The 288,358-nt window shown below is 41.6% G+C and overlaps 6 protein-coding genes across 13 annotated transcripts; 3 read left to right on the top strand and 3 right to left on the bottom strand.

Moving 5' to 3' along the window:
* The first annotated feature begins 24,918 nt into the window (after positions 1–24,918).
* On the top strand, positions 24,919–64,855 carry FAM124A (family with sequence similarity 124 member A). The gene is made up of 4 exons (XM_059838986.1): positions 24,919–25,037; positions 35,692–35,723; positions 51,171–51,910; positions 60,933–64,855. Exons 1-4 carry the CDS (start codon positions 24,979–24,981, stop codon positions 61,728–61,730), a joined length of 1,629 nt encoding a protein of 542 aa, XP_059694969.1. The 5' UTR covers positions 24,919–24,978; the 3' UTR covers positions 61,731–64,855.
* A 21,452-nt stretch (positions 64,856–86,307) lies between these two features.
* Positions 86,308–102,357, top strand: SERPINE3 (serpin family E member 3). Of its 2 annotated transcripts, XM_059838984.1 has the most exons (8): positions 86,323–86,581; positions 89,213–89,440; positions 90,070–90,267; positions 94,648–94,846; positions 95,895–95,995; positions 98,054–98,140; positions 100,105–100,188; positions 102,244–102,357. In XM_059838984.1, the coding sequence occupies exons 1-8, from the start codon at positions 86,323–86,325 to the stop codon at positions 102,282–102,284; spliced, it is 1,197 nt and encodes a 398-aa protein (XP_059694967.1). In that variant the 3' UTR covers positions 102,285–102,357. The 2 variants fall into 2 exon arrangements, with proteins under 2 accessions (XP_059694968.1, XP_059694967.1); XM_059838985.1 differs by lacking the exon at positions 102,244–102,357 and having other exon boundaries at positions 86,308–86,581; positions 100,105–100,232.
* A 1,442-nt stretch (positions 102,358–103,799) lies between these two features.
* On the bottom strand, positions 103,800–142,695 carry INTS6 (integrator complex subunit 6). Of its 5 annotated transcripts, XM_059838979.1 has the most exons (19): positions 142,598–142,695; positions 142,125–142,285; positions 141,808–141,885; positions 140,914–141,063; positions 125,775–125,864; positions 118,621–118,804; positions 117,538–117,663; positions 116,548–116,702; positions 113,687–113,839; positions 113,418–113,550; positions 112,834–112,928; positions 112,325–112,435; positions 110,534–110,749; positions 110,299–110,425; positions 108,933–109,075; positions 108,143–108,377; positions 107,047–107,418; positions 106,512–106,605; positions 103,800–104,378 (listed from the first exon to the last, which is right to left on the bottom strand). In XM_059838979.1, exons 2-19 carry the CDS (start codon positions 142,233–142,235, stop codon positions 104,285–104,287), a joined length of 2,667 nt encoding a protein of 888 aa, XP_059694962.1. In that variant the 5' UTR covers positions 142,236–142,285; positions 142,598–142,695; the 3' UTR covers positions 103,800–104,284. The 5 variants fall into 5 exon arrangements, with proteins under 5 accessions (XP_059694962.1, XP_059694964.1, XP_059694961.1 ...); XM_059838981.1 differs by lacking the exon at positions 142,598–142,695 and having other exon boundaries at positions 110,534–110,617; positions 142,125–142,553; XM_059838978.1 differs by lacking the exon at positions 142,598–142,695 and having other exon boundaries at positions 142,125–142,552.
* An 18,263-nt stretch (positions 142,696–160,958) lies between these two features.
* On the top strand, positions 160,959–220,604 carry WDFY2 (WD repeat and FYVE domain containing 2). Its single transcript, XM_059838973.1, has 12 exons — positions 160,959–161,170; positions 191,541–191,608; positions 196,665–196,738; positions 203,571–203,625; positions 210,099–210,249; positions 211,663–211,775; positions 212,687–212,813; positions 214,704–214,809; positions 217,510–217,611; positions 218,267–218,397; positions 218,731–218,839; positions 219,495–220,604. The coding sequence occupies exons 1-12, from the start codon at positions 161,034–161,036 to the stop codon at positions 219,522–219,524; spliced, it is 1,203 nt and encodes a 400-aa protein (XP_059694956.1). The 5' UTR covers positions 160,959–161,033; the 3' UTR covers positions 219,525–220,604.
* A 6,197-nt stretch (positions 220,605–226,801) lies between these two features.
* DHRS12 (dehydrogenase/reductase 12) lies at positions 226,802–256,053 on the bottom strand. Of its 3 annotated transcripts, XM_059838974.1 has the most exons (10): positions 255,863–256,053; positions 255,108–255,241; positions 252,483–252,565; positions 245,957–246,049; positions 245,077–245,158; positions 235,681–235,742; positions 234,845–234,949; positions 234,200–234,290; positions 232,731–232,868; positions 226,802–230,171 (listed from the first exon to the last, which is right to left on the bottom strand). In XM_059838974.1, exons 1-10 carry the CDS (start codon positions 255,916–255,918, stop codon positions 230,044–230,046), a joined length of 972 nt encoding a protein of 323 aa, XP_059694957.1. In that variant the 5' UTR covers positions 255,919–256,053; the 3' UTR covers positions 226,802–230,043. The 3 variants fall into 3 exon arrangements, with proteins under 3 accessions (XP_059694957.1, XP_059694959.1, XP_059694958.1); XM_059838976.1 differs by lacking the exon at positions 255,108–255,241 and having other exon boundaries at positions 245,077–245,172; positions 255,863–256,010; XM_059838975.1 differs by lacking the exon at positions 255,108–255,241 and having other exon boundaries at positions 255,863–256,008.
* Positions 256,054–266,567: 10,514 nt separating this feature from the next.
* Positions 266,568–283,953, bottom strand: TMEM272 (transmembrane protein 272). The gene is made up of 4 exons (XM_059840373.1): positions 283,896–283,953; positions 276,718–276,777; positions 270,351–270,433; positions 266,568–267,179 (listed from the first exon to the last, which is right to left on the bottom strand). The coding sequence occupies exons 1-4, from the start codon at positions 283,951–283,953 to the stop codon at positions 266,817–266,819; spliced, it is 564 nt and encodes a 187-aa protein (XP_059696356.1). The 3' UTR covers positions 266,568–266,816.
* Between the last annotated feature and the right edge of the window lie 4,405 nt (positions 283,954–288,358).

The raw sequence follows: 288,358 nt of genomic DNA, 5'->3' as shown, positions 1-288,358 counted from the left end.
CATGCACCTGTAAGTGTCCCTTTTTAAGTAAATAGCAGGGCAATTATAATTCAGCCACAACCACAGATCACAGGTCTCTTCCCCAGAGTTACTGCTGTGGACTGAATATGCTACTGTTATCTAAGACAGCTAGTAATTAAAAGTGGGGGTCTTATCCAAGAATGATTTCCTTCTGCACAGGCACTCACCAAATGCCAAATACGGCTGAAGAAGAAAATTTAATTCTCTTAATTCAAAGTTCCAAGTTCATTGACAGCTATTAAATCATAAATAAAGACCTCCCAAAGAAAGAGCTTGTGAGAAGCAGATCAAATAGACCAGACTCATCAAATAGACCACACTAAATATTTAATGGCATCTAAGATTACTGGCTTTGACAAGACAATGCTCACACCTTGCTTGTTCATTTGGCTACTTGAATCTGACTTCATTTACTCAATGTTTTTTGTTTCAAGTCACTTTTCTTCCTATTGCTGCTTTCAACAAGTCTGTTTTCTTTGCAGCTACCAGAGTGATCTAAGTTCCATTTAACAACACCCAATCACTCCCAAAACTAGTTGATTTTTTTTTTTTTTTTCTAGCCCTGGCATTCTGTCAGCTCCTGATCCACTATGACTGGATAGGAAAGTCAAGTTAGAAAATCCAATATATGTGCTTTGTTTAAGTTGGGAAAAAACTCCATTAAATCAAAGGTACAGATAAATACACTTAAGCATTTTTATCAGTAAGTTATTTGTCAAAATGCATTTTTATCTCTTGAATAACATGCCAACATACATACAAATCTCTTTACTTGATAGTTAAATTTCATCATGACTGATAAAAAGGAATGTCAAATCATCCTTGAAACAAAGTTCTGATTTCAAACAAGAAAATCTTTGATAAACTGTCAATGTCAACATATTCTTTTTCTATCATAAAGTTTTATCAATCTGTTGTATTATATCAGTTAGGATAATACATTTTATTATATTTTAAAAATTTAAATTGGAACACTTTCTTTGCTTTTAAAGAAAAGCTCCACACATAAAATATGTGAGTGGATAGTGAAGTTACTGAGGCTTGTGCTATTTTAGCTAGTTCAGATTCAGAGCACAGTTGTCAGTCTCTGTGAACTCTTCCATGTCTATATAGCTGCATAAAAAGTAGATTCTTTGGAAGAGCTAATTGAGAGAGTCTAAAACAGAGGAAGACAAGCAATTCATTACAGCAAGAATCAACACTTTGCTCCCTAGTTCCTGGCTGTTTCATATATTCCCTGAAGTTATGCAAAGACACACACGCACACACAAACAAAACCTGTTAAATATTTAAGAGAAAGACAAGAAATGCTGAGAATGCTGAGGCCACAGCTCAGTTCTAAAAAAAAAAAAAAACTAACATCTCTGGCTGCATATGGTAGTAGTTATGACAGTGTTTCAAAGATCACACATACTTGAAAATATGAGCTGGAAATGCATTTCCAAATCCTAAATCAGGTGCTGATCATCAGTGTTTTTGGAGGGTGGCAAGAAACATCCATCATTAGAGGTGCAATACCACTGGTTCCCACCTTTCACTGGCTAAAAGGGAAGATGGAAGATGACCTGACCTTGTTATAAAGCAAAGAAGAATCCTCAAGAATGGTTATATCTGCTCTTTCAGCCCACAGAGGTAACAGTTTGTTCTGCCTTCCCAAAACTGCAGTCAGGAACTGCTTGATATTGTTCCTCTTTTGGGAAGTTCACAAAATATGGGAAAGGAGATAAATTCTGATATCATGCATTTCAAACATCTATGACTGCTTCTTTGAGGCATTAAACTGGAGAAATCAGTTTCTTGAGATTGAAGATAAAGATTTTCATTTGAGCTGATTCAGAGGAAAATGCAGTGACATCTCTTTGTTGCCCACTTGTCAGCCTTGATTTTTAACAGTACATGCTTGAGCCATGTCAGACAACACTAACCTGTCAAACCAGATGAGTCAGGACACTGACTTTCCTATCAGAAGACAAATAGGTTTTTTTATATATCTGGAACATCATTTAGATGGAAATCTAACCTAAATTTTAAGAGAAGTGTTACCATTTGATTTAGAAGGCATACACTCTCCATAAATTTTCACCACATGAAAAATTTCATTCATTGAACAGGTTTTGTTGCAGCATAAGCACAGGCTGGGACCAACAAAAGCAGTGACTGCATTCCTACCAGGCATTTAAGAAAATAAACATAAAAAATTAGAGAAAATAAGAGTAAATAAGGAAATGTAAATTCATGTGCAGTAACATGTATGGAAAATGATTACACAAATGAGATATCAATCCTTTAAAAAAAGAAAAATAATAATAATAATGTTGGGAATATTTTTGTGTATATTCTGTAACAAAGCAAGAAGATGAATGCTAGTGAAACACACCCTGCTTTAGACTTGGGTCTACTGCTGTTGTTTGGCAGCCTTTTCAGAGGGTGAGAGGTTACCACACTTATCCCCCTGCTGTATCTAGCCTCCTCCTTCCTTTTGTTTCCTCAAACAACCCTGCTATCATTAAAAACTCCATCTCTGTGACAAGCTTGACAAGGGGACTTTGTCTTGTCTTCTGTCAAACGGGGTCAAGGGAACAACCAGTTGGCCTTGCTTGTTTTGTAGGAGGAATTCATGTCCTTTTAGTGGAAACTCTGTTAGGACCTTTCAGAGCTTTGTTAGTCTTTGTTGAATTAGATATTGTCTCGCCTCTTGAGTCCTTTGTTCCCAAGAGGGCTGAAGAATTATTGTGATGTCCAGCTTGTTGCCTGTCACATCCATCACCCATTGATGGAGTCTTTGGCAGGTGAATGTGATAAACAGCCAAAATTCCTTCATGATAGCTCAATGAGGAATGGAGGTTGTAAGCAGCAGTTCCTCAAGTTGGTTTTTAGAACACAAACATTTAAATGACCTGTCTGTCTTGATATTTAACTGGATCATCTGTTACTCATTCCAGTTAAATTCTAATACACAATTATCCTTCCCACAAAGGATGTCCATGGGAGGAATAATGAAAAGGGACAGAGCGTCTTTGGTAAGTCACAGGGCTGCCAGACTCCGTCAGTCGTTGCCAGGCAAGGCCTTCTCACAATACCTCCAGACTTTTTCAGAGGCACTCTTGGATCTTATACTTATCTCCTTCCTGCTCTGCTAACCCAGTGAAAAAGGACAAAGCTAATTTAAGTGGAGAAGCAAAAAAGGAGCAGTTTGGCTGGGATATCTGAGAAAGAGGGACTCACCGCAAGTGAGGTATCATTGGAGTTCTAGAGAAGGTGGAAAGACAGAAGAAATACATCTTCAAACCTTATCAATAGTGGGGTTTTTCCATGTTAACTTTTTTTCTGCTCACATCACAATGTCTCTGGAAAAAAAATAAACCTGTATAAAGCCTAAAACACAGCCTGCCCTGCCCCTGTCCCAGCTGCTACAACAAAATTAATCAAAGGGGACTATTATCTTTGCTATAAGCTTCTTGAACACATCTCCTTTTACATCTCCTTCAGCACCTGCACAGGTACTTCCAAAGTGAAGCAACTTTGGTCATGCTAAGGAATACAAGGAGCCAGCCAGGGCCCTTTCAGCAGGGAGCAGCTACACCTGCGGTGATGCCCTACAAGAACCTAATCCTACAACACCATCACTCCCACGAGTGTGCCTCACCAGCCATCTGCTCCAACAACTGCTGGCATCACTCCATGCACTGTGAGAATGGAAAAGGCTTTACTGATAATAGGTAGCTCCCTGAAGAGAAGCAACCCAAAATAGGCAGGATAATTATTAACCAGGTTTGGCAGGAGCAGTTTTTGTTGCCTCTCTCTGAGTGGTCAGTAAAGAAGCAGGAGAAATCAGATTCCATGTTTTTCTCTCACATTTGCCAGTTTTAGCATAAAATGTGGTAGCTGGTAAACATGAATTCTTTCTCCTTGGATAATTTGATCTTCTGCCTCTATTCAGTTCCCACCTACCCAGCCTTCCACTGTCCTTGGAACACAGCCCTGCCAGTCTGCATTAGGACACATTTAAAGGATTGGGAAAAGAGAAGAAGAGGTGGCTACACAGCCTTGCCTACCACTTTCAAGCCAAACTTCAAAGACCATTTCCCCTATACTCCCTGAGAACAGTCACATAATGTACACAGGTGTGCCTATTTGCAGGGGCAAAGGAAATTCATTTGGATCCTGTGAGGAACTTTCAATCAATCGACACCTTCTTCCAGAGTAGCTGATCTTTGATGTGGGATCTAAATATGAGGGGGGAATATCATACTAAAGCAGTGGCTGCACAGAAGCTGCAAAGAGGCCCACTGCCAGCACAGGGTAGCTGCTTTTGGGTATCTAGATTCAAAAAGCTTGCATGAAGCCCTTCAGCAACTTGCAGACATGGACACTTGATGTGTCCCCGATGTAGGTATTGTTTGTAGTGGCTCCACCTTGGAGATGGCTCACCAATAATACTGAAGAAAGTAAGACAAAAACAATTAAACTGTTATCTACTCATATCCTTAAAACAACCTGAAAAGTCTTCACAAAGGTGAGATTTCAGCCAGGTCAGAAAATCACTGAGATAAAGGCACAGGTGGTCTTGGATGGTGAAATGAGTTTACAGCCTGGCAAGGTGTTTGTAGTAATCTGCAAAGCCAAATGACACTTTCCAGGCTAAGATACCTGTTAAATTCACAAAGCTTGCAAGTCAGCTTAGTCTGTGCTCAGAGGAACATGGAAAATTTTTATTTTGCCTGAAATGTGGCAGACCGTGTGCCTTTGGCCCAAGGTGGGCAAAACATGGAGATGCTAACTGTGTTTTCCTCTGTGACCTCCAGGTCAGGCAGGAGGGAGTGAAACTAGGTTAACTGAAACAGAAGGAAATATTCATGTGAACCCGGGTGAACTGGAACAGCTGAGTCTTACAGGCCTGTAATCTGAGCATCAGCACAAAATGAAAGCGACAGCCAGAGTGGCAAGGACTGAGGCAGCCAGCATTCCTCTTGTGATTTTTATTCCTAAAACCATTTTTCAGAAAAAGCATCTCAAGGAAACTGTGGTAGTCACAGAAATGCACAGGCCAAAGTTACAGATCAAATAGCTGCCAGGGCTGGCAGCAAGCAAAGGTCACTGCACTTGTGAGTCAAAACATACTCAGCAAGGACTTCATGGAGGATCTTCAACACAGCCACTGGGGCTAGGCAGATACAACAGGAACATCCAGAAAAAATTGCTGCAGTGGAAATGAGCTGCAATCCATCATCTCTAATTCTCCCTGCATAAAAAGAAATCCAATTGTCTGAAAACATGAGGCAGCAGAAACTGAGTTGATCTCTCAATTTAATTCACTTCAGTTCACCTTATTGACTTCAGCAGTATGCAGAACACTATCTTTTATCACTCAAGTGTCACTGTTCTTCATTTTTTGCATAGTCAATATGGTTATGGCTATTGATGTTCTTATGAAATATGCACTTAGATTTCTTCACAGTTTGCCTGGATGTGTGCCTGTGGATATCAAAAATTGTTCTGTGGTGTCTGGGTGGGGTTTTTGGGGGAAATAGGTAGGCCACCCTCACAAAACCAACCTTCACAAGGTCACAGACCTCTTTGCAAAGTTCATTGCTGTTGTGGAGCCTATAATGTCATTATATTTTTCAAGAAGTGCTCTATTTATTCCATTTCATTGGCACATCCTGGCAGAAGTGATTATGTTCCTCTCCTCGCTCTACATTACAGACAATTCTTTTTATTAATTTTTTTTTTTCTGAAAAAGAAAGTCTGAAAATCCTGGTTACTGTGCAGAGACCAGGCTTTGCCTTCTGCCTTTCCTGAGCCTGTGGGTCAGCCCACAGTACCTCAGCTACTGCCAGAACATCTGCAGAATGTCCTGCCTGGCCTCCTGTCAGAGCCAACACCCACCCCAGAGAGCCGCGTTCCCTTCTTGCGAGAATTGAACTGCTTGTCCCAAACTTTAGAGACGCTGGGGGCTGCCTGGCTTTTCCCACCGTCTTTCTCTTCTCCTGAGTCAGCGGTGGTTTGGAACACGAGGTAGGATGCTCTCAAGGCCCTCAGCAATGCTCGCTCCCGAGATGGGCTCCGTTGCCGATCGGTTTCACCGCTAGATGGGAGCCTCGACCTCCGGAGTCTCCGCGTCTGACTGGCGGCTGCGCGCCGCGCACTCGAGCTGCCGTGACACGGGTTTTTACCTGCGCTAAGTCAGATACCCAAATAACAATATTCTCCGGGCTAAGACATTTCTTTAGCTGGTACACGGAAGGTATAAAACTGTACAAACTTCCCAGATGCAGCGGTATTCTTAGACAAAACTGTAGAGATTACTACAGCTCTATCTGTACAGGTGATGTAAAGCCAGCTGGGATTGGCCATGGATGAAAAAGAGGGAGAGAATGAAATGACTGCTTCCCTGCAGTCTCAGCACAGGAGGCAATCCCTGGTGGATCACAGCTGGGCTTGCACTGAGGTCCCCAGGGCAGCCCTGAGTTGCGGGGGCATAACATAAACAGGAGCTATATGCTCCAATTTCCCCACAACATTTCTGTCTGTGAGCACCACATAAATGAAGAGTCAGTTTTCAATGGTTGCTATAAGAAATTACTCACAAAATGTTTCTCATGAATGAGTATTTTTTACGTCTTATTTCCAAAAAGCTAAATGTGAATTTTTATGTTACAGATTCAAGGTGCTTAGGATGCATGGCTCTCATGGGAATATTCTCTAACTGAGGAAGTAGCTCTCAGTATTGGGATATGAACTGCTGAATACTCACATTTATGAACTCAGAATTTGCTTCTGCAGAAAACTCATGTTGGCTCTTAGCCAATATCAATGAGATCAATGGCAGATATTCATGCTCCCTAATGCCAAGCCAGATGCTGAGAACTCCACTGCTTTAAGAGACAGCAAATTCATTTCAATACTTGGACAGAGCAAACAGAAAACAAGGTTTATAGAAATTAGCTTAGAGAGTCAGAAGACCATTTGTGAGAAGAATTTCTGATGCTCATGCATCATTAGTCCTTACTTTTATAACCCTATAGAAAGCTCCTTGCTTCTTGCTCTTCATTATTTTTTTAATAAAAGTGCAGATATCTGGCATAATCTTGCTGTGTGTCTACAAGCTGTATGTTTCCACACATAGTGCCACAGCTGTAATCTCTGTAGTGGTGCTGAATTCAGCATTAGGTGCTGAATTCAGAAGTAGCATCAAGTTACATCAGATGTTATGCGTCTACATCTGTGCAGGAACATCAGATAGTGAAAGGTCAGACCCCCAGCTCTGAGGGCAACAGACATGGCATGGATTACATCTACCGAAATAAATTCTTTTTTTCCCCCCAGAATATCTGGGTTTGTCTTTTATGCCAGCTGGAAAGATTGTGCTCTTGCCCAGATTGTGATGTGCGCTGTTTATTGGGGCTCTAGAGGGTACAAGCCAAAACTGCCAAAAAGCACATAGCCAGTGTGGGCTATCACAATCTGGTCATGACTGCAGGACACGGTCCTGTTCCACCCAACAGTCCAGGCACAGCTCCTTAAGGCTGGGCCCTGAGCTGGTATAGACAAGCTAATTCAAGAGATTTACTCACAGTCACTAGAGTCAGGATTTGGTACACACTAGCACACATCAGCACAGGTTAGGAAAAAAACAAACAAACACCCTATGGATTTGTTTTTGTTATAAAATAGCTGGAAATTTCATATTGCCATTTGTAAAGGATTGTGTGTAACACAGAGAGCAGAATCAATACTCTCATGGGCCTCTCAAGCAGCTATTCCCTCTAGAGCTCTGCCTGTGGTTAGAATTGTGCTGTCATTACTCTAGATGTCATTAATCCCCTCTGTTCATTTAAGTCAATATTTTTTTTAGTGCTGCTTGGTTTTATTGGCTGTCTTTTTTGGCTTTTGGGGCAGAAGGGAGGAGAAGTACCATCTCTGTGTTGCAATTGCATTTTGATAGGCAATACTGTTACTTATTGCAGGAAGAAGGACACCTTGTATTTATCAGCTAGATCACACCATGTAGTTGTTCTCCTGGTGGGATAGACTACTTAAAGTTTAGATACACTACAGGTAGTGTATCTAACACTCCAAAAACTTTACTTTTCCTGGAAAATTATTTGGTTTGTGTAACCAGAGATTACACTGGAGATAATTGTAACTGAAATGGATTAAAAATCTTGGACTTGGTCATGGTTTCTTTGCCAACACATTCCCTGGGTTACAACGTGGTCCTGCACCAGCTGGAGCTTATGGCTAAGCTTGCCTCAAGTTGAGCAAGGGCAATACTCTGAACTGATAATATTAAGCTCATATACACATTTCATATGGTAACAAGAAAAGGAAGAATATAGCTGAATGGAAGAAAAAGAGAAAACACGAAACACCAACTGATAGGAATCATAAGTAAGTGCACTATCAGAAAACACTTTGAATTAATATCTGAAACAAAACACACGTCAGATTGCCAGTGTCTCTATAAGAAGTGCCAATTACTCTGAAAGCCATTAGGGGGAAAAAAGCAAAAGGTTCAGCTACTCAGCAGTATCAGTACTGATTGATGGATGATGTCACTATTGCATCACTGCCTATTGTGGCAGGAATTGTGCTCATTGAATGGAAAACTGCAAATAATAAATATGTAGTGAGCTTCTATAAACAGCACCTTTTTTGTCATACTAATAATTTTCAGTTTTCTGTGGTTTGCAGATGCCTGAGATTTTGCAAGTGGAAAATCCACACAGAGAGAATGGAAGCTGCTATATGTAAAGAGATGAGAATGCCAGTCTGATGACTATAACTTTAATCCAGAATTGATTTCAGTTTTATTTTAACCTATATTTATAAGACAGTAATGTGAACATCAATTTAATAGACCAAATTGCTGATTTTTTTTGTAAGCCAACTGCTGCCTAGACATGCACCAGATTCTGTAGATTCACAATCTGTTCCTTAATCTAATTACTAATAAAGGTGTCTGCAGAAAACTTTTTTGGATTGCTGAGTTTTACAAAGTTTGATGCTGTTTTACCAGTCAGAGATACAAGTTAAAGGCTTCACTGGTTCCAATGTCTGATACAATTAGGTTAATGGCATGAAGCCACTGGAGTGTGGGGATGCAGGCAGACTGCTCTGTGCCCAGGAGTCAGAGCCATGGTCATATTTGCTCTTGCTGTCAAAGAGAAGAGAATAGCAATGACAACAGTAGCTAGAAGGATCTTTCTAGAAATAAAAACTGGCAGGCTCTCCTTGTACTCTCATGCCCGTAGGCAGCTGTCCTACAAAGTGCTCACACTTTCTAGAAATTTCATCAGGCTTTTCTGGGCATGGGCAGAGAACTTTCAGAAAAAAAAAAATCAAACCAAACCAAACAAAAAAACCCCACCAAAAAAAGCAAAACCAAAACCCCCCCAAAACAAACACCCCCCCCCCATAAAAAATTTGGTCTAATGAAAGATGTGTAATGCTGTGCTCATCATGTCTGAGTCTTTTATTATGTAGGCAATAGCATGAGAACATTAGAAGAGATCAAAATGAGGCCTCTCTTAGTGAGAGCTCATCTCAAATGACTTTCACACCCCTGGAAAAATCCCTAACTTATTAAACTTCTTACAACCGCTTCCTAACTGTGGGGGTTTTCTCCCCCATTTTCTTCCAGCTCATCACCTCCATTTTTATGAAGTTTTTTCTTAGTTTCTATCCACCTGTGTCCAAGCTGTGTTCTAATTCAGCTGTAACCAACTCAGTATTGGGATGACTGGATAATTGTCATCCTTGACCACTGTTCTGGCTATTTAATGACTTATCTCACTCACCATGCACATTTGGGACCCAGATCAAAGACACCAAGTTTAATGTCACAGCTATCTGTGCACTCCTTCCATAAAGGTTTCTCTTTGACAGAGGTGTAGATACAGGGAGCTTCTGCCTTGAACTACACCCTCTGTCATAGGGTCCTGCCCATGTATTAAATGGAAATTATTACAAAGTGTTACTGAGAAAGAGCCTAAGGTGTATATCCAGACATACATACATACATATATAAACACATACATATATACATATGTATGTATGTATCTGTACACATGAAGCGCATTATCCTGAGTGCAGTCAGACTTCAGCTACTTATAGACTGCTTCTAGATTTTTCTCTTTTCCATAAGTTCAAAAGAAATCACTCTCAGCCACAATCCTGCTCTTGTGCAATGCAGAAAAGGAGGTGACCGGGAGGGACTGGAAAACATGCAGCAGATTAGGGGGAACGTTCTCCTTCTCATTAGTGAGATGAATGATCACCATGGGACCACTCATGCAAGGGTCAGACTCTGCTTTTTCACTGGCACTGAAGGCCAGATTATCCAGAATGTTAGGGATGTTCCCTGCTGCAGAAGCATCAAAAAAATTCAAACAGAGCCTTAAAGGAGCAAGAGATAACTAGAGAGCACCTCTTAATGTAGACCTGTTCTCTTTTCAGCTGGAAAAGAATTAATTCTGTTCACAGAAATGCTATGAAGATGGGAGGAAGGTAAATGGATATTCTATGGCTCAGGTCCCAAAGCAGTCTGTGATCACAAAGCACTGCTCTCAGTTTCACAAACCTTATTCCAGATGCCCTGTTGCATGACTTTAGTCAGCAGGATTTGGGACCTGGACTGCTAAGTTCACATGACTTGGGAGTGTCCCCACCAGCTGTGGAATCTCAGAACTCTGCTCCACTCCTTCATACAGACATACCTTCCAACATCTTCCTTCCACAGACACGGGTAAAAAGGTGTTAGACAAGGACTTCAGTCAGCACCACAGGACTGAAGGTCACATCAAGGAATTTAATTGTGAAGTGGAATGGGAAGCACTTGATAGCTTTTTAGTAGCTATCAATCCCTCTGACAAAAGCTAGAGTGGATTTCTATTTCTCTACAAGTAGCCCCTTTCTTCCTGTGCCCAAGTGTAACTCCAAAGCATCACCTAAAGAGCTGTATTCTTACAAAATATCACTTGAGCTGCTGGAACTCAAATGCCTTCAGAATATGTGAGGCATGTGACTACTACAGATCTTGGTGTCAAACCAAATTCAGATAGACACCAGTAGCACCTCATCACACAACATCTGCCTCCTTTGTGGCTGCTTTCCACGTCCCCAGCCACCCTGCTGGAACAGGTCAGCTGACTCCTGAATATCAATAAAAGCTCATGTAATCCCATGACATATATATACATACAAGGCAGCATTCCAACAAACTGCTTGTTTTGTCATTGTCATCTAAACTTGAGTTACATTAATTTTACGGTTCAGGGCACAAAATCCACCTTGCAGGTACCTACATGGGGTATTGGTTTCACTAACTCTTAATTGGGGATAACAGTTAAGATGCCACCTACCTCCCAAAAGCGCGCTGCCTATTCCTTGGAAGAGAACAAATTCCTCTGCAGATGACTCAGAAGACTTATTTCTTTTCCCTGGCTTTGAAAGAAGTCCAGAGGGATATGTGTCACATCCTGGGTGTCTAAACTTTATCAGATGGACTGCTTGCCCAGGAATCTTCTTCAAGAACCTCTGCTACATGGGAGAGAGGGAGATCTCCCCAACACAGACACTCCGGTGCTGTTCAGGGCAGCAGGCAGGCAGCCCACAGCCAAGGGTCCAGCTGCAACAGCCACAGCAGCACCCCATCCCTTGTTCCCTGGGCAGGGCACTCAGGATCAGGGGAGCTCCTTTCTGTGCAAGGGATTTTTGCCAAGCTGCCGTGCAGAAGAGTGAGGGCTGGACTTCAGACATTTCTTAATTGAATGGAAAAGAGAAGAAAAGAAAGCCAAGTTGTAACTGAGGAGCAGTTCTAAAATTAGTTCAAATAACAGTATGATGCATATCGTGGAAAGGTTTCCTCTCATAACCACATCTGTACAAACAGTGAGAAAAGCAAATAGCAATATCTCTTGTTATAGACTAAGTAAATATTCTGCTGTTGTAGATGCTGTGGAAAGCTGAGGTGTTTTGTTCAAATAAAGATATCAGATTAGCAGCAGGATTCATAGTCTTTCAGATTTCACTAACATATGCAAAACAACAAAGTCAACATTCTTACAACTCCTCCTGTCTTCTTAACACTGTGTAAATGTTACCTACCTGTCATTGCAAGGCATCCTTGAACCAGTAATAATTAGCATTGACTCCATGATTTATAGAAGGTTGATAATTTTTTTTATTATATCATTATTAAGAAACATTGTTTTTATAGACAGTTACAATATACTTGGACTTAATTGGTCTACTAACTTAAATACTATCACTGTTGGCTAATTAAGAAACTACTCTTTGGTAAACAAATTTCTAAAATACATTTCACATGTTCATAACAACAGGTTAGATAGCAAGTTAAGATAAGAGTTGTTTCTCATTCTTTTCTCTGATCTCACAGACTTTGCCCCAGGACAATGCCTGGGAAAACTCTTTCTCCCTGTGGCCAGAGAGCTGCTGCCACACCTACCCCTTCCACAAAGCCGTCAACCCTCTCAGTGCCCTGGCAAGATCAAACTTTAACCAGGCATCTGCTCTCGGGAAGGCTGGCTTCCCTATGTCCTGCCTTTTGCCTCCCCTACAAGGTGGATAGACATGCCCATGCTCTTTGGTCACTCACAGTAGAAGAGAAACTACAGCAGACAAACCACTACATAGATAGTGGACAGTAAACCACTGCTATTATTTATTGGCTGGTGAAATATTCCAGGGCCCACACTTGGTTCCCTGAGCCACCTACGACACTTTCCACAGCCACTGCAAAATTAGTCACAAGCTATACTATGAGCTTCCACCATTATCAGCCATTAAAATTCTTCCTTACTTACAGAATGTTTAAACACGTGTTATTATGTCATGGCTGATATAATCGAGGGGGACAATGTGGGTGGGGAGGTGAATAAGACTTTTTTGGTCCATTTACTTCTTCCACTGCCCAAAAACTTTGCCAAAAACACAGGAAAGGAAGCAATCACTCAAACAATCCAATAAACATTTTCTTCGTGTGGGTGATCTCATGATACTGCAACCACAGTAACTATAGTAGTTACTAAATGAAACTTTTCTTCCTCAGACAAATGACCTTATCCCACAAGAAATGTTTATCTAGCAGAAGGAGGCAGTAGGCTGAGGCAGTTACATTCACTGCAGTTTATAGGTAGTATTATAAGGGTCCTTCAGGAATAAGGAATTTTTAAGTATCTGTAGAGAATACTATGATAAGCCTGGACAGTTTCCCTATCACCCATGTGCAGGCCTCTTTTTAAATTATTATGAGAGACACCATGCAATGTGAATCACCCTGAAGGTGCCTGTCTTTCTCCATTAACTAAGGCAGGCAGATGTCCAGGTCTGCTTAGCTCCTTCACTTAAGAGTGCTCAGATGTCACTTATTAAGCAAAATCTTTCTGTCCAATACCTGCTCAGCAAGGTCACTGTTTACCTTGAATACAAAATGGAGCTGCACACACATCTTCATTCAGAGAATGGTTCCCTGCTTTCACAGATAGAAAACTTCTTCTCTTTCAAATCTTCTTTCAGGCAAGTAATTTCCTTTAAATATTCTCCCAATGCAGACTACCCTTCTATCATGTGCTCGTCCTCTGGGCTGGTGATTCATGCCTCTCATTTTTACCTAGAAGTTGACATTATTTGGTTTTTTGGACCAAACCTGCCTGTCTCTCTCATGTGTTCATCACAGACTTGTGTAGAGGGACAATGGAAGAAGAAGGTGGCATAACCTTTGCTGATGGAAGTACAGATTGTCCTCTGCTCCAGCACTGCCTTATTCTAAATATTCTCCAAACTTCAGCCAACTTTATGAGGATAATATGCAGATGCTGAAGCTCGTAGTAAGAAGTATTTCTGCTGTGCCTTCCTGAGAGCACCAAGAGAAGCAGTGGAGTTTTGAGGAAGATGAACAAATAGGGTGGAAACACTGAAGATGAGATAAAGGAGGTCAAGGTGTGTCAGTTTAAAAAAAAATGCACTTGTTAAAAAAGTAATCTCCTTAGGGCCACAACTCAAAATAAAGGACAGAAGACGGCATTGTATATTTAAACTGGAAAAAATAGAGGAATAGTGTAACCTTGGATGGTAAAAGACCATTGTCTGCTTTTCAATCAACCACTCCATCCCTTTCTCACATGCTCAAGAGCTTCCTTATCCTCTGCAACCAACATTTGAACTAATGGCTCATATATAGAGCAATAAAAGAGTTGCAGATTTTGAAGACTACTGAGCATCTGCGTTGTCTGTGGACAGTAAGCACTGAACATCCAGTCAGTTTTATGTGGGAACCTAAGCACAGACGTAGACACCTAACTTTAAATAGATGAGACTGAAAGTGATTGTCTAAATGTAGGATGAGATTTTATTTGATAAATCCCAGAGGAGTAAACTTGGCATCTTTATCATTACTCCATGAACAGAATTGCTGAAGAGTATTTATGGGAGAAACTTCTGGACAAGCTGAAATAACTTGTAAAACTTATTTTCACATCCTTTAAGCAAAGACAAGTGCTTAAAATTATCTATTTGAGTTTTTCCTTTGGCAGACTTGGAATAAAATATTTATAAGCTCTTAGACATTTCTAGTCTTAAGAAAAACTTAAGACTTTTTGTAGTCTTCATATCTATAGCATTATCATGGAAAATATCTGGAAAAGAACTATTTATGAGATCAGTCCTGCAAACACAGAATGCTGTTCATAGTACATAGAACTACCATTTTCTGGACAGATAAAAATAATGGAGAGTTTTGCCTTAGAGTTAAGATCAACGTTGTGTTTTCAGACAATGAACATAACTCTTCCACTGGTTTCATGAAACTCTGTTTTGTCCAGAATTCATATCTAAAAAATTTAATGTAAGTCACGCCCCATTTCTTTGAGTATAAACAACATTCCTCAGACAGGGACATGCTGATCAGCTTCCTTGAATATCAAGTTAAAGAGAGATGATGAATTTATTCCCTATTCTCCATGGAGTGGCATTTTTTTTGCATGCTAACATGCTGTGATGAGCACTATATGATGGATAGCAGACTGGCTCTAATACCACTTGATCCTTCATAAATTAAGAGGCAAGAGGCAGCAGCCTATCATGTAACTCCATTACTGGGATTTGGATTAGGAGTGTCTTGCACATGTTATTGTCCTTCTTTTAGCTGCTACATGCTAGGTGCCTTGAAAATAGCTCTTGGAAACCTTTTCCCAAGCCATCCTTTTACTGCCCATCTGGCTCTCTGAAAGGATCTATTTGCCACTGATCTTCACAGGTCCAAGTCTGGGGGAAACCCAGCAACTGGCAGACAAAAGGAATAATTTTAGAAAGAAACTTTTCTATTTCATGTCCATCTGCATTGCAGAACCTGATCCCGACCAGTAGAGTAAATGATTTTATTTGCACCATTATTTCTAAGTTCACCTGTAAAGGCTTTACCTGTTACACTCTGGCAGTGTCTGTTCTCACAGGAGATCTGTTGCAGTGGGTGCAGCAGTGGGCACAATTACAGTCAGACCTTTCCTTTTCATCTTTGAGAGCTGGTGTGTTTGAAAAGCTTGAAGGCAGTTTGCATTCTCCTGGGCTATGGAGGCTTCCTAGGGGTTCTGGAGGCTTCCTATGGGTTATGGGGCTTTTTGTGTCAGCACACCCCTCCCAGCCTGGGTCACACAGGCCCTGCACACCCGGCAGACTGGCCACATGAAACTTCATAGGAACCAGTAAAATGACTGGTGAGCAGGGAAATGAGAGTTTAGCCCTCCTCCTCCCCTCTGCCACAACAGAGGAGCCAGACTGGTACTGTTGTTGCAGCTGTGGCCCAAGGGAAGCCAGGCAGAGGGCCAGTGGGACTAGCAGGGCTGTGCAGAGCCAGGCCAAATCCTGTAGCATGATGGAGAGAAGACACATTTCAATCTTACTGTCATGAAAGGGGCCTTCTTCTTCCTGACAGACAGAACATTTAAATACAGATGGGCTTCCTTCCACTTTGATTTGTGCATCAAACAGCCTGGAGCTGAGAGGTGCAGCCGGCAGCTTTGATAGTTGGATGTTGCCCCGATGTGTTTTCTACGGTGATCTGTGTACAGGGTGATGTCTATAAAACACTGGATACCTATAAAACACAGCTCCTGGCAGCAGCACTAGTGTGGAGGTTTTGACAGATTGACCAACAAGTTTTGCTACATCAAAACCCCTGACTGAGGCACATCAGAGCTGAGGACAGCAGCCAGTAGATTCTCTGTCACCTACACAGAGCAGAATTCCATGGGGAATGAAATCACAGTGTAACTGCTACCAAGACAGCTTTCTTGTTTCATTAAGATTTTTCCCTCACCTCTATGTGATGCCCCTATAATGCCTGCTAGAAGGTGTAGTAATCATAAAATCAGCCACATTTTCTCTCAGCCAAACTGCTGGACAATAAGAGGTGGGATAAGTTCTCATCCACTTTGTACACTCTTTTGTTCCCTGCCCTTTTAACATATCAAAGTTGCATCTGGAGATAAATCACAGAAGTATCATTAGAAGTTTGTCCTGTCCTTATGCTTAAACATCTGCTTCTGGCTACTGGATGAGACAGATGCTGGGCTAGATGGATCTTGGATATGACCTAGTACAACAATTCCAATAGTCTCTAATAAAAGAAGATTGCAGAGCAGCTAGGGAACCCAGGAGGCACTGCAGTCTGAAGGAAAGGCACTCATGTGCTTCAGTGATGGGCAGCCATCCAAAACACTAAGGTAGATGGAAGGCAATAAACTCTGGAGATAAGCAGATGGCTCTCAGGCTACAGAATGAGTTTACAACCAATACTAATGGTCTTGGGCTTTTTATGATCTTCTTGCAAAATGCCAGAGCCAGCTATTACATGTCTGAGCTTCTTAAACATCAAAGATTTTTTAAAGTTGATTTACACAAGCCAAAAAAAAAATAAAAAAACTTATGTAATTTTCAGTTAAAACTTGCAGACCACAGAAATAGCATCCAAATTTCTTTCCTAATAATACTTTCTGCCTAATGGGTTTTTGGGCCAAGTTTCTGCCCTTATACTTTTATTTGGCCTAGTTACAATTCTGCAAATCTTTCAGTGCAGTTTGAGAACAGCAGCTGAAGTAAAATTGAATCTGGGCTGCTGGGATCCTGTCCTCTGCCTTGGAGGAGCCATCCACTGACAACCATGCTGTTCTGTCCCTCTCTTTTGTCTTGCTGCTGGACGTGGTGCAAGGAGAAGTTGAGTCTGCCCAGGAAAGTAATCTTTCTGAGGATGAACCATTTCTTTCTTTTGCTAGGCTGGTTTTCAGTCAGATCAACTCCTTCAAATCCTCCAGGTAGTGTGGGGCTGAGGAGGTGCCCATGCACAGTCAGGGACAGGAGAGAAGGGCAGATGTGCCTCCTCCCTTTAGCTGAGTGTCAGCTGCTGAGTGGCTCTGCTGCACAAGAATGAGAGCTCCTGGCTCTGTGGGCCACTGGATGATGCAGCCTGCAGGTTCTGTTGAGACCTTCAACATGATCCATGAACTCTCAGAAAAGATCACCCTGGTACAAATGGATGAACCAGAAAATTGGGAAATTTTACATTCTTTCAGTGATTTACCAGCTCTGATAAGACATTAAAAAACTGCCTGGCCTGTATTTTGGGGCAGAGTGTTTCTATTTAAGTCCCAGTGATTTTCTTCCTGTGTTCCTGTACAAGACTCTGCTTTCATTCCTTGCCAGGTTTTGGTAGAATCATTGAATGCTTTGGGTTGGAAAGGACCTTAAAAATTATTTAGTTCCAACCCCTCCGCCATGGGCAGGGACAACTTCTGCTGCACCAGGCTGCTCAAAACCCCATCCAACCCAGCCCTGAACATTTCATCATTGCCTTCTAATGTTCTCAGCACAGGCAGAGAGATCACATATTCAAGGCTGCTCTTGACATAAGGGAAAGGATAAAGCAGTCACAGCCTCAGTCTAACAAGGGAGGGGAAGGGAAGGCTGCACAAAGCCACTGGACACAGGAGCTCCTACACCAGCCAGAGCAAGGGGGACTTTAACATCTCCCTGTACACCAGTAAATCTACTCCTGCTTACAGATGTCAGAAGTGGAGATGGAATCAAATATCTCCTCGCAAAAATTGCTTACATTTTATTTCAGTGATCTGCTTCGCTGTGTTTACCATTGTTTATATCATGCATAAAACAGGCATTCTTGATGTTGGTTTGATACATCAGTGGCTAAAATTCACAGCTACTGGAAGAAAAGTTTTAGCAAAAACCCTTAAACCTAGTAGAACAATCTGACTGCCAATGTAATGATTAAAAAACTGTATCACAGGTAATTCAAAACTTAATTTTTGTAAATGTGGTAGAACAATTAGGAAATAATATCTCCCTTGGAGATCCAGCAGTATTTTAAATGTAGCTGCTTTCCAGAGTAAAACTTTTTACTGTCATGAGCAGCTGCAAAGAATGAAACCTGAAGATCATTTTCAATTTCAGAAGAGTCTACATGTTAAAGCTGCTGTAATATTTACTGCTGCTACCATAGGGGCTTAATCTTTCCTCTTTGAACATCAATGGGTACAGGATTGGTCCTTGAAAATAGATGTTTTCTCTGCCTTGTAAAGCACACTATTTCATGAAAAAAACTTCATTTAATAGGAGTTGTCATGGTTACCAACATAGGAGTGCTTTTCTGAATATAATAATCATTCACTGAGTATATGTGAAGGGTTCAGGACACTCACCAGAAGCCAGAACTGTCTCACTGACCTCATGAAGGTGGCAGCAAGTCCATTGTCTGCTTTCCTGGTATACTTTTCACACTTGTGACACTGGCTAGCACTTCTTCAAATGTGTCAACTGAAACATTTCCACTGTGCTTTAGTGGATGTGTGCCAGTACACTCCTAACACTTCCATCAACAGAGAAACAAGGAAAACACCCAAGCATCACCAGACTCATACTCTAGCTCAAGCACTGCCTGCCCACCTGCCTTGCTGTGGAGCAAGTCCACAGAAGACAGCTCCCTACTCTGTCAGCCAACACAGATCAGAGTTGTCTCTGGCCAAGTGGGCTAAGAGTACCTGGAAATGTGCAAATTTTTAGGCCTCTCTTCACTCTCTGATATCTTGAAAGGAGCTCTCTAGTCCTAGAGAAAGCAGAAATGGCTTTGTTTGGGTTGTGCTGGCGCTCTCCCTTCTTGCAGAGCAGCAAAGAAGAGGTGCAGTGTAACAAACACTACCAGCTGGTGACCAGAAAAGAGAGAATTCAAGTGCATGACCTCCACCTGCCTTCACACAACCGTAGCACATACCCCTTGTACCAAGCTTCCCGTCTTCAGGGCTGCCCAAACTGCTGCTGAGCCCTTCTAAGTCCCCTCACACCAGTAAGGGCTGCATCAAAGTTTGCAGCAAAGGCTCCCCTCTGATGCTTTCTCTGGGATGTCAGGACTGGTCAGTGCACTCACAGAGCTTGGGGACTGATTCAGCATTGCCTGGCACAGAGCCACTGCCCCCAAGTCCAGTCCTGGGTGTCATCCTGGCACCACTGATTGCATCCACTGGAAAGATCTGTCTGAATGGGATTGCTGCAATGTAAGAGCAAGATGAATTCCTAATGTCCATAATACAGAGTCACCTTGACTTCACTTCCCCTGGAAAGGGCTTTTCATCACCCACATTGATCAAACAGCCTCCAAACAGAAGCCTGAACAGTGATGGGGTGCAGCTCTGCTTCCCCTTGTACTCCCATAGAGTTCTGGGCTTTAGGATGGTACTGAAAAGGACTCCAAATAGTCAAGTTTTTATAGCAGTTGTTACTGAGTGCTAGAAGTTTTCCATAAAAACATTAATATACTAGAGTTGAAGTAAAAAAAGAGCAATTTACTTATAAAATGAGCATTTGTTTTACCGTACCACGAACTTGGGCAGGAGTGTGTGTGTGCTACAGTTTTCAAATGAAACTTAAAAGAGTGGGACCTGGGAACCAAGCTCCCTTAAACTTCACTGAAAACCCTCACCTTGGTGCTTTGAAGAAAGAGCTTTTTATTGCATAGTTGTATTTTACCTCAAAATTGTAGAACTTTAGGATGTTGGGTGTCTGGCTGGAGACCTACCACAAATGAAACTGACCTTATCATAACCTTTAAAACTCCAAACAACCCAACAGTCTATGTGAGAAACTGCCACAACTATTTTGGCAACATTCACCAGTCTAAAAGTCAGCTTTTTAGGGCTGATCTAGCATGAAGAGTGAACCACATGCCAAGCCATAATTTTCCTCCTCCTTCCAAAACTGCAATTGTCTCATTTTTTTTTAAACCACAACCCCATGTCTTAAGTCCAGCAGTGAATGTTAACAAAGCCTTGACCTGCAGAGGGCTAATTTCCACGGGGACCATTAAGGGAGAAAAACTTTTCTATAAATGCCAGATTCTGTAAACTGAGAAGTTCATCACTGAAATACCTAGAGCAGTGTGGGAAGTGCCAGGAATGGAATCCAGAACCCCCTTTTAGAGGATGAGATTCTGCCTCTAGAGTCAGGTAGCAGAGGGTGGAGAAAGCAATTTGAAAGGCTGTAGTTAGGAATGAAAAATCCCATCCTTTGGCATCTTTGCTATTTCTTTGTCTATGGTACTGAATCCTCTGCTAAGCTAGGGTCTTGGCCTGTCTCTCAAAAGCTAAGAGGGCTCTCTAATTTATAGCATAATGCCAGAGGGAACTTCAGTGGCATTGGTCCCTTTTAGTTTTGGAATTGCACAGGAAAAGGGAGAGATCCCAAATGCTGCATGAAAAGAAAATAACTGAGTGCTTTATTCCCCAACAGAACACCCCCATCACCAGAATTTCAGTCACATGAAAAGGGACATTTTATTTTTTTTTCCTCTCCCTACCCTGCTACACTCTTTTGCTTACATTCCATCCTCCCAGCTGGTGCAGGAAAGATGATATCCCAGCAGACAGAACTCAGGGAGCAGAAAAGATAATGAAATTTGAATCCAAGTGTGGATTCACCAGGGAAATGGGTGCTTTTGCTTCCCCTTCTTTTAGTCCCCGTACGATCCGATGGGGTCCATCTTTCAGTTTCCCAGCCTGCCTTTCCTCAGCTGGAGGCTGCAGCTATGGCTCTCCTGCACCGTGCTCTCAGTTACTGAGCCACTGTGTGATGAAGGAGGATCTGCTGCCTGCATTTGCTAAGGTGAGGGCAGAGATTATAGCAGATGGAGGTTGCAGTTAGGTGGTGCTTAACTTTGCTGATGCAAGCTAAAATGGTTAACCTTGGGAATTTGCACACAGAGCCCCAGATACATGGGAAGTTTCCTTTGGAAGGTAGACACCTTCTAATTACCCACTGTGCAGGACTTACCATGATAACAGATTTGAACACAGTCATAAAACCAGGCTTTACATCCTCTTTTAAGTACCGTAGGTCCTATTTTAGATCTGGATCTAGGCAAGTAGGAGCAAGAGAACTTCCTGCAGAATGAATGTTCATTTCACATCCTCAGTGCTTGGTTTTGAGAACAGAATGCTTTACTTTTTTGGTATCTTTGAAGATCCAAAGTCTCCTGATACTTTTGTGTCTGGGTCCTTGCCACCACTGCTATTAAATGAAAGGCTTGAAATTTGAGGAAATTTAACTTAGAAATATTTTCACTATTATCTTTGTCTTTAAACAGATACCACAGCATCACAAGTATAATAAAGTAATTAAAACTTAACTTCTCTTTTTTCCAGAAATAGTTGAGAGGACTTAATGTGAAGTACAGGTAACAGAGAAAACCTAAGTAAGGGGCGGGAATTAACACCTCATTCATTAAAATCTTCTAAATGCTTGGAATTTAATACAGAGAAGTCTCCTTTTCACCATAATTATGTGAAAGACCAGAATAAAACAGAGTTAAATGGGGCAAATATATAAATAAGAGAACCTACAGTTTGCGGTAGCTTTACTTACTATCTTAATTATATATTTCCTTTGAATGTTTCTTTTTTCCCTCCCTGGGACAGATGGAATAAATTAATCTTAAATGCAGCATAAAATCTATTCCAGATCCCCTCATATGCCAGTGTTTAAACAAAACTAACTAGAATAATAAAAGTCAGAAATGGAAAAGATCTATTAGCTGACCACCTAAAATTTTATATACAGAAATATATCAATTTAACTAAACCTATTTCTAAATATTTAAGGAGGTTTGGTTACATCTTAAATCAGTTCAACAGTGGCTAGAGTCAGTTTATTTCACTTTGAAACCACTCTTAAAAGCAAATAAAAGTGATCTGCTTTTAAGCACAGTTGCACTAGCTAAATAAATGCATGTGTGTAGGCTAAGAATCAGAGAGACAAGCAGGTCTGTGCAATCCTGGTGACAGAGATGACCAACATCACTTTTGTGAGGCCCAGGGTTGTCCGTGGCCATTGCAGAGATGGAGAATAAAATACTTACCCAAAACAGAGCCCTGAGCTGGGAATCAAGAATTGTTGTCTCAGTTTTGCCTCTGTCCAGCCTTGGGGGAATCTCCTAATGACACAGCATATCTGAAAAGATTAATGCCTCCTACCTGAATATGGTGATCCAGATTTTAGCAAGCTGGGAAGCAGACAAGCACAGCATTTTTGTCCCAGTCCTAAAAGAAATTGTATGAATTTCATTTTGTGAGTAAATTGTTTGGGATGGCAGTTTACCAGTCACAAAGCATAGAATAGGTTGTTTCCATGTGTTATGAATTACTGCGTAGGTGCCTGCACAGGACTGTTCTGTATGAGGCCCATTAACAGCATTTTGTCCAAACTAGCTTTTAACAACTTGCTGGGGGGAGAATGGAAGAGGGATTATTAAGGGGGTTTATTCCATACCTAAATCCTTATATTTATGGGAATGTTAATGTGAAATCCTCCACACAAAATGAGAAATCATTTATCTGCTTTCAATTGACACGCATGCAAACAGATAGTCAAAACAGATTAAACACCAACTTTCCTATACTACATTTTTTTTTTCCTAATTCTTGATGAATAGTAGAAACTGAAAGTTTCCTCTAAAAATTTCTGAAGACACTCAGTGGGTTGACTTCTATGATGCTGAGAGGCCGTAGCACAGCATAGGAGTTCAGTGTCTCTCCAAGGTGGAGCAATGGGAATTCTCCAGTTTCATAATAAGCACTTTGGGGTTTGGTACTGACTTGTTGCTCCTACAACAAGGCAACACCACCCTGACAGCTCTTCCCAAGGTGTTCTCCTTTTCTTTTTATTTCACAAGTGTCCTACCTACACCCAAATTATTTTAGACAACTGAGACCATGCACTATTGGAGACAACAGCAGTATGAACTACACCCAGCCTGTTAAACAATGTTAGGTGTCACTGTTAATTTGTGCTGCCATATACAACTTGAGAGACCACTGGCAGGCTTGAAATAAGGAATAGCAGGGCCATGCAATGGAGAGATGACTATAAAAGCACTGGTGGCAAACTAAACCAGTTTAGCATTTGTTAGACCAACATAAGGTTGGTTTGCATGGTATATTTTTATATTCTGGTATATTTATATTTTTCCTTATATATTCTATATATCATGTCTTTATTGTCAAGATTTTCACTGTTTTTCTTCTTTCTTTTAAGACATAAATAAAAAAAGGTATAAGAAAATAATTTTTAATTTTTTTTTTTTTAACTTCCAACCACTTTCTCCAAGAACCTGCAGCTGACAGAAATCTGGCGATTCTTAGAGATTTTCCAAAAGAAAATTCCAACTCATCAAAGCATTTTCCACAAAATATTAAAGGAAGAAGCCTCCAGTTATGGGGTAGATTTAATTGTCCCACAATATCTACATTGTGGGGAATACAGAGCACCCCAGCCCAGTTTTGTGCTTGAACCTTTGAACAAGATTCAGAAGAGACAGAGAGCTGGTCTTCCTGGTTAGAGAGCTGAGCTAACAAACCAGTTCTGCCCCATCCACTTGTAAAATCTGCCACAGACTGAATGGACTCAGTGGATTAAGGGAAGACTTTTTTTTTTTTCTTCTTTTTTTTTTTCTTTTTTTTTTCTTTTTTTTTTTTTTGGCTGGGCAAGATCTTGGTTCACACCTACATGGATGGATATTTGTACTTCTGTAAGTGATGGAATAAGAGATTGGTGTTCACTTCCAAATACAAAATAAATAGACAACAGGAGTGCATCCACAACTTTTCCCTTCCCTCTCACTTTATAGACGCTGCCACTCAGCTTTCCTACATCAGCATTTCCTCACAGGCAGCATTCAAAATGTTTCTAACCCTCCCTTTGTGTCATTACAGAAGTTCTCATGAGGTTGGAAACCTTGCCCGTTTCTGTAGGGTAATTTCAGTTATTGTATTGGATGTAACGAAAAAGTGCCAGGCAGCTCTGGGGGAGGCTGGAGAAAGCTCAGCACAGTGAAAGACTTCAAAGAAAAGGCTGTAACAGCGGATGTTCCAAGACCGGATGGTAGCGACAACGTCCATACATCCAACAGTCTCTCTTAACTTCCACTGGACATGGGGTGCTGCACCTCTAGCCCAGGGAACACTGAAGTGCCACGGTGAAGGTGCGGCCGTGCTTTGGGAGGCAGCAGCCCGTGCCCGCGGTGTCCCAGCTCGGGGGACAGCCCGTGCCCCGCGGTGTCCCAGCGCAGGGGACAGCCCGTGCCCGCGGTGTCCCAGCCCAGGGGACAGCCCGTGCCCGCGGTGTCCCAGCCCAGGGGACAGCCCGTGCCCGCGGGCCGGGCGCTGCAAGGAGCGGGCGCGGCGGGCGGTGCCTCCCGCGCCGCGGGGCGGGGGCCGGGCCGGGCCGGCGGAGCGGGCGCTGCTCTCGCTGTCGCTGCTCTCGCTGTCGCTGCTCTCGCTGTCGCTGCTCTCGCTGCCGCGCTCGGCGGGCGGCAGAGGCGGCAGCGCCGCTCCCAGCGGGCGGCAGGGCGGGCGCGGAGCCCCCAGCCCCGCCGCAGCCATGGAGAAGCAGCCCGGCGGCGAGGACGAGTGCGCGGACTCTGGAGCGGAGACGGGCGGGTGAGTGCGGACGGCTCTCCCGGGCCCCGGAGCAGCTCCCGCCGGCCCCAGCGGCTGCACTTGTTGCCGGCGGCCGCCGCCGAGCGCGTCCCGGCAGCGGCGGGGCTGGGGCTGGGCCGGGGCGGCGGCTTCGTGTCCCGGGCAGAGCTTCCCTCCGGCAGCATCCCGCTCAGCGCCGAGTCTCCTTGCTTTGGTTTCCCTTGCCTTTCCTGCCTTCCTGGGACTCAGTCCGGCGTGACCCCTGGGGAGGCATCACCCTGCTCCGACTGCCCCCGGGAGTTCGCGTTCCCCTTCGGTGAAGCAGTCCCCACCGTCCTCCTGCTACACACGGGGAGGAAGCCACTGACAGGTCGTGGCCGTGGGCTTTCAGTTTGTGCTCCAAAGCACGGGGTGATGGCCCGCGCTCGGCTCTGCTGGCTGCAGATGCGCTGGTCGGGGCTTGGTGCCGCACCAATCCTGTATCCCAGGGATAGTGCAGCTGAGGATAGTCTGGGAGCGTGTCCAGGACCTATCCTCTCCTTCTGGCAGTGACACCCAGACAGCATCAGGCAGAGAGAGTTGACTCCTCAGAAGGACCATTGAGTGCCTTCTACAAAAGCAAGTTTGATTTGCAGGCACCCTGAAAGTGGGTTGCTGTTGTTATGATTCTCGTTGTGATACTCTCCATGCTAGCCTGTGAACTGCTGCAAACTTTGCTGGGAGTGTCATCTCAGTCAAGGAGACACTTTTTTCCCCCTGATTTTATGACCATGCTGCCAGAGGTGTGCTGTGTTTGTTAACTGGATGACTTCTCCTAAGTTAATGGAGCTGCAAGGATGATCCACGGGATCTCCCATTTAGCTCACAACTTCAGCCCATCTCTGTGGGTGAGTAAGGGAAGTGCTTTCAAGCCTGTCCTACATGCTGCTGCTGTGGGATTTTGTCAGGAATGGCAGTGAGCCTTTGCTCCTCCTGGGGCTCCAGAAGGGCAAAAGGAAGTTGCATACTCCTGCTGAGGCTGTTCTTTCTTGAGTCTTCCTTCTCCTCACTCCTTGCTCCTCCAGCTGTTTCTCTCCAAGCTCCTTGCTTGGTGCATCTCCTTTGGTCTCTAGTCTGACTCTGGCAAAACTGTAAAGCTAATTCTTTGCACAGTGGTGTCAGGTGCACCACACCAAAACTGGAGTAGCAATATTACAAATAAAAATCTAAAAGGTGAAAATGGCATATGGTAATCTTTTTCATACATGCAGCTAGTAATTAAAATAATTTTTTAATCTCTTCTGTAGTCTGAGAAGTAAAGAACTTTTCCCATCACCTTGTATTGTAGGCACACCTAACAGTAAAAGCTTTAAAATATTTTATGTGACATAAGTTCAAAGGAAAAAATCCAGGCTTCTTTTCCAGATATAGGTTAGTCCCCATTAGGGACATGGGTAAAAGGAAGACAAAGTAATGAATGAACTCATGTCTGGTTCAAAGCTCAAAAACCCCTTGATTGGTCAAGTCACTCTTAATTTGCTGTGTTTATCTGGAATGGAAAAACCTGGGTTTCCTTGGGACAGGCACTTGGAAAGATTTGACCCAGCTGGTGACATTAGCCTTTAGACCTCAGGGACCAGTGTGACAGCTGCTTGTGTCTGGTGTTGATGAGGTGCTAAAGCTGATGATTTTATGAAGTGTCTCTGTCCCATGCGTGACACTGGAAAGTATAGGTTGGTGGAAGAGTGTGTCTGAGGAATTTGAACAATGACATATGGCAATTAGTAACTACAGTGCTTTGCACTGACGTTTATTTTGAAAAGCAATGGGTCTCTGCATTTCAATTATTATTTTTAGTTTTGTTTAGCAGCTATTTAATTCTGATAAACATGTTGCGTATGTCTCTTTCACAATGTTTATATTTCAGCTTTCTCACCAAACCAACTGTTCACAGCACTTGCTTTTCCCTGTTACCAGAAGATCTGCTATTTGCTTTGTGCTCAGTCCCATCACAGCTATTGCTAAATTGAACTGTATTCCTTTTTCACCAACTACTCAATGGTAAAAAAAAAAAAAAAAAAAAAATTAACTATTCTGAGCTTCAGCAATCATCCTCTGAAAGAATAAGGAGGAACAACTGTCAGAGTGATTCAGTACCAGTTTTGCATGGGGTGGTCTCTTTCTGTCACTCAGGGAACAATAGTGGATAGTGACTGTAGTAACTCCAGGCGCTGCACTCCCTTGTCATCTCAGTGATGGTACGTAATGATGTGTGAGCTCTTACACGGAGCCTGGGCTGCTGAAGCTGCTTAGAGCAGCTAACAAATTGAACACATCAAGTACTCCACAGGGCATATGTTGCTTAAGGTTTTGTTGTGGCTGCCAGCTACAAAAGCAGGCAAAACTCTCTGCTAAAGGCAAGATCAATTACAATTCAAAGCCTTCATTTTCCTAATCCTTTAGAAAATATGTTCCTCTTACTGCATTTGCCTTGGTAAATAGGGTTGGAAAAGAGTCTGCTGAACAAAAATAGCATATTTGGAGTTCCTGAATCCAATAAGAATGGATTGAGCTGGTGTTGTCAAGTACCTAAATAAAGGGTATAGAACGTATAAGCCAATTAGTTTATATTGGCTGTTTATTAATGAGATTCGAAATAGTTCAACCATCCTTGATCTGAGAGAGTTTGCCTATACAAGTTGTATCTTCTCAGGAAACATATTTTGGGTGTTTTCAGTATAAGAATCTTATTTCATCTGCTACTGAAAACTTTTAGTCCAGACCTATGGGACACAAAGCTTTCCCTGGTAATAGTTTCAGCAGGGGATTTGTACTATAAAACCTAACATTTTAGGAAGAATAAAATAGTCTTTCTTTGGTCTTTTATTAGAAAGAAAACAGAGGGGAAAACAAATGGAAGAAAGATTGAAGGGAGGAGAAATGTATACGTTTACAGAACTGTAGCTGAATAGCAAAGAAAAAAGTGAGAAAAATAACAGTTACTTAAAATGAATTGTAGAAATATTACTTTTAACATTTTTTTCATTTTGCAAGCCATGCAAATGCTGTTATTTCACTATTTTTCAACAGCAGAGCAAAGATGACAAACTAGGGGAACTTTGGAGGTTGTTAGTCGTGCCTGATTTTGAGGCAATGACACAGATCGGCTACCACTGGTATCCAGGCCAAAGCATCAGCTTCATTCACTGCATTCACGACAAATATCCCAAGTGAATGTGGGAAACCAGGTGGTTTCTCTGTTCTAAACATCAATGTTCTAAACATTTCAACATCCATGATAGTTCCCAGCAGAACTTCACTTAGAACAGCTGTAAGAGCCCATGTGTTAAAAGGTTCACACTTTAATCATTAGATTACTGATTGCCTCAAAGTTTGCCTAAACACGTAATTTTTTTCCTCACTTTAAAATTATTTGAAGTTTTGAGAAGCTATAACTTTTCTTTGAATTTGCAACTTACCTGGTTGTATTTCAAATAAATTATTAATCTTTTTAGAGAAAGTGGGGAGACATTGCTGAAGTACCAGATGGGGTGGTTTTTGTATAAGTTTAAAATGTAAATATTGATGATGCAAACTGGATTAAACGGTAGTTAATTGTTGAGTATTTGATGAATCTTAGGAAGAATGGTATAGTATTTCTTGGTAGTAGGGAAGTGCAACAAAACAGTTCAACAAGACATAGAAAAATCCATTGGAAAAAAAGAAAAAGAAGGGATGTTTGAAGTTTATGACACTGTACCATGCAGCAGCTATTTGTAACATATATGTAGCAAAATCCAGTGCTGCTTGTTACAATTCATTTTCATGGTCCTTGTTGCCTCCTTTACATTTTCTCCCATCTCTCATTCCTCAAATTAATTTTGCAGAGGTTATGGTCATTTTTGGAGTGTTCTATACTTGTTTGTTGGTTTTCTTTGGTTTTCTTTATGCCTCTCTCTAGCTCTATGTGCAATCCTAGCCAAATCACAAATTATTTGAACCTCTGTTAACTTATCTCTTAAGCAGATCAAAAAAGCCTTTCTTTAATTGTTACAGTTCAGTAAAAGGTGTGAGGTTCTGAAGCAGAAAATACACTTGTTAATAGAAGGTAAGGCAACCTCTATATATATATATATATATGTCCTGAGCCAGAATGGATTTCTTAAATTATCAAATGGATAGTTGAATGTTTTATTGGGGTGAGAGGTTGCTTTCATGTCTCATGTTTCTGGCTTTAAGGAATTCAGCGCTTAGGACTTTTTATGGCAGTCCTTCAAACTGACACATCAGTTTCTTGTCACACATTTCATCCATCTATGAGAAACTCTCAGGAGCACAAACCACTGATGCTGAAAGCTATTTTAAGGCCTGTTTTTACCTTGGGGCTTCTTTTGTTTTGGTTTGTGGTTTTGGGGATTGTTTAGCTGTGAGTTTTTTTGCTGACACTTTCACTTCATGTATAGACCCATTGGTCCAGATCCATCATGTTGTCCAGATACTCAAGTTGTCTCTGATTTGACATTCGAATAATGTGAAGTTGAGCTGTTTGTCACAAACTGAGGCACCATTTCCAACCAGATTTACCCAGTGAAGCGAAGCTCTTTGGTTGAACATCAGGGCAGGCAGACCTGGGAGTGCCAGGCACTGGAGCAAGGCACGGACAGCAAGGTTGAAACAGACTTTAGATCACATTCTGGAGGCCGTGAGCTCTCTGCTGATACCTGTAATTTTTAGGTCCCAGCAAGCAGCTAGGTTCACCTCAGTTAAATGTAGCTGTGTGAAGGTTTGATGTTTGGTATAAATCAGGCTTCTTCTGTTGTTAATTAAGAGAACCAGGACCTCAGGAGGATAATTCAGCCCCTGGCCTGGGATGGATGTACACAAGGCCCCTGATGTGTCCCTCTGGGAGTGCTCTGTGAGGGGGTGGTGAGCAGGGTGTGCAGCCAGGTGTGCTCACAGAGTGGTCCTGCCTCACCAAGTGCTTTTTGGAAGATGACAAACAACTTTTCAAACCTTATACAATGGTGCCTCTCACGTGGGGTCTCAAACATCGCTGTTGGTAATGAGCTCTGGAGTGTAGCGGTTAGAGCTTCCCAGTGGGAATCCATCATCTGTCTTTGTCACTTTCCTAGAAATCCAGAGCAAGGAGTTTAGGGACAAGTTGCTGTGAGTAATTCCATTTCAGTCATCTTGACTGCACAAGTAGAAGTACCATGAGGGTAACAGATTGTACTGGACTGGTATTAGTGAAGCAGATTGTAATCTGACCTCCAAGAATTTGGTGATAAGAAACCCAAGACAGAGCTATAAAGCCAAATCTTCTAATTCATGCCTGGGACTTTAGCTGCTATAAAATACTCCCATGTGCTCTGTGGAGCATTTTCTGAGGGAGGGAAGCAAAAGAAGCTGTTAAATACAGTACTTAATATGAAACAATGAAAGTGCCACAAGTCTAGGTAAGAATGGCGTGGGAAATGTGAATCCAGCAGCATCCAGTCTATCGGTCCTAGGCAATCAAAGATGCAGAGAGCAGAAGAGATTGTAAACTTTCCGCTATTTCATTTTGGGGAGTAGGATTAAGGAGCCCTTGCAATGGAAACCATGGGCATATTGGGGTGTTGTAGTATGTTAGAATTACTTGAGATACATCTGTTCTACACAGCAGGCCACCTTTGGGGATGTTGTACAGCTCAGAGACCTTGGTCCCAGCCACACCAGAGCATTAAACAGCACATAGGGGTGTCCCTGAGCACAGGATGGAGTTGTCCATATTGTGGAATGATTAAAATGGTTTGATGGGATCAGTTTGAATGGGGCCATCTAGCTGTCTCCCATGTCTTTCCTGGATATGTTTTACCATGGGCCAGGAACTTGTTTTGCCCGGTTGCCAAGGTTCAGGGATCATTCCCAGCAGACCATTTGCCCGGATGTTTTGGAAGGCGAGAGGTTTTACTGGTACAGGTGCAGACTGTTTCACAGCACTTGGCCCGGCTCCCAGGCAGTTCCCTTGGGACTGTTTGTTTATGGCTGCAGCTGTCAGTGCTGTAGCTGTGCTAACTGGTGCTGTGCCACAGCTGATCAGTGTACCCAAGGAACCCAAGCACCATGGGATACTGGAGGAGCTGCATTGCTTGTGTGAGCCAGAGCTGTGAGAGAGCCGTGTTCTTACCCAAAGAAACAGGCTTACAGTGCTTTTGGGTACCACATTCAGCAACTGCAAGTTGCACTAACAGCTTTTGCTGGTATTCAGTGGAATGCTTCCCTCTCTTGGATGTTTTGAGGTTCTGTATCACCAATCAGCAGTGAGGTGCATGCAGATCTCAGAGGATTGTTCAATATCTTTTGGGCTCCTGATGCTCTTACCATGTCTAATAATGCACAAGTCTGATCCTTCAGTGGTGGTAATGGGAACTGAGATACCACCTTTATCACAAGCTGCTACATCCCTATTTTAATGTCTCTTGACATCTTCACAGCTCCTCTTTGCTGGTGGGCTGACCATTGAGCACACATTCTTTGCAGACTGATGTGTCTTTTGACTGAGCTATAAGCCTTCCTTTTGAGTACCTCACACTGTTTCAATACCCTGATTGATAATTTTTCTTCTCATTATATGTCTATAAAGGGAACAGTCCTCTATTTGTTCACTTTCTGTCATGGATGTTTTTTTCCTTTTATCTATAATCAAACATCTATCAGAGGAAATAGCTTGCTGCAAGACCATCTAATAGACCTGGAACCTCTGAGCCCCAGTGTGGTCCCAGGTGTCACCATTAAAGCACGTGAGTGCTTTACTCTTGAGTTATCCTATTGGGAAAATCCTCTTGCAAGGGAAATGAGAGAAGCCAATACTCAGAGTGTTTAAAACAGGAATGAAAAGAACAGAAAGGAACACAGTTACTTGATGTCCACAGAGCCTGTAGGCCCCAGGAGATGTTTATTTCAGTGCTTGATTTTTCTAATGGCTGATTTTATCAAAGGGAATGTTGTGTGTGCTGGTCTAAAAATCTTAAAAGACTTATACTACCTTCAGAATTTAGTGTCCTAAATAGATGACTGTAAAGAAAAACATTTAATTTATAAGCCACTTACCAATGCATGCCATGAATCTGAATACTTTCTTCTAATATTTTGAGAACAATAATGATTTTGCTAGCACTGGTTTTTTTGGGGGGTTTTTGGTTTGGTTTGGTTTGTTTGGTTTTTGTTTGTTTGTTTGTTTGGTTTTTTTGTTCTCAAGGACTAGATTCAAGGCAAAGAAATAAGCTGGAGGGAGAACAAAAGGTGATTCGGGTTATCCCTGAGAGCACACAGAGAGACTCATATTCATCCCATTTGGTTTTAGGATGATGGATTTCTGCATTAGAAATGTGGGTTTTCTACATTAGAAATGTGGTTTCTGTAGGCTTCTTGTCTAGGCAACAGCTAGGGAGAGATAATTCAGACCTCTCTTTTCATTGACAATAGAGGGAGCTTAGGGAGGGTACCACCCCCATTTTGGTATCTGAGGTTGACATAAGCCTTTGAGCCTAATTACCGCTTTTTTTTTAATTTGTGGGTGTCAGCTATGCAACAAACATGAATAAAGTCTTAGTTTGAACCATATTAGAACTACAAAAAAGCTCCTGCCATACAATTCTAAAGCCTATTAAAATGTGTCTCTGCTATTTGTCTCCAAGCACGCTGTTGTCTCCTCCTTTCTTTCCCCCCATCTTTTTATTTTTCCTCTTGTTTCATTTTTCAAGTCCTGCATGTACATAGACTGCTACTCCCTAAGTTCAGGACTCATTAGTTCTCCATGTCCTATAGTGTGCCTGCAGCACTTTGGGATAATAAAATAACAGTGTGAAGTAATAGAATACTGTTCCAACTTGCAGTAAGCAAAAGGCAAAATATTGTCTCGCTTCCATCCGAAATACAAGCAGTGCAGATTCATTTTGAATTAGCTGCCAACTGCTGAACACAGATACATTGAAGGACAGCCCCAGGCTGTGTTCAAACAGAAGTGCAGACTAAATGAATTCTTGCTTGGGCTGCTTGGAGGCAGCTGGATGTATATTGCTTGCCTCTAGGCTTATGAAGAATGACATGTTACACAGTTTTCACACCCTTTCAAATATACATGGTGCCAAGTGACACTGATGTGACTTGCTGCTGAAAATGCTGTGTGGTTTTATGGCCTGCATAGCACCTTGGCCAGCCCCTGGCATCACTTCCCCTTGGTCCCTGCCCAGAGCCAGACCAGCAGTGTGTACATTGTCCAGCAGTAGGAACCAGAAGGACTCCTTCTCTGCTCATGTTGATGTCCAGGCCTTAGGTAGATAAATTAGAATTTATCAGTCAATAGAATTGCCCTGGTAAATTTTAGGGTTTGATGTGCTTCAGTGGTCTCAGATCTAGGGGGAGGTTAGCCAAGCTTGGGGGGAGGGATGTGCTGCTGATAGTGGGCACAAAGAACACAGAATTCACAAGCCACAAGGACATTTGGCAGAACTCACAAGATAAGGAGGAAACAAATAAAGCCAACTAATTTCAGCAACTGTGCTGAAGTCAGCTCTAACTAGGTAGAAAACAATTTCACCGGGGGAGATGGTGAGCACTGACTCCCAGCCCAAGGACTCAGCAAGCCCAGTGACCCGAGGCAGGCTGGCCATTGGCATGGCAGGTGAATCATGTAGCCAAGCAAAGGTGGAATACTGATCAGTAACAGAGCTGTGTGACTGGCAGCCAAGGAACCCTGATTTCTTTGCTTGCTAAAATATGAATGGTGTGAAGCTTTGATGACTGGGGACCCAGCCTGTTGTGGGCCAGCTCCCTGCTTTGCCCAAACTAGACAAAAGAAATGGGAATACCTTATCTTGGTGTGTAAATTGGTGCTGCACACGGGGCAGTGAGCCCACATTTGGGACATCAATGCCATTACTGCCCCTGCCCTTCCCAGCTGCATAGGGGTCATGGGGGTGATTGTTTGAGGGGTAGCACTTGATTCATGGAGAGGTGCTGTGGAGCTGCTCTGTGTGGGGTGCCTGAGGGTGGCTGCTAATGACCTAGACCTGTGGTCTCTGCCAGTGAGAAAAAGATGTTTTCTTGCTCCTTGTCCTTATCAAAGTGGCTGGTGATACAGGATTAGCAAAGAGTGAGAGAGGGAGAGCTGCAAGCCCCCTCCAGCAACTCTTTCCCCAGATTTGCCCAGATCTTTCCAAAAATTATGAAAACCTCATGGCACTCGATGGTATTGGTGAATCCTTTCTCATGAGTTTTGTGAAAAATTCAGGTTGTGTCATCTTTCACTAGTCCAGCAGGATTGGCAAGAGTTGGGGGTAGTTCCTCATCATCTTCTCACCTAACCAGTATGAGAAGATGGCATCTGACCTGCAGAGTGCTGAGTGCACAGCTGTGAAATATGGGCATGACTGTAATTGCTTTTTTCTTCTGCAGAGATCTGTCTGTATTAAAATCAAAAGCAGATACTACAGATATGTGGGACTGATGTCCTTTATTCCGTTGGTTGCCTGAGAGCCTAGAGTATGACTGTATCCTGGGAATAGGCTTAGATGGTATCTACTTCCCCACACATCCCTTGGGAGTCAAGGCTCGTGTGATTTCTTTAATTTAAAGCAATGTTGCAAACTTGCTGCAACTATTACATAAAAGAAGCATTTAGGTTTGCATCCGAGAGCTGTGTCAGGGCTCCCTGAGCCCTTTGCCTGTTCAGGGCACTGCAGGGCACACGTGCCATATGTTTATGGTGGCAGGGTGCTCTGGTGCATGGGGTCTGTTTTGGGGACCCAGTAAGTGTGGGGGTAGAGGCTGTGTAGCTGTGAACTCCAAACCCAAACACTCAAAGGTCATAGGTAGGTCCTCTGCCATGGAAATGGGTTTTTTTCCCTTAAATATTAAGTGATGGCATGTTTGTTTTACCTTATTATTTCTGAATCTTCAGGACATAAATGGGCTATGTTTTAATCAGCTCAGAATGGGGTTTTCAGGAGTTTGGGGGTTATATGCAGCCAAAAAATTAATTGCACTGCCGCTCAAAACACTCAACTGCTCTGATTTTCTCACAGATAATCCAGTGTGCCCTGAACTAGAACCAATGGCTGTATAGTTTTCTTGAGATGTCTCCAAGAGGAAAATGGCCTACTAAAGCAAAAAACTTCATCCTCTAAATGTTTATATTTTGGCTTTTTTTTTTTTCCTTCTCTGCCACTTGTGACTGTAGAACTATAAAAATTCTGCTCATCAAATAGAGTTCTCTTGAAAAGAGCTCCAAAAACATGAACTGCAAAGCAGCATTTAGAAGACATAAAGTGAGGGAGGAGAGGAGCTGAGTCAAAGTCTAGTAGACTTCTACTCCTCACCCGTGTCTGAAGCAGACTATTTCTTCCTTATGGAGAGCCTTCTGAGCTTTTATTTTCACACCTAGAATTAGGTAGCATGAATAACCCCCAGATAAAAGCATAGTTACTCATTCTACTCACATGTTTACTCATTCTACTTACATATTTTCAAAATTCACATGTGATGCCAGTTTTTCTGAAGCAGTGTTCAAAACCTGTCCCGGTTATTCCCTTAGTACAAAATAGTGCTAAATGGGCATTAAACTTTTTCAATAAGCACTGTGTGTTAGCTTTGGTAATTTTTTCATTTTCTTTTTTAGATTTAATACATTCTAATTTAAATCTTTGTCTTTCAGGTCTGAGTACAGCCGTATGTCCTCTACCAGCAGTGAGTATAACTTTGAGATTCTTTTTTAAAGTGGATTATTATATTTGATTTTGTTCTGCTTGCTAATATTTATTAACATCAACCTGGTGTTATTGACAGAGTTCACTTTGACACAGTAAATCCTCCATTCCTTCTCTTCTTGGATCTATGTCTAGAAACAGTATAGAAAATTAAACTGTTTGAATATTTATGACCAAATACAAACCGTGTGTAAAGACCTAAATACTGGCGCTCGCAAGGATGCAAGGCAACATGAGAACAAAATCTATGGACACAGTGTGGGCCAGTGTGAATGGGCCCTCAGGCCAAAAGAGTTTGCAGTGATGAATGTCATTGGAGCTGGGAATGCAGGAATAATTGAATGTTTATTGTAAGCTGATGCCAACAAAGCACTTCAGAGCAACTCCAACGAAGTCGGTTTTTTATTTCAGAGATGGTAGATGCTCTAGTAAGTGCCACAGTCTTTCTAGATATTTACAATGCCAGTTGATTTTTAGGTTATCCATCTGATAAAAGACAAATTCCTGTGTCTGGATTATTTTTTCTTTATTTTTCACCACTGCAAAACGATGATTTGTTTTTTAAGCAACAACGAACACTTTTTCACTCCATCTACTTCCTTGGTTGTAGAACACACTGCATCCACAGCACTTTGAAATGCAGTAATGCTTATTCATGCATGCCTGCTGGTATCTCTCCTTGTCCAAGTGCAAAGTGATGTCTGTCTTCCTGATTCACACATAGACTTGAGCTTTATTTATGCCAAGCAAGCACATCAAAAATTCCAAGAGGACAAGTTGTGTTTTATAATCTGGATCTTTAAGCACCATGAAAATCAGAGGGGAAGAAAGCTGTCAGGTTTTTTTCTCATTCACACATTCTGGCTGAAGTGTGCAGAGGGTTATTTTCCATCTCCCGTGGTCTTCACTGAAGGGCTTTAATTGATTTCAACAAGAGCTGGATGAGACAGCATTCGTAATGTCTGACTCCTGAGCTGATGTGACTAGCAAGGAACTTGCTGTGTTTCCTCCATCTGCTCAGTGTGTGTGTCTGAGAAAGAGAGAATTTAGTGCAGCTTTTTCCTGAATTCTGTTGTTTAAATGGATTTCTGGATTCTCACCGTCAGGCATAGTTTTTGAAATGATTGGGAGGCAAAATCCAGGCAATCAGCTTCTCTGCGCTAGTGAAAGCATATTGGATTTGCCTGATTACACCAGATGTGTGGCACGCCACCCTCTCAGCTCTCAGTTTCAGATGATGGCTTGTTGAATATGCTGCCAACTTCCTCCGCTTTTTGGGTGGTGACTCATACTTACTTGATTAATGGAGGCAGATTAGTTCAAAAGACAAGGTGCAAGTGGAGTATTTCTCATTTTTAAACTTGATTTGAATCCCTTAAAAACCTTGCGTGGCTGCTGCACATTTTACAAATAAAAGTAGCAAATTACATGTGTAAGCCTTGGGTTTTATTAAAGGAGGTATTTCTGAGGGGAATGAATCTGTTGTTACGTGGCAGCTGCAGTGTGTCATGTTATCTATGGCCTGCTCAGTGTCTTGCTGGCCACTGCTGTGCTGTGCATGTGGCCATTGCAGTTCTGTTTCAACACCAGTAATTTGTCAGTACAAGGAGGTATTATCATTCCAGCAAAGACACACAAGTTCAGGAGACAGAAAAGTCTCCTTCTTTCTCTTTTCTGCTTCCAAGGCAAATTACAGTGATACAGCTTCACAAGTAGCAGCATTTAGCTTTGCCTTTTGAGGGGTTTGTGTGGTTGGTTTGGTCAGACACTGCAACAGTAACAGAAGCAGTTACATAAAAGAATTTTGGTAAAATAGAAATACTTTCATGTCAGAGGCTGGTAGTAGGTATGTAATGCATTTTAAAGAAAGATTGTTGGAGAGGAGAGATTGGAAATAAAAGGTGATATGGACCTTTTAATTTCTTTGGGGAAAAGATTCAATAAGTGGTGTCATTCACAGTACAGAAAGCAGTCTAGTCAAGGATGCTGTTAGGCCCTAGTGTAGCACAAAGTAAGCTGTTGTAAATTATGAAGGAAAGAATCTCCATTACCTGCAGCTGCTTCACCTGAGGCTCCTGTTCTAATGGAGTTTATCTAAACCAGAAGGATTACAGGTTAATTTGGTTTTACAGTGGTCCTGTTTGGTAGTACTAGCAAGGCTCCCATTTCAGTGTTTAACAAATGAATAATCTTTTCACTTTCTGGATTAACTCCACTGGACCCCAGGTTTTCCACAGACATGCCAAGAAAAGCTAAGACCAGGTGGATCAACTATCTTCTATGCTTCTATCACAGCAGCTGAGCAGAGTGCAGGACTTTGCACCAATGCAGAGTTGTACAGGAATTCCTGACCCCCCAGGTCGGAAGTAAAACCTCATTGCCTCATTGGCTGCTAAATGGCAGTGGCAGGATCATTCTGTGCCTATTTCTAGTACTTTTTTCCCTGAGCACAAGGCAGCAGCTGTTGTGGCCAGTGTACTGCTTCAGCAGTTCAAAGCCCTGCCTGGTGCATTGGTTGGACCTTGGGTTTTAGGCAGCCTCTCACTTCTTTTCTTCTTTGCCCTTGTGTCCCAGCTTCAGACAACCAAAAATGCTTTTTGCTGGCAGCATTCATCTAACATTTGTGGTTTTGTACAGCAGGTAATTTGGGGAAGAGCACCAAAGTTTGCAGAGCTGTGTATTTTGGCCAGAAAAGGCAGTGCGTGCCTGCTGCACTGTGGCTGTTGTCAGGGTGACTGTGTGCCACTTTGCCTTGTCTTTTGGAGTTGAACACAAAGGTCACGCAAACCTGTCTGCAGAATGATGCATCTGGAAGTATTACAGCTTTCCAAGGTTCAGCAGTATGATTTCAATGGAGAGGAATGCCTGTTCTTTTTTTGGTTTTTTTACCTGAATGCTGGTATATGTAGTTACTTTTTCCTTTGTTCTTTAGGAGGAAGAGTGCTTTGTCTTGTTGGGATATTTTGCCTACTGGTGTGTTCTTCATTAATCTAGGAAATGTATTAACCTTCATTTTCCTCGTATTTTCAATTGCCTTTTCAATTATGGTATTCAATTTCCATTAGGGATCCCTAATTCCATATGAGAGAGAATTGTGCTAGGCACTTAACACCCACAGAAGGGACCTTTACCTGAGGTACATAATGCCAAAATACAAAGACCATAAGTGGCATATGCATACAGACAGTCAGAATCACAAAGAAATAATTAATTAGTGTTGGTTGGCACAACAAATAATAGTCTCCATACATCATATTTTTAATTATCTTCAGATTGGTTTGAGCTATGTGTTTCAGAGATGATTTTCAACTAGGGAGGAGGAATTTTGATGGAGGTGCTTATTGCCTCTTCTGCTCAATTTTTGCATTGATGAAAATGGCTCTTCAGAAAGACCCAAACCAGAAATGGATGTTTTGAAACACGACTTTTGTCATTTGTAACATTCACAAAGGATGAGAGGAAATGGCCTCAAATTGCACCAGGGGCAGTTTATATTAGATATTAGGAAAAATTTCTTTACTGAAAATGTGGTCAGGCATTGGAACAAGCTGCCCAGGGAAGCAATGGGGTCACCATCCCTGGAACTGTGTGGATGTGGCACTTGAGGATGTGGTTTAGTGGTGGACAGGGCTGTACTGTGCTAATAATTGGATTCAATGATCTTAGAGGTATTTCCCAAACTTAATGATTCTATGATTTGAAGTATTCCACAACTAGTCAGCCTTGGAGCCAATATAAGTAGGTTTTCTTAGAAATAATTGTGGAAGTGAATGATTTTTTCTTTCCTTTAACCATTTTTAGCCTGACAGTCAGGTAACTGCCTGGATACCCATTTGTGCTGGTCCAGCTAAGTTGGTAAATGAAATATAAAAATGGCCCTATGGGATAAGATGCAAGTTTCTGAGAGAGTTTAGAGCATTTGAAATTTTAGAACCCAGTAGTATGCAGTAGTTCAGGTTGTGCTTCTCAGTGAGGTAAAGAGCTTGTCACTCACCTGCTTTGCAGTTGGAAAGCTGGTAATTCACCTTCCCCTGCTCCCCTGCCTGTCCTTCAGCAGCTAGGAAACAACCAAGTCCTTGTAGGGTGTTCATATTCTTTTGTGGTAAACCTGAGAGCTGGGGTATTAAATTTTTTATTTCTGTGTTGCACACACCCATGTTCCTAGCCCATGGAATTTCACCCACTTTCTGGTTCTAGAAATTGAACACAAGGAGGTTTGTTTTGGCAGATATAAAATATGTGGGTTACTGCACATGTTTCTTTTTAAAAAACGCTCTGTTTGATATTCTGTTCCTACACTGGTATAAATTCAGATCATTGTTTGGGGATTTGGTCAACATTTTGTCAGTGTCATCTACATCAGCTCCCTGGGCTTGTGACCCTGTGGGAAACCCTCACTAGAGCAGGCTCCTGCCAGAACCTGCAGAGTCTTGAAGAGAGGAGCCCATGCTGGAGCAGGTTTGCTGGCAGGGCTTGTGACCCAATGGGGGGCCCATTCCTGAAAGCCTGCACTCCACAGGAGGAACCCATGCTGGAGCAGTTTGGGAAGAACTGCAGCCCGTGGGAAGGACTCATTTTGGAGAAGTTCATGGAGGACTCTCTCCCATGGGAGGGACCCCATCCTGGAGCAGGGCAGGGGCTCCTCTCCCTGAGAAGGAAGCAGCAACAGAAACGATGCAATGAACTGGCTGTAACTCCCATTTCCCATCCCTAAGTGCCACTGCAGGGAAGGAGGTGGAGAACTGGGAGTAAGCTTAATCCCAGGAAGGAGGGAGGAGTGGAGGAAGTTGTTTTTAAGATTTATTTTGCTTCTCATTATCCTACTTTGATTCTGATTCTGATTGGTAATAAATTCAACTAATTTCCCAAAATCCAGTCTGTTTTGCTCATGACAGTTAGTGATGATTGATCTCTCCCTGTCCTTAACTACTCATTCTTTCATTAAATTTTCTCTGCCCTGTCCAGCAGAAGAGAGCAATGGTGTGGTTTTGGTGGGCACCTGGTGTACAGCCAAAGTCAACCTACCAGAGGATGCCTTGTAACAAAAGCACAGGGAGAAATGGCTTCCTGTTTATTGTGCATCATTTCAAAATCTGTCTTCAATGAGACAGCCGTTAAAGGTGATGAAAATTAACCAGCAGCAGGAAGGGGAGTAGGTCTGATTTTGGCTTTGAAAAATCTGTCACAAAGCTTGAATTTCATAATATAGTTGCCTGCTTTAAGTTAGGTTAGTTCTAGCTGATTCTGACCCAGGCACTGCTGGGCTGGGTATCTTCAAGTCTGTTTCTCCAAACAACATAATTTAATGAGTGTAAGGATATAATTATATTCTTTTATTGCTATACAAAGATACAGTGTAGTATATTGTTTCTTATTTCCATAGAGAACAGAGATGCTTTTTCAATGGCTGGCAATAAACCATATAAATACAATATTAAATACAATTACAAAAACAATTTACAGCAGACTTGCCAGCATCATACTGCATTTCCAGAAGGTGTTATTATAAAACGAAGACTAATTAAAGTATGAGGAAAAATGCAAGAGGAAATTGGACCCAAATCATGAAAAGCCTTAGCCTGCAGCATCTGTCAGTGTTGCAAATTCAGGTGTTTTATATAGTAATGAAATCTGAAGTGTCAGCTCCTGTGGAAAATAAAGCTGTGGAAAATATGATACATCTTCTGCATATCTTGCCTGGCTCATGACATGATGCCAGGGGTAAAATGCAATGCTGATTCCCTCTCTGGCAGAGGGAAGAGGGAAAATGTCACTGGTATGTGCAACCTAGCAGTCTTTGGCTGTGCAAAACATTTATGTAACTGCTTGTCATCAGATTCCACAGTGCTGAAGGACCAAATGCTTGCACACAGGATAGAAAAGTACAGTGCTGATTCACAGAGAGTTGAGCTTGGAAGGCCCCTCTAGAGATGAGGCACAGCCATGTGAAAGGACATGCACGGCTTGAAATCAAACCTAGATTTGATTTTTGCATTCCAAGTGGTGTTGACCACAAACATAGCTTTGCTCTTGTTGAGACTGAGGTTCCTGTTAAAGTTTGTCTGTCTTGGAGTAACCTGTGTATCTCTGGTTTTTGTAAAACTAAATTTCACTCTTTGGGATAATTAAGCATGCACCAAGCTGTGTGTTCTATGGTTTAATTACTTTCTGCTGGCTTGGTGCTAGATTGGGATTTCTGAATCAAGGGTGTGCAAGTGTACCCTAAACAGTTACTGCACCAGAGTTATCAAAACATTGCTTGCAGTTGTTTTGTATACTCTTTTATGACCACATCCAGTCAGTTTTGTTTTTTTTTTTTCTTGTCATACAGATACAGCAGATGAAAACTGGACTAGTTTAGTGGACTAGAATAATGTGTATGGATGACAATGTAATTTTTTTCTAGCTCCTTTTTTTAAGGCCACATAGTCATAATCAAAAGTATGTAACCAAATACATCCTCATTTGTAATAATCCAAGCATATTTCAGAAGCACAGGAAATCCTTGGTAGACACTGAGCTATCGAGCGCCATACAGTTGTAGTAAAATCTTACAGGAAATATGTCAGAGAAAGTTAAATTGGATTATTTGGTGGTGTGGGTTAAATTTCCCCCTGTGGAAGTGTTACTGCTGCTGTCCCAGAAAACCACAAGGAGCTAGGCAGCCATTTAGTGGGTGTTTTAACCCTGAGAAGTGGGTAGCAGGAAAGATCTTGGCACTCTTAAATTCAGCTGGTACAGTGATGAGAATGATCTGGAAATTGTGGCTATGTCTGTCTGAATTGTTAAAGCCCAAAGAGGGAAGCTAAAAAAATAAATCTGTCCCGTGGCAACTCCTGACTCAGAGGCGCTAGTTGGGGTAGAGCAGGAAAAGCCATCTGAGTCACCGAGTCAAATAACAAAACACTTGTGAAGGCTGGAGCTATTAAGGCAGTTTCTCCTGAATGTTGCCAATGCCAACAGTTAGTTTCCTCATGGCCATTCCACATTAACATGGGGTACTTTCTTTCATCTGAACTTTTAAAAATAAATAAATACCATTTGTTTATGCACACTCAGTGGAAACTGGGGCATTTGGTAACAGAGCATGCCCCATTCTAGAGCAGTAGATATCCTCTGTCTGCCTTGTTTTTGTTGGTACAACATTTGTTGATTTGTTGTTTGGGGGAAAAAAAAAATTGTATCTATGGTTTATAAAATGTTCATGAAATGTTTACCAGGTGATTCCTGGCTGCCATCAGAGGGGACCAGGATGGAGCACGGACATTGGAGCAGGCTTTCCATTCCTGCTTCCCTTTTCCATCAGCTGGTAGGGGGTAGTTATTTTCAGCCACACGCTGCTGTCAGCTGAAAGGATTATGAGATTCAAACTAGTTTTCCAGTCCTGCCAAGTCCAAATGGGTTCTTTGCTGTAATGCTGATATTGTTCATTGTCTGCAGAGACACAAACGTGGCAATGCTCAGCCATGCCTCAAGGTTTGATCCCACGTTGTCTTTGGTTGTGTCTTCAGTGTAGATGTTTTGGTGTGACTTCTGCCTCCTCTCTGGCTGGCTTTCCCTGCCTCATCTTTGTGATACCAGGAAGATTTGTGCAACAGCACAGACTGATTAAAAGAGGTCTGTCTGAAATTGAACATTTTTAGCCAAGCTAGTTTTCTGACTGCCACCAGAAGACACAATCCTTATTATTCCTGAGAGTTTCTTTTCAGCATGTTCAGCAAGCTCTTTCAACTTGCATCTAGATCTGACACATGGGAAGCACTGGAAACACTTAGCTGAGAATAGTAGGGGGAAGAGTGCCAACAGTAAAGTCTTAAATTGTCTTAAGCCCATCATAAAATCACACTTTCAGTTAACTAAAGTACATTGTGTGTGGTATGGACCTCATTGTTGGACTGAATTTGTTAGCTACTCAAGTGTGCAGTGTTTCTTGGGGTTTTTTTTTAAGGCAGTGTTCTTTCTGCCCTTTTATAAAAACCACATTTTTTACAATCTCAGCTTTTCACAGGAGTGGAATTTTAAGAAAACACAATTCCTATAATCAGAGGACTTTGGAAATTATGGTGTTGGATGCAGTTTTTTACGGCTTTTGATTTGCTAGTGGTTGCTGATGGGAGTTTTATTATGTAGTAATTTATTTACATAGTAATTGAATTACACACACAACTTGTAATTGAATTACACATTGCAGCTCTCTACAGAATCTGGTATTTATACCAAATATCAGTGTCTGGGTTCTTGCCAAGAACTATGATCCTTATCTGTGGTTGAGGAGAGTATTGAAGACTTCAGTGCTCTCCAGAGGATAAGTAGATGATAAGGCTGTTGGGTTTTTAAATTGAAATTCTGATTATTTCTAACAATATAACATAATGTTCAAGCAGCATATTTTGAGGGAGAACACCAGGCAGCCAAAATAAAGAGCTCATGGAGAAGCCTAGAGCATTGGCAGAAAAATCATTGTCTTACAGGGTGTTTGTAAGGAATTGCCAAGCAGTTTACTTGCTTGTAACCATGGCGTGAAAGCACCCACTGTAGGTTCCTAAGTTTGTTTGCATGAAGATCCCATACACTGTCTTCTCAGAGCTGGGAGTCCTTTTTTTCATTGGGTGCTTAATATACAATGAGCACAGCCTCTGCTTTGACATGCCTCCAGACTCCATAAATCCTGGGTGGAATAGACACACCCAGAAAAAAGTGTCAGGGACATGGGATTACACATCCAGAAACAAAATATGGCATTCTCATTCTTTCTTTTTAGCCTCTTTCTGAAGAGAAACACAATGTGAATGTGTGCCATCTATCTTAACAGAGACACTAACTTCCCACAGGTTTCATTGGAACTGAATGGAATACTCTGGGACAAGAGGGAGAAAAAGTACTAACAGGAGTTCATGTCACCCCTTTTCCTAACCTGCAGCTGGACAGTCAGCCCACGGGCAGCACGCACATCTTTTTCTACCAAGCATGAGCTGTTCCTTAGCTGCCAGCTAGTGAGGGGATAGGTGAGAAATCTGCAGCACTGTGAATGAAGAGATAAGGGAAACAGGGCCTGAGAACGGATCTGTGACCTAAGGAGGGACTCTGATTCTTTGCCTTGGTATGGACAGTCAGCCACCTTACTAAAGGAGTCAAAGAAGTTTTGGAGGATGTCATGGGAGACGTGATAATCATGTAGCTCAAGAGCTTTTCTTCCATAACACTTACCACAAAACCACTTCTCATTTGTGGACAAACACAGCAAGATAATGTGCTATAATAAGACAATGCGTGTTGGCCCACGCAGATGAGGCACCCAGGATGGAAGGGTGTACTGTGGAGAGTGATGGGCCTTATCTGAGGTTTGCCTCTGCTTCTCACCTTGGGCTACAAAAGGAGCCCAGGACAGCCAGCCATGTGCTGAAGGGACATCCATCAGGCCCATAATCTTCCATGGGAGGACTCTGTGCCACAAAAGTTGTGATTCCCATGAAGTAGATGAGGGTCACATGGCTCTGAAGAGGGTTTAGATGGCACCAGAGACCGTCTGACTGCAAATGGAAGAGGGGCTGCCAGGTATTGTTGCATTATCAGCTTAAGAAATGCAGCTATGCAAGCGCCCAGGCCAGCAGAAGGGAAGGCAGCAGGAGTACTTGGAGAGGTGAAGGGTGTTACATGGCTCCTTTCAAGCAGCTTAAATTGATCATGAAAAGTTACCCCTAGGCAGGTCAGGAGAAGATAACTGGTGAGGGAGGGGTGAAAATTCACTGGAGCTCGAGCACAGTGGGGAGTTTCAGCAAGAGTTTTACCATCTAACAACAAAGGTACCACTTGTTTAGGTCTGCCATTGCCTTTGCTTGATCATGCAGGGCCTCTGTGGGCATTAAGTGTCGGCTGTTGGCAAGATTCATTCCTTCTGGATTGGCTGCAGTGCTGGACTCTAAGGGTAATAATGACTCCTTGTAAGACTGTTCATATTAATGTACCAGAGAAGGCTTTTTATCTCCATCAGGGAGATAATGAGCCTAATTTTGAGCTTTTGTTCTTTTGCTCAGGGTTTTTTGTTAATTGTTTTTCAGCTACTGGAGGAGCAGATTGACCATTTTGAGGTGCTTGTCTGTGTGCTGGTCTTCTGTGCATTGTCTCTGCATGGATGGAGGAGTAGAACATTCATTGTAGAACATTCAACTGCAGTTCCTCAGGAAAATGATGCTCTGAGGGGAGTTGAAAGAGGTTTCTCCTCTTGGCACGGTGCTGTGCAGAATATCCCCTTCCTGCTCGCTTCTGAACATCCTTCCTGAGTTCGAGGTGGTGTGCAGAGCAGGGCATGCTGAGAAGCACATCATCCAGCAGCCCTGCATTTGTCAGCTGCTATTAAACAGCAGGGAAAGAGAATGGAGGAGCTGGTGAATCTGTCACATCCTGCTTGTTCAAAAGATTATTGATGCTGCATAATTCATCAAAGCATGACTGACCTAGGGGTGGGTTCTGCTGCCAGAGGTGTCCAGTTACTGCTTCTGTTGCAGCTGCCCATAAAGCAGGGCTCCTTGTTTATGAAAGTAGCCTCTGACTTTGTGTCTGCCCATGAGCCTTTCAATTAGTACACCTAAAAGGATCACCCTTGCCTTGGACTCAGATAAAATGTGAAGGTCCTGCTCACTGAGAAGTGCTACAGTTTTGACGTTTCCTTGTGGTTTGCAATGCAATTGAAGTAGGGAGGTACTGATACTTTCTGTGCAACAGCAATCCTGGGAAATTTTAATTGGAAATATTATAGTGCCTTTTTATTCTGACATTATTTATACAGTGTTTGGGATTGTTTTACATTCCCACAGCTGAAATATTTTGATTGATTAACAGTGAAAAAATATGCTGTTTTGTAATGTTTGGTTTTGAATTATTTCATTACTTCCTAATAGCAGTAATTTCTTGATAATGAAGTACTGCTTGATGGGAGTTGCAGTTCAGAAGCTTGGCAAATTCACCCTGAACCCCTCCTGTTGCCCGATTTACATCTCTGGTACTGCATCATGCAATTTTTTGAATGGAATTTGAAGTCTTAGTGCCTGATGTAGCAACAGAGAAATCTGGTCTGTATGGCATAAGACAGGTTCAGGAGTTGATTCTCATGAAGCAGCATGCTGCAGTGGGAAAAATGGAAGTTTGTGTTCTAGTGTTCTGATTCTCAATGCAACATTGCTGGTCAGCAAAAAAAAAAAAAAAAAAAAAAAAAAAAAAAAAAAAAATTCAAGTATTTTTAGGTTGGATATTTCCTCTGTGTTTCCTGGATGGAAGATTGCAAATGTACGTTGCTAGAAAATAGAAGTTATCTGCCACAGTTTGGAAATACTCTTTCACATGCACAAACTAGGACCAGGAACCAGTCTGCCTAAAATCTGCCTTCATTGTAAATTCAGTCGTATCTTATGAAACTTACCAGTTCAGCTGGCCCAGTAGGTAGCTCTTCATTAAATAACTCCTGGTGAGTCTGAGAGGTCTTTAGGTTCACCCTTTGTTTCACCAGCACAGGGTGAGGAGAGACATTTCAGGAAGACAGGTATTTATATCCTTCCTAAGCTCTGCTATGGGATGAGTTTAGTTCACTGGAGAAGCCTGGAAAATCAGATCTCATCCAGACTGCTGAAGGTGGTGACTTCTCCTGAAATAAGACAGTAGTTGGAACACTGCCGTGGGAAGGAATGGGTTTTTGCTCAGGGCACCTCCAGAGGGAATGCAACCTGGGTATGTCACGGTGTAAAAGAGGGACCAGACTGCCAGGTCATGGCCAGAGTTTTACTTGAGCAAGGTGTTCAAGAGACCTAGGCCAAAAAGGCAAATGAAAAAGGGAGACTTCTCTAACCTAGGATTATACAGGTGGTGTGGAAAAAACTCTAGGGACATTTTGCCCCTTGTATGGGTTAAAGTTATATGAATCCATACTGTAGGGAGAAGGAGTGTTGGATCCAGTTCTCCATAGCTGCAGATGAGTCTGGCTGCTTCCCAGCTGCAGGGATTGCTGTCCTGACCTTACACCCACTTGTGCCTGCCTTGGGTCAGGAATCCCTGCCTTCCCAGCCAGCAAGAGCAATATCTGAGTCCTTATGGCACCTCTCAGAGGTGGTGGCTGCCCCCCAGCCACTGAACCCATTGTTTTCCACTTCACCCCTGGGAATTTGTGTCACTAGATCATAGAATCATAAAGTTATTTAAGTTTGAAAAGACCTGTGAGATCATTGAGTCCAGCCATTAACCCAGCACTGTCAAATCCACCTGTCCTGTCTGTCCCCAAGCCCAGGCAGTTTCAGTTTCAGAGAAGTCACCAAAATGAGGTAGTTGGCGCAGGACCCACTGCCTTCTTTCAGATTGTCTTACTGATGAAAATGTCCTGGTTTCTGGGCAGGAAGAGTCACAGGGCTGGACTACCATTCTGCTTTGCAGGACTTTCTTTTATCTCAGCTCAGCAATATCACATCAGCAACAAAATAAAAATAATATGTACAGAAGGACCCGTACAATCATAAAATGTCAGGGCCACCTTCCACTCCCAGCCTTAGGAGGTCAAGTGTAACAGCTCCACAGCATTTGGGCAGACTGACTGCTTTAACCTATCATGGGTGGTTAACAGCACCTAGCAGAGGAGTAAAGAGTTTAGAATTGTAAAGTCCTCTTTCAATCCTGGTAGTAATTACCTCTTAGCAAAGTTAGTGCTTTGCCAACTCCAAGAGACCTAATCCCCTTCTGTCATAGGAAGAGAAAAAAATATAATAGCTGTGAGAACTGTGAAGCTTATATTCAAATAGATGCCTCAGCATTTTGATATTTTCTGTGGGATTAACTAGTAACACAGGAAGGCTAATACATATGCAGAGCTTTCATTAGCTTCTGTAACAATTTGCCCCGGGGCAAATTGAACTGTGTCACGAGAAATGGTGTTGTTTCTCCTCCTTCCTTGTCAGATGAGGGAAAAAGACTTGTTAGCAAATAGAAACAATTTGCAACTTGTTGTCATTTCAGGGAACGTTTCTTCTTGCCTCATATTTCTGCTTAAGTTTCTCTTTTACTTACCCAGACAGAAAGGGCTGCCTGCCATTTTAGAAGCATAGAAGCCACATAATAAAACATGCTAAAGCATCTGTGCTGACATAAAATAGGACTGAAGCTCTTTCTGTACTGATCTGTTGCACTCACACAGTTGCTGCTAGCTCAAAAAGAAGAGATGATTTGCTCTGCTCTGTGTAACTCTGGCTCCTAAGGATGGCTTTGTGCTGTGCCTCTGAGCCTGGCTCTGTGAGCATCTGGTGCTGATGGGCACAGGCAGCGATGGCTGCAGAATACTAATGCTGCCACTGGCTCCCACAAGGCTCCACTTCTGAAAAATGCTTCAGCCATTCAGTGTCCATGCACCATGCTGAGCAACAGGAGGCTAGAAAAGCAGTGCTCAGGGATTTTTTTTTTTTTTTTTAATGCAGAGCAAGAAGCTGACAGAAATGATGGCTCTGCGCTTCACATTGTTGTGCCCAGGCTTCTTTCAGAGCTGCCATCATTTATATGCATAAATATCAAGCCTGTCACTTGTTGCAGGCTTTGAAAGCATTTGTGTAACAAAGGAATCAGAGAGAGAAAAAAGCTGAACATCTTCTATTCCAGCCTTAGAAAATGAATGACTGTGTAGCTATCAGGTTTCAGGTTTTATTAGATCACCGTCCTCTGCAATTTGTTTTCCTTCCTGTTCTGCTGTCCGATGTAGAGGACCATGAGAGGACCTCCCCCCACAGCCCTTCTGTCTTTCTCCCACGCTGTGACTACACAGGGGGTATCTCAAAGAATTACCTACCAGTAATGATTGCCACAGCAAAGCCTCTTGCCACACACTGACCCCGTTTTTCCTTTTGCTTCCATTTTTTTTTCTTCCATTAGCCATCTGACAAAGTCACTCCGCATCACCCATTTCATGCAGAGATATGAGAACTCTGCTGTAGTTGTATGTTTGCTTACTTACTTGGTTTTTCTTTATCTCCTCTAGGCAAGATGCACGCTTGCTACTTGCTCTGCATGCCATATCTTTCTGCAGTTCTAAACTGAGGCCGACGTCGTGTTTACCAGTCACCTCTGTCTGCAAAGCTATGCAGTTGCATCTAAATTTTCTCTGGGTCTTGCAGCTATTCTACATTGAAAGACAACTAAAATACACTACTCGCACAAAGCCGCTTTGCCATTAAAGCAATTGGTGAAGTATCACAAGAATGTTGTTCTGATGCCAGGAGGGAGGAGGGAGAGGTTTGTACTGATTGCTAATAGGAGGGGGAATAGCCTTTGAGACAATCCCCTTATTAAATGTGGTCTGCACACTGAAAAGCTTGGGAAGCCTTTCTAAGGCTTCTCACATTTAGGCTTTGTGCCCAAGCTCAGGGTCTCAGACATGGAGGTGGTTTCAGAATACCACACAAGGGGAACCATTTCAGCAAAAATATCAAGGTTACTTGATTAGTTTATTAAAGTGCCTTGGATCACCATGCCTCTTTATCGGCATGTAACTTCAGCAGAACAAAGTAACAATTTCTCCCTAGCCCTCAAACCGGCCATTGCTCTGCTGGGCTCTCAAAGAAGTTCCAGGGACAAAAAAGAGATAGAGCCCTTCTGAACATTGCCAAGGTTAACTAGAAGTTTCTTTTTTCCCCTGAGTAAGTGTAACTTTTTTGTTCCTCCTCCCTTTGCAAGTCTTCCCTAATCTCAAGAAAACCTTGAAGCAGTAGTATTACAGTCTGAAAGATATGAACAGCGCAGGATTTGTAGGGACAAGTACTAAATTATCCTAAAGAAGGGCCTGAAGGCTTGTCTGCTTTTTTTTTTTTTTTTACCAGCTGTATCAGTGGGTCTAATAAAAGATATTACCTTTCCCTACAAACGTTGCCTTACTTACTAGAACAGCTGCCTCCAGGACATAAAACATTTAACTGTGTGTAGAACTCCAGTGTCAGGGTGATAGAGCTCAGTGGTGTGATTTCCATGCCCGGAGCCAGTTGGCAAAAATGAAAGTAAGGTGGGATGAACACTCTCCACCCTTAATCATTCTGCACATCATTAATGTCCCTTACACCCCCACTCTACACCAGTATCTTTGTCTTTCCTACCTCTCAACTGTATGGAACAGGTCTTTTCCAACAAACAAATGCATGATGACTAGCATCTTTCAGATGCTGTCTCAGAGAAATAGCTCTTGCAGTGTGCTTGATGAAACTTTTCTCTGCCTTCTGATTATTTTCTTGGTTGCTATATCACTGTGCTTTTTTTGTTTTTTTTTTTTTACTACAAGTGAGATTCAGAGAGCTGGAGAAAAAGAAAAGCCCACTGTGACTGAGTAGACTGTTTCTCCTTTAAGGGCTACCTAAGTGTTGTAACTTGGTTGCAAATCTTAAAGGACTTTTTTTTTTCTTTTTTAATATTTCAGGTGAACTTTCTGTGGAAGGCATACAAGACCCATTCCTTGTTAGTGTACATATTATCACAGACCCAGGTGAAGCCAAGACTCTTCAGCAGGCCATTGATAAGCTTCTAGCCTGGATCCATCCAGACCTCCAGCTGTTCCGGGTCTCAGAAAGACGAGTGCCCAGGAAGCGCAGGAAGCTGCTCAAGGCCAGTGTTTCTCAGCCAGCCCTTGCTGTCATCCTGTTCCTGCAGGAGGAGTACGGAGAAGAACCCATCTTGCAGCTCCATGAGACTTTTCAGCGGCCCCCTTGGCATTACCACCACACAGAGCTAATGCATGAGAAGTTCCTCCCTTACATGCCATGCAGCCAAGACTTTTACACTTTGGCTCCGGAGACTCCTCTGTGGGCCATCCGCCCAGTGCACTACGGGAAGGAAATGATCCGCTTCACCATATACTGCAGGAATGAGAACTTTGTGGACATTTTGAAATTGTATGAGTTAATACTGAAAAGACCAATGTGTCAGAAAAAAGCAGACTTCTGTGTTTTTCCTGTCTATTCTAACATGGAAATAGACATTCAGTTTTCTTTAAAAAAACTCCCCAAGGGACAAGTTCCAGTGAGGACAGAGTCGGCCGTGCTGGAGTTCAGAGTGAAAGATGTGGGGCAGCTTGTGCCTCTCTTGCCCAACCCTTGCAGCCCCATCAGCGAAGGCAGGTGGCAGACAGAAGACCACGATGGAAATAGGATCCTTTTGCAGGTAAACTCAGTAGACAGGGAAATAGAAGCACATTTCTTGGTTTTCTGCAGGAAAGCTTACCCTGCACTGCCCTTTTGTTGGTTGGCTGGCTGGATTTTTCTGCTCTATCCTTGGAGCAAGAGCCAGGACAGTACTGCTGAAAAAAGAATTTGAAACCCTTTGCTGTGTTGTGTAACTGATCACAAAAGCAGCGAATGATGTTAGCCAGATATCAGTCAACCTCAGTTTATGCTAAGAGTGATGTGAGAGGAGATAGCTGTTTAAAAAAATGAGGAGAGAAGGAATTATGAGCCTGAGTGGAGAAAACATGGCTGGTGAGTGTAGTTTTATAAGAGGTATGGGCACAGAACTGACAGGGAGTTTTAAAATAGCCCTCAGTTATGAGACTTTTATGGGAGACAAGCAGAAGTCCTAATGGTACCCATTATTTTCTAGCATCACTGGGTGACAAACTGCATCTCTCTTTTACACAGTGATTATCAGGATGAAGAGAGAGGTGATGAAGGAAAATGAATGCGTCCTGAAGAGCAGCCTAAGAGAGACATTCCCACTGACTCTCTTTTTGAACTAATGTCAAGTGCTCATAACTGAATCCTGAGAGCTTGTTTGTTAGGATATCTGTAGGCACCATATCTGGGCAATATATCAGCATGCTCTGCTTCACTACACCACATCCAAGGGAGATAAAAGGATAAGCAGCAAACTCTTAACAGCTGCCTGCCCTGCAGAGGGGTTTCTGTGGCAATCCAGAGCCAGGTTAATGGGCATTCTTGTGCTGCAGAGGTTTATAATGCAGCTTACATTCAAATCAAGGAGCACAGTCCTTCACCTTTATAAGGCTGCTGTTCAGATTTCAAAGCGTATTCTTTTGGAGTGAATTCCATTCACGTAGCTTGTCCAATTGTCTGACCTTGTTTCTGTGGAAGACACGTTGTGGGTGCCATCCTTGCACCATACAGACCTCCCAGCTTGCAGAGAGGTGTGTGCAACCCTCTGTGGCACAGTGCCTCTGGGTTTGTAGTTCCTAGGACTGAAATTCCAGGAGCACAGGACATCTCTGCTCTGGTGAGTCACATCCAGGTGGTAATGGAACCCTTGGATGCTGCTTTGCAGGTGCCTCCATCAGAGAAATCCCATGCCAGAGCTGAATAACACTTGCATAGGGCTGAGGAGGGCAGCTTCCTTTCCCATCTGGCAATCCAGTCACCAATTTTTCAGGGTTACTGATTGCACTTCAGGCATACCTGTGTTAGCCTGAGATAAGCTGCAAACTGAATCTGACATGTCATCACCAAACTTATACACAGCAACCACACTCACCTATGTGCTCTTTTCCCTGCTCTTTGTCAGGAGATTTCTGCTGTGTGATACAACTTTGGTTTATGGGACCTTACACTGGTTTCAAGCAAATTGAAGGGAAGGGTAAAAACAAACAAAAAAAAAAAAAAATAGGGCTTCTAGATAGGGCTTTTGGTTTAAACCTAGCAAATTTTCAGAAGTAACAACTGTCAGGCAGTAGAGAGGTAAAGTGAGACTTGCTGAACAAAGAAAATCAGAATAAGATTTTAGCCATATGAACCAAAAGAGAAGAGCAGAAACCTGCCTAAGTATAGCCTGCAAATACAATTGATTTTCATTTCTGTTTTCAGTGAGGATGATGATTCAAAATGGCAAATGAGAGTGAAGTTACATAAATGGAATTTATCACTCTGGAAGTCTGGTGAAGCAAAAGAAGTTTAGTATATGCAAAGTGGAAGGAAAACAGAGACTTTGGAAATAACTTGTGCCATTTTAAAGTCACGAAAACTACATCCTGGTGTATGGGTTTTAAGCACGTCTGCACAATAAGAAGTGGATCTCTAAGGCTAAATCAAAGGGAAAATTTCCTATTGCTCAGATACATACAGCCACCATGAACATACAGCAACAGGACCATGAAAAGAAAATTGCAGTCTCTGGTGGGTACCAGAGTTACTGTGCCATAGGAAGTATGGGAGGTTGCTCAGGGTCTCAAGGGCCACACCTGCCTTCAGCTCTGGACTCCAGAGTGGTGACCTCAGAAAGGTGCAGGGACAGGGAAGGGCTCTCACCCCATGCAGAGGAATGAAGATACAGTCCTGCAAAGGGAAACTGGAAGAGTAGGGTCACCTAAGCCCAACCAAAGTTAGTTTGAAAGGAGCTCTGACTTGAAGACAGACCACATGATAAACAGCAGGAGCAGGAAAGGGTTCTGGTTACTCCGTGATTGTTTTGATACAGGAACAAGAACCAGCCAATAAATAGGTTTTAGTACATATTCATAGCTAACTACATAACAGCCACCCAGCAGGTGCAAGGAGGTTATTACCTGAATTTAAGGCAGGATTGTCAGTTAGGGAGAGGAAATGATAGAGCATGGGTTATAGGGAACAACAAATTTGGTGATCCATGAACTCCTTATATTTAATTCATTTGAAGTTCAAAGCAATTATAGTAACTACCTCTGAAAGTAACAAGACTACATTTTGACTTCTCACAGAGAGTTGCTATTAGCAATATTATCCATGCCACAGCATTGATGATAACTTTGATTTCTTCCCAGTTATATAAACTTAAGCAATGACCTCTCCATACTTTTCAGTCTCCATATCAGTTGATAGTAATCATCAGAATGGTTTTGTTTACTTTATATAGATACTGCACCTTTTTAAAATTATAATTGTACCAAAAATGGTAGATTAACATCCCTGGTAAATTTAAGCAGTGTTTAAAGTTTGAAGTTTGAGTATACCTCCATGTTTAAGCTAACGAGATATGACCTCTTGCTGGTCCTGACAGGGACTTGGATACTTGCCAGCCAGATTGATCCATGTTCTTAATCCATTTTGCTAATGCAATTATCAGGGGGCTTAGATAAAGTCAGTTCAAGAGACAACAAAGTTATTCATGGGTAAGATAAATCTGTTTAATGCCAAGAAACTATTCCTTCATTTGCAGGGAAGCCCTTCAGAATTATTTTGTCACAGTACTTTTACACATTGGCGAGTTGCTCCAAGGGTGCAGCTGTATAACAGCTGAGGTGCAGGGTTGAGTTGGCTGGAGCAGGAACAAGGCTTAGGAACACAATTGCACCCTATGGGAAGACTCCCACACTGCTTCAGCAGAGCTAAGCCCAGAAGCAGGAGCTCTGGGGAGCTCTTGTCAGAGCAGTGGGAAGAGTATGTAAATAATGTAGCTAAGAATATACCATGTACTGGTATGCTGAGTATACTGCTGGATTTATAGGTCTTGTCCAGATTCTTGGCTGCCTCTGGGCGTAATCCACCCAGAGACAGATGAAGTGCTAATCAACTTGCACTCCTGGCAATGCAATGTGGGAAGCAGGAAAGGTTGGTAACTGATTGGACTGGCTTGGCCATGCATGCTCGGGAAGCAAGGATCGTGAGCAGAGAGGAGAAAGTGCACAGATGGCTTCTTTACATTATGATAACATCTCTGGATAGGGTAGGGAAAGTAAAATATTATTTTGGCAGGATTTCCTAGCCACTCTGCGTGAGATGGAGCATGCAGACATACCCAGGAGGAAGGTAGACACCAGAAAAATTAATATCTTACCTAGGCAGAGACTCAGCACTCAAGCATAGGACCTGCTGCTGTTTTACATGCCAGAGAGTCCCTGTGCAGTTTATGAGGTGGCTATTTTCTGCCTAGTGTTGCTTTTCAAGGCATCCTTGAAATAACACTGCAAATGTTAACAGATCACAGCTTATGAGGAGGTAGAGGGATTCTTTTTTTAGCTGATTTGCTGAATTAATCGGCCAATGTTCTTATCTGTATGGGGCAACTGTAATCTTGAGTTGAGAAGTGGTGTCGTGTGTTTCAGGAGCAGAGGTAGTGGCCATAACTGGCACAAGGAGCTGGGACAAGAGGACTGAGTTTTGTACAAATGGGGAAGAGAAATAAAGGCAGCTAAAGCAAGGTCAGGGAAGGCAAAAAGACAAAAACAGGCAAAGAAAGGGCGCTTTTGTAGAAAACAGTCTAGTCTGCAGGAAGGAAAATGGAGGTCAAAAAAGACCTTCAAGCTTGCTGCACTATTATACATAATAGTGCAGATAGAGCTGAATTGAGCACAAAGAGGAAGAAAGGCAAGAAAAGCATCCACTGGCACAGGTTGCCCAGAGAAGTTGTGAATGCCCAATCCCTGGCAGTGTTCAAGGTCAGGTTGGATGGGGCTTAGAGCAAGCTGATCTAGTAGAAGGTGTCTCAGCACATGGCAGGGGGGTTGTAGCTATACAATCTTTAAAGTCTCTTCCAACCCAAACTGTTCTATGTCTTATGAGAGGCAAGAATGTGTACAGCATACCTTTACAAAAATTATATTTATTTTCTTCTGAAAGTGGTGAAAAAGACACACTTTCAGAGCAAAAATTGACTCAGGCAAGGGAGGTACCATGAACTGATTTAATTAATCTGCAAATCTAATACTAGTCTCCTGCTTTACAAATTTTTTTATTCTATTGTTTCCTTTCCTTTTTGTCACATAAGTGTTTGGTTGTCCTTAATGCTAATGTCTGGGTTTTGGAGGAGCACAGAGAATCAGTCCCTAACTCATATAAGAGAGTTTTACTTGTTTTTCTTCAGCCTAAGTTACTTTATCCAATTAAGTTCTATAGCATACTAGGATCTCTTACAAATCTATACACCCAGCAAAAATTCTTGAGAATGAATATATTTTGTGTTACAAAGCACTCAGCTTTTCTATTTTTGTAAACGCATTACAAGCCGCTTTTCAAAGAGGTTCAATTTTTAATCAAATCTGTGCATTTTGCCTTTTTGAAATGCTGTGCTTCTGACTATTTGCCTTTCAAGTAAGACTTATTATGATGATACTGAGGACTAATCTTGCCACTTTTTCTTGTGTTGATTTTTTTTTTTTCCCTCTGGATCAGTTCCACTGGTTTTAATACAATTAAACAAACACCATCACACTCCTGTTGAGCAAGGCAGGCAAAATCTGGGCTCGAGGTTGTGATGTCATTGCTGTGCTTGCTGGGTCCTGACCTCAGCAAAGCCTTGCTGGCAGTTCTTAATGCAGATAATGCTTAAGGAGATCTCTATCTGCTTTCTTAAAAAGCAGATAACTTAAAATAGACTGCAGCAACACTCACAGATTTTTTTTCTGTTAGGTCCCGGCAGCCCAAGTTGAAAGTGCATTTCTGAAAGGTTCACCCCAAGTTGTTTATGGCATTCCCGGATATTCATCATGAAATTCTTCTGCAGCCCATTGTAAAACACAAAGACTCTAAATCCCTCCAGGCTTCACAAAGATTTGTGCAGAGATTATAAATGAGCAGCAGATTAGAGCCAGATGAAAAAATCTGTTCTGTTAGAGAGCTAATCTGTTCAGTCAGCGGCCGGGTTTGCTGCACATCTTTGTGGCAAGGTCGGACAAATCTACCTCCCTGCATTTGGAATTTCGGTCAAAATCAATGTGTCACTTCACCTTGTGTCTTTGTCCTCTCAGATGACTGATGCCCTCTCTGGCATCTCCCTGTGCTTGTGCCTGTTGCAGGCAGCATGGCTGTGCAAGGCAGGGCTCTGCCAGGCAGCAGGGAGGCAACAGGCAATGCTGAGAGCGTTAGCAAGCCGTGAAAAGGCTGACAATGAGGACTTGAAAAAGAAAAGAACTCAGAAAAGATGCAGCTGTTTTCAAAGTCAGTGGCAGGATTAAGGAGGGAGAGAAGCCTCCTCCAGAAACTGATGAGGAGCATTCATATGAGTGCACAGGCTGCGTGCAGCACTCGGTGTGCCACCCCAAGGTGGCACAGGGGAGTACAGTCACTGGCCTTGGCAGTGGACAAGGGGCTAGTTTTGCCTGACTTTTAATCCTGGCTAAATCACTGAATCCTCTCTGTGATCTCTGACAAGTTAGAGAATGTAGATATAGAAAAGTCTTATTAGTCCACATAATCCAGTTCTCTACAATACAGGATTAGCCTGTAATCTTTACTCACTAGTATTTCGTGGGATGGAGCTTCTCACACTCTACCTGAGGTACACTCTTCTACTGTAGTACACCACTGCTGCTTGCACTGCCTGGTGTTCTCACAGCCAGGAAAGCTTTCAGTTACATTGCTTTAAGATTGAAGTATTAAAATAATATCTCCCTGTTATTTCCCATTTCTGCCCCCATAAGGAAGAGCAGCATTGGAAAATAGGTCTTTTGAATCTTAACTTGTCTAAAGAAAATGATCGAGGTGAGCAGTTCCTCCTATAAACAGCTGTTCAGAAATGAGCTGTGTTAGTGATGTTGCTTGGTCTGCCCTGCAGGCAGCCATTCTGGGGGCAGGCTGTGTTGCTCCCTTCTCCTCACCACCCACCATTGCCTCCTGCCAGGCCAGCTGGGCTTGACCAGGAGCTGTGACCCAGGAGCAAGATTAACAGCAAATAGCTTGTGTAAAATGAAGTGCCTCTATCTGTATGCAGGAGCATTAGAAGAACTAGGAAGAAAAGGTGTAAAATAGCAAAATCTAAAACTAACATCTTATCTAAATATAGGTTGTCAGCTACAGTGTGTGTTCTCACTGTAGTACAGCCCAAGGACATAGAAAACAATTCAGCTAACCAACCACACACAAGAATTTTTTCAGGGAAAGCTGAATTGCTCTCCAGACCCCACTGGCTGTATTAACTAGACAGCTAAATCTCATTTATGATGTCTGTGGGCTCTGCCTGACATATGTGTGGTAGGCAGGTGGTGTGGCCTGCATAAGGTAAAGCTACTGGCCCCAGAACTCTCTGCAGTGCAAGGATAGATCTGTTCCCAAAATGATTTTGGGAACTGATTCACTGAGCATGATGGTTGAGTTCATGTAGTGTATCTCATAACAGAGTTACTGCAGAGAAAAAAAAGGGTACCTTTTTTTAAAGCTAACAAAATATAATGAGGAGTGTTTTCTTGGTCAAACACATCAAAAGAGTGCAGTGATCTGTTTGTGGACTTTCAGCATGTCAGATTATTTCTGGGCTATCAGAAAATGTCTTTAGTTAAGAAACAGCTAGTATATTCTTCACAAACAAGCTTTTTGTCTTGCAGAGTAATTTTTAAACAAATTGGCTCACATATTGCACCAATAAAATAGTGTTATTTGTAGAGGTCTAATGTGATTTCTGGCTAATGTTTTGCTGACAACTGACTCATTACATTTGGCTCTTTTGTCCTTAGTTTCTTCCTTCATATAATTCTTTATGACATGAAGGGAAACAGTTTACTATATTACACAGAAATAAGTTATGAAAAAACATGCCTTATTACAGATATATATATGTATATATATATATATATATATATATTATATATACACACACGTATATATAGTATGCATATGTATATTTACTCATCTACAGTATCTAAATTACTTCTATGGTTTGGCTGTCCTATAATCTCTAGTAAGAGATCATGAAAGAACCAAGCATTTTTTGCAGATGTGAAAATCCTTTTTTTGCCCATAAAATCACTTCAATAAAAACCAGAATATGGCTGTGACAGATCTGGGTCACTAAGACAATGTGATGTGCACTAGCAAGATGTTAGAAGCAGCAATGTATGGAGCTCTTTTAGAGGCTGGGTACAAAGAACCTCCTTGGTTGCCAGGTCTCAGCTCTTTCTGTCCTGTCATATAATCTGTTTGGTGAAATGAGCAGGCTCTCTGTCTTTATCCATTACTCACCCCAGAAGATTCTTCTCTTTCTGTTGTTGTTAGAAACCTTTTATTAGTTTGTGGTTCTATTTCTTTTTAATGGATAGTTCATTTTTTTTTTCCTCTGGCTCCATCATTTTCAGTTCAAATTTATTCCTTTTCTCATAGGTGTGATTGGAATCATAGGCAGTATTCCAGATGAGGTCATAACAGTGCTGTCCACAGTGCTTTTTCAGCTCACTTGAGACTGCCCAATACCATGTTGGCACAGCCTTGTTGCTTTAATGGCAGAAAGAGATCAGGATGCCCAGTTCTTTCTCCTCTCCTGTTTCCAACTGACAAGTCCCATAGCTGAGATTACTGTTTATTCTCAAGAGTACCATCTTGCACTTTGTCCCATTAGTTCCTGTCTCTTTTGGAGCAGAGATAAGCATTTTGTATTACACAAGAAATTCCATTAAGAAGACTTTAAATTAAACTTTTTAAAAGGCTAATTTCTAAAAGCCTCACTGAAATAAGGGCAAAGGTGAAAAACCTTACGACTGCTCAAACACAATTCAGTTACCCAGACATCAGTTCCACAGGAAAGCCACCTCGCTCCAGCTCTTTCTTGAGAAGGAGGTTGGCTCATCATTTGTCACAGCTGCTTTCCCTGTTCAAATGCTTGAGTATCTGATGGGTAAGCAACTGAATCCTGCCCTGGGACTGGGATTCAGCTCCAGATCTGAATCATAACCATGAGTTTGGGTCTTCAGTCTAGGTGTCTACAAGCAAACTGAACATATGTCTGTAATGTCACTGTGAGCTAGTTAATAGAGCTGACTAGGTAAGAAAGAAAACGTGAAGGAGTTGAAAGAATTAGTAAATTTCCATTGAGAACACAGAATGAACTTGCTGAAGGCTTTCTGATGTTTTAAAGGAGGTCAAAACAAAAAAAAAAAAGTAAGAAAGAAATGAGAAATTACAATTATATCATATACTTCTTCCATTTCTTTTTTTTTTTCTTAAGCTGTCCACTAAAGTAGTAATGTTGGAAGACAGAATATGAATGAATCTGAATAAGTCAATAGGAAGTGAGAAATTCAAGCTAGCGTTATTCAGCCCACAAGGCAAGGCTTCTCTACCATTTATTCTTGTTGTCTTTGAGGCTCCTTATGTAAATATTTGGGATTTTGGCAGGGTGGTTTGTCTTTGTTATTGCAGTGAAACATTTGCTGCAAGCATAATGACTGAAGTCTGCTTCATAATTATTTGCAGTAACAACTCAGCAATGGAGACTTAGGGTTGTAAAACTGCCAATTCTGTATTAATGTGATCTTCTTCTTTCCCTCTCCCGACTGCAGCAAGCACACAGTTGGTGTAGGAAGTCTGCAAAGCAGAACAAGCAACCATATCCATCTGTGTCAACAGATTCCCACTTCACCACTCTGCCAGCCTTCCTTCCTCAGAGCCAGCGATCCATCTCTGAACAGCCACAAGAAATGGGTCAAAAAAAGGTACATCACACAAATGGCCTTGGCCATTATCTTGGTTTCTCCCAGGAGGACTTGAGACATGGCGATCTAGGAGACTTCACACGCAGATCCAGGAGTGCCTCCAGCATTTCTTGGTCATTTCAACGAAGCAAGTCTCTGTTCTGCTTGCCCACAGTGAACTCCTCTTCAGCATCAGAGACATTTCATTTCAGTGAACCATTTCAGTTTTTTAACACTGGGTCACCTGCAACCAGGTTAAAAACATGGAAATGCAGCCCTAAGCTTAACATTGATGACTTAGAGGATGCCCAAGAGACTGATGTGGACACAGGGATGAAGCTGTCCTTCTCAGACCTGTCTGTGGTTTCTGCATACTCTGCCCTGAATGGATTTTGCAGTGAGTTGGAAGACTCTCTTCCATCACAGAAACAAACTGTCAGTAGGGCTAAACAGGCAGCCACCAGTGGAAGGCCTGTATCAGCCATGTGCAATACTTTTGAGTCAGCTGATGGTTCACTGCCTTCTCTTTCAGAATGGTCTTCCAGCTCTTTCATGTCAGCATCTCTCTCTGAGCAGCACAAACAGCCCTTGAGAGCAGCTCCCTGTTCTCTGGATGATCGTGTTTGCCCGGCTTCACCAGTTCATGAAGAAGAATTTTACATCTGAGGCTTCTCGAACTTACACCTTCCAGAGGAAAAGTGTTCTACTTGTGAATGACAGCAGTGGGTCCACCCTGAGCTTACAGAAGGTTCCTTGCTGAGGAGAAGGTGATGCAGAAGTTTGTTAAATATGTGAAGAAAATACTCAGAACCCTCTGAGATTGACATTCCCAAACTGGGTACAGTAAAGTAGTCTGAGATTGCACCCTGTGTCTTTGTATTGGAGGATACGATCAGCACAGAGAATTTTGCACAGCAGCACAAGGTGGATGTTTCTAACCAGCCCTTGGACTGATGGTGAAGGAAATTCCAGAAGAGGCACATAGTATTCCATTTTAATTTGGCAGAAAATGAAGACTAATTTGTGGAAAACAAACTGCTTCAACTTTTCTGAGAAATTCCCTTAACTCAGGGAAGGTGGGAAAAGAAGGAGGGGTCTTATTTCCCTTTCACAGGTTCCAAAGGCATCTCTGAGCACAGCAGGTCACAGCAGTACAGCCCCGGTAGGGTCAAACAAGAAGTTTCTTGTGAGGAAACGCTTTCCTTCCAACCTTTGAGAGCTGGCAGTCGTGAGGTGGGGCAGAATCACACAAGCATCAAGGTTGGAAGAGGTCTTCAAGATCATCTAAGTCCAAGCGACAACCTAGCACTCCCATAATGACCCCTAAACAAAATCCCCAAGTGCCACATCCTGACACCTCTTAAACACTTCCAGTCACTGACACCACCAACTCCCTGGACAATTTATTCTAAGGTCTAAACACCCTTTCAGTGAATATTTTTTTCCTAATATCCAATCTGACCCTCCCCTGGTGCAATTTAAGGCTGTTTCCTCTCATTGTTGCAATCAAGATATGGCAGAAGAGACCAACCCCCACTTCACTGCAACCCCTTTTCTGGTAGTTGTAAAGATCAGTAAGGTAATCCTCCAAACTAAACAATTCCAGTTCCCTCAGCTGTTCCTTATCAGACTTTTTCTCCAAACTCTCCACCAGCTCCATTGCCCTTCTCTGAAGGGCAATGTCCTTCCTGAATTGAGGGGCCCAGAGCTGAGCACAGGAATTCAAGGAGCAGCTTTCACCAGTGCCAGGTACGGGGGTCCTGCTGGCCACACCATTGCTGACACAGGCCAGGATGCCATTGGCCTTCTTGGCCACCTGGGCACATGCTGGAGCATGTTCAGCTGGCTATTGACCAGCAACCCCAGGTCCTTTTCCAGCCACTCTTCCCCCAGCCTGTTGCAATGCATGGGGCTGTTATGACCAAGTGCAGGACCCAGCACTTGGATCACCTTGCTGAACTCCACAAGACTCTCCTCAGCCCATCAATCCAGTCCATCACAATCCTTCTGGAGAGCCTTCCTGCCCTCCAGCAGATCAACACTCCCACCCACCTTGGTGTCATCGGTGAACTTACTGAGGATGCACTCAATCCGCTCATCCAAATCATCAATGAAGATGTGAAACAGAGCTGTCACCAGCAACCAACTGGATTTAGCTCCATTCCCCACCACTCTCTGGGCCTGGCCATCCAGCCAGTTTTATTCAGTGAAGAGTCCATCCATCCAAGCCATGAGCAACCAGTTTGTCCAGGACAGTGCTGTGGGAGACAGTTTCAAATGCTTTCCTAAAGTCTGGATAGACAACATCCACAGCCTTTCCCTCACCAACTGAGTGGATCCCACTGTCATAGAAGGAGATCAGGCTGGTCAAGCAGGACCTGCTTTTCATAAACCCATGCTGGCTGGGCCTGAGCTCTTGGTTGTCCTGTACATGCCACGTGATGGCACTCAGGATGATCTGCTCCACAACTTTCCCCAGTGCCAAGGCCAGGCTGACAGGCCTGTAATTCCCCAGATCATCCTTCTGACCCTTCTTGTAGATGGGTATCACATTTGCTAATTTCCTGTCAACCGGGACTTCTCCGGTAAACCGAAACTCCTGGAAAAGGGTTGAAGGGGGTTTGGCAAAATCTTTTGCCAGCTCCCTCTCAGGTGCATCACACCAGGGCACATATATGTGTGTCTAACTGTGACAGAAGGTCATTAACCTTTTCCTCACAGATTAGGGGGACTTCACTCATCTCCTCATCCCTAACTTCCAGCTGTCATTGCTGGGTACGCTGGGGGCAGCTGGCTTTGGTGTTAAATACCAAGACAAAAAAGGCACTAGGTACCTCAGGATTTTCCTCATCCCTTACACTGTGCTACCCTGTGCATCCAGCAAAGAATAGAGACTCCTGAGCCCTCCTTTTGCTGCCAATGTTTTTACAGAAATTTCTTCAGAAGAAATGTCACCCCTTCCCCAGGGAAGAGGAAATTCCACTGTATCATTTAATTTGACAGACCAGGTTGCAGAAAGTGCCAAAAGGGAAACCTTAGAGAACATTTTCAGCCCCCTCACTCAGAAAGCCCATCCAGTTCAGCTAGAAGGGATCCCTCTGGGCTGTTGTCTGAACCACTTGTACAGACAGTGATAACCTGAGTAAACCATGTTTGCTATTCCCAACTCAGGCAATACAGCTTGCCTTTTTGGAATACAAACCAAGAAAGATAACCCAGCATTTTTGCTGGGTTATCTATCTTGGTTTGTGTTCCAATTGCTACACCGTTAGACTCAAATAAAAGACAGCTCCCTGTTTTTTAAGGGGTTGTTATTTTTCTGTTAGAAATAATCAATGCCGAAACTTTTTCTTTGTCTTTACAGTGCAAGCATACTTCTTCCTGGATGAAACTTGTTTCTTCTTGAATACCTCTCCCCAGAGGGAAAACAAGTCAAATTTTCTGTCTTTCAGAAGATGTTCTTAAAATAGGCACTTTTGATAACCTGTTTTGCTCTAATTAAATTGGTGTTTAAAAAAAAAAAAGGGAGTGAAAAGCTGCTAATATGACAGATAAGTACCTTCACCAGGATTTGAGTAATATAAACAATTTTTATTATGCGTGTTCTGAAAAGTTATATTTTTGGCTGACAAGTGTCACTGATCACAGCTCTGGTCAAGCCACTGGGGAAATGACCATGATAAAAGGTGTATGTATAATTCTGGATGTAGCCCATATACAGGTGTAAATGCTGAAAACCTACCATGATGGCATTGTGGTGTGTGGAATAAAAACTCATCTTCAGAGAAAGATATTTGCTGTATTGCCAGGTAATTTTAATCAAAAGAATTTCTGCTTTGGAGGGTAAAAAGAGGTGGAAAAGCACAAACACGCTTTAAATAATAGTTACAAAAAGTGGAACAATTCCCCTGGCCAATTTATGTAAGTGTATGGTTTTTACAAACTATTCTGGAAGAAAGTCTAGAGGAAATGAGTACAGGTTTTTAGGGGAGGAACTTGCAGCCTGAGTCCAGGAGAGGCCAGAGGGATAGTCAAGGCTTTTTCCTTTTGCTGTTGTTTTCTTCATGCAGGAAGAAAAGCAACAGACCAAGTCTCCTCTCTGTGAGATGCTGTCATAGCATTTACCAGGGGTAGACTTTGTCTTTTGTGCTAAACACAGTGAATAAATAGGAAAATCTATTCAAAGTAAAGAGCACAGAAGAACCTTCTCCTGCCCTCTAAAAGTGTTTAGGCTTACTGCAGTTTTGGGTAAACTGTTCTCTTACTGGGACCAAAAATAGCTCTAATGAAGAATTTGTCATGGTGTGCAGTGTGTTTACCTGCTCTGTGCTCCTTCAGACCCCACGCAGTCTTTCCTCTGACTGTCATGACCTTTAGCTCAAATCTCTCCCTGGAACACTGATTTATCTAAAGTTGTATTCCCATGTTATTGTTTGTACCCTGCCAAAATATATATAAAACACAGTGAAGTCAGACTAGCCACTTTTTCCATCAGCTTGCATTTCACCATACAAGCAGTGATGCCTAGGACAGTCAGCATCCACAGGTTTAAATTTATGCTTCATCATTTTCTGTCCAAAATCATGGTATTTTCACAATATTTTAATAATACAGAAAACATTTGATCCGGACATGAAATAAAAAACTCTTTTGAGCTGATGTAGCTGTCTGGTCCTGGCATCATGCCAACACTCCTGACAAAAAGCTGATTGAGGTTTTTAATGAAGAGGAGGCTCTGAACCATTTTTCTGCTAAGGCATGCCTCTAGAAGGAGTCCATCACATCTGGGGGCTGTCGCCTGCTGCAGCAGGAAGCACTGGTATTGGAGATCCACAGGGAAGCACAGGACAGCTCAAGTGTCAGTCATTAAGTTCATGTGTGTTATTCACCAGCAGCTCCTCGAGCATCTCAGCTCCAGATTTTGCCACTTTAATCCTGATGGGAAGAGAGCCAAATGAGTGTCCACAGACTCTGCATTTGTACTGTCCCCACTGGTTCTGTCTCTGTTCTGTTTACTGATACCTAACTAGAGATTAAAGTTTTAATTGTTTACATTGATGGTGCTTGTAACCAAATCCTGTAAAAAAAAGAGCGTCCTACTGTCAGGAAAAACAGAGGCGATAGATTACAGAAAACATTCTGTCTATAAAAAGAAAGCCAGATTATGAAGCATGTTTCACTGAAGGTAGGCTTCATTAATTCTCTTCCCATTATTTAAGAAGGGGCTCATCTCTTCAGAGACTTGAATATGCACAAGTTTCATGGCATTTAATTGTTGATTTGGTTGAATTATCAACAGTGTATTTTGAGAACTGCAGGTTTTCCCTGAACTTTTTTCTCCTTCTCACCCCAGAATGCACTGCTTCTGTGAAATAAAATGGAGATGAAAAGTCAGTTGTGCGTAACCTTCTGCGTGTTCATTTATAAAGTATTGCAGACTTACGGAGTATTTTAACTAGGCTTCCAAAATTATTGCAGTGCCACAAGCTCTACAGCTTTTGGTGGTGTGTGTTGGTGGGATAATTACAAAATAAACTCAGCAAAAATATTTTTTGTTGGACTCGGTTTTGCCTCTGCAGACTGGGTCTTTTGATTCTCACTGTGGTGTTGTAAATCATTTTCTCTAGTAAAGCTGAATGATAAAATAGAAGCTATGACACATATTGGTAATCGTGCATGCTCAAATCCCATCTGGGTTTGTTTGATGTGCGTTGGTCTTCATAATGATCCTTTCCTCTTATTTTCACCAGTGTGTGGTGTTACCTATTATGCATTTCTTTATTCCCCCCATGGGACACATCTGCATTTCAGCATTGCATTGTATATGCAAAGCTGTGTAGGTTTGGCTTGCTTTGGTTTTTTTGGTTTTATGGTTTAACATTGTGGGGTTTATGTATATTTTTGTGGCACTTACTGAGCTGTAGAAACATCAGGAGTTGGAAGAGGCTTCTGGAGGTCATCTAGTCCAAGGCATCTGCTGAAAGTAGGCACAAAGCTGCTGAAGCCTTGAGCTTTGGAGTTAAATCAAGTTGTTCAGAACCTTGCTGGGTCATACTTGAAAGTATCTAAAGGTGGCAATGTCACGGTGTCTCTGGACAATATGTGCCAGTGCCTACCAGCTGTAATGGTGAAGAATTGCTTCCTATTCTGCAGTGACAATTTCCCATGTCAAAAATTGTGATCTTTTCCTCTTGTTTCACTGAGCACCTGTGGGAAATCCAGGCTCTGTCTTCTCTATAATCCCACTTTAGGTGCTGGAAGACTGCAGTTGCTCCTGCAGCCATGGTCTTCTCACTTCCTGATCCTCTGAACTCTCTCTGGTTTGTCAATACCACTCTTGTACTGACAATCCCAAAACTCTACACAGATGTATGGATGTGGATGATGAGTGCTCAGCTGCCAGGAAGAAGAATTTCTGTCAACCTGCAGGCAGCTCCCTTGCTTCAGCCATCCAGTATTCTGTTGGCTTTATCACTGCAGGCTTGCCCTGTTTACCATGTTCAGCTTGCTGTTTATTGGGACCCCAAGGTCTCTTTCTTCAGAGCTGCTCCCTGGCCAGGAGATGTTTCTTCCTGTGCTGGTCATACCAGGTTAGTCCATGTCAGGTGCAGGGCTTGCATTTGCTTTTATTGAACTCGGTGAGGTTCTCACTGGCACCTTTCTCCAGCCAGTGAAGGTCTCTGTGAGTGGCAGCCCTGCCCTTCAGTGTATCAGTCATGGCCATCACGTTGGCCAGTTTTGGTTGCACTGTCAGTACCCATCCAGCCCTGTGGACTCGTGCATGTGCAGCTTTCTTCATTCCTGTCTCAGTCTTCTAGTGTGATTAGCAATTTTCTCCTCAGAACTTTGCTAGTTACAGACACATGGCAGGCCTAATAGAACATCTTGTGAGTGACAACCTTGTGACTGAAGGCAGAGGTTTTTCCAGTTGGCAGACTTTTCCATTTACAGAAGACAGGAGATTTTCTATTCTGTCCTGAATAACTCCTGAGTTGTTTGAGGATGGTTCTATCTGTCTTTCCTTCTTGATTGATTGAGCTGTGGGAGATGCCCACAATATCCCTTTTGTTAGCTTCTCCTGACCCGTGAGCCCTTGACTTTCTCACCCTCTGCTCCCCCACAAACATGCATGAATTCATGCCACTCAGTTCCTTAGAGCACAAACCTCATCACCATCTTCCATTCCTGAACAACCTGTATCCAGCCATGAAAGCTCTGGACCCACCTGCCTCATCATATCTCTAAATCATCTGGTTTTACATCCTGAGAGTGCTGAGGTCTTCCAGGAGTGATTTTCAAGTTCAGCAGCCTGAGCTTTGACATTGGCCATCCCATCTGCCCAGCAGAATGGAGCTACCCAGGTGTTGGGAAGAGAGTTCCACTTCACAAAGGGCTTAGGAAGCAGTTTCACATAGTGCATGTGTTAACTACTGCAGAAATCAGATTATTGTTTTTCCTATCAAGCTGAGAAGCCTTAAGCCAATAACTCATGCTCAATAGGAAAACCATTCCATGCTTTTGTTCTTTCTTGTTACCCCTCTGTTACCTTTCTGTGCTGTGTGCTTTTTGAACTAGAGGGTCCATAAACACATAAAGGTTTTGGAGATTTAGATGTACTGTATGAATGTACAGAACACCTTGAAGGTGTTTTCCATTTTATTCTCTGTTTTTCTCATAGTAATGGAACTTGCTACTTTGACTGCAGCTGAGCACTGAGCTACCTTTTCCACGGATATTTACATAGCCCTAAAGTCCAATTCCCAGGCAGAAAGTCAGTTGAGACCCTACTACCATGTATGTAAAATTAGATATTTTTTAAATGTAATTAATTTTAGAATAAGCTACATTGAATTTCATCTGCCTTTTTATTGCCCAATTGCTGTCCATTGTGAGATTTTTCTGTAGATCCCCAGTTGTTCATCATCTTTATTGTCTTGGATGTTTAATAACCTCAACAAACTCTCATCTCACAGAGCCCCCCTTTCTCCATGTTTAAATCATGCTGAGCAATGTAAGCTTGAGCACAAATCCCTGCATGACTCCACTGCCAACCTCCTTCCACTGTCAGAGCTGGCTATTTATTTCTACCTTCTGTTTCCTGCCTTTTAATCAGCCCTGTATTCACAAAACCTTACCTTTTAAAGCATCACAGCAGGATTTCTTGTGAAGGCTTTGATGAAGGGCTTTGGAAAACTGTTCTTAGCTCTACACCTCTTTGTTGATGCTTTCTGAAGCCCCAAATAGATTTAAGAGGTGTGATTTTCCTTTCATAAAACCATGTTGACTCTTCCCAAAAAAAATCCTCAAACTTATCTCTGTTTGGATAGTGACTTGTCTCTGATCTGAGCCCAGGTGTCATTTGAGTACAGAGCAATCCTCCCTGTGGCATTCTTTCCCAGCTTCCAGGATTCGGCATAGTGCAAATTGCTAAATTTACACAGCGTCCAGACTTCCTGAGCCAAAAACTGCTCAAATCACTGTGTGACCAACTGCTACATTGTGCTACCAATGGATTTATCCTCCCTCAATTTGTCAGATTTCTTGCTGAATCTCTCTTAATTCCTCGGGTTTCCACAGCAGCTCAGGGCAATGAGTGGCACTGAATTCATTCCCTGCATGAGAAGAGAGACACATTTATTTGCAGCCTTCACCCAGACAGTTTCACTGAGCACTTTCTGTTCCCAAAGTCAGTGCAGGCTCCTGGGCCATGTTGCCTCAGTAGCTGGGAAGGATTGTGTCCCCCTGAGCTCAGGAACCAATGGGTTGGGTTGCTTTGGAAAGCCTTGCAGCCGTCGAAGGCATAAATCATGCCTTCTTCAGTGGTAAAGGGAAGTGGGACAGCGAGCAGGTTCAGACAGTGGATTGTTTGATTGCTTATTGTCTCTGTTTTGGACCACTTCAAACAGCTCTCCAAGACACTTCCTAGTGGTGCCCTTCACCCCTAGGACTGTTCACATTATGGAAGAGACTACATCAAGCATTTGCCTCTCTGTCTCCAACACTCTCTCACAACAAATTTTGCATCTTCCTGTCATCCCATGTTCCCTTGGACATCCCACAGCATGAAACTCAGCCTCTCAGGGTCGTGCTGTCCAAACCACCTCTCAGTGGGCTGCAGTGCAGTCCTCACTTGAGTTCAGATAACAGCCCCCATGCACAGTGGGCTGGCTGTGTCCGAGAGCTGAACACATCCTGGGGCAGTCCAGGAGGGCAGCCAGGCCAGCCAGGTGTGTCTAGTGACATGTGGGGCATCTCTGGAGCCTGTGGACCCAACTCAAACAGTGCTGGGCTGGTCTTGGAGCTCAAGAACAGTATTCAAACTGCTGCTATAATTATTTTTTTTTTTAGCAGTTTGCAGATAGGCAGTATTGATTCAATTTGGCCGCAGAAAGGGAGTCTTGGAGGGCTTCACAGCTGTGCAGGTGCATCCTGCCCCTGCTGCGGCTCAGCCTCCTGCATTAAGGCGTGGCTGCCGTTTTAATGAGATGTCCTTTTCAATCCCTTTCCTCCTGAATATATGGTGCATAAAATGGAAAAATAGCTCGGTAGGTGGAGGCCATTAATCCAATCTGCCCGTCATAAATGAGAACTGCCGAGTTAAAGGCGCATAATGAAACCGCGATGGAAATGGATATCGCAGGAGCTGACCGGGCGGCAGGAGAATGCCGCCGCTCCCAGCCGCGGGACCGGGAGTGCCTGTGCCGTGCGACGGGATGGCAGCGATGCCGGGAAGCCACCAGCCCGCGCAGGTGCCTGGTGCCATCTCGTGGTCCTGGCACGGAGCTGCCAGCCCGGGCGGTGTCGCCTGCGGGGCACCGGCACCCTCCGGCTCCGGCTCGGTGCCTGCACACCCGCAGCCTCCGTGCCCGGGGCTCGGTGCCCTGCACAGCCGCAGCCTCCGTGCCTCGTAGCTCAGCCCGAGCTGCTCGCAGTGCCCGTGCTGCGCTCCCAGCCCTCTGCTCTGCCTCTCTGCCCGCCCTCCCTCCCTCCCTTCCAGCGCCAAGCTGGGCAGCAGAACAACCCAGTGACCCGAAGGGCTCTGCCGTGTGCCAAGGGCGAGGAAGCGGCCACAGCCCACGGGGCTGCTCTTGGGATGGAGCCGAGCATCCGCTGGGAAGGAGCCCCTGAGCACGGCACAGTAAGCCGGCTGCCTGTCACGAATTCCTCTGTTTACTTTGATGAAAATTTCAGCCCTCCTGGTACGGAGATAATCTGCTAAGTATGACCCAAGTCCTGCCAAGACAATGCTTCTTGTGAGGTCAGCAGTGCTACTGGAGAGCTCCTGCTCCTTAGGTGTAATGAACCTGGGGACAGGGCTGCCCGGAACAGATACTCTTTAAGAATGCAACACATAATACCAGTTTTATAATTCCTCTTGCTTCCATGAATTAACAACCATTTTTTGCAGCTCACATGTACTGTTGCATGGACACGTTTTTTGATTTTTTTAAACTGGGCTGTGATTAGAAGCAAGAGTTTTTTCACATGGTTTACCATTACATGGTTATGAGTCCCACTTTTTCCTACTTTTGGGGTTTTTTTTGTCACAAGAAGGCAAATCTATAACTAATGACTCTGTTCCCCTGCTTATGGAGTTTGACTAGATGCTAGTGTTCCCCTGCTGTGCCATGTAAAGCCACAGAAATGCAGCCTCTGCCCTTCAAGTCCTTCTCCCTGCCACTTTGCTGCCTTGCTCTCTTTCAGGAGCTGATTGCCCTGTGGTTTTCCCACAGGATGGATGAGGATGGTGCTTGCCACCCTGCCACGTGTGTAAAGACTCTGCAGAAGTTTTGAAGCAAGGACTTCTGGGGCTGCCTGAGGCAGCAGCAGATACAACCACTGCCAGGAATGCTGCTGCTAGACAGCTGGCCAGGAGGGCAGGGTAGTGCTGGGACAAGCCACAGGGCAGGAGAGAAGCAGAAAGATGGGAACCATCTGTGACCCTCCTCCCATTTTCTAGCCCCAGATGGTGAACTAGCTTCAGGCATGTCGGGCTGGGCAATATCCCACTCTTTAAGCATGAGATAGGGAATGTGGAGGGAAGCCATCAGCCCTGGGGGATAAGGATGCTGAAGCTGTCGGGTTGCAAGGATGGCCCAAAGAGCACAGTGTTTTCCAGGTTTCCAGGATAATCTTTGTTCCAGGTTGGTTTGCTTTCCCACTTTCTTTGCAGATGAGTTCTGTTGGATTCATGATGCCAGTCCCCACAGATTTCCTTCCTTCCTTCCTTCCTTCCTTCCTTCCTTCCTTCCTTCCTTCCTTCCTTCCTTCCTTCCTTCCTTCCTTCCTTCCTTCCTTCCTTCCTTCCTTCCTTCCTTCCTTCCTTCCTTCCTTCCTTCCTTCCTTCCTTCCTTCCTTCCTTCCTTCCTTCCTTCCTTCCTTCCGCCACTTCCTTCCGCCACTTCCTTCCGCCACTTCCTTCCGCCACTTCCTTCCGCCACTTCCTTCCTTCCTTCCTTCCTTCCTTCCTTCCTTCCTTCCTTCCTTCCTTCCTTCCTTCCTTCCTTCCTTCCTTCCTTCCTTCCGCCACTTCCTTCCGCCACTTCCTTCCTTCCTTCCTTCCTTCCTTCCTTCCTTCCTTCCTTCCTTCCTTCCTTCCTTCCTTCCTTCCTTCCTTCCTTCCTTCCTTCCTTCCTTCCTTCCTTCCTTCCTTCCTTCCTTCCTTCCTTCCTTCCTTCCCTCCTTCCTTCCTTCCTCCCTCCCTCCCTTCCTTCCTTCCTCCCTCCCTCCCTCCCTCCCTCCCTTCCTCCCTCCCCAGAATGAAGCAGGACAGGACCCAGGGCACTTTTCTTTTCCTGCCCACTCCTCTCTTTAGCACCTCCTCAGTAAATCCACTGGATTTGGTACTTACCTTGTCTCCAGCAGACTGCAAGGGGCAAAACTCTTCCTTCAGCATATCCAGGAGTCATTCAGTGACACCCAGGGATGCAGCTGCTGCTGTTCTCTGCAATGGAGGCTCGTTGTCTCTTAGACATGCCAGGTCACCAGAACATTTTCTGATGATGCCGATTTTGGTGGATGGCACAAAGAAAAATTGGCTACTCTCTGGAGTGACAGCTAGATTGCAGCCTGACATGAATGAAGAGCATAGCAAGATGGAACAGATTTTTGCTCCAAGCATTCTCTGCTGATGTGTTAACTTTGGCAGCATCATTTGGAGAAAAAAGTGAATTAATCTCATTGGAGTTGTGTACAAAAGAGACTGGGAGAAGGAACAGGAGGAAAAAAAAGGATGTGTGAATCTATGTTGATTATTTTGAAGCCATAAACAAGTGGCATCAGAAAAGATTTTGACAACCATATGGACTTTCAGAAGTGTGAAATCTTCTGAAAATGATGTGCACTGTAAGGGCTGACATAAAATAAAAGCAAAGAAGACAAGATATGGATTGATGAGACATACAGACAGCAGACTGCAATCTGTGATACAGGAGTTAAGATTCCGGGTACATTAAAAAATGTTACCTAGAAAAAATAATTATATAAATTAAATCAAATTAAATTAAATTACATAAGAGAATGCTCCCAAAGGTAATAGAAATAACAGTCAATCCTATTTCTTATTGCTGGTTTCCAGAACTAGACTCTGGGGAACAGCAGTCTCAGCGACCAAGCAACAGCTTTCCACTGAAATAATAATTGTTTTTCTGGGAAGCTTCACTGGAGATGCCACATGCAATCTGGGTTTTACATGGAGCAAAAACCACAGGTAGAAGAGTGCAGGTCCTGCTGAAGGGCATCAGCTGCTCTGCCATGGCAGTGAAAGGTGTCTCCCCTGATGTTCTCCAAGGGGACACTTTTATCCCAGAGCTTGGGAAGGGCTGCCCGAAAGGCAAGTAGGATGACAAGAAAGCAGATTTGCAAATTTTATAGCTTTGGTGTAGCTCATTTCCACACAAGCTGTATGTGCCTTTGGCAGGGACATGCCCGTGGGCCACAGGAGGGTGCGTGATGTGACACACACCAGAGGAGTTAAGTGCTGCTCTGCTGCCCTGGGGAAGCAGGGCTATTGGCAGGGGCAGCCCATCAGATCTGGGCAAGGACCACCACGCTGCCTGAGGTCTTACCTGCTAGGAGAAGAGAAACTTGAGAGGTCTGGGCTCTCTCTGGGGACCAAGTTCAAATGCCAACACTCAGAACCTTTTTCCAACCTGACTGTTTGATGCCTTTCCCCTTTAAGTTATCACAGTGCACAATAATGTGAGACACAAATTGCAGCAAAATACTTTTCAGGTTTGATTTATAAATGGCTCTGATTTGCTTTTGATTTCAGCTTCCCCTGTGACAGCATTCCAGGTCCTGATTCTGGCTTGTGTTTCTTTTCTTGTCACATCGCGAGAGAATGGGAAAAGCAGAGGAAAGGGAAAAAACTGAAAATGGAAAACAAACCAGCTGTGCCATTAGAGAAGCAGGAAGAAAAGTAGGCTGAACTCTCAGATGAGAAATTATCTTTCATGGGAAAACACAGATCAGGGCAAGAGTTGGCTTTTATGCATCAATAGGGGTGTATGATGGGATGAAATAGATCATGCATATGAAATGAATCTGTTTGCATAATTTGAACATTGAAAAAGTGCAGCATCTGTGCACTGTATATAATATACACTATCCCATAGTCTGATGCTTTGAGTCCTTTACCCATTCTGCAGTATTTCCATTAGACCTCAATCCTTAAGAAGTCAGTACACACCCAAAAATGTTCACATACATCTTAAATTTTTCAATATGTGTCTTCTAAGTATACCCTTCCTTTCTTTCCCTTTGCTTTTCACCCTACAGCCCTTTGTTGTTTGGTGACATTGGCAGGGTCACCAGTAAATTTAGTGTCTCAGAGTCTCTTTCCACCACTGAAGGTGATACTTGGAGTTAGTCATAAGAGGTTCCAGCAAGAAAGTGTCACTGAAGAGAATGTGGTGAAAGCATAGAGAAACTTTTTTTTTGCTGTTTGAAAAGAAAACTGAGAATACTTTAATAGTCCATGATCTGTATTTTCAGACTCTGGAGTGACAGGCCAGAAGAAAAGCATATCAAGACCCCCTCCTTATTTCTTTATTTAATGAGGTATGGGGTTTAACTGAGGAATTTAAATGATTGACTGGGAAGTATTAGAAATTCTTGAGGGTCATAAAGATCAAGGCAAATGGATCAATCAAAAATAATTACTTTTGACACTGTGACAACGGCTAACGCTTTCTTTTTTCCCTCAAACAATCTATGAATATTTTTTCTCTTCTTGAAATGCACAGGTAAAGAGTCTTATTTTCCAAGGAACTGCAACATTAATGTCCCCATATTTGACAAAAGCACTTACAGAAGGCTGTAGCTGTTCTATTTCTAAAAGAAAGGAAACATTGAAAAAGAAAAATTTCTTAATTCAGGATCCATCCATCCATTCATTCATTCATCAGCTGGCCCTTTGACACTTTTTCCTAATTAATAGAGTTGTTATGAGACCAAGCAGCAACAAATAGACATTAAGCATGGGGGGGGGGGGGGGGGGAAGCATTGGGAAGTGAATGTTTTACATTTCATTAAAACAGCCATGCAGAGATCATATGTGCCACATCTCAAGTAGAATCAGTGTGTTGTCGTGCCCTTGAAGAAGCAACCTTCCCCAGACCAGTTAGGTTTCTAACACTTTTTCTTCTCTGTTACTAGTGGTGTGTCAGATGAAACATGATAATTTAACAGTTTAATTTTGTTTTATTCCAGAAAACAGATTTACTGTTTCCAAACATACAACCTCAGGGGCTAGGAATACAACAGTGTTGAGGATCCCAGCGTGAAAGGCATCTCTGGACAAAAGTGCACAGGGAGCAGCTCTAAATGAAAGACCAGCAGCCATCCTGTAGTGAATGGCACATGCCTTCTGTGTGACCTCAACCATGCTGTGTTCCAGTCTTCCCAAGGAAAAATTGAGAATAACCTTGTGTCACCAAGCATGGCTCTAATATAGTCCACTTACTACAAACATAAACAAAATAACCTCCTTTTATTAGATACCTATTCCAGCAGACTTCTGTTTAAAGGAGGAGAAGGCCGTGCTTGTTTTCTGTAGGAGCTGGCTCTGCATTACAACTCCGAGAGCTCAGCTTGGAGTCACCTCTCTTTTCCTGCCTGTTTCCAGCTGTGTCACAAAGAGCTAATGGCTGGATACCAGGCAGACTGCAGGCTGATACAAGGGAGGTCAAAATTACTGCCTGTCTGGGGATTATAGTAAGTCTCTTGATCTCCAAGAACTATCATGCCTCAGACAGAAATGCTTCAGAGTTGAGGGGGAAAAGAGAAGAGCGAGCTTGGAAAGCAAACAAACTGCCCTGGACACCAGCACTTGCTCACATGAGTACGGGCTTGCCTACTCCCATGGCCTGAGCTGGCCTTTGGCTCTATTCCCTGGAGCAGTCAGAAATAAGGTAAACCCTAAGAATTGAATCCCACTATGCTCAGAGGACTGCCGGTGCCTTGATCACCACTTTAACTAAAGAAATTCCATGTAGCTCCTTTGTGAATTTGCCTTGTGTTAGCTAAGTCAGGATCAGCAAGTTAACTTTTCAAGATCCCATTTCTGGGACATTCTCCTCCTCTGACTTTTGGTCTGCTATTTCCTTGTTCTTGACATCTGTATGAGCATTCGCAACAACACAGAATTAAAAATGAAATATTAAAATTGTTTCTCTGAGCTGTAAGGGTGATTCTCTCAGCCTGCCTTGATCTAACGCGTAAGGCCTGGGTGACCATCATGAATAAGACAACATTTCAAAAGCCATGGTCCCACAGAGCTGAGTGTTTGTGAAGAGCCTGCAGACAGCAAGTCCTATCCTGTCCTGCCCAAAAAAATTTTATTTCAGTATCTTGGATCCCTATTCAAGTGCTGGGCTGGCCATACCACTCTTAGGGAGACCAAGAGCCAGAGCTGTTAGCACCCAGCATTAACACTGGGTAGGAATTCTTTTGGCTCTGCAGCAAGGTTTCCCTGCCACCTCATGTTCCCACTTTCCTCTGTTGCCTCAGCAGAGGATGGATCAACCCTGGCAGAGTGAAGCACCATCACCTCCAACACCAGTGACTCAGAGGGGGCAACTGCTCCCATGGGACTGAAATCCTACTTTTTAATGGCAGGCACATCCAACATAGCCCTTCTAGGAGTGTGTGTGGAGACTCCTCCCTTGTGCTGGGGACTCCCCCAAGGCTGAGCAGAATAGATTTGCCCACAGTTGTTGATATGGGTGAGTAACATCAATTTCTATTTAATTGTTTTGCTAGCTTCAATATTGCTTCAATAAATAGTGCACTGCACTAGCAGCTATAACTATCTGTACTGTGTAGTAAATCATTCTGATCAAGGTCTTTTAGTCTAATCATTATAATTATCACCATCAATAAAATAAATAATTTATTTTATTCACATAAATATATTTGGTTTTCCTTTCTTAATCTTGTGGTCCAAATTCGCACAAAGATTCAATTACACACATATAATCCTTTAAACAGAAAGTCTGGGGCAAAGACTGGATCCATCTGCACCTAGATCACCCTCTGAGGAGGAGTTTAGAAAGCGAGGGAGCTCTTTATGCACCTCATGACTCAATGAGAGCACTTCTCTAACAAGCTTTGGAGCTTCTGTTCTGCTTGGTATGCCTGCATCAGGAGAGGGCAGAGGCAGGGATCTGGTCTGGGAGGGTGCCACACCAACAAATGCCATCTCTGAGAACGAAATCTTGATAGAAAGGCATGAAGAAGAGGCCTTCTCACGAGTGCTCTCCCCTTTGCTTGCGGCTGCAGCTTTGCCCAGCAGCCTCCCTGCTGCACTGGAGCTGTATCTGCCCGTGGCTCCCCCAGGACACGGAGCACAGACCTCCCTCCGTGAAGCACATACACCGGCAGATAATCCAGATCAGTTTACCTCTGTGTACCTGGCAGCACGCTACTGTGCACTGACCAAATATCAGAAGAGTTTGTGGTTAATTAGGATCAGATTAATCCCTGCTGACTGCCTGTCTCTGTGTAAAAAGGGCACTGGAGGTTAGAAAGTATTAAGTACCTTAAATGTCTACTTGCATAATGTAAAAACTTACTGAAGATCCAGACTTTGTGTTTGAAAGTGTTGATGTGAAATAATTTACCCCTAGAGGCATTTAAATGGGCTTCTTATCCTATCAAAGCAAAAGAATCCATTAAAAATTTTCCAGGATAAAATGTAATAAATACTTGACCATGGAAAATAATAAACCAGCAGAACAGTGGAGACAAGAAAAGTGCCTTAGAGATTCTGAACATTATTTCCAACTTCAAAGAATTTAGTTCAGCATATAAATCATCATTTTTATAGCAGCAATAAAGCTTTTCTATGATACAATTGTACATAGTTTTCAATTTTATTAGTTCCTATTTATCATAAGAATACAGCAGGTAATAGTTAGATAGTTTCACATATACCCCCATTCTATGGTACTCCCCAAGGACCTCAGAGGGCTTCACAGGAAAGACCCATTTCCATGTTCTTACATGCTCATATTACTTAACACATGACACTAAAATGTAGATTATATTTGCGATGCTTTGCTATGCCTAAGCATGTATGTGATTATAGGACATGTCAAAATATGAGAACTTTCGTGCTTTTCTCTTTAAACAAGAAAATATCCTGAGGTCGATTTAAAAACTGAGCTGATAGAAAGAAGATTTTTAGAGGCAAGACACACTAATAAAGGATCTGTGGGTCTGTGAGAAGGGTCAGCTTTACACACATCTTCACATATCCTGATCGGTCATTGGGCCTTTTTTCTTTCTTATTTTTTGTTCCATTTATATAAGCATTGGGAACACTTATATAATAACAGGATATTAGCTTAATTTGAGGTCATCTGTTCTTGTGACTAACTCCCCATTTACAGTCATAAGCTTCTCATTGTGACATCACCTTGGCGGCCTCAGCAGTACCTGTGATGTCACCAAAAGGGATTATAACCTGAAGCTGTGAGAGCAGATCAGCTTCCCAAGAATAAAGGTTTTTCCAAAGAATAAAGGGTTTTTGTTTTGCCCTGCTAGCAGAGGGACATGGGAACACCCCCACTCTTTCTCCCCTGCCTGTCATGGTGGAGCAGGACCATTTCGCCACACAGGGAATGCAAGAGTGGGGCTGCCTGGGTAGGAGGCTTTGCTTAATTTGGGTGAACTTGTCGCAGTGAAGTGCATGCAGGAAGAAATACATGCAACATGTGCAAACACACACAACTGTGCTTCTCTGCCCAGCTTGGGGGCACATCACAAGCTGGGGTGGCCTATGCAAAGCCACGTTCTTCCACGTTATTCACTCCATAAATTCCCATTTCATCTCAACTGTCTTGCCTTCTCAAACACACCGCTCTTTCTGAAAACCAGGCTTCTTATAAGAAGCCAACACTCTAACTTTATAAACATCTTTATGTTTTCATCTTCTGTTTGGTTCCCTGTCATTTCAGTCAGATCAGCAGCAGAAACTTCAGCTGACAATGTATTCCTATGTGGACCTCTTCCTATGTCATTTATTTGGCATCATTCACTTGGCACTGTAAGAGCCTGTGATAGACAGACAAGCATTTGGGGGTATCAGTTTTTAGCTTACTTTGTATTCCATGTCAACAGCAAATGCATTTAATTTGTTGGTTCATGGAGTTGTCTGGGAGGAAAATGTGCTGCTGCAGTGCTGCTTCCCACTCCTGCTTTGGCTCACAGGCATGTCTTGTCTGAGTGTGAATCTCCACCAGGCCCCATGCAGGGTACTGACTCTATCTCAGGAGAATTTTAAGTCTGCAGATACCAAAAGGATGACATCTGGGGGCAGAGGTGGCATCTCACAGACTGGCAAGTCAGCTCTGAGCATGCTGATGCAGCACCTCTGAGCCACTGCAGCCAGCTAAGCAGCTGATGTGTGACAGCAACCCCCACAGGTCAGCTGTGCACAGAGACAGGCTCTTATCATACATTCAGAGTCTACAGGGAGAGGCTTTACTGCTAAGATCTTCATATAACACTGCAGAAAATATATACACAGTGAGATTATCTCTTTGGACATCATGCATCATTTTCCTGCTGTTCCTCAAGCTGTCTTCCCTATGACACATGCATAGGACAACTATTGCATTACAACAAGGGTGTGTCAATTCTTTAGTCTTCCCTCAATCAGATTTTCTTCCTTTTTTATTTTCCTTTTTCTTTTAATTTAAATAAATTTCATCAACCTGAAACAAGAAGAATTGGTCTTATTTTTGTAGTTTCTCAGCCCTCTTGAATTTTTTCTATTAAAAAATGCATAATGAGAACAGTCAGTGTCATTTAGAAAACTTCTTGATTTGGGCTCTTATTCAGCCTACACTTCTGTATGTGGAAACAGCTGTCATTTCATCAGTGTTATGGCATCAACCTCATCCAGTGCAAGTGGAGCTCCTGTTTGCTTTGCTTTGCTTCACACCAGAGAAAGGCACTGCTCTTCCCGTGGCAGAAGACATCACACGACATGTTAGAAACACCCACCCTGCAAACTTGAACCTAAGCCCAGCACCAATTTCTCACACCACTTATTAACTTACTGTCTGGCTCAGTTTTTGGTTGCTGTCACTAGCTGTCTTCAAAACTGCCCCCAGGATAAGTCCAGGTCTCATTTATTCCCAGACTCAACACAAAAGCTCCTGTGGCATAGCCTGGCCCAAGCTTGGATCCCACACAGTCCTCTGTCACCAACCTGTCCTCCAAGTGTGCCCTTGGGGCATCTCTCAGGGCAGGAAACAGATTCCCAGGGTGATGCTGTGAAACCACTACTCAGATATTCCACTTGGAGCACTAGAGATGGAGGAAAATCCATCAAATTGTTACTTTCAGGTTTTAGACCCACAGGGGCTGAAGAGGACTGGGAACCAAGTGCTGCACAGTTTGGTCATAGCCAGATTGTGCCACTGCTCCTCTGCTACCCAGCCTGCAGCCATGGGCAGGGAGACTACCTCCCAAAAGCCTTCATTGCTGCTAACAGCACTTCTTTCCACCTGGAGGAGGCCAGGAAGGAAGTGTTCTGGGGGCTCTAGCAGAATGGAGCTCCACTGTGGGACTCTACACTGTATGACCTCCCCAGAAGGTCCAGGCTGGCACCAAGTTCATCTGCTCAAACCAAGACACATTGCTGAGCAGATGGATTTCTCCTTTGGAAGCAACCCTCTGAAGTGGTCACCCTTTGAAGAGCCAGATTTTGTCCTCACATCCCAGTGGGAGGCAGAGGCAGTGTTGGTTTTTACATGGCATGAGGACAGCAGTAAACAAATACACTTGAATTTGCTCATCTGGGTGTTCTGTGGCTCCACAGCCATCTGCCTCCCCACAGAACAAGCTCTGTATGAAGTGATGATGCCAGTTTTTCTTATCCTGAGATTCAGCAGAACCACCTTCCTGACTGAGCAAATGTGCTGGCATCTTGCAGTGCAGGCTCGCTCCTGGAGGAGAGATGTAAGCAGGAAGGAAGCTGGTGTGGATGCAATTTAATTTCCCTAGGGTTATTCTATGTGTTAAGGAGAGCTAGTGCACAAAAATCAGATGCAAATAGAAGGTTAAATTCTGTTCTCATTTGTGAAAGGGTAAGTGCACAGTAGCCCTGCTGATAGTGAGGTTGTGCTGCAGTGGAAGGAAGACTGCAAGAGACTGACCTGACACAGAAAAGCTAACAGGAGAGTTCTGAAGAGGAAAACCTGCTTCTTACTGGTTCTCCCATATTTTTCTCTTCCAGCCTTTCCCTGGGCCAAATTCTGCTCCAGATCACTGTGTAAAGTGCATGCAACAGAAGCACAAACTGGCCAGATCCCAAAGCAGAACAGCTCTCCTTTCCTCTCAGCAGCCACACCAATCTAGGGCTCAGTTTTCTCAGTACACCGATAAATCAGAGAAAACTCCAGTCTGCTGTGAGAAAAAACTGGTTGTGGGGAAAGGTTTCCAAAGAAATCTTTCTTTGCCCATAGTGCCTGTGCAGGATGTGCCTTTCCCTCTGGTTTCTCATTCCAGTCCTGTGACTTCCTAGGGCTAATAAGTTCCTGATCTTCCTCCCTATTGCCACCACCACCACCACCATGGAGGCTCCACCCTGAGTCTGTTTTCCAGAGTCATGGAGCACCCTGTCTCCCAGAGGAGTCTCCCAGCCCACAGCCCCCCAGCAGCTCTCCATTTGCTCAAGGACCCAAGTTTGTGTTGACTGTTTGCATTTACACTCCTATACCTGAGAGCAGAATCTGGCCCATGAAGACCTTGAGGATGTAATTCTGGAGGACAGCTCTCTCTGTTTCTTTCCCCCTCAATCTTCTTTTCCACTTCAGCCCATTTTTCACACCAGACATTGCAGAGCTGCCTGTGATGGCACCTGTCAGTGCTGAGCAGCAGGGGATGTGTCAGCAGTCTGTCCCCTTGCCCACCACCCTGGTCACACAGGGGGACACCGAGGGGCTGTGCAGGAACAGCAGTGGCACCCTGCAGGCACAGACATGATCTAATCCATCGTGGAATGCAGCCACCACTTATGGCTTCTTTCCAGTGCTTTCCACCAGTTTGGCTCCCTGTGTGGGGAGGTGTTCACACGTCAGGAAGCTCTTTGCTGTCTTCCTTCTCAAAGAGTGCTGGTTTGCTCTGCCTAGTGGGGGAACAGAGGGGTTGGGCTCCCTGTGAAGCTCCCACAGCTGCTCCTGTGGAAGCTCAGAGGAGCTCCACAGAGACACAGTGCTCCAGAATGCTACCCACACACTCCTGTGCTGTGTTTTCTCCAGACATCTTCAGTTTGTATCTTTCCTCACTTCCCTCACAGTCAGTCAAAGTTATCACAGTGTTAAGAAGCACTTCTCAAAATACAGATGCTACCTCTGCCCTTCCTGACTTTGAAGTGTTATCTTGGGGACCAGTCAATTGCACACCTTTTAAAATGCATTTTCAGCATCTTAAAAATGAAAATATTGCCAGAAAGTTTATCAGTACTTTCTCAGTACCTTGTGATGCAAAACCAGATTAAGACTCAAAGAAGGCTGTGATGCCCAAACCAGGACACAGGCAGGTATGAAAGCTCTAAACAAATGCCCTTAAAGGAGACAGAAACTCCCTTTCTCCACAGCAGCCCAACTCTAACACTTCTGTAGGTCCAAAACCCCTCTATTTCTGACACAGAATTTCTGTAATTGGCCTATTTAATTTGCAGCCCTCCCTGACCTACTGTTACTTGGACAGCTCAGTTTCTGGCTGCTTGGACTCGCTTGGCAACCTCAGTTTTCAGACTCACCCTGATGCGGCACTGGCTTCCCCTTGGACATCCAGTTCTCAATTGTGGATCCCAGTCTGGCACAGAGAAACTTTGAACTTAGGCTGCTAAACTGAACAGGCATGAGAATTTTGGTTCTGACCTTGACTATGATAAATGTTCATAACCTTCCCCCAGGCTTCTACACTTATTTTTTAGCCACAGCTAATTTCACTGACTCTTACTTCTTTCTTACTCCACTGCCTCCTAACTTTCTCATCATTCACCAGTGGATTTCTTTCCTATTTGTTGTATGTAAAGCACACTTCTTATTCCCCATGGTTGCTTTGAACAATGTTGATCGAGTTTTAGTTTTCTTAAGTCCTCTCTGCTTGTCTGTAAACACTGTTCTTGCTGCAAAGATTACTCCACAAAAACAGCTGCAGAGAGGGAAGAATTGAAACAAACACTCCCGTTTTTAAGTCTCCTTTGTAATGAGACAAGACCCAGAACACTTTTTTTCCCTTTCCAACTGAAACGATGCTGTCTTACACAACATGTCTAGTTTTCAATTGTGTCTTCCATAAATACATACCCCAAATCTGAATAGCAACGTTTTTGCAAAGTGGGAATTGAATGTTATTTTTAGGCAGTAACGCCTAAAACCTTCAGGGGTTCCCCAGCTTTCATTTAAATCTTAATAAGTCCACAGAAGAGTATCAAGAAGGGCAAAGAAATGTCTTTTCAGGTCCAGAGCCTCTGGGAACACCACATCAAATCCAGTGTACAATCCCCACCAGTGACCAGAGCTAATTTATCTATTGACAGCTCTGAGCCTTGTGAGAAATCACTTGGTGGCCACTGTTTCATTCCCTCTGAATACATCCCCACTCCAGTGGAAACTGTTAATGATAACTTCAGCAGAGAGGTCCTCATTCAGCCAAACCCCTAAGCCCAAATGTAATTTTCAGTCTGAAGACACTGCCATTGAAATCTGTGACAAAATTACATTTCTGCCTGTTGTATGAGACTGTGACTGACCAAGCTCTTGCACTTCTCCAGTCCCTGCAGGAATGTGCTCTAAATCCCAGGATCCTGAAACAGACCCCAGTGTCTGCTTCTATTCTGGCATATTCTCCAAACAGCAGAGAGAGGAGCAGCACAAGAACAGAATAAGAGAGGCCCACTGCTTCATTCTCACTTGGGCTCTCATTCCATTGTGTGGCTGCTCATTCCCTGCTAAGAGTGAAGCAGTAGCACCTGAATTATTGCTTGATTGTAATGACTTTTTTTCCCAATGGCCAGGTGTACAACATCAAACTCTGAAGATCAATAAGCTGCAGTTGTACATCAATTTTTAAGGCAAATCTTGCTTGTTTTAGGTGGCATTGTGAAGCTGTGAGGCTGAACCTGTGAATATGATGAGCAGGATTGATCCCATCACATGGAGGAAGCCATGAATCACTGCAACTGCTTTTAAAGCAGTCACAACCACAGCTCTTCTGCTTCTGGTCCATTCAAAGTGGCCCCTTCCTCATTTGCTCTCCTTCCAGTGCAGCACTTTGTTGTTTCTTTCCTTCTGGAAACTAAAGAGCGAAAGAAAATCTTGCTATTTCGGATAGCATTAATTTAAAAAAAAAGGGAAATAAAGACATTTTAATTGCACGGGATTTCTGAATAAGGTTTCAAAGTGGGGGTAAAAAAATTAGCTGTGTGCCTGGTACACAGAGAGCCCTTTCTCTTCCCCTTTGTGGCAGAGGAATCAATGGAATTCATATAAAAGAAGGAGGGGGGTGGGAAGAGAGATAGGAGATGCCTTGCTCGGTACCAGCAGGTCACAAGCCTCATGAGGCTCGAGCAGGGCTTGAAAGGAAGTTGCTGACTCTATGTCCATGTGTACCTTTTTGTTCCTTGCCTTGGATTTGCTGGTCAGTGGCATGCTGCTTTGCCTGGCTCTCCATAGAGCTTGTAGCCTACAGGAATTTGGACAGAGTGGTACAGACATCGCCGACAGAGACTCTGATCACTGACTATCCCTTTAAATGCAGTCTCATGACTTAGTCTTTGCTCCACTACCTATTAAAGAAGGAGACAAGACCTTCATAGGCAGCTTCCATTCAGGCACCCAGAAGGACACAGAGAGGCAAGACAATTTAACAGAGCTAACTGTGAGTAAATACGAAGCATTAGAGGTGCTCTCTAGAGCAAAGGGCATGGAGAAAGATTTGTAGGAAATCCTGAGGTGAAAGAAGGTGCAGTAATTTTTAAAATATACTTGTATACGATCTTCAAATGTGGAATTCTGTAAGGAAAGCTATTCTCTCATTTTAACATTATTCCTTTAAATATGAATCTAAGTGTCTCTTAATAGAACATTGACCAGTGCTTGATTTCCCATAACAATCTGACGTGGTGATTTTGTGCTGCAAGCGCTGAAGCCTTTTGAAAATACCACCTTTTCTTTCACTGGCATAAATTTCACAGAAGGAATATCTGGGGGGGAAATTTGAAGCCAGCCTTTTGCAAACTTGGATCCAAAGCCCAGCCTGGAGCCTCCAATTAGATTTCTGCACTTCACAAGGGGTGGCCTTCCTTCTGGGAGTACTGGGTGTGACCCCCTTTCTGCTGGGGACAGAAGGGAGCTCAGCAGCATGGAGATTGCACTGAGGTGTCCCATCATGTGTGCAGGTAGCTAATTTTTAACCAAGAGATTGTGTGTCTCCATGCTCTGTAATGGAATACCATCTTACATGCTACACCATTCTGGAAAATTCAGTTCTTGTTAGTCAACAGAGTCATCAGCATGTCCGCACGTATGTCTTGTCTTTTCTTTTCTTTTTTTATGACAGTAGCTACTGAGTCGACCTGGACAATGATAACTTTAACAGTTATCATTGCTATTTCAAGTGACATCTCAGCACTGATGGAAGGTTCCTCTGCCAGCTCAGCCTATTGCTTTTCTAAATATATCCATGTCATTAATTGCAGGTATTAGCTGGTGGAGACTGTTCCCAGCTCGTCTTCATGTTGCCCATTTTATTGTCTGCATTTATCCTGTCTGCTTGCTGCATAGCCAAAGGGAACTGCATCTCCTATGATGAGCTGAGAGAGCTGAAGACTGAATTTGCCATCAGTCTCTACCGGCAGGTGTCTGAAGCAGAGAACAGGACCAATCTGGTAGTGTCTCCAGCAAGTGTGGCTGTTTCTTTGGAGCTGCTGCAGTTTGGAGCTCAAGGAAATACCTTAATGGAGCTGCAAGATGCCCTAGGATACAGCATTCATGGTAATGTACTTAAAAAACCTTACTGTCTTACTTTTTGTTATAAATTCACAGCTTTACGAAGGTGACAGGAATTGCACACATCATACTAAACTTCTGCTTTCTCTCTCACTGCAAGATGTAGTTTTCTCTGTCTTTGATAGCCAGGTATCGGATGGACAAAAGAAACTCAAGGGAGTAGCTGACAAACAGGTTATTATTCCTCTTTTTTCTGAATCAGTACTTACAAAATACAGCCACATCTAGAAAAGCTACTTCCCTGAACAGCAGAATTACTCCAGGCTTGCCAGAGGTCCATTTTGTCCTGGTCTCCTTTGTGTGCTCTGCAAAGATGTGCCAGGCAGAGAACAGTGGTTTTCTCTCCTATCCCACTAAAAGATTTTATGAAACCTGTAGAAGCTGAATTATCTTTAAAACTTTTCTAATACTATTACAACTGGCCAAAAAGATGAAAAGTTATCAGAAGGAGACTGGCAGACGAGATATACATTGACAGATGGATGGTGCAATTGCATCTTTCCTTGAAAGCAGGCTAAAATATAAAACTCACTGGGAATTTGGAAGGGATATGGGAAAGACAGATGTCTTTAAATCCAGCATTAAGTCAGCTGAATTTAAGGATGCCGCTTTCATTTTAGCTCTGGATTATCCTACCATCTCAAATCACATGTCAAAAACTATTTTACATTATGGGCAGAATGTTTATGAAAAGCAGATGACTGCCTCATCTTCAAAATTTGCAGCTTACATACAATACTTATGTATAGAGATAACACTGCTATTTCTCAGCATAAAATTTACCTTCAGGGTATGAAGACTAAAACCCACAGTAATTTCATTGTCCTGTGCTGTATCCAGCCTCAGTCACCACCACCATTCTGTGCAGCATTGATATTCAACCCCAGCACAGCAGTAAGAGCTAGCTCTGGCTGATCCATACAGATACAGCTACACGTACTGACACAGGGACAGTGCATCTAAATTATGAACGGCTGATACAACAAAGTCTTGCCTACAGGAATCCTGTTCCTGTAAAGTCAATTCCTAAACAACATTAATGCATACAAGGATTATACCTTGCTTGACACTTCTGGTCATTAGGGGCTCAGTTGTTATTCAAGGACCTTGCAGAATAACATTTCAAAGCGAAATTCAGGCACAGATCTTCACAGGAAATTTAACAGAGAAGTGCAGGGGTTGTTAATGACCTGCTAGCCCTTTTATACTCTCTTCTTCTCATGTGGCACATCATGGCAGGCAGATGTTTTATCTCCGTTTTAGCTGTCTGTGGCATAAACCCCATGAGCTTTGGCTTTCAGCAATATTAATGCATGAATGTGAAAATAAAGTAGGTTGGGATCTATTGTTATTGGTATAGAGTGTATTTCCAGAAACGGGGAAGGAAACCACTTCCTCAAATGGTCTAAATCAAATAAAATAAACTAAATGCTCAGATGAAATTTCCTATAAGGTGAATAAATGCAAATTGTGTATGTATGCATATATGATAAAATTCCTTTTTTCCAGTAGGTGTTTGCATTAATGTTTATGGTGGTCTGGCCTAACCAGTTATGAAGGATATGGTTAAAACCTTAGTAGGCTGAAAACATTGATGGTTCATTCACTGCTCACAGAGAATCTGCTCTTAGATGCACTTGTAAACTTCACCTTTATTCTAGTACTAACAAAAACAATGTATAATGGGATATATCTCTAGATAGCACAGACAAAATGACATGCTTTAAAATTATTTCTCCTTACTGTTTAATTAAAGCAATTTTGAGTTGTTGCCAAAGTAAGAATTTGGACTTTGGTTAGCTAAGCACTTTGGTGAAGTCACAAGCTTGAGATACCACTCCTCACATTCATCTCTGCATCTAATTTACTATTTTTGACTTCTCACATCTTCCAGAGAGATCACCAAGTGCTCCATACTAATGCAAGACACACAAGAACAATACTTTACACATCAGACCATATTTTCTTAAAAAAAGTTTTCTTAAAACAAGAAAAAAGCCCGCTGTTGTGGACGGTATAAATAAAGGAGTCACTTATAACACATGAAGCAACTTACCAGCTCAGTTTAGCCAGGGCTCATCAGCAATACTGGGGCAGTTTGGGAAACAATCCTTCAAGAAATCAAACACCTAAGGGCCAAGGGTGGCAAGGGGCCATCAGAGAAATGCCTTTCCTGGGATAGGTGGATAACGTCAGGAGAAGGAGATAGCAGTGTTGTGGCATTGGCAGCTCAGCGAGTCATGGCCAGAGGCACTAGATCTCACTGGTGGGAACTCAGAGAGTGACCAAGAAAGAATAACTACCTTATGAACTGTAAAGAACTGTGTCTGCATAGAACTGTGAGCCTGGCACGAGATCGGCCACTTGACAGATCCTCACTAGAGTGATTTCTACAGACACGTGAAGAGAGCTTTCCAGCCCCCAGTGCAGCACTGCCCATGGCAGCAGTGCTTGACAGGAATACTCCACAAAGACAAGGGTGCTCCAGTTGTTATGGGGCTTTAAGAGTCAGAGGACACTGGTGTCAGCATTGGAGCTGAGAGCTGCAGAGTCCTGGGGCAACGCCTGTTGTCCTTAGCATCAGCACAATTGCAGTTTCTCTCTCTTGCCTGGCAGATCAAAGCGTGCAGGATTTCATGCACGCCGTGGATGAAGCAGAGACTGACTCCAGCCAGGGCACAGTGGTCCAGCTGGGATGTTCCCTCCTTGTGGACGCGGGCGTGCAGCTCTCGCCCGACTTCGCCGAGCGTGCCGCGCGCTGGGCCAACAGCAGCCTGCTCCGAACCAACCTCACCGACCCCAACACCACCCACACACAGGAATGGATCACCACTGACCTTGCAGGTACCGCAGGGACCCACAGGAATAGCTGCACATAAATGCAATGTAAAATAAGAGTAGTGGGAGAAATTGCATTTAACCAAGCATAAAGATTTTTGCCACGCTCCATGTTGCCCAAAGGCTGAAAGGCAGGCAACCTAATTCTTGTGTTAACACTCATCTGTAATGTGAAGAAAAAGCTAGAACAGGTCTGAATCTGTAAGCAGTGTCAAGATGGTAACCACTTTGCCTTGTTCCCTTAATTTTTAAAAAGGCAATCATTTGCAGTGTTCTCAGTTTTAATTAGGAACAGCCAAATTCCCCTTGGATCGTATTTGTGGCACTGAATGCTTTCATGGTGCTACAGGGGACACACAGGGGTGTAAGCTCAGCAGTCAGACTCTGAGTTTAAGAAGTCCCACTGGGGAATAAAAGCACTGGCCAGCTCAATCTCAGCTCTGGGGAGAGCACAGACCAACAGGCAGCCCCAGTGAGGTGCATGTGTAAGTGGGGAGGGGAAGGTAGAGGGTGAGCAGTGCCTTGTGAGTTGTGCCTCTGGGCCTTAGGGATAGAGGCTTTAGTTAGTCACGTGGACCTGGGCATGTAGGACTGCATGTGTCCGTGTCCCCCTCCCTCTTCTCTTTTCCTTGCAGATGGGGATATGCATGGGATGACACCAGAGAGTGCTGGGTCATCACTCAGCCAGGTCACCCTGGTGAGCACCCTGCACTTCAGAAGCACGTGGCAAAAAAAGTTTTCCTTCATGGATTCCCAGATGTTGCCTTTTACGACGCCAGAAGGCTCAACCCTGAAAGTGCCTACCATGCACCACACAGCTGAAGTTAACTATGGTAACTGTCCTTGATCCATATTTGATTTTCTGTGCAATATGGAACAGATTTATTTCATTTCCACAGATACCACACTAGGCTGTGTTGTTTTCCCAGCTTGGAGAGTGTCTCAGAAGAAGTCCCATCAAATGAAATTTTGGGCACCCAGGTGACCAAATTGACTCCTCATAATTCCAGGCAGTCATAAAACAGGTCCTTGGTTCAAAATGGTTCCTAAAATATCTACTGTCCCTGTCCCATCCCTCACAGACCAACAGCTCCCAGTGCTCCATAACAAAACTTGTCAGCTGTAGGAAACAGTCAAAAGGCACCAATACATCATGGAGAAAGAAAGATGAGAGACTGAGGGTACTGCAATATACAAAGTCCTTTACAATAGCAGGGAGCTGGTTAAATGAAGCTGGCTAGGAAGGGGCTACAGTACATCTGACCCCATGACAGAGGGGCAATTAAGACTAAAACTGCATCAAGCCCCTACTAATTTGATTTGCTGGGTAAGAAATTCCCTGGCCCCTCAGCCAAACCACTGCCCCTTGAATGTGTGAGCACCAGAGGGAGCAGAGCATAACCGGGAGCACCAACACTGCAGACCTGCAGATGTGGTACAGCCTGTCTCCAAGTCTTTAGGGGAAAACTGCAGAGCTTGAGGGACAAATTCCAGAAAAAGAAAATAAATTCTTATGTCATGTATACCAAATCAGTGGATGATCTCAGCATGGACTTAAAACAGTATAAATATAGGTCAAACATTTATTTGTATAATATATGAATACAGTGTAGGCTACTTTCAAGGACTTGATGTATGTGGGTTGCTGACAGAAGGACTCATGCTGCAGGCTTAATTTTCTGCCATCAGGAATTATGCCAGTTAGCTACACAATCTCTTTCAAAATATAAAAAGCTCTTTTCCCTCCTACTTTAAATTTCAGAACTGCACTTGCGTAAAAACTGTCCAAATCCCAAATCTAAATTTTTTCAAGACAGATTTATATCTCTTAACATCCTGACTGATTTATCCTTTAAGTTAAATAGCTTCTCTTCAGCTTTGATATTTACTCCCAAATGTAATTGCAAGCCACCAAGTTTTCTCTCAATTTCCTAATAGCTAAGATGAAAATGCCAGGCTCTTTTAAACTATTCAAAAATCAAATGCTCCGAATTCTCTACTAGTTCTATTTTTTAACTTTTCCAATTTAAATTAATCTTTATTGAAAATAAATGACCAGAAATGCACACAAAACTCTCAATGAGGGCATACAGATGCTTGATAAAATGCTTTCACAGTCTCTATGTCTTGATAAAAATACCTTGCATAGTGGATTGCAGAACTGGCTCAGGGTGGTTACACAAGGCTGGCCCCACCTGGGCCTTTTTCCTTTTGGCACTTTTTTCCTAGATAAATCAAGGGGAGGGAAATCTCCAGAAGTATATAAATTCTTTGTGTGTTTTTGACCCACCATTTTGTTTCCACCACTCCAGTCTTCATGGCAATCTCACTGTTTGTCTTTGATAAAAGTCTTGAGCATTGACAATACTTTGGAAAGCTACTAGCTACCCTTTTCAACATCTTGTACATTTGCTCATTGTTGTTTCCCCTTCAAGTGGCTGTTTGCTGCCTTTCTTTTCTGGTTCTAAGTGGTACCATTTCTAGTTGTAAATCGTGGCACAGTGAAACAATGTTTTAGCCAAAACTAGATGGCTAGATCTATGCCTTTTTATAAAGTTTATATAATAAACTTTATATAAACTTTATATAAAGTTTTTATAAAAGTTTATATAGTTTGTTTGCCAGTCTACATGATATTGCAATTTATTTCACTTTCTGTTTCTTTCTGTGACCTGATTATTCTTTTCACCAGTGTCCTAAAACTTCTCAAAGACAGACCTGAAGTTTCCCAGATTGCCTTCTTTTTTTTTACAAATGTACTCCTGCTCCCTAGTCACGGGAAAAAACTGAATCATCGGGCTATTAAAAATCTTTGCTGACTCATTTGCAATTCCACATCCAAGTTCTTCTCATATTCTGGGGTGCTCATTAAGGCCCCAGATTATTAAATGACAGAAGACAGGATGCTGCTGTTGCTTGCACAAGTAGAGATCTCAGGTAAAGCCAATTACCAGGAGTTCCACAGCTGAGTTGCATTGTCTGACCATATATTTGCTCCAGAGTTCTTGCAAAGTTGATGTGAAATCATTTGTTGTGCTCTTTTGACCACTTACCAAAACGCAAGGTACTCCATCCTATCATCTCTAAGTAGGTAGCTAGAGCATTAGATTTTTGCACAGAAAAGGAAAGAAAATATTTGGATTACCTTTCATCCAGGCTGAAATGTGGGAGCTCTTTGCAGCTGGAGAGACTTTTGAGCAAAACTGAAATAGAAGGGATTATTTAAAATTTGCTGGTTGCCAGATTTGATTGGGCCAATTCAATCTTTGTCACTAAAAAATCCAGAAACATTTCTAACAAATCAGTTTAATTAATGCAAAAGTCTAGCTCAGTACAACTAAAGAGAGGACTGAGATGACTGCCCTTCATTATTAAATGATAGCAGCTGTGTCCCACCAGGATAAAAACACAGAGTGAGAAAGACAAGCTGTGGCCTGTTATCAATTGCAGCATTTACAATATTGTTTATCCTTTTAACATTGCCATGCAGAACAAACCAGCCTGGGGACAAGTAAGACTGCTCTAAGAAAATGTCAACATTACTGTTCACACACACTTCCTAAGCACCACAACTATTTCACATATTCATTTTTCCAAGCAATTTGTTAAGGATGTTTGAATTCCAATCTAGCATATGTGTAATCCTTATGCGATGCTCAAAATTACTTCAAGCAACGAACATGAAATGTTCTGACTCAATAATCCAAAGTCTTTGATTTTCTTTCTAATTAATAAAAAAGGACTGTGTAACCTTTGTGCAGAATGTGCTGACTTCAAGATATCAGCATGCCAACAAATTATACCACTCATGTCCAGTGCACTGCAAATATAAATCTTCCCTGCCTGCCCATTAGAAACCAGAACATCTTTTCCCAGCAAATGATTCACATGCTGGGAGCTGGTTTTAACAGAGCAATTCTCTCTCCAGATTGCAAGGCAGGAGGGCTAAGAGCCTAAAATTTAATCTAGCAGAACAATCAACACTTAATGAGCCCTATCTAGTCCGTATCTGCAAAACTAACAAACACTGTACACAAATTATTTGAGACATCCTATTGCAATGTATTTATTGCCAAATATTTAGGTATTATGAACATGAGCTACCCATATACAGTTATTTACAACCACTGACTCAAATACAGTGAGCATCTACTCTTGAAGATACAACAGCTACAGCTGGGCGAAGGAGGTGTAGAATCAATGTTTTGAGTAGCCTGCAGGAAAGGCAGTAGGACTTTCACTTGTGCCTTGTATTTAAGTTGTACTTAACTCCTGGCCTGCTAACTATTGCTGAGTGTTCCTGGAATGCTACGTACTGGATTCTCAGATGAAAAAATAAGGAACCAAAATTGTGACAGACAAATCTGTTCTATTGTATAACAGAATCCATTAGGAATGCCTGGATTATTTGGTTTTTGGGAATATGGGATGAAAATGGTACTTTTAAATGGCTGTTACAAATTGCTATAAAACTAATTGCAAGTTTGGAAGCTCTCCAGCTTTTCTCTCTCTTTTACTTTTGAGACTACTTTTTATGACCTTCATCTGACTGTGATAAATCTCTGTGCCTAGATTTTGAAAAAATTAAAAATTTGGTGCTTAAATAAAAATAGTTAATGTTTAAATAAGCATATACTAGCTCTTGTTTAATAGAACTATTTTTTATTGAAATAAGATTAAAATTGATTTTTTAAAGTAGTAAAGATGGAAACATGAGCCAAAGTAGGTTTCAATTAATCAGCTAGGACACTCTGCATTTTCTTTTTGTAATTCCTATCTGTTGTAGTAAAATTTTAGTGAAAAATACGACAAAAGTGTTAGTCTATTCAAGGAACATACATTGTGGGAAGAGTCATCATAGCTGCTGCTATTGACTTGGTAGTTTTGGGGTTTTTGTCCCCAAACAGAGCAAGGAGGACAGCTGTTATATGGAACAGTTATAAAATACCCATGCTCTGTTGAGGTGGTTCTTCAGGTGCTATCAGTGGCATTGGCACTGCTCTGCCAAGATATTTGTGTCTCTGACACACTCAGCTCTGTTCAGGTGAGTTAACAGCAACCTGAGCTGGCTACAGGACCCAACAACTGGAGACCACTCCTTACATGCCACCACAGCTGCTCTGAACTGTCTGCTGACCCCAGCATGGGTTGTGGGTTCAGGGTTTTCTTCCCACTTGAATGATGAAATAAGATCTCTCTTTGCCCACCCACAGGCCAGTTCCAGACTGCAGCTCTGGAGGCTTTCAGCGTGGTCGAGTTACCCTACCTGGGGGAGAAACTCAGCATGTTCCTAGTGCTTCCCAGCCACAAAAGAACACCTTTGTCCCAGATTGAGTCTCACCTTTCTGCCAAAACCATAACCCTCTGGGCCAACAGCTTGAAGAGAACAAAGATGGACATTTTTCTGCCTAGGTAAGCAATGTTAACACAATGGATTCACTACTTTAGCTGTCAGAATTCCATGTGACAGTGCTGACACAAGCAGTGTGTGAGCAAAATCAAATTACATGCTTTTGGTTTCAGTATTCATCACATGATCAGAGATGCTCTAACCCTTTCTTAAACCACAAAAAGGTGAGCCAGGAATGACAAGACTTCCTGGTCACACTCTGTACTGTTTTTAAAAAACCTAAGCATTTCAGTTGATCCTACAGCTTTTACTTACAATTTGTTTGGGGTATAAATTCTTTAAGGTCTAAACCAGAGAAAAGTCGCTAGACCTTTCCCACATTCATTTTTCTCTTTGTTTAAGGAAGAACAAACATATAACCTCCTAAAGACACACTATTTTGTATTTCTTAAACTTGCCAGAATACTAAAAAGGCACGGGACAAAGAGCTTGGCTCCCCTCCAGCAGCCATAACCATCTTTCCATGCACAAAGCAGGTTTCACTCATCCATTTTCCACTTTAGTCAGTTGTTATTTTAGCAAACACTTATGCTGGAGGTATTTTCTATCATCTACTCCAGTGAAATTGCATAGCAGGAGGAATTAGGCATAGAAGGCTCTATGTGGCTGTATCTATTGTATGGATTAGCATGGAAGGGCTTCATTACACACATCTACAACATACTCATCACATCCTACAGAGCACCAAAAACCAGTGTGTACATTATTATTTGTTTTCTTCAAACTAATTTTTGGGAAGTATTTCCAAGGACCATTTGCTATAGCCAAAAATAATATTAGAAAGAGAACACATTATGAAAATGCAGAATTCACATGTCAAGAAGATGCAGTAGCATTCTGATTGCAACAGAGGGATTCCTTCTGTTAGTGGCTCCAGGTGAAGTTGAGCTACTTTTCTGCAAATACACAATCAGACAATGCACTGGACTCCTACAGGAAGAGGTGGATGAAATGTAAAGTCTTGAAATAAATTGTATCTGTTAATGCCTTTTAATTCTACAAAACTCTACAAATCCTGCATTTAAATAAAGTCTATCATATTAATTTCAGGTTCAGTATTCAAAGCCTTTTTGACCTAAAGACAGTTCTTTCTGCCTTGGGAATTAGAGATGCATTTGATCCCATCACTGCTAATTTTAAAGGCATTTCAGGTAAGAGATTTGACTGAATACAAAATGATCCTTAACACAATGGCTGTAGATTCTTACATTTGAATGATTTGTTAGATCTGGGTCTTCTGAATTGATTGTACTTCTTTATCTGTGAAACTCTAAAGCACAATTCACACTCAACTGCAATTGTATTTAGAGCTGTTTTGTAGGAAAGAGGAACCTGAAAAGGACAGGTTTGGTTTTGGTCTTGAACTTACTTTTTTCTTGTCTATAAGACTAAAACTGTCAAGATTGTGAAGGCCTGGGAAAATAGTTATTTATTCAGAAATTTAGGATGCTTTAGTAAAATTTACATTCCTGTTTGTGTTTTCAAATAGTTATTTAACAGTGAGGGATGCTGATCCAACAAGTGTATAGTCCAACTCCTGACACTGCAAACAATACTGGTTTATCTCCAGGCTATACTGTCGTGTTAATCCAGTAATCAGTAATCAAAGTTATACTTTCCCTTTGCTAAAATATTGTTGTCATGATTAAATTCTTGGATTTGGAACACTGAAATTCTTCTGCTCCTTGGAAAATTTGTCCCCATTTAATATTAAATGAAAAATAAAGAATTCACATTATTTATTCTTTTTCTTTTGACTCCTTCCAGCAACAAAATATTTCAACTTAGTCATTTCTGCTCACAGTAGACTTGGGAGTGGTAGCTGCCCAGCAAGCAGCTCACATTCTTGTGCTTGTGAGTGAATAAATGAAATTTCTCCAATTCAGACAAACCTGCTTTTACAGAAAAGTTGCTTTCCTGGGATGAACCTCAGAAGGCACATTACTCATGGATTTTTTTATGCTGCTCTTAAAATTGAACATAGCAATGTTCCATTGCAATACAGATCTCAGACTGCACAGAGATGAACATTAAAATAATTTGTTATTGCTCACTGCTGCTTTGCTTATTGCAAACAAATGTTAATATACTGATAAACTACACAAGGATGTATTTTATAAAGTTAATATCTATTTAAATAAGATAAATACTTTGGGGGAATTAATTCCAGAAACAATATAATTTAGCAGCTTCCCTTTGGCTTTTGGCATAAAAGATAAGGCTTGTACAAGTATTTGATCCTGCCCTGGCAGGGTTATGGAACAGGGATCTGTTGAGACCCTTTTTAGTTCTAGTCTTACACCACCATGCCATAGCAGTAGGGTTCTATGTGGTCTAAGAGTTATGTAAGGCAGAGTTCACAAGGAAAATGTATCTTTTACTTAACCAATAGATAGCTGAGGAAAAAAAAAGTTACATTTTCATAGGTAAGTTTTCATTTCCTCTTCTGTATGAAGCAGAAGGATAAGCTTCAAAATATTTACTCTCAGATCACATTTAGCAAACAAATGTTACTTCATTTCAGACCTGAAATAGCTTTTTCTAGACCTGAAAGCTTGTATTTTTTCCCCTCAACAATGTGTAAGATTTACCTACTTTTTAAAATTCTTCCTTTCCCTAGTTTTGTCCTGCTTGATTCCCTTCCAGTTTTTCTGACTAGACAAAATTAAGACAGAAATAGATAAAATTCTCTTTTAGCATTTCTTTGATTTGACCTACATATTGGACTTGATCCTTGAATTCAGACAAGAAAAAACTTCTCAACCTTTCCTGCTTTCTGCCTTGTACAGGCAGCTGGAGAAAAGCGGACTTGTAACACTCTCTTCAGTGTCTTTCTGAAATTAATTCTTTCCCAAGATTCATTTCATGTCACAGTTCCATTGTTTCTTCCCGAAGAACATTTTTTCTACATTTTCTCTTCCAACAGTTCTTCAGTTATTTCATTGCCCTCATTCTGTTAAAGTTTCTATTTTTACTATGTAACCTTGCCTTCCACCACTAAGTGGAGACCTCTCAAACTAGTAACTCCCATTTAGCATTCAATCCACTCTAACCATATAGCGGGAGAACAGTCAAAGGCTGAAATACATAATAGTTATGTGATTCTTAGACTCTGCACAAAAAAAAGGCAAAAGCATTCTGATTATTTTTTAAAAATATGTTTGTAATGAAATACAGAAAATAACTTAATAATTTTGGGGGTTTTGCAGAGCAAGATAGTCTTTATATTTCAGAAGCTATTCACAAAGCAGAGATTGAAGTAACAGAAGATGGTACAAAGGCATCAGGAGCTACAGGTAAATCAAATACTCAGACAAACTTCTTGCTTCTGGAGCTTACCACTATAAAACCAACTACTAGTCTTTTATTTAAAACAAAACAAACAAGCATTAATTTACATGTATGCCTAACAAACTTTTGTATTTAACACATTCCCATTTTACCTTTGTAATTGCTCATAAGAAACTTTAATTTTTGATGTACGACTAAGGTGTAGCGGCTCAAATGAAAAAAACAACTTTGCCAGTCCAGGGAAAATTCAGTTTGAGAAAATATACCACTTATTTTTTCTGCCGGTTAAATATCTATTTGCTCAGACTGTAAGAACAAAAAATGAAGAAAAGGTTAATATTTTATCTACAGTTCCTGAAGTGTTATGGGATTTGAGGATGATCTCTTTGATAGCATTAGTGAGCAAGTTTTATGCAGACAAGCTTGATTCTTACATACTTTGAAGTGTGCGACCTTCGTGCGCAGTAGCCCTGCTAACAGATCACTTCCACATGAGCAGATGGGATTGGGTGAGTGGGACACTCAGAGCAAAACCTCAGCTATGGACTCCCCAGTCAGTACATGACTCATTCACCATTAACCACATCTCACCTTCCTGGTTCCCTGGGCTGTACCAAGGACAAATGTGCTCCACATCACAAATGCTGGTGCATCCTTGGCTGGGGACCAGGGCACTCTATCACTTCTCCTTGCTCCCAGGAAGGAATTCAAGAGGCATGTAGAGAGCATGACAGTGCATCTCACTGTGGTGCCCAAACTGTTGCAAATGCCCTCACTCCAACATCCCACAGCTGCAATGCCAAAAAGAACCTGAGCACACCTGAATTGATGTATTCAGTATTCCTCAAGAAACAACCCTGAATAAGACACACGTGCACATACAGGGGCATACAGAGCACATCTGGCATAACTAAGTTAACCTTTCTGCAGAGCTGTACACTTTTAAGTTTTGTAACAGTTTTAATCTCTATCAGAGCAGTAATATTTTCAATAACTTCGTGGTAAGGCCCATAGAAAAGAAAAGCTTTTAGGTGACTTCAATTACACACCAAAAGACTAAGAGGAAAAGACCTTTATCCCCTTGAAACCAATGGCAAAACATCCCTTAACTCCAGTCAGACCAAGCTGACAAACAGATTTTAAAAATTGCTATTACATTTATTGTTTGCTTTAAAAGCTTTGGATCTAGTCACATGATGACTTGAAGCTATGCACTTTTTTTTTTACAATCACCAAAATAGTGTTTTCTCAAACTAGTTTTATTGTGTCTTACTTGAATTTTCAAACTAATTCAATAGTTCTAACTATTCAAAAATAATCCAGATCTGGTGGGTTTAGTGGTGGGTTTTTTTACAATGTATTCTTAATACTGTATAGCTAAAAGGAAGAATTTATTTAAACAATATGTATTTTAATAATAGCTGAGCCATCTAAGTCTTAAAAACTTTTTATTTAATCTAATAATTAACCCACAACCAGAGAGGAAAGACAGTCATAAACTGAGTTGAGGATACTTGAGATTTTGTTGAGACTCTGACAAGAGAAATTCTAGGACGACATGGGTATTTCACTGTTGCTTGTCCCCCAGTTGGATAAGGAACTACATTTGTACCTTGCTTATCTTTTTCACCCAACAGCAGAGCTAGGAACTGGCTACCAGGTGAGACAATAAGTATGACTTCAGCAGAGTTGAGGACATGATGACAACAAAAATTACCTTTGAGGTCCAATGCCAGGCAGATGTCCTTCAGCACTGAAATATGCACAAATCACCTGCATGTAGTCTTACAACTCATGACTTGTTAATTTTGCCAGACTGATCTCACTGTTGGATAAAATTGTTGTTTTAGTCTTAAAGCAGAGGAGCAACTCAAAAGTCAAGGTACCAACCAGAGCTTGAGGGTACTGTATGGAAGATGGAAAGAATAAAAGATACATTTTACTGATGTTTTCTTTGTTGCAATTACAGCAATGGTCTTACTGAAAAGATCTCGAACACCTATTTTCAAAGCAGACCGACCTTTCACATTTTTCCTGAGACAAGCTAATACAGGTATGCATGCTCTACCTTCCAGGAGCAGAATCCCACACAGGTAGCACTGAAATCAATACAAATAGCATGCCATTTCTCAGTCCAGGAAACTTCAAACAACCACAGAAACAGTGGGGATTGGGGTTTTAAAGCATAGATTTTAATTTCCTTAAAAAGAATGTATAATAGTCATAGAAGTCTAGGAGGCCAGATTAGCCTCTTCTTTGGACATGCAGCATGTGCTCAAAAAATTTCTATCAGAATTATAGGTATTGGAGAGATCTCACAGATGCTGAACATTCCAGGATCAGAAACTGATCTCCACAGAGCAAATCAAATGGGCTGGCCCAGCTGGGCTAACATCTGAAGTAGTTAAAAGAGAAACCTTTCCCTATAAAGGAAATTTATCCATGCCTATGCTGATAGCAAACAGACTTCTGCCAAAAAACGTTTCTTTACAACTATTAACTCTTTTCTTGCAAATGACCTCCCCTAGCCACCAAACACAAAACACCCAAAAACCCAAACAGAACTGCAGAGCATGTCTTAGAGTGAAGCACAGTGATCCTTTAGCTTCAGTAGTAGATTATAAGTCTCATTTCAGTTGTCCAATCACATTAAGTTACTCCAGAATGTCTGCCAAAATAAAACACCTTTTGACTGATTTGCAATAATAAAGAATTGCATTATTCACCATTTAGCAGGTATTTGCTACTCTGAAGCATCAGGCCAATATCCAACAACTCTTATCATTCCTAACAATGCAGTAATTTTGCACCCGAAGTATTTTCCTACAAATCGTTCAAACCACCACATTTCTCTCATAACTGGGGTCACAGCCATTTAGATTTTCAAGGAACACACAGACATTTAAAGGGTTCAGTAAAACACTGGGGCCTAGCACAAAGACAGAAATAATTTCCCTTATCTGCTTCCAAGCAACACACACTGTTCTCCTAGTCAGTGAATATTGTGTATGTAACATTTTGTTTTAAAAACCCATATAATGAATTTTCACCGCAGTGCAAGCACCCAAAGAGAAAATTACTGCCTTGGTTGGAAAATTGTTTTAAATATGCTTTGGCAATCATTACCAGTCAATGAATAAAAGTATTTTACTTGGCAAATGCAGAATTTTAAAATAAAAAGGCACTAATAAGCTCACCTATGAAACATGAGCCACAGACTCTTCAGGATTAAGAACAAACTAACTTCACTGAATAAAATGGTCAGTTTACAATATATATATAAATTATAAAAAGAGGAAGGAAATCAGATTGTAAAGCAGGATTTTTATGTGGAGCATAAACTACATACCTTCCAATCAACTCAAAATCAAAAATATATTCCTGTAATTCAAGTTTTTTAATGCAAAAAGTGAAAACATTCCATCATTTCTTTTGCTCAGACTTAGTGATTCAACTTTTGAGGTACGGAAAACCTGAACAGGTAAACAAGATCTATTTTCATCCACCTGTCTAAAAGTGCTTAAAACTTCTATGCACATAAGTTCTTAATGAACCTTTATAAAGACCAAAAGTATTCATTGCATAAATTTTCTAGTAATCGCAGAAATAAGTTTTCCAATACTTAAAATAATATTTTTCAATTATTTTGAGCAGAGCTCAATTTTTTGAGCTCTGCTCAAAATAATTGAAAAATTTTAGAGTTTTTAATCTGAATTTCAGGTTTAAGCACATTCCCTATGAAGGACAGGCAAGGTAACATTACAAATAACCAAACAAATCCAGTCAATCTGAGGCAGTCATTTCATTCTCTTCTGTAACTAAAATATGAACAAAAAGCAATGAACTTAGGTTCTGTTTTCCTCAGTGTAAGTTTCAGATTTTGTCAGGTTCCTGGTTTGGGCTACCAATTATTTGGAAAGGTGTTTTTAATATAGAAACATTTAGATTATTTTAAGACAAGCATGCAATTGCAGTCAGTTTTTCCATACAAGCAGTGAACAATTCTATGATCTGCTAGCTCCATGCCTAACTTATGTATTTGAACTGTACTGCACCTAGAAAATGTGGCCCCAAACTGAAATAACGTTACTATTGTTTTCATTTACAGGTTCAGTACTTTTTATAGGAAGAATTACAAATCCATCATAAGCACTAAATGCATATACTGACTTCTGCTCCTGTGATGAGCTGTCCTCCAACGAAATTAAAGGCTACATTGTATCTATTTATTAAACAGTTTTAAGCATATCATTTTTCCAAGAATCATCACTGCCTTATTACATTGTAGACACTGTTGAAACTTAGAGCTGTCTAGGAATCATCAGTACCAAAACTACAGCAAAGACAGTATCCAAATAAACATTTGCAAAAAAAAAAAGGAACAGGTTTAGCTTCCTAAATGTTTAACAATATGAGCCAACAGCTTCTCTTCAGCTTTATCATGGCTAAAGTCAGCTTGACTGTTGCTGAGTATGTAGGTGATTTGAATGAAAATAACTCACAAAAAAGCTTTGTGATGTTATTTTTCAAGTACAATTTCATTTCCCTGTCCTGAAGTCCAAAGATTAAGAATAAAACTGAAATTCAGTCTGACCTCAGACAGTTATAGCCCCGCTGACATAGAAGGTAACAAGCAAGCAGCGAAATGCTGTGAAAAGAAAATCAAGTTGAAAGGCTGTTTCAAAACTGACACAGAATCAAGAAATGATTATGGTTGTAAAATACCTCTTAGATCATAGAGTCCAACAATTAACCCAGCACTGCCATGTCCCCCACTAAACCAAGTCCCTAAACACCACACCTACACACTTGGTGAACACTTCCAGGGATGGCGATTCTACCATGTGCCAGGGCAGCCTGCTCCAGACAGAGCAGGTAAGAAGCAGAATACCCACTCAGTGACCAAACAAATACTGCCAAAAAAGGCAGCAGCACTACCTCTACTGCCTTTGAAGCATACTCAACAGAGAACAGACATTCCAGAAGAACACTGAATAGGACTACTGGCATCATGAAAAAAGGGAGGCGGTTTTCAGCATCCTGACAAAAGCTGGGATATGGCAAGTGTTCAGCAACTCATGGCACAAGCATCAGAAACCCAGGCCTATAAAGATTTTGGGTGGAGACAGGAAACCACTGACTCCCAAGAAAAGTATAAGAGAGGACTGTCTTATTCAGCTCCCACTGAATCAAAGCCTTGCAGATAACCCAGAGCATCCAGCATAGTTGGAAGATGTGGCCAGTAAAGCAATCAATGATATTTTGTTTCCAGGCAGCAGCACACAGTGGCTGTTCCCACACTTGTAAACCTGTAAAATCTTCTGACACAGAAAGCCTCTGTGCAGCCTTCCTCAGAGGCTACTGACCCCTGCTTTACTGCACTGTAACCCTCAATAAAACTGCAGGGTTTCTCATGGCTACAGATGTGCTTACATAACATCACTTTGTTATGCTGGCCACCAAAAGTGCAAAGTACACAAGCTATCCTACTGTAGCTGCACTTGAGCATTAGCTCTCTTTCACTCATTCTGATTAAGAGCAGAATACCCAGTGATACAAAACCATTCTTCATTCTTTAACACTGATACCAGAACACAGAAGGTCTGGAGAGGGAAGGCAAAACAAATAATTTTGATAGTAACTGTAATCAAACCTACACAAAGATTAAAATAGAGATTTTATTGATGGAATAACAAAAGTGCTTTTCTTAAATATTTTTCAAAATACATTTATACAACTTACAATAATATATCCAAAATAACTGTATATACAAAACATTACCTTGTTTAATGTATGTGCTTTTTTTTTTTTTTGAAAATTACAAAGCAACTTTTTGGCAAAGTTCAACCTTAAGAGGTGATAGTTTTGAAGGTTAGATTAAGAAAAATAGAACCTGAGGGCAAGTGACACTTATGTCCATGACAAGCAAGAAGTTCTCAATTTAGATAAATAAAAACGTTTTTGTAGTATTTTTCACATTACAAAAATAACAGAAGTGAAGAAAATAAAAGATGATTGATACTTCTCATCATTTTATTGAGCAGCTTCTCATTCTTTCAGGTACAGGAACTTGAGATAAGAGTGCATGTCAAAAATGAATGCAAGTAAGAACAGCAGTGCCCTGCTGTGGCTCTCTCATGTGCAGTTTCTTAGCTGCTCTTGATATGGTTGACCTGATTGGATCTGCGATGGATTTCTTCCAGAAAACTCTCAAGCTGTTCTATCAGCATCCGTTTTTTAAACCTGGATTTAAAAGAAAGCATTACAATGGATGCACAGAGTAATACATGAAACATCATTGACAAAACTTTTACTGAACTACATAACTTCAGTTATTACTTCAGGAGCAGTTCATGATGAGGTATACACATACCTCATTTGTATACATACACTGTCTCCTAACATTCTGGTAAACCACTAACTTGCTTTTCCATTTGCAGAACACAAAACTACATTTACGAGAGTTTATTATAGCTGAACATCACTGAGCTCTCCGAAATCCAGGAAAAAGACAGGAGTTTGTTGCTTCCAGAAGTGAAGTTCTGAAGCACAGAAATAAAATATACATCAAAAGAACTATAATCCTAAAGCTGGCAAACAGCTTTTAGGGATTATTTGCATGCCTTCATGATGCATTCATCCAAGTTAACGAAGTCGGTACTGGTGGAGGAACAGCTATTACACAGTGGAAAGCAGATTTCCTGACAAACAACACAAATTAAAATTTTGAGAAAGAAATTAAAGGAAAACACAGGCATCCAAACTCCATACCTCCGGAGTCTCTGCAGCTCTATTCCATACCAGTTGTATAAATTTGGTCAGTAGGCCATTCTGTCACCTCGGCTTACGCCCCTACCTCAGGAAGTAGAACTCCTAGCTGCTTCCAGCTAGCCCCTCCCCCTTGCAACAATTCTGCACCTCTGACCAATGCTTTGGTAGCCATATGTGTGTTCAAAGACAAGTAGCAATGAAAATATTTTGAACTATATCCCAAGTTCAGTCCTGTGACTTCACTAAACCCCAGCAGAAGCCTCTAGTTTCCAGTCAGGCATCCTGGTCCATGCCCTTGGCTCACAGAGACATGGTATCTGCCCTAATTTCCAGATCACAAGCCTCCCCACAATCCCTGATGCACCCAAGAGCAACACTCAACCACTGGCAAATTTTGTAGAATTGTCAACTAAAGACAGCTGGAATAAAGAGACTGTGCAAGAGAAATGAGAGTTACAGGTGATCTCAACAGCCTAATTTTACAGCACAAAAATTCCAATCCCACTAAGGGCTGCCACAAACTCCAAGAGCAACAGTACTGTTATAGTGTGCTGTGACAGTGAGGAAGAATGTATAATTTGCAACATACAGAACAACTCCAACAGGCAACATAACAATCAAGCAAAAGCATAATACAGCAATGGTTGCTAATGGAAGAGCATGATCTACATAAATTTACATGCCCCACCGAGCTGGCAATAGAAGGGTAAAGGATCTGTATGGATGTCCAACATCCAGCATACCTTGAGAGGCACGGTTTTCTCCTAAAATTATTTTGTTTTTATTAATGAAATTTGCTGAATGCCACATAAAAGAGCTGACTACTACAAAACATATTAGAAAATAAAAAGCAGCTATTCTTTGAGGTTTCCAAAGTAAGCCTCAAAGTTCGGGTTATATTTATGATCCCTGTAAGATCCTGGAATTACTCATTCCCTGCAACTCAAACACTATTGGTTCTAATACATTTCTCCTTTTTTCCTCTCAGTAAGCATGTAGAAGGCTAAGTATGGATAGTCTAAAGATACTGTAAGGAACAGTTTCTACCTGGATGAAAAACACAGGGTTTAAATCCTTATCAAGTCACTCTTCTTCAGAGAAAAGCCACCTCCATTTCCAAAGTCTCAGACAGGACTACGCTATCTCTGAATGAAGTATGCTGAAGAGTAGAGACATATCTTTATGAGCATACCTGAATTTAAAAACTATTTTTAGGACAAGATTTTGAGCTGATGCTGTTTCTGAAAGCCTAATTCCCAGTAACTGGCAGCTCCATTACATTTTGAAATTATCAGTACACTCACCTGAACTTTTTTAACTGGAATTATTTTTTTTTAAGTGACCTTTTCTTTCTATACCATTGTCCATCTACATTTACAGGGATCTGGCAGTTACAGTTGCTAACATCTTTAAGCCAAAATCCAAGGGAAAAAGGTAAGCTTTAACAAACAACACCACAAGAAGCTTATGCATTTCTGCTCATTCAAGGGGAATTATTTCCTTGCAGTGCAAAGCATTGTTTCAAACAACTGCGTGATTGTCCAGCAATTATACATGGCACAACATGGTGCAGTTTTGTAAGAATAATACAAGCCTGTTACCTACCTTGAAGCTTCTTTTATAACATTCTGCAAAAATATCAGCCGGGTTTGTAAGCTTCCTTGCACATGCTTCAGCAAAAAGAAGATTCTTTCATATTCTTAAATGTCAAGAGAACAGAAACATCAGTTATTTAAAAGGTGCCTACACAGATATCCGTTGTAATAGATTTGAGTGATATGCAACATTGAATGTTTGTAAACTTTTAAGCTGTATCTCCTATCAACTGGAGCAAGAACATCTTATTTAATGAGAATTTTAAAAAATACATGATATTGCACCTTAGGATATTACTAACACCTATCAAGTTAATTCTAGTATTGATATAAAAAACATGACTTTCATGAACACTGATAGGTATAGCAATGTTTTAATCACTCCTACAGTAAGTTTTAGCAGAGGTTTTAAAACAAATATTTTCAGCTTTAAATTTAATTTTGCTTCTGTCTCATGGTCCAGTACACTTCTAAAATAGTGATCTAACATGAATTCTTTGTTTAACTCTCATGCGAATTATCTGAAAGAAATTCAGTATACTTACTCCTTCCTGGTTTTCGGATCTCTTTCATAATTTGTGCTCTTAGCTCTATATTAATCTCTCTGGAACTCCTGCAGTGCACTGGTTTTTTCCCTTTGCTAGGTGAAGACATTGTCAAGTTCTCTTCTGGACTTTGCTCTTTACTACCTGATTCCTCGTGATTCTCCAAAAACCCATCAACATTCAAATTATTCCCTAAATGTTCATGGCCTACATCCTCTGTATGAGCTGCTGGTCGATCCAATGAATTGAATGGTGAAGAGGACAGTGAAAACTCTGAATCCACAGCATTTGGGAAAACATCTGATGAAAGGGGGTCTGTACTGTGATTCTCAATGACATCATCAACTCCAACTTCATTATTTGTTTCTGATGCTGAAAAAACAAAAATTACACTTGCTAGGCTCAAATTCCTTATCATTTCATACAAGTCAATGAGTCAGATCAGCATTAGACTCTAAAAACCATGCTCCAGCTCAGAGTCTACTGTACATGCCGGGCATAAGAAAACTTGTTTGTGGATTATAAGACTGAGCCTGTCACTATCTCCTGGCAATGAAGGACTTTAAAAAAAAATCACAAGTATATTATTTGTATGAAAAAGGAAATTACAATGTGGACTACCAACAAAAGAAAAACCACCTCTAAAGAGTAATTTTATGACATGGTGTGTTTCCCCCTTTAAATCAAACAAACCAAATTTACTTTAGCACTAAGCAGTGAATAAGAGTTATACAGCCCCTCAGCTTCACACCCAGGAAAATGATTTCACTGCACAAGAGCAGAATTCAAACTAGCTTCATGCTGTGATACTTGTAGTGTATCTAAATTTCCAGGCAAAGGAAGAAAACTCTTCTCATTGCCTACACTGTTTCCTCAGGAGAGAGAAAATACATTGTTTATACTTAGAATTCAGATGGAGGACTTCCATCCCAAGGACTTTATGAACTCTGTAATTAATCCCAGACAGACACTTAAGTACTTTATTTTCAAGAGGGAGGGATAAAATTGCCATATTTCACCAATTAACCAGCAGTTTTTAACAAAGAAGTTTTTTCAAATAAAAGACAAATTTTAAAGATTTTGAAGATTCACTTACTTTTGTGAATAGCAATGGGTTTAATAAGGTCAGGCTGTGCTTGTGCAATTGGTGTTGGGGGCCCTTTTCCTCCAATGTGGTTATTGACAACTGGAAGAGTTTGTGGCCGCCCTCTGAGCAGGGGGGACATACAACGTCGCCTTTTTGGAATCCCTTGCATATTTGGTTCTCCAGGTCTTTTATGTTTATTTTGAGGTCCTGATACAAATTCATCTGCTTCATCTATCATCATTCCCTGTAATTAATTAAACAGGAAGAATTCTTAAGCTTCACACCAAAACCACGTAACGTGAGGTGCAATTTATGCTCTGATATTACGAGTAAGAGTAACATACAGCATGCCATTATGTTTGGAATTCCAAATTGTCAACCAAGACCAGATAAATGTGCTCAAGGCCCTTATCCAACAGTCTGCCAAGTAAGGTAAGGGAGTGGGCCATCAAACTGCCTTTTCAGTAGTTGCAAAGAGACTCACATAGTTAATACAGGAGCTCTAAATGTTACTGGCAGTTTGGTCAATTCTAAGAGATTTGGATAAAAGAGACGGCCAAGACTCTCAACTTTGAGACAAGTATTTCAGTTATAATACAATTCAGAGACATAATACTGGTTTTCCAATAAAAGCTGCCCTCCATAAGATACTACTGATCGAAGAACAACTGAGACAGTTTGCAGCCATTTCTTTTACAAGTATTTGAAAGGGTTTCTCCAATAGACTGCTCAAAGGAAAATGTAGGCAGTAGCACACACACAACGGCACGTTTTTAAAAAAGCTTTACAGAAAAGTCACCTTTTTGTCCAATTTGAATGGATTGCCAAATGTATGAAGCCTTCGTGGTTGATCAGGATCAAGTTCTCGGAGTGGAGAAGGTATTTGTTTTAGATACTCCTGGTAATTTCCCATTTGTGCTATAGGTACACTGTGAACTTGATCTATCGTAACAGAGGAGTTAATTAATACACAGTTACTGCTAACATTATGAGAATTAAGTCTATATCCATTTCATATCTCCAGAGTTCAGACTTGTCATATGCATTAACAAAACAGCTGTACAAAGCTTGCCATTTTTCTTGCCTAACTGGTATTTATAACACTTCAGGAGACTTGCTCAAAGGAATCAGTACATGTCTTGGGGATTTATCATTGTGACAACAAATAAGCCATAGGTGTCATGCACAGATGTTAGTTTTCCAATATGTCCCAACTTGACAACAGAGCAATGGATAGAAAAACAGAGTAGGAACAAATTAGAACTAAAACATCACTACAAACAAAAGATACATTAAAGCAAAGTAAGAATGCTATGCTGCACACAGCTTTGACACAACTTGGTCCAATTTTAGCAACTCGAAACTTAGTTGCCAAGACTAGCATTTTCCCAGAGCAACGGTGACTTTTGAGCACCATAAATCAACAAACTCTTGAAAAAAACATAGGAGCTGATATTAAAGTTGCTCTAGTTTTAGAGTTGCCAAGCCTTGATCCAGAAAAAAAACAGAAAAAAATTCCTAACATGAGTTAATCCTCCTGCCTGAAGAAAAACTACTCTGACAAATTGATAATGTAATGTGAAATGTACAGATGTTAATCTGACCTAAGAAGTGGCAGCACTAATGCAGCACAAGGTCTCACTTGCATTGCCCTTTTCACTCTACTTATTTGAACATCTTTGGTTAAATGCCACAAAGCAGTGCCAGAAGACAGAGGAAAAAAGGTAAAGGAATAAATTAGCAACTACTGAACCATTTGCTGTTGGCGCAACAGGCAAAACAATCAAGAGTGGCAGCACCCAGTGAGCTAGCTTACTTTTCCACTGCTCACAATCCACTTCTACTGAGAGAGATCATAATGTGCAGAACTGCCCTGTGATTTTATCAGATACATCAATGAAAGTTAGGAAAAACAGTGAACAAAGAACTTTCTGTAAAAGCTCAAGTCCCCTCATATGGTCTTAAGGATAAAGCAGTGAATGAGCAATCTTCTTCCCCACCATTGCATATTCCAATAAGGTAAGGAAAAAGCAAATAAAAAAATCCATGCAGTTTAATGCCAAGAGCAGACATCCACCAAGTTTTAAAAGAACTACATTATTTGTTACACAGTTTTTTAGCAATGATCACATTACAGGCAGACAAAATATAAATTGTTATCTAACCTTCATCTTGTCCTTTGAGGAACTTGCAAGTACTCTTCAATAAATTAGATCTCATTCGTGTTAACTGGTCCAAAAGATTTCTTCTGGGTATGTCATAAGCATTTCTAAATGTCTGAGGTTTCAAATCCTATGGTTCCAGTAAATGAAATCCCAATTAATGCCATGTAAGAAACAATATCTAGCATTTCAATGGAAGTATATTGAAAATAACAACATTACACACAGTGGTGCTTACCTTATTCAGCAAAGCTATTTGGAACCCAGCATACTCCTTCATATTGAGGTCTAGAGGTCTATGAGGAATTTCCCCAGTAATCCCCTGTAGCAGATGTTGAAAATCGTTCCTATGTGCCATAGACAGGTTGTGTGATCTGCTTCTGACCTTAATTCCAGTCTCTTGCGCTACCTTTTTGCCTACAGAGCCAATGACTCTATCGGACTCTATTTTGGCCTTAATTTGAAATAAATAAATAAATAAAATTGACAATATGCTCTTAAAAGGATTAGTCAGACTTATTCATTTTAAATTCCTACCTACAAGATTCAACAATGTGCTAACACACTATGACGACCATAACCAGGCTGAGCGCTTAAGGAGTGCTTAATACATAACCACTTAATGCCTACTACAGTTTTAAATATAGTGAACAGTTTTCTGCATATTTCTCCTCTGCTGCCCATTACAGTATCTAAGCACCAATATGCATGCAATGCTTTTATTTTCATAAAATGCCATCATTTGACTAGTAATTCTCTGCAGAACTATTTGTACTCTTATAATGTTCAGCTGTTCCTGTAGAGAACAGTCAAAACTCTCACAAGACTGATTTTCCCACAACTGTAGTTGCAATCAGTCACCCAATTCTATCAACTTTCTTAAAGCTCAAAACAAATAGTCATAACATTAAAAAATGTGAAATATATTAAAATAACCAACTGGTTGACCAGACAGACCAATCCCCCAATATTATGTTAGATTTGTACCAAAATTAAACGTGTTCATCAATGCCAGCTTTTTGACAGAATATAGTGAAAAGAGCCAAAGGGACTTTAGTAACACAACTGCCAATTTTGGTTTTGCAATTTCACATAAATTTATAGACTACTCAAAAATTTGAGTATGTATTGAGAATACTGAGTCTTTACTGGCAGGGCCCATCAGAAGTTACAAAAGCTTTAAGTACAATTTGCAGTGCGTGTCATTACATCTCAGAGGAGTCCAAGAACTAAGACCTCAGTTCACAGATTAGTGAGCAATATGACTATGATTTAACAGGATATGCTCTAGATTTTAAGACACTTGCTTTCTCAAATAATCACTTTTATCTATCTTTTAAGAAAAAGCTGGGCCATAAAAACTGATGACCTAAGTTACAAGTACTTGGCACTACTGTTTCTTGAAGTTTCAAGTTTACTTTTTTTTATCTTGAACACAAAGCTTAACATGCACAGTTCAAAAGTGGAGGTAGCAGGGCAGAAATGCTTCAGCTGGTGCAGGAGCCTAGTCAAAGATTTGGGCACTATTCTGAACATGGTCAGCAATTGCAAACAGTCACTTGACATTTCTACATCTGTATTGTTATTAGATATTCTGTTATGTCAGTTATCTAGTTCACTGAACACTTTCCACTTCATGCCACAAGCCAAAGAAAGAATACTTTGATTCTGATGCATCAAGCACAAATCCCTATTTCCTGAAAAACACTAACACATCTTTAAAGACAACACTGGTTTTCTTGGATAAAAGCATGTTACTCTCTGCTAAGTGAAAATGCTCCTTAAATAGGAAAAAACCTCAACTTGTACTTCCTATCTGTCTCTATACAGTTCAGTTTATAAAGGCTGTATTTAAATGTTGCATTTTCCTTCAATTCAAAAAACCAAAATTATTTTTTGGTAATGGCTTACAGGAAAGTATTAACTTGATCTTTCTGCTTTTTTTTCCTACAAAGCCACTGAACTTGAGTATTTTAAGATTATCCTGCTATTAGAATAAGTTTTTACTGCTCTTTTGCTTCAACATTACCTGCTGACTCAACTTTTTGAGATATGAAATGACACTGTAACTAAGTCCATATTCCACATTGTCAGCTATAAGGTTTGGTGCTCCCATCATTCTCACAGCTTTCTTCAAAGGCTGAAACATGGAATATATTGCATGGTCATATTTAACTTTATATATACTTCAACTAACCGTACCCATTTCAAACAGAACCTGTGGTTCTGAAAGTTCAGTAAGAACAACAAGAACAAAAAAGACACTCAGGGCATCATTTTTGGTTGTCTTAAAATAGTTCAATTAATACACAATCAGTTAAAAATATCATTTATATGCCAGTCCCAGTGTATTATGAAATTAAGAAAATTCCATAGCAATCATGTCTCAGGCCTACCACAGGCATCCAGTGAAAACACTCATTATGTATGAAGTTTAACTATTCTCTCTTAAATTAATACTCATTCTACTTAAAATAGAGACTACATCCATAGTGGAAAGACAAGTATAAACCAGAAATCTTAACACAGTCATCTTACCCCAAGATAATAAGGAGGCATTGTCTTCAAATAGCTTTCAAATGACTGACGCCATTTCAACGTAGGCTTTGCCTTGTGTACTTTAAACAAGTCATCTAATGGTTAAAAAAGCAAAGCAACAAAGTGAAAGGCATGTCTAGATAGCATTGCATCTTTTTTTTTTCTAAAAAATAAAATTCTAGTTAAAGAAACTCTTGAAGAAATGCAAATTCCTCAATGATTAAATTAGTATCTACAAATCAACATATATACAACCAAGCCAAACACACACAAGATCAACACTGCAGCCAAAAATGGAACTTGATAAATTATCAAATTGAATAGGTATTGAGACAGCAGATAAAGAAAAATAGCTCTTAAAACAATGAAAGTGAGATCAAAACATACCTGCAAATGATGATTGAGTAAATCATCTTACACACTGAGTCTGAGTCATGAAGGCCAGACAATTGGAGACAAGTGAAACAAGCTACTGATTCTAGTAGGTGTTATCAATACTGGCATTAATTCCAGTAATCTATTTAGATTATATCAATGTTTCAATTACCTACCACATAAGCATATTTGTATGCAGTGGTATTTACCTAGCAGTGGAAGCAGGACTGGGTAATTGTAAGGCATCACAAATAAATTCACACAATTCAGCGCTGTACTAGCTTTCAAGTAACCAAAAGGATGACCGAGTTCACTGTATTTTGCACTATTGCTCACATACACCTGCAATAAAACACATTACATTAGATTTACACTCCAAGTATTGTGTTCCGAAACATTACATTCTATTTTGATTATAGAATAAGATAGATGAAATACAGCATTCCATAAACTTCAATTCAGCATGCATTCTACTTGCCTGCCAGCAGGTCTGAGGGGATTTTCTTTCCAGGATAAACTGGGTCAGTGGTGAAGGTTCTAATTCATATTTATCAAAAGGCAGTTTGTCAATGACCATCGGTTCACAGTCAGTACAGGAAAATTTCACCACAGGATGAGATGTGCGAGGTGGCTAAACAAAGTATTCCACTGTTAATAAGGCTGCACAACAATTCAACGCATTTATTCTATGACAACTGAAGCAATTCAGATTCTTTGAAAACACATATATTTAAGGAACCTACTCAATACAGGATTCATTTACTGTTAATGAGTCCTAAGCAATTTATTTTGTCTTAGTCTGAAGATTTTACTTCACATAGTAAGTCGAGAGCAATATGCACCTAAGACTTCTCGCATTTACCCAAAAGCTGAAGAAATGGGAGTGAGTCCTAGTGGGAACAAAAAATATCCTCAATGCTACTCTGAGACATGTCCATTTTCATTCCCTACAGAAGCAGGTGCTGTACTTCTGCATTTGCTGACTTTGCCAGAAGCTTTTCCTTCTTGGCAAATTTAACAGCTACAAAATTCAAATAATTATAAAGATCAAGAGTAGCGTGAATTCAGAAAAAACCAAACTTTAAAAACTTACATTTTAACTAGGCCTGAGATTAAAAAAAAAAAAATTCAATTCCAGAAATTTCAGTGTTTAATCTTTTTACTAACCACAGGAAAAAGGCCTTTGTGTTTCAAGTTTCAACTGTAAGTTAACAACCTGAAATTTCTTTTGCCAAAAGGGAGAGCCGATTTTCAGTGTGATGAAAATTGGAGCCCTACAGCTTCCATTGAAGAGAGGAATACAAGCTCTTGTACTTAATCTGAGCCTTTCCCCAAGGCCACTAGAATCTGAGTAAGAGCTCAGTTGGGAAGCTCCTTCCATTTACTCTAGTCACAAAAAGGTAACTCACAAATACATAAGATGAAGTAGAGAACCAAAAGGTCTCTTGGACCATCATACTACTTCACATTGAAAGCAATTCTTTTATGTCTAAGCTCTAGGCTCTCCATTTTAGGATAAGCTACCCAAACAAGTTATCTGCCATGAGAGCTGGTCTTGCTTTGAGGAAAAGTGGGCTCTCCAACTGGACACCAAACAGGAGGCCCAACCAAATGAACAAAGACCAGCTCTTTTCAAAGAATATGACAATAAATAGTTGTGGTGGAGTTTCTGACCAAGCCACCAAGGTCAGACTACAAATAAAAAGGCCGCAAAAAAAACTGACTACTCAGACTTGACAAGTCCAATAATCCTTTGCTGGACAGCAGAACTATTTTTACCTCTGAGCAGCTGAAGCAGCCATTTACACATTGATCTGCCAGCATAATTATTAGCAGACTTTCATATACATTGAAGAATGCCTTGGAGGTGTCATTAGCCACAGCAGACTTAAGTTCTTGTGATAGAACTGTTTGAGACAACTCCACTGTTGATCAGGTAACAGGCAGGCAAAGTCAAGTATTTAACTATGAACTCTTAAGCAGACAAGATATGCTAGATACATACACACTGATTACAACATATGCTGTGTTTCAACACTACTGTTAGAACAGTGCTGAAATACAGGTCTTGAAACACTATCAGCAACTTAGCTCCCCCAACACTGCATGTACAACTCAATTTCAATTGATGTCAACAAGAATTCAGCTGTACATGACAGTGCTTTGTAGTTATGAGAGCTATAAACACTACAACAGAAAATAATCTCATCTTTTTGCCATCTGAGAAAGTCAACTGCAGGCTTTTTGAAGATTTCATTCAACAACTCTTCACTTGGCAAGATCTATTTTATCAATCTTGATTAATCTGGAGTAGCAAACTGTACAGACTCTACACAGTAAATGCAGGCAGATATGCTACTGACAGCAATTACAAGGAATACACAGGACCAGCTTTCCTACAGAACAGCCTTCAAATATCCTCTACATAATATCTTAGTTTTTTTAATAACTACAGAAAATCTACTTTTATTCATATATACTTTCAGTTCAGGAGGACATCCACATCCTTTAATCAATGTGGCCACAGATACCAAATATATCAAAACCCGTAAACATGACTAAAATTTCATACTCAATCACTCCTCAACAACCTGTTTTTCAAACAACTTCATCTGTTTTCTAACCAAGAGATAAAATTTAAGAGAAGTGCAGTGAGTATTAGTCAGCACATCCGTTAGGTATCAACTCAGAAGAATTCAACAAAAGTCATCATGAAATGTAGGTAACCATTACACAACTGCAAGATTTCTACTTTAATGATTTCAAATATAAACAGAAACACAAAAATGCATTATACTACACTAATGACTAGTTCCCAGACAAAAAAACTGGCATACATTCTTTTGTGAAAAAGAAACAAATTATTTATTAATAAATTAATTTAAATGCTGAGGTTTTCTCAGCTTGGATAAATTGAAGGTGTGGCGACACCGTACAACAGCAGACGATATCATACTCACTTGCTAGAATGAAAGTAGAACTACCACAGGGATTCAATTTGTCAAGATGATACTATTTTTAATAATAGCCTCTATAAGGCAATAGAATTTGATAGGCTTTTACCAAGTGCCACCATTTGATATTTAACAGGGTTCAAGCAAACACATGCATGTTATGGGTCAAAAATCTGTTACAGGCAATTTTCTAATGCTTCAAAGTTACAGAAAAGAAAACCCCATGTTATTTGCTCATCAGTAATTTATAGGCTTGCATGCATCACTCCTTGAGTCACATCTGCTACAATGCAATACATACATCAAGATTTGGAAAAAAAAAAAATCAGAATAGGAAATACTGGAATATTCCTGCATGCACAAACCCTTTATCTTCAGTACATACCAGTGTTGGAGAATTTTGATCTGGCCAAAAGGATTCAGGAACAGGCCAATGACCTATAGGAACCCCAGTTTTAGGGTTTGGTCTGACATAGATAAGTTTGTGACAGCTGTGCCAAGGCTGGGGTCCAAAGGGTCTGGATATCTCCACCTGCCCATCTACAGAAGAAAAAGGCTTTGCATCAAAATAGTGTTAAAACTCAATAACAGTATTAACTAACTTCTGTGAAGAGTTAAAGATTTATAAACCCAGGGAACCCCTTCCTGCAGTTAATATTATTTCTAAGAATAGCAGGTAATTGTCAGCAAGCATGTCTATAAAAACACAAACTGAGAAACTAAATAAGCATTGAATGTTTACAGGATGAGAGCCCAGAAAGGCAATTATCTGGAGCCCTTAATTATAATAGTCTTTTTCCTCCATTGCCATTTACCGAACCTTCAAATCCAAGCATTAAAGAAGTGATATACATGACTGATACTGCTAGATTTTTTTTATTGCAGCAAGGTAAAATTTAAAAAAAAATCTCACAAACTTCTCAGTAACATCCAAAGAGGGACCTAGCTAAGCCATTTAGAATGAAAAATTAATGCCATACAGGTGTATTTGCTATTTTAACTCTTAACACAGCCACTTTAATACACTGAAGAAAAAAGATAAGCCCAGGTATTTCCATATCATGTTATTTACATTTCTAGCTGGTTGAAAACTGCTTAAAACATGTAAACCCCTTTAACTATGCCTGACATGAAGAAATGCATTTAAGGCTACCTGAGTGGTTTGACCAAATGCAGAATGTCTGGCAGCTACAGCCAGTATTTTGAGACACCACAAAGTTTCAGACTAAGCAGGTAGGTCCTTTTTTGTAGTTAAGTGTTGCAAATTGCAATAGTTTTCCTTTTGATTTGACAACTAGTATATCAATCTAACTAAGTTACACTGATGACAGTCATCCCTGCTATCTGACACCACAGCGTAAGTAATTTCAAGTACCATCAATTGGTGAGGGATCTGGTCCAGCTTTTTCAAAATTTATTACCACTCCACTTTGCACTTTTTGCACCAATGACTCAAGACATTGATTCAGCATTCTTGGAGAGCACACACAATATGATCGACCTAGAACAAAACAGTCAGAGTTACAGCTCTTCAGTGTTTCTGCCCTTATTTTAAATTGGATCATTGAAAACTGTTCAACCACCTTTTGATTTATGTACGGATCACCAATTTAAAGCTTCTCCTGAACACTTCCTCTTTTTTTAAGCAGCAAGGCAGCCTAGTGAAGCACTGACAAGTGCCTCATTGGAAATGTTTGTATTTTAGACTCTTAATAACTAACTCAAATTCTTGGTTGCATTCATGGAAAATGGGCTCCCCCTTGTGACAGACATCAACGCTTAAACTGTCCACAAATTTCAGTCAAAGTACTTGCCAGTACAGCCTGCATACAGTCAGAAAGCAGTGGAATCAAATCCTTTTGGAATACTTATCAAAGCCCTTTATTTCCTCTCTATCACATACTCTCTGATGCATTAGAAGAATACTTTTAAAATATAATAAACTCAATTAATTTCATCTGGAATATAATTGCTACGATACTAACAATATGATCTGTAAATGAGAAAAGTATAAACTCTGCAGAATTATTATGCATTCTGAAGGGCATTCTGTCTGCTCTGGAGGGAAAAAGCCTAAAACAACCCACTTCCTTCACTTTGGTTTTTTTAGACCATAGCGTAACAGGCATTAACCAAAACTGTACTGCAGAACAGACCCAACTATTACAATTTCTAATTGCAATACCAAAGTTTAGTAGAAAAAAAGTAAGTTCTCTCACAAAACATTTCTGAAGAAAGCAGACTGACTCTTCCAAGACAGGCTACATTTAATTGTCTGTAGATTTAATGCTAAAAGTCACTTTAGTTTCATTTTAACAGTCTTGAGAGTTTTTACAAGTACTGCAAGAACTTAGAAATCCTTATTCCGTGACATGGAATTACACAATTAATTGAACTAAACTGAATTAATTTACACTTTGGAAAATAACGACTTGTCAAAGGAAACAAGGGCACTCACCTCCTGTGACTTCACACATAGGTGTGATAGCAGAGTCATCCACAGGCACCCCTGTCATCTGTTCTGATTCTGGTGCTGTAATACCAGGCAAACGAAGAACCAAAGCAAATAACCTCTGATCCCATCGAAAGGGTTCCTTAGTCAACTCACTTCCAGGTAAAGGGGAATTGAGAGGTAAATGGAGCTGGAAAGGGATTTAAATCTGTGAATACACGGCTCTTAAAAGAAACAAAAATTTAGCTTTCATAGCAATGGTAATTCACTTTATATAAGCACACTTCTCTCTCCACACACATTTAATACCTCGTTAACAAAACTGAGACAAGCTGCTTAAGGTCAGCACAAGGCATTCAGAAGATCCTAGATGCTCTGTTAACATCCGGATACTTCACACAGATTAGTAAGAAAAAGAAAGCTTATCCAAACATTTAACTACAGAAGCCCTGAACAGAGAGATTTGCAACAAGTAATTGCAAGTTCCAGAAATTTTGAGACATCCCTGGCTGATGATACCACTGTCAGCACAAGCAAAATTCTCATTTCACGTGGAGCACTGCAGCAACAAAAGGGGAAAAAACATCCCCAAAGCAATGACTCAAGTGGTGCAAACAGTTCCATCAGCACACCAAATACAAGGGAGTTAAGTCCACATGCTGAAGCAAACTCAACATGTCCCCATTTTTTCTCACGCAGCATTCAAAGAAATCCCAAAGTTCTCAACCCTCAGCTCACTGCTAGCAAGAAAGTACTAGTCTGTTCCAAAACTTGATACAAATCTACACATGCACTCATTATATACTGCCTTCATTTCTAGTTCATAGTGGTTAGAGAATTTACAGAAAGCTGTTAAAAAATGTTTTTTTGTTTGCTTATTTTTAAGTGATAGCTTGAAAGCATTAAAGCCTGATTTCCAAAACCTGATCCTGCAGCTATTTCTATTTACATAATTGCAGCATCTCATACTGGGAAAAACACATACCTTGTTGTTTGAAAAGCAATTTAATGACACAATCTTGAAACTAAGAACACGACAAAACAAGTGAAAATGTGACCAAGAAACAGAATATTTTGGACTTTTCAGCAAACCTGATTCCTCCAGAATTTCTCTTTTTGCTTATGCAAGCATAGAGTCCATGTAAGAACAGAACTATTTTCTCCAAATGCTTCATGTTTTACATGAAACTGGTCAAAGGGAAAGAACTCAGTGGTTTATAACTAACTGCTTGACATGCACGTCTTTCCCTTCTTTACAAGGAGCCATAACGACAGCCTGACAATGGAAACTCAGTTAAAAGAAGAGCCACATTCTTAGTTAACAGCCTGGAATCCTGACTGTAAGAAGACTGAATTTCAAGCACTCCACCATCCACACTTGGGGGTATTGAGGAATGCCATTCAAGCTTTCCTACTTAGATCTGACTGACTGAAGATATAGTATCTCCAAAGAGCACATTTGATCAGCAAACAAACCGGTTACACTTATGTAACAGCATTGTTTTCCTTCGGGCAGCATATATACATATTTTTACTATGAATATAAAGTATCCCATTAGATCCTGCACCAACAGCATCCTGAGTTCAGTTTACCTCAAGCTACAAAATATTTCATTGGCTCGGCTAGTTATATGGAGAGAACACCAAAACCAAAGAGTAGTCAGAAGCTGGCCATTGCATTATGCACATATTACTATCAGGAAAGTTTTTAAACTGTAAGACAAAATACAAAGCAATCATCATCAAGTCAAATATCCTCACCTTCCTTCCAACAATTTAATTCCAGTTAAGTTTAACATCCTTTAACATTTATACTGGTGAAGTTATAGATTCAAATCACCTCATTCACAGACATTAGCAACTTGGTCTTGTCATCTCCAGTTACTTTTTAAACTGGTATTGTATTACCATAGCAACTGCATACCTAGCAGAAACTAAGAAGAGCAGAATTCTACATCTTGCATTTTATTTCTTTCCCCACACATATTTTAATATGAAGGCATGCACTCATTTTCCTCTTTCTCAACAACCACTATGAAAGATAAAGGTAGACTGAACTAAGGGAAGGTTATTTACCAGCTGTGGTCTTCAACATGTGACTGTACATAGACAACACGTGTCCTCCCAGCTTAGTACTAGAAACAAGCTGTCTTGTCTCATCATTCATGTGTAGGAGCACACAGAAGCCCTACCATTCCCAAATGCCACAATGATAATGCTACTACACAATCAGTGTGTGCCTTATGCCACTCTTCCTGCCTTTAAAACAATTAAAATATTCCAGAACTATGAGGGGGTGGAAGATAAGAGTGTTCTAGAACATCTCTTCAGTACAAGGTTATTGGTGAGCAGGTTCTCTTCTTTTCAGTTCTTGTTTCCACCTACATTCATGCAATCATGAGAAGCAGCACAGTCTAAAATCCTGGGGTGGGAAAGAGGATCCTAGGGACCCTAGGATGACAAAAGCTAGATAAGCATTAGAACTCTCTGCACTGGCAGGGCAGTCTGAGAAAGACAGTAATGATCTTCTGGCAATGGCTGCACATACAGGCTAATCCACTAGAAAGGGCACCAGTAGCACTGCTAAAGCTTTAGTATCCAGATAATAACAGGCTGCTGCATCTTGGGATATTTCATAAAAGGGTGTTAAACTACTAGGCACTAAAAAATATGCCTACAGTCAATTTTTCTTGTACCAAAAAAAAAATCTATTGGCAAGTAACCTTCCTTGCATGCTTTTCTGGTAACCCAAAGAAGGACAAGACATCTGACATTCCAAGCAAATGCAGCCTTTCATCCTTGAAGGGCTAAGGTCAGGTAACCATTCAAGCCCAGCTGAGAACATCAGCTCTTGACAGACTGAGAAACTCTACTTACAGTTATCAACAACATTATGTTTTCCCATCTTTTTCTATTCAATCCTATGCAGTTATAACACACAGAAAGACAAATTGTTCTTCCATGGGAGACAACTCAAGGAGATCCTAAAGACATCAAGGTCAACTGACACACCATGTCAATACATTATATACTTGGCCATTCCAAAGCCAGCATTAGCCATCACCAAGTATTCACTGAGCTGACAGTTACACATTAAGAATTTACACATCAAGAGCTATGGAGCTCAGTGTCAAGTGCTGTGAACCCAAAAACTGCTGCTAACAGGAATAATAAAGAAAAGAAAGAATGGGGACATACATCTAATGATATTTGCCATATATTTCTTGCAAAATTTGTTTAGAAATCAAAACTGGAGGAACTATGATAAAAAACATAATAGAGCATTTAGAGATCCTGATTATTCTTGACAGTAAGCATAACCTTCCTGTGACACTTGTCACAGCTGCTACAAGTGCAATGCAAGGTGATCAGCTCTGGGAAGGATCAATGTGACAATGCCAAACAGCTGTGGGATGAATTCACATGAAAATCACAGATTCCTCCTGTAAGAGTCTCATAACTGGAAGATCAGAGGAACAGCAACATACAGAAACCAAGCAGCATTGCTCATACTTCTTGCTTGTATAATAATTTATCAGAATGTATCAATATGCTAATAACTCCATTTCAGTCTTGAAGACAAGTTTAATGCTACTTAGAGGTTATGTTGAAGGAGGACGAGGGAACATAGCTAAGCAATTGTAAGACTCGAAAAATAAGTTATTTCATAATATGAAAAGGAATAAGAAATCCCTTCAAGCATTTAAACATTTGCTTAACGAAAGATGAACAAAGGGCTAAGACTGAATTTGAGGGATCAGGCCAGAAATGAAAGCCACTCCCTAAGGAATCCATAACATGAGACCAACTAATTAATGATGGCTTGCCAACAGCTATGAGCCCCTCCTCAAGTTCTGACTCAAACTAGTGAGTCCAGGAAAGAGTCTGGTCAACTAGCCACGCAGAACATAGAATTGATACTGGCACTTTTCAGTGCATTGGCACTGATGCATTAAAAAGCAGTGCCAGAAGGGACAGAACTGAAAGTGTTACTGACTTGTGCAGGCAGAGAAAACTGCACAGACAATATAATTTGTTTTCAATCTGAATAACCACACCCATGAGACAAAGCAGCACTCACTGAAGGTCAAGGCTCTATCTGCAACACCCATTTTAAAATCCACAAAGGAACAGGACATCTGAAGAATTCAGCAAAAGCTCTGAAAGAGATTTAAGCTTGGCTGCTTCACACTAAGGCAAATGACAGTGTTCCCATAGTGATAAACTGATTTCATTGGTAAGAATGCAAATGTTCATCTGAATGACAAAGCTTTGAGAAAACTTGCCTCCAGGTCCCATGCTGGCTTCACAGGCTTTCCAAAAAAAAACCCCAACAAAACACCAAAGCCCAACACTGTTGGTTACCTTGTACATATGCCTTAAAAGAACTAAAAATACACTGCCTCAGTTGATGCTAGGAAGTAAAAACATGGTTGTCATAGCCAGCGGGATATGATCACTTCCAACACCAACTCTGAAAAGCCTCTCCAAAGTCAAACCCAAAGAACAGAACAGACATTTCAAAGTGACTGAAAAAGCTTTGCTAGTGAACCAAAGAGGAGCAATCAACTTCCGTATCTCCAGCGTGGTGTTCCTGTAATAATTCTAGCTCATTTCTGTATGTCCAACTTGAGAGGTACCTGTAAAGGACATTTCAGGTAGACTAAGAAAAATTCTGATCAATAGGACACACACTGACAGCAGCAAAAGATCATCCCTGAAAGACAGTAGTAGCACCCTTTGGATGCTTTGCTCCTCTTCTCTTTGGTAGTGTTAAGAATGTTTATACCAGTACACCTATGGCAAAAAAAAAAGGAAAAAAAAAATAACATCCTTGGCTGGGTATGAAACATATACCCAGTACACACATATGGAAGAGCTCTCAAACCTGCTTGCATTCAAATTTTGTCTTGCAGGAAGAACAGTGGTCACTTCACCTTCTGGAGGGATGGAACACCTTTACACTGGCTTATTTATAACAAAAAAACCCACATTAATTCACTATTAGAGCAAATCCTGCCTTTCTAGAATGCAATTTAACAATCACAAGATTGTAACATTGAGCCTGATTTGACATCATCACAACAAAAACTCTGGTTGTAGCACACACTTATCAGTCAGCACTGATCATGAGCCAAGTCTAAACTTAGTAGATTTATGCAGTCACTAGAAAACCCCTTGTCTCAACCTAAGTTACAACAGTTTAAAGATGTGAATGCATGACCAAATGGTTGCCTGACTAGAGGAAAATGTCTTCTTGTGAAGACTAAGATGAAGTTGCACTCACATTAAAAGGAAAATAAAACAAAAAAAACCTGGATGGCTATAAAAGTCCTGATTCTTGTTGTAAAAGAAAAAGCTTAACTACTCATGCAGCTTTCTTACCTAAATAATTTTGAGTAGCAAAGATGAAAGGAAATATAACAGAGTCATAGCACTTCATACACCAGAAGAAACACACAACAGTTACACAGTCCACAGGCTTTTGACTGCTCAGGGACTTGTCCAATGCAGCTTTGCAGCTTTTTCCCTCTCCACAACCACCTGACAATACATCCAGCGTTTGATCACCCATACAGTTAAAGATTTTCTTGATATCTCATCAGAACTTCCCATGGGACAACTTGCAGCTGTTGCCTCTTATCTCAGCCCTGGGTACCTCCAGGAAAAGACAAGCTCCCTATCCCATTCAGCTGTTGCAAAGGATGGTAAAGCACTCCCCAGTTCTCTCTTCTGAAGACTGAACAAACCCAGTTCTCAGCCACCACCCAGAGGTTATGAGTTTCACCCTCTGAGCACCTTGGTGTTCCTCACTCCAGTAAGTCAGTACAGATTTTACAAGTCACATGATAACAGAGACTCCTCTCCTCAAGGAAGGACTTACACAGGCAAAAGATCACCCAAACCAGTATTCTGCTGCTAACAGCAGTGTATGTTGCAGAAGACTCTATATGTGTCACACTACTCAGTATTTTGGACTGCACACAATCAATCCTGGAATTCATCTGAAAATAGCTTAATGGGTTTAAAAAAAGTATGGTGGAAGTGAGATTTCATACAGATAATCTACTTGTTAGTGAGGATCCAGGAATTCCCTTTCAGTTATTAGCTATGCTTCTTAAGAGTCCACACAGAATTACACAATCATTCAACTCTCTTCAAGTCAGACATATTACAAAACCACTCAAATACCACTTTTTATACAGACAATTCTGTAAGTGCTGTAAGAATTGCAATATAATACATTATTAGGAGAAATCCAAGTAACTAATGAACAGCTAAGTGCAACAAGTTAATTTGTACAGTCAAATGTGGTGCAGCACATGCAAAAGTCTGAATTCTCCACTTAAGTTTTAAAATGGACCTTTGGATAGTAACCTTTCCCTGAAAAGGGAATGAGCTTAGGGATTTGTTACAGTTTGTTTTGATTGGGCTTTTTTTTTTTACTACTGCATGGAATGGGCACTGAGCTGGCCAGACCAATCCTACCACTTCCATCTTTTTAAGGCAAGAATTCAAAACAGCCAATAAGTTAAAATAGTTCAGTGCCTCAGCATTTGCCATACCTCTGAGTTAGCCAGATATCTGACTGGGTACTCCAGTATATCAAGATCTTGATTTTAAACTGCTCTACAGATTTAACTTGGAATATATTTCTTCAGTTCTTACCTTGAATTATAAAGGCTACTGATTTGTTTATAATCTTTTTAAGAACTCAGTGTGAGAGTATTACATGTTTCACATACTCCCTAGTGGCGACACCCTTTGAGAAATGATTATTTTAACTTGGGTCTGTACAAAAAGAACTTATATCAAGACCAATTAAGGACACATGCTTTATAGAAATAAATTTCTTCTACTAACATATTTTAAAAGCCATGAACTCCTTAGACAGAAAGAGCAAACTCATTCTACTAAACAGACAATTGCACCACAGGTTTCTGTTACAGGAAGGAAAAAGAGTTATTTGGTTTTTTATAGTACTATTGCATAAAATTACCTGAAATTAAAATAAGTTCTTTGAAATTAATCAAGACACAAGCAAGTTTAAACTGTTACTGAGCATTCTTCTGAGGAGCCACTTATGCTCCTACTGTAAACAGTATCAATGTTTAAACAACATTTAGTACACATTACTGTATCCAGAGGTTAGATCTTACCTCTTCCTGTATCCCACTGGTAGTAGTTAATTTACTTCCATCAGTAACTGTTATAATTATTGCTGGCTCCAGAAAAAAAGGGTTTCGTCCCTAAGAGGAAAAAAAGCAGTTACTTAAAATGATGTAACAAACTCTGTTCAGTCATTAAATAGCCACTGATATCAGCTAACAAAACAACAAAGCTTGAGATATTTATTCTCATGTACCACATATTGCAGCACAATGGGTCTCTGAGCATTTTCCCCTCAGACCACAGAATGCCAGACACTTAGTATGCCTGTATTCAATGAATGCATAGAGAAACAGCAAAAATGGTTAACATAGCACTTCAAGAATAAGGCTTGCAAGATATTCTGACAAACTAGCAGCTGTTTAGTAAAGCAACCGTCTCCTCAAAAGGTAGTTCCAATTATCCCTATTCCAGGGCCAATTTTGTGTGAGTTAATTAGTCTGTGTCCAAGTAAAGTATTTACATAGTATCTTGTGATCATGACCCCTGGGTTAAGAACTACTATTCCATGCATTAAGACTGATATACATAGCACCTGTTTCATTCTGATCAAAGTGGCTCAACGTGCATACACAAAACCTACTTCAGAAACAAATACTTGAAAAATAGATAAACTTTCGATATGTATCATTTAAGACAAACATATACAAAGCAAGATATTCTAGGATCCCAGCAAGACAGGCAGCTAGCCTAGCTGTAGCAAAAACTTGAGGTCAGGTATTGGTATTCCTTTATCTACTGCCAGTATTCTAGGAGCTTTCTGTGCCTTCTGAAAAAGAATTTCAAAGTATTCCATGGATACATCAACTCCAAGCTTAGGTAACACATTTCACTCTACCTAGGGTTAATAATGGACTGAATAAAAGTCATTACAAGATTTTGTTTAGTATGTCCTGTCCTCCTCTTGCTAATATCAAGGTCTTGTTTTTTTTCCTCAGGAAACAAAGAAAAATGTAACTAAACCTGCAGCCTAGTTCCGCTTATACAGACAAATTATCTCATGAATGGTTGCAATTTACTCTAAAAACACGGAGAACTAACAGGTTTTAAAAGACCTTTTAAATTCATTTTTAGAACCCATGAAATATAAAAGATCTGATTTTGTGCTTCAAACAGAACTATTATATAACAATCTCATATATTTGGTGAAGGGTATCCAGTTTGACTGCTGTGGCAGCACCATATTTATAGTGGTCAATATTTTCTCAAACCTTAGTAAAAAAAAAAAGATTAAAGATTTTTTTTCCTAATAGCATACCATTACTGCAAAAAATAAGCAAAAATCAAATTAAAATGAAGATCAGTCTCTCCCATGAAAGCCAAGCTACTTCATAATTTAAACAATTACTCAAAAGGATTTAAGGACCCTCAAAACACTCCATTTTAATTAAAATAATTTCCTAATAATATTTAGCCTTATTTACTTCCTAACAGTTACAGTATGTTATTCTGCCAATAGTTTACCACAACTGCAAAACATCAGCTGGAAGCTAATTACATTGCACTGAAATAATACAGAAAGCAGGGTTTGTAACTAGATATCTCTCATGAATACTAACAATAAAAATACTTGAATTCTATTACTAACAAATCATTGTAAAAATGAATTCACAACTGATGAAAATACAGATTTATAATGTCATAACCAATGCTAAGTTAATATTCTGGTGCAATTTCAAATACAAGTGTTAAAATTTCCGTCTCTGACAACACCATTTATCTGGATATCCTGATCATCTTGAGAAACTTTTTCATTCCTTAACTATACTTTGTCTCAATTTTTTCCCATCTAAAGTTTGAGCCTTAAACAGCTGATGTTATAATGATCATGAAATTATAAGGAAGGAAACAAGAGTTTCTACACTTGAGCCCCCTACGAAACATGTCTGGCGGAGAAATGTCTTCATGCTCAGGCTACTCTCTGTAATTTCACAAGTATTTTACATATACAAAGGACAGTCACTCACATACTAAGAATCAATTGTTTTCAGAAAGATAATTAAAATGTATCATGGAAGAATTGCAGTAAAAAAAGCCTATTACTGAGATTTACTACTTTTGACTAAAAATTTCCATGTCATTACTTTTTAAAGACCACCACTGACTCTTCTGACCCTGCTCCTCACCTTAGTTATAAAAAGGCATTCAAAACCAATGTTAAGTCAAGTATTCCTCCAACAAAACCCTCTCTTATTTATATAAGCTCTCAACAGTCAGACATCATAAAATTGAATTCCAAAAGACTTACCAATTCTTTTAACTAAACTGCAGCACTTCTGTCAACAATTGGTTGAGAACTTTATTTCTATCTAATTAATCTAATTCTACAGCAATCAAATTACTTTCTATTTCTCTTCCCCTAGAAATAAACTTTTTTTAAAAAAAAGCATTTACCATCAAGTCTTGGAAATGCCATTCTTCAAAATACATAGCAACATCATTGACTGTAAATGCAGGGTAATTAATTCAGTCCAGCCCAATTATTTTGGCTATGCAGAGGAACAGTGAATGACAGTGTACACTACCATCTCTTTGGCAGCTTAGAGGTATGCTGCAATGCACTGGGGAAAGCATCTCAGGATAACAAGGTATAATAAGCCTGCTTACAACTTACTCTGATAACCAGCATGAGGCTTTATTTATTTCAGAAGCAACTTCTTTTCAACACACTGCTTTTCCTTCTGAAAGTTCGTAGCAGTGGTGAAAACAGGAAGAAGCACCTAAGGTTTTAATGTCTGACCACCCTGTAAAAAGGTATGAGGAGGATTTTTTTTTTTAATTCACAATCTACATTTCCAAGGACAGATGTGCACCAAGACAACAAAAAGCCCCACAGATCTCTTTTGGAAACAAAGTTACTTAAAACAGCATCAACACCAGGGAAAGTTTGCTTGATTAAAAAGCAAGAGATTCAAAGCCTTAAAATGAACTTATATTACACAACACTTCCATTTGAACAATTTGACAGCTTTATGACTGCTCCAACATACAAAGCAACTCAGCTGCATTGGTTGCCTTTCCCTTGGTCTCCAGCTGTTCTGTGCTTAGATAACACACAAATACAGAGCACCACTGAGCTCCACACCACTCACAAGGTATCACAGAAAGAGGAATCCCATACCACCCCAGCTTGTGTGATGCTCTCAGAGGGAGCCTCACATCAAGCCAGAAAGTGTATCAAATTATCAAGACATATTATAGCCTGGTTAAGGCTCTCACAACTAAGAATTCACTCCCACTGGCAAGTAAGCTTAGCATCAAATTTCAGCGTGACTAATTAATACACACATGATTTTTTTCCTTCTTCCAAGTGTAGAGGTAAAGCAGTTCAAGACCTATTGTGACCTTTACATATGCAAGTATACAATATCATACATGCAGGAAGAGAAGATAAAGACTTATCTCAAAGCATACATTCAAATATCAATTTCAGAGTCAGAAGTGTTGCAGAACTGAAGAAATGGATGAGGTAGAAATGTGACCAAACCACAACAAATCAGACTAAAAATGACAGAATAAGCAACTACTACAAAAATAAGTTTTTAGTAGTACGGAAGCCTCAAGACCAAGAAAGACTGGAAGCTGAAAATAGACATGAACAGAATTTAAGTGCATATTTTTTAATAGAACATATCACTAGGAACTGGAAAAATGCCTTTTGAGATCACGACAAATGTCTAAAAGGTACACTTCAATTTCAGTAAATTACAAAACTCTGCAAGCTGTATTGTTATCTATCTCCCATTATATTATCTCAGCAGAGCCTTTCCATTTTCAAAAGTATCAGCCCTAACTCAGTAAATTTAGACATCTGACCATGAAATACAAAATTGCAGTATCAATTTTTGAATTCAGTCTTGGTTTTTTATAATTTAGAAGATCAAGAGTCTCAAATGCTCCTGAGAATCTGTGAGCAACAGATTGTTCAAAAGCAACAGCTTAAAATGAAATCTAAAAGTCAGAATGACAAAAATTATTAGCTTTAAAGCTATTTTTTAACTGATACACAGCTTAAAAAATATCAAAACACTGAGCTTGAATTTCAAACTAAAACAGATGGTCCAAATCCATCATGGTTTTCACTTTTTTTGTTTCTTAGAAACTTCAGTTACGCTTTAGCAAAATCATTAAATGTCTAAGACATTAACATTTATTGGAGACTTTCCCCTTCATTGCTCAAGGCAAAACACCATCAGTCAAGTACACAGAGGTATTAACAACTGTTCTGATCATCAGTTACATAAGAACTGCAGCATCTTGTGCAACTTCTTACTTGTCCAACTCACACTTTCAGCAGCTCTGGCTATTTTCTATTATCCCCACAGAATTAATCACTGTAGTTGGCAAGTCCTATAGAACCAAGTGTATTTTAAGATTTTGCACAATTGTTTCCCAAGTCACAAGCACAGCTGAATACACTGTCATCACAGCAGTATTTCAGTCAATTTATAGCTGGCAATTAAACTCTACAAAAATTACTTTGCCTTTAAGGATTTTCAAATGTATGTCGACACACACCACAACCATGCATACACATGTAATGCACTACAGTACTAGGGAAAGAATATGTGTTCAGCTTTGGTAGATCAGTAAATTCTTTCCTATTACTTGATAAGAAGCAAAATGTCTTCAAATTGTACCTAATATTTAACACAAACATACTGTGAAACTTTGATCTATCAGAACACAAGGAAGAACACGATGCAGGTGGGGGAGTGCAAAAAGGGCAGTCCAATTCTACTACAACATTTGCATTAATAAATCTGACATCTCACCTGATATGTCACCATAAGAGCACCACAATTCTGTGGCCAGACTGAAAAATATAGCAGCTCTAAATTCAGTCACAGTATTATGTAATTGACTGAACCTGCATGATAAAAATAACTTTTGCAATTGTATTTATTTACTATGCCTGTTTTAGAACTGAAATTGATTCTTTGAAGTGGAAGCACCTCAGTGTCAGAGAAACTTCTGTGCTTTCAGCCTGAATGATTAAGAGCTGAAGAACATACAAATTCTGTACAGGCTTAAGATCTGACAAAGATGGACTTCACACACAAAGAAAGTTGCTAACTCATCTATCTTGCTGTCCATAAAGATTTCAATATGTTCCCTTGATGCTGTTGATTATTCAATATATAATACAGCAGTGGGAGCAGTTCGGTCTGAGTAGAAGACCAGATATTTGCACAGCAGAAGTATTTCAAGATCACTCTCAGAAATCTCGGAAGAAAGTTCAACAAGAGCTATACCAACCAGTTTGAGTTTTACACAGGATGGGTGTTTTGAAATATGGTATGATTTCAAGCCATAAAAGAAATTTCAATACAAATCAGAAATCTCCCTTGATGCCTAATTAATGATAAAGACAACACCAGTCACAAAGAGTAATCTTATGAAATAAGCTAATGAAAGCCCCATTCCAGAAATTACACTATCTCCAAGAAAAAAAGGCCAGTGTTTTTCTGAAAGGGCTGCAGGACAGCAGAATGACTCTTACTATTAGATCTAGTCCACACACACAAACCTGCAGTATGGACAACCATCCTCTGCGATAATACTGACATCTTTTAGCTCTCCCTGCAGTACCCAAGATGGGAGGACTTGTGCTCTGCTTTTTGTTCACACCAGGCAGCTGGGAACCCTACCTCACCAACAGACAGGTTTCAGAAAGAAGACAGGAAAATTCATCACCTGTCAAAGATAATTTGAGAGACTGCCTCACTACAACCCAAAGAAGAGAATCCTAAATCTTAAGGGGAAAACAACTGCTATCAGAAAAGCAACTGATAGTACCAGGTTTTAGAAGACCAAAGTGTGGTCCCAAAAGCCATAAAGATCTAGCTCCTCTGTATATATAACAATATACACACCCAGGGTAAATAAAAAGATCACACTTCTTCAACTCAGGGATGAGGGAAAGAGGTTAGACAAATGCTTACGGAGTCTTGACTGAGGCCAAAACAGTAACTGTACTATGAAAACACCAACTCTCAACACTACCAGAGACTCTCCCAAATTCTCCCACGGGTTTTGCCGTAGTTTCAGCTGCATAAAAGCAACATTTATAAACTGCTATTTGGCCAAAATAGCCTATCAGAGAGTACCTCACCTTTGTAAACTTGTATTTTACTTTGTAATTGGAACACCAGCCAGCAGAGGGGGCACAAGTTAATAAAATCTGTCCTCATAGGAGGTGTTTTGAGCAACAAGATAAACCAGAGGCATGCTCTATTTGCATACTACCTCAAAACACACAACAACAGGTTAATACCTTCTGTCTAAATCCATGTAAATAAAAACCTTAAATATTCATGTATAAGTACAAACAAGAAGTAATCCCTCACTGAACTCTAATTTCTTAACATATGTTTAATCCAACAACTGGGTAACGGTTTAGACATCATAGAAGCACATACTATCATTCGACTTCTTCCTTTTTTTGCTGCAGACTGCCCATGTTTGGAAGGCTCACCCACAAACATTGAACTGTATTATGGACACATTCCCTTTGCTTTTGAAGCTAACCTTCCCCCCTCCCTCAGTATTCTATCTCAAATTATTTTTTCTTTTGGAGAAGACCTTAAAAATAGAGTTTTAAGAAGGCACAGTAGAATTTATCAAGGTCTGAATCCATGTTTCCATTAACACACCATCTCCCTCCTCCCAAAAAAATAAAAAATGCTTTTCAAGCAGTAATGATTTCTCCTGCAAGCATACTCCAAAAGTCAACAAAACCAACAATTTTACAGTAAGGATGGCTACCACAAAATATCTTTCCTCCATGAGGCAAGACTACAAAACCTAAATTCAGCTGTCCTCCTCCATAGACTCCAGCACAGTTATTGTAGGCAAATTAATTTCCCACGTTGCAGACAATTCTTTAGTTAACTACATAACAAATACCCAAGAGTTACTACAATGCCCAAGACATGGGCTAGTCACAGTTTCTTAACTGGAATACTTATGTAGGATTACAGGGCAGTTACATGGTTTCAGTTTCATTTCTTACTAGCACTACAGATTAGCAGTAAAGGAAATAATTTTTGCTCACACTGTGTTTGTACATAGCACTATTTGGTGGCGTGAAGCTTTCTGCATTTCAGGCAACGAGGAACAAATTAAGTTATAGACTTAAATAAAAAGAAATTTAAAGAAAAATCAGTTAGCAAAAGGCTTTCAAAGCCAAACACAATTGTAACAGCAGACTTTTTCTAAGGCTGAGCCAGAGATCAAACTCCTCAGCACATCAGTTGCAGAACTAAGGGAGAATGCTTGAAACAACCATTATGTCCATAACAAAGGCTACCCAAGTTCCATTTAAGAAAAGGAAATTTAAGGTATTGAGGAAAATAAATCAAATAAAAGCAAGTCATTTGCTCCTTGGTATTTTGGACCTAGGCATTATCTGTAAAAATCTTTTTTAAAATAGCCATTTATGACTTCAATTGACTACTGAACCTCCAAACACAGCACCTTAAACTAGCCATGTCCAGTCAAAGCTGAACAGCAACAACCAAAGATCCAGTCAGATATCACTTCTATAATTAGAAATGCTAGAGACAAAACAGCTATCTGAATTGCACAAGAAACAGCAAACCCATTTTCAAAAACAAAGTCACAGAAATATATCTAAGCATATCAACTGCTTGCTTTGCTAAAGGCTGCAAGTTTGTCTTCTATAGGCAATGATTTCATTGCATATCCATCCTGGAACATGCCACAAGAAAATTCACTGTGCTTAGTATGATTTTTATAGATGCTCATAACTTTACACATTGAGTTTCCAAGTCTGGCACAGAATGAACTACTTGAAGACCATTTAATTGCGCAACTTCAGTCATTTTGGAACTCCCTCAAAAAGTTTGTGCCAAGAACAAAACCAAAACTAACAGCAAGAAAACAAAAGAGGCAACTCAAAGCAGCCTGAAAATGAGTTTCAATGCAAGAACAGGTCATTTTGGAATACATCTTCTCCATACTGAATAATACACGTGAAAACAGAAGGCATGTGTTAAGGAAGAAGTTTAAGACTCTGTTCATGTTGAACAATAAAGGAATGATGAATACATAGTAGATTTACTAAGACCTCAAACTTAAAACTTCAAGATAATTTCATGTGCCTAAATCAGAGAGGTCCCAACATTAGTAAGTCACAGTTTCAAAAATCACAGGTTAATATATAGGTTTGTCCTCTTTCATTTAAGAACAGATCTAATTGAGTTTTAAATATCACATTATATAAGTGATAATTTCTTGATTAACTAGTAACTATTCCAATTTAGATTAAGTCCTTGGTAAGTTTCAAAAACAATTCAGCCCTTCAATCTTTCACAATTACATCAAAGTTTAAAAAAAATAAAATATGCATAGAACAGGGATTTTACACATAATGAATTCCAGCAAGTAACCACACAGTGAAAAACCATATTAAAATGAAGAACAAAATGCCACTAACATTTGAAACATTTAAGTACTGATGTGACAGATGTATAATGCCAGAAGGGGAAAAACTTTTTCTTAAATGAAATTAAATTATTTACCTAAGCAGCAAAATCAACTTCAATCACAACTTGTAGCTTTTTTTTAAGGTAACTTACAGAAAAAGATGCACCTTATCAGCTAGTTACAGATTAATAAATTCATCACTACTGTAATCATTTGAAATTGGATAATCAGCCAATAAGCTACAGGAGTTTTTGAAGTTATTGAGTGAGCATAGTAAATGTGAGCCGTTAAAAATAGGTTTTATTTGAGTCTTTATAAGCTTTTTCTAAGAAAAATAAATTAACACAATTCATACCAAACATAACTTTAAAGTCAGCTCCAATGACTCTGAGTTAAAGACGATTTTGGTTTTATTTCCTAAAAATATTTCTGAATGTTTTATTCCAAAAATAACTGACCTTGCCAAGCCCTGGATCAAGTCCCTAATTACAGAAGCCTTTCTGCTTCACAGCAATGACCTTACACAGCTGGTTCTGGCTCAGTCAGTGCAATTCAGACTAAGGCAGGCCTCTGTTCTCCATACGCTGAAGAAGGGTAACAAGTCCTACAGTTGCCCACACTAATTAGAGGGAAAAAAACCTAACCAAAATACACACCACCAAGCAGAAGAGACAGACTTGCTTACAAAAATCTCCCCACAATTTAGGGGGTCAATAATCCAGAGTACTGATAAGCTGACTAAAAGTAGCTTATTGACCTATGAACACAGAGCAATTCTTCAGAATAACTTCCCAAAGACTCACTCACAATTACTTCCTGGAGTTTACCACAACAGCAGGAGCAACTTGGTTGTTCTAAACCAACTTTGAACCACCACAGTTCAGTCCAGTTTATTAATTTCACTGATCAATTACTGATTTATTTTACAACATGAAGTCACACAACTTGAAGCAACTATGAACCCTTGAGAGGCCACAAGTTCCAGAGCAGAGATCTAGGCTGAGTATGCCTTACAGAAGATGCACACAATCAAGTTGGCATTCTGGGATTCAAAGCTGGGAGGGCAGAACTGTTGCAATAGAGATGCCCACTTTTCACTCATTCTGTATACTGAGCATCAGAAAACACCACCATCATCAGTACCCTATGTGAGTCCAGTGACATATTCTGTATTTGTTCAATGTAGCTGGACAAAATGCACAGTGTATGTAAATAAATTATGAATGAACATGTTATAGCACTGCCTCTTCCAAATCAAATTGTTTGAAGTATCCTCTTTCTGCTACTGGAACAGATGGATTAAATTGCTTTCACTGGAAAAAAATTAAGTACTTCATGAAAGGTTCAAATTCTTTAAAAACACACTGGATTGGAACTACACAAGTGATTTTAAAAACATTTAAGAGTCTGAACTTTGTTGTGCCGGGAGTGCTAAAGGGCAAGCAGTTCCACATCACAATGCGAAAAAAACACCTTGACAGTGCCTGCTGTAGCTCTCACTAGAGGGTATTCTAAAACAAGGACGGCATGTTTAAAGGTTAGTCTAAAAGGTGTAAGTTCAAACCAATATGCTTAATTTCATCACACAGCAGATGAGAATGATTGATTTTTACCAGCACTTCACATACAGATCTTTGACATCAGCAGGAATACAGGTTCATGTTAAAGCCACTGCCATTCCACAGAAAATATGAGACTGTGAGAAAGCCTCTCATATTTCTGCCATTATTACACTTACACTTGTGATGTTGTTTACTACTGTCTGAAATTGTCCTATTTGGTTTTCTTGGGGGAGGGGGGGCAAAAAAAGAGACCAGGAGAGCTACTCTGGAAGTGTGAATCTCTGCGTCTAACAACATGAGAAGCAAACTGCATGTGCAACTGTGACAGCATGACAAAGCAGGAAATGCTAAACTAAACTTTGGTTCCAAATTTGGAGACACATGCAGCACAGGTCATTTCAGTGCAGTGCATTATGATACCAAAATACCAAGACAAAAGTCATACATCAACGGATTTTGACTTTTGAGAGTAACAAAATACAGTAGCAATCGTCAAAAGTGTCTTGGGAAAATAAAACTGCTCAACAATTTAAAGAAAACAGAACATATCACTGCAGAAGCATAATGTAGTCCACGTTAGGGAACAGTATTTCTTTCACGTGTGATTTTTGTGGTTTTACAAGCTCAGGAGAACCTAGACAAGCACATAAGCAAGCAGTCAGCCTAGAATGTGTGACTTAAAGCTGTCTTGTGTCTACAAGTATGATTAGACATTATCTCCTAGGTACACTATTTACCTGTATTTGGAATACTACAATATTTATGCCATTGTAGCAAACCACCCTGAATTCTACAGACCAATGCACAGTTTTACTGTGGGAACACATCAGCAATTCTGCTACTGTAGCTATATATGGGTCTAAACCGATACTCAGAAAGAACTATCAAGTAGCAGTTAAGCTAAGAGTGTGTTGTTTGATAGTCATACATGGCATGATCAAAACACTTGGAAACAACTTATTTAAAAACAATGCCATCATATGCAGGATACCTTCCAACTTCCAGCTCTGATGTATGCTTAAATTCCCAAAAATATTCTTTATCAGTTGAATTCCGTTTGGATTTTAGTTTTATCCTCAAAAGATTTAGTTATGCTTCTGCTCATATGTGATATAAACTACAGAATAAAAGGCTTTCACCAAGACTGTACACAGCCTGGCAAGTCACCCAAACAGTGTTTCTTGTGCTAATCTAAATGAAGGCAGCATCTTATTCATCACTGTGAATGAAAAATACCTAGTCTAAATCCACTTGTATTAGACACATTAGTTGACTTTTCTGTTTCAGAGCAACAAAGTTACCATGTGCTTTTGTTACACTAGATTAGTTTAAAAGTCAAACTCATAGCAGTAGTAATGCTGCTGAAAAATGTGCAAGATACTCTAGTCAGATTTTAAAAACACATAAAAAGCTTATATTATTGAAAAGCACTTTCTATATGCAGTATTAAAGCAATTTCATCCCGAAAAAGTAGTAAAAATACTTTGAAATTAATTCAGTTAAGTGTATTTTATCCTCTCAAACCTTATTCTATGCTATACTGCTGAAAAAAACCAGGAAGAGTCTTTCAGCATTTCACAAATAACAGGCAACATGAAACACACAGGGTAGCAATAAATCAGAGTTTTAACAATTTCAAGCATCCATCAGATTCCACCTTTGGTAGAGCTAGGCTGGTCCTTGGCACATGAGTATCAAAACACCATTGATACAATTTTACCTACCTCAGATTCAGCGCTTAGGCTTAGAAACCTCACTACAAACTGTAAGTAACTGAAGCTGATGGTTTATTTCAACCATTTGTTTACATTTTCACTCCACCGTAACAGCAGCTACATTTGGAATGCTTTTTGTTTCCACAGAAACATCTATCAGTATTTAACCTTTCTATCAACTATAACAAGCTGCACATTTGCTATACTCAAAACTGTTTGGTTAAGGTCTGACTACTCCTGTCCTGCTGAACTAGCCATGGTTACAAGAGCTAACAGTGTACTTCAAGAGGACAAAAAACGTGCCAGCAAAAGGCTGGATATTTCAGACTACCTGAAATAATGGAAAAGGTGAACTAGAGAAAAAAAGGAGTCAATTATCTAAGTGTAAACTGGGCTAATGAAGTACAATATTTTGTGTGATGTGACAAACTCTTACTGAATTTAGTGTGTTTAAACCTATTTCTTCCTGGAGACATGCAGATGCTGTATTTTTTTTTTCCCCCCCTAAGTTCTCCATAGAAATGCAGAAGGTGAAAAGGATCACTATTTTTAGTGAATGCTAAAAGCTGACACCCTAGTTGAAGGTTTATTCTTCTGCTATAATCACCACAAAGCATACTAAAGGGGAAAAAACTATTGGATCCAAGCAGTAAATGAATGAAATTATCAATCTGAACGTGCTGCAAAAGTTTAAGGAACAACCACCTTAAAATGTGTACTTTTCAAAACCATTTTTCTTAACAAAAGCCTCCAAAACAATTGGATCTAGCAACTCCTCAGTAAGACAAAATATTTATAAAGCCCTATCATAGCATTTATATCAGAACTAGCTTATGAAAAAATCTTCCAGGCTCTTGACAATTGAAATGTGTTGACAGTGTCCTTTAAGATTTAAATGTGAGATCCTGTGATCAGCTGATCACATGGTAACTCAATCATTGCATATGCAGTATGATAAAGACTCATAATAAAAATCCAAACATTAAAGCAGCAAGAAAATATGAAGCAGATTTTCCCCAACTCCAGAATGACCCTTCAGCCATCATTCTTGTTCAGAAGGTCAGCTGATGGAGAACTCTGGTCAACTCTGAAAGAGATTGAGTATACTGCCATTTAAACTCTGCCATTTAAACCAACAGTTTGCACTCAGCAGGGGTACAAGATGCCACTAGTGGAGACATAACCAGACAATTCCATCAGGCTTGTATCATGTCTTGTCATTAGCATGTGTAAGAAAAGTCTGGTTTACAATTCATTTTTGTGAAACAAGTGGATCTCAGCAAATATCTTAGTAGTTTGTCAATACACCAAAACACAAGCATGACAGTTGAAAGATGTTTAGCCAGAGAAATTTCCCACAGAAGATTAAGTTTGGATTTTATTATGTCACATAATACCACATCTAAGATGGTCTGTATGTTGCTATTTTTTTGTAAAATTATTTTCTCTTACCCTGACATACTCAAATATCTGTCTGCTAAATTTCAGTTAACTACTGTTTCATAGTGTTAATATTAGTAGCTGCTTTGGAAAAAAGTTTATCAATAATTTATATTCTGAGTGAAAACTATTTAAAATGCAACTGAGCATTCTGACCACTTATTTTCCTGGATTTTTAAGCTTCTCATACTGTGTATGGTTATACACTGATTTGTCCTAACTAAATTGTAGGTGGTAGTCAAGAATAAGAGAACAATGACAGGCTATCAAGCCACAGTTTTAAAGACCAATGTGAAGATGAAGACAATTAGATGCCCTAGAGCTCATCTTGCAAATGCTGAAGGATGAGTTAAATGTTGTGGAATTTATTTTTTAAAATTGCTATTTTGGTTAGAACAGCCAAAATGGGAACCTTTGACTTAAGCAGCAGATGACCTGTGACTTGCAATAGAGTCATCTATTTTTGCAGATGCTAAAAAGAGTTAGAATTTCTATTTAGTCACCTGACTGCACATTGTGAATACCTCTTTAATAGCCAGCTCCACATGTGGAATGGAGCAAAACCGTGCCTAAGTGAAGGTGGGGTTCAAGCCCACAGAGACAGACTACCAGAAGAGATCAGACAAAAGTCATTGCTTCACAGGCAAAAGAGCAGCTATTACAGTAATGAACACTACTAGTGAGTCAAAACAATCATGACAACTCAACTGCCTACTTGAGTAGTTGAGCACAGATGGCTCAGAGCAAATTATTTGACATGGGTTTAATTAGAATAATTATCAGTAGCAATGGGAAAGAGCAATATTTTGTGTATGGGCCTACAGGGGTTAAGTGTTCAAGAATATAGCTCCTGTAACTAAACAAAAACACCAGAAAAATGGGAAAATTACACACAGATGTAAGAGGACATCAGATGGCCATAGGAAAAAACCCAATGTGTGGAACTAATCCTTTTTTAAAGTTTCATCACTAAACAGGCATTTTAAAAATGTTTAGGCTCACTTGACTATTGCATGGTAAAACCTTACAATGCAGCATGACAAATTTCCTTCATAAACACAAGTGGCATGTTATAACAAACTCTGCTTAGACTGGGAAATAGTGGGAGAAGGGGGACTTAAGGTTCACAACCACATTCCCGTGGTAAATGCCAGGAGCAGTACTAAGTACTAATCCTCAGAGAGTGGACACAGAATTACATGAGAATAACAATCAAAAAGGGGAGATTCAAGTTGGGATGGCCCACATGAAAAGTACTAGTAGCATCCTTCATGTGAAACAAATCCAGGCTTTGATCCAGCAGCAGAAAGAACTCTGAGTCCCAAGGCACACATTTACCCTACAATGTCTGCATTTTAGCAGCTCATACTAACGAGCATGAGAATGCTGGCCCACACCATAAAACTCCTGTTTTAAAGGGACAGTTGAAATAGAGAGATTTAAAAAGCACAGCTTCTCAATGCTCCGATAGAACAGGCAGGTTTATAAAAATACATGTATGCAGAGAAATGTTGTGGTAAACTCACTGGAAAGAAAGTGTTTTGAAAAAGTGCTCCTTCCAGTACTTTTGGACATGCAGTGTTGTTAGAAAAATCGCTCATCTCCCAAACTGTTCAGCACTGTATAGAGAAAGCAAAGTTTTCATAACCCTATCAGGCTAACCACTAAGGTACTGAACACAGACTGAACAAGAAAAGGAAAAATTTGAACTGAAAAGGTCAACTTGGAGGCTATATCACAGCTTAAAAACTGAGAAATGACTGAAATTAAAGAACAAGAAAAGTAAGTTGGGTACCAAACTCACTGGCCGTATTTCTTCAAGCTAGCCAAGCTCGGCTTACTTTTTGAAGGAGCACCCATATTGAATATTTCATGCAGATGCCACTTTGGACAACTAGCTAATGGCTGTCTCTGGGAAGTTTGTGTTTTAGGATTTTTCCACCTAGTAACAGTCAACCTACCTGCCCATAGTTGTCTATGCCAGTTACTAATCTATTTAAGTTTAATAAATCAAAAGCTGTCCTTAGGGACTGGCCAAGAGTCGTAAGTCCTTCAGCTTGAAGGTTTTTCAGTTCATTCATAAACGTTGCATGGTTTTCCTTCCAGCCAGCCTGCAAAGGGAAATGTGAAAAGATTTATTCTGCAGATACAAGTTTTGCTTTCCTGTTAGGCTACAAAGAGCCTCCCCTGCTGCATGCAGCTCACTACAAATGATAATAAAACACCTCAGAAGTTAGTATGTGATGTTGCTCCAAAAATTATGAAAATTATGTTGCTCCCTGAAATTATGAACTTCTCAATCCTTAGAACTCCCCATTTACCAAACGAGCATTTTTACTTTGTTCCACGGGACAAATTTCTTTGAGGACACGGGTGCCCAAACCTTAGAGTTATTTACATCACCCTCCCAGAGCCCTGCCCAGATGGAAGCCAACTGCACTGTGAAGCGACCTCCAACAGGTTCACCGTCCTGTGTCATGTGGACCCACCGCCCCCTTCCCCCGCGCGGTGCGTCCGTCCGTCCCCCCGCCGCGGCGGGGCCGGGGAAGTGCCGTCCCCTTCCGAGTCCGGGGCTCTCCGGGCTGAAGTCGGTCCTTCCCCCGGCTCGCCCCTTGCGAGCCGAACTCTCCTTGGAGTTGCTGTCACTTCTCCCAACTTGAATAAATATCCCCCACAGTTCATTGCTGCTCGCACACACCGCACAGGGGAAAAGCGTCGGCCATGTTGATGTCAGCGCCGCCGCCGGAGCCCGTGTGTGCCGCGCTCCCCGGACCGCTGGCAGCCGGGGCGAGGCGGGCGGGGGGCGGACGGGCCGGAAGGAGGCCGGGGAGGAGGGGGGGGTGAGCGGGGGTTACCTTGATAGCGTAGGGAGGCTCCTCGAAAGTGACCAGCATGTACCTGTCTCCCCTGCTGGCTGGGTCCCGGGCTCGGAGCTGCGGCGCGGGGGACAAAGCAGAGGGTGAGCCGAGAGGCGGCGCCGCCGCCGGAGCCCCTCGGCCCGGCCCTCCCCTCCCTCCCCGCACACACACGCACTCTCTTGCTCGCTCCCGCCCGCCCTCGCCCCGCGCCCCCGGCCCAGGCAGCCCCCCGCTCCCTGCCGCCCCCTCCCCTCCCCGCGCAGTCACTCTCGCTCGCTTTCTCTCGCCTCCTCTCGCAAGGCAGAGCCCGGTACCTTCATGAAAGTCTCTACAGCGCCTTTGGCTATGTCCAGATAGGTGGTGCCCAGATGGGTGCGCTGGTTCATGGAGGCGGACGTGTCTATCAGGAAGAGTAAGATGGGCATAGTGCGGAGGGGCCGGCGGCCGGACGGCTACATGGACAGCGGGCGGGGGGCTGAGGGGAGAACCGTGGGGGGAGGTGAGGGGAAGAGGGGGGAGAGAAAGACGGAGGACGGGAGAGGAGTAAGTGGCTGTGAGTGCTGTGCACGGGGAAGGGCGCCTCCCCGCTGCCCCTCTGCCGAGGCGGGGGGGAAGGGGGGGCAGCCCTGCCTGCCCTGCCCTCCTTTGTGTGAGGGGCCTGCTCAGCCCAACACAGGCTGGTTTATGAGGGAGAGGCGGATAGGGCTGCGCTGCTGGCTAACCTTCCCCCCACCACCACCTTCCTCCTCCACCGCCACCCGCCCTCCCCTCCCCCTGTTGATGTTACTCAGAAGTTTCAGGCGGAGCAGCCGCAGCCCCGCTACCCCGGCACTTTCTCGCTCTGACTGAGGCGCTTCCTCGCTCGCCTCCCGTTTTTAAGGCAGCCTGGGTAGGTCGGCCCCGCCCCTCAAGGACACGTCCCCGTCCAACGTGACTGTCTCCTGGCTCCACCATAGGGCTCCGGTAACCGCTCCTTAGCATATTCAAATCGGCGGGGCGGGGCGGCCGCGGCCGGCAGGGGCGCGGGCGGCGGGGGCGCGCAGGCGCAGTGGCGAGCGGGAGGGCGGTCGGCCGGCCGGGGGACACGGGGCAGGGCGGGGAGCGCCGGTGCTCGCAGGGACGCGCCCCGTGGGTGCGCTCCAGGAGCCGGGGATGCGGAGGGGCAGCGCGGGTGGGTCGGGAGAGACGAACGGGGAAAGGGATCTGTCGCCGCCAACCCTCTCGCTGAGCTATTTCGAGGGCTGCGGGGTGACGCGTCCCTCGGGGGCAGCGCCCTGCCCGGCCCGCCCGCTCGTGTAGGGCGGGGGGTGGCCCCTGGGGAGCGCCGGGCCGGGCCGGGGCGGTAACTCCGGCGCTGGCGGCTTGTCGCCGCCGGGAGCGGCGGGTGAGTCACGGGGGTGGGAAGGAAGGAAGGAGGGAGGGAAGAGGGCGGGCGCTACCCCCCGCCCCGTCTCCGGGCGCCGCCGCTCTCCTTGAGGCTGCGGGCAGATCCCACCTGCCCCCCGCAACGAGTCCTGTCCCCTGGCCGCCACGAGGGCAGTGCTTAGGGGCTCCGGGTGACCGGTGCAGCAGCCAGATGCCTGCGGAGCCCCGCCGGCCCCGGTGCCGAGGGAGCGGGGGGATCGCTCCTCAAAGGAACTCCGGCTCCTGGCAGGCAGCACAGGGATCGCCTGTCTTGCCCACTGGGTTTAGGATGGAGAAGACGGTCCGGTACCTTTTTGATTATGAACTCCCAGACACATGGTCTGGCCTTTCACTCGATCCTTAGGGGAAAAAAAAAATTGGCTAGCCTTAGCTGTGACCTTTTTCCTTCCATACGAGCAGTGATTAATACTAAGGTTTCTGACATCTATGCAAAGGCACTCCAAATTTACTTCTTATAAATCTTATGATTATGGGCTGTTCCTAACTAATTAATGATGAAGATCTCTGTTCTCAGGTTTTTTGGCAATTTGTAAGGGTTTAGTTTTTTGGGTTTTTTATTTCCCAGCAATTGAGTCTGCTGTTTCTGCTCACAGCCTTTGAGCAGTACCTCCAGAGCCATTTCTTAGCAAAATCTGTTCAGGAGAATGCTCTGTTTCCTATCTGACTGATTTTTTTTTTTTTCTTCCTGATCCAGCTGATGAGCTCCCATAGCTACTGATCTAGAAGGTTTAAAGCCACTGTGCACCTTCCTTCTCCCAAGATAAAATTGGCAGTGTTCTGGCTTGATTTATCTTGGTCTTCCAGGCAAGATTTGTGTCTTGTTAGACAAGAGCTTGAATTGGCTTTTTTATTATCTTTTTTTTTCCTTTTTTTTTAAAGACTAATGGAAGATTAGCATTTCTAGGAAGAGAGGGGGATAGAATCACATTTCCATTGCAAATTGGTATGCATTCTTATGCCTTCAAGCAGCTTATTTTGGCTTTTCTGTTGGTGCTGCACCTGTGACCTGTGCTGTCTTTTCTTAGGCTTTGGGGTGAAATCAAGGACACTTCCTTTCAGCCCAGTTTACCATTCAAGGCTATTAAAATATTTTCAATCTTAAGGACTCTGGGAGAGCTGGGAAGGAATCTCTGGAGTTGGTGCTGACCAAAATACAGCAACTTTGGCCGTCATTTCTTTTACTATGATTATTCCTCTTTGTGGATCGTGCTGCTGTTGGTGAGAGTGGCCAAGCTCATGTGTATGTACCCAGTGGCTCCTGAGCTGCTTGTATCTTTCCAGCAGTTCACTATTAGAGCTCTAGCAATGGTGCTGGGTCTCAGGACGTGCAGCAAAGCTGTTCTGGTGCAGGTTCTACTGTTTACTCTGAATCCCTCCTGTCAGAGGGACATAACCTGCAGGTCCCACAGAGGCCACATTGCTGGGTTACTCTGGAATCCAGCTGCATGCCAGTCCCTGTTACACAGTAAAACATTGGGACTATCAGAGAGGCTTGGTTCACAGTCATTTTCTCTCCACAGAGGTATTTTGGGACACCTTCTGTCCCCTCAGGTCCCCAAAGAAAGTTAAATGTACCTTCTGCAGCTCCTAAGGTAAGAAAAGACTGGCTGCTGGAAGAATAGTAGTCGTCTCCCTAAGGTGGTGGGATTCAAGTTGTAGGCTGCAGTGCTGCTTAAGCAAATCACACCTTGGGATTAGTAATTTCATTTGGGAGTAATGTTGACTGAGTGTATCATGATGGCCTTTAATTGGCTTCCTTTTAAATTTCTGAGATAGGCACATTGTTTAGACATGCCATATTCTCTGTTTGTATGTTGCTGATATTTCATTGACCATCCTAATAAAATCATCATCACTTTTATATGTAAAATATTGTGCATCTTCTTGGCAAACATCTGAAAAATGGGAAACTTCTGGAGTGGTTTCTTCAAAGTGCTGGAAAAGAGGCATTTTAGAGTCCTTGTCATACCAAGAAAATGTCATGGTGAAAGGCAGCCTGAACCATGAAGACGTTGCATAAATCCTGGAAGGGCATTTGGAATTTTTATGTTTTGTTGCCAGTAAATGAAGAGAGATCAGTGAGGAAGCCATGTTTATTCATGGTGGTAGAATCAGTTATAAACCAGCATGGATTCTGGGTCAACTTTGAAAATTGCAAGCTGTAGCCATGCTGTAACTGTCTTGCTAATACAAGAGGAAGGTGAGACCGAAGCATCTGGCCCCATTCTACCTCTTGTTCCCTCAGCCCTGGTAATTATCACTGATGGAAGAATCACGCAGGAAAAAACTCATACTCGGTTCCAATGGTATTTATACAAGGAAACTAATTTATTGTACTTTTCTGTATGCTTTATGCTGTTATCTTTGAGGCCATTTGGAGCATTCAGTCCTTCCCGTTCCTATGCATCTTACATTAGATCCCTATTAGATCTGCTATAGGGCAGAATCATGGCTGGGTGTGTGTTGTCTGTGGTAGGCATTGGTATTTTGCTACTGGGAGCAGGCCAATTTGATTAATACTGAGAAAGATTCTTTCGAAGACAGGTAATCAACCCGAGCCTTAAGTGTGCATCAGTCTCTTGATGTGAGAGTCATAATGGCTGGTACTGCCATCAGAATCAAATTTATAAATCTGTGTGGGAGAATGGCTGCAAAGGAACAAACCCCAGTAATATTAGTGCTTATGCTCATTACTGCCAGAGCTGACACAGCTGAGCAGAGAGAGAGTGAGGCTGCCACTGAAAATAGATGCATCTTTCTTTTACTTTTTTTTTAATATGTTGGGCAAAGTGACACCCCATGTACAGTCAAAATCATGAGCCAGTTCTACCTCTTCTCCTCAATCAAGATAAATGATTTCAGCAAGCTTCTGGCTAGAGGAATACTCTTGCTGTCCTTGTGATGCAAAAGATCTGTACAGGTTTATATTTCTTGTACATCCATGGGGAAGAATGAATGTATATGTATGCCTAAGAATATTTGTTTTCTCATCTTCAGAGAATAGGTGGTGTCCATTTGGGGACAAATAAGGTAGTATTGAAGGTGTAGATTTGCTTTACATTTGAATGCAAAGTCAAAAAACCAAAAATAGTCAATAAACCAAAAATCAAATGTAAGTGTAAAAATATAACTAAAAACCCCATCATACGAAAAAAGCTGAAGAACATTTTTTTATCATTTGCTGTTACTGTTTTTCCTTGAATAACTTCTCCAAGTTGATGTTTTTGAGACTTTTTGTTGAATTATCACATAGTGTTGGCCTTATTTTGTCCTAAACTTCAGGCTTGAATGGAAGATGCTGTGTTAAGCACCTTCAAACTGGTCTGAGAACTAAAACTGATAGTTTAACTTTTTTTTTTTAATTGTCTTTCTCCGCAATATGGAATTATTTTCAGAAAGAAAATTTCCAGATCTTAATCAGTCCAGGTCTTAATGATACAGGGAAATTTTTTGGAGCTTCCTTTAGAATACAGTTCTGTAGCTTTTTAGATTGTCATTATTAAATGCTTCCCCCCATATTTAACAGTTATATTTTCCATTTCCTAATTTAATTATCCTGCATGTCATTAAAAAATGTATCTTATACAGCAGTCTGAGTTTCAATTTATCTTTTAATCCTTGTGTCCTCTTTTTTTTTTAGTCTTCCTTTCACCATGCTCTGTGCATTCAACTCACTTGCTTTTTGCTACAAATAAAATTTTATTGCTTACTTGTCTCGCATACATAGCAGCATAAATTGTTGGGGGGTTTTGTTTTGTCCTGTTGAGTTTTTTTTACTGGTTTCAGTGCAGGGGGGTTTGACCCAAATTTTAATTTTCCTCTTCCTGAAATCCTTACCAAAGGTAAACTGATTTAATCTTATAATTCAGGTAGCCTAGGTAAACAGAAAACTTTTTTTATATATATCCTAGGACTTGAATCAGGATGCCTATTTTTCTAAGATTTGTAGAGCCAGCTGCCTTCCTTTGAAACTAGCACCTTTTAGAAGCCTGTACTTTGGGTTCCCTAGCACCAGAACACAGTGAAACTACATCTCTCTGCAGAACAATGACCTCTAAAAGAAGTGGCATTCTGTCTTCTCTTGGCCCATCTTCAAAGACAGCCTCTTTTTCATTGTCCATCCATTGGGAAACCCAGAGGACAGCCTTTGAAACTTCCTAGGCATTTTTGTATTCCCCACCACACCTCCAGTCATACAAATCCCTTGCTGCTTCCTGGCTTGGGAGTGGGAACCGCAGTGAAGAACAGTGTACCATCAGGGAAAGAACAGTTAATGTGGAAATGCAAGGAAATGGGTACAACAGGAGTTTGATAGAGCTTGTTTTCTACCTATGCAGTAGGTACTGGGAGACTTAACTTCATGAGTATTTGTGAAGTACTTAGGTACTTCCAAATAAAGTTATGATGGAAGTGCACAATGATTATTTTCAGAGAAAAAATCTGATCTCTCAGCTAATGATGGAGAGGTTGCAGGGTATCTGAATAGAAGACAAGGAGGCTTTTGTCATTAAATAAACTGGGTTTGATACATGCTTTTTCTTTACTATTACTTGTCATAGATTGAAAGGTCTTCTAGTCTATGCGCTGTCTTCATATGTATTTAACAGTGTTTAACACAGCAAACCTTCTTCTATTTGGTACCATGGAAGAATATTAAATATAATATGGAAAAAGCGACTTAAACTTTTCAAAATTACAGTTGCAATAAGGTAGCACACATGAGAATTCAAAAATATTTACAGTTCTTATCTATCCTTCCTGGTGTGTTACATTGTTCCTCCTTTCATTTAAGTTAGGGTTCTGGTCAAGAACAAAACCCTGTCTCAGCTCTGGGCCTTTAAATTTATTCTGTGTCAGGAGTATCTAAGGTGGTACATCAAGATCCAAAGGGAACAAAAAACACCCTCCACCATACAATAAGGCCTTCCTTCCTTCCTTCCTTCCTTCCTTCCTTCCTTCCTTCCTTCCTTCCTTCCTTCCTTCCTTCCTTCCTTCCTTCCTTCCCCCACTTCCTTCCTTCCTTCCTTCCTTCCTTCCTTCCTTCCTTCCTTCCTTCCTTCCTTCCTTCCTTCCTTCCTTCCTTCCTTCCCCCACTTCCTTCCCCCACTTCCTTCCCCCACTTCCTTCCCCCACTTCCTTCCTTCCTTCCTTCCTTCCTTCCTTCCTTCCTTCCTTCCTTCCTTCCTTCCTTCCTTCCTTCCTTCCTTCCTTCCTTCCTTCCTTCCCCCACTTCCTTCCTTCCCCCACTTCCTTCCGCCACTTCCTCCCTCCCTCCCTTCTTTCTGCCACTTCCTTCTCCCATCTCATTTTCCATGCTTGAGATGCTGGTGGCAGCAGCCCCTTTCATTACTGATACCAGCAGAATGCCCAGGAAAATATCTGTACAGACTTCTCAGCTTCCCACCAGTCCCCCAGGTCATAAACACGGGAGGGGTTCACTGCATTCACTAAACCAACAGGTTTAAAGAGACTTGCTTGTTATGCCAGGGCAAAAAAAAAAAAAAAATCTTCTCTTGCTAGAGTAGCCAGAGATAATAGTTAGGTCTATTGAAAGTTTGACAAAGATCATTTGTAGCAATCTGCTCTGATGTTGGGGGTTAATGAATCCTCTACATGGATACTTGTAAGAATGTTGCCATGCAGGCTTTCCTCAGGATGACAGGAACAGGACTACGATACTTTTCCTCCACAGCACCACTTTTAAATTATCATTGGGGGTGGTTGTTACAGCCCTCGCTGGAAAACCTTCCTGGGGCATGGATGCCTTGCCTGTACCCACCAACCTGAGCGATCCCCTGTCACTGTTCCAGTGATTGCTTTTGTTCATTCCTCCAAGCATTCCTTCTTGCCTTCACTACCAAGTTTCATTAGCCCTGGAAATCATATCCTTCCTGAAGTGCTGGACCTTCCTGCACATTTCATAGCATAGCAACGTAACTCCATTACCATGGATCCCAGACACAAGCGTGCAGAATTTATCTAACTAATCAAGCAGCTAAGGGACACCAATTTCAGCTACAGTCAGCTTGGATTATAAAGCACTTACAGCTAAAATGTAGCCTACAAGCACTTCCCAGGGAGGCAAAGCAATGAGCTGGGGTTTTTGTTTTTTGTGGTTTGTTTGGTTTGGGGTTTTCTAATGGCATCTGTAATGTGAATAGTCTTGGTAAACAGACAGAAATATTCATTCGTCCATAAGCTGTTTTCCACTGAGGTATCACACCTGCATGTGGTATTTGAGAGCTGGGAGTTCTTTCTTTAAAATATTGCCTCACTGTAGAGGTTTTTGGTCCAACTTTTACTCTGAATGTGATTATTATGCATTGCCATCTTTTGCCCAAAATCAAAATACACTCTAAAATAAAGATGTACTCAGTTCCTCCCTGCAAAGCAGCTGGCTGATGACTGATGCTGAATGGAATATGGACCAGTTGATCTTTTTCCACTTAGCAGTTAATGAAAACTTAATCAAATCCCAAGTAGTAGGTAATCGGAAATCTCTACAAGAGCCATCTATAAAGCACAGACATAGGTCTCCTGGAATACAATTAACCAGATAAAGCCTCTCATCCAGAGAGGAAATCTGTCATCAGTATTTCATGCCTTCAAGGACCTATGTCAAGGTGTTTGGGACTGTTGCTGAGCATGTAATTCAAAAGATGCAACTAAAATGAAGTGAGGGGATTTTTTTCCATTTCTACTTTTACACGCCCATTGAAGCGCTGATATAAGGCCTATTTGTCATAGAAACTTCACAGTGGGCAAGTCTGTCGTGCACCAATTTGCAGGAAAATAGTGTCTTATAAATATTTCAAATGAGAAGGAAGGACACTTAAAACACAGTTTGAAAATTGCAAAAGGATAATTCTTACTGAGTTAGAGACTACAAAAGCATTTCTTATTAGGAAAAGTTTAGAATTTACTTGAGAACAGCTGACAGTAAACCCTGCATTACAAGTGTAACCTTTTTTCATAACAACAGTCTTCACCAAGCAGCGCTATTTTTGTCAGTGATGAGTTTTTTGTTGTTGGAGATGGCTTTCAATTTCTTGATGTTGCAATCGGAAAGCCTTGAACGTTTCAGGATCAGTTCTAATATTTTCCTGTTGGTAAGCTCTTTTTAAGGCAACATGCCATTTATGGTTATTTTCCAAACATGGGGCCAAAGTAAAAAGTCCGAGAAAGCCCATTCCATAATTCATATTGACAGTAAGCGTATGCTCCTCCAGGTTTGGCAGAGTGTGTGTGTACACCAGTCGTGTGATAAGTGTAACATTTTCTCTGAGTTTCTTCTGGTCTTTTCCTCTTTTAAGGTATTTCTGTTTTCTGTAAGCCTGTTTTCTTAGAAACTTGACACTGATATATGCATTTCTGTTTTCTAGTTTGTATGACTTGTGAATAAAGCTAGCAGTGATTTATATAACTGGGGTCTCCAAGAATGAAACTTAACAATGCAAAGGCAACAAAACACAGGCTTTAAACTATTATGTCCATTCCATTACCTTTCAGGGTTTGCAGGTCGTTTTTTTTTTAATTTTATTTTCCTTGATCAATTATTATTTTTCTTCATGTCTTCCATTTCTGGTCCTTTTTATCTTCTCTTTCAGAAAAAGTTACAATATGTTCTTCTGGACATTTCTGCTTAGTTATGGCTTATCTACTTAGATACACTTCTCCTCAGCTGGCCAAGGGAAAAAATGCCAAAACTACTAATTTACCCTGATGAGTGTTTTCATTCTTTGTTTTTTTTCAATGACTGGTCGTGCTGTGTCCTGGACTTCTGCAGCAGCTAATAAATAACTCCTGATGCCAGAATAACTCCTGATTCCAAAGGTTGACAGATATCATTTGAGCTCTCATTTCAGAGGTAAATGACAGCCCTTTAACCCAATTATAGTCCAGTGTAGCATAAATGGACTCATTTGTGATCCTTTACCAACTGGCTACTGCAGCTAATTTATGAAAAATGGGACAGTATTTCTTTTTTCAAGGGGAATTAGAGTCAATTATGATTTAATTATACATTGTTTAGAATGCTCCAAACTGTTTCTACCTCAGCACAAATTCCTCCTTTTCTGCATCTGCTCATTGTTTCCTAATTCCCTTTTAATTTACTGAAATCTATTACTTTTGTGTTAATATGCTTTACAGTAGTTTTCACTGAGACATTTGGAGTTTTTACTTTTGTCGCAGCATCCCTCTAATTAATACAGTCAATTTTACCATAATGTCAATTACTTTGTGGAGTATATAACTGTAATTGTGACCATCATCTAAATTTGTTCCTTATTGCACTGCTAGCAATGCAGCAGACCACTGCCACTAGCATCAAACTTTCCTGTAATTCTGATCCTGTAGTGAATTCTTTCCCAACTGGCAATAAGAAAGTCTTACACAGCTCTTTCTCTGCTTGAGTTCTCTGTTTTCTGGATTGTAAAATTATCCTCTGCATAATTCAAGAACCACTTCATGATCTATGTTTGGCAGAATTTGTTACCCAACAGATGTCTGGACAGTTAATGACCTCTGTAAGTACAGCCCTGTGATTTCTTGCTACTGATGGCCCAAGAATTTTTAATCTATTCTGCTACAAGTCAGCACTTGAGCAGCATGTCACCTCTTATTATAAAACAAAAGCACAAAATGTGTATAAATTTACTTTTCAGAATTGTTATGCCTACTCAGAAGTGGTATTTTTCCCTCATTTTCTTCTAAGTCTGTTCATGTATGTGTACATCCAATGCACAGATGTACATAGCTCCATATCTTTCCTTGGCCTAAATCAAAGGACATGAATTAAACCCCCTGAAATTAATCAAAATATAGTTTCAGAGAAAAAGTACTCCCATAAATACAAGTCATAACTCACACTGCACACCTTTAAGTTGGGGAAAGGGCAGATACCTAAAAAGGTCTATGGTAGCAAAGCCTTTCTGACTGTCACTTGTACACATATGGCAAATGTAGTCTTACAAGAGGATTTGAAGGCACTGGAGTGATGTGTTCACAGTATGAAATCATGCTGCAGCTGCACAACCATTCCTTCTTTCCTCTTCCCCATTCAGATCAGGTTCTAGCCCATCCCTGCATAGGAAAGTTGTCCTAGTTTCTCTTCTGGATTGTTTTTTTTTTCTGTTCAGTTATCGGCACTTGTGAGAGGAAAATTGTCAGGCAGGATTGTTTCAAAGAAGAGGTAAAAGAGTCCCTAACATCTGGCACTCATCTCCCAGAGGAGGGAGTCAAGGAATTGAATGCTGATTGATAAATGTCCAGTCAGACATCCCTGTGGAGATATTCTGCAAGCCAGGCGCTGAAGTCCCTAGAATATAAATCTGTACAGTGAAGTGCTTGAGAGGATGGCTTGTACTTCAATGTATGCCACTGTGAGGGAGAGAAATTAGGCTGCCTGCACACAAGTGCTCCTCTAGCAGTCAAGGTCCTGGCAGCTGCCTGGGACTCTCACCACATAGCTCCTGAAGTACCAGGAAGTTTGCTAGATGCCTCACTGGTACCTGCTTCTGCACTGGAAGAGTTGATGTGTCCAAACTGCTGGATTGGAAGGTGTCAAAACCCTGGAAAAAGGTTCATCAGCTGGATCTACACTGGTAAGGTTCAGAAGCCAATGCTCTTGCATTCTATGCAGAACTCTTGCAATTGATGTACAGGCAGATTACTTGGCAATTTTGGCATGAAGCTCCTGGCAGCCTCTCAGACAGTACATGGATCTGGCTTGGAGGAGAGGAATGCATGGAACAGGAGTAATTTCCTCAAAAGCGACTCTACGTCATCATTTTTGGGGGAAGAAGGAAATGTAGTTCTGCAATGCAAGCTGGGACACACAGTTTGGCCTCAGAACCCAAAGAACAATGTCTGGTCTGTTTTGTGAGATAGAGAGCTGGAGCAGGTACCTGAATTTCTTGCTACAGTTTTGGTCTGTGCGAAAATTGTCCAGTGCTCATATTAAGCATACAATGCAGAGGCTATTCTGGGGCTAGTTAGTCTGAATTTTGGGGGCTAATGAAAACTACTGAGAGTGTGACTTTATTTTCCTCCTCTCTACCAGCTGGACTGACTCACAGGTTTTCTTTGTTTTCCCATTTGGAGTTTCCTCGTGCACTTTCAGAGGTACAAGCTGTACACTCATCAGTTCCTCAGTCTTCACAGAAGTATTTCTACTATCTTGTCAAATGATATTTTTGTACAAGGAGGTCACTGAGTTACAAATGAAGACATTACTGAATAATTGGTTTTGTCCTCCAAACACATGTGGCCTCTTGTCTCTAGAGCATTTCCTATTTTACAAGAAAGAGTATTTCTCCCACTTTCATGAATTTTAACATTTGGTGGATGTCCTACAGTGGGCCAGTGTTTTACACCCACTCTTGTCCCAGAGGAAGTCTCTCTAAAGCAGCTAAACTTGACTCAGATATGGTTCTCTCTTCAAAATAAAAGGGCACTCTGTAGATTGTCACGATAAACATATGGGCCTACTACAGTGCAAGATGTTCAAAGCAATCAGACATTCGGGCTGCAATCTATCTAGAGTAAAAATTATCAGGAGTGGCCAGGAAGTAATCAGAACCAAATGCTCCACAGCACCATCCGTGATAAAGCCCATCTAAACGTGGCATTACTGAGATGCCTATATGTACTCACAGGCTGAGCAACCTCTTACCACAGTGAAGGCCAGAAATGGTGACTTGCTTGCTAAAGAGAAGGTGGCACATAACGTTGGCACAGAGTAAGACATGCAAAAGTTTGATCAGACAGTCTGGGATTCTTTTTTAACTCCAAACGGCCCTGCAGCAGTGAGTCATAAGTCCCTGTATACACTGAAATTTCTGCAGTTTTGCTCTCAAGCTGCTTCGTGGGACTTCTCTGCAGAAATAATTTTCTACAGGAGGGATGAGTTCAGCTGCCCTGCTTTAGGAACCACAAGCTTTTAAAACAATCCTTTGTCACAGGTTTGAGTTGACAAAGCTGGCAGCTTAGCAAGGGTTCCACCTATTTTTTAAGGATTCAGATGCTTAATTTGTTCAATATGGAGCTTTCCATGTAATGGCAATAAGGAGTAAAAATGGCTTGACTGCAAGAAAACTGCCCAGCTCCAAAAACATTCTATTGAAAAGTATGTATTAAAACTATAACTTTCTATTGAAAAGTATGTATTAAAATTATGCCAGAGCTTTGTTGGCAGTAGCATTGCTAAGATCTTTTGGCCATAAGTTGTATCAGACTTTTTTGTATTTTTTAATTATTCCATCATTCCTCCTTTAAAGGTACTTTCAATATTAACAAGCAATAAACATGTTTTTATTTTAATAGTAGTTTATATTTTAATAGTAGTTTTCTTGTTTTTCTCTTTGTAAACTCAGATAATAGAAGCACAGAATGGGTTGGGTTGGAAGGGACCTTAAAGATCACTGAGTTCCAACCCCCCTGCTATGGGCAGGGACACCTTCCACTACACTAGGTTGCTCAGAGCCCCATCCAACCTGACCTTGATGGAGCAACATATTAGTGCCTGAACAACATGTTAGTGCCTCACCACCTTCCTTGCAAAAAGTTTCTTATAATGCCTAATCTAAACCTGCTTTCCTTTGTTTTAAAACCCTTGCCACTTGTCCTGCCACCACAAGCCTTGGAAAAAAGTCTCTCTGTCTTTCTTACAGGCTCCCTTTATATATTGAAAGACTGCAATAGTGTTTCCCTGGCACATTCTCTTCTCCAGGCTGAACAGCTCCCAGCTCTCTCTGCCTTTCCTCATAGGAGTGGTGTTCAAGCCCTCTGACCATTTTTGTGGTTCTCCTCTGGACAAGCTTTAAGAGGTCCATGTCCTTACTGTGCTGGGAAGGTGGCAAAGCTGGATGCAGCACTCCAGATGGGGTCTCACAAGGGCAGAGCAGAGGGGCAGAATCACCTCCCTGGACCTGCTGGCCACACTGCTCTTGTTGCAGCCCAGGGTGTGACTGGTTTTCTGGGCTGTGAGTGCACATTGCTGGGTCACATCAAATTTTTCATTCACCGGTATTCCCAGGATCTTCTCTGCAGGGCTGCTCTCCATCCATTCATCCCCTGGCTTGTATTGGTAATACACTGATCTGGGTGCAGGACCTTGCACTTGGTTTTGTTGAACTTTGTGAGGTTTCAGATGGTTGAAAGCATTTTGTCAATCTAACAACATCTACTGTAGACCCATGTGCAATAAAAGTGAGAAAAATTTTAAAAAAGGAAAGCCAAATGCAAATATACAAAAGTTATTGTAAAAAGTTGTTCCATGATATTCCCTGGATATGTTCTTAATTACACACTTTAGCTGAAAGAAAAGGAAATGCTTCAAAGCTTTTATATAGTTCATGCAATATGTAAGACAAATTTATTTACCATTCATGCAGGTTACATAGGTGATTTTAATGCATTTTCCAGATACAAAATTGTGTTTGCTGATGATACTTTATCATTCTTCAATATCACAGAGGGAAGATTTAGGGAAGAAAAAAAGAAAGGTCTTTAGTCCTTAGGACTAGAAAATATGAGAATAATGAGCTTAGAAGAATTAGTGGTCAGAAGGTTCTACCAAAAAGACAGTGAATTAAATCACAGAGGTTTTTTTACAGAAAGTTGGGAGCCCAAAATGTGAGTAACACTATAGCAGGATCAATGAGGACAAAGAAAACAGCAATAAGACTGCATACAATGCTAGAACTGCTTATGGGGCAAAATGTATGAGCCAGGAGTTCTCATTTTCAGCCCACACACTGACACAGCACCACTTTTTTTGTTCTCACATGTTCACAGTCAGTTACAAAGCCAACAGCACTTGCATGGCAGCTAAAAATGAGTCTATATTTTCTCGAGAAGGTGCTACACAGTGGTACTGACATGTTTATTTTTTGATGCTAATCTTTCTCTCCATAACTTTGATCCAGAGCAGATTCAAGCTCTGTTTCTCATAGGTCCTTTTTTTCTCAATGGACACATAAATCGAAACTAATAAAATATAGAAGAAAACTGTACCAATGAGCATATAGGGCTTATTAATAGAAATGTGATAGGTGGTACACTACTTTGTGTGACTGATTAATACCTGTAGTAAAATAAAGACCACTGGTTAAATTTGAGGGTGCATTTTTTGTAACAAGTTTAATATTTTTAAGCAAGATGGACAAGCAAATTTTCCACAGAACATTTTGGTACTTCATGAAGTTTGCCTTCCTATAAAAAGAGCTCATCTATATTTGTTTCCCACAGTCTTCCAAGAATGATGTAGCATCTGAAATTAAAAACACTTCTCAATAACTATCTTATGAAGGCTGTCACTGATGACAAAATAAGAGAAGGAGAGAATTTTAAGCATGAATTTTTGCAGTTGCATAGAAGTGCAGGTATAGAAGAAATTGTAAATCCCATATATTGTAAAGCTGTAAAACATTTTGTTTATAAACTAGCAGAGAAGAAAAGCGTGACAGAGTAAAACACTGTATTCAATGACTATTGAGAAGCAACTCTACTTGTTGCCAAATGGTTTTTACCTTTTTTATGTGGTTATCAGTTGTGTATATAACTTCTTTGATTTTGCATGGGTGACCAAGTAAGAGGCCTCAGAAGTCAAAATCTGGCTTGCTGTCAACAGAGAAATTTTAAATTTCAGCACTGAATCAGTCAAAGTGCAGTTCTGCTTCTACACTAGCTCCCTTCTTGCAGGGTGAGAACAACTGGAATCAGATTACTTAATGGATTAAAAGGGCATGAATAGTTTGGGCCTAAAAATTAATCACCATAAACCAGTTTTTCTTAATTAGAGGCCTCTTTTCATAACTTTTACTATTACTCTTATGATTGTTGAGTACTTTGTAAAAGGTCTGTTTTTCAAAACACCCACAAAAAGACCAATCTGTTTATCAAATTGTCCTATGCCTACCCAGTGGCCCCAGTGCTTGACAGTTTTAGCTGAAATGTACGAGAGATGTCACTTACATTGCCAGATCATGTAATGGTCATAATTATGCAGAAAAGTACAATTACACCAAAACAGAACATGTTGCTATGCTTTTTGGTCAAAGGGATTTACCTCATCTTGTAACCAGAGTAACAACTTTGCAGAACAGGAGAATCTGTAAATACAGGGCTGACAGCAGAGCTGGGAACCTTCAGCTCCCTCCTCTCTGGGCTACTCTTTCCATCTGCAGGTCGGGGTTCTCTCTGCTTGTCTAAACTGTCACACAAGATGTGATTACCTACTTTTTAAAACAACTTCAGCATGTAAAACTTAGAAGAATCTCACCTTTTTATATCAAAATAAATAGACATTAAAAACCAATCCCAAACCCAAGCAACCAAACAGAAGATGGAGCCAGAGAGAAGCTTTTAAAGCAAATTGCCAGAGAAGATGGGGAACTCGGTTTGCTCCAACTCCTGAACTCCAAACAAGACTGCAGATAAGGAATTGGAGAAAGGCCTTCGAGTCTCTGGTGCAGTACGAGGGCATAAAAAGAGGCTCCATTGTGCGTGAATGCATCACTCCAAACCATCACAGCTGCTTCCCCAGGGTCTTCTGTCTTCACCCTGCTGCTTAGAGGCAGGGAGCCTAATTCTGCTCTACCCCAATCAAAAGAGGGAAGGTCAGCCTGCTTCAAGAATAGAAAGGCCAAAACTAACAGAGGGATGGATGTTTCATTTACCGTGGTGTCATGCCAGAATACAGAGTAAGAGAAATGACACTAAGAACCAAAGATGAGGTAATACTAATTTGATATAAAGTAAGCTGCGTTTTTCAGCTTGATTTTCATTCTTACTAGTGGATACACTCTTCCAAGAAAGTTCATATAATCCAAGCATACCTACTAGGCAAAAAATAGAACTTTTAAATTATGCCATTTTTGCAATGTCCTGCAAAAAAGAAAATACCAGAGGAGCATCTTATAATTCTTAATCCTATAACATTTTTTAATGCAGAAAAATAACTGAATAAGCTTGCTTTTCTTGGCTTCAGATTCAGATACTAAGTTGTCCTGCTTTCAGTCCTAGCAATATTTTTAATCCATGTGATCTGACCTAAAAGCTATGACAGAAAATTAAAAAAAAGTTATTCTAGGAAGTATTTATGAGATTTATTTGCTTGATTTTTCTTTTCAGTTATATGGGGAAACACTTTTCTAAACTACCCTAGTTTCGCTTCTCTAAGTTCTCATTAAACTTGATGTCTACAGCAATTCTAACTTTGTCTGAACTGTCACACAAGACATGCTACCAACTTTCTGTCATTATAGGAAAATTGGTTTTTAAAGGTGTTTTATTGTTTTGTGTGACAGTGGTAGACCTGGGAGAACACTCAGGTCTTGCTGGTAATTTCCATGCCTTTTCCACCATCATAATACTCTTTATGCTTGTCAGGGAGAATGCAAGAGCAAGCTCCAGGTTCTCACTTTGAAATCTATTTCTTCTCTGTCTCCCATACTCCTTTCCCCAGGTTTCCATACATTACTTTTTCTTCCATCAGTCATAGCAAAATTGCTTTTGTGTGCCATAATTTCTCAACCCTATCTCCCTATCTCATCAGGGAGAGTAGAGCACTGACCTCAAGTATGCACACCTGGTAAAATGATGTACTAAACCTCAGGACACCTTTCTATTATTCAAGTACTTTCCTGGTCTTGCAGAGGAAATCACCATTACAGATAAGCTTTAAAAAAATACCCTCAAGAATTTTATCTTGAATAGCCACTGGAATTCTGGAATCTGTCTTGCATTGTGTTGTCTTTTTTTTTTTTTAACCCCTTCCTTTCTCCCCAAAGGTTATTTCCAAAGACCAACCATTAACATAAAGCATATATTTGATTTTATCATATTACTATTGCACTTCAGTCCAAAATGTATGCCTGCCTTTCAGTGTTTTCCTCTAAACAGTGTCTTAAAAACCTTGAAGGAGTAGTTGGACCTGGAACTGTTTAAGGATATAAGAGAGAAAAGAAAATAGGGAAGAGTTATGTTTCAGTAGGCAACTGAAACAACTCCTTCCAGTCCCATGATGCACACCTTTGCCTATCAAGACCCTCATTTTCTCAATTACATTCTTCCTTAAAAGCCTTTTTGGAAAATGAATCCTGGGTCTCCCAAGAGCCTGCAGCCTGCTGTCTCCAGCATATGCTCAGCCCCTGTTTATATGCCAGTGATCCAAAATACCTTGAGAGCAAACTACTGAAAGGTCAGTAGATCTTACCAGACTTCAGTTTAAAAGCTATTTTTAGATGTATTCTGAAAACTAACAAGTATATCACTCTTCAAAGAGTACCTCATACCACACCAAGCAGTGAGGCAAGCATTTCTATCTATAGGTCTAGCCTAGGACTGCAAGATCATCCTCAGCAGAAAGAAGGTGGGTCTTTGGCTCTTCAATTTTGCTAAGTCAAAGTACTATTCTCTTCAACAGTAGCTCCCTTCTAAGAATGATAAGGAAGAGATATTATCTAGTCCAATGACACATCCTCAGAGAAATAGTTTGAGACTGCAGATTCATTTCCTGTAATCCAGCTGTTGCTGACCAGACCTTTCCCTCTACAGTACACTTGTGGACCTGTCATGTTTAGTTGAGAAAGCTTGAATGTCTTGCTGTGGTTCTGCAGACTCAGTTTGTTTAAGAGATTACTAAACACGGTGAAATTTCATTTCTGTCACAAGGAATTGACTTTATCTTTCCTCTGTTGCCTCAGTCTACTACATAGAAGTGTGAGTGGGCAATCAAGATTTACTGCTGTATTCTACTTCTGAAAACAAAATTTAATCTCCCGATCTTGGATTTTTTTCATACCTGATTTTTTTTTTTTTTCCCCCCCAGGAAAACCGCTGCTCGTTGGGCTTAGCGTGGGTAAACGTAAACATGCAGCTGAAATAGCGCTTTCCAATCTGCTGACAACTTCTGCAATGTAGAACAGCAGCTCAGACATTGAGCATGATTTTCCAGAATCTTTCGAGACAGATTATGAAAGTTTGGCATATGCCTCGGGAGGAAGCTGCCTTTTCACTGGTTTCAGCACAGAGCTTTGGGCAAGTGATCTGACTTTCTTGGAGCTCAATGAATCTGTCAGGAAAAGCGAGCGAAAAGAAGGTGCTTGATGAAAACGAGCTGCTGGAAGTCTGCTGCGTTTCCCTTGGGAATAAGCTTTCTGAAAGGGAATTTCTGCTGGCGCCGCGGTGCAGCCCTGCCTGCCAGCGACCCTGTCTAATGCAGCAGCAGAAATCCCATTATTACCTTCAGTCCCAGGAAAAACTAAGATAGGAAAATGCAAACAGAGGGATGCAGCTACTTTTGCGCAACATTCTGTTTCATCTTTACTCGCGTTGGGGTTTTTAATCGCTCGGCCTGCCGGCCACAGCAGTGTGGGACGGACCGCACGGAGCCGTACGGTGCCGACAGCGCATAACCGGGCACGGGTCAGAGAGGGACACGCTCCCCGGGCTGCTCCTGGGGCGAGCCCGCGGCGCTGGGAGGGCAGCCCTGGCAGGAGAGGTACGCCCACACCTCCGCCGGACCGCAGGTTTCCCTTCGCCACAGCGCTGCCCCACAGCCCCGCTCAGCGAGATGGCGGCGGGCGGCCGCCATTTCCCGCCCCTCCGCGCACCGCGCCCCGCCCGGCCCGGCCCGGCCCTGCCCGCTCGGGGGCGGTGCCGCCGCGCTGTCCCTGCTTCCCTGGGAGCGCCCGGCTCCGCAAGTCCCTCCTCCGCCTCGGCAGTGCGGGCCGCCTCCCTCCCTCCCCCGGCCGTAGCCTCCTCCGGCGGCAGCGGCTGTGCCCGCTGGCCCCATGGCGGCGGAGCCCCAGCCCAAGGCGCTGACTCGCAAGCCCCTCCTGCTCAACAAAGTGGAGGGCTCGCAGGAGGTGGTGAACATGGCAGCGATAGTGCCCAAGGAGGACGGGGTCATCAGCGTCTCGGAAGACAGGTACTGGGAGCGGGCGTTCGGCGGGGCCGCGGCGGGGGTCTGTCAGCTCCCACCACTGCTGCCGGTGATGGTGGCAGTGCTGGGCCCGCGGCGCGGGGTCCTGCACGGTGATCCCCCGTCACCGGCGGGAGGTGGTGGGTCCACCAGACCACCAGCATCCTTCTGCCACTGTAGACTCCACTGCTCGGAGCCCGGGCAAGCGTCAAAGTGGCGGTGGTCCAGCATGGGGACATAGCTTTAGGCAGGCACATCACGTCCCGGAGGAGAAGGAGCCTGGAGCGGGGGTCTCCAGCGTAGTGTCGCACTCCTCCTCCGCCGCTGTGTGGGTCAGGACAGTGACCGGGCTGGGGCGCCGCTGAAACTTGCGGGACTTGAGTGACTTCTCTTAGCGTGGGAAAAATGGGATTTGAGATCCCCTTCATCACGAGGATTGCCGGGGGGTCTGTGGAGATCTTTGACCTTGCCTGAAGATTGTGGTGGCATTGGCTGAAACAGTAGTTTTGGTTCCCGTTTCCCCTCTCCAAAAGTTTCTTGGTAATTGTTTAAAAATGCCATGTATCGGTGATAAGATCTTGGAGTTAAATCCCGTGTTGAAAAGCTGCCAAGGAGAATGCTTTCAGGCCCTTTAGCTGAGCTTCGCTGGGACTGAGGCTGCCCGGAGGCAACTCTGTCCCTTCTGAAAGAGCTCCAACTTGATTCAGCTCTGCAGCTGGAGCTTCAAAATTCTATCTTGAAAATCTTTCCTTTCAAAATAAGTGCTTATTTTTCTTGCAGTGTTCATAAATAGTTATTTTAGGCAGGGTTTCTTTGCAGCTCAGGTGTATGGTGTACCTGTGTCCTAAGATTGAAAGACACGTGTTGTTGACCAGCATGTCAATGTTTTGATACTCACGGGTATTTGGATGGACTGTTTCTCATGGATGCCTGTTCTGTTGAGTGTCTCCTTTTATGTCTCTGCAGGCTTTCTGAAAAACTGACAATATTTTCTTTCATCTTTGTCCTCACTGTGACTTAGTTTTCAGCTGTCAAATATGTGCAAATTTAGCATCATTTAAGTTCACCTAAGCTGAGGTCTCCAAGTGAACTCTCATATGCCTGCTCCTCAGCAAGAGGAGCTGAGCTACTTAAAACAAGTATAAGGTCAAAGGAACTTTATATAGAGTTTTTTACATTGTTATGTGATTACAATTTTATTGTCCTCACATTTTTTATGTATTTAAAGTGATGTTGAGTAAAGTTTGAGCTTGTTTTGGTTCATTGTAGCTTGCTAGGCTTACTTAGCCAATTATTTTTACCTGTAAGAAGATATTCCTGAAATTTATTTCCTCTCATATAGATGTCTCTCTCAATCTCTGCATCTTCCCTCACCTAAGCAAAAATATGTAACTTTAGTTGTTGATGACAGGTTGATGCTCCAGGTTGATATTTCTGTGTAGGGAAGGGGATTGACGAGACATCTTTATTTCCACTAGTAACTGAGATGTCAGCTTCAAGAAACAAGCAGTGAAGAAGAAGTCAGGAGTTTCACACTAGGAAAGTCTGGAGGTTCCCAGGCTATTTTCAGTTTAAAGGAATTGGCCAGGTAATGTGCCTGCTTGTGGGACTTGTTTGCAGCATCCTTGACGTGCTACAAGCTATGATCCTGCCTTTTATTTATTCAGACATGATGTTGGATGATGGGTCTTTCATTTCCTGCTTACATTAACATTTTTATTGTAATTAAAAGATTAAGAGTCTAAAACTGACTTGGAAGGAATAGCAGGTTGGGAGTCTAAGTTGCAGGTTTTAGGCTACCTGGGGTGAAAGCATAATTTGTCAGACTTTCAATACCCGTGTATTATGATTAGGCTTGTGCAAATCCTTATGGCACCTTTTCCTGTTTGGACCTGTCTTCTCCTGTCACTGTTGACGTAGTTGTTTAATGGTCATGGAATGTGGAGGGCTTTTAGAGCTTCCTGAAAACTGTTAAAGATCGTTATGGAGATGTTATCTGTCCCTGTACTTGTTAACCAAATAAGTGAGTTTTATCCACATTTCCCAGCCTGGGATATGCACTGCTCATATGAGGAAAATGTTCTGAAACCTCTGCAGAGATTATCTGGAATGACTTGCCATCTCCAGCAATTGCTTCAGGCTGGGACATTTTCTGTATGTGAAGGAGGAATTGTTTTGCTGGTGAATGGCTGAACACATCATTATTGAAGTTGCTGGTAGTCTTTGCATATGCAACAGCTAGGTGCCACTTTAAAGGTTTTCTTTGCTGCATGGTGTGGCCCTATACACCTAAACCTTTAAAAGCAGGAGCTAGCTTTGTCTTTGGTCCCAGTTTTGTATGGCACCAGTGGTGTTATCTGGTTTTAAAAGACAGAAGTGGTTTTAGCTATAGCTTGCAGACCTAGTCATGGATTATATAGCCATGCATGTTTGTAGCACATATGTGCATATATTTTAAGAAATAAAATGAAAACTATGTAATAATAGAGAGTGTGGTTTTCCTTATAAAGAAAGACAAAGTGGGGGGAAAAGAAGGAATTGGGAGGGAGTGGGGGGCAAAGCGGGTTTATATGTTTAACTAGAGAGTCTCAAAATTTGTATACCCAACAGGGTTGGAGTTCCTTTTTAGTATGTGTCATTTGTACAGGTGATGCACATAGATTTTCTCTTCTGAATTCTGGTCACTTGTGATAATTGAGTGATGTTCATTGTGTCCTAATCTTAGTGGGTTTTCTAATTCTATATCTGGGCAGAATAGACTGAGCCTGTATCTACAGTACAGCTGGTATGCATGGGAGGGATAAGATATTTTGTGTTGGATGTAACAAAATAGTGGCAAGATTTGATATCCAGGAATGTATAAATCCAATGCAGGATGACTCTAAGAAGTTACTAGCTTTCATCCATGTTCTTTCCCTGCTGGCAAACTCATGGAATCAATAGATATATTAGCCAAACATGTAGAGTCTTGAGTGATCCATAGCAGTGTGTGCTCATGTGAAGCTGGAGTGGGATTTTCCTAATGTACACAGCTGATCCTAAGCTCTCATTAGCTTCCTCAGTATTAAAAGCATGCACCACTACCATTTCAAAATTGCAGGGCATCCTTGTCTTTTGTTGCCTTCAGAGGGAGACGTGGGTGTTGGGCATGTCTGAAAAGTAGGTCACTGGCATGTCAAGTTCAGACATATCTAACTCCATGCTCCAGAGAAGATTTAGTGTCATTAATCTTACCTGAGCATGGGATACGGTGGGACAAATGCACTGACTCACCCAGCTCTCAGTGCAAGCAGTTCTGTTCGGTGCTGGCACACTCGTGTGTTTCTCAAGAGCCTGAAGAACCTGCCAGTGCTGTGAGTGCCAATTCACAGTGCCTCCGATGTGCTGATCGTGTGTCACCCATGTGCTGATCGTGTGTCACCGTGCGAGACTGGCAGGAGGGGCTGGGTGTCATCCTGGTAAACCTGCCTTTGCCAATAGCCCTCTTTTTACCCCTAGCTGGATTCTAAGTGAGGAAAATTTTCAGAGGTGGTGTAAACAACTTTCCTGGGAATTACGAGCTCTGGTCTGTGCCCTCTTGTCGGTGGGAGTTCTGTGCTCACTTCCATGCCACACACCTTCTAAACGTATGTGTTGCAGTCAATGTAGGTGTTGCAGATCTCCTTGAACTATTCACAAGAAGTATAAGTCTTCACAGTCAACTGAAAATTGTCAAAATCCTTTTATTTAAAAAAATAGGCATTCTAGTCTCTTGGTCACAAGATATAGGAAAAAAAAAAAGTATGAAGTTCTTTTGAACTCAGTTTTCTCAGCTTCTTCATATGGATCACTGTATAAACAGTAAGCCTAGACTGCTTATCTTATTAGTGTCTTCATGTCACATAGAGAAAACTGTGCAGAGCTTGTATTGCTAGGTTTGGTTTAGAGTTTGAGGGTTTTAAATAAGGATGTGGACTTCAGCTGTTGTCCAAGGCTTGTGTTCTAACGAGTGTGCTAACGAGCAGGTTTTTAGGGGGCACGACAACTTAATGTCCATCTTGTGTGAATGAAAATCTCTTTGCTAAACTAACAGTGGACTAGGAATGGAAATATGCTTATGTGACAAGAAGTGTGTGAGTTGTCTTTGGCTTTGTGCTGACATGACTTCTAACATGGAGAACTGTGATCTTTCCACCCTCAAGTATATCAAAAGCAATCTTTTTCCCCTTGTGGTTTTCCTGTCCAGATCCAGAATACTGAGCATAGTGTCATAGTTCATGCCTGTGAAAAAGCTCTAATGGAAAGGTGGGATTCTTCACACAGTGCTGTATTCAAGCAGGGTGCAAGGAGCCACAGACCCTTTGTAAAACTGAGTTTCCTTTCCCCTGTGGTGAAGTGGTAGAAAGTGATTGCTTTGCCCAGCAGTGTGTTTCCTGTGCAGGTTTGTAATTCTTATCTAAGCACAGGGTTACATCACTGATTTCTGCTCTGCCTTGTGTGTGGCTGTTGGTTCACAGCAGAAGTGCAGGTGCTGTGAGAACTGATTTTGATGCTGTCTGTGTACGTTTATCAGTCTAAGCCTGTAGGTTTCACACCCAGGTGATTGCAGTATGAGCAGTAACTCAAGCAGGGCAGAAGGTGTGGATGCTCTTTACAAGTGTAAAAGGACTTGTTCCTGCCTGGAGGTTCTTTAAATTTTGATAAAAACATCAGTCACCAATAAAATTGTTGAAAGGAATTGAAGAGACCTAGTGCTGTAGACGGAATTTAGTTGCTCTTTTATTTTGTGTGTGTTTTTAAACTAAATTTTTTGGATATGTTGTAATTTGATGAGTGTGTGTTTGGAATAAAGGTCAGGGTGGAGGTTAGTGCTGGCTGTTTGCGAGGAAGAAGTGGATGCTGGCAAGAGGCGTAAGAGAGAGAAGATAGGAGGTCCAAAAGTGCTTGGAAACAGACATTGTTGCAGATGTTGAAAAGTACTTGTTCTGGATTTGACTAACATGTATCCTGTTGAGATGCCAAAATCTGAGACTTGCACATAAAATATCTTGCTGAGTGCTTGTTGGGAGTAATAAATTCCACTTATTAACTTGTGGGAGACCTTGCAATGTTGTGCTTTTTTAATTCTCTGTGCCACTTTCTGCCACCACCTCTTGAAGTTTGTCCGAGCTTGTGGATCCCTTCCTTAAGATGCTCTTCTCCTGTGTGTCAGTTAAAGATTTAAAGCACAAACATTTAGTATCATCTCTCTGATCTGAGCTGTCCTGAAGCTGCTAGCTCATGCAGTTCAATTCACAGATTGATGAAACTTCTTCAGTCCCATCGCCTGTTGTACTGAGCTGAGGGGCCTGTGTGACAAAGTTCATGTCTTAACTGCAAGACAACAGCTGCAAAAATGTAACTTGGACCCAGCTTCAGCAGCACAGTTGGGCAGCATGATAGAGTGGAACCTTAGGTGCTTGAGCCTTTCGAGTTAGAGGTGCAATGGCTTTTAGTCCCCTCTCTGTATTAGAGATTATTCCTTCTATAAAAGATGTGGGTGAATTTATCTTATCTTACGAGCTTTCATTTTGAAATAAAAAGAGCTACTTAATACACCTTCTTTTTGCCTCCTGGTAGCCTCTTTTTCTGCCTGTTGCTGAACAGTGTTCTTGAGTGTCAGCAAGTTTTGGGATGATGCATCTGCTTCCCGTATTAACCAGTTCTCATTTTTCTGCTTGTCTTCCCTGACCCCGTCTTAATTTCCCTGGCATCTGTTTACACAGAGACTGGATCTCTCATCAGTGTCTCACTTCTCTCAGGCTTGGTGACCTTCCCTTGCAGTCTCTCCAGTTCTGCAGCTGAACAGTGCTTCTTGCCAGGAGGGGACTGCACAATGCCACCTCTGTGTGTGGCCTGTGGACCCTGAAAGAAAAACAAATGCCACTTATGGAGTCCATGCAGTACAGAGATTGCATATAACTAAAAATGCACTGTTGCAGGAAACTTGTTGGTTTTTCTCCTCAAGATAAAGATGTCTAGAGGAGGCAGTGATGCTGCAACACAAAATGGCTGCAATACCTTAAACTAAAGGAATTGCAACAGTTTTGAAACTACTGAGCTATTTAAGTAAGGCTGACCTTCCATTGTGGGTCACTTAGCAGACTGAAGGTCTCAAATAGCATGTGACCATTGTAGCACAATAGAAATATGTCAGTAGCTTGTTTGAGCTGCTTTACACTATTTTGTTTACTGAGACAGACTCTTTTCTTTTCCTCTCTCCAGCTGTGCTGGTGCCTGCATGGTATCTGCCAACACTGATCTGTGTGTAGGTTTCCCAGCAAGATCTTTTAGCTGTGTGATACTGCATGGAAGAGAATTGCTCAAAAGTGGCACAAGTTTTGTAAAATGGTGTTTGTAACAGCCCTGAGAGAAGTCAGAAAATACTTGGCAGCTTAGAGATCAAATGGAAAGGAGAGAGTAGGAGGGCATAATGCAGGCACTGTGTTGGTGCTTCCTGGTGCTTCTGTGGTCAGGAGCTCTAAAAGCTTCTTAAATGATGAGCAATGCCCTAAGGGGAGCAACTGGCTTTTGTACAAGTGTCTTCTGTGCATCACTGTGTTCTGTGCACTGTAACCTCTCAGACACTGAAGGCTTATTTACCTAAAAACACTGCTTTGCTCTTTTTGCTTCATCGCACTCTGCCCAAATATGAGTAGGTTTGTATAAAACTTCTGGTATCTGCATGTATTTGCCCAGGGATTTGAAAAGAATTGCAGCAGTCCATAATGCAGCCTGTTGCAAGACCAGAAGCAAGAAAAAACATAGCTGTTTCCCTTCTGCATACAGTGTGAGGAGTGATGGAGGCAGCCATGCGCTGCTGGATGTGGTAGGATGGGATGGGGCACCATGGGAATAGGAGCCATGGAGTATTGAGGATGCACAGCAGGGTTCATCCTGTTCAGCAGAGTCTTGTCCTATATGGAGCATTTTAGGAAAGAGAAAACAAAGCTTCCTTCTTTATACTTTTGTGAGGTAAAGAAATTATGGGGATGGGAAAACTGTAAAACAAGCATCCACACAGGAATTGAAAGTACCCTTGCAAGCGGTTTGGGTGAGTGGCTGGAGCAAGCCTGGAGAAGGAAAGGGACAGTTTTGTGAAAGAAGCAGCAGGAGAGGGCAAGTTTGCCAGACAACCCTCCAGGCAGGGACCTTTACATAATCACAAAGCTGTATGCATCTCTTGGGGGTCTTCATATGTCACAATCTGCATGCCTGATCGCTTGAAACTGCACATAAATAATGGCCAGAATTGATATTGGACTATCAGAAAACAAATAATACATTTTGCAAATTAGACTGTGCCAAAATTTGAGATGGACAAAATACCGCCTTCATCCTCATGAGAGGGAGAACAGTTGTGGAGGCTGGGCTAAAAAATGTGTTGTTTCAATTTTTCTCTTAGTCAGGCTGCAGGAAATAGCATTGTGTAACTAACCTTGGCCAGACTTTGAACATATGGGCTTTGCTTGTCACATCATGTGTATTCACCACTTAAATTAAGTTTTTCAGGGAACTCTTAAGGTTTGGAGCACTCAGTCGAAGGCGATGCCAAAGCACAGTTCTGGGTAGAAAGCACTGCTGTTCTGCTGCCAATTTTACTGCAAAGTTTTGTCTAATGTTGTCTTTATTCTCCAAGTCCTGTACCATTCCCTCCTCCTGTGAGGTGAAAGATCAATGTACTTAGCAGGTTTTTGCAATAACAGTAGTGATCGATCAGCCCCAGAAAGCAATGCTTTTGACCTTTAAAGGAATGTAATCATGGTTTCATTAGGAGTGGAGTCGTGTGGAGAGAAAACTGAGAAAAGGCTGTCCTAATGTGAAGTGGCCTGTTTTGCCATCAGGTTGAATTATCTGGATTCAGGTGACAGAATAAGAACAGTGCTTTGTCTTGAAGGGATATGGAGAGAAGATCCTTGCCCATGTTGAGAACGTGAGAGATAATGAGATTTTGCACCCCTAGCAGTGAGTGCAAATGTGGTAAATTTACCTTTAGCTTCAAATTCACTTATAATGGCAAATAAAGCTTTAATTGTATTCTTAAGCAGGAGGTGCATCTGCTTTGTGGAACACTTTGGGCCCTTAAAGTTTGCACTCATTTTGCTTATGTGCCAAATTATCCTCACTTTATCATTTTTTTCTTGATCCTAAGTGTTATTAATCAATATCTTCTCATTCCCATACCCTATTCCTTTTTCTCATCCGATACAGGGAAAAAATCAGCCTCTCCTCTTAGCTCTGTGTTTTGCTAGAGCAAATGTGGGCTGTGGAGTAATCCAATGAACGGTTCAATTTGACATTTCAAAGGCTTCGTGTTTTGCAGCACCATGTGCATTGAGTTGTATAGAATAAAAGTAGGATTTCCAAAGAGATGCTTTCAGCTTTATGGCAAGTGGCCTGTGGTCCAGCCTAGCTTTTGCTGCATGCAGGGTTGGCTAAAGGCAGCTGCAGCATTTCGATGGCAGAAGAGGACCTCTACACTTCTTGTCTGGATTTAGGAGTCATTTCTTGGCTTCACCCACTCTTTCAGCAGCTCCACCAACAATAAACAGTTGTCTAAGGATGGCTGCCCTTGTGCAGTTACTGGAAGTCCAGCAGGAAAGGTCATGCCTGTGCTGTTCTCCAACATCAGGAGGACAGCCCTTGTGCCTGTTCTTGTCATGTTGATCCCATTGCTTCAGACTCCTGTGGCACTTATCAGGCTTCATCATAGCCTGCTTTCTCCTGGCCAGGAGCTTAATGGGAGGTGAAAGGGTCTTTGCTGAATAGTCCTGTGTTTTTCTGCTAGAGATAAATGTTCTCTATTCTTTTAATCTGCCATGGGAACAATTTACTTTAGCATAGGCAGAAACAAATACTGATAAAAACTAGAGATCTAAGTAGGGTGGTGTGGTAGTATTAAGATGGGGAAAAGAGGACTAGAGCAGTCTCAACGTTAATTGTGCTGAGGGCAGAGGGTGAAGAGGTAATGTGTCTGTCAAATCAAAATTGACACCTTTGACTTTATTGGCCCCTGATATAATTTAATTACTGAAATTAAGAAGTTAATACTTTTTGCAGCAGTCAAGTGACGTATTTTATTCTGCTCCATTGAGATATATGTGCCATTCTGTCAGAACAACTACAATTCAGCCCAAAAAGAGTATTTTGGGTCTACCAAAGCCTTGTCATGTGTGCTGCCTTACCAGCTAAGACTTTTAGTGCTGTCTGATATTACCTCAAGTTTTCTAAGTTCTGTTAGATCTGAAGTTTTTGAGACTGCATGAGCTGGCATTGGCAGCTAAGAATGGACCTATGCTGGATTCCCTCAGGCAGGAGCAAGCAGGGAAAGCAGCTCATGTAAGAGTATCAGCTGCAGTGGGTGGTAGACCACTAAACTTGGCATTATCTTTATATACAGGGGTTGGTTACACAATGTATAGGCACAAATTCATTTCCAACGCAGGATTCAGTCTGTTCTCTTCAGGAAATGAATCAGACTTCATAAACTGATCTCTTCTTGGTAACTTCTGTAACTGCCAGCAAATGAATGGGAATAAATTAATCCATCATCACGCTTTGAAAATATCAACTGATAAATGATCCTGCTAGATTTCCAGCAGGGACAGACCCATACAAACACTGAACTTCCAGCTTGAAACTCTGATCCCTGTCATTGCCAAGTTCATTTGTAGCCAAAAGGCCAAAGCCCATAAAATTTCAGCGAGCTTGCTGTGGTGCTTGGAGTGCCATGGCAGTCTGAGCTGTGAAGCACCAGCAGGTGAGGAGCCGTGTTGGGATGGGCTGTTGCAGAGATCTTCTCTCAGCTGTTCTACAGGCAGGATTTCTACAGGCTGCCTAGCTGCAGGCTTTACTCTGGGGGAATATTTGAGATCTCTGTTGTTTGGCATTTCATCTTCCCCTTTGCACACTCCTTATGTTTGCTAATATGGTTGGGGAGCACAAGACCAGGGGAAGGGAGGAAATCCCTCAGTAGCTTGTACCACTAATTCAGGTTCCAAAGTGTTGATTTTGGAGTGGAAGATGAAAAGTCAGGGTAGGGGTTTTTTTGTTAAATAAGAAATGCTGTGAATGCTGTTGGTCAAGGTCCTTCGGTTTCCTGCAATAAGCTTTTTCACAAATACTGTTGCCAACCTATATTATATACCAGAGAAAGCAGTAGGGAAAGGGATCTATGAATGTACTGATTGTTTAAAAAAAATTACATGCTATAGTGGCTGAAAAATGCATGACTTTCATCTGAATTCTGAAAGCTCCTCTGTGATTTCAGATGCTTTTACTCTGTCTTTCCCTCCTTCCTTCATTCTTTGGTAGACGAGAGAGAAGCCTGGTGAGGATTTCCTTAATAAGTTTTTGTGACCAGGAAACCAAGCCAAGAAGTTGTTGTTATAGAGCATGACACAGCACAAAGTACCACGACTCCATCAGAAGGGTGCAAGAGAGATTTATTATAGCAACATGTTACTTTTATACTTTTTCAAGATATTTACGTTCACTCAACATACACATTCATTGGTTACAAGAAAGAAACAAAGTTCTCAGTGGGTGACCCAGGAGCCAGCTAGAGTCAGTATCTCTTAGCTTTCTCTCCTTCATCTTGTCTCCATGGTTACAGCCTTGGTGTCTTCCTCAGGAGAGATATGGGGCTTCCCCTTATCTTCCGGAGGCCTTTGCTAGCTCACAAGAACAGCACAGAATGTCTTTCCTACAAGAAGTTGTCATCCCCAACTAGTTTCATCCACAGCACCCTTTTGATCACAGCTTATATTCATTCTTCTAAAAACCTGATGACCTAAAACCTCTTCTTCAAAGAAGCAGGCATGAACATTGTTGTCTGGTTTTTATCAGGTGTGAAGACACCTGAATGGATGGCCCAAGGATTGCAGGTTTTGAGGTTAGTAGCAGGAAGCATGGCTAAACCTAACCAACGGCTTGGTCTGCCTTGGCCGTTGTTTCCTGTGGTCTTTCCTGTGCTCTAAAATTGAACTTGTGTTCACATGCCCTTTTTGACACGAACAGACATTTTTACATGGTTTTAAGAGTCAAATTCTTTTAGAAAAAAGTGTAACTGTTATACAGCCGTTAAGCACAAAACCTGCATTAAGTGTGTAGGCAAGTGTTTTGTATACAAAATGATATGGGAGAAGTAGATAAACAACCACTGACAAAAATTCTGGAGACAGGAAAAGCAAAGGGCGTGGGTAATTGTTTAGTGATCTGTGTTCCTGTTTAGCATGTGGATTAGAAAGTGCAAACAGTGGTTTCAAAAAGTGGTGTGTGTGCATGTTTTGACACCTCAGACTCATTGGTATTTTTCCAGAAATAAATGATACTGCTTTTCTTTGAAGGCACACTCCTAATTTGCACACTGGTTGTTGTGATATTCTGAAGCATTATCGTGGCAATGGTCATCTTTTTGTTTTGAGTTTCATTTCCCTTTATTGCTGTGTATGATAACTTCAAACTGAACAATGATGTTTATTCAATTATTGACCAATGCCATTATACTGATCTCAGACTAATAAAAATGAAGGAGGCAAAGTGGGAAAATATGGACCATCTTGAGGTATTGTTGTGGTGTACAATGTAACAAGAAAGAAGAGTTCTTGTGAGGGTAAGCAGCAAACCCTGTTCTCACTTCCCTGTTCTTTTAGACAAGCCCAGTATTGAACAAGATGGATGGTGTACACAGGAATCGATACTATTTTCTTTTTCTAATGGCTTTATGAACCAGCTGGGAGAAATGGGCTGCTGAACCCATGGCCAGCAGCTATAGTGACTGTATTTCTAATCAATTAAATAGTGCAAGATTATATTTCAAGCATGAGGGTCTGGCTGGCTGTGGTGTCTTGTTGTCGGTATCAAGCACTGTTCTTGCCACAAGTCAATTTGCAAGCATCAAACTGTGCCCATACAGGATTTGGAAGTCAGCTTGTACCAGGGACTGTTCCCAGGACGTAGCTCACATGCAGCTGCTGTTTCCCTGCCAGGTGGCCTCACTGCCGGAGGCTGGTCCCAGGCCCGTGTCACTTATTAATGTAGGTGTGTTTCACATCTCCCAGAGCACCCAGGTCATGTGGCTGTTCCTCCTGGCAGGATATCAGATTGCCTACAGGAAATTCATTCTGTGATTAAAAAAAAAACCAAACCCACAAACCAGCTAAGCCACTGGTTTAAACAAGACTCAGCCCTTGAAACTCTTCTGCCTGTAAACATTTCTGGTGGTTGGAGATCTGTAACAGTAAGTTGTAAAAAACCTGAATTTGAGACCAAAGTGTTTTGAGATTCTTAAGGTAACTTCAACCAGACATCCAGAGGAGGACAGATCTCCCAGGGCCCCTCTGCCAAGCAGAAGTGCATGTGCTTGCCAAATTCCTGCGTGTGACATTAGCCAGTGACCCGCAGGGCTGTGGCCAGGGCTGGAACCCAGCTGGAGCACTGAAGTGGCATTCATGGCCTCTGTGGCTAAGTTCTCCAGTCAGACATCCGTGCTCACTTCCTGCACCACAGGAGGCCCAAGCATTGGACCTGTAACCAATGTGGATACATCTTCTGGCATTCCTCAAAAGCTGTCAAGATATGTTTTCTCCATGAGCCTTTGTTTCTGACATACAGGGATGTATCTCTGGCCAGTTTGAGAAGAGCATTGCGTGTCCTATAGGTCTGGGAGATGGGACATGAATGCTTCCTTATATGCCAGCTCCCTCTCTGCTTACACAATCCCAGGGTGGGATCCTTCCAGTGGGCTTGGTCTCATTGCAGTGGCGTTGTGCCTGCCAGTAAAAGTACCCAGGTTTGTTCTGATAAATGTGACAGTCCCTTCACTGTTTCAGGCCATGTGGAAGTTTTGATTTTGTATTTTTGAAGTCATAGAACAGTGCTAAACTGAAGTAATGACCGGTTTTGAAATACAAGTCACCAATCATCTGCATCTGAAACACAGACGGCTGTTAGGTGCTGAAGAGAGAATTCTTCATCAGAGCCATCCAAATCTAGAGCATAGCTTGAAGGAGATCAAGGAAATCCAGAGACCCTCTGCTGTGAAGTATTACCTAAGCATTACATCTGCAAAAAGACTTTCAGTCATAAAAATGACATTTGTGCTCCTTTCAATTCTTAAAATGCTTGAAATAAGACAGGTGGTCAGTGGTCACAGACCTTACCCCAAGCAGTTTTCTGCCTATACAGTTGGTATTGCTGCCAAATTATTGTAGAAAACTCTGATAGGTTTTGTAGGTTATATTAAAACTTCAAGAAGGACAGAAAATAAGAAACTTCCATTTCCTAATAAAACTGGTGATGCCACAAAGAAACTATGAAGAGGAAATGGGCTGCCTCAATAGCTTGTGAGCTCCTCTACCTAAAAAAATCAAGGAAACTTCAGACAAAATAATTAAATTAGTCTTCAAAGCACATTTTCAATAGAAAGTGCTTTATAGCTAGAGATGCTTGTCCTATAACTATCAAGGTCTCTCTTGTCCAAGTCTTGTCTAGTCTACCTGACACTGATAACAGAAGTTAAAGGTGTTGTTGTGACCAAGTGTTTTGGGGAGTCTCTTCCATAATCTTACAGTTTTTATACAAGCTGTTTCCATTTGAGTATCTGGTGGATGATTCACACAGTATTTCAGTCCTCCTTTTTCTTCTCCTTTACCCACTGTTTTGGGGAGAGTGATGTGTCTCCTATTAGAAAGAAATAGTAGTTTCCTTTTTCTTCAATATACAAACAAACACCAAAATTGTCGTGGCTGGTTTCATCCTGCTCCAGTGTCACTTGAGAGTTTTGCTGCTGACCTTGGGAGTGGGATCAGCAGAGTGTTTCAAAAGGACAGGTGATACTTGGATTCCTGGAGGAGTGAGTGCGTGTACTTCTGCACAAGGATGATAGATTTCCCTTAGCTGTCATGGCCACAGTAACTGGGATGGGGCAGCAGCAGAGTCAGAAAATGCATGTTGGATGCAGCATCATTGTTCTGATATTCTTTGGCATGGTGCTGCCCTGGGACAGTTGTGTTCTCCTCCTCTTCCTCAACTTGACCCAAGTTGCTAAGCTGGGTTTTGTGTCTTGGAGCCAGGCTTTCCAGTGGCAAGGATTGTTGGACTTGCCTTGTCTTTCACAGTCTGTTGCTGTTCCCTCTGGGATTGTGAAGGAATTCATATATTCTAGGTTTTTTCTTGTGTGGTGTGTTTTGTTGTAGGAGCCTTTTATATTTTGTATGAAAAGTTTATTGTTTAATTTTTAATATTACTACAACTGTTCTCAAGATTGTTGATCTGAAATTCTCTGGTGCAGGTCCTCTGATACTGAGAAAATGGTGTCAGAGTATTTTAGCCCAGCCCTGAGTTGTTATAATATTATGATTGCTTTTTTAAGGCATCAGAGGATCAAGAAAACAACAAAATTTCCTTTAAATCGTGTATGTCTGGAATACCCAGGACATAAGAGCTGTACAATAATCTTTATAGTATTTTTCTACAAACTCTGCTGCTTTTACTGTACTACAACATTGCACTGTCTTGCTTTGGACACAAACAGAAATTCTACTTGGCCTCCATTGCATAAAATCTTGTAGAAACAATCATTTTACCCATAGGCTGAGAGAAGTGTATTTTGAGTCAAATAAAATTAAATTACAAATAGCTATCAATTATGTAGACATAGCAAAAATTACCAGAACAAGATATCTAGCTTAGCTCTCTCCTTCCTGAGAAACTGATATACTTTTCTGAAATCAAATCAGAGTGACAGTGCTGTTGCTATTTAGCAACATGATGTGTTTACATATTAATCTGAAAAAACTAGGAAAAATCATCTGCTAAAGCTGGAAGTTGAAATGGAAAGGCTTCCTTGTAGAGAAAAAGAATGGGATGAATGTGTGATTATCCATTCTGCCTTGCAGAGAAGTTTACTTATTGTTCAGTCAGTGTGTATTCAGTCTTGGTGCTATGAAAAAATGTAACCACTATGAAAAAATGTAACTGCTACATCTTTGATAAGAGTGTATAGTGTGGATTGGCTTGCACTGGTGTGTTTCATGGGAATCCCATTTTTCACTACCTCTGTAGTGGAAGCAGAACTCCCACACCTGTGCTCTTACCTTAGACCTGTTGGAGTTTGGTGTAATTGTCTTAAGTTCTCTTGTGGTGCTGCTTTCTCTATATGTCCAGGACTGATTTAGAAGCATCTCAAACATATGGTTTTTATCTTTCACTAATAGTTATTTTTGTAAATATTTCCTAAACAGGACGGAGTTTGATTCTGTGTGTTTGTTTATTCAAAAGCTAAGCTGCTTTGAACAGAAAAATATTTTATTCATGGGACCCAGTAATAACTTGACTCAAGCTGGGGAAGAAAAGAGAGTAGGAATTTAAGAGCCAAGGTTGAGACTTGAAACTTTCCATGGACACTGCAGAGGAAGGCAACAGAAGTGGAGCTTTTTCTCTTCCTTAAAATATGTATACATTTTGCAGTATGCAGTTGGGGAGGAAAACACTTGACATTGAATTCAGATAGCCTGCAATAGTCATAACTTCCTTTTTCAAAGTGCTGTTTGTTTTTCTCTATGCTTACTTCACAGCAATAGATAATGAACCTTTGTTTGTCTTGAATGCAAAAACCAGTTCCTGTCTGTTGAAAGTAAACAGAGCCTAAAGGATTTAGTGTCCCAAGTAACAGAGCAAGAAATTAGTATTTGTGTGATATCAAGGTAAGTGCAACTGCACTTTGGGGAAAAGCCTTAATGTGAGAAATACTTTCCAATTTACAAATTTGGAGGGTAGCTGTTGAGTGCAGCTGTTAGATTTTCATTGCCCTGTATGTCACCAGGCTGCTTCGTAAATGCATGACGTGGAGCTGAACTTCTCCCTTTCTTCTGGTGAAAGACAATCAACATGCACAAAGCTGCCCTGATACCACATTTGGGGTGGTGGAAGACTCTTGGGCTCTGAAGGGTTTGTCTTCATCCCATTACCTCCATTTGGATAGACCTGTTATTACCAAAACTCTGTGCTCTTTCAGTTTCCCTGTCTGGGTGTTACTGAACCAGATTTTTGCTGCCATCCTTACTTCAGGCTTTGTATTGTTTGTACTTTATATTCTGTTCCCCACTGCTGTTCTGTTCCATTCATGTTCTATCTCTAACTCCTCTCAACTCACTTTCTCATTTCCTCACCTTCCTGCTTATTAATTCTCTGAGTGACTCTTCTCTTATCAATTTGGTATTCAAAAAAGGCAGGCTGTCTCCTTCCTGCATGAACTTGGAGCAGCTGCACATCCTTGCTAATGCTGTTAAATATCAATATCCAAGCCAGCTGATATGAAAGTGAAATAGGGCAGCTTGGATCAGGAAAATCGTTGACACCAGAAATTGGTAAAAGCAACCTTGTGCGTTGGTGATGTGAAAAGGCATTTAGTGTGTTTAGCTGGTTTCATCTGCCTTCTGAAAACCTGAAGTACCTCCTCTATGCTTCTGTGGTCCAGCAGGAGTCCACAGTAATTCCCTGTTTATTGCTAGGTTTTTTAAACCTGTTTAAATGTTATTAAAATGCATTGAATTGTTATGAGTAATTGAGAGACGGTGGATGTGTGATGCCTCCCAGACATGAGGGAGTGGGATGGGATGCTACAAGCAGTAGAGAAATGGAAATCAAATTGATAGAGTTTCTTTCATTTGCATTGGGTAGGGGGAATGACAATATTTGCCTTTGCCCTGCTGCTTCAAAGCTGACTTGGTGAGGAAGGAAACATCAGCTGCCTGAGGAGGAATGTGAGCTACCTCTGCAGTTGCTTGTGGGGGTGCAAATGCTGAAGGCTTGCTGCTGCCATGGAGAGGTGATCTTGGTAGCCTCATACCTGCTGGTTAATGGGTGTTCCTGAAAACAGAAAAACAGGGATGCAGAGGGAGTATCTGCACCTTTCCCACCAACACATACACATCTGAAGCCTAAATTCTTGCCAATAGCATGAGTAATTTTAAAAGGCTAAGTCTAGCAAGACTTGTAAATCGCTGTCAGCTGTTGTTGAACCAGATGCTGGAGGCAAAACTCTGGGGAGAGAAATAGTGTGGTTGAAATGTGTGTTAAAAGGAAGAGTGCTAGAGAAGAGACAGTGTGGGAGAACTGATGGGAGTACAGAAAAATTAACTTTAAGCTTTTAAGAGTATGGCTTGGAAGTAACTGGCTATTGGACTGTCTTTTTGGTTCCTATGCTCTAAATAGAGTTAATGGTTGACTACTGGAAAAGGTAGGACCCAGATCCTCAGCATTCACTGGCTTTTTAATTAGCAAGTAGCTGCCATACCATGAATCTTTGTTTCCTTCTACAGAAATATTTTCCTTTCAAAAACTGATCAAACAAATCCCCTAAATGCTCTGAAAAAACCAAAAAGTGAGTAGGATAAGCAAAGACAAACCTTGATCTTTCAGACTTAAGAGTGTGAAGCAAGTATTTTAAAGGTGCAGTGCGGGGGGGAAAGATGTATTTGTGGAATGATATGGTTGTGCATTTCTAACAGCCTTTGTTAGCTTGTATTTCCACAGTGCAGTGTAGATGATGAATATGTGTGTACTACCAAAGCAACACATTTGTTCACTGCAGTGTTAGAGGTCATAACTGCTCTCAGTCCTTCTTGTAAACTTTCTATTCCTGTCTATTGGTGTTATTTAGAACAAACTGTCCGTTTGATCTGTTTTAGGGCCAGATCCTGTCCACAGAACAGCTCTAATACTTTTGTATCCTCCCCTCCAACTGGAATGAAAATCGATTCTAAATAGTGGCCTCCATGTGCCCTGCCTCCCTCTGATGCTTAGTGGTTGGGACATCTCTCAATTAAGTAAACTTCTTAACCTGCTGCAGATTGTTAATAATTTACATTTCTTGATAACTGCTCAGAAATTGCAAACATCCCTCCAAAGCTCACCGTGTGTGCCTGATAAAAAGACACAATTTACTTCTATTAGATATGGCATGTGAAAGAGACTTGCTGGATTGTCAGGTCATTCCTGGGTGTTTTCAGCATGTCTCAGATAGCAGGACAAGAAAGTGGGGGGAGGAACTGCTTGACACAGCAGAACACACATGGATTTTGAAACTAACAGAGGAGGTTTTAGTCTGTGGGACATGTGTCTTATGGCTTGAGGTGACTGGACATGTTGTCTCTTTGCATAGTAATTAAACTGTCTGTAAGGAAAGGTGTTCCTCCCCTCCCTGCCTTCTGTATGAGAAGCAATCCTGTCTGACCTGCAAAAAAGTCAAGCCAGAGTTACAAACATGATTTAGTTTTTCAGGCAGTGCTGAGCCTGCGAAGCCACAGGATGAAAAAGGACCCTTCTCTTATTTACTGCCTTTACCCCATCTCAGCTCATCTTTTTCCCCAGCAGATGCTATGAGCTGATTTTATGCTTTACCTAATAGCACAAGGATTTACTAGCCCAGTGGATTGTCTCTAGCTGTCTTCCACCTTGTATTGCCATCTAAAATCCTGTGTCCTCTGCCAAGGTCAGCAGTAGATCTGGTCTGCTTGAATATGCTGCTGTTCTCAGCTCCCAGTGGCCCTGGAATAGGCCAGCTCATTACTTCAGACACCTTTCTTTGCACTGCCTATACTAACTGCCTCCACTGGAAGGCAACATCCATAGATACAAATACCATGTCCCTGAAAGTGTTCTAGACCAGGTGGGATGGGACCCTGAGCCGCCTGATCTAGTGGAAAGTGTCCCTGCCCCTGTAAGGGAGGTTGGAAGTAGGTGGTCTTTAGCTCTCTGGTAAGGAACTTCATCTTTATTCAGGATGGGTGAAGTTGGTCAGGTTTTTCCAGTGATCATGTAGAGTTGCCCACTATTTAACTCAGCAATGACTTTGAAAATCCTTGCTTTGAAATTATTTTGTCTTGAATCCCTGATTCCTGTAAATATATAAATACTGACACCTTTATTGTAATTACCATGCCCAGTAGCATGACCTAGTAAGTACTTACTACTTTTGAACCTGAGGATGTTATGTTTTGTATTAGGTTGTAATAAGATTTAAAAGTGAGATGTTGCCAAGCAGATAAGCACGTCTTTAGAGATGACTTTGTCTCACAATCTCAAATCTATTTCTTCCAAGATAATACTGGTATTTCCCCTATGAATGGCAGCAGTAAAAATCTGGAGGATGCAAGCTGAGACAGCATCTGGTCAGGAATTGCAACCCTCTAAAAAAGTGCCAATAAAGTAAGGTAGTAATAAGCTGCCAGCAAAGAGGTTTTTATAGTATTTGATGCTTTTGCCATGAACCAGAATCTGTCCCTTATAGCAGAGGAAGTTACCCATGAGACAGTGACTGGGTAATTGAACTGAAGTTGCTCCAGGCTTTGTTGGTTTGGTCAGTCACACGAGCAGTGGTGTCCTATCAGGACACAGTTCTACCAGGCATCTTTACAAGACTGCACTGCAATATGTTGCACCATTTCATATATTTGAAGAATGTATTTTTTTGTACCTGAGGAGAGATGGTCTTGTGTCTTCCCTATGGTGCTGCAATAAACATGGCTTTCCTGTCCTGTTTTCACAAGGAGAGAGTTGGATGCAAAGGGTCAAGGTTTTTCTTGGTATTTGATAGTCTCTGCTCTCCTTTATAATTTTCTTTCCATCTCTCTTGCCAGAAACATGTGGTTCTGGGATTGCCCTTGAGAACTGTGGCTGACAAATCCTCTGTTCCCTTCCCTAACAGTCTGGACTAGTTGTCTAACCCAAATTAGCAGATAAGCTGATTGGGTCTGGTGAGATGTGAACTGCAGAAGAAATTACTACATGGATAGCAGTGTATTGCAGAGAGAATCTAATAGTAATAAATACCTTTTTTTTCTCTTTCATCCATAGTTTATAAATTTCTAAATCCTGCCAGCATGAAGAAAAAAAAAACAAACATATACAACTGCTGCAAATAAACACTGCTAGGGTACATACAGGAAGAAGATGCATAAAGAAAAGAATGATAATGCTCTTATAATTTAGCAGGTTTGTGTCTGGATTGCTGCATTTAGTACAGAAGATGACAGTTCAGACAGGATATTGTCTCATTAGAGGGATTGGAAAGCAGGTAAGGTGAACAGAACACAAGAACAGCTTTTCCAAGAGACTGGAAAGATTGATTACCTTAAAGAAGAGGCATGTAAGAAATTATATAAGTATACATAGCAACTAACCAGTGGAGAAGGTAGAGACAGCAGAAGTTCTAGTCTTGTAGGAGGAGAGCAAGAAGATGTTTATTGAATTTTGCTGTTTAAAAATTGAAATTTACTATTTTGAACATGATAGAATGAAGTTACTACGGTATGGAGTAGAAAGAAGAATAGAAAGAATAGAAAAGCTGAAGAATAGAAAAGCTGCAGCTAGGCCATATGAAAGAAGTAGCTGAATCTAAAGAGGCCCTGCATGTTTGAGAGAGATTTTTTAAATAATAAAACCTAAAGTTTAGAATGGAATATTCAGTCTCACAATACAGGTTTGAGGATGGTTTCTGTTCAACTCTTGATTTCCATCTCCCCATGCGACCCCCATGGGAATGCAGAGATGACAAACTGGCTTTTCAGCCCTTGAAATGCCAGATCACCTCTAAATTACAGAGTCAGAAGTTTGGGTTTTGCTGGGCTTTGCTGGCACCTCACAACACACTGCAGTATGCGTGGTAAGAAGAAATCTGAGAGCCCTTGGTGAAGCACTTCAGGGCTACAGTTCCTTTGCAGCTATTGTACAAACCTTTCAGGACAGGGTTTGGTTTGCATAGCTTTGCCCTGCTTTCTTGATCCCTTTTTGCTGGTGCTAATTCTGTTGACTGTGCTGGTTTCTTTCCCAGACTACTGAGACTCCTCAGCCAAAGTTGTCCAGCTGGGCAGCAGAGTGGCTTTTTACCTCCTCCAGAAGAGCAAAGCCTGTAGGAGCTGAGGACAGTAAAAATATCTCTGAGTCGGGCTGCCCGGAGGGGAAAATGGCAGTGAGCAGAAAAGCTGAGGGAACATTTTATCACCCATGAATCATTGTTCAAGTTCAGCTGGAGGAACTGGAAATGTGATTCCTCTGCAGAAAGTCCTTGATGCCTCATGAAGTGCATTAGCAGAGGCACCTTGGAGTGGCACAGAGCACACAAATACATTTCAAGTAGATATGTTTGTTGTCTCTGAAAAAACAGCGCTGTAATTGTTCAGCAGTATTTAAAAAGCAAAAGCATGTCTCTTCTTATAGAAGGTGTTTCAATGAATGATGCAGATGATTTAGGTCCAGAAATTAAAATGCTGAGAGAGGGCACCACCCTATACATGTGGAAATGTGGCTTCCTTCCTCTGCAGTAAAGGCATAATTTATTAGATGTTACATTGGATAGTTAACCAGACATTTATATGAAAAATAAGTTGAGGCCTAAGGGTATGACTTAATTTAGAGCTTGGGATTGAATATCCATCTTCTCCTGTAAATCAACCTTTATGGGACTGTAATTTATTAGAAAATTCCATACTGGTGGTATGTATATTGAAAATTAATATGTTCAGCTTTCACTTCACAGATCCACTTTTTTATCAATTGAATAATGTATTCATTTTTAAGTAGAGTGAAGCATGCAAAACTTAAAAATTATCAATAAGTTGATAGCCAGTAGGATTTTTGGAGGAAAAAGTGTTGTGTTTTGCTGGACAGATGTTCCAACCAGACAGCTGGAAGCAGGACAGTGACCTGGTGGGCTCTGGTTCTTCACCTTTGCTACATGGGCAATTTAGAGGGGAGTAGCAGTGTTTCTTTCTTGCAAATTCTGGATCCACTAGGTATTTTTAGCTTGGTTCCACCGAGTCACTTACTGCATAGCAGGTCTGTATTTTAATCTAATGAGGATCTTTCTAATAACTTCTATTACTGAAACATTTGAATGTGGGAAGGAGGTGAAAGTAATTGGATTGCAATAATTAAATCATCCAATGCAATTACCTTCAAAAGGTTGTGTGTTTATGCTTCCTGAATGCAAACAGGAATTGATCAGTTCAGGCAGCTCCAAAGCTGCATCTGTTCTGGAAGGGGAATCATTTGGTGGGGTATGGGTGAAGGGGGTCTGTGGGTAAGAGAGAGATGAAGATCATTTTGTTACCCCAAAGATCTGTAAGGAAGACTGGTCCACAATTTTTAATGAGGAGGTAATTTTGAAACTTTTCTTGAAAGAAGTCCCAATGTGATGTAACACTTGTTTAATTCTTTCCAAAGCTGTAGGTTCATGTTCACTGGGAACTCCAGCCCTGCATTTGCAGAAAAATTTAGCTTCCCTACACCTGGAATGTGGTGTAGTCACTACACTGCTTCTTATGACACATGATGAGAACTGATTTTGTGGAGCTGCTGAAGACCTGAGGCAGCTTGGCTCTCTGAACCTTGTTCTAGTAATCTGAACGTAACAGAGTATTTTTCTGTGGTTGTGACTTAGGGTTCATTTTTTGGGTCTCTACTTAACCAAAGTTTCCAAAGTGGAAACTGGTCAGAATGTGGTTTTTGTCCCATGCCTGAAAAGCAGAGCTTGCACTGCTCCCAGGCATGTGTACTCAGCTAACTGGAAAAAGTACTGAACTGCATTGTTTATTGTCCAGAAAACTGAAAAATGGGTAGAAACTGTTTCACAGTTGAGTAGTAAAGCTGTCATGTCACTATCTCTTTTTTTTTAGGTTATAAAAATTAATTTCCCCTGATACTGTCTCCTATAAATCTTTGGTTTTTAGTCACTTCCCACGAAATACCCAAAAAGCCTTCTATGTAAACCAAAACTGTGTTAAATAAAAGGGTGTTGATTTCTCTGAGGTCTAAGTACAACAGATGGGTATAACACCCTGAGAAACCCATGCAATCCTCTTGCTGCATATAACCTACCTAAACTTTGACATTTTCCCTGTTATGCAATGTGCATCTGCATTTAGTTACAGCAGCATGAATTAAATGGGGAAACATCTTATTAAGCATGGTTTGACTGCTTAGTATGCTTTGTGTGAAAAAAAATCCTGCCTTTCAGTCCATCTGCCTGCTTGCTTGGCACTCTGTTTTGTGCAATGTTTTTTTTAATATCGCTGGGTGGGATTGACAGTGCACTTGAATATTCAAGTGTTCATGAGACTCCTTCCTTCCTCACAGCTGGTGGCTGAGCTACTGCTCAGAGATCCAGCTGCCTCCACACGGGTTTTGGTGTGCTCCCTGTGCTGTTCACATCCAGGACTGTGTGAAGTCCTTGCTTGGCTCACCTCCATTGCCATGATCCTTTTTCTCTGGTGCTTCTGAGCTTTGTGTATGAGGGTTTCTGGGTTGGTGACAATGGCAGCAGCGTTTTGGATACAAGAACAGGATGTCAAAGGTGCTGGCTGTTGGAAGCTGGCCCGGGTTCCTCTTGAAGTCAGATCTTGCTGCTTCTGTGGCTTTGTTGCAGCGCTTGAGAGATACAGAGTATCTCTTATTATTCAAAATTATTCTCAGTTATTCAAAATACAGATACAAGGTATCTTATCATTATTCAAAATACTTCCATTTTATGGGAAGCCCAATGATGAGTTACAGACCAAGGTTACCATGAGGATATTATATCTTCTAGAAATGCCTTTATGTAATCAGTGCTAAGAGAGAACCTCTGTAAAACATTCCATCCTTCAGAACTCTTTAATCTTTTCCCCATACATTTTCTCCCTTTTCTGAACTTGTAGCTCTTGCACTTCATTTCAGAAACTGAACCTGCCCTTTTGTAATATAAAAGACCCTAGACCAGATCTACAGTGATCATAGAATCATGGGGTATCCTGGCTTGGAAGGGACGCACAAGGAACATCAAGTCCAACTCCTGGACCTGCACAGGACACTCCCAAGAATCACACAACATGCCAGACAGCTCTGTCCAAATGCTTTTTGAACTTTAGCAGGCTTGGTGCTGTGACCAATTCCCTGGGGAGCCCGTTACAGTGAAAAACTTTTTCCTAATATCCAACCTAAACTTCCCCTCCTCAGCTTCATGTCATTCCCTCAAGTTCTATTGCTGGCCTCCTGGGAGAAGAGATCAGTACCTGCCCTTCCACTTCCCCTTGGCAGGAAGCTGCAGACTGCTATGGAGTCCCCCCTCAGTCTCCTCCAGGCTGAGCAGGCCAAGTGACCTCAGCCACTCCTCATGCGGCTTCCTCTCCAGGATTCTTCACCATCCTTACTGCCTCCATTGCATGCTCTCTAAATAGCTTTATATCCTTCTTATGGTGTGGCTGCATAGCTGTACACGGTCTCAGGCTCAGAAAAAGTTGAGTGAGTTAATCTTTGACTAGTTCAGCTGAAATCACACATTTGTTCATCAAAACCGGGGAAAACAAGTAGCACCTGGAAAACAATGTGCCCCAGTATTTCAGGGTATATGCAGAACCGTCCATCATAGTTGTGTGATAGGGTTTGTGGGAATTAGTATGGGGAGTCTGAGTGGGAGACAGTCATGCACTTCCCTGGGCCTTTGGTGTTTGGTTTGGTGGGGGTGGTGTGGGAGTACTGGGGTTTTGTCTTGAGGGTTTTTTTTTCCTTTTCATTTAGGAGGGCATAGGATAAGGACTGTTAGAAAAAGTCGTGTTGTTGCCTGTGGCTTTGGCACTCTGCTATTACATTTCTGTTTGTTTTCCCTGAAATGCAAGCTGGCTCAGAAACTAGTCCTGGTTTTGATTTTTGCTTTGATATACTTTCTTTCAAAATTTATTGGAGAGATGGAACTCCTCATCACTGGTTCCAGTACACTGGCAGTGGTTCATGAGCTGCCACTAAGCATGAAAGATCCTTTATTCACAGTAGTGTTCCATGTCACCAAGCAGGGGAAGTCAGAATCTCTTCCCATCTCTGCAAAAAGTCTCTGGACATGTTGAGGGATTTATATACTGTATAATTCAGTCTGACACAGTTGTTAAATAATTTTCCTTATCCTACTTCTAATGGCAGTGTGTCCTTGCTAAAGGTGATAAGGCCATCAGTGGTGGACTTGGACTTCAAAGGCTACTATTGTCATGTTTGTTTAATGACATCAGGTAGAGCTTTTGCTGTCACAAATGCAGATATTTAGTTTCTACAGAAACATGTCTTTTGCATACTTCTGAATTGTCTGTTATTGGATATTTAGGAATAGGTGGGGTTTCTTTTCAACACTATAGAAGTCTTCAGTGTATGATGGTAAGAATATGTACTAATACTCCATTAGGTATGCCTGAAACCTCACAGATTGCACTAATGCTTATATAACATTATCCTAATATCTTTTTGTTTCTTCTGTCAGTGAATAGCTGGAGGAGTGTTTTAAAGGACATTCCACAATAGTTTAGTGTATTCCTTTTCCTTTTTCAAAACTGTTCTGAAACTGTGTTAAATCAGCTCTGTAGTTAGAACAGTAGACAGTAGGAAATGTTTCTTTTTAACCGTCATTTGCACTGTTGACATAGCCCCCTTTCCCAAGGAGCTGTTATGTGCAAAAGGTCTCTGAATAAGCCTGATGACTTTAGAAAGTGACAGATTAAAGTTTCTGTACCTCTGTAATTTGTATCCTCACTACAAAAAAGAATAAAACTATAAAATAATAAAATAGAAAACTTTAAAATAATTTCACATTTCATTTGATGCTTAGCGGTTTTGGTTGCTCAGCAAAACAAGAGATAAAATAATCCCACAGTATATGGTCCAAGGTACAAACAATAAGGAATACATTAAAATGCCATTTAAAACAATTTCCCAAGAATACCAATGAAATAATGTAGTAAATTATTTGTGTTGAGGTTACCTCTGTTCTGTTATACTCTGATGTATGTCTGGGGCATGAAGGTGATAATGTTACAGAAGTGCATCTCAGCAAAGAGAAACTTTTTAAAAGACAGAAGTGAGAAAGGGAAAAAAAAATGAACAGGAGAGGAAGGATCTGTTATGGGAAACATATATTAGATTTCCTCACTCAAACTGTGAAACTAGATCTGGTGGGTTTGTGGATATTCTGCAGGAGTGTTATAGGGATCTTGTTTCTTGAGATAATGGATCTCCCTACCACAGATTTCTCAGTATTGCAACATGCAAATGTCTTGCGCCAGTGCTTTGACACATCAGCATGTCTGTACTGTGTGCAACACCAGTGTCTGTCTTTTGCCTTAATTTCATGCAAGGCATAAAGGAGAAAAGACAGGAGTCCTGCTATGAGTCACTCACAGAAACTCAACTCCAGCATTCCAAGCAACACTGAGTTTTCCAGTAGTGAGGTGATTGCTCAGGCCAGAGTAAGGATAAAGCATTCAACCTGGCAACATTGTGCATATTTTCACGAGGCACACTGCAGCCTAGATGCACAAAGTTGGATTTGTATGAACAGATGGTTTTTATCAGAAATGAGATATCAGTGACTGAATAAGTTTCTGTAGATGGTGATCCACAGAGCTGCCACACTGAGGCGGACGTGCTGCTGTTGACATAGGCACCTCCATGAGTAGTAGGTGCCCAAGCGAGCTCACCTCCTGCACAGCCTGGCAGTGTGCTTGAGACCTGCTGGTACATCCATAGCCACCTGGACCTTAGCACATTCTCTTCATCATAACAGAGAGAAGCAATTTTTCTTTTAAAATTGGCAATTTTCACATTCCCTTAATATATGAAGACATAGCCTGTCTTTTGGATGGCAGAATTATTTCTGTATAGCCTGTCTCATTTAAAAATAAATCATCTCTGTTATGAAAAGACTAGAAGAATATCCATCGATTTGACAGCTTCTAAAAATCTTTCCAAGTCAATTTGCTGGCAGCAGAATGAAGGGACAACTCATTTCCATGGTGACGCTGACTGAATCACTCTAGAGCAGCTGAAGGATGAATCCTGACCCAGGTGGGTGCTGTTTAAGTCCAGTAACCATGCAAGCACCAAGTACTCCTCATGTTAGATATCCATAAAAAAAGCTTATTTTCATTCATGTTTGGGTTTTTTTCTTTGCATTCTTTAGAAGCTCCAGAAGCTCTGGGTTTCACATCTAGTAGGTAGTATTCTGTAAAGAAGTATATAGAAATGGGTGGAACTTCAGCTGAAAAAAGATGTGCTCTTCCAAGAACATTTGGCTTCTCCAAACTAAGTAGTTGGTATGGTTTATTCTTTAGCCCAAATCTACTTTGGGAAAAAGTTACGTAGAAAAGGTTGCTGAACTGAAGTCGGTTTTCCTTCTTTCAATGAACTGCTTTTTCTATTTCAGTGATCTTTAAAAGAAGAAAATTCTGAGTTGTCATATCCTGACAGAAGGAATAATTTTCATGCTTTTACATGAACTTATAGATAGATATTGGAAATCCATTATAATGCTTTATGTAAATTTTAAATGTTTGCTTTAAAGATATGCATTGTAATTTAATTAATTTAAAAGTAATTAATTTTAAAATAAATTGTATACAAGATCTTTTATTTTAGATCATTTACTGGGGAGATACTTATTTCTTTAAAGAGTTGGCTGAACTGACTTGCTGGTTATGTTTCTTTTAACACACTTTACAGTTAGATGACATCTTTTCATAGTATTTTTATTCTTTGAATGCTTTGTTTCTCATTTAGTTGTCATTTAGTCACATGATTTAGTTCTTGAATGGAAATTTATTTGACTACACTAAGAAATGAGCATACTGTGTACCTATAGAAGAGGCCTGTATTAGTATAAGTAGCTTCACTTGTAACACAACCTTCAGCAGTTTTTTTCTTTGTTTTAAACTTTACTAGAAAATATGTTTTGCTTCATTATCATTCATCTAAAAATCTTAAAATTGATATAACTGGCAAATTGATTAGAAATTCTGCAGTGGGTACAGTTTAATAAACAATGAGAAAACCAACCCAAAGCATTTAAATTATTGCCATTTTTGCACATAAAATTCATTTTTATTTCCTGCAGCTTTTGAAAGATCTGTTCTTCTACACAGTCCTTTCCTAGTAAGCTGAATTATTTGTAAGATGTTGTACTGGATTTATTATTTGCAGGAGCATCAGAGTGGAGAGGAAGGGCAATCTTGTTGAAGCCTGGGGATTTTGAAACAGATAGCACTTGAATACCTAGATTGGGATGGTCAAGAAAGGCAGGTCTCTCACAGGTGCATTTCCTCAGGGTAGTTTCATATTCAGTTATTTCAGCTCCCTGTGATTCATCCCATTATTTTTTTGTGCACACTCATTTGTTGCCACAATGACCTCACTTGTCAAGGGCAAATGCATTTGTAAGAGCTCATCCATTTGGGAAACTGAGTGGTTGATGTGCATCTAGAGCCTCTGGTCAACAGCTATGGTCAGCTGTGGGGAGAAATGACAGAGGGATTTGTCTGTCCCTCTCACCATCAAAGATAGTTAGCATTGTTATTGGCCAGTGAATTGAGCCTTATAAAATGTTTTGGCGGCTTTGCTTCAGAGCTGCTGCTGTCTTCAACGCAAAAAGGCCATTAGACTTAGGACATAATTATAATGAGTGTTACATGTTTTGAGTAATTTGTGAGAGCTTCCTAACCTTGGGACTTGTTAACCCAGTGAAGGGTTAGTTTTCAGAGCAACACACCCTGTTGAGATATTTCTTCAAAGATTTAGCTTGTGTAGTGCCCAGATATACAAGGTCTCAGAATTATTTGCTGTAAAAGGAGTTTGGAGGCAGGGTAAGATGAGCAGAGACTTGATTTTGGACATAAGCAATACAGGAAGACAAAGTGGTACAGCCTTTAGTTTGAAGGATAGATTACTAGTTCTTGAATTGCTTTATTATGCATGGCATCTCAATTCAGACTATATTTGTGTATGTAATGCCTTAGATCAATTTATATTCTATTATGATGTATTTCTTGTATTATGACATTGCTCTGAATTTGTACTGACTAAAGAGGGCTGCAATCTTCTTTTTGAAATAAATGAGGTAACAGTAGAAATGATCATGCAGTCTTTTCTATAAGCTGTATTTCCATGTTTCATGTACTGGAAAGAGCCATTCTTGCTTGTTTCTTTTTCCTTAATAGTATCAAGTGCAAGTTATAGAAACAGTATTGTTTGAGATCCCTCCTGCATTTGCTGTTGCATAGTCATTTTGAGGGAAAAGACTGAATAAAAGTGCGTGATGGGTCAAAATCTATGCCAACATGGTGCTGTCTTGGATAACTATGTTTTCTAGAAAAGGTTAATACATTCAGTGTAAATCAATAAAGCATGAATACAGTATTATATCGGGAGTTTTCTGGTTAACATTAGATATAAGGATTAGAAGAACAGGGTGCTGTAAGTGAGGTGACAGTGGGCTATGCAGAAACAAGTAATGGGTTAATGCTGTTTCAACTGTTGACACTGTCACTAGACATGTTTTAATGAAATTAATTGATGAACTGAAGTTAAGAGAGAGCTTCAAGTCTAAGGAGGCTTCAGAGACTGGACCAAAAGAAGCAAATGACAATGAGGGCTGAAATAATAAATATTTAATGACCCAGATGGTGCGTCAGTCCAGATCCTCTGCTGTAGAAACAAGCAACAATTGTCTCAAATCCCCGAAGGGCGTGGATTGAGTAAAAGGCATCTGACAGTATAACATGATTATGAGAAAGCAAAAGTAATCCTTAGATACATTAGAAATATCTTCTAGTAGAGAGGAAACTGCTGATGTGTTTGTAGGAAGCATTGTGTGATTCTAAGGGCCTCTAAAGACACCAACTCCAAACTGATGAGGCAGAGGAGACCTGCAAGGCTGCTTGTCACATTTGTCATCCTCTTCAGAGAAGAATAAGTTTGGTTTCTTTGTGCTCAGTGACTTCTTCTGAAGCTGAAGAGGTCGTTTTTGGCACAAATGGGCATAACCTTAGTAATAAGCAGCTGAAAATTTCAGAACTTCCTTCTTTTTTTTCGGGATTTTCCTGAAGCAGAACAATGAAACAACAGGCAGCAGGTGGGCCAAGGCCTACCCTGAGAGCCGGGGGAAGGTTTCTGCAGAGACTGGAAGGGCTGATGCAGGAATGTTCTAGAGGGCTACCTGTGGTGCCCCAAATTCTTGTGTGAAGCATTGAATGAACAGTCATGTTCAAGTCCTTGTAAAGCAAAGAACTAAAAGCCATAGCAGTTTCCAAATATTGTTGAGATATGTTCAGCCAAGTTGTTGAATGCTGAATGGAACCAAGGGGTCTACCCTCATCACCTTACAGGGGTTAATCTGAGGCTGATGTATCAGGCTGGTGTAGGAGTTCATGGGTTTACTTTCCCTCTCAGCAAAATAATTTAATTTTGAAGAACATGTTGTACATTCATCATGACCACTTTGCTTTCATTCAGTCATGATTATTTTTTAATTCTTCCTCACACATATGTTGTGTTTTCTTTTTTACAGAACAGTTCGTGTCTGGCTGAAGAGAGACAGTGGGCAGTACTGGCCCAGTATATACCATGCAATGCCATGTAAGTATAAGGAGATGTTCAATATCTACTGTGGATTTGCAAAGTAGTTTTGATGAAACTTCATGCTTATGACTGTTTGCACACTTACATCTCTGTATCAAATGTTATTCTTGAACAATCCTCTTGGTACTGGTGAAGCTTTACAAAGTTACATGCTAATGCTGCTGGGATTACAGCAGTAAAAGGATACAGACATGTTAGCAAGGCATGAGTGTTTAATGCAAACACAGGTTTTAAAATATGGGAACTCAAAATGTGGTCTTGCATTCTGCCCCTAATGGAGTCCATAAAGCTTTGTAAGTCTCCGGTATAAATCACTCTGCCCTTCCTACTGTGTGTGCTCAGTCCATTAGAGTGCAATGGTAAATGGTTTCATTTGGTAAGAACTTAATATTCCATGTCACCTAATGTGATAGAGAGGATACCAGACAGGGAAGGCAGCTCTTCCAATTTAGAAGCAGAATCATTTTACCTTTACAATTGAATGTGGAAAACCAAATTTCCCTGATGGATCCCTCCATTATGTCTCCTCTCCTAAAGAGAGTGTTCATGCTTTGAGAAACTGCAGATCAATGTCCATTTTTCCAAGAAAGAGTTGAAAAAATGACAGCCCTTGCTGCTTGCTGTAACCCCCGTGTTGAGTGCAGGAATATAATTTTGTAGGTCATCAGAGGCAGGCATATGCTAATGCTCTTCAGTCAGCTTCAATTAGATGTGCTGGGTTAGCCTGTCTTTGAAAAGCTTGTAAAGCTGGCCTTAAATCCAGATTGGGGAGCACGTACCAGGTCTCATGGAGGTATTCATACTGTCTGGAGAAAGGATTATTTTAAGCTAAGATAGGTAGATTTGGAAGAGACAGCTGTCTCCATGATAGCTAAAATATTTAGTAGGTGTAAGTTTTAGTGGAAAAACATCAGTTTGGGACTCTAGGGACCCCATGGTATTTGCCTGCTTTAAGAAAGCAATTTGGTAGAGAGGAGGACCCCCCATCTTCCTTTATTGATGGACCAGCTCATAAGAACATGTCAGTCCTCAAAGGTACTTTCTGCTCACGATTTTGCCCCAGAAGGTATTAGGAGCTAGCTAATGAAGTGGCAGTCTCTGCAGCTGTGTCATGTTCACTGGCAGTGGCCTGAGTTCCCTTGACTGGTCCTGAGAGGTTTGCTTTCCCCAGCCAAACTGTTATGAAATGGCCTTTCTAGCTATTTGGCATTGATACTTCTCTTTTTCCATGTGGTATTTTTGTATACATTTGCATATTTGAATATCATTTTGTTCTCCTCCAGTCTTAGCAAAGCTGTGTTATTGCCAGTAATAACTGTTTCAGTGGAAATGATGGAGTAGATCCAGTTCCACTGAAGGGGGACTATTTCAAAGCTCCTTCATGAATTTGAACACTTGACAGTGCTCCTTCACTTCATAGGCTGGTAAGCTTTTGAGGCATGAGATACTGAAATTATATTGTGTTATTCAACAGTTTCAAGAATCATCAGGTATAATTAACAACTGAAGCAATTACAATCAGTCACGCCTTTAAGCTTGGAAATCATAGAATGTGCTCTGAGTCAGAATCTGCACAAGTCTGCACTTGACTGGAAATTATGGTTTTGTCTGTTTCTGTGTTGATCACCTTTTTGATGGTGTTCTGCTTTAGGTTCATACTGGGTTTTGTTGTTTAAAGAGCAATGACTGCTGAGAGTTTCTTTGTGTAAAAATGTAGTAGGCACAGTGGTGCCTTTGTGCTGCTTAGCAAGGTGTGAGTGGCAGTCCTACCTCTAGATACCCCATTAACATGAGTTGTGACTGACTGTGGTAATGTGTGACCCAATCTGTTTTATGATTTGATATTGGGTAGCCTTAATAACTGAATTTGCAGACTAGGTCCTCTGGGAAATGAGAAGGATGAGGAGTTGGGTTGACTCAGTGATGTGCTTTGGTCAAGTTCTGCACCCAAACAAGATCATCAATACATTCTGAATGTCAAAATCATTAAATACCTAACGGTAAAAAAAGGCCAAGATTATAGATCTCTTCTGAGCTTAGAGGTAGAATTTCTCCTAATTGGGAAAGTTTTATGTCTTGCCTGTGGGTGATTCTGTGGTCAAAAAATTCTGGACAACACAGTGGCCATATTTTTGATCATCATCTCCAGCCCATGAGAAAGAACACTGAAACCTTGCTAATCTATTTCCTTCACACCAGCGTTGTCTCAACAGCTGATTAACAACAGAGCTCTGTAAACATGTCACCCTGGTTAGATGTGTACTCTTGATTACATGTGTAACCATGGTTAGATTTGTCACTTTGGGCAGAGGATTAAAAAAAACTGCTTAGCAGACGAATTTATGAAAGGTAAAGAAATTGCAGTCAAGAGTCAAGTAAACTTTTCTAATAAAAAAAAAAAAAACAGCAAAACTAAAACACATGAAAAGACCTAAATGCAATCAAAAACCCCTATTACAGATGTGGAATGGAGTAAAGGATTTATTGTACTGGTGAACAATGGTGTATCCAGTCTTTGAGGCAGATAATACACTGCTTGTCTTATGATGATTTTCGTAGCTAACACTTTGCTTTGAACAGGAGGGTAAAACAACTGCAATGCAAAACATGCCCCTTTGGCCTTAAACTGTGTCATGTTTAGGCACTTCAGAGGGGAGTCCCAGAAATTGCAGGGACAAAGTCTCTATTTCTCTTCTGATTCTGTCAGCCTCTAATGAAGGTGCCATGCTTTTGAGAGCTTGAAATACATAGTTAGGATTTCCCTCCATATTTCATTTTCTAAAGACAAAAAAATCAGTGTGTATTTGCCCTGTATTTAAGGAAAGACTGCAGCCAGACTTCTGCATCAGGAATATCCTGCTTGTCCTCCACAGCAGTTCAGATGAGTCTTTTTCCAGTCTGAAATCTAAATCATAGCTAGGTTCTTAAGTAGAGAGTCTTCAGAGTGCTGTTATTTTTCCTGGATATGTTTTGTAAATGGTCTTAAATATCTCAGAAGCTTAAGGTTTCAGGGTTTTTTTTTTTTTTCTTCCCCTCTTTTTAATGTGCCTAAGTGCTAATATACCTGAATATTGTCTTAATTTTACCAGAATAAGCTGCTGCAGTCTTGTTACAAGTGGCACGACTTGACTACATCAGTGTAGCTGGTATGGACATAATTTCAGTGCTGACATAATGCTTTTTCTAAGTGCACATGTTACTGAAGGGTTCCCTTGGGAAAAATGTTTATAGCAAAATAAGTATCTTTACACTGCTATGACTGTGTACACACAGGTCTGGAATTCAGAAGTTACTTCTTTTGTAATCATGTCAAGCAATTGCTTGCATCATTTGCTTCTGAAGTGTTTGGGAAAAGCATACTTCAAATAATTCTTTTACCTTAGGCAACTTCTGAGTGAGCTGTTCATTGCCTTCATTGATACTGGTAGCTCTTTCAATGTATGCCCAGTGTCCAGCATTTAAAAGCTGCTGTGTGATATACCTGTTCTGGCATTAAGTGTCTTTAAACTTATTTGATGTTTATTATGCTTAGAATTGGAGACTTTTCTGTCCATTTTTTTCCTACAACTCTTATTTTGCTACAGGCATAGAAGCCTCAATATAATAGTAATGCCCCACCTTTGGAAGGGATGTTTCCAGTTTGCCTTTTCTAAGCAAGAGGTACAGGAAGGAGCAGTTTTGTCACTGTTACTAAGCCTGATTTAATTGTTTCCTTTGTGTCAGTTTCTTTGAACTGAAGCCTTTTAATTGATTCAGTTCAGTCACCCCTTCCAGGAAAGAAATAAACTGAGAGGCATGCCTGGATGTGGATTGGATGGGCTTGCTGTTTGTGGTATTTGTCCTCCAGGAAACATTTCAAGAGGGAGTCAATACTGAAAGTGAACAAGTTTTATTACAGTCAACATTGCCTCTTCTTCATATAGCTTTGCTGCCAATTGAACTATCAAGGAAGATTTGCTAAGCTATGGGCTGTTTAGTCCTAAGAGGGACATTTCACAAATTAAGGTACTGGATTACAGTACTGCAAAAGAGAGGACTCCAAGTTTGTTAGTAACACAAACATGCAAGCAATCACAACGGACAGTGGAAACCAAGAGGGGCGAGAAAAGCAGAACTAAAAGTGCATCTGACTGTACTCTATATTTATCATAAGAATATGGTTTATAAAGCTTTATAACTCTTACTGTTATCCTAGCTGCAGTTGGGAATTGCTCCTGAAAAATAATTCCTGAAGGTTTCTGTTGGGACAGCAGGATTCCCAGCTGCATGCTGTTGTGTTGGGTAGTAAAAGCAATACCTGCTTTCTGAATGTAACTTCACACATTTTCAATTCAGCCAAGCACAGCTCTTGAATTCTTGCTAGGAAACCTGGTTTTACCCTTGATACAAATCCTGCCAGATCCTTGAGAGAGCATACTGTGACCATCTTGTGTACAATTTCAGGATAATTCCTGATATTTATTTGAGTAATATCAATGTAATAAAGCAATGGCTAGTTTTTAGATAAAAACTTATATTTTGACCACAGTATGTGATACTGTCATAGTTGCTGTCTATGATGGAATTGGAGTAGGGGACAGTTGAACTCAGTCCTTAATTTTAGTTGATATGTTGATTCCTACTGGGAAATTTTCTTACTGCAGGTATAGGATGCAAGCCTCTGACATAATGTAGTGTTTTGTTTTATTGTCAGCACAGTTCAGGCAAATGTAAAAAACTAAATTATTCAGCTAAGTAATCTCTGATTTATACTGAAATGTCAAGTGCCTCTTATATCAAAGCAGCACCATTGCTCTTATATGAAAGGCTTGTTTACAGATAACTAGTAAGAAAAAATTAAGGAACTGGAGCAAGAAATAGCTATTTTTCCATGTCCTAATAGGATAGGGTTGAATGAATTTCAAGAACACTTTTATTTTAATGCTTGTCTATTGGTAGCTCAAAATGCTGCACAGCATCATAAAGCATGTTAGCTAATTTTAGGCTTTCCAGAGCTTCAAGAAAATGAGAATCACAGTTTTGTTAACTTCATCAACATGTTCATTTTTTTCAGCTCCATGTTCATGCATGTCTTTTAACCCGGAAACCAGAAGGCTGTCCATAGGTCTAGACAATGGTACAATCTCAGTAAGTACATCCAAAGATTTCTAGTTGAAATGCTTCCTTTTTGAGAAGTTTCTGTGTGATGATGTGGTGAGAATATTTTTGCCTAGTGTTTGGGAGACAGACTTTTTAATGATAGTGGAAATAAATCTGTAGTACAGAAAATGCTAGATTATTAAAAATTTTATTCCAGCTGCCACAAAGAGACTGAGTGGGGTTTACCATATTTATTGGGCAAGTCAACAAGCTGTCTTAATTTGCATATCTCTTAAAAAATAACACAGAAAAACAGCTGTTTTATTAAATTTAAGTGACTTGTTAATTACATGATAGCAAAGTTTTCTGAAAGCAGCAATTAAGAGGAGGAAAAAATCATCTTCTTAGAGGCAGAAGGTGGATTTCTGCTCCATGTCTATCTGCTATTCCAAACTTCAGATTTTGTTTTCCTCTCCCTTCAGAGGAGTTGCTTCTAATTGACAGTGAGGTTGCTGGGAGATTTGGTTTATTGACATCTGAGATAGAGACGTGTGGAAAGGAAGTAGGATATTTAAAGAGGAGTGTGTCTTTTAGATCTATGGTAGAGGGTAGCAGTTTACCTTATTAATCGGATTTTTCTTGTGGCATGATGAATAAAAAGCTGTACCACTTTGGAAGAGTGGAAGAGTCATGGGTCAGAGGTATTTTTCACATGTGCCTCATCAATAGATTCCTCTTCCAGTTCAAGATCAGTTTACCATCACTTCAGATTTTTCTGCTGTTACCTCTGCCTTATGGGCCTTGTAACTGAATGAGTGTTTTCAGGCTGATAGAAGGGGCAGCTGTCTGCACTAAAGCCAGTATGGTGTTTGGGAAAGGCGATGTGACCCTTTTAGCTGTTGCCTGTAATCTCCATCAAAGATGTCAAGGTTTTGACCTATAAAGCTATTAATGCCTAATAGCAGAGTTTTGTGTGCCTGTAGGAGGTTTTTCCTTTTGTATCTAGGAGATGGGATAGATTCCAGAGAATTCTCTGCACCTCTGAAATTCTCTCCTTCCCACTCTGAAATAGCTGAAATTTGCTGGTCCTACTAGGCACTTTTGTTTTCACCAGGCCTTTGAGGAATGTGAAGGCAACTGTAAATAAGGTATTTAAATACTCTGGCATCATGGGAGGTGTGTCCTTCATCTTGGAGGCATTTTGTTTTGAAGAGTCAGAGGATGCTTCAGAGTAAATGGGGTCAAATATTTTCCATTCTGAAGCTAAAAAAGGTAAATGAGATATGCAGGTGATAAACCTACACGTGACTTTGGATATTTATAGGTTTGTATTTCCACATCTAAGGCAGATTCTATTTGTTGCTAAGCTGGGTTTTTCTTTTCCCATTCTGGGTATGAGTATATAGGAAGGGGGAAGTGCTTGTCTGTGTTGCTTGATTTAGTCTTCTGTAAGCTGCAAGCACTTGTGTGGTAGGGAAAAAATGCACTCCAAAAATTTCTACAAAGGATGAAATGTTTTCATCTGTAGGAAACCTACGACTTGTAAGAGTAGCCACAACTGTAATGTGCTGCTAGAAGTGGTGGGGATGGGAATGGATGAGCAAGGGGAGCCCTGTTTTCAAATCCCAGAAATACTGGGGGATAGAGAACACCCCCAGATACTTGAACAGAGGTTACAACCACCCTCTTGAGGAAGGGATAAATTTTCTTTCCTGAGCCCAGCTATGATGATTATTTTAGCACAGGAATACATAAGCAGGGCACATTGACCCCAAAATAAGAGAACTTACTGCAGCAAGGTGACCTTAGTACCCTTATTTTAATTTCCTCAAAGGGAAAGTACAGGCAATTTGTTTGAGCAGCTTGAAATATTTGGGAATTAGTCAGCTGCTCCACATTAACACTTTTGTAATGCCCAGCACATTTGGCTGCTGGGTACAGAGCCAAACAAAAACCCAAACAAAAAACCATCCAACCATACCAATAAAACCCTGACAATTATTCTGTGCCTTCACTTTGGGTAAAAAGAAAGGATTCCTGATAAGGGCTGTGAGCTGATAGTCATGAGAGTGACACATAATTTCAAATGATTGGTTTTTTTTACAGTGCAAGGAAGTACTTTCTGGTGTAAATGGAGATAAGAAAGTGGAACTGCCTTTTTTTATTCTATGTGAAATTTTTGTAAGCTGTAAGGATTTTGGTTATAAGTGTGGCACCTCAGGAATGCGTATTCTGCATTTTGAGAAGGATGGGCAGCACTGTTGGTACAGAAAGAAGTTCCAGCAAAGCCACCTGAAGTGAGCTTGTATGGCCACCTCTTTTGTGAAACAAGGCAGCAAGTTCTGCTTTTACAGAGAAGAAGAGATTGTTTTTAACCTTTTGTCACTTCTCAGCACGGGGGCTGCACAAACCTTTGTGCAGCACAGCACACCATTATCTTGAGTAAAGATTGTCTAGCATCTTGCTTGAAGAGTGGTGGCACCTAATGTAAAAAACCCAAACTTTCTGTGATCTGCCTTTTTTACAGTTGGCAAATCCTTTTTTGAGAGGAAATGACATCTTAGGGACTGCTTGAAATTCCTTTTGGGAGCCAAAAGACTTTATTCTGGACATAAATTCCTTGCTCAGAACTGGAAAAAACATACTTTAATGGCTGCAAGGTTCTTATGATAACACAAGAAGCAGAAGAAGGGTCTTCTACTTGCAATAAACAGGAGACTTCCACTGCCAAGACGAGACTTCTCACCTCTTTCATCCATTTGAAAACTCATTTCCTAAATAAAGTTAAATATTAGATTCTGCAGCCAGTAGAAGAGAGATGAATTGTCTTTGGATGCACGCATGTTAGTTTTTCTAGAAACCATTATGAAATGGCATAAATGTCTTTCTTCATTTTTGGGGAGATAGAAATGAGGGATGTAGTTTTTAGGTAGCTAAAGATGAATTAAATTTCTCCTTTTTTTGCTGACCATGCCTAAGTCTGTATGAAGCTGTTACATACTTTGAGCAGAGCCACAAGGACAGCAGGGCACCAGAATAATCCCTTCAGAATTTGTCCTTGGAGATGGCACTTATTAAGATAAATTCATCTTCCACCTCATCTGATTTTGCAGCTGTCTACAAGTTTGACTAGGTCATTAACAGTATTTTGAATACCTGAGACTGAGTCAGGCTCTACCTGCGGATGTACAACCTTCCCCTCTATGTTGTGGGGAGTTTAGTGTTTTTTTACCTCAAGAAATGACATGAAATTATATAATAAATAAAGTGAAAATGCTGGCATTATTTATAGAGACTTGTTTTTTTCCCAACAGATATGGATGTAGTGTGTGACAAAAGATTTAAGAGTTTTCATTCACTTCCATTTCTGAAGCAGGTGTTTTTTGTTCTCTGGAAGACCTGAGAGTGCAGTCAGTCACTTGTGTTAACAGGATAAAGTCAAGCCTATAAAGAGATCTGTAGCGTGTTGTCAAAATGGCATCATCTATCAAAGAGCAGGCTGCAAATTCCCCAGGGTGGGAAATAGCCTGTGCATGGGTAACACATAACTAATATATAAAGATTATTAACTTAGAAATTGATTCAGTTGCTTTAGCAGAGTTTTCCATTTTGCATTACATCAGTTGGCATATACATGAAGCTCTGGGAAGGCATGGATATTCCTTAGTTCCTGGACCATGTCACCCAGCCCCATGGCCAAGGACTCTGAATTATTTAAACAGTATGCTAATACTATTTCTAGGATGAGGCTTTATAGCTCTTGAGTCTTTTGCTCGAGAGAAGTTTGTGGTGGGTGTATGTGTTTCAGTATGAAGGGGGTATGCTACACAAAGGAATAGTTGTGAGTCTTTGTACATCAGTGGACAGCTAGATTTTGACAGTCTTCAAGAATTCTCGTTTGTGCTTTGTGAAGACTTTCATGGTACCAAGTTGCTGTTGTAATAATAAGCTCACCTGAAACAGGCAAGAGTGAGCATTAACGTTTTGACAAAAGGGTAGTAATGTAGCTCCAAAACCACCTCTGAAGGATGAAGAGTGATCTTGCCAGAAAAGTTGTTTTTAATCCCTGCAAGGATGGTGTTTGATTTTACCACCCTGAATGCTCTGATGTGTCCCAACCCCTCCTGTGCAAAAGGGTTGCACAGGACTCAGAAGTCTTTCTCTGTTCTGTTAACAAGCACTGAGTGAGCTGTGTAGGTGACCCCAGCTTTTCCAGCTCATTAAGAAGAGCCAGAAGCTGCCTAATGAGAACTGAGCGTCAGCAGCTCTGAGAGGAGCAAAACATCTACGTAGGCAAGGATAAAAAAAACAGCTTCTGCTGGTACAGTGTTAAAGAGATGTAGTCAGTGTTTTTGTAGTGCCGATTGCACATTTTATGTGCAATAGGGCATGAATTTCTTGAGCAAGGCGCCCTGTGGTAAAATACCTGTCTAGTGACACAACTAATGCATTTGGCCTGAAGAGGGAGAGGGCAATAAATGCAGTGGAAGAACACGAGAGATTGTAAAGGGGAGTGGGGAGACCTGCAGAAAGATTTAGAAAATGCATCACAAATTATCATGTTCTTTCAAAAAAAATTATATGCAAGAAGTCTTTAGGGGGAAAAAATTATATGCAGTATTTAGGTTAACTGAAACTGTGTTTATCTTGTACTATATTTGTCTTTATTTTGGATGGAGTAGTGTATTGATAGTACATAGCTGTGGTTTATATTAAAAAATACAGTGGTAATCAATACTTGGATACACCTTACAAACCACACGTTTGATTTATTGTATTATAATGGAGATATTCAAAAGCCTTTTCAGTCTTCCAATGAAATTGTGGGGCTCTTTGGATCACAAAACAGAATGGCAACATCAAATCTGTTGAGAGAAAAAGGCAAATAAAAATGAGCATGCAGTCCAATCTCTACATCCCACCTGAAGTCACCAGCATCTGTGTGCCACTGCAGTCAGAGACAAGGACAGCCAAATTGGTGGGAAAGGCAGATGTATCTTCCCATCAGGTGTTGCAGCAATTAGAGCAATTTCTCTTTAGGAAACAATAGCAGAAAGTTAGCATTCTAGCACAGGGTTCTGCTTCAAATTGGCTTTGTAGTAAAGCATTTCATGTGGTGATACAATATTCTTCAGGCAGTCGTTAAGGAAAACGAGTTCCCCTGTTAGTTGTTGGAAAGGTATAGCAGGTTTTAAACTTTCTGTGGTTTGTAGAGCTAGGGTGACCCTGTTATAGAAATCCAGCTGACTTAATTTATTTGTTACTGCTGTTAAAGTAACACTCCCCACTGTAGTCCTCAGCTGCCAGAGAAACCTTCTGGGAGCTGGAGCAGATTAAGGAAAGGAAGATAAAGCAGAGAGCAATTTAAGAGAATGTATTAGTAACAAATTTATGAACAGAAATATAGAGAGCAGAATACATAGCTGCCTCAAATCACAGTTGTTTTTCTGAAAGCTGGGATCTGTAGATGTTCCACAGATGAGCACCGTAACCTCTCCACCTTGGTGCCAAGCAGTAGATGTGATGTGTTTGAATAATTCTGGTGCTGAAGGCCAGGCAGATTACCTGCAGTGACCTAACAGAAAATACAGAGTGACTTCTTTTTAAATTGTACTTTGGAAACTGAGAGGAAATACTGGCTTGTTGGGGTTTAGAATGTCTTTTGCTCTTTTGCATTAAACACTTGGTTTGCCTCACACATAGTCTGTAGGCTTCTGAAGTCCAGTTTTCTCTAGTGCTTTTGGCATGTGCACAAGAACATTTCACAACCATATGTTTATCAAATTCGCTTATCTTGTGTTTGTAATGTTTATTTTAGTTTTCCATCCTATTTCAGGTTAAATGAGTTAGGTTTTACTTCTTGTGTCCTCTAGGCAGATTAACACAGGGAGTTGCTGTGTAGTTTGCTATAAATTATTAAAATGATGTGGTTTTACACTCCTTCATTTTTTCTTTGTGTTTCTCTGAATATGTGATGTATGTACACAGATACCTGACAGCTCTCTGAAAGGTACTTCATGTGGTGCTGCCACAAAGCCTACCCTTGGCTTGGGTGTTTCCTCCAGAGAGATGTTGCAGGAGTTTGGTAGTGTCCATTCTGTTTCCCCAGTTTTGAGTAACTTTCCTCTTCAAAACAATCTGCAGGAGCACCTGGGTGGTCAGTGAGTTTAACCAACTGACTTTTCCAGGAGCTGAGGCTGCCATGCTCAACATTTCTCCATGCAAAAGCCATACTGGAAATTGAACAGCAGCACCAAGACAACAGAGCCTGTCCCTATGGGTGTGCTCTTGCCTGGATGCAGAGAAGTTTGGGTTTCTGTTTGTCTGAAGGACTGAGAGGCTTTTTAACAGAAACCTGAAATGCATTCCCTTCCTATGTTGGTACCTAGCCTGGGCTGAGCAATTTGGAGGGTCTCTTGCATATTTCATTTCCTGAGTGTTCAGGCTGGGGTGTATTTAGTGTGTGCACACACATGGATACAAATGTACATGTGGGCACACACAGCTGTGCACAGGGGCAGGTGTCTGCCCAGGCAGTCCTGAGCAGCAGGTGTTCACCAGGTCTCAGGTTCCTTATTTTGTGGCACCTCAGCTCACAGCCAGTCGTTTCTGTCAGCTTTTTTGATTTCTTTTTTAATGGTTCTTCTTTCATCCATTCCATTCAAAAGCACTCATAATATTGTCTTTGGCAGCTTTAAAAATTGAAATAATTTAGGTTTTTAGGTACTCAAAATTATTAAAGGTATAGATAAAAGTATAAATAGGGCTGGGGTTGTGAGGAAGAGAGAGCTTATCTAGGTACAGTATTCAGATGTAAACAGCCTCAAATGCTTTACATCTCTAAGCCCTGTTTCTTTTGTTTTTTCTTTCCCTCCCTCAGGAATTCATTTTATCAGAGGATTACAACAAGATGACACTAGTGAAAAGTTACCAGGGTAAGAACTATGACCCATGTTAATTGGTTTGTATTGTCATTAATTTTTGTTAATGTTTTCTTAAGGAGTATGAATGGAAAAGTTTCCCTTGCAATGATATATTTTTTTTTAACTCATGTAAATGGTGGACTTATCAATAGTTCTATACTGTGCTTTGTTCTGAGATTACAAGAATTTTAAAAGAGCTGTTTCATATTCTGTTTTTCCTTTTAAATGCTCCTTTGGAATATCACAGTAGACAGCAAACTGCCCACATTTGGGGAATAGGAGTTTTAATTTTGAATCTTCAGCAATCCAGTATATCTACTGAAACAACTTAGGGAACTAACCCATCTTTTAAGACTGAAACTTTTGGGGTTAGTCTGATTATATTTCAGTAGCTATTGTTTCCAATAACCACAATATTATCAGTGAATACCTCTCCTAGTAAAAATTTGAGAAATGCCAGTCCATACCTTTTCTAATTAGAGTCTGGTGTTCACTAATGTGATGTTTTCAGAAACCTAGTTATTTATCCTTTTCAAACCTCTAAAGGACACTGTTTTTGACAAGTATTCTTATAAAAGGAACAAATACATATGACAATTTATTCTTATATATTTTTTGTTGCTAGACTAAGAGGTGGTATGATGTTATATGGTATCATATATTATATACTAAGCATTACATTTCTGTATAGAAGCCTCTGACATGGTAGCTTGACATTTCTCACATATATTTTAAAATATGTTCCTACTCATATATTTTGAGTTTTCTGCCTTGAAAGATTGAGAGGGTAACTTAAATCTCTAAATGGAGGCTCTGGGGATCACTTTGTAACATCTGAATTTTAAGGTATGAAGAGAATCTTGATTTCTGCAGAGCATGGCTAACATATGAGTGTTTCATGAATGTCTGGTGTGTTGTAAAATTAAGCTAGAATGCCTGCATTTTTTCTTAGCTTGTAGAAACTGAAAGAAAATATCCAGTGATGATAAAATATTTATATAAAATATTTATATTTATGAATCTTAAATGAGATTGCTGCAGTCTGACTGTACAGGTGTTAATATCCAAATTTGTGATTGCTCTGCAGTCGCCAAAGTTTAATGCAGGTAAGTTTAATATTTAAATGTGGTGACATTAAAGAGGGTGTGCTGGGGTCTTTTCTTCTGTAAATGCATATGTTCTCAACATATGCATGAGGACAACTTTCTTGATGAGTTCTTCAGGGAAAATGCTGAAAATTTTTTAAGAGGGGAATGCATTTCTTGGCAGTATTTCAGAAAAGCCTGTTGGCTGTGACAGCCCACTGAAGGTCTGGGCAAAAATGCTCATAAAATTAAAAAAGGAAACTGGAAGCTGTTCTTTGTGGCTTTCTGCAACATGCCAGATGTGTTGCAAACATTAGAAGAGGCCTTTGGATAGGAAGATGTCATGGAGAACCTCCATGGGTTGTCCTGGAGGGAAACCCAGGAGCTCAGATTCCCCAAATATTGGAGAGCAAAGGATTCCAGTGAGTGTCCACTGTCACTAACATCAGTGGAGATGTGGTGCAGCTGACCACACTCCTAACTAGAGTCACCTTCTTCCTAGCCTGTCTGGGAAGGTTTTTCATAGGATTATAGAATGGTTTGAGTTGAAAGGGGCCATAAAAATCAGTAAGTTCCAACCCCCCTGCCATGGGCAGGGACACCTTCCACTAGACCAGGTTCTTAAAGCCCCGTCTAATCTGGCTTTGAACCCTTCCAGAAATGGGGCATCCACAGCTTCTCTGGACACCTTGTGCCAGTGTCTTACTGCACACACCTGCACAATTGCAGTGTACGGTTTTCTGACAGTGCAAGGCTGGAAAAAGAAAAGAAAAAACCCAAAGAGATTCCCCACTGTTTTCAGGGCACCAATGACCTGGGGCTGCCTGCTGCTCCACAGCACAGTGCCTCCCACCACCCCCCTCCTAAAAGACATGCTCCTGGATTCTCCACTCTCACACCAGGTGCTGGTGAAGGAGTGTAGCACCCTATCTGTCACCAGAAGATCATTTGGTGCCCTGGGCCCATGCTGGAGATCTGGAGTGCTGGGGAAACATAGCAAAGGTGAGGTGCTCTGTGAGCTGCTGACAGTCACAGGATCCTGCAGTTCCATTGGTCCACACCAGGAGCATGAAAGTGTTTGGCACTTTCATGCTCCTCTTGCTACATTTGCCTCCAACCAGAACACTGGATCTGGGCTTACCAGTGGCCTCACTGGGTCCAAAGTCCAGCTGGCGTGCAGCAAGGAGGAAAGAGCCACGTTTTCAAAATGCTGCACAGGAGAATATGCAGGGAAGAGCAGTGTAGTCCTTTGGGTAGGTATATCAAGATCCAACAGAGATGCACCTTCTTCACATGGTCCAGTAGGACACCCTCCACAATCCTATCCCTGCAGTGCATCTTTCTAACATGGGCATACTGAGTTTTGGGGTTGGCATAAGCATCTTGTTAAAACCCAGGGCAAGGAAAATTTAAAATTAAAAAGGAACAGGTGGTTTTGTTGGGTATGGTGGCCTTCTAGTGGTTCATTTGCTAAAAGTCTTACTTTAAAAAAGTTTTGCTTAAAGTTTTCAAGTAAGACCTTAATGTTCTTCAAAAGTATTTTAGGGGGAGTAAGTACTTTTATTTGGCCTACAAAGTGTCTAAATAGTGATAGTAAGTAGCTTTAGCTGAATCATGCTGGCTGGTTTTGTGTTTGCTAGCTTTGTAAATGGTCAGCAGTGCCCTTGTGCAGTGACTGGTGGGCTGTTGATCATCTCCCACAACAAGGCATTATTATAAATAGCTGAGTCTGCTGTAGTGGTTAAAGGACATTTATTGTGTCTTGAAAGGCCATGAATATGTTGGCCACATGATCTTCTGGTGACAGAGAATGACAGCATGTGGATAGGCTGTGCTTTGGTCTTAGTAGGGGTGTGCAGGCAGGTCTGGTGGCTTATGGAGCCTGGCCTTGGCGATGTACATGGCTGGGCATGCACTGTGGAGGTTTTGCTGCAACACTGTGTCTGGGCTTGTGAAATCTTACTTCTTTAAAGGAATCTGAATGCAGAGATGGGGGATGTGACGCAGGCTTAGTCAGGACTCCGGGGTGGGTCTTGTGGCATTGGCCTCCTGCGGGCACTGACTCATTCCCTTGCATGAGGAGTAGTGCAAGCATTTGATCAGTGCCATTTGGGATGCCCTGGGAAATTAATTTTTTTCATTGTGTGTCTGTCTCCCATATCATTATCCCCATTCTTCAGTCACAGCACCAGCTGAAGGTGTAGACAACCTCTGCTCTGTCCCTGGGTAGCTCCTCCCACATTCTTCCAAGAAACCTTTCCTTTGCCTCAGCAGCCTTGGATTCCAGCCCAGCCCCCTCCAGCCCCTCACAGGCTGGTCCATATGGCTGTTGGTGCTTCCAATTCTTTATGGCCTTCTCTACTCTTCTTGTAGCTGGACCATTTTGTTGTGCTCCCTCTGGATGAGATAACAGCTCCTGGTTCAGTGTTTTGCTTTATTTATTTATTTATTTATTTATTTATTTATTTATTTATTTATTTATTTATTTATTTGACACATGCTTTTTCTGTCTAGCCAGATTTGTGGACCTGCTTCTGCCCCACGCTTTGTGCAGCCTGCCTGTTTCATGGGTGTCCCTCTGGCCCTCTGCTTTCAGGCTAGCTCATGTCATGCCCTTATTTCTGCTTTCCCATAAGCACAACTTCTTCACTTGTGCTTTTCTTGCTCATGCTAAGCTTTTTTTTCTTCCTGGTAATTTCCATCTCTTTTGGTGTTTGTTCATACTTTTTACTGTAACTCCTCAGAACAGCTTCTTGCCCAACACTATGTGGCTGTTCACTGGCCATACTTCTCAGACTTTTGTCTTTATGCACAGCACTGACCCTCCATTTCCTTTGTTGACATCTTGCTGTGCACCTCCTGGCTGCAGCTTCTTTTTCTTGGCACAGCCTTTCCATCCTTTCTCCAACCTGCTCTTTGCAGAGTGCTTGCTGCTGCATTCTCATAGAGGAGAGCAGCCACCCTGCTCTCTCTGCCCTCCAGCTGCACATGGACCTGTGCCCTTCTCCTCTCTGCTTCTTTTCTCCCTTCTGTACAGCATGATTTTTCCTCAAAAATGGCTCTCTTCTCATTCTGGCTTACACAGATCTGCTCTTGCCTGGTGCCTGTTGAGAGTTTTCCTGTGCTGTGACCACATTCTCACTTCATCCCCCATCTCCATCCTGCTGTTGTTACAAATGAGCAGCTTTGGAATTGTTTGCTCCACATTTTTTCTGCATAAAAATGGTGATCAAATCTTCAATACGTGAAGGGACAGCTTTTTGTTTGCTGCTTCAAGACACTGAACCTGTGTTAATCCTAGGGCCCAGACCCCTTCCTTGCTCTTCTATCAGCTTCCAATCTTCTGATATTTTGCTTCTTTAAGCCTTATATGAGTCAAATTCCTTCTCAACGACAAGTGACTTTCTATTTGCATTTGTCTTCTCTTTGCTCTTTTACTTAGATGATCTACATGGTGCACTTTGACTTGTTTCAGATATATCTGCCATCAGCATGTGTGTGGTGGCACCAGCTAATATGTGCAGGTGGACAATAGAGTGCTAAATTGAAAACTCTTTTTAGGGAGGGAGGATAAGCAAAGCTGTCATGTACACCCCACCCACCTCTTGGCATTTTTTTATGTCTGCTCCTTACTTGCCAGAAAGAGCTGCCTCAGCATCCATAGGCAGTACTTCTATCAAAAATTACAAGCCCCCTCTTTTAGAAGTTTTAGGAGGTAGAAGATTTAGGAGAGTTGTGTGGTGCCAACTATCCTCACAACCAATTTAAATCATAGGAAGCTGTCACTAGCAGTAGCATTTGCCACATGCTGAGAAAAAATTCCTGGAGAGGCCTTGAGCAGTCTGATCTCAGCCAGCTTTGCACATCCTGTGGAAATACATGGGTGTGTCTGTGGCACTGATGGTTCACACAAGCTCCTGGAACGTTTGTGAGCCCCTGAGGTGCCTGTGGCAGCAGTGGTGTCCCTCTCCAAGTGCAGCACTCCACTGGCTGGTGCACGTGTTCCCAGAGAGAGCAACAGATGGCTAAATATATGCATGAGCCACCCAGGGGGCCACTGAATTTCTTCCCAGAGAAAGCAAGGGTAGAGAGGAGACGGGATCTATTTGAAATAGTTCAAGTGACTCCTGGATAGTCCCCATTCTTTAATCTGGAATGTAAAAGTGTGTGGAAATGACAGCCAAAATCTGAGGTCTTCTAATGGGCACAGGTGAATCTGGGCACACTTCACACTTGACACTTTGGTTTAGCTGCCAGTCACCAGTATGGCAAGTTGTGTCAATACGTCTCTTGACTTTTCTGCTCAGGGAATCTCAGTCTGAAAAAGAAGTGTGGATCGGGGCTGGTGTTGGCTCTTGGCAGCCTTCTCTTCTTTCCGATGGGTGGTTCTCCCTTATGGGGTTTGAACACAGCTCTCAAATATGCTGCATATTTGTGTAGGGCAGACAGCAGTCTTCCTGTACTGTTCTGAGGTGATTCCCTGCATTTCAGGTGGAGGCTTGGGGTTGGTTTTTAAGCTTCTAAACATATTCAATCTTTTTTTGTGTCAGCTTTTGCACAAACAAATACAAGCAGTCTGTTTTGTGTGACATATGTTGCTGCGTCTTAGAACAGTAATAAGGCAGCAGGGCTGTAGATTGAGGAGTATGGCATTCACCATTAAGTTACAGCTGGGAATAGTTCTGTATGTCTTTCCAGCCACTTGTTTTATTAGAATATCAGCTCAATCAGCGCTTCATGACCAAGCCCACTGGTCATTCATACAGAAAGCAAGCATGTGTTCCCTTGTTTTAATGAAAACCTTTTTATGGCTTTATTTTGGTAGCAGTAGAAGCTTATTTCTTCAGCTGTTTTATGCATCTACCATAGCTATGATCTTTTCTTTTATTTAAATTTTATTCCAGTAACCTTTTAATGCCGAAACTTCCCTTTGGTGCAGCATTGTGCCTGTACTGTAACTCTTTGTTTTGCTGGGCTGCCACAGCCTGGATCCACCAAAATTTCACAGCAAGAGGAGCAGCAGTGTAGGCATTTTCACTGCTGTCAAAAAACTAGCTCAAAAGAGGTTTAAATGGAACTCCAAGTCCATTCCACAGTGGCAGCTTTCTTAGTGATAATACAATGATGGAGGGAAGACTTGTGCTGCTGCAGAAGATAAATGCAATAGGCATGGAAGGAATTAAGTCTTGCTTCCACTCTTTCTCATGCAAACACTGAGCAAGCAGAGCAGGGACCTTACAAGCTTCCATAGAAGCTGATGTCAACAGGATTATTAAACACCAGCTGCTCCTGCAGGGAAGTGTGAGTGAAGGAGTTGGGTGCAGTTGGTGTTTGCAATGGTTGTCTGCCCCCGTGCTCTTCTCTGCAATGTGATTATATGTCTGTCTGCTTAACTTTCAGCTCATCAAAGCAGGGTCATCATGATTCTGTTTGTCCTGGAGATGGAGTGGGTGTTGAGCACGGGACAAGACAAACACTTCACGTGGCACTGTTCGGAGAGCGGCCAGCGGCTGGGCGGGTACCGCACCAGCGCAGGCGCCTGCGGCCTGCAGTATCCTTTGCTGAGCTCTCCCTTCTATTTCTGCTCTTGGGCACTCAAACAGCCCTTTTAGCTTATTTGTCTAGCTGTCCTCCAAGTTTTGTGCCCTGTATGGATTCAGTGCTTTGTGAGAGAAACTGTTATTTAAATCCAATTAAAAAAACTGTCAGTTCTCCTTGCTTTGTCTCCTTAATGCATTGTGGCGTATTTAGGTCTAAGCATTTTTGAGCACCACAATGGGTGATCTGCAACCTATTGTGGTCTGCTATCATAATAAATATGGATAGGGCCTTCATTTAAACATGCAGTGCATGCTTTCTTCAGAGAATTAATGGTGGTAAAAGTGGGTTGGTGATCAGGTCAGAGTGCCTGTGTGTATGCATGGTAAAAATTAAATTACTTTAATATAAAATAATGAGCACTTGTCCTTCACTCTGGCACTGCTCACTGTGTATTGGGAATTTGGGTTAACTAAAGAGTAAATTACTCCAGAAATGGCACTCACGTGGCTTATTCACATAGAGCTGCCCCAGCTGCCTGACAATAAAAGAAATATTAATTCAGCTTTATTGCAAATGAAAAGGGAAATAGAAAAGTATGAGCTCTTAGGCTGAAAACAGGGGTTAGCATAGACAGACTTTTTAATGCCCCAGAGTGTATGTGGTATAGATGATGCATGTTTTGCTAGTTCATGAGAAATGATACTAGCTGAAAATTATTGTTTCAAGATGGACTTGCTTTATATTATCTGGTAATTCAGCCAATCTAAATGGCAGAAAGACTGAACTTACTTTCTAATTTATTGATAAATATTTTTGAAAGCAAGATGCAAGAATTTGCCCTGTGTTCCCTAAATATCACTAGAAAACAGCCCATTTTGACTGATTAAAACTTTTGGAGGACAATTTAATTTGGGTCATCTGATTATGATGGTGGAGGGCAGTGGAAGCAGTGGAAGGGAGAATCACTGGCAAATACTGCAAAAATATTTGGCATAACCAGGAACAGGCTTGGAGTTTTTATGTTCTGCAGTGCCCTGTGTGCTTAAAATCAGTACTCCTTTGTATTTTGTATAATTTTGGTTAGGGAGAGAGTAGATACCATCCAACTCTAGTACTTAAGTTACAAAGCCTGAGGAGACACTCTTATGTTCATGGTGAAGGGATACTTCAATGGTGTTTCATAACAGAACCACGAATTGTATCCTAGAATAGTCTCATTTTTTCTTACCCAGGGATACTGCTATTAACACGTATGAGTATTATTAAGATGAACAGGTGCCTGAAAGTACACTCTGAATACCTCCTTGAGACTGGAGCACTATTCACAAGATTGCAGTGTACTCATGTCAAAAGAATTAGCAAGTCATGAAAAGAATGCAAAGCTTGTGTAAATAATATCTTTTCCTCAGCATCTATCCTTCAGATTTGATGTGGAAACCCGGCATGTGTTTGTTGGTGACCATTCTGGTCAAGTGACCATCCTCAAACTAGAGCAAGAGTCCTGCAGCCTTGTCACCACATTTAAGGGACACACAGGTAAGGCCTCAGGAAGAGACCCAGAAAGGTGCTCAGGAAGGTCTTCATCTGTGTTCAGCATCATGGTGTTTTGGCTGTCCTGTGATAAGCTAGGATGGCTTGTGTCAGTGCTTAGCATGGAAAGGCTGTAGCTCTGAAACTGTTCCAGCAGTTCAGGGAAGCTGTATTGGTAAAAACAAGAGTGATCAGAGCTCTGAGCAGAACACGTCTATGGCAGAAAATGCCACAACTAGTAGCTGCTAATTAAAGCAGAGTGAGACTTGAACAAGTTGTAGTAGTTCTGGGAGGGAGAAAGGATGCTGCTAAAGACAAGATCTGTACTGACAGACGCTTCATCCCAAGTGGAAGAGGCAGAGCTTGGAGGCACTAAATGCTCGTTTCACTGCTGGGACTTGTGCCCCATCACCCTTTGAAAAGAGCAACCCTAGATATGATCCTACCATCTAACAGAAGAAATGCTGTCATTCCTCAGCATTTTTTCTTGATATCCCTCCTTCTCTAACTAAGTGCTAATAGCTCAAGATAGCACAATGTAGTTCAGTCCTTGTGCTAGGGTACTGAGAAGATGCCCATAGCATTCCACACTTGTTTCTTTTTAATCTTCTGGAAATTATGGAGATGGAAAGTTGTGTAGCTCCCACTGTGACCATTCTTCTTCCACACTTCACTGCTCAATGGGTTCACGTATGCAAAGAGCAGTGAAGCCCTGTGCCCACAGAAGAGCAGGATGGGGTTTCAGTAGTTTTTTTAGACTGTTATTTTTTCACTGGAAGGCACATGATTGCATAGTCTTTGCCAAAGAGATATGCATTTTAATCACTCCATAATTTTTGTTGTATCTTTATATTTAGCTACCTTCCGATCTTCCACTTCCTGTAATAAAATGACTGATTTGTGTGTTCCTATTGCAGGTGGTGTCACTGCTCTCTGCTGGGACCCAATACAGCGAGTTTTATTCTCAGGCAGTTCTGATCATTCCATTATAATGTGGGATATTGGAGGAAGAAAAGGAACAGCCATCGAGCTGCAAGGACACAAGTATGTTTAAAGCTCTTCCTCCTGCTTTTATTGGAGAAAAGCTAAATGCAGAAGCCACATCTGGAAACAAACAGCCCAAAGGTTACAGTCTTCACAAGCCTCAAGCTTGTATGTGTGACTCCCTGGGGTCCATATACAACAGGGATAATTTGCTTTGAGTAAGTTTTTCAGTGTTGGGCCCACAAGCTGTTTTAAGAGTCTGCAGAGGGTGGTGAAGGAAAGCACAACATCCGTATTCCTGAAAGTGTTATGCCAGAGCCTGTGCCTGTGTTGGAAAGAGGAGACGCCTCAAATGAGAACAGCTGCAGGGAAATTCTAGGGTTTTAGGTGTCAAGGTCTTTCCTTCCCCTAGAGGGAGCATCGGGCTTGGACAATTAATCCCTTTTTCCTCCGTGCTCTTTCATCTACAGCCTGAATTCGAAGTGATGTGCTTTTACCTTTAACCATAGCAGCCTTCACATCTCCTCAGTGCAAAGAGGCATCATCTTTGCAGGTACATTTGCATTGCCATTGGTGTCTTTGAAGATGGGTAAGCCCATGCTGGGCATTGATTATGCATCAGAACAGCTCTAGTGGCAATGACTCCTCACCTTTTAACTCTGGCAAGGCAACAAGTTGGTTTCAGAGTATTGGGACTGCATATATATATGGGACTTACATGCCAGGCTGAGGTCTGGAGAGACAAAATCCCATGGTGGCTTTGAGCTAACACTTTCTTACACATTCATGCTTTTTTTTTGAATGATGCTGCACTCTGCTGAGTGATTGGGATGCCTCTGGGATTTCAGAGCACTGCAGAGCTCTGACTGAAATTACCAGATCAACCTCATACTCTACCAGTGGTGTTTGCTAATGCATCACCTCTTGATTTATTGCTGTGGAAATTAGTTCTAATATGAAATTAGCCTCTGGACCTTAAGCTGTGAGATGGCTGTCAGCTAGAGCTGTGCAGCAGAGCATTCTACACATCCTGATGGTGCCTCTGGTGTCTGCAGGCAGGCACTGTGAAGGGTGGCCCTGTTGTCCCAAACTCTCCTGTGAATGCAGTCCCCTCTTCAGGTTCAGCCATAGGCACAAATAAATGTGTTAATATGCAAGTCCTTTTGGCAGACAAGACCAGTGGTGGTAGCAAAGGAAACCAAATCTTTGTGGATGATTTCCAGTCACAGTGTGTTCAGTTCCTGTATCTTCACAACCTTGTTTTTTTCCACAATAGTGTTGTACAGTCCTTGTTTCCCAGGTTGTAAACAGCCTGAGATGAGGCCTGAATTTTTTTCTTTTATGAAGGACTGAGCCCATCTTTGGGAGTTTAAGTTGAATTGTTCCTCCCATGTTGTTTTTTAATTAAAAGAAGAAATAGAAGCACCTAAATTTTCCACCTTACTGTGAGAAGGTTTAGGAACAATTTAGTGTCATTTCTACATTTATTTTTCAAACCCCTTATGCTTGTTAGTGTCAAAAGAAAATCTTCAGTAGTTTTTCAGTGACTCATTTCTAGATGTTGCAGAGATTTACAAAACAAAGTTGTTACTGACATTCTGCCAAGTAGGTATCTTACTGGGGCTGTGTTTTTGCATCCAGATGTGCCTTCACAAGCTGCAACCTTGTTGAGGCTTCCCAGTGCAGCTGGGACCTCCTATCCCAGGAAGAGAAAAATCAGTTATCAGAACAGGTCTTTGCTTTTGTTGATGCTGCCCAGATGAGCAACACTCATTCTGGTGCCAGTCTGACAGCAAAGACTGATTTGCATCTGATGGATGCCATGTGCAATGAGTGGTGGAGGGGAGCATATGGGCAAACAAATGGTTTGTACTGCTTTATTGATATTCTGTGCTCACTTGTGCAGTAGCCATAGGTGGTTCATTGCTAACTGTCTTGTTTCTTTCTCAGTGATAAAGTTCAGTCTCTCTCCTATGCTCACCACACTCGGCAGCTCATCTCCTGTGGTGCGGACGGGGGAATCGTCGTCTGGAACATGGATGTTGAGAGGCAGGAGGTAGGTGCTTAGTTCTTGTCAGTTTGGTCTGAAGCAGTCCTGGGAAGAAGGGGCCTTTCTAAAATGTGCAGCTTTCAACCGAAACAAGATCATTCCAAGCTTTTAAAACGTTTCTGGACATGCTCCAGTTGTTATACAGCAATTATGGCGTGCCTTTGATAATATGGTACAGGGGAAATCAGCTGGCAGAAATTTGTATTAAATACGCTACCAAATGGCTCTTGCTCATGATATTACTGCTCTGAAAGACATTCTGTAAGGAGGGGGTTGGGATGCGCTGCTCTGTTTTTCAGCATGTCATGAGAAATATCAGTTCAGATGTAAATGGATGGACTGATTGATTCATTTTGGTTTTAAAAAAGTAAAACAAGAAGGCTCTTGGTCATCTCTGGAAAAACACAACCCAGCACTTTTTTCCTTGATAAGAGGACATTTAACTAAGGTTTCAATCTCACCTGCTACTTGGTCTTGCTTCCCTCTGGTGTAACCACATAGAAGTGGGGTAAATGATGGCTTTACTGATCCAAACAGTAAGATTTCACCCACACATTCCTCATTGCTTTTGTGCTTCATGGCCAACAAATCTGAGCGGGTGCAAAAATGCTGCCCAGGTCTTTGGCACTGTGGGAGCAGCCCCCACTTGGCAATTTCTGACTCAGAGAGGGGGGAGTGAGCTCTGTGCTGGCTGAGTCAGGCACCAGCCCTGCTCAGGAGCTTGGCAAATCCTGGTGCCATGAGTCACAGCAAACCTGTGCCCTCTTCCTGCAGGGGGTAGGTCAGAGGAAGGCTTTTGGCAGCGTGGGCTTTCACCAGCTTTGCTGGTTCTCAAGAGTTGTGGCCTGCCTTGGATTGAGTGTGTCTCCCTTGAGGAAGAAAAAACACGAAGTGGAAAACTTGATTTTAAAAAACTACTGAAGTAGGCCTAGGCAGAAACTGAGCTCCCTTTTTAATGTGAATTAGCATTCCAGATGACTCTCTCTAATTGCTAATCCAGGGGCCAAGTATGTCATCAGCTCCTAAACTGAAACGAAAGCAGAGCAGTTTCCTCCTTCCCAACAGATGTTTCCTTTTTGCTGCAATTCAAACATCCAGAAATGAAAACCTTTATTTATTTGCTGCCTTCAAAAGGCTACAGTAAGGGTTAAGATTGGCTTGTCACCAAATAGGCAGAATGCTGTGAGAAGGCTGGTTTAAAATATAGAGGAGGAATATTATTAGCTAAATAAAGGCCGAGCAGCAGGTGCTAATGGTGCACAGCTTTCCCAGACTATGGCTATGTGGGCTTGTTCTTGTTATCAGCAGCACAACAGGGTGTTCTTGGTGCTAAACCACCCCCAAAACATGAATCTTTGAGATTTTAATATCAAACCTTGCTTTTGATATTAAAATCTCAAAGATTTTAATTTTTGAGTAAAGTAATCTAAGTAATCTAAGTCCTAGATTACTTTCTTTTGGATTTTGGCTTTTGTATCTTTGCTCTTATTTAAGGATTTTCTCCATGTGATACATGCTTAGTACTCTTTTTGTTGCTATCAGACTTTCCCACATGACTGAGATTGTGTTAGAGTCACTTAAGCCATTTTAGCCCTTGATTCTTTATTTTCAACTCAATTTTTAAAAAGCTGTAAGATGTTTGAAAGATGTTATAAGCTGTCTTTCTGTTTGACTGCAAAGTGGTTACTTGTCACAAACAAAATGTTTTCTTCATCTGTAGCGTTCAAATGCCCAAAAGATGGAAAGTTATACACAGAGATGTAAATCTGTAGGCATTAAAAAGAAAGACTGTTGTGGGTAGAAAAGACAAGGCTTTTCCCCAGCAGGATGAACTGCCTTCAGAATAACGGGCAGAAGAATATGAAACAGGTTATTGCTTTATTGCTGGGGGTCAAAACTATCCTGGGAGCTGAGGGTCTCAATCCATCTGAATTTACCTTTGCCTGGCTTTTCTATTGTTTTTAGTTCTTTATCTCGGCCCTGTTTCTTGCCATTTTAATTTGCAGCGTGTGAGAAACCAGTGGCAATGACAAAACAACTGCAGTTTGCTAATAGCACTTCCTCACAAAGTACTAAACAATATTTAGTGTTTATTTAACTTCATGGGTTGATGAAGAAGAAGAGCTTGGGTTTGGTTTGGGTCTTAGGCTGGTTGAGGTGAATCACATCTTTCTCATCCCTGTGTGTGTGATTTGTAGCACAGGCACCTCTGACAGCAGGAACTCCTCTTGGGCTGTTAAAGAAAGAAAGAATACGAAAACTCCTGACAACATCAGCATTTCCCATAACTTCCCTTTCCCTTCAGATGATTTCCTTGGCTACTGGAAATACTAATGGACCACAGCTCCCACCAGAGGCAATAGTAGATGGTAAATGCTGTCCAGACAGGACAGAACAAAATATTTTTATATAGAATTGGGTTGTTTCTGTGGTCTTATTATCAAACTCTTCTTCGTGATTTGGATGAGAACTGTTCCTCCCATATCCTTCAAAGCTAAGCCAAAAAAGACATCCCAGGGAACAAATATCTTGTCATCATCAACAACAGTCAAAATGGCATCTTGGGAAAATAGAGATATTAAATCAAGCTTAGCTGGCCATATTGCCACACCACAACACATCTTTTTTGTCCTGCCTCTAGGCTCCATTGGAAGTTTTTCTGCTTGTTGCTCACTTCCACTTTGTGTTTATGTGTGTGTGTTGCAGACTCCGGAGTGGCTGGATAGTGACTCCTGTCAAAAATGTGATCAGCCTTTCTTCTGGAACTTCAAGCAGATGTGGGACAGCAAGAAAATAGGCCTCAGGCAGGTTTGTATGTGCCCTTCAGTGTGTTAACATGGTGCCATTAGGCTTTTCTCTCATAATGGATTCTAGTAACCTTTTTCCCCCTAAAGCGTTGAGAATTTGCATTTTGTTCTTCCACTAGGTGCTCAGGGGTGGGACAGTAGGTTCCCCTCTGTGGCTTGATTTTGTGGTTGAAAGGAACATACTGTTTTATTTCCAATCAATCCCAATAGCAAATGCATGTAATAGGCCTTGGGCTGAGTATATCTGGGGCCTTCCATGACTTTAGCCACGGGAGACTTTGCTCATTGTTAGTCAAATAAGTTACAGAAAGAAATTTACAGCTGATTTTTGGAGATTGTGCTGGAACCAAAGCTGTTTTAAATGAGATTGGATAAACATCTCTACCTGCTCAGGCTGTATTGGGAAAGGCTTACTGGTCTGCTTGAAACATGCTGTGTTTTCCTGCCTAGCAGGAGAGGGCTGCAGATTGCAGACTTTCACTGAAGGGGTGTAGAAGTGCTGCATGTGCTCATGGAGCTTTAGAAATGAGGTGTCTGGGGCAGAGCTGAGCTGCGTCGTGTCTTGCTGGAGTGGGATGGAAGAGCCAGCGGACCTGAGCAGTGACCTGGTCTGGGTTTGTGGCCTGAGAAGTCTTTCTGCCTGTTGTGTCGTGCAGCATCACTGCCGGAAGTGCGGGAAAGCCGTGTGCGGGAAGTGCAGCTCCAAGCGCTCCTCCATCCCGCTGATGGGCTTTGAGTTCGAAGTGAGGGTCTGCGACAGCTGCCACGAGTCCATCACAGATGAGGAGTAAGTGTGGACACTGAGCTGGTTTGCACTGCAATGGGGGAAACTCCTGCAGCTGGAAGGGCCTAGGTGGCTGCAAGGCTCCAGGAGGGAGCAGTCTGGCACGGTGGTCCCTGGGCTTTCTCAGCAGGATAAGGAGGAGATCAAACCAGAAGGGATAGAGAGCCCCTCACCCCCTTCCTTTCATGCCAGAAAGGTCTCAAAGTGCTGTTTACAGAGTGTTTGCTGAATTGATGGCTTACAGCAGAAGTCAAATACTTTTTTCCTCAATAGAGAACATTCTGGGGGGAAATCCTGCAGTTACAGTTCTTGCTGATCCTGGATTTCTTTCTTCAGGCGGGCACCTACAGCTACTTTCCATGACAGTAAGCACAACATTGTTCACGTACACTTCGATGCCACCAGGGGATGGCTGCTGACCTCGGGGACAGACAAGGTCATTAAGGTAGGAGCAAGGAATGTGCTCCAGCTGCTGTACTTCATTTGCCTTCCCTCTCCTGTGTGGCTGCAGGATGTCATACCTGCCTTCTTCCACCCAGAGACTTCTCACTTGGGATTGGGATTAGGATTTCTGCACAATAAAGACCAAGGAGGTCTTGGTCTATGAGGTTATTGCCTGAAGGGGCTGGGACAAGTGCTCCCTGTAGCTTTCCCTTGAGGAAGACCAACTGTTTCTCAACATGCCAAATCTCAGTGTGGCTAGATAAAGAAATAGCTAAAATAATTACTAAGTTATAACTGTTTGAGTAGTTTAAAAAACCAAAACCCTCACAATGTGTTATGACTGTTCTGATCATTGAAGTTAGTAATATAGTGGGAGTTTTTTTGGTTTCTTTTAAGGCCCGCTATGAACCTGGCTCATATAGGTGAAAGCTGGTGACATACAGAATGTCATTTCATCAACCTCCATCACTCTGACATAAGTGCTGGAAAATTAAATCAAACTTCTTCAGACTTGCTGCATCCACCTCTAACCATGTTGCCCCTCTTAATTAAAGAGAAAAGGTGTAAATGTTATTATATAAAGGTTCTATTTGTACTGTATTTTATTGTCTTTTACCATTATTCATTATGTTGTTTTATTTTATTGTATTTAACAGTTGTGGGATATGACACCAGTAGTGTCTTGATGTTACATCAGTGGAACTTGAAAGGTGATATTTACAGAAGAAACGGATTTCCTAACCCCAATTATACTGCAGAAGATAGATAATACTGGGCACATACGGCTGATGAGAAAGGAACTAATGTGTTTACAACAACTTTATGTCCTCTGCTTGATCCAGGCTGAACATTTGCACGAAGACTCTTTCCACTTCTTCTCAAAATATACAAGAAGGTATTTTTTTAACTAACGGTTTGTACGATCTGACTTTGGCTGTCTTGAGTTTGTTTGGAAAAATCTGTGTGCAGTGCAATTTTTAGTTTTTATATTTCAGTACGTCAAGACACTTGCTGCTTTGTACAGAGGGTTCTTGGGTTGTATCTTCCTCTGTGAGTTTTTGGTGTCAACAGACTGTGTAAGGCAATTGGCTCTCCCTGCAGCCAGTACCTGTTGGTTTGGGATATTTCTGCTGACCATGCTCTCTCCAGAGGAGGAAATCCAAGCACAGTCTCTGGGTGCATCACCGAGGAGCTGATGGACTATTGCAATTCCTAAAAGGGCTCTACCATCTATTTGTCCTAGTGGGCATCATCCAGAGAGCATTCATTGGTCTGCATAATCTTCCTCCTCTCCCTTTGCTGCACAAGTCTCAGAACCAGGGGTCAGATTATTCAGCAACTGATTTCTACAGAAAACTGAAATAGTTTTCCAGCTCAGAGCATTCTAAGGAGCACACAGACTTGTTTGAGTTTGATGATGCTGACAGTCTGATTCAAATGAAATTATTGGCAACAGGAACTTTTGGGAGTGTGTGCGTGGAGGGGGGCAGATCTAAAACTGGTCTAGATCTGAAAAGTCTGGTTTATCTCTACCTCTACCTCTACCTTGCACAGCAACATTTCAGCATTTATACCTGTCTGTGTTGTTGAAGGTGAATTTTGTTCTTCCTGTTTTCCATATGGTTAGTCATATTTATTTTTTTAAATGCTGATGGTTTTTATTAATTTTCTCTATAGACCCAGAAGTGATATTGCTGAATGATGCCCATTGTCCTGTTGTCATACTTTACAGTTTCTCTTAAAAATAAACAGTATTTAAAAACCTGGATTGATCAAAATTACCTTTTTAGAATGACATTGTCAAGGTGAATAAACTGAAAAAGCCCTTTTTTCCAAAGGGACCTTCTCTGAAGAGCCAACTCTCCATTCCATTAATCCATGTTACTTTTTAGCAGGGTGTTACTCACGCTCTTCGAAGAAACTGGTGTAGAGAATTTGCTCTGCAAAGACTTTCCTGCATCTCATATTTCAGCAGGCCTTGTGGTTGTAGCTATTGTGGTTGCACCACATTGGTGGTGCTCAGTCTTGCCCTCTTTTGGACTTTCCTTCTTCCCTCTGTAGTGGGGAGGCCATGACATTTGCCACTTCAGAGCACACTGCTACCTGGAGAAGCCTTGTGTTCTCTTTTGAGAGAGAATGCCAAAAGAAAATAAAGCTTCTCCTTTGTTTGCCCAGCAGCAATTCACTTTTGAGGGAAAAAAATATGGTTACTTCAATCCATGGCATTAATTCTGGTCGAGTGAGCTGCTGCAGTAAAGGGTGAGTGGAATTCTGTGTGTACATCACAGGACTGCTATGTATTTTCAGGGAAAATTCTCTTCTTAAACATCTTGTAACCTGTGATGAAGCATTTTGCAGTCATGTTTTCTGAAATAACACCACCTTGGGTTTCCTGGTCATACAGCCTGTTGTTGTTTCCCCTCTACACAGCATATTTTAAAGCATATTGTCAAACATAATTCACACAGTACTATTATTTTTCCAACTTGAAAGTTGTTTTCTCAGTCTTCCCACGTTCTCTCCTGGAAACTAGATGCTTGTTTCCTCTTGGAATGCTTTTCATTACACCTTGTGCATGTTTTCTGATGACTGAAGCTTTCCTGGCTGTCAAAGCATTGCAAGATGAGCAAGTGGCCTGCCATATTTCATTCCAGCTGGAGAGTATGTGCAAAGCTTTGCTGGACTGTGGTGTTGCATGTTCCCTTGGGCTCAGGGCCTTTTGGCCAGAGACCTGACTTGTGCTGTGCAGGGAATGCATCTCACGGTGACAGAAGCACGGGCGCACCGGAGTGAATTTAAATTGCCGTTTAGTGCTCGGTTCCTGAGGAGGCAGCAGTGGCACCAAGGCTGGGACTCCAGCATGAATTGTGCTCACAGTGATGGAGTCAGCAAGCTGAGGATCTGCCCCTGGGTCAGCACCCACTCCTGAATGTGTAACGTGCAAACAAAGGTGAAGAACTGATTCCAAAGGAGACTACATTTGAGAATGACTTGTTTGGACTGTTCTGCAGTAAACTCGTGGCCATTTCCCCCTTGTCTTCCAAGGAGCCGTGGTTTCAGTGTTGCTTGTATGTGGCTGTGGGGTATGCAAAACTGTTTTGCAGAATTTTCCTAGTTGTTCTTTCTCACTGAATGACCTGCAGGGTTATCTGGATTTAAGCTAAACATCTTATCTTGCAGTCTCAGGACAAACTGCTCTGGGCTTAGAAAATTATATAAACTGCAAGTGAAGCTGAGGGGGGAAGGAAAATTTATCCCTTTGCAATGCCCTCAGGAGCTGTAATGTAGAGATTATGAAGTGAAAATAGATGCATCTAATTCTATAATTCTTTTACTTTCCAAATGAAACAAGAAGGATTGACACTGGGAGAGTTAAAATGCCTCCCTTCCTCTTCTGCTGTGTTAGAGTAGCAATCTCAGTTTTTTCTGTCTGCTAGATGCATACAAAAAGGGATCTCTGTTGCCTGGTCCTTTTTTTTCCATTTTACTTGCTGAATAGCAAATCTGAGCTATTTTTAGGAATTGCACTATTGGAGGATGGGAGGAGGGGGTGTTTTGATACAGGTGTAAACTATGCAGTGCCACATACCTACACACACTCTTAAATGAAGCCAAGCCTCCTTTCCCTGGGGCTGCTGAAGGGCAGTAGCTTTGAGTGATACCACATGCTGTGACAAGGGGCACGCAAACATTGCTAACTCCCTCTGTTCTGCACATCAGAAAAGGTAATTTTCATTTCTCCCTTAGCTGGTGCTTCCTTGTGGGAAGTGTCCTCCAGAGCATCTGCCTGCTATTCTTGGTTTAAAAATAAGCAGTGTCTGTAGGGCTTAGACAGGTGCTGGTCACATACACAGTGCCTGAGTAGCTTGCTAGAGTCACTTGTGTCCCAGGTGGGGCAATCTTCAGTCTTTTTAAGCTGAAAACATTTAAGTCAAGGGAAAAGATCGTGGGCATCTGCTTGCAATGTAGCATTGATGGTCCTCCCATCCTACTTCACATCATGGTTAGATGTTGAAACAGAGCAGTGATAGGACTACAAGTCAGCCAGTGTGCCAGAGGACAATCCTGAGCAGTGACATTGGTGTGCTCAGCTGTGAGCACCCTTGCCTGCAACTGCTTTTTGCAGCCAAGCCCAGGTGACCTCCCTGCTCTGTCCTCCTGAACTTGAGGCCATCACCTGAATGTCAGCATGTGGGCTCTTAGTACCTCAGGAGAGGTTACTGCACGTTGCCTGAGGGTGGCTTGGGCTTCTCCACCACTGGGGAAGGGAGGGATGTGTTCCCTCTGAGTGGGGGAAATGAAACTACTGTATGGAGTCCAGCAAAGGGCCACTGAGATGGTGAAAGGTACTGGAGCATATCTGGGAGAAGTGGGACTGTTAATCTTGAAGAAAAGAAGGCTCAGAGGGATCTCATCAGTGTGTATAAGTGCCTGAAGGGAGGGTACAAAGAGAATGCACTGGTGTCCAGTGACAGGGCCAGAGGCAATGGGCACAAACAGAAACACAGATGTCCTCTGAACATCAGGAAACAATTTTTACTGCAAGGGTGACTGAGAATGGGCACAGACTGGCCAGGCAGGTAGTTTGTGGGTTCTCCATCTTTGGAGAAAACCCAACTGGACATGACCCTGGGCAACCACCTCTAGGTGACCCTGCTTGAGGCAGGACCAGATGACCTTTGAAGGTTCTTTCCCACCTCAGCCATTCTGTGATTCAAACTCCACTTAATGCCTGTGTCTACTTTATTGCTTAGAGAAGGAAAAAAATAACTATCTTTCCTTAAATCCAAACTACTACCAAATTAGTTACTAACAAATTGGCAAATATTACCTATGCCTGGCCTTGCTGTTCCAAACAGGATTTGCATGCTAGCAATCAAAGTTCTGTTTTGTAGCACACAGGAAATAGGGCTACAATGTGGGGTTTTACAGGCCGTGTCTTTTCCAGGAGACCACATTGAGCACATGGGATATTTTCAATTAGGACTTAGAAATGCAACATTAACAACTTGATCCTTTTTTCAGGATGCATTGATGTGCTGGGTCCCTTCAGTGATGACCTGTTACGTAATGTTGAGGAAGACAGAGATTTTTCTCTTCAAAATTTCATCTTGTGAATGTTGGCAGGAAATCTTTGCTCCTCAGAAGAAAAAAAAAAAAGTCCTTAGTTTGCCAATAACTTGAAGTTCTGGGATTTGAGATTAACTTTGTGTGATCACATGTGACTTTTCATTGCATTTTCCCAGTTTGGGGATTTTCCCTTGTGTCCAGTCTTTGGCCATCTCTGAAATTTTGTTTGCTGCAGGACATATTGTACTGCTCAGAATAGAAAGAGATTGAGTTCAGTTGAAATTGCTGCCAAGTAGGGACGTTGAACTCAAACCAAAATGAAAACAAGAGAGCACAGTCCTGGCAAAATCTATGCAGAGGGGATACCAAGAAAGAATATCAGCATACAAACAAAACCTAAAAAACCAAACCAAAACAAAAAGCATCTACAGTATAGAAATGATATAGTAATGAAATGATATATGATACAGTATAGTCTCTTTATTCATCAGAGCTGTATAAAGCCAAACCTAACCCCCATCCCAGTCCTGTAAGCCAGCCAGCAGCCATGGTCCAGATCCAGAAGCCACAAGGAACATAGAGTTGTTCCAATCTATGGAGATTTAACTTCCATTTCTTGTTCTTTAGTTCAATTGCCAAATAATATTTATCTACCTCAAGTAGTTTTTTCAGGACTGCATTAAATGCATAAGCACTTGGATATTAAGAGTTTGGGGAAGAGACACATTACTACTGAGATGGTACAGTAGAGGTGTCAGGCCTTATGAAGATAGTCTCTCCAGTTATTTGTTCTTTAGATCTTAAATAAGCTGAATTTATTAAAGGGTTTATCACCTTTATACTTAATTTTACCACATGTCAGGGCTTCCTTCAGATGTGAAAAACCCATTGCTAATGCCCCTATTTTGTCCTGACCCAAGAAAATTCTGTGGAGTTGCCACAGCCAAGTAATTAAGAAATTTTCACTAATAAACAAATTCACAAACTTCCTTGCTACATCTTTGTCATTAGCACTAGTTTTGGCTGTGGTTTAGCTTTCCAAAGGCTGAGCCTTGTTTCTGACTCTGCTTGGTAAGTTGTCATACCGACCAATACCTCATGGGCTTTGCTGTCTTTTTGATTGGAGGAATTTTATATGAAAAAAAAAAAAAGCTCCTGCTGGCTTTTGTTCTGGTCAGTGTTTTATACGAATGCTGCTCAACAATTTGACCATCTTTTCTACCAACTACATTGTTACATTTTCCAGTACTGTTCCATTATGTAAAAAAAGTGTCTCTGATGTAGCTGAATAAATTGTGGTATCTTAACCCCACTAAATTAATTTCTGTCAGCTTTTGGCTATTTCTTTTCCTTCTCTATGCGTGTAATGAGGAATTTGGTTTATTGAGTTTTGACTGGAATCATTCACCTGTCTGTTCTGTGAATTGTCATAAAACTGACAGCTGTTGCATGGACGTGTCTTTTGCCTGGACAAATTCTTGCCCTGAGTGCCTGGCACAGGGTGATCAGCCCAAAGGAAATGGTGTCTGGGCAGCAGAGGAATTGCATGATTTTGTGCATCAGTCCAAGGCTCCCTGTGGATTGTGGATTCTGAACTGAAAAGTAAAGAGAAGATGCTCAAGATTTGTAACCATCAAAGAAAATGACACTTCCTGGGACCTCTCTCCCTGCAGTTTGCACAAGTGCAGGTTTTACCACTCTTCCCATTTGGACAATATTTTTATCTGTGAAATGGCACTGCCAGTACAGCAAAGGTTTGAGTTGTTTCTCCTGGAAGCAGGGCAGAAACCTGTCCTGCTGAAGACCTTTGACCAGGCTGACACTGTGCCCCTTCATAAAGCTGAGCATTAGCTTTTGTTTTGAGAAAAAACACATTTCCTTCAGAGAAATACATCATTTTTCTTTATCTGATGGCTCCCTCTAGAGAGAGGAACACAAATGCTGACCTACTTCACAAACTGAAGTTCTTGGATTTGATACTTTTAGTCCCAGAAGTGGTTTTTTTTGCACTTGCTCCCCGTCAGATTCGGTGCCTTTTCAAAGCCTTCTTTCTCTCATTGTCTAGATCCATGCTTTTTGGGTGACTGCAGGAATACAGAATTTTCAAGTCATCTTAGTTGCATTTTAAAATTATCTCCTGTAATCAGTCGCTGGGTCTGCTCCAATGTGCCCAGAATTACCTCTCCTAACAAAACAAGAGATGGAACCTGAGACAAACAAGAAACACTGTGAGTTGAGCTCAGGAAGATGCAAGCTGTGCTCTGCCAGAGTGGAAACTGCCTATCTAAAATGACTGTGGGTGGATGTTGACCAGCACTAGTTTTAGATAAGTATGATCCAGTGTCATGAGATGGGGTGCTTTATTTTTGCAGGGAGGGTGAGAGTAATACACAGAGGAGCTCACAGATTGAACTGCTTCATAGCTGCCCTCCTCCACTGTTCCATCAGGTTGTTCCCTGAAAGACTAACTCCATGTTCACTCTCCACTCACCAAGCTGAGGAAAACTAGTACTGCTTCAAGTGTCATGGCTTTTAGAAAGGCTTTGTCATTACAAAAATACAAACTAGTGCTTGTACTGACAATTGAAATGGCTGGGACTATCCCCCCACCAAATAAATTTATTTACATTGAGGTCTGCAGGACTGACTTATCAGGCTATAATGCAGGATATAGCAGAACTCCCTTTGAGCCCAGGCAGTGCATATTCAAAATCCCACCTGAGCCTTGTTTAACAGGAAAGGAAAGGGGTGGCCCTGCTCAAACCTTGCTCCCACTGAGTAAAACACAGAAGCTGGAGTGTGTGTTACTGCAAATGCCAACAACTGGTATTTGCAGTTTACTCCAAAATTGTGAGGTATTTATGGGAGTGTCCCCATTCAAAGGCAAACAAACAATTTTTTACACCTTTAATTAACAGCAGGTTGATTTAGTTTATTGAGGTTTTTTTAACAATGAATAAAGATGACCCAGAAACGAAACTAAAGACAAAATGTCGTTTACAAAATTGTTTGATACCTGTTACATTGGTCTCCTAAAATTTTCATCCAAGACAAAAAGAGAAGTTGCAGTGGCCCCTACATCACTGCAGTCAGTCCTGCTGCACTGATAATGGGCTGTGCCTTTCCATTAGGATGTAGGGAAATGACCAACTCCACATGTGCTCTGTGGTGCAAGATCCCTGAGAGCAAAAACTTCCCAACTAGGTGACTTCACAAAATGAAGAAAAATATGAAGCCATCAGAGTGAGGTCAGTCATAAAAGCCTCAAAGCTGCCACAAGAAGTGTTGGGCTGTGCCTGGACTGGGAAGGGTGGCAAGAGCAGCTGCTGTGCTTGTCATTCCATTCCCATGACCCAGGTGTGCTCTCAAACTCCCAGTGTGCACTGCTTAACAAGGACCTGTGCCACCTTCATCTTCTGGTCATCTGTCACTGGATGCTGTTTTTATTTTGTTCATGAAGTTTTAAAGTGGAAGAGGAGACTGAGGGGAGACCTAATCACAGTCTACAACTTCCTTGTGAGGCGAAGAGGAGGGGCAGGCACTGATCTCTGGGGTGACCAGTGACAGGGCCCAAAGGAATGGCCTGAGGCTGTGTCAGGAGGTTTAGGTTGGATACCAGGAAAAGGATCTTGACCTTGGTTGGGCACTGGAACAGCTCCCCAGGGAAGTGGTCACAGCACTAAGCCTGCCATAGTTCAAGAAGCATTTGGACAGTGCTCTCAGGCACATGGTGTGACTCTTGGGATGTCTTGCACAGAGCCAGGAGCTGGATACCGTGATCCTTGTGGGGCCCTTCTGACTCAGCATAATCTGTGAGTCTGTAAATGTATTCACTTACATGAAGGTGCAAGTAATTCTGGATTGCATTAGACAGATCCTCTCGCTGGCTTGCAGCCACATGCCATGTTTGCTCTCGTGGAATCGGGCTGAAATAAAGCCTCAGCAGGACCATAATACCAAAGTGTGTGACACTCTGGACTTTGTTTCTACTTGCTGTTCCTGTGGTTTAGTTCTTTTTAAATCAGAAGTGCTCTTAAACCATAGTATGTTACTCTGACACTGTGACCAAACTTTGAATAAAGCAGTTTTCTAACTTCGCCTTCATTTTTAAGCTGTGACACAAAATGAAAAATATAGGCTATTCAAATACACTAGTGCAGAATGTGGACTAAAATATGTTAAATATATACATATATAGTGGACAGTTTTTACTTTTATGAACTATTTAAATACCAGTCATTAAACTTTTCTTCTGTACTGCACAGCTGAGAAGCAAATTGATGTAAATACTAAATAATGCAAATGTTTTTATTAGCCTTGCAGCTATTGGGTTAAGAAATGTAGTTAGTATATATGCTTCCAGCAATGCTCTTGTTTTGGGTAACTGTATTTAACAGCTGAAACCATAGAAAATGTTAATACCAGATTTGCAGGAAATAAACCTCTGTACAAGCCTTGCTGTTGTTTTCTTTCACTGTAGTGCAAGAAGGAGTTAAGTTTATAAATGAGGCAAATAACTTGAATGCTGACCCAGCCTCTTCAGGAGGAGCAGTGACAGCCTGACTTGTCTCAGCACTGCTTATCATGGGAGAATTTTTCTCAGAGCCTCTCTGACAGTAAAGTCTTTACATCTAAGGAGATTGACAATAGGCTGAAAAAAGCAGGTTTTTTCTTAAACTGATACTTAATAGGAGATCTTTGAATAATGAGGAAACACCATCAGCCAGGAAGAAACTAAATTACGTAAAGCAGGCAGAAGGAGCTCTCCTCTGTCCATCAGCAGTCTTTAGCTGCCAGTCACTGCAGAGAGCTCAAGAACATCTGTGTTGTATTTGTGATTAGGGCCTTGGTCCTACCACAATGGTGTGAGCCACATGTGAAACAGTGCAGCAACTTGGCTGGGTTCTGGAGGCAGTTGGTTAATAAACACACTCAGTTCAGAAGAAAAGGTGTTACCTTTGTTAATAATAGTCTTGGCTTTGCAGTAAATCTGAAATAATTAAGACAAAATGAGTCCCAACAGAAAGTCTTAGTCTGAGCTGATTGTCTTCAGCACTCTTAGAAAGATGCAGCACTGTAGGTGGTGCTTCTTAAACTAGATCCAGTAAATCCCTGTGAAAAAGCCCATTTTCCCCTCTACTGATTTACAGTGAGAAACTCGGTGGGAAATTCAAATGTCCGCAGATCAGGCAGGATGAATTCTGTCCTCTGTGTCTGGAAGTAAACACATCCAGACAAAATACAAGCCTCGCATCAGGAGGTGGATTCTCCTCTAAAACCTGTGCCACACCAGTGCTCCCTTCCCCTCTTAATCCATTCACAAAGATAAAACAATTCCCCCTTTTAATTTCTCACAGAAATGGCAAGCAGATACACCTTAGCATGTTGTTTCTTTTTGTGCCTACAGTCATGCAGCCATTTCTCTGCTGGATCCAGCCATGTCTGGGTGTGTTGTGTTGAAACCTCCTACTTCATGGTATTTTGACATAAATGGGATAATATTTAGCCCTGGCTCCATAAAGTAATGTGGAAGGCATTTGGCAGCGTTCCTAAATTCTTGCTGTTTAAACATGAGGAAGCAGATCACTTCTGCATACCAGCACTAATTTATAGAAACTAAAGGCCATGAGGAATCCTTCCCTTTAAACTAAGCAGGCTCTGCAAGAGAGTTTCTGCATTCCCAGTTACATGCTTGAGCCCAATCACCCTCATGCAGTGAAGGAAGCCACCAACCTGTCAAATACAGCAGTTAAAAGTTGTGTAAAACATCCCCACTTCTTTCCTGAAGTCCTTCACGAAGGCTACTGAAAGAACACTCCTCTGCATTTCTCTGTGCTGAGCGTTTTAAATTATTCTCGGTAACTTTACAAAGTCTCAGGGCTTATTTTAATGTCTCTCAATTTTTCTTCCAATCCAAAGAACACAACCTTAGTGTGTATTGAGGCAGCAGCTGCATATTCACAATGGGAGAGACTTGGCAGCAGAGGAAAATTACACAGGTGCCACTCTACCGTCTCATTATGAGAACACCTGAACCTAATTCATTTTTAACAGGCCTATGGCATCCTACTTCCCCTCAACTGCAGATTACTGTGTAATTAGAAGATTTGTGGTGACACTGTGTCAGCAGAGACACTAAATTCCTGGAGAAACAGATTTAAACTTCTGGGAGAACTCTTCCAGCGCCTCCATTAGTTTCTCTTCATCCTCTGGTGGACTGTGGGTATATGCTAGGGGTAAGTGTGTGGGGACTGGTTGCCTGTCTGGAAGAAAAGAAGAGAAAAAACAACCTTATGGGTACATTTAACTCTCTTATAGCAGAAAGGAGGTTTTTCTGATAAACTCTGTACTGCCTAAACATACCTCATGGTCTTGAAGCCAGGAAAATTAACCTTCTAGGTAACTGTAAATAATGCTAGTTAAGCATATCTTCTAAACCAAAATTTAAACCAATTCAGTTTGTATTTTGGAACTAGAATGATTTTTCTGTAGCACAGTAAGATCTGGACTGTGCAGCAAGCTCCCATTTGCAGCTGGGGACAGTTAAGGAAAAGGAAGGCTTCCTTGTGGGGTTATGCCTGTCACTAGTGCAGCACCTGCAGGCAAAGAGCAATAGCTGGAGTTTGTTGTTGCAGGCAGAGGATGATCTTGCACTTGAAACAACATTTTTCCTTGCCTCCTGGATAATCTTTCTAGTACTGTACAAATCCCCAGCTGGGACTTTGTAGTTAGGATTATTTTCAATCTTAAAATGCTTACTTTCATCCTTAGAAACAATAGTTAAATTCTAAATGCAAAGGAACTTGGGCTTATTGCTCAGCCACCATAAGTGACACGTATCCAACCAAGTTTGCTCAGTTTGATGCTTTGCTTGGTTTTCCAAATCTCACGCCTGTCACTCACTCTGTAAATACAGCTGTTACCACCATCCACTCTAAGGGATCCTCCCCTCCCAAAGAAATGGTGTCTAGAGCCAGGGAGCCTTATGACAATGCTGTCAGGTGTCTGTGGAACAATAGTCAGAGCACTAGTGCAGCACTGTTAAATCTACTTAGCAAGCCCAACTTCACAGCAGCCAGCTGAGACAAAAAGAACAAGCGGCTGCAACCCTGGGAAGCAGATTTCCCTGAAAACCTATCAGGCTGCCACTAGGCTTCCCAGGAGAGCAGAGGTATTTGCTCTCTTTAGAGCAAATGTTTACCTGACTGCACACACCACATAACTTCTGCTCATGGAAAACTGAGGAGAGAGAGAGGAATGTTCCCTTCTCCATCACTGATTATGAATAGCTTCCCACCTTGCCATAGTGCTTCCAGTAGCCTGTGCTAAAGTTTGGGAACTAGGTATGAAAGCCAAGTTCAGCATCACAGAGAAGATGCTTCTAGTCTTTGGAAAACAGGTCTCTCTTAAGCATTTTTGATCTATTTTAGCAGAGAATTCTGGTAGTACTAGTCATGTTCTCACTTCCCTTTATTATTTTCTCAGGGAAACAAAAGAAAAAAAAAAAAAGCTGGCTTTGGTTTGCTCTCAGAGGGAACAAAAGAGGACAATGCAGAAAATTGAGTGAAACTGTGACTGATTTGGAAAATGGTTGCCTAGGATCAGAAGTGTGGGGTTTGTGGCAAAGTGCCCCTGCACCCCAAACCCTTCACTGAAACGGCCTGAAGAGTGCCCATACTAAGCTCTGGCTTCCAAAAGGCTGTAGGAGCAAGAAATAACTGACTTCACCACTATTTGATAAGCACAAGACATAGATTCAGAACTTCTTTTGCAGTTCTAAGAGCAGTCTTATCAGGACCAAAGCTCTTAAAAGTCAGTAGCTTTAGCTAAAGAGGCAGGGCATGTTCCCTGTTTACCAAAGCTGGGGGTAGAAAAAGGCCAAAGGGAAGAGCCTCGTGAAATTATGAAAAAAAACAGAAAAAACAACTGAGCAGAAGCATTAGGACCAGAAGAAAGTGACTGGAGTAAAAGAAAGGCAAAGCCTGGTTCTACAAAGAAAGCTGACCAGCTGGGATGTGGGGTTTCCACATGTACTGCATGCTGACATGAAAAATGTCCATTTAAGTATCAGTCAGCAACCCTGTGTGACTCTCTGTGGGACAGAAGGGAAAAGTCTGAGCTTCCTGCATTCTCCATATAGAAATTTGGTGAATTAGGATTAGAGTGCCACATCCAACAGAAGCACTAAGCTTCTGGTAAGTAATTACCCTGAGCTTCCTCTTTCTGGACTGATCTGCATTACCATTGAGGCATCCTTGCTTCCAGCTGCTCCTACAAAGATGCCAGTCATTTGCCTGGGAGAAAAGAAAGGGAATGGAAAAGTAGGGCAGAGCCTAAGCTCACAGTGCCAAAAATGCCACTGTGCTCAAGTCTTTGCCCAGTGTTAGAGAAAGAGGGAACTGGCAGTTTTAGCGAGCATGGAACAATAGGAAGAAGAACCTGTCAAAGTGGAGCCAACTCCCAGTGCTGTGTGAGAAAGATGCTCATTTCCTAGCATCATAAAAGATGCTGTTTGACTGCTGTGATTCACCTTCCCTTGGCACAGTCCTACAAGCAGCCATTTTCATTACAAAAATCCCCAACCCTCCCTAAAGAAATGCTTTGAAGTCTCTATCAGCTACTTTAGAGGACAAAATCAGGAATATAACAACTTAACACAATGCTCACTTGAACATTTAGACTTGAAACAGCTTTGAGGTATGCTTTATCCTTTGCACAAGCTGTCTGGTGCAGCCTTAATCCCCTTCCACGCCAGACAGGGATCCTAAGCTCAGGCAGGCTGGGAGTCTCCCGTCTGTGCACTGTGAGACACTGCTCCTTACCTTGGAAGAACAAGCCACTGGGCAGCTTTGTTGCTTCAGCTGACACTGCCAACCACAGGACGGTGTCGGCTCCCTGGGCCTCTGTGCGCAGAGAGTTCTTCATCCTCTCGTAGAAATCGGGCATGGACGACCTCACAGCTGGAAAGGATAACAATGGAATGGTGGCCTGCCATGCAAGGCTTTTTTCACTCATACACACACACACAAAAAAACCCAAACCAAACTCTCACCCCAAAAAATATCCCACCAAACCAGCTTCAAATTGCCATTTTGTGTGTAGGGAGGAGAAGAGGCATCTCTGGAGCTTATGGAAGAAAATGAGTATTTCCCTCTATCTGGGAGTAGGATGGCTTGTGGGAGAATAGCACTAAGCTGCCAGATGATCCATCACTTGTTTGTTTGGGTCAAACTACAGGGACATAACTGACAACAGGATCTGTAAGAGGTTCCTTTGCCAATTCCATTCCAAACTGTAAAGATGACAAACACGGAGAAAACAGAAATTCCAAAAAGCAGTATTGTAATGGGATTTTTAGCTCTTCTTTTCTCACCAGTTTTAGGAAACCAGTTGCAGCACTGTATTTAAAAATTGCTTACTTCCTGTCTAAACTCTGGTTTCATTTTATTTTGTCCAACAGATGGTGACTGTGGGCCCATCCAATGTAGGTGTTTATTTTTGGGGGTTGGAGAGTCTTTGAACTTTAAGGTGGGATAACTTTATGGTTCATTAAGTTTGAAATCTGCAAAGGAAGTGCAAAAATAAATGTATTTTAAAGAAAAAGAAATACCAGGATATTTAGTTGGAAAGGGCTATTTTCAAGCATAAAGTAGCCAGGGTAAATGCTTCTGTTGTCAAAAGCAAATTTGGGAAACTGCAACCCTATAAAAGACCTAGAGATGTAATGCTATTCTGCATCCCAAGCTTGGGCACTGGGGGCTGGAAACATTGGGGAATACAACATGCATAGTGCATGACTGATGCTGGCCCACCTGCTCAGGCACAGTCACTGGAGAACAGCTGCAGCTCAAAGACAACACTGCTTCTCAACAGCAGTAAATGGTTAGAGGAAGAGCAGAGGGCTTGCACAGTGGTGCATTCTCTTACATGCCCTCACAAATTCCCAGTGTCTGCACATTGGTACTTACAGAGGCAGAAGCTCCATCTGTGTGTTTAACAGTTCCACTACAAATGTAACTTAAAGGTTACCTTAAAGAACTGTGTCTCTGCTGTGCACTTGTGCAGGGCTGGAAGCATTCACTGCCCATTATTATTCTCTAGATATACACAGCTAGCAGACACTGTGCAGAAAAGAGCCACCAAGGGGATATAAAACTACTTCAAGCACCAGTTTGGAGAAAAGAAATTACTGCACCTGTTGGAAAAATATACTAGGAAGTTTCAATTTTCTTTGCTTTTAAACTAATCCTGACAAGAAAAAAAATTTGGCAGAGTGTGAAGCAGATGTTACCTGGAGTGTCTGCCCAGCCGGGGTGCATCACGGAGAAATGGATATTTCTGTGAGCCTTTGCCCACTGTTCTGTCAGGACAACTTGCTGTCTCTAGGATAGAGCAGTAAGAGCCACGCTAGCACCGCATTCAACAGCCTGTCCACCAAATGAGTTCCCAGGGAAATAAACTACATCAAATGTGCCATAAATACCAGAGCATTTATCTACAGCAGAAACATACCCTTGCTCATCCTGGCTGGATTTATTGGATAATTTCAACAGAGACTTCCACAGTCATTGCCATCCATACCCTGGCTACAAATTTACTTTTAAAGCAGCTGCACTGCTTTTACTGACCATGTCTATTTGCTGCAGACTGTGGGCAAGAACTAAGCAGGCAGACAGGGCTCATCAGCTTAAGACAGTGCTTCCCCTTGGGACTTCTCTCATATCAAATCAAAGTCTAGCCATGCTCTCCTCCATGCAAGACGTATGCACTCCTAAGGGCATGCCATCATACTCCTGAAGATTACTGCCAGTGCATCTGCATATGGGTTGGATGCGATGGGAAAGCAACAGTAACCAACAGGCTTGTTGCAAAGCAGATGGTAGGAGCTGCCTAGCAAAGAAGGGCTGGGCTTTGTTTTCAATCCCATGGGCTGTACCTTGTTCTGTGCATACACCATGGTTCCATCAAATGGCCCACTTTCTGACTGCAAGTCAGACACGTTTAATTTTTGAACTAGCATGCCCCCAGAAGAGACAGTGATCTGTAATGAAATGAATGAAAAACAAATGAATGAAAAGCAAAACCAGGAACTCCCCACAGATGCACTCATGCATGCAATGTAGTCTTCAGGCCATAGCTGGAAGTCCCTACAGAGCAAGATTCCTCTGCATACTCTTTGCATTATGCTTATGCTCAGGAGCAGAGCATAACTGGAGATGCAATGAAAGATACATAAGGTTTTTAAGAAGGGATTTTCATTCAAAGTGATGTTGATTCATTTCAGGAATTTTGTGCTTCTTCCTTTTGGAAAGTAATGGGGAGAAAGAAAATAGCAGAATAGCACTATTTGTAGTTTGTATGTTTAGCACTTACCAAAGCTAATTAGAAGCCATACAAAACTTGGGAAATTTCATTTTTAAAAATGTACCTGCTGTCTTATTTTACACCAAGGTCTATAAAGTTCTTTTAAGCCTATATTCCTGTTGTACATATTTTGCACTCTGCTGCAGGAGCTGACTTGCCCTAGGGAATCTATGAGGGCAAGTTCCCAAATGAATTATTTTACTCTGATTTCCAATGAAGGGTTGAGAGCAGCAAGCAGGAGCTTTGCCTTAGAGCAGGAGGTTGTTGTTAGCAAAATCCAAGAGGATTTTAGAGATCCTTATAGCATTGTAAGTAATCCTGCATTACCAGGATGGTCAGAGAACTGCTGTTACAAGCCAGAAGGTAAAAATAGTAAAACACCCCTTTTAAACAGCATCACAGACTCACCACTCTGGCATCAGTTGCTTTTTCCAGGAGGGGCACCAGGGCAGTTGTCATGATGTATGTACCTAAAAGACAGACAAGCACCAACATTAACTACTCCTTTTAAAAAAAGCTTTATTCTCTCTCCACCCTCCTTAACAACCCAAAACCCAAAGTCTCTTTATCTGTGAAATATGATCTGAATTTGACAATGATTTTTTGTTGCTGCTTCACCTGCAGTGTGCCAGCTCAATTTGTAGTGGTTCACATTGCCATAGACTCAGCAAAAGGCATATATTATTTTACAGGTTTTAATGTTTGTTCTACCTATAGAGAAAACAGCTTCCTACATTCATCTGTGAGAATCTGAAGGCAAAATAGCTCAGGTATGGAATTCCTTGGGTGGGGGAAGGTGATACCAGTGAAGTGAAGAAATGGGGAATGCATTTCCCCTGCAAGTCTGGCATATACACACAGATCTAAGCTGGGTCATGAACAAGAAAAGGAAACTGTACTTCATACTTACAGTTCTTAGGGCACTGCATATGCACTTAAGATTTGTCCCTTCTTCCCTTCTCACTATGAAATTACTCAGAGTACACTAGACACTTTTTGTGTTGCACACAAAACCCACCCCTTAAATCCCCAGCATGACCATTATGGAAGATAAGGAATCCTTGGGAGAAAAAATATTAATGTTGTCTGCCCAAGGCTGAGCTAAGATTACTCAGGGAAACTTAATTGTGTCCTTCCTTGTTTTTGATCATGTTCATGTAGCAAGGATTTTTACACACCACACAAATATATTCCATTACCATGACCAGCACAGTTTGTTATTACAAACACTGTCCAACTGTCAGTGTGTTTGACTCAGACACACAGACACACCTAGTGATGTTTCAGGCAACCAAGTGCAACACAGATTTTTTTTTCCAGTTCAAAATGTATTTTAAAAAAAATCTATTAATTTAAAATTAATTTAGCCCCATTTAGTCTAGTGTTTCTACATCTACTTCCCTCTCATGTCTTTACATATGGCTCTAGTTCAACAATTCTATCAGTGATAAATGCATTTTTTTCCTTGAGCTACCGAGGCCATGTTTTTCACTAGGCATGAAGACTTCAGCATGTCTTTATAACCTCTCTTCCACACAGGCAATGAGATCACCCAGTTAAAATACAGCACGTTTATAAATACGGTACCAAAATCAAACATGTTACATGCCTGGTGAAAAAACTGTTCAGTTCCCCTGTCAGTCACAGCAGCCTTCACTTTCTCTATATAATCAGAGGTATGTCCCTACAAACACAATATATTTAAAACCCTGGCAAATCAAACTGAGCAAATGCACCGCAGAAGAGCAAATGCAGCCTGGCTTCAGCAGAAAATGTGAGCAGAGGCAGTTGCCAGTGCATGACGAGAGCCCGGTCGTGTCCCCTGGTAGCGGCGGGGAGACTGAGCGATGACATCATCGGCACAAGAACTCCCGCTGAATGCCAGGGGAGGCTGCCGCGATGGGGAGGGATTACTGAAAAAAATCACTTCAGTATAAGCTGAGAGCCTGGTTTTAATGCTGTTTGGCTGTGGATTCTTCAAAAAAGTAACATCACGTCTTGGTTAAATAAGCTGCCTCTCCTAAAGGCAGAGCTGCAATGCACCATCTCTGACGATGCTCCATTTTACTGTCCTGCAGATTAATTTACAGTTTTTAAGGGGCTTCATGTTGATTTGTTAATTCTAAAGAGCTGCAAAGATAAACGCACTAATGTTGCCTCATTAACAACCGAGTTTTGTTTTGTTTTCCAGCCAAATAAGAGAAATGTTCAATGCCAAAAATCCTGCTTAGAGCAACTACAGCTTGTCAGAAGTTTATGTGCTTATTTAGAACCACAAACTAACTGCAAAACCCACATCTCCTCTCTTCCTCAAGTTTATTAAGAATTCAGTAAATCCCACAAAGCCAGAGCATTCCATCTTTTTGCCCCACAAGACCACTTGCTCATTTGCTTTGAGACAGAGCACAGAGCAGTTTTGATCACAGCTTCCTATGGTAAGCAACAGTGTCTGAAAACACACACAGACACACTGCATCAGGCATTAAGGCTGCAGCATTTAATTTCTCCCACTGCCAAATATTTCACCAACTACTGTCCCCATTTTAAGTGTTTGAACACAAACTCGTCATTCCTTTGACAAAAATACTTTGGTATTGCACATTCTTATTTGCCTGGGCTGGTCTGTCAGGCAAAACAGGCTGGAAATTTAGAACAGTAATAGCAGAACAGACATACTTTATCAGCAAGGTTTATTGCTGGTTAGAATACATCATCATCAACTGAAACCTCCCCATTTTTATCAGTGCAAAAGCTGGCCTTTAGTTTGATGGTGACATTCAAACAGCTTGGGAGAATGCTCAGTATGGTCACTACAGGGCCTGGCAGAGCCATGTACCTCATGGCAGGTACTTTGTCCAGCACAGCTGTATCACAGCAGGCACTAACACTCAAGTTAATTTCTGAGTAAAAGGGGAAGTGGCAAACAAAGGCATTGCCTGCCACCATCCTTACAGAAAAAAAAAAAAAAAAAAGAAGGAAACTTTTCTTGTTAAAAAAAAAATTGCAAGGTAAAGCAAAACTGATTCGGTAGAAGAAACTACATTCATCTCTGCCCCAATGTAAGGAAATCAAGGCAACATCCAAACTGTATGTCCTTTTGCCAATACTTGATTATTAATACCAATATACTGGATATCAGTACTTCCAAAGCAAGCACTTGAGCATTCTACCACATTTACTTGATGCAAAAAAAATTTTGTCTGTTAAAGGAGAAACTTCCTCTCACAGAGCTTGGTTTAAAAAGGTAAGGCATATCAAATGTGGTTAATGCTTAATTATCACTGTGTTCAAACTGTACAGACTGAGTTGTTTTGTTGGGGGTTTTTTTAATGGTTTAACACAAAAGTACATGAAAGGAAAGGCAACATTCAAGAGTGCTGTGCCTTGCACTGAAAGCAGTAATTACTGGGTATCTGTTGAACATACATCTAGTACTACCTGCATTTAGGACTGTGTGACAGGGGCCAGATTTGTGCACCACCATTTCCTGTCACTGGAAGGTACATTATCCACATGGCCTGAATGCTTGTCTCCTACTGAAAAAAATCAGTGAAATAAATTGTACACAACATTTCCCTTTGACGAGAAGTATTTGCTCTGACACAAAGGAGTCCAGCACAATGAATTTGGGAGTTTGCTCAGAAGCAGTAGGAATAGAGAAGAAGGTGAGCCCAGTCTATCACACCCACATAAAGGATTTCATCTTGCCCTTACTGAACTCTGCCAAGGTGAAGAGTTGACTTGTAAAACCTATTGGACAAGCTACAGCCCTGTTCTGTGTAATGAGGTCTGACACAGTACTGGCTGGCCATATTTTCTCCAGTCAAAAAGGTTTTTGGGATAGACGTACAATTTATTTTAAAGATAAACAGTCTCTTAACATTACCATTCTTTGGAAAAATTTCTGTAGGCTTTATACCTTGGAGCTGATCTCCCATAATGGGAAATCACGTAAAATACAGAGTAATTAAAATTTTTCTACAGAGCAACACCATTACACACCATAAATCAACTTTATCATATGGTAAAGTAGACATGTGGGTTGCCAGTCTATGCATTAAACATGCTCATTCCAGTAAAAGTAACGAGGGCAGCATTTAATGAGAACATAGTTTGTTCATGCACATTAAAGTTTCATGTTTACTTGAAAAATATAAAAACAAAACCCACCAAAAATATTGAATCACCATGCATTCCCTTGTGGCCTGTCTTCGTTCCACCTGGTCTGAGATCTTCTCAATTCAGTTGAGTAATCTGATATTGTGCTCTAACTAACAAATCGAATTTTTGACTCCATACAGTGACCTCCTCTGCCAACCTGGATAAGCACTAATTCAGTGGTTTCACAATAACAGAGTGAAATATTAATGACATCTGTGTAGAAAATGAGGCACTGTTATGGAGATAAACATTTGATTCATACAGTAAGTTGTTTTTTTTAAAAAAAAAAAGACAAAAACCTACAAAAATCAGCCTGACTGCCTCCTAAGCTCCTAAATAAAGTTCTGCTACCTTTCCCATGACATGATTCAGAAGCTGAGGGGACTCTATGGAAGACACTATTCTTAGGCCTTGTGGAAAGGTAGCTTTGCATGTTCCTGCAACAGTTATTCCACTGTGGGTCTCATGACATGAACAAAATGAAAGCTATCCTACTGCACAGGACAGCAGTCTCCAGTGTATTAGACACTGGTCTTTCTCACAGAAAACTGCAAGTCTTGCTGTACTGAAATATGAAAATAATCAAAATACAGGATAGCCCTAGCAGAAAATATAAACAAACATTGTGCATGCAGATTTCCAAACTGCTGGTGGTTTAGATCAGTCTGCCAGAATCTGAAAGACTCCTTAGGATTCACATAGTTCAGACTGAAAATTAACAGGATATCACATAAAATAAAAGTACATAAACATATACTCTGATTTGCTTTTAAGATTTAATGTGAACCTAGAATCTGTACTTTATAAATCAACTTTGAAGAAAATTATGGTTTCAGCAGAAGTAACACTGTAAACCCACTACCTTCTTATAACATCAAATTAATTGATGATACAATTACTGTGGAACCAAGTGTCTTGGTGGATTCCAGAATGTTTTTTGCTTGATGTTCTATCTGGCAATTAGTGGCTCATTGCTGGTGAGGTTTCTGCCCTGATAACATTGGAGGGCAAGCAGCCAGCACCACACTAAGTGAAGTGCTTCATATGCCTGAGCTCTGCAGTATTATTAGGAACAGTGTTATTTTAACTGTGAAAAAAGTGGGAATAAATAAAACCTAAACAAACAAAAAAAAACCAATACCACCAAAAAATCTCCACTGTACAGATTTCAATGGCTCATTCATCTGGTAGAAATCAGTTAAACTGGCTTGCTTTTCTTGAGTGCAAGTAAAAACAAACCACAGAAACAAACAAAAAAAAAACCCAAAACCACCCAACAAGCAAAGTTCCATTCTTCATTAGCCTGATTATCTTTTCCTGCAGTTTATGCCATTCCCAGTAAGAGACATCCCTGAGTCTCTTTTCCTGAGTAAGAGATCAGGAATGAAGATTACAGTGTGCTGTCTCCAAGGGCCAATTCCACTGCACTAGCAATAACTGAGAGTGTATGGAAGAGTTAATGAACATCAAACACAAAATAAAGGTTTACATTTCCCGCAAATGACAAAGCTCATCTCAAGAAGGGCTCTTCTGTCTCCTGGGAACCAGGCTTCAGTACAGTTTCTGCATGTGCAATCACATAACCTTATCCTTTCACATACCACCTCTGATCCATAAGTCTCAAAGCTCTTCAGAAAGAAAACACGAACCACAGCCTCCTTTTCACAGATGAGGTTGTCTTGCCAAAGACCAGGCATTGAACTTACAACAAACTGACAGCTGATATTCAAGTTGTTGGACTTCCAAGTAATTCAGAAGACCAGGCTGCACTGGATTCTATTAACACCAGTTAGATACAGTTCATGTGCTTGGAAGAGACTGACAAACATGCATCCAGGTTAGGCAGTTTTCCATAGACAGGCTATAGTGTCACTATGACAGATAAACATCTTACTTCCTCTGCCTCTAACCCTTCTTGCACAGAGTGGAAGTATATGTCTATATATTATTAAAACATGAGAGCACATTAGATTGAGGAAAAGATGCATACTGGGAGCATCATTTATCTCTCAGTGTGTTTTAGCATCCCCTTGCCTGGTAAGTAGCAATAAAAAAGTAACATATATGTCATTTTTCCATGTCAACGGGAAGATGTATTGAGTAAAAGCAAAGTGAGGCAGGCAATAAAACAGAGGAAAAAGGATTGTTTCAGCTAAATGCCTACTGCTTCAATAAGAACATGCTGCTTTTGCCTCTACTTGCTTATAAATGCTGAAGTTTTTTTTCAAAACGACTGAATAACACCAGCTTTAACAGTCTTCGCTGGGAGTTATACTAAAAAAAAATAAAATAAAATTAAATTTAAAAAGAGTTTTGACTCAGAAGTCTACAAGACTCATCAGAAGAAATGACTGCTTGGTGCTGCCCAGCTCCTGGGTACAACCCTGAGTACATGGTGAGCCCACAAGAAGAAATATAAGGGCAACATCACACAAACTAGAGGACAGAGAAAAATCTGCCCATCAGGATAGGAAGGTCTGCAGGAAGTCTGCCCACATTACCCCCACTGAGTTGCTCAATTTGGTTTATTTGATAGTGTGTTTCAATCAGCAAAGGGCTATTTCAGACTTGTGCCTGGCCAGTGCTCCCACAGAACCACAACTAGCCACACAGCATTTGTGCCTCAGACTCACTGTAAGGGTACCAGAGACACACAGCACAGATGCAGCTGCCACCACCTGCTCAAAGCCCTTCACAGTTTGAACTTGAATATTAAACAAACCATACAAAGCCATAACTATCAACCTGCATTTTACATTTTCATGAACTTCATCCACCTGCATATTCTGACAGCACCAGGGAAGACTCTTGCACCTTTTCTTTCAGCTGCCATCCTCAATGAGCCAGTCAGCTGTGTTTTACATTAAGGGAATTTTACTTTCTATTCTAACCACTGCTATTTTTGTACATATTCATACAAGAGGACTAATGCAGTCATTTTTGTCCAATGTAGTCCAAGAAAAGATCAGGATATCAAGTATGTTTCACAAGTCAGATCATCAATTAAAACTGAACACTGACATCCATTATGCTCAAAAATGGACCAACAGATCAGTCAAGAGGAAAACATTCCTATACTAGATTTAAAAGTTCCACAGCATTTCAGACACTTAAATGAGCAATTTTACAGCTTATAGAAATGTTAATCAGGTATCAGATACAGAATTCAAAAACTGTGACGTGTGTATTTAAAGCATGTTATATTTCAGTCTTGCATTTTTAGATAGTTACAACCTACACACTCCTTTACTAGACCAGAGATACAAGGTAGGGGGAAAAAAAAGTGAAAGAAACATGCAAGGAAAACCCTACATGTAAAGGTCTGCAAAAGATATTGATATTATTCTTTCTCGTTAGTCAAGTGAGGGACAACTGCACATTTTCCTAACATGGGCCTTGAGCCCATGTCACCCTTCAGGCTTTAGCATTACTGGGGCAGAGAGGGGAATTTAGTTTGCTCTTTCAGACCACATTCGAATTTACAGCCAACCTATATACCAGCCATATCTAATTGAGCCAGGTTTTTCTCTGGGAACCTATAATCACACATAGTTACTGAAAAAAATTAACTTCTCCCAAGAAAAACACACCCGAAGGCACCTTGTACTTAGAGAAGTAACAGAGCATCTACTCTGTGGTCTTTCTCCGCACAGTTTTCTCCTACTATGGCTCCAGATGTTATGATTTATTACCCCATCCTCATGACTTTGAAGAAAAAAACTGTAGTTTGTAGCCTTGGTCCTTCATGTGTGTCTGGCCTGCAAGCACAGGAGCTTCCTGTTGCCCTGCCAGCTTCTTCCTGCTCAACTAAGTCCCACTCTGTTCTAAAAGATTCAAAATTTATTCCTTATTTTTGTCTAGAGAAACACAGTCTAAGCAAACAACCCAGTCCTTGTCTAAACTGAAGAAGCTGGACAACAGAGAATGATTTACCTCCTTAAACTTCTTATACAATCATGCAGCAAGTGATACACGAATGAGTAACAGATCTCTAACATCCACAAAAGATAATACAGGCATTTTCCTAGTTTGCTGCAACTATAATTCAGCTTCCTCTGTACAGCTGTATTCCACTAGTAAGGCTGATTTACAGCTGGAAAAGCAGAATTTGCTGCTTCTACTTGTGTGATAAAATATAATTCAAGTGATGCACTAGTACAGTTCCTCAGCACTTAATATCCTCAATGTCTGAAACTAAAGTAAAACATGCTTTTGTATTCAGACTGTTGTGTTTGTTTCACTCTGCTTCTCTACTGGAGAACTGTACCTTTGCACATCGCTGCGTTTTCATCTGAAAGACCACAAGAGGATAAAAACTAATTTAAGGTGAATAATCCCTCAGGATAGAAGTTCTGGTACTTATGCAGCCAAGGGAAATTTGATGGCAATATAAAACTCTTTTTGAATTTTTTGACCATAAGAAACAGAAGAATGTTAGCAGAAGAATAATCTGAACCAAATGAATCTCTGCCTTTATACTTGATTTAATTGTCAGCTTAATGTATTCAGACTTGCAGAAAAAAAGGAGCTGTATGCACAATAACAGTGAAGCACAAGACATTTATACTAAAATGTTAGTTTTCAAACATAAATAGGATTTAAGGAAGCAATACAGGGAAAAGGTTAAAAATAAAAACCAATAATGGTTTCTAGGTTATACTAGTTCGACAAATGCCTTATCTTTATAGACTAGGTTTTCCCCATCCTCATTCCAGATAATGATGAACAGGAGGAAAACACAGAAACAAAGCACCACAGTTGTTCTTTAATGTGCCACTTTGAATATATTAAAGACAGTCTCTTGAGAAATCCATCTACCCTGCACGGAGGCAGAGGGAGAAGAGTGTCAGGACTGTCGGGTAGATGCAAGCACAATGTGTGTCTTTGCAAGAGGCGCAGCTTTCAGCCTTACAGATATCAGCAGTGTCAGACAGCTCTTCTCTCTGCTAGATGGCTGTTTGCTCACCTCTTTTCCACCACTTCTGTGGGCAAACCTTCCACCTGGCTCGCCATTTTCCCTGCTCTTCCACATCTCCACTTTCCCTCTTGACTTGCTTCCCATCCTTTGTCCCTCTTACACCACTGCCACACAGTTCATACACAAAGCCCCTTTCACGTGGAGCACCCAAGACTTGCCCATTACTGCTCAATCCCTTAACTAGAGATTGCACCTGCTTGAGAGCATCCAGGGCACCGCATACAGCACAGGCTTCCTGCACAGCACCTCTGTCACACACAACAGGGCTGTGCAAGCCCACTCAAACATTTGAATGTCTCTTTCAACATATAAATGTGCTCCAAGCTCCATGCAAACCCCAGAAACACAATTATTACAAAGAGCATCATTAGCAGCAATGCTCAGAACGAAGTTCCCTAGCAAATTTCAGAATCAACCTGATATTTTTCACTTCTGCTATGATAAATAAAGATACTGATATCAGAACAACTGAAAAATGGAGAAATTAAAAAATGACACTCCAAACCAGCTGTAGTATTTCTTCTTTTCCTTCCTGGCTCCATCCCTGGCATAGCAATGCTATGATCCCTCTTCAAGCAGGAATACATACCTCACAAACCCAGCTATAAAAACACACTTCCGTAAGCAAAATAAGTATGTCCCAGAAGAAAACCTTCAACACTCACCCAAAGTGTTTGTTGCAAAGTTTTTTTCAAGTTCATCTTCAGTTAACTCTCTGTTATTCACCATACATCCCGCATTGTTGATCTGCAAAACAACTCCTTTAAACAAAAACAATCAACACAAATATCTACAAGGAAATCCATACATATGAGAAGTCCACGTTAATTTGCTGGCACTACAAAACAAAGCTACACACTGTAGCTTTTATTTGTTCAATAAAACATGATTGCAAGCTGTGTGCAGCTAGCACAGTCTCTGACACATTTGTTTCCCTGCCTTACCTTCCAGAAGGAGCTCAGACTTTTCTTTCCCACCTCAAAAAAAGATCTGCCCCTATACACCTCCCTGCATGTTCACTGGCACTCCTCAAAAGTTATTTCCTCTTTTTTATCAGATGTTCCTCATCTAGTAAGCACCAAAGGAGTAGCTCCAGGTGCCTCAGATGTGGTACAGCCCCGAGCAAATTTTCACTGCTAAATAAAGGGGGAACTGCACTGAGCTCTTTGCCAACCATGATGATTAACTGTTTAGTCTCTCCCTTGTTCTGTTTTCATCTTTGGAGTTTTTGCAAAAGTTTAATCTTTCAGAAGGTCTAGCTTTAAAAGGGACAATGTTATTAGCAATGAAAGTCAAAGAGAAAATACATGGTGTCTCCAAAGATGCAGCCATAAAATTACTGCTTTTCTCTTTTTCTGTAGTCCATCTGTGTTAACTGAGAAGGGACAAGAGCAAGCAAACCATGGAGATTCCTGAAAAAAGCATTTAAAAAAAATTAAGGAGAGAATTGTGGGCCAAACTGTCACCTCTACATGACCTCTCTGACAAATTCACAGGCTACACACTCCCAAGACAGACACACATGAATAAAGTACATGAACTTACCAACACATTTAATTTATGTTCATTTTGGAATTTTTCAGCAAATTTCCATATTTCCTTGGGATTAGATATATCCACAATATGCAAGAAGATGTTCTAAAGGAAAAGAAACTAAGTCACAATCAACAGGGAAAGTGAAGAGAGATCCTGTTTAGGCCTGCCTAGGTGAAAAGGTATTTAAGTAGTATGAAAAAAATAGTGCAGAAGTCCAGAAGCCAACTAATACAGGCTAACATGCACAACTGCAAAATTTAACTCTAGTCCTTAAAACATGTTTAGTCATTATTCAACTGCTTCTGATACACAGATTTTTAATGCCAAAGTTATTAAGAGAGATTCCTACTTAGATAAATATATGTGACAGTCAGGCATAACAGAGAACTAGAAAAATATTGCAAAGCATGCAAAATTTCAGTTTAAACAATTTAGCAGCTTTCTCTTTGGCTGAACTTTCCAAGGAAATGTTCAAGGTCACAGCATTAGAGAATAATCTAGGTTGGAAGAGACCTCTGGAGGCTGCTTGGCAAACATGGAGATTCACCAGTCTGTCTGAGCCCCCTGCTCTGAGCCTGCAGCATTTGATCACCCTCATGGTAAAAACATTTTTCCTACTGTCTACTCAGAATTTTGTCCCTGTTCCAATCTGTGTCAGCTGCCTCTTGTCTTCCCACTGAAGACCGCCAAGTGAAGCATGGTGGTGCCTTCCCTACACCCTCCCATCACATGGCTGTAGAACACAGCAAGACCCATCTGAGCCTTCCCAACACTGAGTAAAATCAGCCTTCTCAGAGTCACTTCATATATCACATGTCTCATCTCCTTAGTTACTCTCTGCTGGACTCACTCCAGGACATTGATGACTTCCTCATCCTGGGGAGGAAGCCAGGCACAGGACTCCTGCGATGGTTTCACAAAGGTTTAATCAAGAGGAAGAGCACTTCCCTCAGCCTGCTGGTTAGACTCTTGTTCACACAGCCTGGAGTATGGTTGGCCTCCCTTGCCCCAGGACACTGCTCACAGAGGGACAACTTGTCACTCCCAGGTCCCTTTCTGCCATCTTCTTTCCAGCCAGCTAGGCAAAGACTGCACTTCATTCTATCACCTGTGCTCTTAAAAAGATGTCATCAGGTTCTGCTCTCGTATTGATTCATGGGAGAGGCCACTAAAAACCATTGACAGATCAGCTCTGTATTGTTGATTGTTACTTTTGAAGCCACGTGATCCGGGCAGTTTCCCACCCACTTTTCATCCACCAGTTCAAACCACATTCCTCCAAACTGGATACAAGAATATCATGGCAAACCATGTAAAAAGCCTTGTCAAAGCTAAGGAGAGTACTGCTCCCCTCCTGCCCACAGGCAGAGTCATCTCACCAAAGGGATCAGGGAGAGAATCAGAAGGGTAACAGATAGAGAACTCGTGGGATGAGATAAAGACAGATTAATAGGGAAAGCAAAAAACCCCAAGCCTAGGAGCATACCATCCTGAGAACACCCAATCTTGTCTGATCTCAGAAACTAATCAGGGTTGGGCCTGGTTAGTAGTTGGATAGGAAACTGCCTGGGAATACCAGGCGCTTTAGACTTTTTACAAGGAATTAACTGACTGCCTCCCATGGGCAGGCAGGTGTTCAGCCATCTCCAGGAGAGCATGGCTCCATCACACATAACAGTTACTTGGGAAGCCACTACCCCAAATATCTCCCCATTCCTTTTTCCTTCCCCCAGCTTCATATACTGAGCATGATCTCATATGGTCTGAAATATCCCTTTGGTCAGTTAGTCAACCTGTCCTGGCTGTGTTTCCTCACAACCTCCTATGCAACCCAAACTTATTCTCCAATGTGGCAGTACAAAAAGTAGAAAAGGCCTTGGCTCTATGTAAGCCCTGTCCGGCAATTGCAAAAGCATCTCTGTATTATGAATCCTGTGTACATCACAAATCTTAAACATAGACCCATGCAAGCCACTGTGAAGAAAATTAACCCTACACCAGCGAAAACCAGTACAACAAGCAAGGGTATACATCCACTCCCGCACTCTAGTCATGCCAACTATTTCTGCCTAATCCCAGTGAGATCACAGCTTTGCAGTCATGCATGGATTCCTGTGTTTCCCATGCTATGTGTACTCATGAACAGGCATCTGAAATGGGCTCCCAGACACGCTACTTTCTCATGAAAACTGTGAGAGCTTCCTCTATTTTGCTGTCCCCTAGACACATACTCACTGCTTCTATGACTCTTCTACTCTTCTGGGTTTGGTCACTACAAACCAATGAAACCCCTTTAAAGCCTTCTCACCAAGCTTAGCAAACCTGTTGGCAAAGATACTCTTGCTCTAATACATCATTGCTCCTCAGCAAAGCTCATTTAACAGAGAAGGTTCAAGAGGCCATAAAGGCTAAGGCCAAAGTGACACCAGCTGAATACTCAGGTGTTGATCTGCAGGGCATATATGCTCCTACCCAAGCCCTTCCCTTTCACTGTGTGGATTTAGGAGACCACTGCTAGGGGTTCCATGCCCTTGACTCTCTAAACACTCTCAATGAACTCCAGGTTACCTTTCACAATGTCATGGGTGCCCATGTGGTTGGGCAACAAGAGGTACTAGGCCAAGGTCCAGACCAGCCTCAGCAGACTCTCTGCAATACGTGACATCTGAGTTCCCAGCAAGTGACAAACCTCTCAAGTCATCAAGCCAAGACTGCAGACGGGTGCCTCCATCCCCCACAGGAAGGAGCCTTCAGCCATCATCACCCACGACTTCCTCCCACTGTCAACAACTGTTCAGGATCATCTGTCTCCAACATCGCCCCTGACAGAGCTTGCTCTTCCTCATCTGTTACCATGGCACTATACCTATCCTATAAATGCACATCTGCAGGCAGAGAAGGAGCTGCCTTCTGTTGCCAGCATTCACAAGCTTCAATTCCTCCCCATCTTAGAAGTCTCTATCCACTACTTACTCAAATGCAGCTTCTAGCTGTCCCTCCTTCCCTGCAATGTGCTCTTCTACTCTGTAGAGACCCTGTCAATCTCCTGTTTCTATTCCCTATGGTTCTGCAGCCTGCTCATCTCCTGCTGTCACATCACCTGGCAGCTCAGCACCCTGAGGACGGCAGAATCCAAAAGATGAAGCCACCATCATGTGCTGCCCCAGGCTCAGGGAAAAGTCCCAGTCACTCCCTGCAATCCAACATCTGCCACATTATCCCTCTGGAGCTCTGTCTGGGCTAGTGTCCCAGGAGCCAGGCACAGTTGCTCCAGCCAGGATGGTAAAGCATGCTTTCAGGAGCATCAGTGCACCCACTCCAGCTGTCTCAGAGTGCTAGGTGCCTTCTGCATGCCCTTGCATGCTAACTGCTGCATTAACTGCTAAACCCTTGTCAGTCACTCCACGTCACAACACTCTTGCAAATGTTTTGCAATACTATGACCAGCAATGTGAATGCAATAGGAAAAAAAAAAAGGGTTGACATAAAGCAAAGTTATCATTTTCTAAACCACTAAAGCTAGAAATAATTCCTCCCTCCAAAACATCAAAAACCTTTTTGCCGTTTGCTACAGACAATTATTTTGCTTTTTGCAGATTTGTGTTCTACACAGTACAAGCACAGTGGCATTTACCAGCATACAAAGGCACATCAACTCCTACTTTTCTCCTAGACAGCACTTAGTCTCAAAGACACACCACAGATAGTCTTATGACGTATGCCAGGAAAAGGCAGTTTTAAAATAATTATGCAGAGGATGTGTTCTCTTGCAGAACAACAAATAATCATTAAAGGGCCTCCTCTCTTTCCAAGTTGTTTCTTTAAATACTCATTATACAAGCAAATGAGAAAAGTGAAGAAGCTGAAGAAATGATATGGCATTATTCCCTGCCTGCAATTCTGCTTCCTTGAAGATAAAAAGCACATGACTTTCTCCCTAGTCATTTGATTTCAGCTCCTTAGTTGGGTTTGAGTCAGAATTTTCTCATTGTAATAATGTGTTCTAGGATGACCCTGCTTGATCAAGGAGATTGGACCAGATGACCCACTGTGGTCCCTTCCAACCATATTCATTTTGTGAATCATTTCTGACCAAAAACTTGACACTGCTCTACTGGTTCAAGCTGGATACCTCTTTAAAACTTTCTACTTTTAAAACTAATACATTATCTACTGGTACAGAAGAGGTAAAGATTTTTGGGCAGATGTTCAGTATTGCAAGCGATTTCAGAGACTGAAAAAGATCCAAATCAATGCTTATCTGCTGAAGAGTGTCATATTGACTCAGGAAAGGGATATGCAGACCTGTTCCCTATAAAAGTCCTCAATGGTAGCAAAGCCATTTTCAAAGCAAACCTAATCTCTGTGACTTGATCTATTTTAACAAATTTGGAGAACTTTCCAGTTCCCAGATCTTGGGGCAGGTAACTGCCAAATAACTCCATTTCAGCACTGCACTCCAGCATGTACTGTGGAAGATGGAAAAAATCTTTGGTGTATACTATAACAATATCTCCATCCAAATTATCAGGAAGAGCAAGTTCAGCCTGGATACAGCCTGTCAAGTTGCAGATAAAGCATTTTATTATCTCTCTGTATTGCTTCTGAATGAGCACTTATAAAGAAGGATATTCTTGTGGACTCCTTATTAAAATGCTCTTCCCAGTGCAGTCACATGTCCCACAGGGCCTCTTGCACAGCTCATCTAACACTTCACTGAGAGCTGCTCTCTGCACAAGTGCCCTGTCTCCAGGGTCACAAACAAGTTCTGCAGTGCCCTCACACTCTCCCATGACGATGGAAATGACGGGTCCACAGCCTACCAAAAAGTGGGAATGCAGTAATTATGCTGCCTTTAGAGGGAGAATATTATTTGCCTCAAGTTTTTTTTCACCAGGTGACAGAAAACAGAACATGAAGGAACCTTCAGAGGTCAAACTCACCTCTCTTCCCAGGCAGCCTGACTGCACTTAGAGAAGGAGGTAACACAGATAATCACCAGCCTTACTATAGCTATGGGATTACACAGCTATAGACAGCTGGAAAGTGTTTATTTCTACATAAGAACTGATCTAATTCACCTCCATTAAAGAACTGAAGAGTAATGCTAGTTGTCACACTAGGGAGCTGAAATCAAAGAGCAGAAATTTAGTCAATATGACATCTCTAACGATAAAAAACTCTTCAGAATTTTTGATCCACATTAAAACCTATTACTGGAATCAAAATACAGCATACAAGAGCCAAGTCATTATTTAAAATTAAGACAGGTCTCTATCCGTGTGCTGTGGGTTTACCCTGGTAGGTAGTTCAGCCCCATATAACCCTATTTACTCACTCCATTCCCAGTGGAAATGGGGAGACAATCACAAGGACAAAACAGGCAAAACTTGTGGGCTGAGATAAAGACATTAGTAAGTGAAGCAGAACTGTGTGTGCAAACAAAATAAAACAAAGAATTAATTCACTATTTCTTATTGACAGGCAGGCATCTAGCAATCCCCAGGAAAGCAGGACTTCATCCCATGCAGCAGTGATTTGGAAAGCCAAATACTGTATCTGTGAATGCCCCCTTTTGCTCCTTCCTCCTCCCAGCTTTTACTGCTGAGCAAGATGTCATATAGTCTGAGGTGTCCCCTTGGTCAGCTGGTGTCAGCTGTCCCAGTGTGTCCCCTCCCATCTTGTTGTGCACCCCAGCCTGCTCACCTGGTGGGGCAGTGTGAGAATAAGAATAGGTTTTGAGGCTGTGTGAGCACCATTCAGCAGTAACTAAACCGTGGGTTGTCAACACTGGTTTGGTCACAAATCCAAAGCATAGCACCAGTGGAACTGCTAGAAAGGAAATTAACTCTATCCCAGCCAAAACCAGGGTACCAAGAAAGAAAGAAAGATAATGATTAGTGAACTTCTCCATAAGCACACCCTCCTGAACAATCAATGAAATCAACAGTGACAGATACAGGGGTGTACTGTAGAGTGATATACACAGAAACAAAAAGAATGTGTAACAGAGGGAAGGAGGGAGGGAAGAGGTATTGTAAGAAAAGGAAATGAAAAGGCATGTAGAACACAGAATTAGTACCACACACAGGACTTCACAGAGCAGCCAACCTTAGGAAATCAAGAGCATGTTATTCCAACACATAAAACCTTCAGCTCCAATGCTGTAGACTCATAAATGTTGTTGCAAGAGTGTTGCAATGCATTAACTTTTAAAAACCTGAGACACATAGTTAGGAATAGTAAATAGGACATCAAAAAGCAAATCAACAAACAAACATTAAATAAAACAGCATGCTGCTGATGATGTTACTAATCACAGAATACATCACCTAATGAAGTTAGGTGATTCAAATGGTTTGAAGTTAATCACCTCAAATCATCTGAATTATAAACTGCTAGATGTTTCCATGTCTGGATGAAAATACTATTAAAAACACAACAGCAAGATGTTGGAAGAGTATCTCATGGCCTCTGGGGTCTTTAATATTAACAACCTTTCTAAAAGTAAACAAAAGACTAAAAAACAACTCACCTGATTGCCCGTTTCTGTCACTATCTCCTCTTTGGCAACTTCAGCCCGTTCCTTATTTCGGCAAACCAGATGAACCGTGCCACCTGGTGGATTGCAACAAGAAAAGCATTTGATAATTAATTACTAACTGCATTTGGGGGAGACATCAGCATTTTAATTGGGTGAGATACTGGATATAAGAAAAAAGCTGCATTATTTCTGCTTGGCTTTGGTTCCTGTGAAGGCAGGCAGGGTCATCACACAAGGAAAAGGCCACTGCGCTCTAAGTACTGTGCTCAAACCATTTCTGTCAAGTCTGTACATCATGTTTAGTGGGTGAAATACCAGAGCTAAATGGGAAATTGGAGCTAAGGCACCTGTATTATAGATGGTTTTTTTAATATATGCCTTAGAAAGTTCAGTAAAGGGCTCGAACAACACAAGTGACTAGAATTGCTCTGCAGAAAGGAAATAAAAGTGCCAGGTATCGGAATTCTCAGCAGTGGGAGATAAGACAACGACTATGGCCTCAATTTGCAGCTCGGGAGGCTCAGGTCATCTGAATTATTTTTCATAAGAAAAATAATTTCCAGTAGGTTTCTTCTCAATAGACAGGCTTTCTCAAGAGGATGCATAATTTGCATTCTTGCGGGTCTCAAGCAGCGAGACACAGCAATGACTGGTTTGATCTACTGTTGCCAACAGTCCTGCTCCAAGTGAGACGCTGGACAAGGTGACCTCTAGCGGTCTCTTCCAACCAGTTTTTCCATGAAAGGAAGACACAAGGCAAGGCTCTTCTCAGAGACCTGAATACTTAACACAATCTCACCACTTAATCATATTAAAGAAAGCCTTCAAACACAAGACAAAAGTACAACTAGGCAACTTTTTTTTTTTTTGCATCATATTCTCTGATTGTTACAAGCGATGTGTTCAGTCCTAGGCATACCTATACTCTTTACTTTTGCCTGTTTTAAAAGGTGTTTTAGGGATTGCTAGCAGATCAACTCTATAAAGGTCAAGGAATTAATCCCTAACAGAAACATAGTTAATCCACAATAGAAACAACAACTGTGTTGGGTCACATTTTTCAGCGCCCAGAACCCCAATGCAGAACACCAAGTCTACCTTGGGATGATATAGTCACACACTCCACAGCGCAGCCTGGGGTCTGATAATGAAACCTTTTGTCCACAAGAGTGGTTTTTCCACTGAGCACCAAGAGAGGGGGGAAGTTTATGTGTGACCGACACATTAGGAAATTAATTTCAGTGTATTTTCTTTGGTAAAGATTTAAACTATTTGAACTTAACACATGGTCAGAGTAGTTGGGAGAAGACTATCAAGCTGGAAGTGCAGTTCACAAGACATGCAGAAAAGCCCAAATCCCAATACCCATAAGACACCAATTCAGAGAAAAGCTGAACTCAGACTACAGCAGTTGTCAGCAAGATCATCATTAGTTAGAAATATCCAAGTGCTTGAAGGTAAAGCCAACAGAGCCTGATTATTCCTCTGCTGAGTCGGAACTCCTTATTTGCTCCTCGTGGTGTACTTGAAGAGATTCAACTAGAAGCCTGAGCCCCAACAGCTGACACTGAGTTTCAAAGTGAGATGTTCAAGGATGGGACCAGGAAGTCATTTTTAACTTCATATGAACAGCAATGCCCATACAACATATCAGACATGCAGTCGGAGCCCAAGGTTGTTCTGCTAAACATGGTGACCAAATCCCAAACAGATCCAGCCAGCTTTCCAACTTGTCAAACCTGGTAGAGAAATCCATTTGTGAGCACAACAGTCACCTGACAAAGCAAAACTTAAAGTGATTATGTACAATAGCAGAGGTGGGAACCTGACATCAATCACATGCTGGCACTGATGTAGATCTTAAACCAAAGACTCTTTGATGCTAACAGTTTTGAATTAGTTTCATTTAAGTCAGTCGTCACTTTCCTTCATAAGATAACTCTGAAACCTAAGCACACAAAGAGAGCAAAGAGCCACAAGCTCCTCCCCTTCATTCTATGTGCCAAAACTCCTGTCACTCTTGCACAACAGGAATTACTTTGTCAACTCTGTAAGGGATTAGGTTTATCCTTCAGCAGCAGCTAGGCCCAGTTTACACCATGTCTGTCCTTGCCTACAGACAGCAAGGCAAAAACATAATTACATGTAATCAGCCAAAGGGCACAAACTCCAGGGTATTATCATTAAGATCACGAATAGCTACATTGGTTTTTTTATGCTCTCCCATCTCATTTTTGTAAAGACAATTGTTTTCTTTCATCGTAGGATACATTTGCAGATTCCTCAGTTCAAATTCAGCCAGGCTGCTACTTGTACCAAATTAACCTTAAACAGACACTGATCTGTCACCAACATCCTTAGATGCCACTGTAACACAGATAGTTTTGGTAAACATGCACTTGAAAAACAATTTGCAGCTCCTCTCTGCTAATTTGGTTTCCTTATCCCAGTTTTCACTGCACTGATTGTGCTTAAACCTCGAACCCACACTAAGACCCCTGTGAAATGATGCCACATCCCAGGGATTTGTGTTTGTGTGTAAGTGCTGGAAGCCAAACCTGCTGCCTTCCACCGGCTCTGTAAGCCTCCTGGGAGCTCCACAGCAGCCCTGCTCACCTCTCCTCGCTATCTCCTTGGCCGTGGCCTTGCCAATGCCACTGTTTGCACCAGTGACCAGGAAGGATCTTCCAGCCACATCCACCTCCACATCAGCCGGGTTGAAGCGCTTGGAAGCAGACTCATAACCACCTCTGAACAAATCAAGAGACGCCTGTGAGAAACCAGAAGCAAACCCTTCCAAAATAAACACATGTGTGGGTTGAAAAGCACTTTCCTCTCACAGCTCAGCGTCCAGTAATTGCCCTATTTACTCCCTGTATCCATGGGGCAGGCCATGAATACCAGTGACACTGCGAACAACAGTGTATCACAAAATCATTAAGGTTGGAAAAAAGTCCTTAAGATCATCAAGTCCAACCATCAACCCACGTTCACCCATGGCCTCAAGTGCCGTATCCAGACGTTTTTCCCAACACTTCCAGGAATGGTGTCTGCATCACTTCCCCGGGCAGCCTGTTACAGTGTTTTGCAAAGAAAGCGACAACTCATGGCGCCATTTGGCCGCCCCACGCCACCCAGCCCTGACCTCGACCCTCGGGGGGCGGCCGGAGCCTCAGGGCGGGCCGGGCGGCCCTCACCGAGAGGGGCTGGAATCCACCCGCCTTGGCGGGGGTGGGCAGCCGTCCATACAAACACCACATCATCACGGCCTCACCGCAAGTAAGCGCCTGCGGACAGAGAGGAACAGCCCCGTCCGGGCGCTGCGCCCGCCCCACGCCGCCTCCCGCGCCCCGGGCGGCCGCCGCCCGTACCTCGTGTACTCCCGCAGCCCCTTCACGAACCACACGGTGTTGCGGTACCAGGACATGGCGCTGCTGCCGCCGCCGCCCCCGCAGCCAGACCGCCCCGCCTCTGCCCTTACATAAAGCTCCCGGCCGCGTTAGGTAAGGGCTGAGGGGCGGCCCGGCCCGGCCGCGCTAAAGGGAGGGCGCGAAGCAGAGCAGCGCGTGTGGTAATAGGGGTAGTGCTGCCACCTTCATCCTTAGCAACAGTTTGTGGGCTGGTTCTTTGTATCCTTTCTGTTTTCTCCGCTGCTTCATTAGCCCTGAAGGACAGCTGTAGCCAGCCCCAGCCTCGCTGCAGGCGGCTGTGCCTGGCGAAGGTGGTGCGGATGAAGGATGGAGGATTTCCCCGGGCTCCAGCTTGGGGCAGATGCTGCTGCTGGCTAAGGCGGGACTGCAGACGGGCTGTTGTGTTTTGGGAATGGGGAGCGGTGCTACAGGCCTGCATCCTCTGCCCTGGAAAGCTGCCAAAGGGATGCTCCCAGGGAAATATAAAAAATTATGCTGTGCCACATGAAGTAGCATTTTACATTACAAATCCATTAAATACCTAGCTCCTACTGGTGAAGTGAAGTATTTCAGTACGGAAAGGTTACACGAGTGGCTGTTGCAGTAAGAGGAATGAAATTCAAGGTGTTTTCAGTTTATGTTCTTTGGCCCTATGAAGCCCAGGAGAAGCACTTGGAGTTGCACATCTGGATAGCCAACGTTAGCAATAAGGAAATTGTTATTATAGGTATAACTATACTTTTAATTATGCAAAAGGTCTATATGCCTAGAAAGTTTTGTGTGCAGGTTCTATAAATTCATGTATTTTATAAGGTATGCAGGGCCACATGCAGATAAGCTCCTTTGGGAAGCCTATCTAAGTTTTCAAGAGCTTAAGTTACCTGATTTCAATAACACAGATAGTAGAGAAATGGGAATTTTCTCTCTTTTTTGATGCTGTATTATAGCCTGATGCTTCTTTTTCTAAATCTCTAAATCTCTTTGCTCTAGCAAAGGCCTTGTACTGAAGTCTTCCACTTTCTCAGCATGATATGTGAGTATTAGGCTCATACAGAAGGCACTTTCTACCATGAAGTTACAACTTTTGAACTCACCTCTGTCTGCTTGTACTGTACATTTTATGTGAAGTAACAGTTTCTAGAGGGCAAAGAGACACATTTTCACGGTGATATTTTCTTCCATGCAGAGGCCATCCAGCTCAATGTTGTACCTTTTAATGAAATCTGAAAATGCTTGTTCTTAAAACAATTGAAATACTATTAAAAAATTTAAATGCAGTAAGACAGTATTCCCTTGTCATTTCTGTGTTTACCCTATTCATTTCTTAAGAACTGTGATTATGGCTTAGTACAAGCAAAATGGGATGTTGGCTCTGATGTGTTTTGTTTGTAGTTCCAACCTGTGCTCTCATAAATTGGGAGGTTCATCCATGCAGTCTGCCAACCTCTGAAAGTAAATGGGGTCCATGCAGATACACAGAATTCCTCACAGGCTGAACCATTTGGACTGTGATCAGCACGATGCTGGATGATGCAGCCCTGAGGTGCTAACCAATGTGAGTATGCCTGGCAGAAGCTGTCCATGAGTCAGACACAAAAAGAGATTATGGCAGGTGGAGAATGGGAGCAGCTCATAATATTTTGGGGGTTAAGCAGTAATGGGCAATTAGAGCATATTACTCATACTGAGATTACAGAAGATGTTTGAATGTAATGTTGGCTACCAGTGTCATCCTGGTACATACACAATTTTCTCAGAGAATATTATATAAATACTGCAACGCCCCTGCTGCAATGTTAGCTTTACCCTTCTAACAAATGGCATTTTAAGGACATTTTGTAAATACCCAGAAAGTATGCCCTTTCCAGAGTGCACCAGTCCCTGAGCACATTCAGCTGCGAGATTTCTGCTTAGAAACAATTGCTTTTTCTGTACTGCGCCCAGATGAACTGGGCTAGTATGAACTGTCATAGCACTCTGTCTGTCTGGGCAGCCTCACAGAATCAACCATTAAGGGTGGGAAAGACCTCCAAGATCATCAAGTCCAACCTTCACATCAAAAGCAAGCTGTTGCACACTGTCCTAACAGCACCTAGATATTTCTGTTGCCTCATTTCATCTCCTGAGGTGTTTTGTTCCTGTTCTGTTGTTCCAGAGGCAGGAGGCTGTAGAGATTGTGTAAGTGCTCTCTGCTAACCCAGCCATCACAGTGATGAAGGGTTGTACAGGAGAAAGGCAAGATGTAATTTTGCCAAGAGCTGGGTGCTGATAATGACGGGCCTGCATCTCAGTACTCTCGCAGGCAAAATTTCTGCCCACTTCCAAAGTTTAGACCACATATCTTGCCTTCTGTACTGAATTCTAGGTTGATACATCTTGTTAGCTGAATTAGAACCTATTCTGTAGCTTTGCAAGTTCAAAAAGGTACAGCTTCTGGTTTCATTCTTGACTGCTGGTAGCTTAGCAATTAACTCCAACAGGATGCTGCTCTGAACATGAGGGACTTTTTTAGACAAAGAATTTTTCTCTTGGATTGGCATCCTACATCTCAGACCCCTATCAGAGCCAGCAACAGGTATATTTGTGTCATATAGAGATAAAAGTGGGAGAGCCAGTCTCTTGAGCTCCTAATATTTCCCTCATTTGAGGACAGAATAAAATGGCTTCACCCAGGCTAATAAACACAACTCAGTGTTTATCCCTGATAAAACATATCCAAGATAATTCTTTCCCCTATATCTATGCTATCAAATGCTCCATTGCATATTCTCAGGCCTTGATCCTCTTATTGCCCACAGGCAAAAGATTGTTGATGCCCACATCACAGTAAATATTAAGCAATACTTCTGTCCAAAACAAGCATCAATGTCATCGTGAATAGTTTGCTCAAAGAGTAGTTTTTTCCCAAACACTACAGATGAGGGTGCACCAGGGTTAACACTGCACAGCTTGGCTTGGCTCTGGTGGTCCTGTGTTCTGGTGCATGCATTTACCAGTGCACAAATAGCCCCCGAGCCTGTTATGCAAGCCCTCCATGACTGCAGGTAATCCTCCAAGCACAGAAATTCTGGAGTGTTGTGGCTTTGAGCCTCCAGACATTAGGATTTTTCATGGAGTAATGAGTTGAGAATCTCAATTTCCTTAAAACACAAGAGGTGGTGAAAAATACCCCTCTGACACTCAGCTGGGCTAACGTTAAAAACATAGCTTAGACTTGATTTGTCTTTGTACCTGTCAAGTTGCAAGAAGTTTTAAGCAAAGTTTTAATTACTTCTAGCACAAAGGAAAGTTGAAAATGCTGATTGCTGTTAAGGGCTGTGCATTTCAGCGTGTTTCATATTTTCTTCCCAGGGGAAAGATCTAAAAGCAGAGTACTCAAGAGCTGAAAAGCAATTATATATTATACAAGATGTTTAAAACAGCTTCAAGACCATTTTGCCAATCTCTTTTATTATCCTTTTTCTCTCTCTCTCTTTTTTTTTTTTCTTTTTTTTTTTTTTTTTTTTTTTTTTTTTTTTTTTGGTGAGAGGTTAAAAACTTAGTCTTAAGGACAACTGGCTCCTTTGCTTGCTTCCTTCCAGGGATCTGGCAGGCTGTTGGGCATTCCTTCCTTTCCTTGCAGTTACTAATTTTCTAATTAAGTCTCTGTGCCTGCCCCTATTGAATCAATCAGAACTGATTCAGTTGCCACTGATTGCAGTGGGAACAGGCACAGGCTTTAAGGGCCAGGTTTGCAGGAAAGCTCTGCATCTCTAACTGGGGCCAGGTTTCCAAAGGAAGTGGCAATTGTGTGCAAGCCACTGCAGTGGGAGCTGCTCCCAGCCCTGTTTTTACTGTACTGGTCTCAGCTGTGGATGTAGAACACTTGAAGACTCTGCTTTAGAAACTTGGCACAGCCCCCGTCAGTGTAATAGCAATCAAGAGCTGTCAGCAGCCTGGGGAGAGGCAGTTGACACTTGTCCTGTTGTCTGGATGAAGCAGTGGGTTTGGTGAGTGCCTGAGGAACATGAAGTCCCTGAGGTCTCAGGGACGTGTCTGAAGTGCTTGTGGTAGTAGCAGGGTGAGAGAAGCAAAAGCTGCTCGTCCTGAGTGCAGGGAAGGGTTGAAGTTCTGGCCTGTGTTGTGTTTTTGTGAACAGTAGGGTGTTTTCTTTGTTGTGTATCCAAGTCATCACCAAGTTTGCCAGCTGCTGTCATCAGCAGTGTTGTTTCCAGTGAAGAGTCAGGCTTTCCCCAGAGCAAACAGTCTTTTATTACTGAGGAACAAGTGTGGCAGTATGACATCATATCTCTCACTCATTGCTCAGGGACCAGTAAAAGGAATCTCATGCTGTGCCTTATCAGAAGTACCAGTTTGCTTTATTAACTGCTGAGGGCCCTGGTATCTGGGAGCCTGCAGGGCTTCCCAGGGTTAGGCATGTCCTGGTGAAGAGAGGGGCTGCTTATTGTCCTCCCAAAGTGGAAAGAATTGGCTGGGAGAAGCAGCTAAACCTGCTGCTAGCCTAGTTAATCTCCTATATATCAATATATAATTTATATTTGCTATATTTATATTGTAATTTATATTTCCTATGTAATTTATGCAAGGTGAAGTGTATATAATTCTTTTTAAAACAATAGGAATGCTTAGGATATTTTCAAAGTAATAAAACTGAAACGTTATAGTTGATATGCATCCTAAAGAATAATTCTTTTAGTCAGTAAAGGATAATTTTGTGATTTCCATGACTGAAAAATTCCTTATGTTCCTACTGTAAACAATATACTTGAATGCATACATGTTTCTTGCTAGGTTGTGGCAGTAATGCAGTTATCTAAACTAACATTTTCTTTGGCTACCTGTTTTTCTTCTTACTGCTCTTCTTCTGGATCTTACTGTTCTTATTACCAGCTGTTGGACAGGAATGCTTACAGACTTATTGACTCAGGTGAGTCCTGCTACACTTTTTTTTATTCTTCTGCAAATCTTACTGCTTATTAGCATTTTATTCCAGCCCAGTTGTTACCAAATTGCAGATGTTATCTAGTAGACTATCTTCCAAGAGGTATCTACAAGTAGAGGAATACACACACCTGCTTACATGGTTGCTGTTTTGTTCAAATTCCAAAGGAATACTCTGAAGTTTTGTGTCTTCAGGCAGTCCCTGTGCTGTAACAAAACTTGCAGAGATATGTGAAATTTATCTTGCAAGGCTGTGGAGCCAAATCTTCCCATGCAAATAAGCACCAGACCTGTTTGCTTAAAGTCTTATTTCACCTGGACTAGTTGGACAAGTTGTTAAAAACAAACAGGTCCACAAAAAATACTGAAGCAACTCATTGTTCCTGATACATTTTGAAAATAAATAGTGTTTGTTATAGACTACTGTTGTGAAATCCAGAAGCAGAAGTAGAATAGCAATACAAAAGTAAACAGTGATAATAAAAAGGTGTTGTCTATAGCTGCTTGTGAATAAGAGTGAATAGTGGACTTTTTTTCTCCACTGCATCCTGTGTACTCATTTCATATTACACTGAAAGACTAATTTTTTTTTTTCAAAAGGACTGGCAGTTAAATCCATAAGATACCGTTGAAAGGGACATTAAAGATTATGTAGTTCAAAGCCCCCTGGTGTGGGCAGGGACACACTTCACTAGACCAGGTTGTTCAGTACTCTCTGAAACTTGTCTTTAAACACTTCCAGGGATGGGACACCCATAATTTCTCTGGGCAACATGTTCCAGTGCCTCACTACTCTTAGAGTGAGGATTTTTTCCCTATTATCTAATCTAAACCTACTATCTTTCAGCTTGAAGCCATTTCTCATTATCCTGTCACTACATGCTCTTGTAAGAAGTCCCTCCCCAGCTTTTTTGTAGGCTCCCTTCCACATGCAGATACCTAACTCATCTGGGCATCAAGAGGACCTTGTAAAAAGAAAGCTTTCTTGTATGGTGATTTGCAGGCCCACAGTTTTTATCTCTCACATTTGAGCTGCTGTACTGCAGCATGGGGAAAGGAATCATGCATTCTTCCTTTGCTGGGGTATTACTAATCATACAGAAGAGTCAGTATGGCTGAGATTCAAATCTGTGGGCGAAATCAGTCTCTGATACAACTATTCATCTCAGTGAAATTGCAGCAGGCTTGATTAAAATTATCATGACTGGTAAATGTAAAGTACCTTAATTTTTACACTGGAGTCACATAGGCTTATGCACTTACACTCATTTTTATTCAAATGAGACATTTGGTAGAAATTCAGTGTTACAAACACATATACATGATTTCTCAGAATTTCATACAATTTGGTCGGAAATCTTTCAATATTACATTGTTCTTTTCAGCAGTTTCCTTGTACTGTGCAATATCAGATGGCACTTGCCAGCCTTTTTTATTTTCCCTAAAGTACTATACTTTCTAAAAACATTTCCTGTTTCTTCCTATGGCTGATACCTGAGGCATCTACTCCAGCAGTGAACAGGGACCTGAAGAAAGGTATGCCACCAAACAACAGTTTCAAACTGCAGTCCTGATGTAACAATCATTTCTGTATTACATATAGAACATACAAGGGTTCTCCTTGTGACGCAAAGTCCCTATCAAATAGAATTTGGAGAATATTAATTATCTGAGAAAAGATTCAAGATAACTTACAGAAACTTGTCTAGTTTAAAATGTTGTACAATATATATGAGTTATCATCAGTTTAATCTTTGTAGCCCTTTGCCTGTAAAGTCAAAGCATTTTGACCTTTTATACCAACTGTTCCTATTTCACGATCTGGGACATTTGAAACAGCTCTTGGCACAAAGGAGAAGAAGCTATTCTAGGTTATTTTTTTTTCTGCACAGTTACCTTGTAGTTTTAAAGACTTATGTCTTGGGACCTCAGAAAGGTCAGAGCAAGTGCTCTGTGAGAGAGATCATCTTCTCTGACAGTACAGCGTTCTGGTTTCCAGTGCTGAGAAGATGAGGTCTGTGGTATGTCTGATGTTCTTCTTTTCTCTCTTCTTTGGGCCAGCAGGTAGGAGCTGTCTGTGTTCAACATTTGGAGTGAAGGATTGCTTGGTTGCCTGCTGCTTTGAAATAGCTGTGGAAAGCTACTCTCTAGAGCTTTGGAATCTTACGCCTATTGCTAAAGAAGGTGGAGTAGTGGGAGGACAAGTATACTGTGGGCAATAAACAGTAATAAGTGTAACTTATTTCATGGCTCCTGACAGTGCACTTGTATGTATGTGTATAGAGTCAGTGAGTGCAGACAGAATTGTCTTTGGGTCTTCGTATTATTAGATTTCTCTAGTACTCACAACTAGTAGTGAGCTGGCTATCCTATCCATTGAAGTAATGTATATTTTTTCCTTTAAATACTGGAAATAGACCTTTCCTTCTCAAGAAGGGGACCTGAAATAACTGAAACAGAGCTGGTTTCCTACATTGTAGTCAACATTGAGTGCATAATAATTAGCTTAAGGGTGTATTTTGTTCAGTTTTTTAGTAGATATTTATATGACTGTGGGAAGAAAATTAACATTTTCAATTTATAATTTTAGTCTAGTTGCAAAATTAAATTTAAACATTTTAAGGTGTAGACTGTATTTTCAGTTGCTTGACCTTTGGGCTGTAATGACTTAATGCCTCCACATCTGTTTGCTAAGGAGCCACGCCTACTTCTGTAGGGACTGAGCATTTGTCTGGAATACCATCATTTTATGGCAGTTTAAAATGCCGCTGCTTGCAAGTTCAGGTGCTGTGGCCCATGCACATGTTCATAGCTTGACCCTAAGTGAGATAAAGTGTCTTCAATTAAACTGTTTTCATTTAGATTTGAGTGCTACTGGGACAACTTGAGAGAAACTATGCAGCTGCTGGTGGGTCAGAAGAGTCACTGTGACTCAGGTGTATCTAATCACATGCCCAAACCAGGTATCCCTGCTCCAGTCCTGCAAGATTCCGTTCTGCTGAAAGTGCAGAAGGCAGGCTTAGATCCCTTTGGGCACAGAATTGATGGCTCCAACTGTTTTGGAGGTGTTGATGTTCTCACTTGTGTGTGCCATAGCGTATTGATGTACACAAGGTAAAGGTAAATATTATCGGTGCATAATTTTTCTCTCTTGGTTGTAGCAAAGTGTTTTGGTTTTGTTTACTTTTTATAACTTCAAAATATTTCACAAATGTCTTTTGCCTCATTAATACAACCTCTATAAGTTTGTGTTTGTACCAACCAGGTGTTGAACACTAGCACAGTGACTTAGCAGCAGTTTCCCGAGATGTCAGTGGATGCCTTGGGTTCTCATGTCTGAAGAATTAATCCTCCATGTCAGACTGTAGAGAATCAGTCTTAGCCTCCATGAATGGGTCATAGGCTTCAGGTTTACTGTTGTGTGGCTGAAGTTTGGCAAATTATTGCACATCTGCTGTGCTGCTTTAACCATGCTCGTGAAAGCACACAGCAAACACAAGGCAATGTCACCTTACATCTCTTCTCCTCTGGGCTGAACTAAAATCTCCTCTTATTTGCTCCAATAGGAGAACATCATCACTTGATGTGAGGTCACTAGAATCAATTCAGACTTAGGTCAGGAGTATTAGCCCTTAATTCCTGGTGATTAAGAGTGATTCTAGAAGTGTTTTCCAACAGGGAGGTTTGTACTGGAGCCCTGTGGGTGGAGCTACTTTCTTGTTAAATTTCTTTTGCATTATCAACTGAGTATAATTTTCTGGTTTTATGCCTGTTCCAGGCTTCTGTGTAATGATAAACAGCTGCTTTGTTGCATTTGAGTGATGGATGGAGTTATGCCTTCTGATAGGCAATTTTTTAAACATTTTGAGTTCTCGACAAAGGAAAGATTCTCTCCACTGAAGGTAAAATCCCATAGATCAGTTCAGAACTGAACCCTGAAATCCTGAAGCCCAAGTGGTGAGCCATTGTAGCATGTGTGGTGGGAAAGAGGAATTCTAGCATTTCACCACTGGCAGCAGTTATGTTTCAGAAAAGTGAGGGGCAGTAGAGAGTGTGTGGTGGAGCACCTCTTTGGGAAACAGAGCCAGTGATTTTTCCCGAATCCAATCTGAGGCCCACAAATAAAAGGAAAGATTTATTTCCATTGGTCCCATTTCCCTGCATAAAACTGTGCATGGCCTAAGCCAGCATATTAGCAATAGCTATTCCATGAATTTCCGAATAGGGCAGCCTGGCTGTGACCTGTCCTGAATGGATGCTGCAGAGCAGGGGAATGCTACACTGATGCTGCCCTCATGTCAGATTATTTCATCTTTATCCTACCTTCTTTCTAAGATTAGTTTTCTGCAAATAAACACTTCTTAAATCTGGGGCCTGAATTAAAATCCTTGTAAACCAAATGCAGGCTTACTTATCTATACAGTAGCTGGTGAGATAAATGTTCTTGTTTGAAGACAGGTGGTTCCCACAGATGTTACACTGCTTTCAGGCTCAGTCCCAGGAAGAATGGTTGAGCAGACCCTGTTCAGCTGTGGCATATTGTTGAGCTTTTTTGCATATCTCACCCTTTCACAGGCATTTTATAACCCATTTGGGTTTCTCTAAAACACAGGTTGCAGCTGTGTGGGTTTTAACAGACAAATTACACAAAACACACATCTTTTCCTGTGCCTTGGGCCACAAGCTCATCTAGAGGGGACCCCCTCCATTCTGACCACATTAACATAAGTGCGTAACAGCAAAAGCAGAAAGAGCACTTTTACACTGCATTCATCAACACATGAAAAAACAATCTGCCAGGACCAGTTTTAGGGTTCTTCCATTACATATCACAAAAAAAAAAAAAAAAAAATTGTCTCTCTGCATGCTGGTGCTTTTAAAGCTGCTGCTGCTGACTGAAAAGCTGTTTGCATTGCATCTGTCCATTAAGTACAGATTTCAGTATGTACGGCACCAAGGTGAACAAATCAAATGTACATTCACACCACAACCAGAGAACTGCTGTAGAGAACACATCTGCCTGAAATTCTCACATCCCCACCCATGTCTTACTGTAGTGGTCTACATTCAAAATACCAAGGTAACACCATTTTTTCTATGAACTTGGTCACAATGGTTTGACAGTAATCTTTGTGTTCGTGTGGTATTGACAAATTACTGCTGTAGAAAAAGTGTATCCTCTGTCTGGGGAATGCTGAGCCCTCGTTGAAGCACCGATCTGACACTCAGAAGCTCAGTTCAGCCAAAGACTTGCAAAGCAGCCTTAGCTCACTTTGGATGTATTGGATATATATGGATGTGTTCATACCATCTGGTTTAGCCCCAAAATTAGATAGAGATGCTTCCTAGTCTAAGTTCAGAAGAGACCTGAGGGCCATATTCAGGCTGCCTTTTATACATGCCTGTATTGCTATCACAATGCATACTGGCCAGTCTGACAGTGGCCTGGATAGCTCTCTAGTGAGCATCTCAGTTACTGTCAGAGTCCACAGAGTCCACGTGCTTTGCAAAGTAGCCTGAATACAACCCTTTGTCTCAGCTCCCTCATCTATAACACAGGGACAGTAGCAAACCTCAGCAAGACTATGGGGAGATGTTCAGATCCCAGTGAAGAGAACAACATGGCTACTTTTGTAGGCAAAGATGTACTGTGCTATATACAACAAAAGGGGGACCTGGTTTTAGAGGAGTTTGCCATCTGCAAGAGCTCACTCCTGGTAAAACATCCAGAGTTAAAAAATGGGATGTAAAAGTTAGCAGGAATACACCCTGGCACCTGCAGCAGCTTTGCATAGACTATGCTGTATTCCAGCATAGCTATTTCCAGATGTCACTGTATTTTTTCATTTCCCCTTGAAGTTGACTGCTATCACACATATATATCATACAACAAAGATGTACACAAGGGTGAATTATTGCCTGTTCTTTGTTGTACACGCTTTCCCAAATATCTGGAGATTTATTTATGTAGCATTTAGTCTTCTTCAGAAGAGAATCTTTGCCTGGAAAAACAGTATATGCAGCAGCTACAGAAGATAAGGAGAAACAGAACAGTATGGCTAATAATGAGAACACCAACAGCAAAAATGTACAGGGTTTTGTCACAGTAATCCTGAGGCTGATGAAAAGGCGGGATGAAATTTGGCAGATATACAGAAAAAACCCAGTAGTTCCCAAGAATGAACCAGAGAAAGAGGAAAAGGCTGAGAGTTAGATGGACGTAGTACTTGTGAGCATTCTGCCTCCAGGGATACTCGTCATCATCATCATCATCAATCACAACAGACTTGGAAAGCAGCTGCCTCATCCTGGTTGAGTCGTACAGCAGGAGAGTCACCTGGAGGCATTGGGGGAGAAAAGGGAATAAGTGAGGTGTCTGCAGAGAGTCTGAACAACTTCTGGCCACTGCCAGTCTTTGGGTCAAATTAAATTGGGTGTGGGAAAACAGTGTAAGAGAAGGCTAAGGAGCCAAAAATGAGGCAGGTACTGCTGGAAAATAATGCATTTTTTCCTTGTAGGTTATTCACCAGTGGGGGTCATACATTTGAAAAAAATTGCTGATGGAAAGGCATGGGAACAGATTGTGTAGGGAGATGGCAGCAGCTCCCACGCTGGAGACTTTTAAGAACAGATTACAGTAACTGCTAAATGACTTAAGTAGTGCAGTTCCTGCCTTGTAGTGGGTAGATTTTTCTCTTCTAACTCTATTTTTCCATGGTTATAAAGTTGGATCAGTTTATATCAAATTCTGAAGCATATAGACTATGACTTAAACCTCAAAGAAATTGCTTTAGATGCTTGCAATATACTGTTGTCAAATTTTCTTCAATTAAGTGCCATTTTCCCAGATTACCCCGTTCCTGCCTTCAGTTGAAACTAGCAAAGAAGTGTGTGGAATGCCATGATGCCAGGTGGTTAGGAAAGTCTGGTATACAGGGAAATGCAGTAGGACTCATCAGTGATGCCTGGATTTCTCATTTAGTCTTGACAATACAAAGAACACAGCTAGATTCACTGGGGTTCTCAGTCATGTTCTCTTTTCACAGAGTTATAATCTATGCTCATTTTTCTGCTTGAAATGAAAGAGAAGAGCATCCCTCATTTTACACTTTTCTTTCTCCAGAATACTGGGCAAGGAAAACCTGTTCAGGTGTATATTTTTCCAGGATCAGATTTTATTCCATGTGCCCCATTTTCAATAGGAAAAGCTTAGCGAGAGAATCCAGAGTTTTCTCTTATTCTTACTCTTCTCTGGAAAACTGTTTGGTTATATATAAATGATTAAATATTTGTTCACAAAACCGACTGGTTTTCCAGACCAGATGTTGGTACCAATTTTTGAGAAACACAATTTAAAGTCCCAGCACCCACATAGGCCAAAAAATGGTGTTTCAACTGATGTCTCACATCCAACTGAGCACTCAAAGCAACAGGCTTGCTCAAACTATCATCTTCTCATATGAACATTTGTTTTACACAGACTCATGAGGCACAGGAGAGATAAACCTGCGTGGCCAGTAGCTTCAGGTTTCTTCATGAGGGTGCCTGTGGCTGGACCTGAAGCCTACTTCAGTGCATTTAGCTTTCAGCTCAGCACTCAGGTTCTATCAAGCTCAGCAGTGAGAGTGGATTTAAATGGCAGATGAGTATTGGGTTTGAGGCAGTCAGAGAGACCTCCCAGGTAGATTTATGAATCTCAACTGTATCTAAGTACTTCACAGAAAGTGTATTTAATTCTTATGGATATTGCCTTGCCAAGCGTGATTGAAGAAATTGCTGGCAGTTGCTCACATTGTTACTTGCTGCTGAACATACATTTATGGAGCAGCATGGCATGAATTCAACAGGCCTCTCTGGGTGCTCTAGAATGGTTCAGTTGCCGTGGTGAACAGTTACCATTGCTTTTTAAAAGACTGGAGGTGGTAAAGAAATAGATGAGGAGTCTACAGACTGCACAGATCTGGGCTAGAATGACTTGTTATTAGATCATGTCCACCACAGGACAGCATCCATTCAGACTTCATCCTGCACCCATTCTGTGACCTTTGAACTTTCAGAGTGCAAACAAGGGCACTGCTGGATGAAGTCAGTGCAGTCAGTGAACAGAACAGTGGGCAGAGTTCAGATGGGCGAGAGACTTGAATTTGGCTGCAGACCAAGCGCTGAGATAACATGTGAGTGAAGCTAATCAAGCTCTGACCAAATGCACTGCCAAACTGCAAAATAAGCAATTCTGCTGTCAACTGAAGTAAAATTCAAACCATTAATTGATGTCAGCATGAATATTAACTGATCTGTTTGCCACCTTAGTTATAGTAAGAAAAACTGACTTTTAAACCAGAAATAGCTAAGAAGAGTTCAACATTTTTATGAAAGCTTCAGTCCACTAGCCTCAAAATTTCTTTTCAGTTCTGCTCTAATCTTTTCTAATCTATTATTAAATGAACCTTTGATTATACAGATAAGTCCACTGGTGTGATCGAATGACTAAGCATTTGCCAGTAGAACTCACAACACAGCAAATTCCTTGTAACAAGATTAAGCACTTTCTTTTTTTTTTTTTCCCATTTTCTTATTTACTGACCAAAGGTCCTTGGAGGGCATGATTCATATCCCAGTGATGTACTGTGGTTTTTTGCGTTACCACTCTGAAAGAGCGCAGTGAATGCAGAGACCTGCAGAGGAGGATTCTTTCCCCTTTCTTTTAGTCCTGGCAAAGAAAACATGCTAGAAATGTTGTGGTAAGGCTCTTCATGCTCCCTAAAGGCCAGTTAAAAGCACCTGCAAAGGGACTGTCAGAACAGGGTGGATGCTTTAGAGTCAATGCAGAGTTATGTAGCTTTATAGTGACCAGGGTTTATCAAAGGTATGAGGGTGCCTCTACTTGTCAAACTTCCAGACTGTGGCTCAGCAAAGATATAAGTACGCACAGTCCACTAGAAGATAGACAGTTGTGGTTAGAAAATGATGCATCTAGATTAATAAGCCCTGCTGTGTCGCAGGGATCTATTTACTTTGGAAGGAAGTGATTCTGCTGCAGTCATTTACTCCTGGCCAGGTCAGAGTGGGAGTAAATTGAACTTGTGAAGGACTATGAACAAACTCAAGTGGTTTTGTAGTACTCCCAAAGTAAGGAGAATAACTTTGCTTTTTGTCCTGTCTGTATGAAAATAATATAGGAAGATTTGACCTGCTTGGAAGATTGCTTCTGGAAAAAAGACCCCATTTACCACAGACATCCATGATAAGTAGCCATTTCCCTCAGTAGGGATGGTAGCACAGATGCTGTGGTGCAGTAGAAAGTCACACCACAATGTGTGGGACAATGCTGAGCTCATTAGCAGCTCACTTGACTGACAGGTGCTTTTGGTGCTGGAACAAGCACAGCCCGATCTGGTAGCTCTCCAGTACTGGGTGCATGTGGCTGTGTGGAGCTAGCATCATGTCTTAACTAGCAAGTCAAAGTCGAGTCACACAAAATATTTTTCACACACAGAAGGCACATTACCTTTAAGCTGCCAATCACACCACCCACCAGCAGATATAAGGGAATCAGTGGCTGAACTGGGCAGTCTTCCAAAAACTTCATTCCTGAATGGCAAAAATGGATGTTTGTTATCTCAGGTGACCAGATATTGCAACAAGCTGTACAGTGAGAACTATAGAGGCTGTAAGTGAAGTGTATCGCTTACACCCAAGACTTGTATCCTGTGTCTGTTGAAATGGGGGCTGAATTAAAAGGAGGCTGCACCTCCCACTAGAGGAGTGAGGGCCATGAACAAGCAAAAGGCAGGAGAAAGAAGAGAGAGCAAAGACAAAACCAACATTTCTATTTTCCGACAATACTAATTGCAGGAACATATAGAGGTCATTAGCTTCAGCCACAGCTCTTTGTTACCATTGACTGAGCTGGACAGGAAACTTTCATCAGCAGTAGAAAATTCACTGAAAATCAAAACTACAAAAAAGGAATTCTGATAAACTTCCTCCAGGATTTTCCTGCTTATTAGTTCCTATGAGTGTGGCATGTTCCTGAGTCAGATGCCTGGAAGCTTGGGAGCCAATACCCGTGGGTGCACCTGGAACTGTTTTAGCTTTCCAGGCAGCTGATAGGGAGCTGTAGAAGCTCAAGTTTCCAAGCTGTTTGGGTTGCTGGAGGATAAAAGAATTGGTTGTTATGGAGCTGAGGACCCTGGCAACCCTCAAATCTACTGTAAGAAAGAGAAAGTTGGGTAAGTTTTAGGGAAGAGGGTGTATGGCTGTGTGAAGATGTTGCTGGCAGTAGAGACTGAAGCTTGTGATACAGGTCTGTGGCAGTAAAACTCATCTGTCCAAATATAGATGTCTGCAATGCAGACATCCATATGTGAACTAGTTTTCTACACTCTGTAGTCAATACGGAGAAATAGGCACTTTTAAAATTCAATTCATTTATCATTTATTCAATTCATCATTTGAAATGGGTCGGGTGAGTTGGTCCCTGAAAGCACTTCTGACTCTCCATGGCTATACAAGGAATCCAGACAGCCAGCTGTAGATACCTATAAGTTAGATGGGATGAATCTCCTGCCCAAGTCTCTTATCCAATGGCATCTCCAGAAATTTTAAACAGTTCATTACACTGTAATTTTATTGGTATTGTTCCCATGTTTCAAGGCTTTGATGGGTCAGTTGCACAGGGTAGAAAGGATTTTCTGTTTTCTTCTTGCTATATAAAAAGTTTGCAAGGAGATATTCTGACTTTTCTATGAATAAGTGGAGTCACCTAGTTACAGGATACCAAAAGGAATGTGCTGGTCTTAGTGATAAATATCTCTCAGGTGAAATGTCTTGCCTCCATTTTCAGAACTACACTGAATAGGAGGAATTAGGAAAGAAGTACCAGTGGGTTTTGGTGTGGTGGAGGTTTTTGTTGTTTTGGGGTTTTTTTTGTTTTGTTTTGGTTTTTCTTTTCTATGGCTGTTATCCTCTTTACTTGTCAATTTGTCCACCAAATCCACTGCTATTGCTGGTCCAGAGCATTGCTCGTGTACTGAACCTCTCCTGCACTCTTTGCATGGCCTAATACAGGTGCTCTGGATTGTGGTTGCTTGCTACAAGTCTGACTTTAGTCACAGGACATGGGACAGTGTTTTGTGGTCTGCAGTTTTGTGATCCCCTGTGTGTAAGGGCTGTGGACTCTTCTATATTAAGTATTTATTACCAACCTTTGTATAAATGGAAAAGGCTGCACTTAGATGGATTTGGACTCTCTCCCCTTTCATTTTTATTACAAAGCTGTAATTTTTTTGTCCATTTTGCCACTATGTAACATTGAGACCTGCTCAGATTCCCAGCTTTAGAGGGGTGGGCAGCAGGGAAATTGTCACAAATTACATCACGTTCATCAGAAATCTGCTGCCAAGGTTTCCAAAGTACTTGGCCATCTAATAGACTGCCACAAAAGCAGCTGGCCAGGGATCACTGGGAATATATTTCAGTTTAGGAACCTAGGCAATTTCTATTTCCAGTGTGTTAACTGAGATTTCAATTTGAGGGGGAAAAAAAGTCGAGAAAAAAATGCCTTTTTTTTTTTCTCATGCTGCTCTGATTCTCTTTCCCAGGCAAATCTATTATGGAATCCTTTCATATATATAACATGACATCAATCAGTCTTGGGAAGGATTTGAGTGACAGACAGTGGCACTCTGTAGGTTTTGGGAGAATACTGCAGACAGATATGACAGTGAAAGAGTAGGTCAAAGCAGGTGATACAGTGGTAACTTTAAAAATACACCCCAAGGTGTAAATAGGAAATGTGGACCTACACTTGACAGATGGGCACTGGTATTTGTTACAGTGAAATCAGTGAATGTGCCAATCAGTTCTCACACAGCATGTGTTTGGTTTGTCTGGGAGCACCAAAACTAGTTGGAAAGCATCAGTACTAGCTCTTCTTTCCCATAAGCAACAGATGACTTTGACTGCTAGAGATGGGATATATGGACCATGAGAGATCAAAGATCTGCTTCTACTGCAGTGCTCCCTGCAAGCCAGAGCAATCTGTGGTTCAGAGTGAAAAACAATTGAGCCTGACCAGAACATAGACCAGCACAGGAGTCCAAATGAATGAACCAAAGACCTGTGCGAGATCAGACACAGCCTGAACAGCATCCAAAGGGGAAAAAACAAGAGATGGGAGGCTTGGGAAAGCAGAGGTACTTACACATTTTACCTCTTGGCTACCACAGAACAACACTGCAGTGGGATCCAGGACACAGGGTCCAGCAAGTGGAAATAGCACTTGTGAGCAAACAGGACCATGGCTTCTCTAAGGGCACCATTTGGGGCAGTGCTCTGGCATGGCCCATAAAGGATTGCTACCAACCAAGTGTCCTTGTGACTCATGATTATCCATGAGATGAGGGGGCAGGACAAATAAAAATCAATACAGCATTGGCCTCTTTTAGCTGCTTTACTCTTCTCAGCTGAAATGGCTGAAGTACACCTGTAGGAAAGGAGGGCTGCCGTATAGCAAGGCTGATCCGCTCTTTGGTGCCCACTACACAACTTTATTCCTAATGGGAGGCAGAGACCTCAACATGCCAGGCCATTTTCAGGTGTTCCTCATGGATGGCTGCAGCTGTCATCACTTAGCACAGACCTCAGTCGAGCCCTGACTGTGGGCCTTACTCTTGGATCTAGGTGCTGCAGAGAATTTCTCTCAAAGTAATTGCTTTTGGGCACCATTTTATCAGAAAGCATATCAGCAAATCAGAGGACTGCCTGAAGGACTGGAATGCAAGGAAAGATTGCGTTAAACAATAATTGCTAAAGCACAAGACCGGTTCCAAAGTAAAGGCACAGAGTATGAGAATAGGTTTCAGACAATTCTCAGGAGCATTTTAGATTTGCAGAACTATTTGGTGTATGAAGAGTAGTACTAGTACTGGGTTAAATTTGAACAGAGGGCAATTTAAACTACTTATTAAAAAAACCCCCGTGTCGTCAGCTTTCAAATGTGGTTTAGCTACCCTTGGGGAATTCTGTGTATAAAAGTACTCTGGACAAAATACAAGAATGGGTTCTTGAGAGTAATCCTTCACTGTCCTGGAAACTAAAAAAAATTAAAATAAATCTCTATACCTTTGGAGTGTTTAGTGAAAAAAGGGATCTTCTCTGCCAGTAAAAGTGAAAAAGCTGCTAAACAATCTATGGCTTAAGTGATGTCACTAGTCTGCAGCTTGGAAAATATGCTGAGTCCTTTTCATGTAGCTTGAATTATACTGTGATTTACAGCATTATGAATTTTGAGAGTGTATAATGTTAGCGTGTAATTATTACCAGGGCTGCCTGTTATTAATCTCTGAGTTTTAGCAAGTATTTTATCTCACAGTTTTCCTTTGTAGGAAGCAAGAGCCAAAATGACTGGAGGCACATCAGCAAGTTTTTTTCTGAGATCATGGTAACAGAATATTATCAGAAAATCATAGGGTTTTGCTTGGAAAATAAATATCTGCATTTTCCTTGACATTTCATTTTCCTAAAAATACCTCTGCTGATATGGAGCTGCAAGAAACCAATATCCTCTGACAACACTACATTATAGTGACATTATCTCTTAATTTCAGTAAGTTGTGGGGAAAAAAAGGGCTCTGTGTCTGATGCAGGAGATATCCAGAGCTCCAGGCTAATATCTTACTATAGACTTTCCACTTCTCACTGATCCTAAAGATATTGTGAAATATTCCTGAGAAATTATATTTTTGAGTGGTCAGATTCCAGACCTGGATTCATTTCCAGAAAGCAGGATGTCAGTATGCATGGAAACCATGCCACATTTTGTATTATACCTTCCCATCTCTATTTCACAGTTCAGGCATATTCAGCCTGGGGAAAAGCTAAAGCTAGAATCTTCTTAAGGGATAAATAGCAATCTTAAGTCATGGATAAATAGAAGAGCAGAAGTGTTGAGATGTGGCAGTTCAGTCCATTTCCCTGCTTCCTAATTGCTCCCGATCCCTCGTTAGAACTCCCTGGTTCCTAATTAGGACATCCTAATTGGAATCCCACCATAGTCATGAGTGGTACTTTGAAAGCCCCAGATTAAGGGAATAGCACCAGCCTTTAGCTGAACACTTATTATGTGGGTTTGGATAAATATCCATGCCAATGGGCCAGGCATCCCAACTGCCTTAAAAATCACCTCATCTCAAGGCAGACACCTGAGAGAGGGTGTGGGAATTTAACTGTCAGGAACGTCCATTTCCCTCAACAGCCTGCAAGGACAACACACAGCGCTCAGCCTGGCTGTGGATGCACACAATCCAAGTCTAAGTGGGATGCAGCTTGCCCTCAGCATCTGCATCTAGAGTTCCTTTGGACCATCCTTAATTTGTAATGAGGCACCAGGTGAACAGCTTCTCAAAGGCAAGGGCTCCTGAGGACTTTGAATTCAAAGTGATCTGGATATGCTGGAAAAAGGCATTCAAAATCTACAAGACAAAAACTGATAGAGCCAAACACTATGTGTAGGGGAGGCAACTTCAAGGTAAATAAAAAAACAAGGTATGTCTGGTAAAGAGCAGCACTGCCAAAAACCATCTGGGCTTACAACGCATCATAAACTAAATCGGAGAAAATGAGTTGGTGCAGAGAGACCATGTTTCATTTTGAGATGTGTTTACAGAAATCCTGCATGTTAAACAGAGGAGCTAATTACCCTGCACTGCTCATTCCTCGGGTTTCAGCTGGAGGCCTGTGTTACATCATTCTTTTATTCATAAGGAAAAATACTTCCATTGGCCAGAGGTCAAAGGAGGGAGGCAAAAATGGAGGAAAAAAAAAAAAAAACTACAGAAACAGTGACCTGTGAGGTCAGGATGAAAGAATTAGGTTTTTAAGACCTCTGGGAAAACAAAAGAGAAGATGGAACAGGGTTATTATAGCAGCCTTCAAACAGTTCAAAGGATCTCTTGAGTAGGACAGTGACCAATATGTTTTTGTGACCACAATGGGCAGGACAGGCTGTAATCTGTTTAATTTGCCATAGGGAAGATTTAGGTTGGATATGGGGAAAAATATTTTGTCTTTGAGAGCAATAAAATGTTGAAATAGCTTCCTTGGGAAACCATAGAATTTCCTTGAGCAAGGGCAAGTTAGACATCTGTCAGGGATGCTGTGAGCACATGAGCCTGTCTAAAAGCAGAGGTGAATTGGTGTCTCCACTGATGTTTCTCTAGTGGGGTTCACAACCCATATGGAGGATATGAAAGGCCCAAAGGGAGCAATGAACTGTTACAGAAAAAACAAAGATCTATGTTAATGGTAAGGGAAAGGTGATGCTTAAGAAAAGAGAGGCCTTATGCAGTTTTAAAAGGTATAAAATTCTGCAGCTCAAAGGATTTTCCTTTCTTAAATATTTGATCTTGAAATGCTACTCACAAATCCAGCTTTTGAGGGGTTATACAGAGACAGATCAGCCAAAACCAGGTCTGACTTTTGAGAAGGTAGAGAAACAGCAGCCTACAACATCTCTTTTTCCCTTCAAGCACTATACTTCTACAATTTTTTGCAGTGTAGTTAATACAGAAGGATCCTGAGTAATGAAATCTTCTCATATGTCAGATTCTGAGCTTCCTCCCACATACAAAGCTGGGTTTTAAGGTAAAACACACTGGAGGGGTTTTTAAGATAAACAGGGTCAGAATTCAAGTACTCCTTCCTTCCTGATACGGAGTGTGGGCTGAGATTCTGTCTGAAGCTAAAGTACCAAGACAGGGGTTTAACAGTTGGAAACCCTGAATTTTCCAGTTCCTTTCTTCCACCAGATATGTTAACCTGCCACAGAGTGCCAGGAAGTTTCTATTTTCAATTTACTTTAGTTGTCAACTTACCTATAAAAGTCATGGACAGTGGTAAGGCAAGGAAAGCGAGGAGCCCAAATATAAAGCATGCTGTGAAGGAGAAAAGAAAGACCGTGTTATTTGGGCTAGTTCAAGTTTAGAGGCCAACATTTCTCTCCAGTTCTTTACAGATGCTCTGTAAATCCAGACAATTGTGTAGGAAGAAATACAGTGCACTTGATAGGGTGGGAATATCACCTGTGTTGTGCAGCATTTGTGGTGATGAGACCAGCACATGTTTTATCGCTTCCAGGATGCAGTGAGAGACACAAACTGCTTTTGCAGCTACTGCTTGCAGCTTGACTTAATCCAAGGGCAAGGAGTCATCCACTGCTGCCTTATCCTGCATCCCTTTCAGAGGCACTGCCAGGCAACTGTGCAGTAACAAGTAATTCTGCATCAGCTAATCCATGGCAACTGATGAGCCGTATCTGTTTGCTAAGCAAATAGCAGCTTTAATGCCATTACACTTACTTTTCACTGATAGCTAAATAAACTGTCTTTATCACAGATGTGAATAGTTTCTGGCTGGTCTAACTCCCTGACCCAGCTTAGCTCATGAGCACAAAGGCAGCAGCCCTGCTGTAAGGAGTGGGATTTGTCATTGGGCTAGATCAGCTTTAAGCTGTGTGGAAGGGTGTTCTAAGGGATGCACACAGACTCTCCCTGCAGGTGAATGGACCAGAGGGGCTTACCTAGAGAGTTGCTGGTGTATCTGAGCCTTGATGTTTCCCCTGCCCAGCCAGGTGCTGCAGAGGATGAGTGCTTACCTTCCTGGTGGGTGAGGGACACTAGTGTCTAGAACAGTGTGAGCAGCCTGTCTCACAAGATGTCACCTCTGTGCCTAATCATGAACACTTGGCAACATGAAGTGAAACGCTGCCCTGCCAAATGAGAGTAAAATATAATGAGGGCATTCTGTGGCAAGTGTCCCTTCAGAGCCCTCCCAGAAATGGCTCAGGCTGCAAGTGGGTGCTTAAGGGTGCCAAAGTGCAGGTCGGCATAGGTTGCAGAGGGGCCGAGAAGAACATGGATAAGAAAAGGAGTAGGATGTCTCCTTGGAGGCTTGCAAAAAAAATCTTGGAGCAAGTATTTGGAGTTGGCGTGGGACCAGCCCTTTCCCTGGGTAAACTGTGTCCTGCAGTTCCCCATGCCAGAGAACTGCAACCTCTGCAAGGTGCATGGTGTCCTCCTGGCCATGCAGGTCCAAGGACACTGCCAGCACCCTGCGGACAGTGCCGCTCTGGAAAATTCTGCAGCACTGCCAAAATACCACCCTCAGGCTCCTTAGAGAAAAAGGGCAGCATCACTGCCTGTTTTACAGAAGGAGAAACAGAGTGGACATAGGAACAGCATCAAAATTCAGAGCAGATCCACCAGGCTTTCTGACTCGCAGACACTTTTCATGGGAACATGCCATCCCCCACATGCTGCTCGTGTTTTCTCCACAGAGAACCAGGATCTTACACTTAAGAGCTTGAGAGACATCTTTCTCAGGAGTAGCATGTTTGTTATCTCCATGAACTGGGAGAGACTGAGGGTATTTTGAGCTGAAGAAAGCACTTCTGTTCCTTTGTGCCACCCCTTCCTCCTTTCTGTCGGCCAGTCTCCCTCACTCTCTCTCTCTCCCCCTCTCTTATTTTTACTCAGACTCCTATCTCTTGAATGCTGCATAATACAGAAATTCTTCCTCTACCTGAATAGTGTCCTACACTTGACTAAGCTCTGTCAACCACTGACAGCCTCTCATTAGAACAACTCAGCCTAGAGCCTCCCTTTTCACCACATGTCACATTTTGTGCTAGCTGTTATCTAGACTATTCTTTCATATCAAGAAGTGATGGTATTGTAAATGAGTCGGGCTTCCAACATCATTTGTGGGCAAACAGTGCCCACAGGCTGGGCAACCCATTTATCTGGTGCCCGAAGGGGTGCTGCTCAGGTCTGCAGGCATTGCACCGACTGCCTGGTGTGGCCACAAGTGCTGTCACTGCAGCGCAGCCCTCGGAGCGACGTCACCCCTCTGCCTGTGGTTTCGTAGCTGCCTCCTGTCCCTGCCCGTGCGGCACGGGAGGTGCTCAGGAGGAGGACGAGGAGGAGAAGGCATCGTGTCATTTGTTAGTTGTGCAGTGCCTGTTCTGCCTGACCCTGGGGAGGGACGCTGCAGTAACCTCTGAAAAAAAGCTCAGGGGGCTCATCCATGTGCGAGGCTGCACATCTGGCACACAGGTGTCCTTGCTTGCTTGTGTCTGACATCTGCCCAAGAGCCCGCTTTTGGAGGGGAGAAGTGGGAGGTAGAGACCACTCAGAGCTCAAGAGAGAGAGATAATGGTTCATTAATTCCGCTCCCGAAGCAGTCGCTGGGAATGTATTTACTCATTATCTCCCCATTCAGCTACAGCCTCTTAGGTCTCGAATTGGAGGGGCAGATGCATAGTCTGGGAAGGCTTCCAGATCCATGTTTAACAAAGTGAGACTCTTCAACAATTGCCTACACAACTGGCAGGGCTCTGCAGCCACTCTCAGTGTCGCTAGCAGCGCTAGAGACTGATTTTCCCTAAATGTGTGGGGGTTTCACAGAAATGCTGCTCAGCCGGGATTCACGCATTCTCTGCCTGGGTTTGTCTGGGCTGTGCTGCCCCGTTCTGGTGCGAAGACAAATTGCTTCAGAGAATGGTACTTGCCGCAGGGTAGCCTGGCTCAGCAGAGAGGACCTGCCTGCGCACGCGGGGCTTTGTGCTGTTTTTATGTCGGCGATATCTCTTCAAAGACTGGTCAGAGGAGACCCTGACCCCATTCCTGTGATAAGTAGCAAAAAAGGGCTGTAGTCTCTAAAAACACAGCACAACTAGGGAAGTGTTTCCAGGCATGTCTCGAAAGGGTATCTGGTGCCTGGGCACAGGGCAGGAGACCTCACTGCTCTGTATCAGCAGGGCAGTGCCTGCTGGGGCACTGGTGAAGTCCTGCTGTGGATCCCAACATGCTGGGAAATGGATGGAGGGAAGAGCCAGTGTCTGGGATCACACCAGAGGAAGAAGAGAACTGGTGGCTGAATATCTTGCACATTCCTTGAAATCTGTGGTCACAAAAATTAGATCTGTGGGTGCAGGTTTTGTGTTTCCTGCCCAGCAGTACAGTCAGCTGATTTAAATCTGCTGTTTGGCTGAGTTCCTCTTGCCATGATTTCCCCACAGAAGTAAACATGCTTGAGAGCACTGTTGACGTTTTGGCTGTATGTCTTGGTCTCTCTTCTGTCAGATGCCTGAACCTTTGCATCTTCCACGTCCATGCCCTTGCACTGCAGCTCTCCTCCCAGTCCTCTGCCACTCCCTTCTTGTGCCTGGCCTCAGAACACACAGCCTGTTGCCCCCTGGCATCTGCTTGGGATCTGGAGGCAGTATTGGAGGTGACACCAATTCACCCATGGGCTCCTCAGACTTTATTTTGCTGCCACGAGTTTTCCAAGCACTTGAAAGTTACAGATCAGCTCAGGCTGTCCCTATTTGCTTTGAGGAGAGAGAAAAATTTCTTTCTTTTCAGGTAAGAGTCTTCACAAGATTTTCAGAAGCTATTTATGACTATAAATCTCAATCTACCTACTCTCCCCAGTTATATGCTAATACAGCTGTAGTGCAAGCTGCTCAGTAGAGTGACAAGCCCTCTGATAATAAATACTGTAATAAATGAAGTGTTGGTTACATTACCATCACTCCCAGGTGCTGCTATTTGTTCTGTAGTCTGTCAGGTTCTGGATAAAAAAGAATTTTTTTTTTAATATGACATACTACCAGCTTCCAAACAAAGTCTGCAGTTACCCCAGGATTTATCTGCATGAACAAGCTGAGGAGCAAAACTCTGTGTGAAAATATGCCAAAGTATGCCCTTTGAATGACACCCTGTGGGAATGCTGCTCTGAAGGGGCCTGACTCCCAGCAGTCTGGGTGTTAGGAAATTTGGGTCAAATTCAGTTGGCAGGGCCCCATGCCTGCTGATGCCCTGAGGCAGGCGCAGATGGCAATGCAGTAGCTCAGCAAGCAGTGTCACAGTGTGCTGCACTGCAGCATGGGTGCTGTAACAGGCTGGAGTGCAGATGGGGAGCAGGTATTTTCATCCATGTTTCATTCCTGCACGGCATCTTCAGGCATCACCTGCACTGCTGATAGGCACTTGGAGAAAAGAAAGAATGCAACCTGTGAGGGTGTTTTGGTGGCAGAGAAAGATTTGACATATCTTCTGAAGAACCAGCCCCAGTAAGATTGTATGTTTTATAGACCAGAGATGAGTCTGCCCGTGATTTTGGTGGCTGTGATTACTGGCTGTCATTCTGTGCTTTCAAGTCACAGGAAAATGTCACTATCTCAGATGGGATATGCAGAAAAGACTTGAAAGAAGTAACATGAAGGAAAGGAATTAAACCTGTTCAGCTTGGCTGGCCACCACCAAATAAAAAAAATAACAGCAAGGTTTGAGCACTCAAAACCGGACCTGTGAGTGATCCAAAGAGTAGAGACATGAGATATCCTTGAGCAAAACCAAAGACTTCTCTGTTCATGAGGCTAAATGCCATAGCAAGGAGATACATTGATGGAATAGTCTCTGGGGATGAATGGCAGGAATCCCATCCCTGGCATGATTTAATCCCTTGAGCAGACTAGATACTCAGAGGCTGGAGGATTCACAGTAAGGAACAGCCACTCTCATGGAGACCTCTAGTTCCAGTGCAAAGCCACCATTTGAGGCAGGGAAAATGTGAGGAAAATGACCAAATCCCAGCTCAGGGCCACCAGCTGTTTGCTGTGTTCCACCACTCTTTCCTTAGGCAGGGTTGAATTCCTGCAATATAGAACTTTGGTACCCAGATATCAGCATCACACCACCTAAAATTTATGTCCTATGTGTAGCTGCCTTGGGGGTTGAGCAGTATTGCAGAGTGTCTAGCCTGGATTTTATATTATGCCTCTGGATACTGAACTACAGTTAAGCCATGGTCTAAATTCTGGATTTGGCCCCTTGTGAATAATTTCCAGAAGTAATTTTATAACAATATTTAGGCATAACATATAGAGTCATTCAGTTTGCTTTGCAGTAGACCCAGGGTAGTGGATTAGGCTTTTTTATTTTGGTCAGTAAATTGAAGACTGAACTTAAATTGCTACACCAAGAATGAAAAGATGCTCCACAGGTGGGTTGGCTCTTGGGAGAGCCAACCCACCTCTATTTAAATACCAGGAGACCAAAGGTACAAATGTGGCTTTTGCTGAAAAGGTCTTTGAAAAATAAATACAGGATGATAAGGAAAAGTGAAATTAAGCATCGCTGCATTTCATGGGGGCTTGCATTTTAATGAACATAAAATCAATTTTTGATACATTAGCTGATCCATAGCTAAAGCTGAGCTTTATTTTGAACTTAAGCACAATAAGAACCTGAAGATACTTTTCTGTAATGATATGTCTGAGTTCCTCACTCATGGGTAACTTTTCAGGTATCCAAGAGAGTGCTTCTGGTGTAGAAGAACATAGGTGAGATCAGAACCAATCCAAATATTTTTTAAAAAATTCTAAAGGGTTAATTATTTTCTCTCTCGTCATTGAAGTTCCCGTGCTAATTTAATAACAGGGAATGGTAACATTTTGCTTGTAGACACTAGGAGCAAAAATCAGAGAAAATACCACTTTTGACCTTTTAAATTGTAATATTCACCAATGAGTCCAGATCCTCCCTGCATGTCCTTTCTGCAGGATGTGAGGGATCCCACAGGGACCAGTTGAGTCCCAATTCCATTCCCAGGCACTCATCACAGTATAGGGTGCATGCTCTGCACCCCTTGTTTTCCATCACTCCCCAGCCCTCCTTTCCCCTGGGGCAGTGATGAGCATGAAAAAGTGGGCCAGAAAATATTCTCTCCTCCTCTACCTGTGCCAGGTTTCTGCAGGGATGCCTGGACTGAGCTTTCTGTCCCTTTGGCCTGATTTTCTCTGCCAGGTTGTAAGACAGCGAGTTGAGGGTTTTAATCATTAACAAAAGTTAATTCTGAGCTTTGAGAGCCTTTCAGGCAAAGCAAAGATCAGGAGTATAGAAGACTCCGAGGTAACATCCTAGACTGGCAAATGCAGCAATTAGTGTGGGTACAGTACCGGTTAGGAAGAGTGGTCAAGGGGTTTGCTGCTTCTTGTATTTGAGTGGAATTAGAAATTTCTGCTGCCTAGAAGTGAAACCAAAAGGCACTTGCATCTCAGAGTGAAAAGGAGATGCAGTCAGCAGGAGTAAGCTGCTTTAAAACCCATGGATTTTAGCCTCCTGCTGAGGAGACTGCTTCCCTGATCTTACAAAACCCCACCTCTGAAGAGTGTTTCTCCTGTGCCTCTGTGAAGCTTGCACAGCCTCAGCCCAGGTCAACTTTCTGCTGCATTGCTCCTTGGAGAGCAAGAATCAGCCTGTTCCACCAGCTATCAGCTCATTACAGCCCTCTGTGAACTCCACCCTGGGTGGGGAGAACCAGTTGCTTTAAAACCTGGTCAAGCCCAGGCTCTCATGCAAAAGAACCTCTGTCCAGATAACTGATGCTTCCAAACCCCAGCAAGGGGCTGCTTATGGGGGATACCCCCACCCGCAGTGGCCCTTGTGCCAGGGAGCAGGCAAGCAGAGGGAAGAATAACCTGTCCCAGATCTCACTGGGTGAAAGGAGGGATATTCCTGACCACATTCCCTCCCTAGACTTGTGTCCCTGTGCCATCACACAGGCTGGCAGCAGTTTTGCTTGGTGGGAATTGCTCCTAGGAGAGTTTGTTCTCAGGCTGGCTGTGCTGCTCTTCACAAGGTGGTTTTCCCTGGGGATGCTTCTGCTGCACTATGTGTAAGGTAACACTTCAGAGAGGAGGCAAACACATTATTTTGCTTAGGCTGTCTGTTGCTGCCCATATTTAGGTACATGGTGATGTTTGTTTGAAATTTTGTGCTAGTTGCTATACTTCAAATACTGCAAGAGGCAGCTGCTGTTAGGGTAGAGTTACTATTGCACACTCCATCAGTACCCAAAATTATCTAGGAAAGGAAACTTCAGTGGAAGATTCAGGTGGGACTTGGTAGCATTGTGATTCCTTTATATGCTTGGCTTAGCAGCAGGGCTGCTTAAATACATGAGGCAATGGCTACCAGAATTGCCTTACCATTGCTGGCAATTTTAGATATGCACCGGTGGCAGGCTTTCTCCAGGCCAGCAGCCATGGTGGTGAACCTTTTGGGGTGCCTGTGGAGACAGAGAAATTAATATGGCTATAAGAAGTGTCTTTACCTTACCAAGTATCTTGACTCAGAGTACTCTCACACATGCTGGCAAGCTTTCACTACCCTCAAAAACCCCAAGCATCCAGAAACCCAGCCAGCAGTGTGGCATACCCAGAGGCAGGTATACCTTCCAGCAGCCCCAGGCTTGCCTGCTGGTGATGATGCTCAAGCCCATGGCTCACAGGGAGGCTGGGGGAGAAGTATTAATGCCATCTTCCTGAAAGCTATGAAAGGTTCTGTCTTCACTTTGGGTTTCGAGCAGAACAAAGTATTTAACTGTTATGAGAAAACCCAGGGAGACAGGTGGGGCTTGGTGCACAAACCTCAGCAAGAATTGACTGGTGAGCAAAAATGAATTAAAGAAAAAAAGGAGGAGAGAGGATGAAAAGAGTTTTAAGGTCAAGGAGGATTCTGAAGAAGAATATGGAATAAAAACTGCAAACCACAGGAAGCCCAGAACAACACGCCTTTGACAGAAAAGTAGCTGGATTAGAAAGTAGCTCCTTGTAAAGAAGAATTTTTACAAGGTGGGGTGAGGGATGAGCAAGCAGCCAGGCATCCGAGCCTCAGACATCTCAGCCCTCAGACAGCACCAGACAGTTAAGTAGCATTCCACATCAATGGGAGTGTGGAAAGCTCACACAGACACACAGACACACACAAACACACACACACATACACACACATGCTCCAAGCCGCAGCTTCTGGCCAGGGTCACCACAGGTCTACCACCACCAGCAGCTGTGTGACTGAGGAAGGTGTGTGTGGAGGAGGCCAGGATAAGGGGAGCTGCACTCCTGCACCTACCTCAAAAGAGCCTCTAGATTTCTTAATGGTTAAAGAGCAGTATTTTAAGCTTAGCCTCACTGTGTTCTAAGTTGCCATGAGATCCACCCTAGGGCTTCCTTGTGCAATGCTGTGTCCAGCTTGGCCCAGAGCCTACCAGGGACCACGGAGTCCCAGGCATGTATTGAAGATAAAGGCAGACTTGTTCAACCAGCTGATCCATGGCCATACCCCTTTCCAAAGTCTGTCCAAGCCCTGCTAGTCATGTCTGAGCAGAGGGGGCTGTCCCCAAGCCCAGACAGGACCCCCTGTTGCCATGGGAAGGGGATGGGATTTGCTCCTTGCACAATGGCATTGCAGATTCTGTTTCCTGGCAGTTAATAGAGTCAGGTGTGGTTTGACCTGTGGGTGAATGACCAAGCAAGAGTCAGGGACTGAGGCATTCACAGACATCCCACCAGATCAGTAAACCTTGCAGGCAGCAGCCAGCCACCAATGTATACATCCAGGTTTCTAGTGTTCCTGATCTCATCAGATGTCTCATGGAATTTAGTTCTCCTTTTCCAGCCCTCATCTTCCTATCCCAGAGGACATCTCCATCAGTACTGAATGGAAATGACTGGAATGGAAATGACATATGAGTGCCTGACCTCTGGTGAGTGCTTGTGCCTCATACCTGCCGCCAAACCTTCTTCAGCAGAGCAAATGCTGTGCCTGTGGGCTGCAACTATTGATGAGCATTTCAAGGAAAAAAATAAGCACTGTTTCATGCTCAGGGCAAAAAGAAAGGAGGAAGGGAAACTGGTACTTTTCTCAAGCAAACGACATATCAACTTTAAAGATTTGAGTGCAGGTTTGTTTCTAGAAGATGCACAAACAGGCATTCATTTTGCATCTAGCAATGTCTTCTGACAAAGGTGTTCTAATTTGTGCATAGATTGGGAATATTAGTCATTATGTAAAGGTTTATGACTAAAATTACTTTTAAAGCAGTAGTTCTTACAGAAACAATATTAATCAATCCAATGCCATATTAAAAATCAGTTAAATATCAAATTATCTTAAGCAGAATTTATAGTGGCTGGGAATGCTGTTTTCCCATATGCAGAGGGTAAACTGGACGTTTTTTGGTCTTTATTTACCGCCCTTATACACTAAAAGAAAAAGACAAACTGAAGGAGGACTCGGTATCTGGAAGCATGTCACCATCTAGTGACAGAGCCCAGAAGTGACCGTGATTCAGAGCTCTGGGTGCACGGCTCTAACAGGTGAGATAAAGAAAGCAATTTCATGATGGCTGTGCACAAACCCTGTTCACACAAGAACACAACACACATAACTACCAGGTAATGGTTTCAGTCCTTCCTCAGATGTTGGCTTGGACTTCTCCAGGACTGACAAATCCCTCAGAGAATTCATTCTATTTGCCAGATAAAGAGGTGTTGCCCCTTTCCCCCACACCTTTGGTGATTCGGCAGAAGCTGCTGTGGGTGTTAAGGATGAATTATTTTCTTTTGTGCCAATGCGTGAGGGTGCTAAAGTGCAATTCAGCAGCCAGGCAGCTGCAAAATGGTTTTGTTTCACAGCTGAAAGAGAGAAATTGTCACTGAAACTCACAAGAATCTAAAACTGGCGCAGCAAAAAGACTGGTGGCATACAAGGGCAGGAAGGTGTCCTGCCCCTCTATACCTGCTCCCAGTTTGATAGTGAGTTGGAAAAGTCATATGAAAAACAAAAAACTCAGCCAGGAAAAAAGTTAAAGACCAAAGTCAACTTCTGGACCTCCTCCCATCAGTCCTTCCCTAGGTTTTGTTTCCCCAGTGGAAAGGAACCTGCCCTTGGGTTAGAAGAGCCAGCAAGCAGTGGGGACAACTCTCTGAACCCCTTGCAGGAGGCTGGAGCCTTTCCATACAGCTGCTTTTTGGGGTGGCAGGTTGCAGCTGAGCCACACCAGAGTCACAGCACCGCCGTGCCTGTTCCAGGCTGTCTGATACTCCTCACTGAGTGCCCTCACTGCTGGTGGCCAGCAGCCAGCTTTGCCCACCCAGAACAGATGCTGTGTCTCACATTTCTGCCGCCTGCTGTAACTCAGTTCCTTGCCCCTTACAAGCAGCAGTGGTAAGTGTGTGTAGCACAGACCCTCCAGCCTGTTTCCTTTGTTATTTCAGCTAGTTTTAGCTTTAAACTATTTTTCTGGTCATTATTCTCATCCTAAATGTTTAGCTAATAGGAGTCAAAAGGGGGTGAGCTCTGACTGGTGCGTGCCTGACCTACAGCAAAGCCAAAAGACAACTTCAGGATGACCCCACCATGTGTCAGTCCAAACAAGAGCCATGTCCATCCACGGTGGTACTACGATGTTCAGACTTTTCAAATTGAGCTCTTCTCTCTCCCGGATGCAGGTGCCCCACTCTGTGCTGGTGGACACAGCAGGCAGAGTTGGTGGGGCTTCCTAAGATCCCAGTTCCCACGTGATGGCTTCTGACTGCCAGGGGATCCCTGCTGGGACACAGGAGGTGTACATGGGCCAGCAAACCCCTCCAGAGCAAGGGCTTTTCTCTAAGACCTGCTAGAGGGAACAATTGCTTTTTCTTTTTCTGAAATATTCCAAACAAAGTCCTCTTCCAGACGCGGTTTCCTAACAAACCACAAAGCCCCACACTGGCTTTCATGCCAGCACATTGTCCAGTTCCCAGCAAACCCCTCTTACCTGCGAGCGCTGTGGGTGCCAAATCCGTTCACCTGCACGTGTGGGAGATGGGGCAGAGGAGCGGCAAAATCCGGCCTTCGGCGGGAGCCAGCTGGGAGAGCCCTCTCCGCTGGGACCCCAGAGCTCTGCCTGCCTCCCTGGGACTCTGCCCGTGGGCGGTGAGGCACGGAGGGGGGGCTCGCTGCCTTTTATTCCCGCTGGCCTCCCGCTCTCACCGCTCTCGACGGCAGCACCGCGGGAGCTGTGGGATGCGGGAGCGCTTGGCGGCGGAGCCCATCCTCGTTAGTTTCCCCACTCCCACGGCTGGCTGCAGCCACAGCCCACCCTGTGCCGTTTCAGGGTGACAGCAGGGGGAAGCAAAGGACCCCACACAACTGTGACTGTACAGGAAAGAAAAAAAACAAAACAAAAAACGCCCCACCAACAAATTTCTTTCGCTAAGTCTTTTATTTTTGAGGGAAAAAAATATTTATTCAGAAATCAGTAGAGAGTGGTAAGTACTTGGTTCATTCTTCATGCAATTCCCCCCCTTCCCTATCAATGCAGCTGATAGAGCTCTTTGCACACTGCCACCTGTATCACCTTAGCTGTTGGCTTGTTCATGTCTTGTGCCACCCTGGCAGAGTGTCACCTGTTTGTTAGGTGGTCACCTGCTAGATCACCTTCCCATCAGCAGGTGACCATCTGGCATCTCAAGTGTAATTATAGGTGTGGGTAATCTGCTGGAAAGCCCTTGTTTCTGCATAAGAAAAAGTGGGTTTGAGGGAGAGCACCTCTGCAGGGGGAGCGACAGCAGTAATAAAGATTGATGTGTGTTTTGAGTCCATTCAGGAAGGCCCCACAAGACAG

Source organism: Haemorhous mexicanus, chromosome 2 (assembly GCF_027477595.1).
Source record: "Haemorhous mexicanus isolate bHaeMex1 chromosome 2, bHaeMex1.pri, whole genome shotgun sequence".
Lineage (NCBI taxonomy): Eukaryota > Metazoa > Chordata > Aves > Passeriformes > Fringillidae > Haemorhous > Haemorhous mexicanus.
This window is presented reverse-complemented; position numbering and strand designations above follow the sequence as displayed.

Bases quoted from the DNA above. Each gene is read 5' to 3' on its own strand.
- SERPINE3 (XM_059838985.1), top strand. From the start codon at position 86,323: ATGTTGCCCATTTTATTGTCTGCATTTATCCTGTCTGCTTGCTGCATA. The intron at 89,441-90,069 runs GTACCGCAGGGA...TTTTCCTTGCAG, and splicing joins GATCACCACTGACCTTGCAG to ATGGGGATATGCATGGGATG. The intron at 98,141-100,104 runs GTAAATCAAATA...TTGCAATTACAG, and splicing joins AAAGGCATCAGGAGCTACAG to CAATGGTCTTACTGAAAAGA.
- WDFY2 (XM_059838973.1), top strand. From the start codon at position 161,034: ATGGCGGCGGAGCCCCAGCCCAAGGCGCTGACTCGCAAGCCCCTCCTG. The intron at 211,776-212,686 runs GTAAGGCCTCAG...TTCCTATTGCAG, and splicing joins CACATTTAAGGGACACACAG to GTGGTGTCACTGCTCTCTGC. The intron at 218,398-218,730 runs GTAAGTGTGGAC...TTCTTTCTTCAG, and splicing joins GAGTCCATCACAGATGAGGA to GCGGGCACCTACAGCTACTT.
- TMEM272 (XM_059840373.1), bottom strand. From the start codon at position 283,953: ATGGCTGCTGGCCTGGAGAAAGCCTGCCACCGGTGCATATCTAAAATT. The intron at 276,778-283,895 runs GTAAGGCAATTC...TCTCCTTCACAG, and splicing joins ATCTAAAATTGCCAGCAATG to CATGCTTTATATTTGGGCTC. The intron at 270,434-276,717 runs GTAAGTTGACAA...TTTGCCATTCAG, and splicing joins ACTGTCCATGACTTTTATAG to GAATGAAGTTTTTGGAAGAC.
- FAM124A (XM_059838986.1), top strand. From the start codon at position 24,979: ATGGAGAAGCAGCCCGGCGGCGAGGACGAGTGCGCGGACTCTGGAGCG. The intron at 25,038-35,691 runs GTGAGTGCGGAC...TTTGTCTTTCAG, and splicing joins TCTGGAGCGGAGACGGGCGG to GTCTGAGTACAGCCGTATGT. The intron at 51,911-60,932 runs GTAAACTCAGTA...TCCCGACTGCAG, and splicing joins GAAATAGGATCCTTTTGCAG to CAAGCACACAGTTGGTGTAG.
- INTS6 (XM_059838979.1), bottom strand. From the start codon at position 142,235: ATGCCCATCTTACTCTTCCTGATAGACACGTCCGCCTCCATGAACCAG. The intron at 125,865-140,913 runs GTAGGTTGACTG...TTTTCCTCTTAG, and splicing joins GCATAGACAACTATGGGCAG to GGACGAAACCCTTTTTTTCT. The intron at 106,606-107,046 runs GTAAGTATACTG...TTGACATTTAAG, and splicing joins GATCCGAAAACCAGGAAGGA to AATATGAAAGAATCTTCTTT.
- DHRS12 (XM_059838974.1), bottom strand. From the start codon at position 255,918: ATGTCCTGGTACCGCAACACCGTGTGGTTCGTGAAGGGGCTGCGGGAG. The intron at 234,950-235,680 runs GTGAGTCTGTGA...ATTTCATTACAG, and splicing joins AAGCAACTGATGCCAGAGTG to ATCACTGTCTCTTCTGGGGG. The intron at 232,869-234,199 runs GTAACATCTGCT...TATCCTTTCCAG, and splicing joins CGGCTGGGCAGACACTCCAG to CTGTGAGGTCGTCCATGCCC.